This window comes from Molothrus ater, chromosome 3, assembly GCF_012460135.2.
Source record: "Molothrus ater isolate BHLD 08-10-18 breed brown headed cowbird chromosome 3, BPBGC_Mater_1.1, whole genome shotgun sequence".
Lineage (NCBI taxonomy): Eukaryota > Metazoa > Chordata > Aves > Passeriformes > Icteridae > Molothrus > Molothrus ater.
This window is the reverse complement of record NC_050480.2, coordinates 43,518,928-43,807,285: the sequence shown is the minus strand read 5'-3', so window position 1 is coordinate 43,807,285 and position 288,358 is coordinate 43,518,928. Positions and strand designations below refer to the sequence as shown.

The window sequence follows — 288,358 nt, the reverse complement described above, 5'->3', positions numbered from 1 at the left end:
TGACAGACGGATGGTAATGAATGTGTAACTGAAAACCTGGGCTTTTGCATCTGCATTATTTATTCACCTAAAGCAAGAACTGCTCTATATTTAGTGTATGATGTCAGGCGCCTTGTTTGCATCCTTAGAAATTGGCAGGGAGCCACATCTCACATGACATATGAAATCACTGATAAATGCTTCTTTTCACTGAAAGAAAAACAGCTTAATAAATGCAGCTCTTTTCTGCTTTCATCTCTTCCCTCCCCACCACGCTCCCTTCCCCTTCTGGGATTTGTCTCTCCGTGGCAGAGCTCAGCAGCATCTGTGAAGTGGAAATGAGCAGGCAGTACAGCAGATCAAAATGAGGCCGTGGGTAAGCTCGGGAAGTTGTTGCCCTCTCAAGCCCCCCTCTCCTCCCCCCTTCCAGGTCCTGGGGCTCTGCCAAAGAACTAGCCAAGCTGGGCGGAAAGGAAAGCAGGGAGAGAGGGAGAGCCTCCTCCTCCACCCAGCACAGGCTTTGTGGGGACGCTGGTATTCCTGGTATGTATTGAGTTTCAGTCGGGTTTTAGCAGGCAGGGAGCAGGGGACAGGCCTGGGTCCCACGTGCATTGGTGGGTGCACAAATGGCACTGTGACCAATAAATACCAGCAGTTATCTGCCTTGAACACGTCTTCAGTGCAAGTCTCCAGCAAAAACCTTACATTTGTGCTTTCACAGGGAAAATGCAGCCAGGGCATTTTCCTGGCATTGCTGCGAACCAAGGACTGGGAAAAAATAGCAAGTTTTATGTATAAAAATATAGATTTGAGTGCCAGAACTTCATCTACCATTACCTGGCAGGGCTCCACTGAATTTCCATGCACCGGTTCAGGCCATTTCAGGGTCTGATTCTTTATTCAAGCATGGCAGAAGTCAGGAGGGTAAAGAAGACCAGTACAGCTCCTAGCTCACAGGGTCCTGCTCATCCCAACACCTTAGGGCTAGTTTTCCTAAGCTGGCAGGTGCTATGGCTCCACAGCCTATTTTGGCTTTCCATAGTAGCAGTGATAGGACCTGTAGGGAGCTGCAAATGTAGCATCAACAGATCCCAAGGTTACAATTTGGGGCCTGAGTGGGAGGCTGCCTCAGATAAAGAGCACAGCTTGCCATGGGGCCTCAGCAGTACCAAGTCATACATGAGAAATAAATTTAAAATAGCTGGCTGACCCATAGAAACAATCAGTCTGTTTACTTCAGAAAGGATTTCTTGCAGTGAACAAAAGCAGTTAGTGTGAAGTCAAAGATCTCTCCCCAGTGTTTCCCTACCAGGCTTCAGCATCACTGCTGCTGATGCAGACCAGTGAGAAGCAGAAGAGGGAAGACAGCCTTGCTGCAGAGCTGCTGTGCTGCAGATGAATGACTTTTCCTATTAAACAAGCCCATTCAAGCTTCCGCTCCACAGCCATTTACTTGATGGGCTTGAACAATAATGAATCAGGATTAAAAAAACCTGCCCCTGAGAAATTCAGGCTGCCTCAGCAAATGGGATCAAATAAAGTTGGTAGTATCATGTGGCCTGCTAATATTCAGAAATGACATCAGTGTATCCTGAGCTTATTCAAACTAGCATTTTGCTTTGGTTTGTTGAATAGGGCGACCTAGAGGTTAAGCATCAGAGAGACATTTGAGAGGAATTTAACAGAAAGGTGGGGACAGAGCACAAAAGGAAATTCTTTCAAGAACTTTAGCATAAGATGTCCTCCATAAAGGAATATGTGAGACAAGGTTTTAGATGAGACAGTTGTCCTCCCAGGAAAAAACATCATGAAGTTGTTACACAGAAACTCATAAAAAATAAAAATAAGAAAAAAAAGAGTCAGCCAATGCCACAAGATGATATCTCAATAGTCCCAGATGTTCTGTGTTCTGGGAAAAAGGAGGGAAGATTACTCTCAGAAATTCACCCTGTGCTGGCACGATACTGAAGGAAACTTGGAGTGAGTTTGTAAAATATAGAAAGATGCTGCTCCTTGGAGTAATGTAGGCAGCATCTATAAATAGTTAGCTGTCATTTCCAAAGGCTGAATGAAGCCTGATGGTCCATACTGGGCAGGAAACAGTACAATGGCTGCCATGGGTCTGGGAATTAGTAAATGTGCATTTATTCCTGATCATGTAATGCCTTTTTTGTATGATATCAGGAGATCCCAACAGCTGTCTGCCTCCATTCCTCGCAGTAACACTGGAAAATCACCTCCTCCTTTCCCCCAGGGTCATGATCCTCTCATGTTAAAAAGCTGAGGGCTTGGGTGGTCCCTTGCTGTACCTCCAACAGCTTGCTCGGTGTCAGATACTTTGCTCCCTGTCTGGGCTTCAGGCCATAGCCATGTGGCTAGTTGAGAACAGCTGCCTATACCTGCACCAAGTCTTGCAGAATTGCCACTCACCATTAATGCTCTGGAAAGCTGCAAGGAGCTCATCTCATGATGCCTGGACAAAATTTTTTGTAGCAGTGTTATAGCTGAGAGACTGTGGGGGAAAGGTGGGGAAGGGAAGAGGAGCCCCACTGATGAGATGAAGCTGCTGAGCCTCCCAACAGGATGCTGAAGGGACATGGGCAGCTGAGGACTTGTGTCTGCTGTCACTCTGGCACTAGAAGCCATCTCCCAGGGAGTCACAGTCAGTGCAGTCCTAACTGCAGGTGAGGCAGGTGGCAAGGGAAGCCCCAGGTGAAAATGGTGAAGCAGCTTTTTTAACACATTACCCCCAAAATGCCCACTGTGATCAGACCTCGCTTCCTCTGAGTGCAGAGCGGCAAGTGTGGCTGAGACAGAGAGCTGGGGGACAGGAGCAATGGCTGTGGCATCTCCCTGCTTGTTCCTGGTCATCTTAAAAGTCACATGTGCAAGAGAAAAGACAAGAACTGCCTGGGATGCAGCAGGGATGAAGAGCTTTAACGTGCACCTGGAGGTATGGGAGGGGTCTTGGGGGGGTCTGGACCTGATCTAGTGTAGCTTGCACTGTCAAGTTTCCTACCACCGGCTGTATGCCAACATCACAGTTATGTGACATGCAGACACAGCTATCAAACACCTAAGCCAGTTTTACATCACACCTTTCATTATTTTGGTAGGTGTTTCCATAGAGGTTCTCATTTCAGTGTATTAGTCCCCTGTTTCACTGCAACTCCTGTTCTGAATGTGACTTCAGCATCATTTAGCAGCCAAGAAAATGAGGTGAGAGAAGGCTGAACTGACAGCAGGCTGGGGTAGCAGGGACACTGTCATGTGGCCCTATGCAGATGAAAGTCCACTGAGGGGGGGGAACTAAATCCAGAAAGCTGTGATTACTTTTTTCCCCTCTGGTGAAAGCTGGGAGATAACTCGCAAAGCTTTGCTCATAAGGTGACAGAGAGGTGTCCAGCGGATACAGCCTTTGTATCTTTTCAGCAGCTCCCTGGAGCATGAAACTGCTCTTTGCAGGCTGAAGCTGTCAGGAAGGGCATCTTATGCTTGCCATTTTTGATGAGAGGATTTAAGGGCCATCCAGCAGAGGACCCAACTCTAAACCCACAAGCAATCAATTTGTTTTGATGCTCTGAAATTGCTGTGCTAAACCAAGAAAGATGGATAAAACGATAGGACATGAGCAACAGAGCTGGGTGGTTAAGGCAGATATGGTGAGTCTCTCTCTGTGACATAAGCTCTCTGGTACATACCTTTCTCTTTGGCCCACAGCAGTTGCATTTCAAGGCCTGCTAATGTGGATCAGTGGTAGAGCAATTCTCTTACAGAGAGTCAAAAACACTTCTCACATATTTTCACACATTTTTTAACATAGCAATAAGCTGTGTCTTTACTTCTCAAGCAAAAGGCAAGGTGCTTTGGTTATTTATCTTCATCTAGTCTTTTGCTTCACATGAAGTTGCAAATGAGAAAAGTATCTGCATATTCTTTAAGTTCCTAAACCCAAAGCATTTAATAAGAAAAAAGCTGTTAGTGACCTGCCATTCCTTTGCATCCAGAACAATTTCCAGCTGAAACCCTGACAACAATGGAATGATTCAAAGACGTTTAATGAAGATTTTCTCAGAATATCTAGTCAGATGGATTTCACAAATGCACTCTGTTTGCCATCGGACAAATATGATATATATATTAGATTCACCTTTACCCATAAACCAATCGAATGAGGCTTCATCAAAGAAAGTATGCTTCTCATCATGCTTTTTACTGGCAATAGAGCTGTGCCCAGAAGCACTCTGCAGTAAGTCTATTTCTTGTAAATACCCACAGCCTTATTGTTCACCCTTCCTCATTCAGAACCTGGAGGGCATGTAGGAAGGGGGGCAACAGTTCCACATGCTTGTTGGTTCTGGTAGCTGGGGAGTTTTCCTTACGCTGAAGTAGGGAAGAGAAACAGCTTACTTCCCCCACATTTTTGGAGCTCAGCCTTAATTGCAAATGTGATGTCCTTCAATGTAATCAGTTATTCCCTTGTTCTGAGCTCCCCTAAGTGCCTGATTGACCTTCACTGTCCCTCCAGCTCTTTGTCCCTCCTGGCAACAGATAAGATAAAACCTGTCAATGTGTTGGAGAGCCCTAACAGATCTTTCCTATGTGCATTACGTTGTGCTTGCTCCCTGACATTGTGTTGCCCACTTGTCCAAATTTGTCTCTGGTTGATGGGAACTAGGAGAGGTTGTTTTAACAGACATGGAAGCCCCGTGACATGGGGAAAGACAGGGTCAGCTTAGGCTTACCAGTGTAAGAAATGAAGGGTGAAGGAGTCACCCTCTGCACCTTTACTGCATGTGGTGTTTCATGTCCCTTTCCCTATATCTTACCTGCTGGTGAACAGAGAAGGTGTGATAGGACCTGCCAGAATTTCCTTCCCTTTCTCCTTTGCCTTCTTCTCAGTCTCATTTCATCTGTCTTCCCTGCTCTTTCCGGCTCTTGTCCTTCTCATACCTCTTCATTAGCTCTTTCCTAATTAAGACCTTAAACCCCATCTCTTCACGCTGATCATGCCACTACTGTGATATTTACAAGTCCTTTTTTTGTCTCCTCTGCTTCCTTGTTCCTTTTATTGTCTTTATTGTCTCTCTTGAGATAGCTCTTCAGGTCAAGGACTGCCCCACAGTTCAGACCTGTGCAATGCCTTGCCAAGTGTTGCTCCAGTTCTGCTTGGCTGCAGCAGACAATGGAGACCTCACGTGCATCCCAATGCTATCAAGCTCCTGAGCTCCCCTTTGCAGACTCAAGTCTCCTACTGGCGATGGACTTTGTCACCTGGCGGGGCAGTGAAGTGAGCTGTTTGTGCCTTGTGACTGTTTGGCAGGAGCCTTTCCTTCCTGCTGCCAGATAGGAATAGGGTTAGGTGTTCATTTCCAGGATCATCTGACAGGGCACCCCTCCAGAACCCAACAATCAAACCAAATTCCAAAGAGCAGTGCAGTTGCTGAACTCCTGGAAGCAGCTGCGGGAGAACATGTGGCTTTGTCCACAAACTGGAGCGGCCTATGCAATGCAGTGAGGAAGGGGACTGACCTGATGGGGTGTGCGGAGGTGCCTGGACCCTCGCAGTCAAGGAGCCTTGCCTGAGTATTCCCTCAGCCTCCTGGGGGGAGGCAAAGAGGGGAGCAGCCAGCTGGAGGCACCTAGCAGGGTGGGCAAGGGCTGGGAGACCCTGACAGCAGTGAGGGAAGGAAGGAGAGGCTTTATGCAGCTGATTAGCTGTTCCTCTTTGCTGTTTCCCGACTCTAAAAGATCCTTAAACCTTCAAGTGGAAACAGTGATACAGGATTGGGCAGCAGCTATCTAATTTTCTCCTGGCTGTCTTGCGCACCACCCACAGCTGGTGGGGTGAGGCTTCCCTGATCCTGCAGCTGCACTGATACAAAATCTTCTGTCTTTGAGTGGGCAGACTGAGGGAGCAAGCTGCTGGCTACATCACTTCTGTCCAAGGTTTTCAGTTTGGGAAATCTGGTCACTCTGCCTGCACCTGTGGGTGAAGGAGGCCTCTTGGTCCTGTTCTGTCTGCCAAGTAACAGACTGCTCCACCAATGCTCCAGAAGCGCCCAAGACATTATGGTGACAAAGACAGGAAAGGTGCCAGCAACAAGATTGGAATAGCGCAGGATGTTTTGGGGCTGCTCAGTAGCATGGGTGAAACCATGTCTTTCCATGTGGAGGCTGAGCAGCCAGGACCACTCTGGCCATGGGACAAGGGGAAGTGTGGGGCTAGAAGATGTGTGGCAGGACCCAAGTGTCCTGGAGTTTCACCCCCTCAGCAGGCTAACCACATCCAGCTCAGCCTGACCTCTGAGTGGTGGCAGCAGCAAGCCCAGGACCCAGGACTGCAGAGCAGACAGAATAGCTGGTGGGGACATGGCTGCTTTGGTGCCCTGAGTCATCTGCTGCCCTGAGCCTCTGGCTAAGAGCCAGCCAAGCAACACCTACATCAGGCAAAAGCCTGGCCTGAGCATGACCAGCTGCTCCATCACCACCACTGTGCAGCTGGCTCCTGTGCTGGGAAGCAGGACTGTGCCATCTGTTTGGCCCAGGGGCAGCACAGGCAGCCGTGCTACTCGCTGTCACACTGCACAGCCTCTGGGAGCAGCGCTGCTGGGCTCCTGGGGACACGCGCAGTGTGGGCACCACCTTGCACAGGGGTGTAATGAATGGGGCCAACAGGAACAGCACAAGCAGTGGGCTCACAGCAGCAAGCCCAATGTATTTCCCTGGCCTGCTGGCTTTTCTCTCCTTGTATCCAGGCTTTGGAAAACACTGGGGTTCAGTCACACTGGGAGCCATGTGAGCACTGGGCTGTGGCCACCCTCCTGCTCCTGGACTGTGGCAGGCTGATACCTACTGTGACCTCCTCACCTTGTGCACTTGGCACAGCTCCTGGCATCAGATATCCCAGCTTTGCATGGTTGCAACTCCTACTGACTTGGGTCAGAGTTTACCTGGAGGGCCTAGAGCAGTGGCACTGCTTGGGGCTGTTGTGTGATGAGAGTGACTCACTGCTCCCGCTCCCTGCCTTCCCCTTCACGTACAAAACAAGCAAGGCCTGGACTTGTCCCAGTTCCCATCCCCTTATCTTGCTTTCCACACAGCTTGTGAAGCAAGCAGACCTGTGAAGGGTGGCCTTGCAAGGACATTTGCCAGGCTTCTCTTCCACTTAGTGGACACTGAAATAAAGAAAAGACCTCTTTTTCTAGTCATTTAAGCCCATTCTCCCCTGTCAGTTGCAGAGACAGCTATGGGAGAAGAAAGAATTTTCACCCATGTCTTATTTTGGGAGGGCTTGCCTGTCTCACACCTGGGTGACTCCCTGCTCTCTGTACCTCCCCTGCCCAGGGCACACAGGGCTCCAGATACCACAGTGCATCTGTCTCCCTCCTCTTAACAGCAGAATTCACTTACGATCGCTGAGATTTAGCTATTTCCCTCAGGGGTCTGTTCAGCATCAGACATGCACATGTGCAACATCCATTTAAATCCATAATAAATGTGCGCACACATTTTGTGTGGTGACTGGCCCCCTGACTCATACAAAAATGTATTTTAAATGGGCTTGGAGGATTTGGGCCGTCATTAAATTTCAAGGAACAAGGTCCACTCCTGTATTGCTGTGCACCAGGGACCAGGGGATGTACGTATCATGAAAGACCAAACTCACACCGCCCTTGCTGCATCCCCCCTTCCCAGCCACCTCCCCAGAATGAAGAAACCTGAGACTCCAGTACTTTCTTGGTGGCGTAGACTTCCTGTTGCAATCCTCCTCTCCCTCGCCAGCACAGCAAAATCTGCTTAGCCTTTACTTTCTCACACATGTTTCAGATGTGCAGGGGTGTGATTGTAAACAATGTCATCGGCCGTGCCAGAGCTGTCTGCTCCTGCCGTGCTCCCTTCCCAGCACCCCAGGGGTTCCCGTAACAGGGCGTAAAGCAAACAAAGCAAAACAGTAATCTGCTGTTCCAATGGCATTTTTTTGTTTTTAGAAAATGTTAATGATAGGTTATGTGATTACCCTAGGTTTGGCTCCACTTACTCTTTATTAAGCACATCTGGTATTTAGTAACAGTGTAAGTAGCAGGAGTTTTTCTGGCCCGCAAATGAGATTATCCAATGTTGCCATGCAGTATGGAAACTCCTCAGGGAAGCCAGTGAACTGCATGGAGATACAAGACTTTCTTTTCGGCTGGGCATGCAGCCAGAATAGCTAAAAAATGTGGATTGGCACAGAGCTCTTGCCACGCAAACACTTCTGGAAATTTCTCTGTTCAGGCCTGCCAAATCCTTCCTATGTAACATGAGTTTCTGTCTTCCTCAGCAGCCCGTCTGAAGCTTGAGCTCTCCTGTACACTTTAAAAAGGAAAAATGAAAAAAAAGCTCCAAGGCAACCTTTCAGTCCTGTTTCCAGCATGCCACTGCCAAGCTAACAATTTCACCGAATTAGGGGGAATTTCCTAAAACATTTCTTGGAGCTACATTGAGTGCAACATGTGGGAGACAACTGTGTTTCCTGGAGAAGAAAAGAGAGCTGTCTCACTCGTGGAGACTGCCTAATGTCTAGCAGGAGAAAAACAACCAGCCATGACAAGAAAATGTTTTTTAAAACTTGGCCCGAGAAGCGGGTTTTATTTATTTTGAATGCCTTTTCCAGTCTGGTCAATGTAGTGTATGAAGAGAGGGTTGGTGGAGGGAAGCTGGTGTTTTTGTTAGGGCCCAGGGCTTGGAGTCAGGAGGTCTGGGCTCTATTTCTGGCTCCGCTGTAGCCTTCCTGTGGGACTTGGGTGAAGCTCTTGGAGGTGAGTTGTTCCAGTCTCTAAGCTTCTCGATGCGTTTAATGGGGGTATTGTTTGCCGGTTTCATATGTGTTTGTGTGAATTCAGGCTCTGCGGCCAAAATTATTAATCCTCGCGTTTCTTAAGGAAAGAACTGGGAAGGATGTGAAGCAGAAAAGCAAATGTTCATTTGTTGCTTGACTGCACTTGGCTGCTGCTGTTGCAAGACACTGGCCTTTGGATCTTTAAACTTGGTTGCTTTGTGTCTAGGGATCTTTGTGGGTGTTCCTGACAAACTCCTGTCACTTTTGCCTCTCCCACCCCTAACAATGGGACACATACATTTATACTGCAACTTTGTTGACTTAGTGATGGTACCCTTGGGAAGGAGTTAGTCGGGGTAGTTTCTAGGCTTTTTCACTGTGAAGAGAGAATTTAGTGTGAAGGCTGGCCGTGAGCAGAGGGGATTCATCACAGCAACCTACAAGCACATTGTGCACTATTTCTACATGGCCAGTGACCAGCTCTAGCACCCAAGTCACTCATGGCTGTCCTTCCTGGAGATCAGCTGGCAGTGCAGCAGGGAACTACCTGGGTAAAGCTCAGAAAGGGAGTGCAAAAGTACCCTAACAGGCACTGCTGGCTGCTGCCTGGTGGCTCAGCTGTCCTCTGCAATGAACTTCTGATGCAATTTCCAGCCACAGAAAGAACATCTCATCCAAAGAGCTGACGCGACTCCAAGCTGCACACCAACATAAGTGGAAGAGGGGATCTGGCTCTGCTGCTGCATGCTTTTGGCTACAGTAACCTCCCCACTTCCAAGAGGGACAAGGGAAGGGGCAACCAGCAGCCCTTGATCCTTGCAGCACCCACAACATTCTTTGGGAAAGTGGGGAAGGATTAGTAACAATGACAAAACAGGCATAGCTATGCAAAGGACAAACAGATAAGCTTGGGATTTTCCTGTCTGCTGACCCACCCTCTGATAAGCCAAACTAATAACTCTCCATGGGTTAGCTTGTGCACAAGCAGAGCTTCTTTTCAGCCCAGTCTTGCTTCTGTAAACATCACTCCTATGGCTGTGGCTCCTGTGGCTGTAGTGACATCCATAGCTTGTCAATGACGTTTTGCCAAGTAGCTAATGGGTAAAGACACAGCAAGTTTGCAGGGCAGCGGGGTGTGAGGGAATAAGAATAACACACAGTGTAAAAAAGGGAAGGACTGCAAGAATGGGGAATAAGAATGTGTAAGATTCAAGGTGAAAGAACTTAATTTCCTCAGGGATACGAATATGAAAGAAGAGAAAACATCAGACAGAGAGAAGTGAAGTGAAGAGAAGAGCAGTGGAGACCTAAAGAGCCAGACCAAGGAAACTGAGGCTGACAATGGCCAGGAATAAATGATAACGATCAGAGAAAAAATGAGAGATGTAGGTAAAACCGTAGTGCAAAGAAAAGGCGTGACATAATGAACAAGAGAAGAAAATTGGTTTTGGAAGAGGGAATGCAAACCAAGACAGGAGAGAATTAAGTGGAGAAAACAGAAAAAGTAGAGGTGGAAGGAGGAATAATAAGACAGAGATGCAGGAAAAAGCAGGTGAAACAAAGACCCTCACACTGTTCTTAGGTTAATGAAGTTTCTTTTCACTAGTTCAGCATTGTGTTGCAATGTCCCAAGAGGCATTTTGTTTCTGTGGCTCTTTTGACCATTTATGCTAATTATTCTGAGTTCCATGACTAAGTAATTAGAAGAAAAGGAAAAAAGCCTAAAAGTCACCCGGATGTGTCATGAGGCTTTGTCTGAAGGACTGCTCCCTTCAGAGGGAATTGTTTCTAGAAAATAGCTGGGACGCTGACATCCCCACCTTACATGTGGCTGGCCTCTGTGTCGCCTGGGTAAGCTGTAGGAGCTCAAAGATTTCTGAACCCTCCCCACCCACTTTGCTGCAAATTACTCTGTTCTGCTTGGGAGGGATGATGAGGAAGGGAGGATCCTAGCAGAATCATCTTGCCAGCATGTCTCAAAGCTGGCTCTGATCCTGCAGGATTTGACCAATATTTGTTGAAAGTGGAGCAACTCAGAGTGCTGGGTGGTTGGTCCTAGTCCCCAGTCAATGGGAAGTGAGAAAAGCAGAAGCAGATTGTAGATTTCTCTTCTGATTTAATACTCCTTTTCTTTACATGCTTTGCTCACGATAACTTGGTGACTTTCATTTACTTATTGAAGAGACACATAAGTGTTTTACATTCAGAGGTACTCGACAATTCCTGCATTCACTGAGGAACCTGAAGCCTGGAAGTGAGCATCAAAGCAGAGCTTTTTCTCTGGAATTATATAATCTCTATTATGGTAATATTGTAACTAAACAACACCTTACAGTAAAGGGGCAGAACATCTTAGCTAACATAAGCAAGGCATGTAACTGCACTGTATGTCTGAAATCATAGTTTCATCTAAAAAATAAAAATCTGGCCTAAAAATCATTCTGTGCTGGACCAGGACATCATAGCCATGTGCAGCCAAGCACTGGACAAGCACAACTTCCTATGCTGGTTCAGATATGTTTGACACACTGGTAGACACTGAACTGAATCAGGTAATGTCCGTTCTCCAGTCAGCATAAAACTGGCACAAACACCACATCATGTGCTCTGACTAATTCTACAGAAACATACTGGTGTGCTTATGCCAGATACAGATCCAGTACACACAGGAGGTGCTCCTGCAGTGCCAAAAATCTCATATTAATGAAGCTGGAAGCAGAGCCATGTGCATTAGCTGCATGTTTTGAATTCTTAGGAGTGGCAGCCGTTCATGGCAGGGGGCTTTTTCAGAACAATCATAAAAGGACTTTTTTTTTTCCTGGGGTGACAAAATTGTTTCCTTTGTTTCCAATAATCTCAGCATTTGAAAATACTGAATTGGTCCTTTTGTTTGCTGTGTCCATTTATTGCAGATTGTAGTTTCAGCACAGCTCATGTTAGGATGACCAGCCCCCCCCCGCCTTCCATCACACAATTATGCCAGTCTGTTTAAAGATGCTGACCAAGCATTATATTGACTGCCTTGCCATGAAAGCAGTTTGCCATACCAGAACTGTTGCCTAAAGTCAAACATTTAAATAATTTGAGACTGAAGGAAATAATTTGGTCAATTGAAACACTCCCCTCGGTTTTTCTTGATGTACATATCCCAGCGATGTGCCAGAATGCCTCTCGGTATTTTCTTGTTAAAGTTTCATGAACAAATTGGGGAAAAGCTTAGAATAATTTCTTTACCTCTGAGGAAAATCACAGACTCTTAACATTATGCTTCACCATCCCTGCTAGAGATGATTTATTCTTGGGGCTCATAAAACATTCTCGAAAGAGTAAAATTTTTTGCCTTTGCAGCATATTGCACCAAGTGTTGGACACTTTCAAAACAATTTCCTGAGAGGATGTGAAAGGTAGATTGGGATCCAAAGGGACACATTTTTCTCCTTTCCTTTCATATTCCCAGGGCGCCTTACCACTTCTATAGGAAATGTAGTGCAGAACACTCATCTTGGTCAACTAAAAGGAACACTTTTTCTCATTTCAAAGAGGAAAGCAAGTCTGAAAAAATTGAAGCTAAACCTGGTAACTGTAATAATGCTTGGCACTTACATGCAGGTTTTCATCTTCTAGCTGCTTTACATTAAGTAATGAATCCTCAGGACTTCCCTGTGGAGTAGGTAGCTGAGTATTATTAGCCTCCTTCTGCAAATGGGAAAACTGAGGCGGAGATGTTAAGTATCTTGCCTAAAGCCAGTGAGGGATTCTGTTGTAGAGTTGGGATCAGAGGTTAGGAGTTCTTGTGCTTTCAATTCCTGTACCTATTGTGTCACTTAAGTACAGAGCCATAATTGAATATCGTAATGACCCAGGGGTGAAGCGATTCCAGTTACTCAGATCCGAGCATGGCTCCTCTGATGGTCACAGACTCAGTGGCGCGGCTGCACGCAGCCAGACAGGGCACGAGTGCCTAACGGGTAGGACAAAGAAGTGTCATTCTCTTTGGCCTCCTCAAACTTACCACTGGGCAATGTTCACCAGGCCAGGTCTCAGCTCAGCTCTTCAGCCAGCTGTGCCTTCACTTTAAGGCAGAAGGCCAAATGTTCACCTTTGATGGGTGTCTTGCCACTAAGAAATGCATCTACAAAGGCCGATGCTGCTGTTAAGACCAAGATTATTCATCTACTTTTGTGTGACACTTGTTACAACAGAACAGGCAAGTCCCTCTCTTGCTAATTCATGCTTGTGCAGGAGTGTGAGAAGAAACCCAGGCCGCTGTGCTCTGGGCTAAAGCAGAGTCTCCTCTACCTTTAGGAACAGAATTTTTGTGTTCTGCAGTCCTCACTTGCTGCCAACGTATATTGACGTGGTGCAGGATGATGCATCATACAGGGAAGCTGTGTAAAATGCATTGTTCATTCAGATATTCCTTCTGACCCTGCCATTAATATGGGATGGACACAAATCCATCCACGAACACACTGACTCCAGCCCTGCACACAGGGGTGTGTGTACTATTCCAGCTGGGAACTGGAGTCAGTTTTGCACCTGACCCTTAATTTTGGCAGGGAATCAGAGGTTTTTGGAACTTGAGACTGATCCACACCCCAAGTTTATTTTGTTTATATATCGGAAAAATGTAGAAATCCCCAGATGCTGCTGGCCTGGATAAGAATGATTCCTGCACTGAAAACACAGAACCATATTTGCTCTGCCTTTGTAAAGATGACATTTTCTTGTTCCTTTGAATTTTGTCTCATACTTTTTCCCTGAAAACCACCTAGTTTTAAATGATTGGTCACAAGAGATTATAAATATCAGCCTTGCATTGACATTGTAAAACAAAATACCAGAATGATCTTTTTGGAGCTCTCTGACTATTTCTAGGAGTACTGCAATGAAGTAGGGTGTTTAGAGTCAGAAAGATTGTGTGATAATGCCTGAGTCACATCAATTGGATTGTCAGAGACTACTGGACCCCTCCATAAGTGAGAGAGACGCTGGGAAGGCAATGAACCTTGCAGGGTACTGGTGCTAACTGATATGTATCTTGGATTTTAAAATACAATATTTCAAACTCCACCTAGACCAGACTATTAGCTTGTCTGGAGTCTTCTCGCTCGGGTTTGTGTCCTCCAGAGAGGTGAGTGCTCCACTGGAGCAGTGCTGGACTCTGAGGAGCCCTGCTGAGCTGCATGGAGATACAGAGTAGGTCCTTCATGCATGATCTGGAGATCACCTCCCATGGTCAGCATGCAGATAGTTTGCTACAGAGGAGGTTCTCCACATTGCATTTGCTGGCACTGGGATTTTTGCTAAACATCAATGTTTCCAACTGTGCAAATTATTTATAAAGCACACACAACATGTCTGTCAGAACAGAGTATGCTTTTATTATAATATAGCATGAGCATGTGGAAAAAATAATGGAGACTGTTCTTCACTCAGAACTCAAGCACAACCAACTGTATTTACATCAAAATTTTTAGAATATGTTTTTCTTAACAATTTCATTAAATATTAAGGAAATATAAACACATTTGTTTAAAAATTGTGCCAATGTCCTATAGATTGCATAGGAAGGACTTGGAGTTTCCTTTCACATTGGTATTGCATCATAATTCCATGAGGTGATCTCTGCTTTGTCTGCGAGGAGGACTGGGCTTATAGTTCCCTCCCTGTTACGTGTGTGTGTGCTGCAAAGGGAGGGCAAGTCTGGAGCACTGACATGTATAAAGTGTGTTGAAATGTATCTTTATGTGAGCTATTTTCCTCTTCCTTGCTCTTTTTTTTTTTTTTTTTTGAAAGGGAAATAAGCTTTCTCCTCCCATAATGACATGTGAGCAACCTCAGCTAAGTCCTTTGCAGGAGAACAGAGCTCTTTGGTGCTCAAACGTTTTCCCTCTTCACAAATCAGAGAGAGGGCAATATGATTATATTAATGCTCTCAACTAGTCTGTTTTATGAGGCTGTTGTAACAAGACTATCCATTTGCTTAGAGTGTATTTTGGGAACTAAAGGCAGAGGAGCCAATGTTGTGCCAGAAAGCACTGAGCAGGATGGGTGGATGGAAGAGAGCCATGGCTTCTGGTGACCAATGGTGTAGAAATGAAGGAAGAAGTTATGAAGCCAAATGCTGTCCTCTTCTTGCTTTTGTTTTGCCACACCTGCCCTGATTTTTTTTGTAATTCCTGCCTTATCCTTCTTCCCTGTTTTGCTCCTTTCTTTTTGCCTACTGGAGGGATCCAGAAAACCCTTTTGCAGACCACTACCTCCACATCACTGCCACAGTCAGCCCTTCCTGAAGCTACTGCTGCTGTGTGCAGGACTCTGCTGGTGGAGAATAAAGGGCAGAGGACAGAGGGATGGCCACAGGCAGCACTGTGCCCTGGCAGCTCCTGGCAAAAGGGAGGCAGAAATACAAGGGAATGCCTGACAGATATGCAAGGCTCAGCTGGGTGCTGGCGAGCATCTCAGGGGAGCTTTATGCCATGTGCTGCTTGAGTAGGTATGGCCTAACATGAATGGACATGGATTTCCTTCATTTTTGCTGCAGTGAAAGGAAGGGTCAGTTACTCAGTCCAGCCAACACCAGCTGCTGTAGAAAGATTGCCTTGAGTGTGGCCTGGGGAAAGATGTGATTGAGAGTATTGCCTTTTTAATCTCCATAGGCCATGTAACTGGATTTTCCCAAAATACCAGCCCAGCTCTTGGGCTGTCTGTGAACTGACCCTCTTTGGAAATCCTGAATGATGTGGTTAATATTCTTCTCACATCTGCAAGGAGTAAACCCAAGGACCAATAATATTACTGGAATATCAGCTTCTACTTTTAAGTAGCGTTTTTCCAAAGTTTCCCTTGAATATTACCTTATAAAGGGGGAATAGAAGGAAACAGTGTAAGCATGGGATAAGGCTGACATTCATCTACTTTGTTACACATGGATTTTATCTTAAAATTTTATCTGGGACAAGAACACTCTTAGATTCTTTCCCAGCTATGACACCAGTATCCTGTGAAATAAACTGACAGGGGTTTATCCCTTACAGGAAATGGTGTGCTGAAGCAGGAAGCTGCACAATCAGCTCACAGCAAACCAGTGCTCTTGAGTGGTTTAGGTGCAGTCAAGCACTGGAAAGGTTTTCCATGATAGATGGTATAGAGCCAGGACTATATTAACTGGAAATTACTCAGTATTTCAAAATACTTCTTTTATGAGGAAGCCAGATTGCTCCTCAGATAATTGCATGGTAATTCAGGATCTCTGGACTCCTTTCCTGGTCATATCTTGTCTTAAGGTGCCGGTGCTGGTGGCACTATGAAGGAATTTACACATTGACGGAAGGGCTGGTGGGTTTTGACAGCTACTGACCCACTGTGCATTCTTCACTCTGACTCAGTGCTGCCTTCCCTGCAGAGGTGTGCTGTAAAGCTACCTTAATCCCCACAGAGCCCTCTGGTACTCACGGAACTGCAATATGTTGCCATTAAAGCAGAAACATTCATTTCATTCCATGCTAGGTCTGATAACCTATTTTATTTTCTGGTCCCATTTTGCTTGTTTTCCTCTGCCAATACCTCCCTTAGTAAAGGAATTGGAAGACTCTTCTTGTACGTGATGAACAGCCAGCCCTTTCTCAATGTGTGGCCCTCGCCTGGACTTGCCATTATTTGAGGTGTAGATGGGTTTGTGTACAAGCCTGCGCACACACGTGCACGCTTGCAAAAGCACACGCTGGGTGAGCTCCAGGCTAGCCATTAAATTTCCCCTGCTATTACTCTACTGTACATATTCCTAGTAGATTAGAGCAGAATTTTTTTTGTACACTCTTCTATAAAAAGTGTGCTATATTGATTGCAGCTCAGTGAGCTTCTGTGGTTGATATCCGAGCACTAACCCAGATAGGGATTAGCATTACATCAGCCATCAGGCGAGGGAACCTGGCGAGCTGCCAGCCTGTAAAAATGGAAGACATTTGCGTCACTGTTCCCTTGGTAATGCTTCTTGGAGCCGCGTCAGCTGTCCCCCGAGGTTGTTTCCTTAATATGTCAACAGACATTCCTGAATCTTTAATGCTGAATAGCTCTTTTTCCTCTTCCAGAAACACTTAGGTGACAGTGTAGCTAGTGTCTCCTGCTGCCCTGTCTATTAAAAAATTATATACCTATGGAGATGAGGCTTAATACCTTTTGGGGGAGGGTCATAGCAGTTACAGTCAGATCTGGGTGAAGCACAAAGCCCATCTGCAGCAGGGTTGCCGTTTGGATGCACAGAGGAAGCGGCAGCCCTGTTCAAAACCACTCCTTCTCTGCCTCCGGAGCATCCCACTGGAGGGAGTGAAAGCATCTGTGTTAGATCAGTTGCTGGAATTTGCTAACATTCGGGATAAACTATCTGACCTTGCTGTAGGAATTCCAGTTCCACACAATAACTTTGGGTTAATGCCCGAAAGCTGTGGGACTGTGTGGGCAGTGACCTCCAACTTCCGGAAGACATTTGTAAGTGCCAATTTTGAGAAAAAGTCCGAGGTTTTATCCAATGACATTTTCACCTTTCTGCTTCTCCGTGCAGCCAAATGATATTTTCGTCTTGAAGAATTAAAATGCAAGTAAGATACACTGCACAAAATTTGAGCATATGCCCTTTCAGCTGAAAGTAAACATCTGCTATCAAAAAGACCTTTTGTTCTTAGGTGACAGCCCAAAGTTTGCTGTAGTAATTAATCACAGACTTGTAATTTAATAGTTCGGGAAGAGAGAGCAAAGAAGTAATTCTAAGAAATCACTTCGTGAGGAGCTTAAGTTTGGTCAAGGAGCACTACAAAGTGCTCATGATAATTTATCACTGTTGTATGCACTTCACGCAACCCACTGACCGAGCAGAAAACCACTCTGCTGGTTGAAACTCAGTTCTGCCAAGGGGACAGAGAGCAGTCTTTAGCCAGTACTGAAGGACTTCCAGATTCCTTGCTGGAGGAATTTGACCCCAGCGCTGGAATTCGTCTCCTGCGTAGCCCCCCATGGCGAGCAGTTTCCTTCCGCAGCCGTGGGCCGGCGGCGCGGGGAGGGAGGCGCTGGCGGGGGTTAGAGACAGGCAGGGCAGGAGGGGCATTCCCCAGCACCGCGGCCCGACAGCCTGTGTTAGCAGCGAGGAAGGGCCTGAGCCCTTCAGGGAGGGTTAGAGACAGGCAGGGCAGGAGGGGCATTCCCCAGCACCGCGGCCCGACAGCCTGTGTTAGCAGCGAGGAAGGGCCTGGGGCCTTCAGGGAGGGTTAGAGACAGGCAGGGCAGGAGGGGCATTCCCCAGCACCGCGGCCCGACAGCCTGTGTTAGCAGCGAGGAAGGGCCTGGGGCCTTCAGGGAGGGTTAGAGACAGGCAGGGCAGGAGGGGCATTCCCCAGCACCGCGGCCCGACAGCCTGTGTTAGCAGCGAGGAAGGGCCTGAGCCCTTCAGGGAGGGTTAGAGACAGGCAGGGCAGGAGGGGCATTCCCCAGCACCCCGGCCCGACAGCCTGTGTTAGCAGCGAGGAAGGGCCTGAGCCCTTCAGGGAGGGCGTTTGCACAGGCCCATGCACAGACACTTGTGAGGGAACTGATGCTCCCGCCTGAGCCCTGTGCTGTTTGTCCTTACACTTTGGTCTCCAATTCTCGTGGCCAGCTTTACCCTTGACAGGCAGGTGATGAGTGACTCAGTTCAGTGGGAGAACATGGAGTGCCCACTACAGCAGCATCCCTCAGGAGGAGCGGCCATGCTGTCCCAGAGTGCTGGCAGAACTGGCTTTCCCCTTAACCCCAGGACACCTGAATCCCACACAGAGATAACCAAGCTCAGCTTCTTGGTCTGCACCCCAGCTTCCCTCACAGAGCCTGGTGCTCATTGAGTTGGAGCAGATAATGATGAGTTCTACTCTTGGCCCCATGCTGCCGCTCCGCTGGGAGAGCTGGAAGAGGGAGGTAGGAAAAATGTGACTCACGAGGGTGATCCAAAACTGGGACAGGGTCATGTGCTGGAGGCAGGTGGAGAATGCTGATGTTCAAACCCGGGGGTATTTGGCTGTAGGTTACCAGCCTGGCAAGAGGCAGGAGCAAGGCCCCAGCTGAGCAGCTGGGCTTGAACACAGATGCCAGAAGCAGAACTGATCCCAGCTGTAGCTGCTTTTGCCTCTTGGCTGCTGCAGAGAGGTCTGTGTACAGGTCTGTGTACAGGTCTGTGTACAGGTCTGTGGTTGCCTTCTTCGGGGAGGTTGCCTTTGTGCTGCAGGGACAAGAGGCTGAGGTAGAAGAAGCCCGCACAGTAGGATCAGCACTGTGGGGAAGGCAAAGGACAGAGAAAAATTTCCTTCTCTGAGACAGAGCTTGTAATTCACCCCTCCAAGGATTGCCTCCTTTCCTCCATTCTCCTACTATGGACCCCAGATTTCTTACCAAGTGAGATGAGCCCCGGATCTGACTTCAAAGCCCTGACCCTTCCTACTGTCAGCCCTGTGGCTCCTCTCTGTCTATTGCTATCACATATTTCTATATATAACACAAGGCTCCTGTCTGCTGCAAAGGGTGTTTTCTGAGGTAAAGTTAAATACATAGCAAAACCTTTAGAAACAGAGCCTTGATAGCACAATTGGTCTATCCTGACTGCTTGTGTCGTTACTCAAAAAAGATTGTTGAATGAAGGTCAGCTCTTAAACAGGTTTGAATTTTTATGTTTCTGTGAATTACCTTTCCCTAGTCCCAGAAAGCTGCAAGTTAAGGTCTTTTGCACCACTGACAGCTAGCCTTTGAAAATCCCAGTGATATCTGAATCTATAAAACTTCTGTCCCTCAAGAGTACTTCTTACAGTCACCAAGTAGCTGCAGCTGAAGGTGGTGGGTGCCAGCTTGCCCTTGAGCTCTGCACTTTCTATCAGCTTTCCAATAACATTTCCTCCCTGTTTCTGGGTGCAGTTCAACACTCCCTGCCTATGCACCCCAAGAAGGCAGTGGGAGCCTTGCCATTGACCTCACTGAATGTAGAAGTACCCTCACGGCACTGATAATGATCTACAAAGCCCCAAATAAGTTCAACTTTTTATGTCCTCTTCCCATGCATGATCCAGGAGGCTTAAAAGCTTCAGAGGCTGTGCTGACCAGCTTTAATATCTGTCTGAAGAAAGTGATCCTCAGAGGCTGGCACAGATTTGACACATCATGTTCTTTTGCCTCATTTAAGCATGCCAGCTTAATAGGAGTAGTTTTGATCCATGATATTCTGAAAGAGAGCACTGAAACTTGCTGGAGGACTAGGCAGTATCTTGCCTCTGTTTGTGCTGCAGCAATACTCCATTAAATTAGCCTTGGATGCAGTCTGGCAAGCCGATGTACATCCATACCAATTTGCTAGGTTGTCTGGAGGTATTCCCCTGGGGACTGGATTCCATGGCGATTTACAGTTAATCATTGTTTCCCCATGACTTTGTGCTTTTTAAGCCAAATGCTCTGTATTCTGGGCAGGTGTCATATGGTGCAACTTCCTGCTGTGGTAAGCAGAGAAAGTCAGTGGCAGCCCGAGGAAAATACTGAGTTAGGAAAGTGTGGCTTTCTGATGGTAAATAGCGGTCCTCAGGTTGCAATCTGAAGGACATTGTTGCTTTGGCTTCATTTTTTTTCCTCTTTTATGGAAAGATAGCACCTGCAACAACTAGCATATCTAAAGACCCAGCACTGAGCCTTTTGTTTTCAGAGCAGAGTTTGAAATGAGTCACCTACAGGTGAGTCAACTCCTGAGCTGTATGGAGAGAGTGACAGATGCTATGGTAGTAGAGGAGGAGCTATGCCGGGCCCATAAAGAAAGGAATCACATGTCCTTTTGTGATGCCAGAGTATTTAGAAACTCAGCCTCGTTTTGGGATGGATACTCAGCCAAATATTCCCATTAAAAAATGGCTTGTCAGCTGACTGTGTTTGTCCACCCAAAGCAGGTGCTCTGTGTTCATCTGTTTCTCCCAACACAGGAAAGAAGCCTGGTTCAACTCAGCCAGTCAGCTCTGCTCAGAGTGCAGTGCAAGGGAAATTCCATAAATATCAGGGAGTTTGAGTTAAAACAGTGTGTACAGAGACTTACTTGAGATTCCAGATGTTTTGAATTGTCTTTATAAAAATAAAAGAATCTTTTAATACTTCATCCATGTTATAAAAATATGCTCTGTTTGTGTTTATCCAAAATTCATATTTGTCCTGGACATTTCATAGGTCTGTGCTAATGGATATCAACAGCGCTATGACTCCATACGTCAATTGCAGGAACCCAGCTTGTCCTCCCATGCCCTGACTTAGGAAATCTCTTGCTGGAGACTTGGGCCAGGACAAATGAATGTTTCCTTGCGTAGCTGCAGAATGTGGGTATAGTGAATGCTTGGGAGACCAAAGGGTAGATAGCCACGCTGAATGGAAACACTGGTTATTTCTGGCTAGTATCTGCCTCATGTGAGAAGTGTATGCTGTATTTTTGGACACCTCTGACAGCCATGAGTGCTCTTGGGGGTATGGATGTGAACAGGACAAGATTTCTGAACCTTGAGGACATCCAGATAGGATGTCTATGAACTTGTCCAGGAAACATTACTGTGGGTAGTGAGTGTCCTGTCAAGCAAGGTAATGTTTCTAACTGATTTCACTAAAAAACCACAGTATGTGCCAGGTGTCATGTTCATGAGACAAGCTGGTTCTCAATGAAATCTTCCAACCAGTTTGCTTGCCTGTTTCTTGCATTTTGTGAAAAATTCAAAAGCTAGTCATAGTTGATAATTTCTCTCTCTCTTTTTCCTATTTTTTTTTTTTTTTTTACATTTGTGATTCCTGCAGTTGCAGTTGCCAATGGAAATGGTTATGTTCCCCAGACCCCACCCTGGACTAAGTGTCTTTAATAGGATCCCATTTCCTATGCCAATAATGGTAATTCCTTCCAGGCAAGTTACTCCAATTCTACCCTTCCATTCTGAGGCTTCCTTCAATACAGTAATACATTTCCCACTTATTTCCCTTATTAATTTCTGTAGCAGGCTGATGTTCAGATCCCTGTACTGGCTCTGGATGTGTAGCAGATTTTGGAGAGGGATCTTAAGCGAACTGCTGTCTTGGTTGTAGGCTTTGGCATGGGTGAGTGATAGAGTGAGAGTAATGATTGCCTGTGTGGAGGATGTTACCCCAAGATGTGTCTCAGCAGGTGCAGGGTAAGAGTCATCTGACCAAATGTAGGTGTCTATACTCTATCTGAGTATTCATCTTGATTCCCTTTATAGTCAATAGAGAAAAATAAGCACTTCTGGAGTGTGATTCATCTTAGTCTAAAGGAGATGCATAAAGTAAATCAGATGATTCACACCCCAGACATGCCTATTTCTCTGCATTGAATATGAAAGGTGACTTGCTCAGATGTAGATAGCTAAAACAGAGTGAGACAAATCCCACTCAAAGCATCATCATTGAAATGACAGCTCAAGAAAATATGCAGAAATAATGTCCTCGCAGCTAAGCAGTGTTCAAAGAACTTCATCCACCTTCTCTCCATCTTTTCTCCACATCTGCCATTATGAGAAGTGTGTCTATCGTAAAGCATACGCCACAAGCTTTTTCATTTATTGACTTCTTCAGCAGGAGCACTGGGGCATTGTTGCAGGTCTGTAGTGTGGAGGGGAGCAGAGAAGGTCTGTGTGTCTGAACCATGCAGAAAATGTGGTGCAAATGTGGAAAGCGTGGTCTGTAGTTCAAGACTCGGTGCTGTGGGAAAGGAGCATGTTGAACCTTCATGTTGCCATGGTGCATGTCTCTTGCATCTCCCACCGTGGGCCAGGGAATACTAAACACTAGTCAGAGTGAAACAGCCTCTAATCTTTGTCTAGAAGAAGAGAAAGGTTGTAGCGTGGAAAAGGGGTTTAAATTAGCTTGCTGCTGTTGTATTTTGTAGGAGATCTTCCCCCTGAAGCCATTTTGAGCTGAACACTGTTGACTCTGTCCTCCATGCTGACTTCTGTCCATCCATCCTCAGGGAATTCTTAAGCTCTGACTGTGCTGAGTCAGTCAGTGCTTGGCTGCCCTGATACATCCTCCTGTTGACAGTGTAAGTAAGCTATTGCAGGGAGCACAACAGGAATAACAAGGCCTGGAGTCCGATTAGTGCGGATGTAGGCTTTAGAGACATAAACAGACTCCTCTTCTTGTTTTTGCCCAGTAATGTCCTATGGGTACGTGCATTTTAGAGAGTTTTCTCCAAGTGGGAATTTCCATCTGGAAGCAGCATTTTAAAGAGGGCAATCAAGCCAGGACCCTGCTGGCATTGGATGGGGAAACATGATGGCTCATCAGTTTCCTCCGTTGGATCGCTGCCACCATGGCTGCTCACCAGCCGCTGGATGGAGAGCGACATCTGCTCAAGGTGATCCCTAGGCAGGAAAGGGCATGCAGAAAACAGGCACAGCCAGACCAGATGTGCAGTGACACTGTTTGTGATAGAAGTGGGACAGCAATGTTGTAACCACATGAACTTTAAAGGGACTGTGATCTCTGTGACACAGTTGCTCCAGTTCCAAGGGCAGGGGGGTGTTTCCTGAAGCTGAGAACATCAAATAATTAAAGGAGGAAAAAAGTGGTGTGTGGAAACAAGACACTCTGAGATGGATTTTAATAAGTTTTTGTAATATTACACTTCCAAAATTGCCAGGCATCAGTGGTGGGTCCTTCATTTGCTTCCAAATATGCTGGCTGTTGGAGTGCAATGCCAGGCTCTGTGTTGGCTCAGGCTGGAAAAGATGATTTTGGAGGTCTTATACAACTTAGCTCTGCAGTGAGATGACTTAACTATCTGCAGGCCTTTGCCATTGTGTTTTGTTGTGCATTATATGAAGCCAGAGGTGTTGTGAGGGGACCTTCATAAACATCTAAAAGTGAAACATTTGCATTTCCGTGTGAGGTCTGGTGGTTAACATCTGAGGGCTGTATGCAGAGCAGCCAGGGGAGAGGTGGTGGGGCTCCAGAGTTTAACAGGGTGCCAGGGTCCAAGGCCAGCAGCCTGGTTACACAAAGGATCAGAGCAATGGCTTTTGCCTCAGCATCAGGTCCCCAAGAGGCTGAGAGCTGGAATACTGGAAAAACCGGACAGATCCCTTCTCTTTCCCAATCAATCCTCTGTGGCAATCAAAGTGAAAGAATGGCATGTGACTCTAAGCTGCTGGCCTAAGCTCCTTGACAAGTGTTCTGGGAAGGGGCTTTCAGTGGTCTTGCAGGGCCCTTACCTTTTCCCCAAAGAGCTGACAACCCTGTTGTTTCTGATGGCCAGTGGGACATGGAAGAAAGACCCAAGGTTTTGGTGCACATCTTCATCTCGTGTGTGCCAGTTGTGGTACAAGACTTCATGCTCCTCCTGTTCAAAAAGAACAATTCTTCAGGAAAACAGTCCCACAACCTTTTAGTGTTTAGATGCTGCAAATTTCCATAAAGGTTTTCTTCTGCTTCCTTCGGCAGGTTCACTTTTGATTTTTTCACCATCAGTGACATTTGCCAGCCTAGCTGAGAATAATGTCACAGTGACTTGAATTATGCATCTAGAAAAGTGCATGGGATTGGCATGATGTGGTATGAGGGAACCCTGAAAGGTTTCCATTAGGATCAGGAGGTTCCTCCTTAGACTCTCTCTCAGACCAAAATAAGAAAAAATCTCACATGCAACCCAAAGAGCAAATGAGGTTTAGAAAGTTTATTTTAATCATTGAAAAAAAATCCAAATAAGAAAAAGAACAGAAATATTATGGACTTATACAGATAAGCATATTTTAATACAGTTGTTTTGACTTTTACAAAAAGAACAAAACAAAACAAAACAAAAAAAGAAAGAGGGTAGTACAATTGAGGTAATCTGGGATGTAGATCAATGCCAAAGGATTTCAATACTTTAATCACGAGTTTTTTAACCTTTCCTTCTGTCTCCAAAGTTTTCTTGGGACTTTTTTTTTTCCACAGAAGAACCATTGTACTTCTTGCTGCATTCCCTGTGGTATGGGCAGATGGATCTGAAAGTCATCAGCGAGCAGTGAAAGTAATGCAGGTAAATGAAATTGTTCCCAAAGTCTGGGAGGAGCACATGTGGGGAAGAGTATTTCATTGCACAAATTCCACACTGCTGGAATGTGGTTTTTTCTCCCTGAAATTATCACTTCATGTGATGAAGGCTTGTGCAAATGGAGGTTGACTGTATATTTACTCAAGGTAATGAGCACAGATTACATTTTGGAACATCTTTCTAACCCTTGAGTAATGTTGACTTGTTCCCATTCCCTCCCCTTTGACTATTATCTCCTGTTTAGTATATCTTGTTTAATCTAATAGGCTAATGGGTCATCTTCTGGTGTTGCCTGACTCAGTAACGTGGATAAAAGCCTGCAGAATATGTCAATACAAGCAAGACAGAAATGAGTGGCCAACAGGATTGAACAGGATGACTGGTTACAGAGACAGTGAAGTTCATCAGATAGTGAACTGTCCAATTGCCTTCTAGCTCTCTTGTGGGGTGGTTGTTTTGGTTTTGTTTTGTTTTTTTTTTTTTAATTTGATTAATATTGATTTAATTTTGATAAATATTTAGGCTGTAGCCATAAAATCCCACAGTGTTGGTCAGCAGAGGTTTGGTTAAAACTGTTTCTGGATCAGATACATATTACTCATATGACTTTGGGAGTCATGAGAATGAGTGTTTTCAGAAGTACAGACCCATTTGGATGTGCCTTAATTTTTGACTTTTGTGCTTCAGCCTCTTGGAAGACATTTCAGAAAATTGTCCCCAAACTGGTTCCCACAGGATTCAGTCAGAGGAAGCAGTCACTTCATTCTTTGTGATTGCATTGTAACCTGGCAAAAGTAGGTCCTTAGTCTCACTGTCTTCCTGACTTCTTCACTCTGTAAAGGTATATTTGCCCCTTCTGATGGAACTCAAGAAGGTTTATTCAGTAAACCTGAGTAAATTTCAGTAAATTCAGTAAATTTATTAAGTAATACTGAGAGTATTAGGGAACTCAGACAAAAAATTAGCACTAAACTGTAAAGCATTAGCTGTCTTCACATACCACTATTTTTTCTCTCAGTGAAGAGCTTTAGAAAAGCCTCTCTGATTTTCATCTGAAATTAAAATTCCATATGCAGTATATTAAGTGGCTAATTATGTCATTCATTTTACAGCCTTCCTCTGAATGACTTGATTGAAATGAATGGATTTTAATCTTGGGGGGCGGAGGGAAGGAAGGAATAAATGCTTAGAGGTTTCTTCTGTTTCAGCACTTGCATTTTGAAACCTGAGTTAGATGTTTAAAACAAATATGAAATGTTTTTCTTGGAATTAAAAACTGGACACTTTTGCTGTTTGGTAACACCTTTTGAGACATGGTAATTGTATGTGTGATTGACAGGTAGTTTAAGAGGGCAATTCTCTGGTTCAAGGAAGCAAAGGAAAGCAGCAGAGGAAAGTGCGAAGGAAAGTGTTCTAACTTACAGTTAAAATGTGTTCAGTCATTCATTAAAGCTTATTCATAAAACTCATTATTCATTAGGGCACTTTGGGGAGTGAGGGGGGAAGCACTGAACAGCAGCAGTCATTTATTTACACTAGCAATTTCATCATGGAATTAGATCATGGGGCCAGATTCGCCTCTGCATTTCAGCAGTTCAGTTTCACTGACATAATGGAATAACTACCAATTTAGACTAATCTGTGGCAGAACAGAACCCAGCCCATACGGCTTCTTTAAGAGGATGCCTTGGGCAATTTCTTTGCTGTCTTATTGCTGTCTAGGTCTTGGGAAACTTTACGAATGGATAAAAAATTAAAGAAGTATGAGAAATGGATCTTCTCACTGAGCAATGTTCAACTGAATCATTCCATTGAGTAGGAGATGGATGTGAAAAGCATACACATTAATAATTAGTATCTGGTTTTAGAGAGTTTTTACCCCTGCTGTTCTGACAATTTTGAAACAAAGAGTTTAGACTTTCAGTCCTCACATAAAAGGTTTGGGGTGACAGCAGAGGACAGGAAGGGATAACACCAAAGCTCTTATTTTGTTAAGATGATATACAGCATATAAGATCACAGTAGTCAGAAATAGGAAAGAACCTGTAAATTACTGAACTCATGCCTTTGCAAGGAAAGATGTGTTAGGTAATGATCATTCTTCTTCATAGCAGCACTGAGTTCTTCTTCCTAACTGATTTTTAGCTGAATCTAACTGATGGAGCAGCTCATGTGAGGCTGAAGAAGTGACTTAGCACCTCTTAATTGATACACAGAACTGTCTGCAGGCTTTCTGCCTGGGGGAGAATGTCATGCTTTGGAAATTTCAGGCAGAATTTTTAAAGCTTGTTTTCATTAGCATTGCTCGTCCTGGAAATCCTACATGTTATTTTATGATTTGGGTTCTTACTGTAAAACTGAGATAAAAGATATTCTTTTCTATGTCGGTGAACAGCAGATTAGGAGACAACAGTAAAGGAAACTAACACTTTGAAGGCCTTCCTTATCTGTACCATGATGCCACAAGTATTGTATTGTAGATGGGATGGGACTGGCAAGAAGCAAAGTCATAGCACAGCTGCCCTGTGGGTCCTTGACCTCCACCATTTATGGTCCTGAGTTGAAGGACTCAGCACTGACATATGGCACCAATCACATGGAACCTGAGGAAGATACTGATCCACAGGTCCACTAAACCAGGTGGTATTATGGAGGCACAGCATGAACTTGAGCTTTTTTTGGGTCTCTTGTTTTGCTTCTTTAAAAATCTTTCTTCACTGTGACCTTGAACTCTTCTTGTTGTTCAGGGTGATGATGTAAGTCCCAAGGAAACAGCCATGTGGAAAATCTGAAGCTCGTGGTCATGGGGCCAGGTTCTCTGATGACAGAAAGTGGAGTAGTTCCCCTGGAGTCAGTGGACTTATTCTAGCTGACAATGTGACCTATTGAATTTCCAGTTCCTTTTGTAGGAACAGCTCAGTGAATGATTTGATCTGAATTTCTGGGGCAGAGCAAGCCAGGAAGATTTCAGACTTTTAATTGGCAGAATAATGTCTTTAGAAATTCAGCCTTTGTCATTTTATCTTCTGATCATCTTTCAGGCTGCACAGCCGTCTCTTGCTTTGACTCCTGTACAAAATCCACAGTCTCCATTACAGCAGTCCTTCCCTAGTTGACTACTTAAGTCTGTCCTGGCACAACAAAGGAAGACCCAGCAATTTCCTTTTGGGACAGGCTGTGTGAGCTCCAGAAGAGAAAGTAGCTCTGCTGGAAAGCAGGGGAGCTCCTTGCCATCAAAGCACTCCCAGAGCAGGAGGTAAAGGGGAGAAGAACCGTCGACCAGCACTGGCTCCCTGGCTCTCCCTCAGGTTCATATTCAGTGCCAGAGTGGACTTTGGATATTGTGGCAAAAGAGATTAGGCAGCCATGTGTCACAGACAGTTGTGAAGACTTGGAAAAAAGAGGCAAGACTACACTTCCCCAAAACTCAGAAGTACAGAGAAGACATCATGGGTTCATAGCAGGGTCTTGCCCCAAAGCTGCAGAAAATAAAAGAGGAAGTATTGGCATTAGCTCTGCTAGGCCTTTCTTAGAGTGACATGGGGTTTGTAACCCATTGCTGTGGGGCTGGGTAAACAGGAAGCCAAAAGAAGCCCATTCCTGCTCTTAGCTGTACTGGGCTATAACTCCCATGTGTTTCTGCAGTATCTGGATGCATACCAACTGCAAACTGGAAGAACTCCATGCAAAATCCTAGAAATGTCTCAGAAGCATTTCCAGTCCTCAGAAAAATGGCACATAGGGAAGGTATCTTCCCCACGGTTGTGTAATCAAGAAGCTGGAGAAACAATACATTGGTATGCAGCCAAACTGTGCAGAAAATGGCTGACTCATGCGAGTACGCAATCTTAAACCTGAAATAATTAGTGTTAGATTCATAAGTGGGAAAAAAGTGCAATGAGACTGCTGAAAGAAAAGCTGTCCTCACTGATAGTATACTATAGCAGTGTTTAAAGCTGCTGCAAAGCAGAGTGTAGGTGGGGAAGACATGGATAGTTCAGAAGGTAGAACTGAAAAGCATAAAATAATATCAAAAGCAAATGCATGAATATGAAGCAGAAGACATCAGGGAAGACCTTTAGTGCTGTGAGAAAAATGTGCACATGATAGAATGCATAGCAATGACATTAATATGGTGCAAAAGAGCAAAAACAAAACTCTGAGCTATGTGCCAAGAAAGAGCAGCAGCACTTAGTTAGAAAAATGAATGCCACAGAGACAGTGGGACATTACTAAATGTGTTAGGATGCAAGGGCTTCCTTGCAGCTATGCCAAGGAGGGAAAGGAATTGTAACCATGCAAAGCTGAATTAAAGCAATGGAATGACCCCATGCCATTAGGCAAAGTAAATTGCAGGTTGAATCAGTGATGCTGGCAACAACAAATCCTCTACTTCTGGCTGCAGACAGTAAATTGTCACCACACAGGGGCTTTAAGTTTGAAAACAAACAATTCATGCAGGCAATGGAGGCAGAACAAATTAAAAAAATAATTACATGTGCCAAGCTGGCAATATTCACTAGCATCCTTGCAATGAAGCTGTTGGGAGGCAAATCAAGAAGTGTTCGAAGGGGAGGATGTCTTCCAGGCATACAATTGCCTTCATCTATTTCTATCTTTTCAATTTGTGCCTCCAGGAATGACTACAGAATAAAAAGAAAAAATAATTGGAGCAGTAGAGGAAACGGAAAAGAAGGACATTTTTAAGTAATGTTAAGCAGCAAGTCACACAAGCAGTATGGATGCTGAGACTCCAGACAGCCTACCCCTTTCTGAAACCTGAAGCACCTTCAACAAGCAGGAAAAGGCTGTTCAACTGAATTCCTACAAATGAGGGCATATCCAGCTTGGTGAGAACAAAGACATTAATAGTACACAGGGTATTGACAAAAACTTTTGGGGAAAGAGAGAAAGAAACTACCTCTCCACATCCAGGAGAAGAGCATATGCACATGGTAGTGAGCAGTGCTGGGATCAGATGTGAAGTGGTGGAGTGTCCGTGCTGTCAGCAGGACACATCAAAAGGACCCTGAGGGATCAGTGCAATGGCTGCTGTGTTCTGGGGATGGACACGGAGATCGTGTGGCAGCAGCTGTGACACACCATGAGCCCACCTTCATCTGTCAGTTAGAGAGAGTCAGGGAACAGACCTAGAGCTGAATTAAACCATCCTGGTGTGGGGACTGTTTACAGTATCCTGTCTGACACATCTGTTGGTCTCCCAAGAGCCGGGACCAGCCTCAGCAATTCAGAGCATACTGAAGCCTCCTGCTCCCAGATGCACACACTCCCTCCAGTCTGTTGGGATTTGCAACCTATCTGACTACTTTTCTCCCACAGCTTTCACATATGTGCAAGTCATTGATACAGCTTCTGAGCAGAGATGCAATATGGACCACTGGTATCATCAGAGAATACACCAGTTACCCAGTTATCCACGTGAAAAAACAGACATCTAATTATCTCACTTTTAATAAAGAGGCACATACATAACCTATTGCTAGTGAGCAGTTCTACACCTTAGAAAGGGATATGTTCCTCTTGCTAACCTGCAGCTTAATATTGGTATCTCCAGCAGAACAGGGAGATAGCTCCAAACAGAATTTTTTTTTTCCTACAGGAAAGGTCAGAAAGCAGGGGAAATGACTACATTTTCAGGAGTACTGGATCTACTGAAATGGATGGAGGGTAATCACAATACCCAGATTGAAGGGAATGGACATTTTCTTTGGGAATTCTCCAGCTCTCCTCTGGAATTGCAGTCTGTGCAGAGGAAGCCAGAAATACTCTGTCCTGGCCAAATAAGACAGAGGCTAGCCAACATCTGGTGGTCTGTTGTGCCACGTTTAGGGCAACCAGCAATGAGAAGTGGAAGCACACTGCTCTTTCCACCATCTGTAGGAGAGCAGAGATTTGCTTCCCAGCCCCAAATGTGGCTCTTTGGGCTGCTACTCAGACATCTAGTCAACTGGGTGAGTTTAAAGCAATGAAGTACTTTAATAGGCAGAATACCCTATGCAGTGGGAACACATCTGTTTCCTTGCAATCCATCCTCAAATGGACTCCCTTCTGTTACCACCACAGCATTGCCACCAAATGGCAAAGTCAAATTAGCACTTAAAATGCCTGAAATTTTATTAATGCCAAAGAACACATAGCATTTCTGTTCTTGAATGGAGAAACAATCTCACAGAAAACCCAGCTCAATCTGCTTCCCTCGTCTGGTACCGTGAGCTGTGGCATCACTAATGTGACTAACAGCAATGGAAGCAATCATGTACAGAAAAACATGTGAAAGCCAAAGCCTCCCATGACTGATGAAATAAAGACCTCACAGAACTACCTGTAGGACAAGGTATTTTTATCAGATTATTTCTGCTGGACATAACAGTTTCTGGGATGCAGATGATTTTATTGAACACATAAGTCTTGTTTCATGTAATATAGCATTTTAAAATATGCATTTCCCTGAAATGCACAGAAGACACAGAGATAACAGTGAATTATGCACTCTGCAGACCTGACTGAGAGGGCACGGATCAAAGCAAAAGAGCAGTAACTGTGGGGACAGATGTGATACCCCAGAAATACAGTGCTGAAGAGCTCAAGCAGAATGCAGTCATCTGTGCTCACAAGTGAACAATACACCAACTCCAACATGAAGGCTGCTTCCAGGCATTTACACAAGGCAGTACAGTACCCTGGCATGAAAGAACAGCCTCTTCAGACACAGAGGAAAATAGCCTTGCTCCCAAAAGAAGTGAAGAGAAAAAAAAACAAGCAAAAACCCCCAGCCCAGTACATTAGTTATAAAATGAGACATATTAAGAATGCTCATGTAAAGGTTCTCACAGGTTATGCTGTTCATGTTTAATGCTGTGGTCTCAAATGTGACTAAAGCTGCAAAACTGAAGAGGCCATTTGGGACTTGGATATTCTGGCAGATAATGTCACCTTAGCCAGGGGTGAGTGAGAAGCACAGGAGGCACAGAGGGAGGGATAAACCTGCAGCATGGAAAGCTGAGCTGCATGTAGCAGGCAGCTGCAGTCTGGGTGGGAGGCAGAGGGGAGCAGGGAGCAGCAGAGTCCCTAGGGGAGCACAGCCCTGGGCAGTCAGGTTTCTGTGCCTGCCGCAGAGCACAGGAGAAGTGACATTTCTGCTGGCCCTGGCAGTGCACCTTACAAACACATCATTTTAGGGAGCTGTACTGAGGGCAGGAATAATCAACTGCTCTTCATTCTGAAGACCCTAAAAGACAGTGTGCCTAGGGCAACCTTTTCAAGCTTGAGCACTTGAGCACCTGGCCACCAAGTCTGCAAAAGGCATCTGAAAAAATGAGTCCACTTAGCATCACTCAGCAAGATATACATGTCCTCTCCCCTGCACCCCTCAAAACACAATAGGATGCCTACTGATCAAAAAAGGGTCTAAACAGTTTAATTTTCTACCTGCTGTAATAAAATAAGCCTGGCTCTTCAAAAAATATTTGGGGAATGTGTTTTTATGGGTCTTCTGCTAAGGCCAAGAAATGCTTGAGGTGCTTGTGGGATTTAGATGCCAAAATGATGACTAGGAAAGGTGTGTCATGCTGTTACTGATGACAGAGCTACTGCCTGTCATCCAGTGCTTCTGCACTAGCACTCCTCAGAAGGGGTTCCCTATTGCTAGCATTTCTGTCCTCACATATCTGAAGCCCATTCTAATTACTGAAAATGTCACCAAAATTGCAGTAACACTGATGGGTTTTTTTTAAATAGTGTTGATCCTTTACAGAGAAAATTCGGGGTGCCTTTGATCTGGATCATCTCTCAGGTGTTTAATGTCTATCTTGATATGACATAAGCCAGACATAGAACTTAGAGAGAGAGAGAGAATATTTAACAAATGAACCAGATAAAACAAGATGTCAGCCTCCAATTGTACATTTCTTAGGATTAGAGCAGACATTTTGCTGGATTCCAGGTCTTCACTGGCACTCATGACAGAAGGCTGCTGCAGATAGGGAGCTCTGCAGGGTCTTGTCCCTCAGAGTACAAATATGGTCTGAAAAGCATAATGTCTTTCTCTTCTTGTTGTGGCTTTGGGTAATGCAGATACGATCTTCAGCAGCACCTGAATAATAAATCAAAATGCTGACAAAATAAAAACTCCCCCCATCAAAAAAAACCCAAACAAACAAAAACAACAAACAAAACAAACAAACAAAAAAAAACCAAACCAAACCCCCCCCCCCCAAACAACCAACCAAAAATAACCACCCCAAAATAACAACAACAAAAAAAATACAATGCATTACCTCTGCAACACAAAATACAGGCAGCCAGCAGCATTTTTATTGGTTAAGTGATTTTTTACTGTCATTGATATCCATTGGCTTTAAAACAAAGCCTCAGCTCCATAGTGAAAAAGAATATGTTTGCCATGCTGGTCAAAATCACAAGATTTTTGGACCTAAAATGCATATCCAAAACAATTGTGGTCCTATTTTTGTTTTAAACACTTAGATAGCATTATGAAAAATAAATCAGTAACTTCCTTTAAGAACTAATGTCTGTAACAAGCACAATGCAAAGGGCTTTCCTTTAGCACTGTGGTCTCCTTCCACCATCTGCCGGGCCTCCTTTGCTACTGCAGTAGTTTAAAGTCAGGTTCTTTTCTAAGAACAAGATTACTTATTTTAACCTTCCCCCTATCCTTCATCTCTCATGTTTACTTTGTTACTTATGAGGCCCTGAATGAAGCAGTATTGCTAATCCTTACTGAAGTGCATCTACCAGATTTATGACCAGATGAGCTCTTTTTTTTTTAAGATAAAAGAAAGGTTTCCTCTGATTTAGTAAAGATTAAAAAAAAAAAAAAAAAAAAAAAGCCAAACCCCATTTTGGGTTAATTTTATTTCTAAAGTGAAAGAACATCTTGATGACAAAAGTAGGTTGTTTCCTGTACTGAACAGACTCTGCTTGAATTCTGTGTTACAGATCTTAACAGGATGAACAGGAATTTGGCTTGGACTTCATACCATAAGCAATGACTAACCAAGTAGCTCCTGCAACAAGTTATTTATTAACAGTGATTCACAAATTAGAATCTACACAAACGTTTCTTTTTTTAAGAGTCCAGGATGAATCTGCCTCAGTACCATTTAGGTGGAGAAAGTATTTCTGTAATATAAACTGGGTATATTTACATAGAATTATCAAGAGATGAGAAATGCAGTATTCCCCTTCCACACACAAAGTCAAACAGACACACACCTCCGTGTTATTTTTAGACTTGTTTTTCTCGGTTGCAGCACATTTTAGAATGCCTTACAGTCCAGAATATGGAACTAGCCAGCATTTCTACATTTACTGTTAAAAACAATATGCCTTTTTGGGTATGTGAGAGGATCTCATGTAAAGGATAAAGAAGGAATACACATATTGGCTAAATCTAGAACAGGTATTATGACAGTTTGTCTGAGAACTTCCTTGCAGAGCTAACCAAAAGCTGGGAGCTTGTGTGAGGAAAAACTTTGCACCATGATCCAAAAACACCATTTTTGAAAAGCACAGATGGTCAAAGATCTCTAGAATGAGCTTATAAATGTAACTCCAATATCAGCATGTAGTATAAAGCCAGTTTTCCATGAAAAAATTTACAGAACTTCCCAAGAAATGGCTTTGCTCAATATTGATATATATTGAGGCATTTCAGTGAAAACTAGAAGGGGGTCTAGGCTAAGGCCAAATGCTTCTGGAAAATGGCTTCTCTTTTTTTTTTTTTTCTGAAGGAAGCAAAGTTTTTACAAGATAGTGTTATGCCTCTGCAGTGGAAAGTTTCAGAATTATGCAACACGATTAAAAAAAAGAACTAATTAGATGCAGTGACAGGAGGCGGAGGTCGAAGAAAACATCTTAATGTTGAGATTCTTGAAGACGGAGAGTTATTTTGGATGCCTTCATATTTGGGCAGCTACTAGAGGAGAGCCACACTTTTAGAAAATGTTTCAGCTTCTGAATACTGGGTTCCACTGAAGTATTTATTTTTGCCCAAAACTTGAGAACTAGTTACTGTGGTCTTGGAATTTCGTGATTATTGTCGTACATTCTCCTGAGTGTAAAAACCTGGTAATAAATACCTCAGCAGTGTGCTTTGAGGTTGCATACATTATTGTCTATAAAATGCTTCGAATAGACTTTAATGGAAGATGTCATAAATGTGTAAAAGAGTACTATTATCATTTTTTACAAGATTGAGATTTAAGGGGTGAAGGAAAAAAAACCAGTTGTGGGAATAAGACAAGTGCTTATTTTTACTGTTCATGTATGAGCAGCAGGAAAAGAACTCAAAGTAAACCTGCAAGATCCAGGTAAATTAATTAGTTAATAATTGAAAAATATTTTAAGTAACACCCACTGTCTTTATAACGAAATTGTAAAAGTGAGATATTTCTAAAAAATTGCTGATCTGGAAGTTTTTCCTTCAATTCCAGTATCTTTAAAGTACATTACAGAAACAGAAGAGATTATAACCTTTTGGCAAACCTTTTACAGCATCAAACAAGAGCCCTCTTCTGACTTTGAAGATATCCTGCAATCAATTAGGAAGGCCCTAAATGAGGTTGGAATGAGTCAGGAGTTTTGCAGTATAACTGGCGGGCTTCCACTTAGAGAGAATCATTTGGAATATGAGAAAACAGGGAGGATTAGCCATCCCCATTAAAGACAACAGCATTAGTGCTGTTTTGAAAACACTAGAGCTTCTTCTTCCCTAATGCTTCTAAAACTGCTGTTCTCAGCTAAACTGAACTGATTTGTTCTGTGTCTTTATTTTTAGCATGGGAAACTCAAAATAAACTTGGAAGAAGTTCTTTGAAGTGAGATGCACAAGTCAAAATGTGAAAATTGCATCTTAGCACAACAGATTTGTGCTTTTTTCCTTGTGAGGTTAGTTAAGCTAGTGTAATCTAAAGTACAGGATGAAGGAGAATATTTTAAAGCTGTTTTCCCTTGCTCCCCATTGATGTGAAAGACTGTGAGAGAAGGAAGGCAGCAGTGGTGTGGGTCTTTCATAATCTGAATTCCCTCTGAGGAAATAACCTTGGTCTCAACCAGCGCCTGATGAATTCCTCCACTGATCTGAAAACCAAAGATAACTTTGTACCTAGCAGGCTATCTCTACCCTTCCAGAAGGGACAAATTAACTTTAGCTCATCTGTGAAAAGCTAATCAGCTAATCATCAGTGCTCTATTTTCTGAAGCCAAGGAGCTATGAAGCTCTTCATATTGTGCATTCTGAAAGGACACTGACATGCCAACCTTCACATTTGCAGAGAAAAATACATAGGAGTTGGAAATAAAATGAAAGCTTCCTCTCTGCCTCTGTCCTCTCTTCCTTCCTCCTTTCCTCCCTCCCTCACTGCTAAAAAACAACAATAAAAAAAGAGGTGGCATTTTGCTGTATTCCAAAGGAAATAAGTAAGAACCAGACTGGTCCTTGTGGTGTGCTTTGTTTATGTTTGGGGTTTTTTAATCCCCCTTCCTGTAGTATTATTCTCACTAATAACACCAGGACTTAAAAAAGACTAAAGGCTCCCAGGGTTGCCACTGGTAAATTTTCATGCAGAAGCTACAGCATATTTTCCCCACTGTAGTAGATCCTCTTATCTGGTTCATTATCAGCAGAATCCCCTGTACACCAAAATCCAGAGGCAGCAAAATACTCAGGCATGTGCTTACAGATAAGCTCATACTGACATGGTTTGCTAGATGAAGACCTATAGACAAAAACTGTTATGGAGAAACTGTGATACCATATGGACATTCTCTCAATTGTCACACTGCTTCCACATCTACATATGCTCTTCAGACTGAAAGCTGGAGAAGAATGTACTACATACATTTCTACAGCCCTTTTGCTTCCCTGCAAAACCAATAGTGAAATCTATTTAGCCTTTAACACCCAGCTCTGAGTCCTAGTGAAGGAGAGAGGTCAAAAATTAATGGTGCAGCTTAAGCTGAAGCCAAAATACTAAGTGTTTGTTTTTTTTAAAAAGGAAAGCAAACAAGGATAATAAGTGGGATGGCTGACTGTTATTGGGAAGCATTTTAATTTCAGTCTGTACAACAAATGCTCTTCAGCTCCATGAAGCAGATAAAAAATGTTTGCAGATTTCAGTAGTATCCTGTCAAGTAGGTTTGCAAAATAAAGACAGATGGCAAAGGATTATATTTAATTCTTTTTCCTAATTCATCTTTTCCTGACCATTCCACTGCACTCAGTCTAACTGGAGAGATTTACCAGCTTAACTTTCCCTCTGTAGCTTACAGTGACAAACCACATAGTAGATTTGTAACTTCCCATCATTAGGAATGTTTAATTGGACACTACTGCTTTTCATCAGCTGTCTTTAAATGCTGCTTCTGAACACAGGATGTTTACAGCATTACAACAGTTGAACTCTGGCTTTATTTTTAAAGTAAACATCCTAAAAAGCCCAGGAATATTGTAGTGTTTCTGGTGAATGTAGCTGTCCTGCTCAGTCAAAGAAGAATTTCACGCTGGAATCTCTTACACAGATGTGCACAATCTCACAACACAACACTAAGAGCAGTGTCCTTAAGACACCTTGCTGTTTCTTTCATGTGCTGACTTTCCCCATGCAGATAAAGCAAGGAAGCCATGTAGCATAGCCCTGATAAGGCTGGAAGCGTGCAGCCCATGATTCAGTGTGAGAGGGTCTGTGCTGCACTCCCAGCTCCTCCCTGCCTCCCTGATCCTGCTCTTTCTTCTTCTCCACTCCATTACTTAGTGCTAGTTTATAAAATTCCCACTGTTTTTTGATGTCTTGGTTTTCAAACCACTGGCTTGAGACACGCTGACCCTGAAGATCCCAGGTGCTGACAATCAATGGTAGCTCCTTATGGAGTCACTGAGGAACTGCTGGCATTCAGCACCTTCCTAAGTGTAGTTTACAGTATCTTCAGAGAAATGAGGAAGAGTGTATCCAGTATATGACTGATCTATGCTGCCCTCTCCACTCCTCCCAGCTGCTCTTTTAGATAGTCCTTTTGGTTTTCTGTGCATTTATCATTCTTCCCTTTGAGTTTCTAAATTTCTCCAGTGGAAAAAAAATCCAAGAAATGGCAGTTACTTTTCTTCCTGTACCTTTCCTTTTAGTTTCTCTCCTCTCCTTCGCTATCACTTGCTTCTTTTCACCAGAAAAAAACCTGAGAGGCACATGTCAGTGACAACAGCACCATCTTCTGTTCTGCAGAGATCATGATGGCTTCACTCTTGTGTCTGAGTGCTTCAGACGTGAGTCTGATTGAAAAATCTGGAGCTACTGCTGGACCTGAACTAACTTTTCATGAGTTTCAATGTCTGAACAGCTCTGAATGTATGTGGGGCAGTATGTGTGCATGAAAGAGAACAAAGAGTTCTCATAGCACTTCTCTCTGTGAGACACCTTTACATTTGCCTTTTACTCCTCTCCTCACAAAAGTTCATTTGCAAACATTGGGCTCCTTTTGCCTGCAGCTTGACACATTGATGGTTTCTGGGTTTGTTAATTTATTTATTTATCTCAATTAGTGTTACCCTTACTCTCTACCAATAGTACTGTACTAATTGTCACCAGGGAAAATATGCAGCACCAATAGGTGACAAGATGCACACAGAGAGGGGATCAGCTTATCAGTCCACACAGAAGGCCATGGATCACAGAAGGTCACAGAACATGTGCTGCCTCAAATTTGTGCCACTGTGACAACAAAGGGATGTTTGGGGTATAATAGAGGAAAATGAGGTGGGAGTTAGCACAAGATAAACATTAAGTCTTACTTGAAAGACTAATACATGGACAACTCAGACTGGCAGCATGGGTGGGTCAGTGTGAGTCAGTGTCTTGGTATTAGATGAGAGGATGAGGAAGGATAGACTAATGGGTCTGGAAATGGAAAGGGAAAAGAAACAGCATGTGTTTGATGTAGCACAGAAGAGGGAAGCAGCAGAGGGACATAAAGGGAGAGGTGGCAAGGTCAAAATGGCAGGTTAAGAAACAGATCTTCACAACAGCAAGATCTAATTAGGGTAAGATTGCTTTTGTTAAGCCAAGAAAGGGGATGTGAATGTGATACACCAACAGATCAGACAGTAATTTTTAAATATGTGAGTAGATAGGAATGTGCCTGTTTTGGGGAAATTCTGCATACAGACTTTGCAATATAAAGGGTTTATTCATCTTTCATAAAGCAGTTTGGGGATAGAAATGTGGAGCTAGAAACTCAACAGGTAGCTTGTGAGCAATCACAGCTGATCTACTGTAATAACAGCAGACAGGATAGTCAGGTTGGGATATATGAATCAGACTGGGATGCCGCAGAGGACAAACTCCAGGCTCACTGGATGTGGGTAGTAAGTTCAGAAATGAAAGGGAGGAGGGAGAGAAGGTGATGGCTGAAGGGACTAGCTGGAGAGAGAAGCTGAATCTCATTTTAAAGTTATGAAGATTAATATATGTTTGCACTGTGATGTGAAAGAGCTGGAAGAATCATTTGTGGGGCTGGGGAGGCAAAGGAAACAAGCATTGGAGGATGAGGAGATAACAGCACAACCACCTTGTGGAAATTGTTGTGACCAGCTTTCCTGCTGCATATCAATGATTTCCTCTTTCAGTTAGAACACTTCTGCCTCTATCTGTCTTAGCAAAAGAGTTCAAGGACTTTAGAGAAAACTGTCAAAAATTAGGCAATTTACTTATTTCCCTTTCTCACCTCCTGTAAATTTCTTTTTTCCTTTCTCCTGGCAGAGAGGGGAAGTGCTGTGTCAGCATGAGAGTCGTATAAAAGCCATGTGTGCTGCTGGTTTTCTGCACAACAGCACTGAGAAATCTAGAAGAGAACATGAATATATGTACCCATAATAACTGGTAAGGTTTATTGCATGGAGCACATCTGGGCTTTTAATGTTATTATTGTGTGGGAGAGATGTGGTGGGAAATTTTCTGCATAACTTTCAGAAATTTCCCATTTCCTTCCCCTGCATGCAGTGGAAGAGGGAAGAAAAGGCTGTGTTACGTACCTGGTCCCCTAGAGACCTTACACTGTGCAAACACACTCCCACAGACTCCTGTAAGGAAAAAAAGTCATGGTGCAGGGTGAGCTGAGCCTTCCTCCTTATGCGCTGTGCAGAATTACCTGTAAATGTGCAGGTGGTAGTATGGGACTTTCATGAGAACAAATGGATGCTGTGTGATCTAAAACCATAATTGAAACGAAACTTTTTAAAGACATAGACTTGGCCTGGGTTCTAATATTCTGTGGTGCCTCAGTACCTTAGCAGTCGCTTTATGGCAACAGCATAACACATCCTTCTAAAACTGAAAGTGGGGATTTCCAGGACCTGTAATTTTCTGTAGTTTCTACTGTGGTTTTGTCCATAATCCTTTTCTAAGGTAACCAGCCACTAGAGTGATAATCCAGAAATTTTTCCTAGTACAGAATTGCTTGTTAGTGTGATGACAGGGGAAAGCAAATACATAAGAACAAGTATACATTTGTCAAAAAGAATATGCAGGTAACTAAAGGCACTGATTTTTTAACTATGAGTCTGAGGAAAGAACCTCAGTCCTCTTGTATTGCAAAATTAGTGTAGAATTATGGGCCCTGATGAAAACCAATAAACTACTACTGTAAAGCCTTTAAATTATAAAATCAACCCAAATTTGGTCAACTTGTTATCATGTGCTGGAAACCCACACCATCAGCAAAGGTACTGTTACAAAGTTCAGATAAAAATCAACAATAATACATTTCTCATCATTGTCCTGCCTCTCATTGGCTCAGTAATAGTATTAAATGACACAGTGAGACCCTGGCTAAGGAAGCAGAGTATGAAGTAAGCTCTACATCTGGGGTTACAAGGAGCTGAGAAGCATTTTGTGGCCTATAGATAGAAGTGGCCCATGAAAGGGACATGTTCAGACTGGCCATTTATTTCAGGGCTGTCTGCAATTGTGGTGGACTGCCTTTGATGTTTCAGGCAATTCCTCAGTCTTACATTTTTAAGATAGACTCATCTGATTGAGGGAGAACACCTGGTATGACAGAAATAAGAAGCACATACAAGATGTCCTCTCAAGAAAAAAAAAATCAAGGTATTTCAGCCTTTGATCTAGGCCATATGCTGAGTTTGGAGGGCACCTGGAGAGGTCAGGGAATACAGGATACCTTATAAATAGGAGTGCAGAGTACATGATAGATGGGGAGGTGTGGGACATTCTGAGTGTAGCAAACCAAGGCTGAAAGGGCTTTGGGACCCTACAGGTGCCTGCAGCTGGCAGGGTGGGGGCCTGGGAGCAGGGCTGGCTTAGGAACAAGGCAGAAGTGGTTGGGATAAGCCTGAAAAGTGGAGAAAACAGAATAGGACATGGTCTTGGGTGATGTAGGGGTATGTGTTGGAATTGCAGAGTTGAAAAGCACAAATTTAGGGTGCTACCATCAAGGCACTTAACAACCGTGATATGAGGGTGTGAATGGTGTGGTTCTTGACACCTGAAAATTACAAAACTCTGCTGAAAATTACAAAATGCTTGCTCATTTTCTCTCTCTTAACTCCATATCCACCTTTCTGGCTTGTTTTTGTTTGTTTTGTTGTCATAATGTTCCTCTCAGAAGCTCCCTAAGCCCGATTTCCCTTTTTGTCTGATAAGAAAATCTACAGAGGGACAGTTCAAATTTAAATGTTGTTGCTTAAATTGGTGCAATAAGACTTTAGATTTGGCACCCTGCTGGGATAAAACTAAAGGCAGAGCAGAATTCAGACAATAATGAAGAAACAGCACAACACATAATATATTTGATTCTGTTTTGATTACAAGTGGTTGTGCAGACCATTAAAGAAATGGTGTGACAAAAACCTGTCTGTGAATGCAGTGACAGAAACCTGTCTTCATTTAGTTACAGATGCCAGGAAGGGAAGAGTAAACCTATTATAAGAAGGGATTCCCTGCTTAGCACTGTTTCAAGCCTGGTAAAAGGAACTCCCATAATTAATCAGACTGCATGCCATAAGTGGAAATGGAAAAATTACTAAAGAACAAATAGAAAAACAAAATATATTATGGCATGTAAGAGATTTCAACTGTAAGCATCCTGATTACTAAAGCACATTGTAACAATTCCTCCTATGAAACATGTTTCTGTGTGTGTGAAACAAAGTACCAAGTTTTACTTTACATTTGAGTAAAATGTATAATTTGAGCTGTTTTCTTGAGCTTTTACCAGATTCTGTAATTTATGTGTAACAGAACACATGGAGAGTAGTAAGGTGCATGGAAACCATTTTAGCTGGAGGGTTTAAAAGAATTAATTTCCACCTTCTTTTTCAAGAATATATTACATATATTGTCACAGTACAGGCTCAATTCTAATAAGAAAATTCAGCGACTTTGCAATCAGTAGGATCTCAAAGATTAAAAAAAATCTAAAAAAAATTGGAGAAAATGGATAGCCAGGAAAAGGAAAGACTACTCATGTGATTTGGAGAGGAGTGATTAAGTGGAACTTCACTTGGAAAACTTGCAGTAAGTATTTCTTTTTCATTAGATTCTAATCAACCACATCTTGGCCAAAGTAATGCCCACACCCATTAGAAAGCACGTTGTGCTGTACCAGGAATTTGCTATCCATTGCTTTCACAGGAACAGAAGGTTCCAGGTTTGCCTTTTCCTATGACCACATCTTCTAGGAGAGTAGTCTGCCACCACTTTTGATGTGCAGATCTCTAAGTTTATTTTTCATGGGAATTGTAATCTCCCGTGGTGAATTACACTCACTGGAAATCAGCTTCATTTTCTGAGTTAGGCTTTGGCTGCACCGGTACACTGAACTGCGCAGGAGTTGTTCTCTGGCCTCAGTGCTGCTGACTTGGGCCCTTCTGGCAAGGCAACAGCATGGAGCCAGCATCCAGGAATGCCTCTGACCTGAGGCAGATGCAAGGCACTCAGGCAAACCTCTGGTAGGCTCTGATGAGAACACTGTTCAGCAACTTCTTTTGGCATAAATGGTTAGAACAAATTTGACGGGTGGGAAAACTGGGCATTTTGTGTATTACTGCTGCCTGATGTTGTGTTGTAACGCACATGAAGAATAGAGAGTGTTTTTATGGCACACAAGGATGGAATTTCACCCTCCCAAGCGAGAGGCTCGCACCTGGGGTATCTCCCCTATGCCTCCCATGCTGGGCCAGGTTGTGCTGAGCAGCCACCAGGCTGGGAACGCTCACGGCGGCGGATTATGACCCAAAGATGTAGAATATTTGAAACGCACACACACACACAGCCAAACCAGTCAATCACACCGTGTTTTCGCCTCCCGCCGCCCCTCGTGGGCCCCGCCCGCCCCCGCCTGCGCAGCCGCCGCTCCTCCTCCGCCTCCCCCCGGCGATGGAGGTGGTGCTGGCGGACACGCTGCTGTCCCGCTGCGGGGACCGCGCCGCGCTGCTGCGGGCGCTCAGCGCGCCGCTCTCGGCCGAGCGGGCGGAGGCGCTGCGCCTGCTGCTGCAGCGCCTGGCGGCGAGCGGGCCGGCGGCGGCGGGCGAGGCGGAGGCGCTGCGGCGGGCGGCCTGGGAGGTGGCGCTGGAGCGGTGCCGGCCGCTGCTGCGGGGCGGGGAGGGCGCTGCTGCGGGGAGCGCGGAGCGGCTGCGGGCGGCGCGGGCGGCGCGGGGCGCGCTGCGGTACTGCGTGCAGCTCTGCGGGGCGCCGCTGGCGGCGCGCCTGGCCCGCGACGCGCTGGGCGAGCTGGCGGCGGGCGGCGGGGCGGCCGCGCAGGAGGCGGCGGTGGAGGCGCTGGTGGCGGCGGCGCCGCAGCTTGAGGAGCCGGAGCTGCTGTCGCGGTGCGCGGCGGCGGCGCTGGCGCTGGTGCGGGAGGAGGGCGAGGGCGAGGCGGCGGCGGCGCTGGTGGCCGGGCGGCTGCTGCCGGCGCTGGGCGCGAACGGGGCGGCGCTGCCGCGCGTCTGGGAGGGGCTCCTGGGCGAGGGCGGCGCGGCGCGGGCCGGGCGGGCTCTGCTGGCGCTGAGCGCCCTGGCGGACGCGCTGCTGCCGCGGGGCCCGGCCGCGCCGGGGCTGGACGCGCGGCTGTGCCCGCGGTTCTGGCGGCTGGTGCAGGAGGGCCTGACGGAGCGGGACGGGCTGTGCCGCAAGCGGGCCCGCTACCTGCTGAAGCGAGCGCTGGACCTGAGCGGCGGGCAGCGCGCCGAACTGCGCTGCGCCCCGGACGGCGGACACGGTACGGACCGGCGGGCGGAGGGAACGAGCAGCGCGGCCCGGCGTGCGGGGCCGCGAGAAACCCCTGTCTTTGACTTCTCTCCTTAGAACCGAGTCTGTTCTGGTGGTCTGCTGAGAAGAACGAGCAACTCCTACAGTTTTGGGAAACTTACATTTTGATAATGGAAACTTTGGAAGGAAACCAGGTAGGAGCGCTGTAAAGTCTGTTCCCGTCCTGGACAGACGTGCTGTCTCACTTTGGCATGTGTGAATGTTTGTGTAGGGCAGAGTATTTCCAGTTATGGTGATGGAGGATGTCTAAGTCAGCGTTAACTGGAATACTTTTGTTTCAACTCTTAAATACTTAAAACACAGCATGTGTCATTCATTGGGAGTAAATTCAGAGCTCTTCTCTGTCATCTGGATACATCTGGTTAATGCAGTGAGAGAAACCTGGAGTGCAGGTAATTGCAAGACTAAGGTAACCAGCCTAGTGAAAAATCTGGTGATTGCACTTAATAGCTTCTCTTTGGTAGAGGGGACTCTATATGGTGGAGTACCTTGGGTTAAAACTGTTTTGTGAGTCCAGTGTACTCGGCAGAAAGATTCCTGTTGACTTGACGCTGCCATAATTGTATAGTATTGTATAGTATTGTGATGTTAACTGTTAGTAGTGTGCCTAACTCCCTGTAGTTATTTTATGCTGTTTGGACATGATCGTCCTGTAACTGAGATACTATTAATTTAAATGTTTAAGTTTAGATGTGCTGTTAATTCTTACTAATAACCATTCTGAGGAATAGAATGGTTATTAGTAAGTATTTTTCTTAAAATATGGTATCATTGAAGTTTTTTTCACTGCTAAACTGCAACTGAGTGTTGTGTACCACAGGCTTTGCAGGTTTTTTAAAATGTACTTTTATTGTCAATTGCTATATTAATGCTATTGGTAGTAAATTCCAGTCCGAGTAACTGACAGCTCCTGGATTTGAGGTATAAACTATTTATACTTGATTTACATTTCAGATCCACGTCATAAAGCCAGTATTACCAAAACTAAACAGTTTATATGAGCTTGCCATATCAGGGGATAAAGGTAAGATGGAACTTTTTCTACTTAACCTCTTAAATATTAGTCAGTTAAGTTACACTTCTCTGCTTTCTCCTTCTGTTTCAGTAGCAGCTTTCTGTAATGTTTTGTTTCTCAAATTAGGTGTTTTCTGGGTGGCTGTTCCAGTTTTTGTGGGTTTGCTGTATACATAGGTTGTTTGGCAAACATGCATAGGCAGTGGCCACTCTGCTCTGAGAAGAAATTCTAGCATATATTTATTGCTTACTATATTGTCTTGAAATACTATTTTTCTGTCAGCAAATCCAAGTAAATGGTCATTTCCCACTGTATTTTGCTTGACTTAAGTTAATGTGAAAATAAAGCCAGAGATTTTTGGGGTTGTAGGAGACAATTCACCTGCACAACTTTGTAAAAGGGGAAAAAAAACCCAACTTAATTTGTTAGAAGTGGGGAGAGGATAAATAAAACGAGTGCTGAGGCAGTGTGTCTAGGGCATACGAGCACATGTAACTAGGTAGTGAAAGATGTTAGAGATTTGTGAAGTTGAAAGACTATTGATGTGAAACTTGTGTGAGTAAATACATTGGTATAAATGGAGTTGCAGGAAGAAGGATGTGGCACTTTTTAGTAATTTTAATTTGTAACTAATAAAGTAAAGAGTAACTTTGGAGAACTGTTAATTTTTAAATTAGATTTAGCAGGGTGTTTTTATAAAACTAATAGCTGTAGTAACCTTTTTGAAATGTGAATAGACTATAACATTGTCCAGATTGTCAGTATGTTATGTGTTAGTGTGTCACTGTCATTTCTGTGTCAGTTCTGAAGAATTTCTGTTTTGTAAACAGGTTGTTGGCTGTTTCACCCATCGTGGCATGTGTGCATTTACAGACGAATGTTTGAGAGTGAGAATAAAACACTGACAAAGGAAGGAATTCTTCATTTTCTGGAGCTTTATGAAACAAAGCATCTTCCAAATTCATTTGTTTTTTCAGAGGTAAGGGTGTTACTGTCACTTGCCACAAGAAACAGATGTTCTAATTTGTAACAGATCTTAACTGAAGCAATTAGTTGGAATTTGTCCAGTTCCAACTAATTGCTTCAGTAGTTGGAATTGGACAAATTCTGTCTCTGTAGCATAATCAGTGTATTATTGTATCCATAAAACAAAAAAACCCCACACTTTAAAATATTTTCTAAGTGGGAAGAAATATTAAAGCTTAAAGGTTTTTTTTATTACTGTCACGTGTATTGACTGTCCAGCCAGCCTACACTGTAGTAAGGCATTATCTACATTATACTATTTAAGCTTCATAGGAACATTCCTCTCAGAGGTTAACATTCCTGATTTTTACAAATTAAGTCTGCCTCTTGATAAGTAACTTGAAATAGTCAACCTTACTATGCACCCTAAGTCTTTTTAGCTGTGTTGGCTCTTTGTCGTTCTTCTGTTTCAAGTTTAAATCTATTTTCTCTGTCTGTTTCCTGATCCTCTGATTTTTTACTTGCCTGCATCTTTTGCAATACTCTGTGAAATGTATTTAGTGGAAAAATCTCTTTACTTGTTTACTGTCCTGGTCCCCCTTCTCTTTAGTTTCTTCCCCTTTTTGTTTCTACTATTTGCCACCAACAAGAGCATTCTCTAATTTCTGGCTCTGTCCTGTAAAGTCTGGTGAGATAAGTCTAGTTAGCTTCTATGTAACAGTGCCTTGAAACTGTACATTTCACCATTGTTCTTGTTTCTGTTTTCAGTTTGTTATTGGACCACTAATGGATGCCCTCTCAGAAAGTTCCCTGTACAGCAGGTAAACCACTGGTTTAATTAATCAGTTATTTATTTATTTTTTTGATTGCTGCAAATGTGTTCTAATAATACTGGCTTATGTATGTTGGTAAAATTTTAGCTAAAGCAAAACACATTAATAAAAAATGGTGCTGTTAAACTTACTGTCAGGGAGAGTTTCTCAGGAAAGATGGGTGGCTGTGAACAAATGAAGTATGGATATAGTGACAAGACTTGATTTTTTGCAATTTTCAGTGGTCCTTGGTCGAATTGATGGTCACAGTCTTGATCTGGTGGGGGAAGCCCATGAAACAGAGTTCAGTGGATTAATAGGTTCATTTTGGGGGGGATAAAACTGACTGTCACTGGTGATAGTTTGGATTAGGTGATTATGGATAAAGTGTAGTCAAAATAGGTTGTTTTATTTAAACATAGCAGGACAAATGTGAGCTCTGCAGGCTCCTGCGTCCGGTTAAGCATTTCTCTTCTCAGTCTGCAGTATCTTTCCATGGACATACATGGATGGGAATTCAGAAGGTAAAGCAAATACCAAGTGTTTCAGTATGTTAGAGCTGTGTTGAATCAATACTTCATAATCTTAGTTTCCTCTCTTAGCTCTGTATTTCTGGTGCAACAAGTTGGCATGTGTAGAGGAGGGTGCATGTTTGAGTATACCAAGAATATAAAAAGTTGCTGCAGTTAATATCAAGCTGAGGGAAAGCTGTAGAATCTCTTGACTGATGCTCATCCTTAACAGCCAGGATCCTGAGACTTCTCATGAGGCATAGGTTGTCTCTCTTGGTCTCATGGAATGTCACTGAATAACTTTTGTTTTTGTTTAGAGGCAATTCTAAACATTCAAAATCAAAGATTAAACCTGTTATGTCTAATCCTGAAGCTGTTAACATGCCAGTGGTGTAACTAATGTTTTAAAACCCAACAGGATGCCAGGTCAATCAATAGGAGCCTGTCCTCCTTTGGGAATGAGGTTACAGAAGTTTTTGGCTACTTATCTCACTCTTCTTCCAGAAGAAGAAAAAGGTACGTTTCAGATTCACCTTTATCTTTTTTAAATAAAGAAACCAAACAAAAACTATGGAGCTGCTTTTGGTATGTCATGTGAGTGTTTACTTGAGAGAAAAAATGAATAGTTGCCCTGACAGTGGAGTTTCCAGAGAAAAGATCTTCAGAGACTTTGAGATACCTTGCAGTACAAAGCTACAGAATTGTTCTAGGGGCAAAATGAAACAGATTTGCTTATTAATGGAAATATAAAAAGCCCAAACAAGCTCCTGAGATCTGAAGTGAACAGTACTTGGAGATTCTTTTTTCTTCATCTGCCAGACTTTTTTAGTCATGACTTGTGTAGTGACACATCCAAAAGGGCCAGTCCAAGGGCTGAAACAGAGTAAGGATTCTTTCATTGTGAGCTTGGGTGGAGGAAGATTTCTGAGACTGTTCCAAATTTTGATGCTAGGGTATGCTAAAATGAAGGTGACCAGAAGTTAATACCTGGTCTAATTGGGTCGAATCAGGGTAGAATCAGCTCTCTGCAGCACCCTATGTCTACAGGTATATCCTGGTATGTATTTGTTCTGCCATAGATATCCTATTTCTCTGCCCTGTCCCAAGGCATGTATTTTATCACTAAACAGGGGGCTGTGGTGAGGAATCCTGAAGTGGGTAGCCTGCCTCCACAAACTGTGGATGTGGTCGCTTGTTGAGAATTGCTCTGCTCTTTCCAGCATTCTTTAACTGGTTGAATCACTATGGACAGCCATATCACAAGCTCAATATCAACTTAAAAAAGGCATTGTTTAGTACTCAAAATAATTGAGTTAAAATTACATACTTGAACGTGGTCATTAGTGCAGATGACCAGAGTCAAAATTAGGTTTATTTCTGTTTTTCTCTGTTTGTCTGTCTCATATCACCTTACTGGCAGACTTCTTTGGAATGTGATTTTTTAAATTGAAATAAATAGGAAATTATTCTGTTGTCTTTCATCTAATTGTCAGAAATTACAATAACACTCTTCTGCTGGAGTTCATGTTATTTAAAAGCATTGGAAAGCACAAAATCACTCAGGGTTATTTTGTTTAATTTTATTTTAAGGCAGCTTCCTGTTAAAATTTATTCAGAAGATGACAAGTAGGCATTGGTGTGCTGTTCCTATTTTGTTTCTTTCTATGGCTTTGGCATCTATTCCTGCATGTAAAGTACTTGGTGCTGAAGGACTTCATGCTTTAAGGTAAAATATATACTGCATTGTGTTCTTACAGCCTTTTTCCAAAGAAATGTGCTCACAGTCTGCAGAGCCAGAATTTGATTCATGGTTGTTACTTCTGAAGGGATGGTTGTGCATGGGAATTAAAGGCTCTGTCTCTTTTATGTCTAATTTGCAGAGGAAAGCAATTCAAGAACCAGTGTATTTATATCTCTGTAGGAAGTTAAAAATAGCAGAGTTTTTGCATTTTAGATCTTCATAGTTTCTACTTTTTTAGAATAATTTTTTCCTGGTCTTCCACAATTCCTGGTTGATACATATCACACTTCACTTTTTTTCTAGTTGCATTACAGCCTGGTTTAATAGCAATTGAGGCTGTATCAGGGGACAGCCCACAATGCTGGAAACTGAATGATTTCTAAATAAAAGTCTAGTTAAAAGTTCTTGGCCTCACTATGGACCTTAATCACACTGATATTTCCTAAATGCCTGCTTTCACTTCCTAGAGCTACAAAAAATCATTTGTCATTCCAGTTTAATCAAATTGGAGCATTTAAATAAAATCTTACTGGTGGTTGAAGGAATACTGAATAGAAGCAGTTTACAAAGAAAAGAAAAATATATTAGATATACCTTTGCTGATAAAAGAGCACTGAAAGTTTCAGTTTTTTGCTTGAGTGAGATTTTGATGGGAAACATTGTAACTTGTTACAGATAGAAATGCTAATATTAAATTACCAGTCTGAACTGATGTGATCATGGGGATTGTTCCTTTAGTTTTTGTTTTGTTCTTTCTTCTCCCTCTGGTTTTTCAGGTTTGTGCTCAACCAAGTTTTATTATCAGTTTTTGAAAGTACATGTGACAGTAATGTTGGTACTGGATTGTTTGTGGTCTGATCAGGCAGTATTTGTGCCACACTTAATAGAATATGTCTGTTACATGCAATCTAATGTGTTTTAAATGGTTAATAATTAGAAAATACATGAAAATGTTTACATTTTTACGTGTGTGATTTATACAATGTGTATTTTTCCTCTTTACAGAGATGTCCTCCAGTGTACTATGATTACACATCAGATTTTATTGCGTGGAGCTGCTCAGTGCTATCTTCTTCAAACAACTATGCATTTGACAGATGTGGTCAGTTTGGGGTTTTGTGTTTTGTTTTATTTTTTGTTTTTGCTTTTTCCTTGATGTAATAGAAACACAGTGACACTTTTACAGGACCAACTGTATTCAAAAAATTGCTTAATACAGTATTCATACTGATCTTGCTGGATTTGCAATTTTTTTTAGTGACTGTCTAAATTGTACTATGTAAGTGTGGTATGCTTCTGTTACCTTTGGTTTTCCATAAGAAATATTCTTTTCCATTAGTTTTTATTAGTTGATGTTTTATTTTAGGGTTTTCATGTGGTAGTTATCATAACAGGATATTGTTCCACTATAAACTCAGGTTTTAGCAGATAGAAACTAAATAGACTTTCCTGTAGTTCCTAATAATAAAAGTATTTGTGATATCAGAATGATAAAACTACCATTACTGTCAAAATAGCAGGACTGTACTTATTCAGTGGTCAAAGTATTCATGTTTTGTTTGTTTTATAGCTGGCTTTGTAAATGAGTAGTCTTCCATGTTGTGTGTTGTGGCTATAAACCTGTCTGATTTTATCTTTAGAAATGCAGAACTAGTACTTATGAGTCACTCTTACCTACATTAATTTAAAAGGTGTCACCAGTGAATAGCACTATTCTTACAGTAATTCATTTCTTTTCAGATAGACTTTAATACTTGGGAAAATTAAGTTTTGTTCCTTGGTACTGATAAGTTGATCCCAAAGTGGCAGAAATGAGTCTGAATCATGAAAAAGAAAATGAATTTCTTTTACTGAAACTTGCCAGATAAAGGCAAACTTCTTGAGTTGTCATACAGGTATTATTTATTTATTATTTTGTTGGCAGCTATTGTATCTTGATTAATTTCTTCAGGAGAAAGTGTCCTTCTCAGAAGTTTCAAGCTTTCTTCTGTCCCTTAGACCAGAGGAGTCCTTAAGGAGAGATACCTTGTTATGGACAGAGGTGAGAACTGAAGCTGGTTTTATGTTCATCAAGCCCATCACTGGTAGAAATAATATCACTGGCAGGATAATCTCAAAGGAAAAAATGTGCATACCATGTGGAGTGAGATTATAAATTGTAAGTTTTCACAGGATATGTATTTTATGTCTTTGCGAGATGTAAAATGCTGTGAATGAAAGTTCAAAGATGAAATAATTTTTATGTAGTATATGCTAGAGCCAGCTGATCATGTAGCCATAACTTTTGGTTACTTGTACAGCCATATAATGATAAAGTGATTTTTTGCATAGTGTCTTCTTGTCATGTATGCTGTACATTTCATCTTTGGCATACAAGTTAAAAAAAAAAAGCTGGTCTCACTAGATAGCACTTGATTGGAAGGAACTCTTTTGACATAAGGGAATTTTTACCAGTGTTGCTTAATTTTAAGAGTTGGTGTTTTTCTTATATTGGTACCACTGACTTTTTGGGGGTGCTCTGAGCTACCCTCTGGAAGAACATTTTTCTGTGTGTAGTTAAAGGGGAGTAGTCTGCTAAGGCTGGAGGTTGCTTGTGCACTGAGCACCTCTTGCAGTGTGTGGGTTTGCTGATGTGAGAGTTTGTGTTTAACAGTGCTCTGGTGTGCTGCTGCTAAATCAGTGATGTCAGTGCACAGCTGCCAGACCTGCTCAAGGATAACATACTGTTCTTCATTCAGCTTTGCAGTTGGTTGCAAGTGAATGACAGGTGCTTCAGGAAGTCTGTAACCTCTGATTTTGGATGTCAGGAGACATCATCATTATGTCAGTATGTGCGCAGTCTTGTGGGAGAGTACCTTAAGACACCTGCATCTGAAAGTAAGTTAAATGGGTATTAATAAAAACCACCATTTTAAAGAGAATTTTAAAAAAATGTACAACATTCCCTTAGATTTTAGAAAAATGTCTTTTTTTTTTTTAATTGCACCTGTTAAAGTTCTACCCTACCTGTGTATTCACAATTTTTAAGTTTGAACCTTATTTTTTAATTCCATAAATAAAATTTATATTTATTTCCTTTCCTCCATAAATTAAAGTCCTGCAGTATGAATTGAACATTAAGTCTTAATGTTCAGTTTTAATGCTGCTCTGATGCTTGTCCATTAAATTTATTCTGTCACTCTTTTGATGGTGTCTGAAAATTCTGGACTGCAGGGGGCAGAGGAAAGCACAAGGGAGTGTGAACCCACACAGGTTCTGTCACCTTTCTCAGCAGAGCTTTGTAAAATGACCAGGTGTTTTTATAGCGGGAAAAGGGCCTTCCTTGTTCACTGCCACATTTTGAATTATTTACAATGCCAGCTTTGTATCTTCTTTCAGACACATTGAAAAGAATGGCAAATTGATTTTTTAAAAATACTTCAGCTTTTGTGTGGCATTCACAGTCATAGTGAATTTTACATAGTTATATATTGTCAAAAAGTCAAAAGTGAACACTTCTACATACTATACGTAGAGGAGATAAAAAAGCTAGATCAGAATTTGCTGATCATAAATAGCTTCAGAAACTTCCTGCAGACCAGGAAACTTGACTGGATTGTCTTACTGTTAGAGAAGTAGTAAGCAAATTCTCTCTGTTCATGCTTCAGGGTAAATTTGATAAAAATTTTGGCAGACCTTCTTCCTGACATGTTTGTTTAGTCCTTGACCTATATTACCTGCAATTCCATGGCAAGCATCTGGATTTCACTTGTAAAAAGTGATGTTTGTAATTCCAGTTTTATATGAAACTTAACTAATAGGAAGCTCTTTAGAGGGGAAAAAAAAAAAATGAATCATGTCCAGCTGCTTGAATTGGACCTCCCAAATGTGTTTTGTTTTCTAAATTCCCAAAGCCAGAAACATACCAGTTTAAAAAACCCCTGAAACAAACTTACATACTGCTATTTAAGAATTTTATTAGTATGATGATGAAGTTCTGTATAAAAGATCAATAAAAAGAGAAACTTAGGTTTTTTATAATTTCCTCTTTACAGAATAGTTCTGGTTCTTTATGTGGTTAGCTCTGTGGTCAAAATCACAGCTGATATTTCAGCTGAAGCGTAGTGGAATTATGTTCTTCATTAAATTAATTTGAATATGCTAATGTATTTTTTAAAGTAATGGAAAAGTCTGTTGTGAACTGCTACGTAACATATTGCCTAAAATTTATGTGAGCATAAAGACTAATAGATTTAAATTCACATCTAGATAAAAAATGCCAAAAATTAGTAGTAATACTTATGTTAGCATTGTTTTTTCTACTGTTAATTTATTAAAATAAGTTACAAACCCCGAAGTTTTAGAAGTTAATGCAAAGGTATTTTTTAGTTACTGTGGAAACCTTAAAATATCTTTAATCAGGAGAAAATTGCTTTATGCCTGACTGGTTTGAAGCTAAGCTTGTCTCAACAATGATTCTGTTGGCTGCTGATGTGGAGCAGATGAAGAATAAATGCAGGTAAGTATGAAATATCTTGTTTTACATTTCTGTCTTTTTCAATCCCCTCACTCCTGAAGGATCCACTGAAGCCTGATGAAGCTGGGAAGCTGTCCTCTTTTCTCTGTAGACTTTCCATCAGCCTGATCATTCCTTAGGCCTTGTGCAACTGTTGCTGCAGACTTACTGGGTAACATTCTAAAGATACTTAAGTGTCTTGGAAACGTGTCCTCTTTATTTCCATAAGTAACTTCAGCACTTAAGGCAGATACTCAGAAGAAGACTTTCTTTTTAATTTTTGTTTTTGTGTAGTGGAAAAAGCAACATAGAGTGGATTGAACTAGAGGCTTTCTTGAACCCTCTTCTGGATGTCTTGATGAAACTTGGCAGTAATGCTTACATATCAACACTGAAAACAGATAAAAGCCTTCAGCTTCTCTTGAAGTTATTGCAGACCCGTTGGTTAAAATGTTCCAATGCACAAGATGGTTAGTGACATCTTCAGTCTACTGTGTCTTCTGTTCATTACAGTCTTAACTGCAGCTAAGCTACTTCACTGTTTCATGGCTATAGTCTCAAACTAATACTAGCCTAGAAGTGGTAAATGCAAAACTTGGCAATCTGGCATGTCTGTTATAAAACTTGAGCTGTGGGTCCAATCTTACAGGTGTCCTAAGGACTGGGAATTGAGAATGTGGAAACCTTCTGAGAAAGTAATTGTTGTCCATTAGGATTAGATTATCAGTTAAAATTTGAAAAGTGTGACTGTATTGCAAATATTTATGGGCAAATGAGTGGATTCTATGAATCATTTAGACACTTCAGAAAAAAGTAACTACAGAATCCCAGCCTAACCTGCTCAGATGCCACAGGTTCAGCCAGAGTATTCCCTGAGTGCATAAAGTGATCCTGCTGCACATCCTATTTTCTGAGTTGACTGGTAGGCTAAGGGATACCCTTTGAAATATGAGCCTGGTGATCTGTCTGTCTGGGACTGTTGCCCCCCACAGATGGAGCACTTTAACTTGTAGATCTTTCAGGAGAGTTTGAACAAAAACTATGGAGTCCTTACTACTCCTTTTGAGAGGACTTGGTCTGTTTGTAACCAGAATACACCTGAATGTTTTTCCTGAGAGCAAATGAGAAATTGCAGTATTATTTTCATTGAATTTTGGGATGCTGAATGGGAATAGGAGGGATCTTGGTGTTTGATTTCTGCTCTTCCAGATTATTTTGGGATTTTTTTTCAGGGTGTTTATAATGTGGAATAGAAGAGTAGTTTTGGAGTGGGGAGATTCCATATCTAGGCTCTTATTTGTAACAAAAATAGTTTTAGGTTATATATCCAGGTTTCATATACATGTCTAAGTGCGGTCCCAAAATAAATGCCACCCTCATTTTAACAAGTGCTGTATGCATTCAACTCCCTCCCCCCTTAAATTTTGGCTGTTTGTGTGAAATCCTGAGCACTGATTATGCAGGCTGTTAAATTTCATGTTGGGCCATGGTCTCTCTGACTGGTGAAGTGGATCCCTTGAAATAAACTAAACTGGAAGTGTCCACTAAGCTACCACTGTGCGTTCAGCGTACAGCACAAGGATAGAACAAGCCTGAAACAGACCCCTACAAAACACATACAAGCCCATGCTAATTTTTTAGTATCAATAATAAATAAGTTCCTTGTGCCTTTTTTCTTGTGCTTGCTAATGTACCTGCAATGGATTGCTCCTGCTGTGGGAATTTTGACACCTGACATGGCATGTTGAGCTCTGCTAACAGAGTTCCCAAGGTATGGCAAGGCTGAGCCCTGCAGTGTCCCCATCCTTTTGAAGGTCCCTAGAGGTGCTCCAGTACAGCCCATTATCAGTCTTTTGAGAGGCTTTCTGAATTGCATTGTAGTTTTACGTTAAGCAATGATTGCTTTTCTTAAAATTATTTTCTACAGTGTTTATGTGCTTCTTCCTTCTGCACAGGAGAACCAAGTAATAAATATATTTTTTTTGTGCCGCTGTGAATTGACTGAGGTGTGGGGTGGGAAGATTAATGCTGTGCAATACTAAAGTTATGTTTCTGTGTTGATTAAGTGGGAGGTGAAAAGTCTTGTTTGTCAAATGCAAAACAGTAAAATGGTAGGGAGTAATAAAGGAATTTAACCTTGTAAAACAAAAATAATTACAAGTGGGAAGTGTTTTATTTAAGAATATTTTTATGACGATAGACATGCCTGAAATGCATGCTGAAATCATCAGCTTTCTTCTGCAGTTCTTGCTGTCTAAACTGTTGTTAGATTCATTATTTTAAACAGTAAGATTTGGTAATTATTATCTTCTGCTAGTGTCACAGAGCCACTGGTAAGGAATTGGGTTTTATGTCCAACATGCTTAACTGAAGATGTTGTTTTATAAGTGCAGATGATGTTTTAGTGATGTGATATTTTCATGATGAAACATGATGATAATCTGACATAATTGAGCTGTTGGTACTAAACAATTTAAGCATTAGAAATGTAGTCCAATGAGCCATTTATAGTAGGGAATGTTGAAAGTAAGTACAGTATGGATTTGGAACTTCCGGAAATACTTCCCTTTGTATTTTTGCTTTTTGAAGACCTTACACTTCATGTAGCCAACTTATTCTGAAATGGTACTTAGGGTCAGCTCCAGAAAGAAACAGCAGCTGTAGCCTCTGGGTAATTCTCCTAAACATTGAAACTAATGACTGCTATTTTTAAAACAAGGTGGCCATGCAGAGTATTTTACTCTGTTTTCATACTGACATGTTATTTCCTTGGCTTTCAGCTAGCCCTTACCCTTGAAACACAGACTGCAGTGTGTCTGTGGTTAAATATGTTTTACAAGAGTGACCTACCTCCCTTGTGTATAAACTTGTGTCATTGTTTGTGAAATGCTAAGTACATGTGGTATACTTGGTAGCCTAGCCTTTTCTTGTGGACAGTACCACATTTTGTGTCATAATTTTGTATTTTCATTTCCAATGTTAAGCCTGGAAGCTACTCAGCTAAAGTCTTGTAAGGTTACAGTATTTCCAAGGATGAATTTTTCCTAAACATCAAAAAAACCAGACCAACAACCAGCAAGCCCCCAAAACCAGTTTTCAAGTCAAAAAATATTAGGAATGGACAAGTATATTTTTCTCACATAAAGTTAATTGTTGCATATGAAAGCTTTTGGTATTTATTCAAGCCTAAGTTCAATAATAAGCTGTTTGTGCAGAGGATTAGGAGTAGAACAAAAGTGTGCATTAAAAATTGGAAAGTTGGACTGTGGTCTTCTGGTCTTGTGTGGGTTTTGGTTCACTAAAACATTGTGAATCTCAGGAAATAATATAATAATAATGTAATCTGGTTTGATTCTTTCAGCCTTATGGCTTACACTGTGAAAGAGTACGGAGGTGTTTCAAGTTGTTTTTAGCTATTTGAGTACTGTTACTGTTTAACTTTGTAACATAAGCAAATCTGCATGATAGAATAAAATTCTTAAGGGAATTGTATTTCTGTGTATATACTTTTTTTTCCCTCCACACAGATGAAGTACTGTTCTTTATCTGGAAATCTCTTGTGACACCTGTGGAGAGTATTCTTGAATTTGTTCTCCGGCGGCTTATTACCAATGAGTTAAGCACTGTGAGTAATGATTATGAGACATACTTTGGTGTGGTTTTGCTTGTTAGTTTGATTTACCAGTGTTCCTAAAGTTCATATAAAATCGTTGAACACCAAGAAAGTCAATTTGCATAGACACACTTCTGTTAACTTTTTTGAATGGACACAGTAAGAAGGAAAAAAGAAGTTTCTTTACAAGTAGTGTTTAGTGTCTGTAGTCTGCATTTCTTGTTTCTTCTTAAATCGTAAGAAATCCTGAGTAGCATGTACTGCTTAATATCTACTAGTTTAGCTGTGGATGTAAGTTGTTAGGTGTTTGGAGGCTTTTAGTACATATTACTTGACTATCTTACACTGTTTGCTCATTGCTGTGCCCGGTGTTTTCTAAGTTTCTACCCCAAAGAAACCTGAGACTTTTTAAGCAAAGCAAAAGTTAGAGTTGCATCAAGAGAATGGCATCTGAAAGTCAGTTTTAAAGATTTAGAAGTTAATAACCTCCCCCAAACAAACCCCAAAATTAAAAGTTTTTCAATTGCAATGACAGTTGTAGTTTTCCTTCTGCTGTCATTAGTAGTTTTGTCATGTAGTAGTCATGTCAGTAGTTTTCTTTCTGATTTTCAGTTTCATTTCCCCCTCTTACTGATTGGGATTGCATTTGTTTCCTCACATTTAGGTTGGTGACCTGGATCGTTGTGATCTGTACTTGGCTTTAATTCCAGAGATAATGAATTTGTGCTTGAAAGTCAACTTGAAGAAAATGTCATCTATCAAGAATTTCCTTTCATCCCTGATAAGTGCATCTATTCGTAATCTTCAGGAGAGAAATTCTGAAAAGGTAATTTAACATTATTTACAACAATAATATAAAACAAGCTAAGAAGTAGTAATTAAGACATATGCTAATAATTCTGCTAATATGCAGAATTTGGATTCTGTATTAATAATTATATAGACATACTTTAAACATAAGTTAACATATAATTGCTTATTTCTATTGTGATGTTTATAATGCATAATATTATATCTAATGTGAAGTTAAATAATAGTTTGTGTGACTATTGTGTGTATGTGCATATATATTCCTTAACACATGTCTTTATTTGGCAGTGTAATATGAATGTATAAGATTTTTAGTACTTTGTTTTTTTTATATTGAATTATTTAGAAGTCTATATAGCTAAAGTAAAATTCTTACTGTAATCATGAACTATGTACTCAAAGATTTTTTTTCCTCAAATATGAACTAATCTTACTGATCAAATAACTGTTAAATGAAAATATCTTTTGTGCTTGTTGACTTCAAACCTGGAACATACAGAGAAAAAGACACTCCAGAACGGAGCATTGCTTTGGCATTTTCATGTAGTTATGTTGATTGTCCCATTGTTCTGTGTTAGGCTACCATATCTGAAATAGATAAATTTACAGAGGGTAAAGGAACATTAATGACTTCCCTGACAAAAAGGAGATTTAAATCAAGATTTGTTGGTCAATATAAACTTTGGTCTTATTATTTGGTATTACTGTTTTGCTCAAGAACAGGTAATAACACCTTAAAAGATTGTAAGTATTTAATTAGCTAGGTTTGTGTTTTAAGGGAACAAAGAACAATACTTAATTTTATTTTTTTCCCTTCATTTATTTGAATTATATACTTTTTCCAGTAGTTTCAAAGTAAACATTTTCTGGTTCAAACTCAGTGTTCACTGGGGGCCTTTACCAACTTATTTTGAATTTAGAGGAATTATATTTTCGTTATGGTTTCTTCAGCTGCTTCAGTTTCAGAAGAAGAAAATGCTGAGTAATAACAGATGAAAAAAGTCTTTCCTGTGCTCTAGACAGCCAAAGTAACTTGGAGATATTTAAATAACATCAAAGTTTTCTTACTATACAGGCATTATATGCTTCTTGGCATTTTTTAAAATGAGACTTTTAATTTCATCCCTCTTTTGAATATATGTGTTTATCATACAAAATAGCCAGGGCATGGTTGTGATTTTTTTAGGTGCTTGGAGCAGCTAGTGTGTTGTATTCCAAATTTCAGCTGTTGTGTTGGGTTTCTGAATAACTGGACCCACATCCTTTTTTCTAATTGCTCTCCAGCAATGTGTGTGAACTGTTACCTGGCAAGAGAGGAGTGTTCCATCACAGCCACACTGCCTGCACTTCATGCCCAAGTGACTGGAATTTAGAATATTTATGCTTCTGTCAGTGCTTGTAACTTGTGAGTGTTTGTGCTGCCCCAGCCCAAGCCAGGCTGCCTTAGGCTCAGGGGAAGAAAATACAGAAGTAGAAGGATGCAGAGTTGCTGCCTTATGATGTCTGTGGTGATGCCAAGAGGAGAATCATTAGAAGTATGTTATTAGTAGGTTATTTGTATCATATGAGAAGTTGGTATGTGTTTTTTCATGTATGATTTGGTTTCTTAGGAGCTGAAGCTTAAGGAACAAATTAGAAAAGTAGCTAGCATGGCTTCACTGGCAGCTGTATGTGAGATAATGGATGGGGAGCTGCAAGTGCACCTGGAATCTCTGCCTTCTGTGGATGCTCTGAAGAAATTCATTTCCTTTTCTCAATTCAATGAAGTATTAAAGAAGCCATCTTATATTGAAGAAAAAAATAGGTATGTCTGCTAAAGTTTCAGTAATTCTCTAGAACAAACTTGATTAATGTGAAGCAGTAGTTAAGATGTTGGCTTTTCCTTTTCTTTGACAACTTCTTGCCAAGATAAAAAGGAAGAATTCTGTACACAAATTGTTCACTCAGTTGCTCTTTTGTCTTAACATCCAGGTTTTGGAACATTAAAGCAGCCATAATTGATTAGACCAAAGGTTCTTTTGTTAAGTCCTCTAGTTTTGTGAAGCCAGAGCTAGCTATGAACACTGCTTACCCTTAGGCCAGATTAAATATATGTACACTGCAGAAAGCCATGACATGTACACAAGCAGGTTTAAATGGTAATTATTTACTGTTGGGAAGGGAAACCCAGAGGAAGCCAGAGAGCCAAACCCCAAATACTTGGGTAACAAAAAACCACAGCCAGCACATAGTGATGTTTCCACTGAATACTATCACAGGGTAAGACAAGCCCATAATTGATTTTTCTCTTTAAAAACCATTTAATTTTTAGATTTTTTTTCCATGTACTTGTCCACGTGAGCTGTATAAATCTTAGCACCTTGACGTAGTGCAGTGAGTTTGTACAGTTAAGCACTTCCTGGTGGAGTAGGAATGTGCAGGATAAACTTAACACAATATTTATTTAAGAAAAGTATTTTTTTCACAGCTTATGTGAAGAAAAGACATCTCAAGGATGGGGGAAAATTGTTGCGCGCTATGTTCGCGACCAGTGGATTTGCCTCCGTTTTGTTTTAAATTCATTTGCAACTCTGGCTCAAGGGTGTGAAGAAACTTCAGTAATGTCACTGTCCATGGCTGAAAGGTCAAAAGAAATTATACAGTCTGCATTGGAAGCCCTGTCTATTCTTCCTTCAGACCAAGTTTCACCTGTGTTTGACTGCATGAAAGTCCTTGTTCCCAAGGTAAAATATTAACCTGCACAGTTTTAATAGTTTTTTGGGTGGGTTTCTTTTGTTAAATGTAACAATTTTTTATCTCCTTATTTACAGCTTCTGGACTCATCAGAGGCTCTCTGCATAGAAGCATTTGATTTGGCTTGGAAAATTATATCCTCTTTGAGCAACACACAGCTAATATTTTGGGCCAATCTAAAAGCTTTTGTTCAGTTCATCTTTGATACTGAGGTTCTAGCTGTTGCTGCAAGTGCAAAAGGTCAAGCATATACCAAAATAAAAGAGGTCAGTTTCAAGAATTCTTTTTTTTTTGAGAAGGGAACATAAATTTTGTGTGGATGTAAAAATGTACTTTATGCTTTATTTTCCCTTCAGCTATTGTTGTGAATTTTTCATTTCTGAAAAGGCCCAGGTTTGAGAGTGTTAAGATAAAAGACCTTAGAATAAGATTGAAGATAAACAAAGATATTGTTTCATCTTGTGGCACAGAAAATGAAAAGTACTGTGTCTTTGATTTTTTTTAGACTGTTCCCTATCTTCTGCATGCAGTAAAATTAGTTTTTTTCATTTATTTTGTTTTTACATAAAAATAAACTTCCTCTTCCTCTTGACTATTTTGTTTCAGATTTGACACCTGAACTGTCATAAACTATTAATATTCTGGGAAAATGATGCCTTTTTCTAATAGTTTACTCTTTATGAAAATGGTGTCTTAGATGAAAAGCTAGAACAGTTCAAAATTTTGTAGATGCTCTTGAATAAAGCATTTTTACTGCTTCTTTAAAGGTTTCTTTTCCTCTGTTAGTCCAAGTGTAGAAAACAAAAGACACACAGTCACCTTAGAGTTCAGTTTAATACCGCATGGGAGACCTGCTTCCAGAGTTAAGGAGAAAAATGCAATCTTTATTCTTCTTTTTTAAGATTTATGCAGCTGCCAGAACTCCAAGAGTTCTTGCATGTGTCATGGTGTTCTTTTTTTGATTAAGTCCAGAAAACCATTTTCAGTACTGGGGTGTTGGTTCCTATTGGCTTTATACACTGCAAAGTTGTTAGCTGTTTCTTTTTACATAATCTTTCCTGGGGATTTTTCTTTTTTTTTCCCTCTAAGTATTAATTAAATATTTGTACAGAACAGTCCACAGTGAGTGCAAGACTTTAGTAATACATTGTGAACTATCTAGCAGTGTATTTGTCTGTTAGATTTAGAACCACATGTGCTGCTTTGCTCTTGGCACAACAATCACACTGGGAGGGGTTGCACTTTTCCTTTGAAGCCACCATAAGTAGCCCTGCCCTGGTGTCACACTCATAACTGTAAGTAATAGCAAATGTCTCAAATTTATTTTCAGCCCAGACGCAGCAAAATTGCTTTTAATAAAATACAGAAATTGACACTTTCTAGGTTTTTAAAACTGCTGTGATATATCTGTATTAGCCTTCATTACCTTGAATGTAGCCCCAATTATTTTCTTTGGTTTTTTTTGAAAACTTGATTCAAATGAATGTTACAATTCCTTATTTTAAACACTTTGCATTTGCAGTCTCCCTGTGGACCCAGGCCAAAATAAGAAATGTATGTAAAGATGATAAATTATCTCTTCTGTTGTAGAAGTTGGTTGGCTTTTACTTTTCATGAATATCTGTAACAGCTAATTGTATGCTCAGTGTTGCAATAACTAATGAGCTATAGTTAGTATTTTATTTTTCTTGATCGTAAAACCTGTTTAAATTCTTACAATTACTGCCTTAACTTGGCAATTAGTATTTCAAGCATTATGTAAGGTGTGTTTTGCCAATGTTGAGAGTGTTGAGTCCGTGTGACAGCTATCCCATTGTCTGCAGTGGGACATACCATGGCAGCAGGCATCAAGGAGCTAATGAAGGTCTCCTATACTCAACAAAGGGCTTCTGGTCGAGCCACCTTCTGCCCCTTCATAAGAAAATGAAGATAAAGTTCCCAAGCAAGTGCCTACTTATGTATATTCTTATTCCAGTCCTCAACAGTCCCTGTGCCATTGACCCACTGTGCAATTGTAGCTAAAGAGAAGAAAATATGGACCTGCCTGATGTTGATTTGTCATAGAAGCACAATTTTAATTTTGTTTACCACAGTGCACTCTGTCTTTTTAGTAGTTGGAAGGGGTGGAACAAAGGGTTATTTTTCAGTCAAAAAAGGGAATATTGCTATGGTAATACTGAGAAGGGCTTCCACAGAAGGTGCCCAGAGCACTGTTGTCTTTAGATTAATTTCTTCTGCCACACTCTTCTTTTTTCTTTGTGATTATTCTTATGTTAATTATGCTAGAACTTAAATACCTTAAATTTCTTTTGTGTGTCCTGAACTTCTACTATATTAGTGAAACAGCTGAAAAAAATTTCAGGATTGAGAAACGCATAGTAAATGCTGTGCTGCTTCCTTATAGTGAAACAATAACTCAGTTTTGGAATTACTAGGAAAGTTACAATGCCTGTCTTTGCACTGGAAAATAGGTTTGAAATCTTGGTAAAAACCTTATATGCTACTAGGGGAGAGCTTTCTTTCCAGCAAGTGTTCCTCCAGACTGCATTGCAGTATTTCAGTTTTAAGTTCTTCGTGAGCTTCTTGGTGCTTTAATGCTTAACAATTCAGAACAACTTTCTCTATGAAACCAGCATTACTGACAAAGAATTTTCACATTATCAAAACTGTCATTTTGGGAAGTGCAGGGAAGCAAAGCAGCTTTGTTTATTAGGAGCTGTTACACCTTCTGAAAAACGATTTTCATGGACAACTCTAACTGATGTCTAAAAAGGAATTCTTAGAAAGCCTTACCTGTTCATTCTGTGTCTCCCCGCCCTCTCCCAGATGCTTGCAATTTCTTAGAAACAAAATTTACTTTGTATGTGAAATTTACTCTTGCACTTACCCTAAGGAAGGGAAAGAAATGTTTTGGGGCCATTTTTCTTGTTTTGTTTTGTTTTTCTTGTTTTTCTTTTTGGAGAAGCTTTAGATAGCAGTTTCAAATATCATAAATATGCCCTCCTTAAAAACAAAAAATAAATGGTACAAAGACACTTTTGCACTTTAACTTAAATATGAACTTTGACATGAATGTAATCCTTCTTAAAGAACAGAACTAGTGATATGGCAACTTATATAAGAAATTTTGCTTTATGTTTAATTATTTTTTGTAAATTGGTATAAGGATTGATTAAAACACTAGGTTTGTTCTCATGAAGTAAGCCCTGGCTCATTTGTTCCACTTACCAGGAGATTTGATTAAAGCATCTGGCATTTTATCTGTTTAAGCAAAGATCAGTTCTGGTTTATAAGTATATACTGGGCCAATTGTTGCCCATTCACCTGCTCTTATATCAGGGAATTATAAACAGATTGAAGACAGCATTTACCTGAGCAGAGATAGGATGCAAAAGACCATGAGACCTATTAAAATAATATCACTGCAATTTTATTCTAATAGATCTGGCACTTCTGAAAACTAGATTTTGAATCTTTTATTTCTTATTTTCAGATAATTTTCAAGCTCATAGATCTGTCCACTACAAAGACTGGAGTCTTCAATGTAGTCCTTAGTCATTGTTGTCAGTCTTGGATATTTCCCACTGTTGATGAGAGAAGTGCCTTGACAAATGCTTTCTTAAATGCTGGAAATTATAGTGAACTTATCACTGAGGCTTGTGTCTTTGGAACTGTATTTAGGAAAGATCAAAGGTATACAAAAACATACTTGTGATTTCTATTTTTAAATTTTGTGTGGTTTTTTTTTCTTTTCAACTTTGAGATGACTATTGAAAAACTGAAAACAGATTTTGTATGTTACTCTGCTAATTTTGTTGCTATGTCTTCTTTCATCTCTGAAGACACATTCAGGATGTGCATGCCTTCATAGAAAACCTTGGAGAAAAATGTGCAGCAAATGTTGTTACAGAAAGGTAATGCTTTTGAGGATACATCTTACAGTATTTGGTGTGAACTGCGTCTTTGTCCTGGTTGTCTTTGGCTCTGAGAGTAAAGATGCTGATTTTGAAGTCAGCTGCTTATCATACAGTCATAGGATATCATGGGTTGAAAGGACTCACAAGGAATATATTCATAACCTTTTAAAAGACTGGGAAAGGGTTGTATATCACATTATATTCATAATTCAAATACAAACTGTTTTTTATAGTTTCACTCCCATTTTTATTCAGTGGAAGAAATTCAGAGAAAAAGTTATTTCACCTTGTTTTCAGAAATGTTAGTGGTTTATAAAACCTGAACTTCTAAAAATAATCTGCTGCAAAAGTTCACTACTCTGTATTTTCTCCAAGAGCTTTTTTGGTAATCATGTATTTTCTTGTGATGCTCTGCAGCTGTCACAGCCTATAATGTCATTAATTTTACTCTTGCCATGAATTATTCTGGATGCTTGTACTTAGCTAATAGGAATTAAGTGTTGTTTGGGACTAGATATTTGACCAAACTGTAAGCATAAATTAGTTGTTAGAAGATTACAGTTTACAGGCACAAAATTTAAAAAACTTTCTGATGCAGCTTTTTCTATAGAAAAGTTTTTTAAACACCAAGATGTTACTTAAGAACTCTAGATAGACTCAGGGTCAGGGGGTCAGGTTTTGAACTCACTAATTTTTTCATCACCAGTGATGAACAGATTTTAAAATGCCAGTTCTGGGTATTTTCATGTTGTCTCGCTGTAGACAATTTGATGGCTGTATGTTCCAGATGATATTTGGTGCTTTTTTATAGTTTAGGAATTATCTTTATGTCTAAACAAGTAGAGTTTGTTTTTTATTTTTATTAATATTTTACAGTACAAATCGAGATGATCACTTTGTTCGCATTTGTGCTGTTAAATTTCTGTGCTTGTTGGATGGAACAAATATCTTGCATAAGAGGTTTATGGAAGACATTTTCATCAAACTACTTGATAAGGTAAAATTTCTCTTGGTATATAAATGCACTGTTAGTACAACTAGTAAAATGCAAAATATTTACCGTTGCCAGGATGCATTTATGGTTGTTTGTGTAGACTCTAGATTTGCCAAGTAATATGCTTTTCTTTGTTATGAGACAGAAGTTAATTCAACCAGAACAAATAAAAATTGCCTTTTGCAGTTATTTCACTTTTTTATTTTGGCTTCCTGGAACATTATCCAAATTGTAACCAGTGTTCCATTAAGAATCTTCCTTTAGGCTGCATTCTGAAGCACTGCATTTCACTTAAACTATTGCAGACTACCTCTTAAATTGAGAGAGCTACTGTCTCCATAGAATACCTTTATATATAGAAATGATGGAGAAGTTGGGGTCCAGTTTTTGTTTCTATCGTAGCTACTTATGCATTGGCAGGAGTCTGAAGTCAAAATTACTGCAGCTGCTATTAGAACATCACCCATACATTCTGGTACTGTTGAATCCTGCTTTTGCCTGAAGAACTAGGAATGTGTGGGTCCCTCATTCCTCTCAATTAAGTACTGCAGAGAAATGATTAATATTTGTGTTGTGAGATGTGTTCCTCACCAAGCGGGGAAAAGTGAGCTTTAGTAGCTATTTGTTTACTTTATTGTATAAGCTTCAGAATTTAATTCTTAATAAATTAGGTAAATATATTTTCCTAAGCTTATGTTCAGTGCTGATCCTAGCTGTGTAGTAGATGCTGCTTTCTTAGTACAGAAAAGTGTATTTACATGTATTCAAATCTAAAGGAAGAATAGGCAATAAACCTTTTAATTCTCTTTCAGGATGAGCTGGTATCTAGGTCTAGAACACGCTATTATGCAAACTCTTTGCAGCATAGAATTAAAAACCGGGTGTGGCAGACACTCCTCGTTCTTCTCCCAAAGCTTAACCAGGTATTGCTTTTTACAATTAATTTTTAAATAAATAAATACGTACCTACTTTCAAGACCTAATTTGGTGTCATGCAAGCTGCATATGTTAAATTACATCAGGGTATAAAAGGCATGTAACCTGTGGCTGATGTGGAAGTTCTGTGTTGTAGAAATTTTGTGTAGTTTAATTCTTTGTCTGAAGTCATGGATTTATCATGCATTTCTAGAGGACATTGCAAACTGATTCTTAGATTTGTGAGTTTTAGGAGGCCAGATTGTTCCTGTTAAAGCTAACTAAATGTTTGTGCTGACTATCTGATTGAAAGCTTTTCATTTAGTAAAAACGTTGCTAGTTTATGAACAGTCAAGAAATTGGCAAGTGTTACTTTCATCAAATGCTGCTTCATAAGAAAATATTTGCAAAGTATAATAAAGAAATTAGATAGTTTTAAGATGTTTTAATTTGCATCTTGAAAAATTTAGCTAATATTTTGATGAAGGTGAGAATGTTCTTTAATTTATTTTTCTTCATGGAAATAACTCTAGTAATATACTAAAGCATTGCCTGTTTTTGTTTTCTCAGAATTTTTTGAGTGGAACTCTTGACAGAGTTTTTCAGGCTGGATTCAGTAATAATCAGGCATCTGTGAAATACTTCATAGAATGGATTGTTATCTTGACTCTACATAAATATCCCCAATTCCTTGATAAATTCTGGGATTGCTTTTGCTATGTAAGTAAGACCTTTGGCATTCATTTGGAGAGTAATTTGAACAAAGAGGGTACAGTTTGCAACCTCATACCCTACTTTTTGTGTGTTCCAGTGTTCCTTTAAAAGCAGAGGGCTGCTGAGCAGTTTAGCTTGTGAGTCTGAGCAATAATCTGAGACACCTAAAATTGGCCAAAGAAAAGTCAGTTCTTCCTGTTGAGAGATTTCCTTTTATGATGTTTTATTCTGGGCAGAGTGGAGCTGGCTTAGTGAGCCAAGACTAGTCCAATATAAGAGCCATCAGGACCACGTGGACACTGTAGATCCTGGGTCTGGAGGTCTAAGTTACTTGTGGTTTCCACAGCCCACCTTTGTCTTTTTTGTCCCATATTCTTTGTCAGTGAGAACATGACTTGTATAACACATATTCAATTTACAGCTTCTAATATGGACTTCTCTCAGGGTGGAGTTCTGTAATGAGATTTTAGAACTGGAGCAGGGTTTGAGTGATGATACCCAAAAGTTGTGAAAGGGTTGACTGAGGAGAGCTGACTGTTTCAGAGTTCCTTCCAAAAGCTCAGGCTGTTGGAATTGCTGTCCTTTTAGCAGATGATAATTTGTTGGATCAAAGTGATTTCATGCTGATAATAACAAATGTACTATCACAGTGGGCCCATTCAAACCATCAGGGCAGGCAGAAAACACATAGATTTATGAGAAAGGAATACAGATTGCATTTTCAGAGGCTCTCCTGGTGTTGAGGAATACATTTAGTGCAGGTGGCTCCATGTGCAACTGCAGTGTGAGCTGCAGATTGAGCTCTGGGTAGTGGGAGCCCCAGGCAAGAGGCTGTTGGAATGGTGCTGATCTTTTGCATTCCTGGGGGAATACAGTGAACTTGGATTGAATTTTAGCTCACTTATACCACTATATACTTCATTCTGATTGATGTATTAAGAAAAAGCAAATAACGTGGTAGGAAGAATTAAATCCTAATAATATTGACCTTGTATCATCAGAAATTTGGCTGTGGAAACAAGTAGATTTTTAATAGTGTCATTATTATTGCATGTGCAGAACATGGTGTGAAAATGCATACAGTATAAAACCATTTTACATATGCATATCTCTTGTTACATTCTTTTTTATGTACTACATACTTTTACTTTAGGATGAAGAAAAGCTTAAAAAAAGCATCTGCACATTTTTATCAGTGTTGGCCCACTTTGACATCATTCTTCAAAATACCCCAGAGAAGGTACATTTCTCAAAGAATGTTCATTCTTTATTCACTTCCAGTGCTTATACAGAGTTCTGAATTGAAAATAGACTGCCAAAATGTTTAAGTATCTCTTCAATACCTACTTCCTAATAAGGTATCTTTGTTATGCAAAACACCAACTCTTCCTGTCACCTCTGTAAAATATTGGACTTTGGAAAATTAGCTAACTTGGCAGGTATTCTGGATACATAGAGCCTGATTACCTGTGAACTTTTCTAGAATAGCTACCCCAGTTTTACATAAACATGTGGATGCCCCTGGGTTTGTTGTTCTTGCTGCTCTTTTAATCAGAAGTAAGTAGAGGTTTCCTTGTAGGCAGAATAATGATTTTTAGAGCAAATGAATACCTTTTCAAAGAACAAGTGAGGCTGTAGGTTTTGTCCTGATGAGATGGAAAGAAGGAAATTAATATAATTTTAAAGCTTTGTGATTTCCAAAAGGATATCTTTTGAGGAACTTTTTCTTGGGCCACTCATAACTTCTGAACTGTACATTAAAACTTAACATGAAAGAAGCTTCTTTGTCTTTGTTTCTTTAGAAGCCAGCTTTGAAGAAAGCCCTCATAGTTGTTCTGCAGTGGTGTTTCAGCCATAATTTCAGCGTTCGACTTTATGCATTAATTGCCCTTAAAAAAATCTGGGCTATGTGCAGAATGCTGCATGTGGAAGAATTTGAAGCTCTGACACCAGTTATTGAATCTAGCCTTCAACAAGTGGAAAACATGCATGGCACAGGGTTAGTAACATTGTTTACGGCTTAACATTGTTCTTCTGAGCCATTTGCAGCAAGTTACATTTTCTAAATTGGCACTGGATAATTTTTATGGGGGTTTTTATTACTATTTAAAAAGAAGTTGGTATGGGGAGAGATGATACGGAAAAAAAGCAGCAAAGGGAAGAGTCTTGACTTAGTTGGTTTTTTTTACCAGCTAAAATCTGACACTGAACCATAGGCTAGTATCCAATTTCCATGGGATACTTCTTGCCAAACTCACTCCTTTTGATAATAGAATTTGGAGACGTGTCTTTCTTTTGGGCCTTTCTTGAAACATGAGTAAAGCTTATTTTCTGAATGCTGTAATTTTTTAAAAATGGGCCCTTACTTAATTGTTGAAGTATTTTCTTTCCTGTACAGGATACAGTAAATAAATTAGGTTCCCTTATGCCAATTTTATGATTGAATTTTTAAATTTAATTTACCTTGCTTTTTAAATGTATCTTACATTACTTTCTGCACTTGCAGGAATGCCAGAAGGAACTGGCAGCGAATCCAAGATCACTTCTTCTTTGCAACATTTCATCCAGTTGAGGATTATAGTCTAGAGGCAAGACCACACTATTTGTCTAGTTTTGCAATTGTATTTTTATCTTTTTTGGTATCTCCTAATGTGGGATGAAATTATCAACTATTATTCATTTAAACCCCCAAAAAATTACTTCACCCAGATTGTGATGGGCTTTAGACTGAGATTGCATCTTAGTTTTCCTACTTGATACTGTGTTAAAAACCCAGGTCAGTTAGGAAGAGATATGGGTGATGAATGTGCCTATCTGTGGGAATTAATCAGGTTTTATATTTGTGACTGGAAAGGTTCATTCTAGTAACTGAAGAGCATCTACTTAGTTGAGGTAGTTTATTAGGATTTTTAAGGCATCTGTTTCCAGAAGTTACTTGAGGTTACTTAGCTGGAATGTTTGATGCAAATGGGGTAGAGATACATCACTTCCAGAGCACCTTTTTCAGCCACCTTTTTTGATACAGCTCAAATAACTAACAGCTGAATAAACGTTTTCATCATTGAAAATGGAAGGAAGGCAAAAATAAGGGTGCAGATCAATAGAAGAGACAGAAGAACTAAGGTCAAAATACAGGATATTCATGGATATGAATGGGGTATATGTTTTTGCAGAAACAGTGCCATCTTTGACAGAAGAAATTTTTTCTTCTTTTAACTGTTGTTCTGTGAAATATTTTTGTGAACACAAATATCCTAAACAGTTGAAAGTAAAAGTCCTTAACAGGAGGAAAAAAAACCCAACAAAGCAAGACTAATATTGTGAAGCATTTAAATGTATTCAGGGTGCATCTTCACCTTTGTCTTGAAGGGCACATTCGGATAAACAAAATCTGGGTTTTAAATTCTTTGACTTACTCAGTCTTTCCCTTGGAATGTGTGCTTTTTCCTCCTTGATAAATCGTGGTTAGCTAGATGTATTGGTTGTGCTGAGCTGGATTTTACCATTAGATCTTAATGCTTTCAACTGTTTTTCTTTTGACATTAAATAAATTCGCATCCTTTACTAGAAAGTTCTAAGAGTGTTTGGCAACTCTTCAGTGTTACACATACAAGATTTTCTCTAGACCCTTGTGCTGAGAAGCATAGTGTTAATTCTTTGGAATTCTAGAATTTCAGTACAGTAATCAGTGCAGATCCTCAGGAAAAGTTTAGTTAGACAATAAGTCTAGATTTATGGAAGTTTTGGATAGCACTATAAGTAAGGTTATGAATATTGAGAGATATACTGGTAAGCTGTATTAAGTACCAAGAAAAAACAAGTATTGACACACAGGAGGCTAGATAGTAGACATGTTCCATTAATTATCTATTTTTGTTTGCTTTAGTGACTCCTTGCTGATAACACTGTGTTCCATTGCAGACAATATTTTACATTCTTCCCCGCCTTTCGGAACTGGCTGAGGATGAATGGATCTCCCTCTCTAGATTTGGCAGATTCACTGACATTCCTTTGCCAGCAGCGTTTCAGTGGTGCCACTCCCGAACGGAGCTTCGTGAGCTGAAACCAAGTGACTGGGCTCAGCAAGACATGGGTAACATATAGCCAATCTGTAGTAATTTAATTATTTGTATGGGGTAGCTGTGTGTACATCTGTATTCAGTCTGACCTCTGGTTTTCAGCTGAAGTAAACTTGCATCTATGTGAGCAGAACATGTCCCATAAAATAACAGTAGATCATGAATCTCGAGTATTACCATTTGGATTATCTTCTTTATTGAAGCACTAGTTTCACTCCCACTTGCATATCCATATGAACATACAGTTTATTGTTACAGGTTCACATTTGGCTGAAGCAGACAGCCAGACAGAGTGGACTGATGTTCAGAAGAAGATTATACCCTGGAAGAACAGTACTCCTAGTTTAGACTTGGAAATGGCATTTCAGGATCGTGCTGCTAAACTTGGCAAATCAAACAGCAGATTGATTGTGGTGGCTTCACTTATTGATAAACCTACCAATTTAGGAGGTAAGGTTGATTGCACATAGTCAAACTTCTATTTTAGACCTTGGAGCACACTTAGAGAATAGAAGTTAATTTCATTTTATGTTGATAATTAGAAAATTATTTAAGTACTGCTCAGAAGAATAGATCATTATCCTAAAAGAAACTGGTAGCCAAAGAAAGGGGCCTTCTACAGTTACATTTTAAGGAAAAAAAAAAAGAACTTGCACATAGCATGCATTAACTAAGTAGAATTTTGCTACTAAGTTAAGTCAGCTCTCTCCATGTTTTCTTTGTAATGTATTACTGTTTTTAAACAAACATGCTCAGTTTCTTGCTAATTCTGTATTTGCTACAGTTGAGTTTTTCAACTGTGTATGCAATTAGAAGAAATTATTTGCTTTTGCATTTTTTTCTGTAACAATTAAATCAAATCTTGTAAACGTACAAGATTCTCATGTCTGTTGGACAGCAGGGTCCCATTTCCCCATTAAGAACTGCCTTCACAATGTGTCAGCTGTGACATAATAAATCCTGCAAATACTTTATTGCCATTTGTGTTCGATGTTAGCAGTTTCAGTAACTGCAGTGAGTAATGAAAAGCCCACAGGCTATTGCTGTCTGCACTGTAATGCTGTGATGTGTCATCCTCTGTCATTTAACATGTGTGTGGATGTGTCAAACCATCCATCCTTGCTAAGGCTTGGACACTTGACTCCTTACTTTGTATAATTAGTATTGTAAAAGCATGTTGTCAAGACACAGCACTTTTCTAATTTTTATCTTTCTGCTAAATTACGAAACACTTTTTTTCCGGTAATTTATATGGAACAAGGTGTGGCTTGGAAGACCTGAAACTAATTAAAAATAGATGACTAAAGTAGCCATTTCTCATTTGCATTCTCTGTCATTTTCACTCGGTGTTCTGGCTTGGTGTTCATTTTCTACACAATAATCACTTTATTTCTTGTTTTTGTAGGTTTATGTCGTACAAGTGAAATATTTGGGGCATCTGCACTAGTTGTTGGCAGTCTTCATTATGTACAGGATAAGCAGTTTCAGCATCTGAGTGTTTCTGCAGAGCAGTGGCTCCCCCTTGTCGAGGTGAATGGAAATGTTTTAATAGCTAAAAAATGTGCTCAGAATCTTCAGTTTGTCAGATGCATAGTTCAGAGCCTTACATTTTTTATCTTGAAAAAAATATCTTTTTGTTTAATGGAAGCTCCTGCTGTTATCTCTGACACTTAATCTTGCATGTTTGGGGTCAAACTTATAAAAAAGAATTTAGAAAATATTTGCAATTTCTTATTGCTGCGGTGAACTGATTATGTGAGTTGTAATTGTTACATCTTTCTTCATTGTATTGGTGGGGGTATTTTTGCCATTAACTTTTTGTGCTACTGCTGAAGAGCTTTTAAAATGTTAAGCTATTTATATGGACAGAGTCTTTGGGGATGAAAGTCATTTATCTTAAAAAGTGTCCAAGTAAATTGTTTTTTGTTTTTTTTACAACAATTTCAGAGGTTTACAAAAGGTGATATTTATATATTTTCATATTTCTCTCTACTTTTAATGCACAGGTGAAACCATCTCAGCTTGTTGATTATTTACAGCAGAAAAAAACAGAAGGCTACACTATTATTGGTGTGGAGCAAACAGCTAAAAGTTTTGATCTTACAGAATATTGCTTCCCAGAGAAATCACTATTATTGCTGGGGTAAGAGCACACACTGTTTTGTAAACCCACCTCTTGCAGTCCATCCCTTTCTCTAGTCAGAGTTTTATCACATGAAAACCAAGTGACACCGGTGAAGGTGATTCTGGAATGGGAAATGATCATGGAAAGAGCAGTCCTTGGCTTTGTGTGCCAAAGACCACCAAGAATTGCTATCTACTGAATGACCCTTCTCATATTAAATAACCTATGCATACACTGTACCACCTTTTAATAAGGGGTGAAGGTAACAACAGCATGGGTTGTATTTTTCTGGGAGTGCTGAAGACACCATCTGTTCAGTTTAGTTGTGTGGGGCCCTGTCTGTGTGGGCTGTGGGTTGTGAGCTCAGTGAGGAGGAGGAGGCTGCGTTTGTTCTGCTGAGCTTGGTGAGGAGGGCTGGAGCAGACTGACTGTGCATGGCTGGGAGGTGATTTAAAAGGTCAGGATGAGAGGCACAAGGTGAAGTAGCAAGTTTTTGCAGTACAAGCAGAACATGGGACAACTTCAGAGAAAAGCAGTTCTCAGGTTGTATAAGCAGACAAGCCTCAGATGTGATACAAAGGCGGGGAGGCTATTCAAAAGAAATCTGCAGTAAAGCACATAGCAGTGAGAAAGCTCCTGGCATTGCAGGGCTACTGAGTGAGACCAGGAAGAAGGGCCTGGCTATCCTCTTAGGACAAAGATTTTTTTCCAACTTTTTTACATGTAGCTTGTCTTCAGAATGGAGCGCTCATAATCACTTTGTTCTATTCTAATTAAAAATAACAGTTTTAATTACCAGCAAACTTCAGTATTCTCTGGTGTGCTCAGTTTGGACATTCCTTTGTGCCAAGACTGGAATGTAAAGTGGGCAGTTGAATTTTCCTGCTGTGCCAGCAGCTTCATACTATGTTGATTTCACTAAAAAACAAAAGCAGAGAGTCTTTATGCTGGGTGCTCAGCTATTGCTTGACCAGTGAACTGAAAACTGAGTCTTCCACCAGGTTTTTTACATCAAAAGTTAAGTCAGCTCTCTCCATGTTTTCTTTGTAATGTATTACTGTTTTTAAGCAATTTCTTGTCATCAGAAGTGACAAGAAATTGTGCCTTACCCCGTAGGCAGATGTGGCATTTGTCAAGAGGTGTTTGGATGCTGTTTTGACATTTGTATTTTTTGCTTTCTGGAACACACATGCCCTCTCTCAAATACGAGTTACTGTTTCTTCTTCCCTAGAAACGAACATGAGGGAATCCCAGCCAACTTGATTCACCACCTGGATGTCTGTGTGGAAATTCCTCAGCAGGGCATTATCCGGTCCCTCAATGTCCATGTGAGCGGGGCTCTGCTGATCTGGGAGTACACAAGACAACAAGTGATCAAGCAAAAACAGCAGCAATGACTGCCCAGAGTCTGGTGCCTTACTGTACAGCTGGATGGCTTCCTACGGTGCTACCACGTGAAGTTCTGGATAGATGAGATACAAACTCAGGGTGAACGAGGATTCTTAACTTTGCATGTTCTGTTCTCTCCAGTGTTCAGAGTGACTTTTAAATGCCTTAATACTTTACCTCCTTAAATTGTTGTATTGGAAATAAATACTATTTATATTGCAAGTGGTGTGTGTGTTTTTTTCTGCTGAATGTCAGCACAGTACTGTGGACAATCTTGAATTCAGAACACAGGATTTTTACTGCAGGAACTTCAGTTGTGCTGACTGTGCTTGAAATTGAAGTTGTACCTTTAAGCGTAGTATTCAATGATTCCAGCACCTAGATATACTAGGTTATATGATTTTTGGAAGGTAACTCCACTTACATAATTACATTCAATCCTGCTCCTTGTTTAAATGCCTTCTACAGTCACAAGTATTAATCCTGCTGTAATCAGTCTGTACCTTTAAATAAAGCTGCATCACTAAGGTAAATCCAATTCTACAAAAGGCCATAATGTGAGAATTGTCATATATAATGGACATAATTCTAGTAGAGATACTGACTGAAAACCTATCACCAGTGTAAAAATTCCTATTGCTTAAAGAAAAAGAGCATCCTCTAAACAGTGAGTTACATATCATATGCACAGGATGCTTTAGGTCTTCTAATTACCATTGTTGTATAAGTTAATATCTGACTTAAACTGTATTTTAAAACACTTTGAAATACTTGGTAAATGACAAATACAAATTTTATTATACAACCCACTGTTTTTGACAAAAAAGGCAAGTTGGAATGGACTTTTTTAATTTAGGAAGAGGGTGGGTCACTTACAGAAAAACAATTTCATTTTCTCTTTAGAATATGTACATTGCAGTATTAAATAATCACTTATTCCTGTGAAACAATTTTACTAATTATACATTCAAACCCTTAAATCTGTGAACAGCCTTGCACCATATTTCTTTGACTTAAACTCATCAAAAAGCTGTCCATGACCCCTTTTCTAGCAGACATGTGAGACCTGGCAACAAGAGCAGTCTGCATTTCAGGGAGACTGCTACATTAGCAGTTCTTGCACTCAAGCAGCTTCTGTTGCTTTCTCTGGCTTCTTCCTCCTATAGTTAGTCTGACTTGATTTGAGAGCAGAGTTCCTAAGACTTTCCAGCAGCTTCTGGAGGACTATATCCTTCTGTTTCAAGCTTCTTTTTATATTTTAAAAAGTCTCTTCTTTTGTCAAAGTGTTTAACCTGTTTAAAAAGAGAAACAATGTTCATTATAAGAAAGTAGCAAGAGGAAAGGGTTTTGTGTAAGCAGTCTTTGATCACTGAACTGAATGAGGATTTTAATGCACTAGTTAGGAGTTTCTTCTGTTGAAGACTAAAGAGTGGCGTGGTTCATTTTTGGGAGTTCTTTACCATTTTGAAATCAAACTTCTGGTTTTTTAAGTTCACCACCTGTTACTTCATAAGGATCTTACATGCTTTTCTCTTTTCCCTGCTCTGAACAAAAATTATTTGTGATGCAAATGTAAGTCGAGCAGCTTTTCTATGGTATCACAGCCTGCATAACCTCTGAGTTGTGTCTAGAACCACTGATGTGCAAAGCCCTGCAGATGAGACCATCATCCCTAGAGATAACAAACACCAGAAATGCACTGTTCAAAGTGTCAGCGCAGCAGCTGTGAAGGTACTCAGGCTTTTTAGCTGCCTTCAGTCTACTACCTGCAACAGGAACTGTTCAGACCCTCAAACACCACTGGTACCAAAGGGCAGTGCCTATTAAAAACGAATTACAGCTTGAGCTCAGGAAACTAAAAAACACAACATGAATGGATTACATTGCAGGCAGATACCTTACTGTGAAATTACACTGCAGGAAAAAAAGGTATTTTTATGCACAAGGTATTAGATGCCAGTCTTAAAATGCCATGCACTGCACAGCCTGCGTGGCAGCTCCCTTCTGCACTGGCCTTTAAACAGGAATTTCTGCATACTTCTACAAGCTTTCAAATATCTTCTAAAACTTTTTTTTTTTTTTAATTAAAACAATAACCCTCTGTGTTTATCTGGAAGTTTGAGACAGTATTTTCCTTTCTCTTTGTATTATACCCTTAACACTGCTTCTCTTAGTTCCCGGACCAGTCAGCCGTCCTTTCCCGGCCAGCCAGAAGTGTGCGAACCAAGCTCCGCCTGGCAGCACGGCAAGCCCAGGCTGCCCGGGCTGGGCACTGCGGGCAGCTGGAGCTGCCATCCCCACGGAGCATCCCACTGCCCGGAGCTCACCCACTGCTGCGGGCAGCGCGACTCGAAGGCCCGGCGCAGCTTCTCGCACTTGGCGGCGTCATCCCCGTGGCTGTCCAGGCACTGCCAGAACTCGTCCCGGGCCCCCCAGCACGCCTTCCTCTCCGCCTTCGTCGGCGCCGCCATCCCTGGACACACCGAGGCCGCTGTCCGAGCGTGGCCGTGCCGCGTCTGCGGGGGAAGGCGCTGCCGCCGCCGCCGCCGCTGGGACAGCCGGGGACAGCTCCGCACAGCCTCGCACTCACCCGCCCGCCCGCCAAGGTCGCGCTCCGGAAGCGATCCCCGCCCTTTCCCCGGCGTGTCCCGCCCCGCCGCCGGTCCCGCCCCGCGGTGCCGGCACGGAACTCCCGGCCGCTGGGCTCTCCCCGGTCCCGGCCCCGCCAGGGCTGCTGTAGCCTCTCGGTCGCAGAAGATGCTCGGAGAAAATGAATCATTTGAAGAAAATAAATCATTTGATGATTAAGCAGCAGATTGTAAGACTCGGGCAAGAAGTTAATCTACCCTGGCCCAAGCTCTTCCACTAGCACTAGTGCGAATTCGAACCTCAAAGCTAAAGAAAAGCTGAGTCCTTTTGAAATGCTTTTTGGAACACCATATAGAATACAAAAGAGAATGTCCACCCACTTTAAGAAGTAACACTGGCCACCTACATGGTGGCTTTAAGCAAACAGCTCAGAGAAATTGAAAAACCACGTAGCTGGAACTCAGAGCAGAAAGTTAGATGAGCCAGTACATAACATACAGCCTAGAGATTATGTATATGTTAAGTCTCTTACAGAGAACACTCTAAAACCACAGTAAGAGGGACCGTTCCAGGTGCTTCTCACCACCTTCACGGCAATCAAGATCAAGAAGCAGAATGCCTAGATCAATCACTCTCGAGTGAAGAAAGCCCCAGAAAGTGACACCAGTAATAGTGAAAGACAAAAAGACTCTGTGAAAGCACGTCAACCTGACCTAGGAATTCTTTCTGATAAAGAAGAACTAGCGACAAATGTCGCGCAGAATTCCTAAAAATGAATATGTATGAACCTATTGCAAAATTGTAGGCATAGGTATTTGAGAGAGAGAGAAAAAAAGACCTATAGTTCCCAGAAGTACGCATGTCATTTTAAGAGAACAATTCCCACACGCGTCCAGCCCTGTAATAAACATACCGGTTTTCCAACTTTCACAAAAGTTGTAAAGTTTTGTTTATCTCCGCAAAACAGTATCAGTTGCCTGATGTGCTTTTCTGTAGTTAATTTCTTTCCGGTGTCGCCCTCTGTTGTGCAGCGCACGATAAGCAGCTGTACTTCTCTTGAGTCCCGTGCAGTGCCCTAGTGGATTGTCCGCTCAGAGAAACGAAGTGTCTCTGCTTTCCTTTTTGACGCATGAGAAAGACAGCTGGATAAAATCACGGTGTAAAATGTTTGGGGCCGGACCGGTTTCCATGTGGTATTCATGAAGCCAACTCATAGGAGTTAGAATGCAAGTTCCAGTAATGCTGAGCAATGGCAAGTGCTCTGAGCTACTTCAGGCTTTGTTAATTTAATTAATTAGGGGGAAAAAACATCTGAGAGCACTTACGGCACTGGAAATTTGCCGTGCTTTAAATAGCATGACAGTAAGGTAGTGACTGGGTGGAAGGCTGATAAAGATAGCGTATACATATAATGCATTTTTGACAGTTTTCCTTGCAGCAGGGTTCCTCCTGAGAGCTGGTCCATTGATTTCATTCAGCCTGCACAAACCACTCTAGAAAGGTTTCTTGGAATGGACTCTGTCATGGAGTCAAGCTGAAAGTGAAAGAAAAATGTACCCTAGTCATGGTGGTAAAAGAGCAAGAGAAGCCTGGGGGCAGCCAGGTGGTGAGCGAGGTGGTGAGCACTGCCATAGAGCCTCCAGAGGCACACGCTCTTTCATTATCTCATTTGGGACTCGGTGGCATTTCCTGCATGCCGAAGAATTGGCGGTCTCCTTTTATGCATCAATTCCACCTGGAAACGTGGACCAGTTTTTCAGTTTTGAAAGCTGTGGCACACGTTCCCATAGTAACATAGTGCAGTTTTGGGAAAGGTGACATTTGGGCAGCTGGGAAGAGCCTAACTCTGCCAGCTGCTGAGCCCTTGGCAGCTCCCAGAATGTCCGGCAGCTTTCCTGGGAGTTTGCTGTAGCTGATGCTCTGTCTGGTGTGTGAGGCCACCCAGCAGCCTGTTCAGGGGGTGGCTGTAGCTGTCAACCCACCTTCAGCTGGCTTTTCTCCTCAGCACCTGGTAATGATTCTGGCTGGGAGGTGGGCATCCTTTCCTGGTTCTCCTTGCAGGTGGCTCACCCATCGTGGTGCATGAAAGCTGTTGTAGGAGAGAGACAAAGATTTGCACTTCTTCAGCAGAGCCCTCTCGTAAACCAGCCAGATCTGGAGGGGATTTTGTTTGTTGAAATGCCCAAACCATTCCTTTGGAAGTGTGAAAAATGCCAATCACTTGTTTTTAAAATGTTAAAAGTTTAATAATAATAAAATGGTTATAAAAATAGCAATATAATTAGAGTAATAATAATTTGGACAATTTGGATTAGGACAATATGGGACAATAAAAACAAAGAGTTACAGATATCCGGGTACCTTTTTCTGGGGCAAAATTAGCCCCAAAAAGGACACACAGAGGATTAACCCTTAAAAACAACAGCCTGTTGTATATTCATACACTCCATACATGATGCATAAATTCCATTCAAACACAGGATTCTGTCTGGGCAGTGTCAGCTTCTTCCTCTAAATCCTGACAGTGTCTTCACTGTCAGGAAGCTGAGCAAAGCAGGGAGAATTTCTTTTCTTCTGATAAGGGAGCAATAAATTCTTTTTCTCTGAAAGATCTAGGTGTCCTGTGGCTGCTATCTCAGTTCGAGTTCTTTCTTTAAAAAAAGTATCTTACATAGCATAGTTTTTATTTTAACATTATGTCATAACCTAAAACTATATTTAACACACTACTTAAGCAAATTAATACAGCATAACTTTCTAACATAACACATATAATATTCATTTTAATATTTGTGAAAAGCCAATCATAAAATATGCATTTTTCACTGGAAGGGATGCTCTTTTGGAGTAATGTGAATGTGACTTTTGCTGTACACTGTGTGGTGTATAACACTTGTCCTTGCTCTCTGCCCTGCCTATCTGTTTAAATGTCTTCTTTTTGCTACACTATGATAGGCAAGAGACAGAAATGTAGTCATATAGTTGTTTCTAATAATAGAACAAGGAGTTTAAGGTGAGTTAAAGTTACTGCAAAAATAGAATTTCAGTTGCTTTTATGTTGCAAAGAATGTAGAAGTAAATTTGTGTTGTAGCTCACTTAGGACCCTTTTGCACTCAGGCTTTTGAGAAGCAAGGCTTTACAAGCATTAATATTGAAAAGAAAATTAATGTTAAGTCTCGAGACCGGAACATGTGATAATGGAATGTAATAATAGGAAATGCCAGTTGTGTTTTAGATTTCAAAATTTATGATGTGTGTAAAGTTGTTTAGTTACTGCATTTATGAAACAGAGGGGATAATGTGATTATATATAATTAATCACAAAGCCCAGATAGCACATCTGGGATATTTGTTATAAATAGTTTATTCTTTAATGACCTGTAACCCAAAAAGTAGTCACTGGAGACAATTGTAAATAACTCTATGTAATGGATATTAAGGAAATTTAGTGATATGGTTTTAGAAAGTGCATTAAAAAATACACCGATTCAGATAATGAAATTTTAATGGCAATATTTCCATTTGGTTAAATTGCTGTCTATAAGAGGGTGGAGGTTTTTTGTTGTTAGTTGGCCAATTCTAAGTATTTATAAGATGGGAGGAAAAATTCCAGATTTGTTAGGTGTGCTGGTTGCCACAGTTGACGCCTTTGAGTTACATTTCCATTTAGCAGTTAGTGAGATAGATGTTAAAGAAGGAGATGGCAGTTTCCCACTGAAACTCTTGCCAGCAGTGTGTTAAAGTGAATCATGTGGTGTTTATACAGTGGTTCAGCTCTCAAGCTCTTTTGTGCCTGCTCTTGCTAATTGGGATAGGGCATTATGTCTGCTTTGCCTTCCAGTTAATGCCTAACAGCTCACTCCTCACCTACAGCCTTGCTAACCCCGGATTTAATTGAAATTTGCCCAGCAGATTCTTCATTTGTAACGATAATGATTTCTCCTTTTACTTTGGAAGCAATTAGCACGTTATTGGTGTCCCCATGACCAATAATAGAAGCAATCCTTGATGTACTGTAGCTGTGTGCTTATACAAGGAGTTCAGTAAATTTGTTTTTCTTTCATTGAAATATTCTGATGTATGATCCTTATGCATGACAGATTTTCAGGGAACTGAATTTAAAAATTAATTTTTTAAGCAATATAGCCCTTTGTTTAACTATTTATTTTGCTGGAAATTATAAAGAAACCTTACCTGAGGTAGCCTGGGGCATTTTCTTCTATTATGGAATAACAAGAATTTTTTTATAAAATTAAAAAAATGAGTAGTTCAATAGATGAGATATATGGTATATATTTAGATTCTTTCCCTCCTTCCCACCTTCCTTCTTAAATGTCTATTAAGGATGTAACTCTGACTTCTTCGGCTATACAGTGTTCCTTGCTATGCTTGGTGAAAGAAAATAATTATAAAAAAGCAAAGTCATTACAATGATTAATTGTACCTGGTTTTATTATTAAAAGGAGTAAATTAAGCAAAGAAGCCTCATTAACTGCATACAGTAATCTTAGATTGGAAACATTTAAGAAGTGTATACTGTACTTTCTACAGCCTTATGCAAAGCACTTCTTTTCATTATTTCATAAAGACTTCACACTGTGTTTTACTTTTGTGATTTCTTTTTCACAATAGCATGCCTAAACTTCAGATGAGTTAGCAAAAATTTAGGTTTATGTATGAATAAAGAAGGAGGAGTGTATGAGGAGAAAGAAAACTGCAGCTTTTGTTGGGTAATCCTAGCAGATTAGTTCTCCAGATCCCTCAGAAGATGTGAATTATCACGTGGGTTTGTTTTTCTGACTGTGTGTTGGGATTCTTAACTCCATTTCTTCCGAAGACTCTCTTTTCTGGGTGTTGTGATGGGTATCCCTGCACTAGGGAGTGCCAGTGTGATGGGAACCTGGAGCATGCAGCACACTGGGGCTTGGGACACCAGGGGAGGGACACTGGGAGGGACAGAAGCAGGGACAGAGGCAGGGACACTGCCCCAGCTTTCTGTGCAGCTCTGAGTGTACCAGAGGCAGGCTGTGTGTATTCGTCAGGTAGTGCTGGAGGGGATTTGGCTGGGAAAGATGAACCATCTGTGCAGGCTGATATGGAGACAGAGGAGAAAGGACAAAATGGTTGTTCTTCACCTTCCTCAGGCCTGTGTTTGGTGATTTGAAGCCTGCTGAGCAAAGGCTTGTCTTATCTTCGTGGCCTCTCATGGACATCAGTGGATACTCTGGGGAATGTGGTCTGAAAATCAGTAGGTACCTTGAGGCGTGGTGATTATGGTGAAGAAAAAGCCAAAAAACTGCAGGTTTTGGATTCCTTTAGGGTGATGAAGTAATTTACATTATTTGTAGACACTTGTTTTTAATGCCAGAATTCAATTTTTGTTCAGTTAATAGAAAGGAAGAGAACAGAAAAAGAAGTATTTTGGGAAAAGCAGGCGCTGGTGGGAAGACTGACTAATTCTCACTCTTCAATTGGCTCCTGCTTAGCAATTCTCCAAGCCAGCCAAGGATGAGACAAGTTTGCTTTGCAGCAATGTTGATGCTCAGCTTTTTGCAAGAGAGCTAGATGGGAAACTGGAAATCTGCCTGTTCTACAAGCAGACTTCAGTTTTCAAATGTCTTTAATTTCTGTGACATGTTATGTACTAGAGAAAGGAAGTGATTCCTAGTTCTCTCTAAGACTGAAGCACATCCTAAAATTTTTTATAAAATACCCATTTGCATTCTTGCATTCAGGTATTGTATTTATTAACTCATCAGCTGCACCAATTACCTTATGTGCACTATAAACATTGTCTGCAGTGTAGGTGTACTGTACCAGATGGGATTGCTTACACGTGCACAAAGGCAGCTTCGTTCTCAAACGTGGTATTTGCTGCCAAGATCAATATCAATTTTCTTAGTAGCCAAGTTAGCAAGTGAGATGCCTTTGACCAAATCCAAAATCACACAATGAAAGAGTGATGCTTGTTGTACAAGTCAGGGAGGTATTTAAAATGTATAATTGGCCAAAAATCACCTGGAGACCATTATGCAGCTTACTCTGCCTTCTAGGCTGCAGTCATTAAAAACTTGGCAGCTTCAGAAGCCAAAGGGGCAGTGAGACCTATTGCTGGGAGACTGGAAAGCCACATTCACTGGCCCATAATATATGCTCATAGCCAGGAAAGACAAGTTCACATTTTTGAAGTATTTACAAATCCTGCTGCTTGGAACTCACAGGAATCCAGGTCTTAATTCAAGAATCTTCTAAGTGTCTGGGTCAGTTGTGGGTATGTGCAGAAGCTGCGGTTTTTGTGTAAGTATTCTGTGGAAGGTAGGCAAGAAAGCCCTCCCTTAAGGAAAGACAAAATGTTGCTGAAGTCTCAGTCTCTCAGTTATGTTGTCCTTTCATGTTAAAAAGAGTCTGAAGAATGGATGACTTTCTGCAGACTTATTTTGGCCTTTTTTTTTTTTTTTGAGATAATTTTGAGATAATTGGAAACACTACACTTAGATTTTTGAAGTGTTTTCAATGATGCTCCTTACAAAAGAAATGATGCTACTGTAGAGAAAAGGACATTTTCTTGTGGCTTAATAACTGAGTAGTGAGGCAGAAAATAGCAGGAAAAAATTGCTGTTCAAAAGGAGATTACCAAAGGAGCTGTGCTGAGGTCAGTCTTCTTGGTCACTGATTTGTCAAATGATTGGTCAAAAATCCCTTTACTGATACTACTTTTTTACTGACTCAAGAGACTAACACTGAGAGGGGATCTGTCACTGTCATGTAGCCAAACAGCAAAATAGCTCTTTGATTGCTGTTGTTCCCAATCAATGCACTGATGGCTATCTTGAGGAGTTAGGGGGACTGAATCTAGAAGAGGAGGGAAACCTGTGGATAAAGTGCTGGAAAATTCTCTTCTGAAGGGATCATCGGCTTCAGCAGTAGGATTAAAGAACTGTCTCTAGGTCATTGTAGAAAAATTGCGTATGACAGGTTCCTAAGTACATTGCTAATGTGAGCCCCATAACCTCCCTTGTTTAAGCCTTTTCCAGAATTGTAACTCTGCTTAGAAGTTCCACTCTTCACTTCTGAGAGGTTGTTTGTTTCCTAGTATATCTGTAAATACCCAGATAAATACTAATTGCCACCTTTAAAATGATCTTCTGCATATATGAAGACCCCCCAACAAAGTTTCAGGTAGAAAAGAAAAGTATAAGGTTTATTATTTTCAGAAACACTACTTTGAGCTACTGGTCCTGTCCTTAATACTTTGATTTCCCCTTAGAAGGTTTTTAGGCTACAGGTCATAAGATCTTTATGCTCTTTTTTTTCTTACTTCCTTTTTAATGTTCAGGACTTCTGCATAAAGTTCAGATATATGAAATGCCCTAGAATATGCCAGCTAAAGAAGAGAATCTGATTGCTTCTCTTTTAATAATTATAAGGTAATTAAATTCATGCATCAAAATCCATTTCTGCAGGCAGTTTCTGCAGAGGGCTTGCATGAGGACTGGACTGTGAAAGCAGCTTCTCAGCCTTGGCCTTCACCAAGAATAGCTCAGGTTTGGAGGCCTTGAAGGCTCCATCCTTTCTGCAGTACAAGCAGGGGACCTAGAGCTGAACTCGCTGTATTTATGGCATTACAGCATGTGCAGATTCCATTTCTTCAAATGTCCATTGCAATGGGCAGGTGGGCATCTGGCCCTGGAAGGAGTTTCACAAGAGGCATTTATTTCTGATTCTATCATCAGCTCTCATGTGCTTCTGCTTCACATGAGCTGCATTCTTTCTGGCTGCTTTTCTTTCCCCCTTCCTTGAAGAAATTCCCAGTCCCAGGCTGCTGCCTGAGCCCACACAGCCAAGGCAAGGTGGCTGGTGCTGTTCCTAGGGCTTCTGAAGGGCTGGAGAGTCCACATCCTTTTCAGTGAAGGGGAGGGTGTTTCCATTTGTTTCACTTGCGCCCATTTGTGAGTTTATTTGGAATATGATGCAGAGCTATGCATATCCATCTAGGCTTTCATGTTCACTTGCTGCACAGGGAAACCTTCACTTCTCTGTTTCTTTTTGGGCCTGCAGACACCGTAGCAGGCAAGTTTTTTGACCAGGAACGGTGTCAGCCTGGTCATGTTGCCCTCTCTGTAAGTTGAAGATACAGTATCTTTATTAACTCTGACCAGCTCAATATTGCACTGGTCTTGTTTTATACCGCTCTGGAGAGCTGGGGGTGAGAGATTTTTTCCTGAGCTCACAGCTCTGATGGGAAATTTGTTCCTGAGCTTACAGGAAACATCAGTTAAGCCCCAGAACTTGGTGATCTACAGGTCCTGCTAGTCTAGCCTCAGCTCCCAAAACAGCTAAGCTACATACTGGTTTCAGTGTCTTTTGTTCATCTGTTGCTTACTGTGGTTGGATCTGCCCTTCGTGGCTCTTTTCTGAAGACTACTGATATGAACACAACCATTCTAGAGAGAAGATCAGGAAAAGCTTTTTAAAATAAGCTCATCTCTGACCCATGTGCTGATAAAAGGCTCATGCAGTTGCTGTGGAGAGTTGCAATTAAAAATTATTATAAAGTTAGCAGCAGGAGACAACAGGACAAGGACAAAGGCACAGAAGGCAGGAGGGGGACTTCTGTGCCTTCTCACTGCTGTATTCTGCAGCACTGAAAGCCAGCAGCTGCAGTGAGGTCTGCTAATGCTATTTGCTTTTCTGAGATTTGTTTTCTCAAATTGCTGTTATAACAAGCCCACTGGACACTTGTTACTGGACACTTGAGCCCTAAGCTGGGGCAGGCAGTTGCCAGTCCAGGTCAGTCCTTGAACAAATGTGCACACTTGTGGCGAGCGGTGCTCTGTCAGGGCAGGAGATGCACAATGATGATGCAGGAGACCAGCTTCAGAGGCACCTGAAGAAGCCTCATGCTGGAGGGACCTGCACTTCTACCTAAGGAGGAGGTTCAAGGTGGCCAATGGTGGGCTGAAAGTGCTAATTCCAGGCTTGTGTGGCTCTGTGCTGCTGAGCAGGTACAGCCCTGCAGGGCAGTGTGGGGTCTGACTCACAGGCTGCTGCAGGGATTGCACACAGTGCTTTGGCTTCTGAGGGCAAGCAGGAGAGTCTGCCACAGCTCAGCCCTCCTCTCCAAGGCACTGAATTTGTCCTGAGCATCCTTTCACAGTCTGTGATCAGGAGCTCAATCTTGTCTTCACCTGAAGGGTTGCCCAGTTACATCTAATGCCTTTTCAGAGGGGTTTGCTCTGGCTTGTCCTTCTGGCGAAAGACAACAACTCCAGGTTTTTTCATTCCTCAGCTTCAGGCCTGCAATGCTTTGGCACTTAGAGATGTGCACACATACCATATGGACATGCTGCATTCTTGTTCTCCTAATCACATCCTGGACTTCACTGTCTGGAAGGTTTTTCTACCCAGTGGCTTACTGTCAAGTCAGGTGTTTATGCTTAGGGCAAGGTGTTGCCTGAAGAAATGTAGCTCCTTCCGTCTGGTTAGCATGGCTTGCTCAGAATTGTTTCACGTGCGGAAATCCAGTTTGCACAGTTCCCACTCAGAAGAGAGATGGTTCACGAAGTGCTGTTTGAAGTCCCAGCCCTTGCATGTGTTTAGCCTGTTCTCAGGAAGGATGAGCCAACAGAAGCAATGACTTAGTTGCATTTGGTAAATCAGAGTTTTACTAATGCTGCTCTCCATTCTGGTGCATAAATTCCCCCACAGTCCATACTGAATGCTAAAAAACCTGCTTCCCTTTTGTTTAAAAACACATATTAGTTGCAGTTTGGGCATTTGGACCCTCTTGAATACTTACAGACTGCATCAAACATACAACAAAATGAAGTGTGGAGATCACAGTAGATGCCACTTTCTGGAACTATGGAAAATGGAAGGACTGTTTATATATTCTTCTCAGGCCTTGCTCTGAGAGGAGACTTGAGGAGGATGACATCCTCAAGAATGACAAAATAATTTGTCTGAAGATGGAATAAACTTAAATCTGGGAGTTCTGAGGTCAAGTCTCTATGTGTGCCCTTCAGTGCAGTTATTTGATTTGTACCTGTGCTTCTGTTGTGTGCCTTTACCCTCCTCTTTCCAAAGAAATATAAAAATACAGGGGTGCAATCTCTGCTAGCAAGTCTTTAATGTCTGGTCATCAAGCAAAATGGTGGGTACAAGCATACAGCCTGGACTAGGGCCTGGTTATTAATGTACAAATTCATGTCCCACACGCTGCCCCAAGTACCTGTTAGCATATGGACATATGGCTGCTCACTGATGCATTCAAAGATCAATTTTTCATTTGGTCTACTTCTGCTGAATGTCTGTTTCCTGACTGATGCCTAACAGCATCCCTCTGGATGGCTTTGTCCAGGTAGTGTAGAGCAGACCTTGCTGTCTTGGGCAGACGGGCTGGCAGTGCCATGAGATGCAGCCTCGGTTGCTTTGCTGATTGTGTCTCTCCCTTTTGATCTCTTTGGCCAAATACCAGCGACAGGAGAACTGCAGTAAAGGTTTAGTCAAGAGAAGGAAAAGAATAGCATTGACTGAGGCTGAGTTTAAAATCTTTTATTATTTAGCTTTGCCAAACAGATAATGGAATCTGAAGTTGATTTGCTAAAATGTTTTGAAGTGGATGCCACCCCTGCCTGAGACAAAGAGGACCTCAGTGGCAGCAGGGACCTTAGGCTATGGCAGCAGTTCAAAAGAACACTTTTAATTTTGTATGCAACAATGTAAACTTCAAAAATAGTAAACTATAACCTTTCCCCCCCTTTTTACATAGCATGTGATCTATCACAGATAGAAATTTAATGGCGAACCAAAATCGCGTAAGTAAACATCCTGGTGCTTACAAGTTTCATAAAAAGTGTTACATTTGATGTAAATATCTTACATTTTTAACTCTTAACACTCACAATTATGGAGTAAAAGCAACTGGCGATTCACCCCCTTAGTCCATGCTCTCAGACTGTACATCAGCAACCACGCTCTTGCCAGCCCCTTGGATCATTTTCCGTCGGTTGTCCCACACGTGACCGAAATTTCCCCTTCCCCACATTGGCATTGATCAAGCGCAGCTCCGCACAGGGGTAAAACCTGTGAAGTGAGAAGAGAACCAGGTCTCCTGCGCCCGACCTTGCAGTGCCCTGGGCCCCACGCTCCCACAGGAGCCACGGCGTGCGTGGGAGGCACGTCCCGGTGGCGGTGGGAATTTGGGGTCCTTCGGGGCCACAAACCTGAGCCCTGCCTTTGCAAGTGCCTCGCAGCAGGACCTGGTTCTGCGTGGATAAAGACAAGAGTTCTGTAGAAGGCACTGGATTTCTCTTGCATGATTTTAAACGTGGACTACAGTCATTCGCAGAATAAGGAGATTTGGGCTCTAGACTGCTTTCTCTCTATGCTTTAGTGCAAGCATTTTTTGCGCTTGGATTTTCCCTGTTTGCAGCGCAACATGCGCTCATCTACATAGAGTGATTTCTAAATCTTCCTTCCGCTCTTCCCCCCCTCTTCCCATCCCCCAAAAAATTCCCTTTTTTTTGCTCCTTGAAAACTTTCAAAGTACAGCTCTGGTCAAAAATAAACATGTGATGTAGCATAGCATTTGTTTCTTTTAAATCACAGTGTGCAATGCATCATTCAGTACCTAATGTTCAAAATGTCTGCCCTGCTTTTCATGAAAGTCATTCTTTAAAATAACCTATGCAAATATATTTTGACTATATATTACATTCATTTAAAAAGAGAAGAGAGGTTCTTGGTTTGCAGTTTTTTTCAGTGTACTACTTAAGTGAAAGTTCAGATGTGAAAAAAGTACAAGCAAACTGGACATGCCAAGACTTGATGCTTTAGATGGTGATCATATCAAAACTGTACAGATATGTACACCGTGTTGGACAGGTGTGCTTCTTCCCAAGAAAAGACCTTTGCATCATCATATATAACGTTAACCACAAAGTTTTGGTAAAAAGAGCATTTAATGAGCAAAGGATGACATGGAAGGGCGAGTTCTCCGGCTTTTATTAGGCAGTCCTGAAGCAATGTCTCCATTCCCTTCGGGAATTTCTTCCTTCTTCCGGACTTTAAGACGTGTGAGGAGCTTTATTACCCAGACATCCCATTCCTCTGGCAAGAGCAGCAGGAGGAAGCCCAGGCCAATAATGATGATGGCGATGACTCGGACACTATTGAAGACAATTTCACTGGTGTAGTGATCAACAACTGTGTGGGATATTGAATGGGTGTTATTACATGGGAAAAGGCATTAGGACAGTATCCCCTTCCCTCCCCCTCACCTGCCCAGCTCTGAGGGCTGGCTGTGGTGGGAGAACATGGCCATGGAGGCAGTGATGGCAAGGGCACTCTTTCCTGCTGGTTGAGCACACAGCAGGGTACGTCCACCGATAGCACATGAACTCCTGCTGAGGTGCAGGGACACAGAGAAAAGGGCATTTCCCTTCCCTGCACAGCAGCTCCTGATTGCAAATTTTTCTTGTTACCCTGAGTGCCCTGTGAAGTAAGAGACCCTGCCCAAGCTGAGCCATCCACACACTCTGGAGGGATCACACCTTCGGGCAGCAAATCTACCGGAGCAGTGCCCAGCTCTGTGTGCACTTAGTTAGTGTGAAGCTGGGAGCTGCCACCTGCACCGTGGCACCAGCTGAGCATGCTGGGTTTTAGGAGCTGCTTTAGGTTGGGATTGTGTCTGCCATCCCCTGCTCAGCCCTCTCGGACTCTGCAGTCTCTTGGCTTTCACTAAATTTCAGAAAAACTGTCAGAAAAATGTACCAGGCCATGTCCAAAACTGAACTGTCCAGTGTTCTTGGTAAACACCCACAGTGTTATTTACCAAGGCAAGCACAGTTACTATTACTTATCTGCTCTAAAATGTAAGCAATTATATTTGTTTGAATTTAGTGTTAAGCCTGTCTTGAAGACATCATTAAGAACTGATTTCTGCTTTATCCAGGGGTTTTTATTCCAGCCCAGAGATGAATGTCTTCAAATCGACTTTGTTTTTCAGTATGCAGGCTTCTTCGGACAGTAATTTAAAAACCAATTTTAGGGATTATGAATATTCATATAATATTACATAACACAAAATTAACACATAAAGAATAAATTTTTAATCAGTGTCATCTCTGTAAGTCTTTGAGAGAAGGTGCAAAACATGTTTAATAAATCTATTTTCTTTCATCCCTGCTGTGTATTTGAAAGGCCACAGATTTAATGTATTAATTAAGATGCAAAAGACAGAAAATCTTACCTGCATTCACTGGGACACTCAGTACAATTCCAAGAGAAATCAAGGTGGGGTAGGTAATAGCAATCCCAAAATTTAGTAGAATATTGAATGCTGGTGAAGAAAAGGAAAATGCCATTTAGTACAGTGAAATTAGGCAGATGGAATGTCACTTGAAACACTTATCCTTTATTATTCTGTTGTTCAAATGAAGGGTACATCAGCTTCTGTTGTTTATCCTGAAGAGGACAAAGCTCAGTCTGCTGCATGGCCACCTGCCTGAGACATTGCTGTTTCTGGGGAGCTCTGTATCCCTCTGGAGTCCAGTGGCAGGATCAGGCTGGATTTTGGGTACAGCCTGTCTCTCAGCATCATGTGCACATCACTCTTCATACTGATCCAGTGATCCCCTTGGCCCTGCGGAAAGACTTAACACTCTTCATCTGGGAGATTTCAGCTGAACAGGAGCTTCTGTCTGGGTGCTTTTCTATAGAAAAGCTGCCTCCAGTTGCAGGTGGAAGATGCTGTAAATCTAACCCTCTTCCAGGCAGGAACTTGCTAAATATAATTTCATACAATTAAATTATACTATCATTACTACGGAATGATTATAATATCAGTCCATTGTAATACCATACACAGTTTGTGGGGTGTTTCATGACAAATTAATAATTGCTTTGGATCAAATTCACCCTTGTTTTAAGGTGATCAGCTTTAGCAGAGTCAGGAGAGCCTTGCCAATACTGAGCTTGTTGGGAGCTGGAGCTTTGACTGTCTTCCAGTAGTACCCAAGTATTGCACACACCAGGGATTGCTTGCCAAGTTCTGCACCACTTTCTTACAGACAACTTCCTCTGAGTCCACTGATAAGTAACCTGGAGGTATTTCTGGAGTTGTGATTGTTCAGGGTAAAAGGAGCTGGGACTCAAGACAGGGGTAGAGAAGCGCTATTTCAGTGGAAAATAATGTTTTAGGAGAGGGGATTCCATCATCCAGTGTAGGGACCAACTGTGGCAGTAAGTCAACACATCAATTTAACAATGGACAACATCATGTTTCTGGTAAACTTAGAAAACTTTAAGAACTTTAAAACTTAGATTGGCATCCCTCCCCTCTGGGCTCCTTTGGTGACACAGCAGTGGCAGCAGAAGAGAGGATTGCCACCTATCAAAATTTCCACCACTGTGCAACACTACATTTTCAAAAGTTTCCTCCTCTTTAGGAGTAGCAATTAGTCCAGGCAGCAGAGGCATTGGAGTCTGGCCTTGTCAGGCCTGGCCTAAGCTCCTTGCTGTGGGGATGCTGATGAGCCCCAGATAATGCCCTCCCAGCAGGACTGTTTCCATCACAGCCCAGACAAGTGTTACCTGTCTCTGTCACACAGAGTTCATGAGTAGGAGTTAGGACAAGCTTTACAGTTTAGTTCCACAGTCCCTTCTAAAGAGATCCACTGTGTTTTGGTGTGGTAATAATAGCAGAAGCAAGGTCTACCTTGGCCCTAGGAATGGGCCTTCTCAAGTTAATAATTAAGTTGAGAAGGGAAAACAGCTCCAATACAGGAGAGGCTTGCAGTTTCCACCAGTGGCCAGTTTCTGGCACCCTCCTCCACCCCCAGCAGTGTGAGAGCTCCCCCATCTACTCACTCAATAAGAGAATTGAAAATCCGCAGAGGTTCCCCCAAGGAATGATGTCAAAAGAGCTCCAGTACTCCACTTTGGTAAAATAAAGGATGACAGGAATACAGGTAACGAAGAGGACATTGAAGACAGCTAACACAGACAGGAATAAGGCAGCTTCTCCAAATTTAGCACTGCCCAAAAGAAGTTTGAATAAAACCTAAAAGAGGAAAAGACATGGGTTTAACTTTCTTGCACCAGCATCCCTGGAGGGCTGGTGTTCTGTTCTGGCACCTATGCAGTGATGCTTGCCAGACACTTGGGATGGCAGCTCGTGGAACTGTGGTGAGCAGCTTGTGTGGCCCAGCCTTCATGCTCCTGGCACCCCTGGAACACAGGCAGGAGCAGCTGCCAACTGAGCCCATGCAGAAAGGGCATTCAGCACCTTTGTCTGTGCCTGTCCTGAAAGGAAAGGTCACTAACCCTAACTTAGACCCTTCAGCCCTAGCTTAGACCCTTCACTCTTTCACCTCCAGAAAACTTGACATTAAGAAGACCATGGAGCAGGGCAGAGGGAGGAGATGAAGCAGTCCAGATGAAGAATCTCCCTGCATGAGACATCACTGGTCCAGGCCTTTGGACAAGCACAGTCCATGCTGACTGGCTGTCCTTCCACCTTCTCCTGGGAACTCATCTCCAGGAGGCAGATAGCAGAGCAGCAGCCCCACAGCCCAGAGTGCAGATGCAACTTGGGCAATGAGACTGCAGGGAGGGATTTAAAAGCTTTGGTTTGTTAGTGGGAAAAGGAAAAAAAAAAAAACCACCCAGTAGAAATGAAGCTCTGAGCAGCCCATCTGTGGCTGGGGACTGCCTGTGGACATGTCCTGTCTGGAGTCTGCACTGGTTTTCACCACAGAGCTGCAGAGATTCTCTTGGATACCATGGTTTGGGAACAGTTTTCCTCTGCTGCTGGCTGCAGACCAGGACAGCCAATGGACTGTGACTGAGTGGTTTGTGCAGCACTGGCAGTCCCCCTCACCAGTGTCAGTTCTCTCCTTTGCCTACACAGAGCAGGCAGGGCTGCAGGGCTGCCATGCTAGCAGGGCTCTGCCACTCCCCCCATCCCAACCCCATCAGCTGGGTTGCTGCTCTGCATTATGGCGCAAAATGTCCCAAAAGCCACTTACTCCTCATGTGCCACCTGAGGACAGGTGTTGTGCTGCATCCAGCAGGGCCCCCTCGACCTATCCTCCTACCCCAGATGGGCTCTGCTGCACGTGGTGAGATGTGTCTGCCTGCAGATCTGCCTGCCCCTTTGGCACACACAGCTCATGGGAACCGAGCCAGACTCTGGAAAGCAAGAGCAGGGTGGCAGCAGCATGTGCTGCACAACAAGCTGCAGAGCTTCACCTGTCCTGGCACGCAGAGCACACTGCAGAGTAACACCCTGCTGGCACTGCCACCACCACCCTCTGTGCACAGGCTCTGGTGGAGCAGCCTTGAGACTCCCATTCCCAGAAAGAGTGGCAGTGTCATGGGAAAGGGAACACACCTAGGCTCTAGCCTTTATTTCCTCCGGTCTAGTGGGCCATGTCTCTGGTCCTGCAAGGAAAGGGTCTATTAGAGTAATGAGCTGTATGAAACTTCCTGACTTTCCTAATGTAAGAGATGGTCTGATCTTAAAAATGTGAGCAAAAAGCATTGCAGCACTGTGCTGAGGGGCACAGGCAGATGCTTCTCAGTTTGGCAAGTTTCCCTGGACTGCTGGTGTTAGGGCTGCAGGGCTCTCCTGGCCAATTCCTGTTGGATGAGTGGTACAGTGCAATTCATTAGACGAAATGAAGCAGTCTACACCTCCTCCTGATCTACACATCTGAGCCAGGGTGGGCAAACCACACTTACAAATGCTTATTCCTCACTGTGGACTGTGACTCTGAGCACTATGAGCAGCACACAGGCAAGTGCCCAGAAATGTCCCAGGCTGAGTGAAATGGCTCTGCTCAGCAGAGAAGGCTGCATCTTACACATAGTGCAGCTTATCCAGCTGCTCAGGATTAGGTCTTGATTCATAGGCACGTGTTCTGCATGTTAAGGATGCAATTGCTTCCATGATAAGCAGTGCTTTAAGCCCAACACAGGCTACATATGTTACTGAAGAAGGACTGGCAAGGGGAACTAACCAAGTGACTCAAAGAAGCTAAATCTCTGCAGGGTGCTTCCAGAATGAGTGCTTGAATCCAGAATCTGTGGAAAAGCGGCTTCATTTTTTATGAAGGTGGGACGTCTGTAAATCCTCCCCCTGCTGGAGGAGCACTGGAGAAGACTATTCCAAGGAAATAGGAGTTTTTATCCTAAGAGAGAGCAGACATCAAAGCAAGGGAACACCTGAATGCAGTGCTGCAGAGCAGTGTGTTTATGGCAGAGCTCTCAAAGAAGGGCACATGGCACTGAACTGCACAGAGGTTTGCAAGTATGACAGGAACAGCCAAAGTGAGTGATGAGGGTGACAGGCATATCTCTGAGGGGAAAGAGCCAGGTGTGCTTACCTTGTAGAGAGCAGACATTGAGGCAGAGCCCACCACCAGGGCTATCCCAATGACGGAGTGGCTGTGAAACCCATCGGCATACGTCATCATAACTATCCCTGCAATAGCAAATATAGCAGCCACAATCTGGTTGGAGACAAAGAAAGAAAGCAAGAAAGTGTTACTAGACAACCCCCACGGTGGAGAAACAGGCAATGCAGACTTACATGTGAGCACAGTATTTCTGCATCATCTGCTTATGTAGAAAATAGTAGCAAGCCTGGGCCAATACCCAGGGAGAAGATGCTGCCTGGCCTCGTGGTTTCCCTGGCTGCAGGGAAGCTGCAGGCAGAGCTGCAAAGGAGAGGCTGCTCTGGGCATGTGTGACAGGCCAGACTGCAGGGCTCAGTGCCTCCAACTGAGCTGAAGTGGGGATTTAATCTCTGTCACTGAGCTTCCCCATCAGTGGGTCCCTGCAGCCTGTGCATGACAATAATACACAAGCAATAATTCCCTGCAGCTTGCAGAAAAGGCTTCGAGTCCTGTTGAAGTTTTGGAGCAAAAAGGTTATAGAAATAAACAGGGGAATAAAATTCATACAACTGCTTTCCAGTCTAGACGAGTAATTTGAGGAGTAGAAGGAGATTTTTCCAGCCAGCTATGCACACTGCAATGCCTGAGGAGTGTCTCCCAAATAGAAGGAACATTCACAAAGGCAGGGGAGGCACTGCCCCGATTTACCAGGGTGTGCCAGAAAGCCGTAAGAAAGCCCTGGCTTCTCTGGGATTGTCCTTCAGCCTCCCAGGGTGTTAATTCTGGGGTGAATAGAGCTTTCTGTATGCTCATGCTTCCTAGCTCTGCAGGGCTGTGGGGGATGCCCTGCTTACAGCACATGCCTTTTGGCTGCACACTCAAGGTGATGCCTCCAAGATGACTGAGACAGTAGTTTATTTTGATCCACAGATGGGTAAGTGCCAGTCAGCTGTCCCCTCTGGCAGGACCAGACTGGGGTTTTAAGCCCCATCCACAGGCTGCAGCTGCCTACACATCCATGAGCCTCCTCTCATCTTTCCTGCTTCCCACCAGAGATACCAGGGCTGCTGTGGAGATGCAGGGGGAATGTCTGTGTGCCAAGCTCTGCTGCTGCCTGAGCAGCAAGGTGTGGTGAGGTACCTCTTTGCCAGCTGCACGTCCCAACCCCCGCAGCACCAGCAGCCTCTTCCCTGGGCTCAGCTGGGGCTGGTGCCAGGGGACACCCATACACCAGACAATCACCCAGCAGATCCTTCCTTCACACTGACATCAACACCTTCAATTTCCCTAACAAAAATGGCCCATTTTTGCAAACAAAACCGTATCAATTTCTTCACAGGCGTTGCTGTATAATGGCAGGATGGCATAAGACAGAATACTGATTTATGGCTTGACCAGGGTGGAGCCCAGCACCAACTGCAAAAGCTGGGTATCTACACTGCAGATTTGGAGAGGTTTAGATACAGCATCTTGGCTTGCAGCCCTGTTGGCATCTGGTCTCTCCATGCACAGCTGTGGGACATCATTGCTAAAGTGAAGTTTTGTGGTGGTGTAACTGAGCCCTATGGTCCTGGACAGGCTTCTTTGTAAGGCAAAGAGAGAACCCCCCTGCATGGCTCTTCACCCGTGTGCTGTAGTTCTCTCACCACTGTGCAGGTGCTTGTCAAATAAAAATTCAGAAGCACAAGAAAAAAGGTCATTGCATGAGACTAGCATGAGGCAGGTGGAGAATAAGGAAAAAGAGATTTGCCTTTGCCCAACACATAATTAGGTGAAGGAAAGCTTTGCCGTTGCACCCTGTGGATGTGAAAAGTTTACAAGGATAAAAGTTTACAAGGATAAAAGTTTACAAGGATAAATGGAAGAAAAAAAAATCCATCAACGACTATTAGCTATAGAAACACTGCTTCCATCTCAGGAAGTCCTTGAGCCTCAAATTGTTGGAGGCTGGAAAGTCTCATGAGGAAATATCATGACAGGCTTTTCCTATTTAGACAGATTTTTCTACTACAGGTAGCTGGTGCAGGCAGGCTTCTGGGGCAGAGGCACCTTTGCTCTGACTCACTGTGGCTCTTGGGAGAGCTGCAAGGTACATGGCTCAGGCTTAGCTGAAAGATGGCAACTCTGTGCCTTCCTTCAACATCACCTGTGTTACAGATGAGTTGGCAAAGAGTGGAAGATGCAGCATTTCCTGTACCATCTGCTGCAGGTGTGGCTGTTCTCCTGTGAACTGTGTGGGGCTTGTCCACCCTTCACCAGAGGGCTGAAGAGAAGCACAACCACATTCCAGGCTGTGGCACCCAGCTGGCAGCTCCAGGTGTGTGGGTGGAGGAAGCCTGCCTCATCCCCCTAAGGCAGCTGTGAAACCTGGGGGTGCATGCATGAACTGCAGAATGAAAAGTCTCCAGCTTTGCTTTTGACATCAGGAGCTGATCAGCTTCAGAGCACCTTCCAAGAGGCTGTGTTTGAGATTTGCTAGGAGATGCATTTCCAAGTCCCACAGGCAGATGTGCCTGTCTGTGTGTTATGTACACAGGAGGCACTTGCAGGTGATGGCTCTCTTGGATCCTGAGCTGTTTTATTCACCGTAGCATGGAGGGAAACACCAAAGTGAAAATCAAAGCAAATAAATGCAGTCTGCAAACAGTTCTGCTGGGGCAGAGGTCCTTGCCTCTTCCATCAAGTGTGTCACAAGTGTCAGATGGGTCTTGGCCTCCCTTTGCAGTGTCCTGTTGACCTGCCAGCGGTGCCACAGACACCTTCTCTGAAAGCCTTTCAGCCCTTCTATCCAGCACATTGTTAGTGGTGGTGACAGGCTGCTCACACCACAGTGCCACAGATGTCTCAGCACTGCAGGGTTTGCAGAGGCAGTGCTGCAGGCACTCACAGCTTCATTATCTCTGTGTCTTTGACAGCACCCAGCCCAGCCAGTCATTCTCTGGGAACAGTGAAGGGCAAGGGGGAAAAGCTCAACTTCATTAGGGGAGATGAAGGCACTTAAAAGTACCTGAATGGCAAGGATGGGAACTTGTAATTGTTCTTACTTAAAATTCCAGCTAAATTGTGATTTATATGCTTAGAGAGCTAGTAGCAGCCCTTCTGAAGGCCGAGTAGGATAATTGTACTTGCTTTAACCCCACTGAGTGGCTGCCTTTCTCACTTTGCCTCTGTCAGTGGGCATGAACAGGGACACCCAAATGTGCAGTCAGAGCTTTGCTGTGGCATGTCCATCCTGCTGCACTGGTGTGGGGATGGAGCAGGAGTGTGGGAAGGCACTCTCCCCCTTGCAGCCTTGTCTGCCAAATACCCTCTCAAAGGGTTCTTCTAAGAGGGTCAGCAGCTCTGACTCTGACACAGTGTGGCCCCAAGGCAGCATGTGCTTTGGGGCTGGGCTGTGTGGTGGCTGCAGCCCTAGGTCACTCCCAGAGAAGCCCTAGCAGCTGTCTTTCCTGCTGGTTGCTAGTCCAGGAAGAAGGCAGTGTATTGGGGTCATCCTGAAGCTGTCCCCCAGCAGTGACACTCTTTCTGCCTGTTGCTTTTCACATGGGCTGTACAGAAAAGAGAGGAAAGAGGGAAGAAAATGATTGTCTCCAAAGACTCCATGCTATGTCCTCTGCAGACAGGAGTGCCCTGGCACTCCCACTGTGCCACACGAAGCTGGGTGGTAGAACTGCTGTGCTGCCATGTGCCCTTCCAATCTCCAAGGACAAGCACCTCCTCACTCTCCTATTGCCACAGGTCAGGATGCCACAAGTGCTTAAGAGCAAATAGCCCAGTCTGTCTGCAAACCCCTTCTCCCTGCACCCATGTCCTTCTTGGATTCAGGAGACAGCTGGGTTCCTTCTCAGGAAGTCCCCCTGCCACAATCTCACCAATGCCAGGTTCCACAGGGGGAGGCAGGGATATCACACAGCCACCACTGCTCTGGCCCCTGTTCTGCTTCTCTGCTTCAAAGTAGTGCAGATAGGAAACAAAAGACAGCTGGACATGGCCTGGACCAGCACTTGGGTCTGCTTCTCTGCTCCTTCCCCTCCTCTGCCCCTTTGAGAAGGGAGGCACACAAACAGGATTCATCCCCCAGTGCCTGTCCCCTGCCATAGCACAAGACAACCTTCCCAAGAAGCTGCTGCAAAGTTCCTGACCATCCTGGCTTTTCCATCATGGCCATAAACTCAGGAGAGCCCAAGAAGCACCTGTACTCCAGCATGTATGTGCCCATGTAGGTATCCCTGCACACACAGGTTGGCTTCTTTCCCTCCACAGCACAGCCATATCCCATGGTGGGCGGTGGCACATTCAGACTGAGGAGCAAGCTGCAGGTGCAGACTGCAGTGGTCACCCCTCCATACACCACCTCTCCTGGTGTCCCACCAGTGCTACAGCTGAGAGTGCCACAAGAGAGATGAAGACACAAAAATACCTTTTTTTTAAATTTTCATTTATCAACATGATCAGCACATCCAGCTTTGATAACAATGAGACTTCCCTAGCTCCAGGATCATTTCAGGATAGCCTTGCTTCTGCACTCAAAAATCACAGTTAATTTGTTTTTAGGGTAGGGCTACTTGGGCAGAGGGGTGGGCAGACACCAGCTGGCCACGCTGAGCTTTTGGCAGGTACATTTTGCAACCATCCCCTGAGCAGCCTCTTGGCTGCCACCACTGAAAGGCTGGCCAAGGTCTCCTGCCAAATTCTCCTGCCAGAGAGGAATACTTCCTGAAAAGTTAACTCTCAGCTATTCCATGCAACAACCTCTTCTTAGTACCACCAGCCTAGGTGGGTGAGCAGGGAGCTCCTCAAGCAGTGGGCAGGAGACAGGAATAATTACAGTTATTGCTGTTGATCTTTATTATTATTTAAGATTAATTGGTGAAGCAAGGAAAGAGGGACCCACTGGTGCCTTTTCCTTGCAGTTGCTCCTGTCCCTGGCAGGAGCTCCTTGGCCCTGGGGTGGTGGGTTACCCACCCACCCACTCTGCTGCCCAAGGACGTGAGGTGCTGAGGGCTGCTGGAATGGCAGCAGGGGCAGCAGGGATAAACCCTCTGCACATGGCGCTGCTGCTGCTGCTGCTGCTGCAGAAGCATTCGTGTGGGGTGCAGAACTAAAGGTGCAAGCAAACATTTGGGGTGCCACCAGAAGAGCAGCCTACAGCTGCTGGCCAGATGCAAGTCCCTGTGGACACCAACCTTCCAGCAGTGACACGTGCAGACATGTCTGGGCCACGGGTGGGCGAGCGCAGCCCAGCTCTCCTCTCCTGCCTGCAGCTGCTGCACCTGACACAGGAGATGCAGAAGACAACTGTCCCACCCTGCAAGCCTGCTGTCACACGTGGGAAGGTGAGGGGCCTGGTGAATTCCCAGGATGGGACCAGAAGTGTGTAGGCACGGCTTGCGAGAACGTGCAGTTAGAAACACCCAGGTCTGGTGGCACCTGGGAATAGTCACTTGGAGGGCATTGGCAAGGGCTGGCACACATGCACAGCAGCGTGGAGACAGCACATATCCTTTGTGACCCACTCTGGAGCAAGTCACCTCTTTCCTGAAGGAATGTGCCCAAAGGCATTGGGCTGGGGAAGCCAGGGGCTCCAGGAGCTCGCAGGCACCTGGGAAGGCTGCAGGGAAGGATGCAGTCCCTGCTCCACAAGGACTTCTGTCTGCATGGGTGCTGCTTGACTCAGCTGGCAGGAGGCAAGGGGTAAAGGAAAGACACAAGGGTGAGGGGGAAGAGGGGAGACAGAGATAAGGAGTCACTTACCCTCACTCCCATGAACCTGTCCCTCAGAACGATCCATGAAAGCAAGAACACAAAAGCTTTGTTGCAGCAGAACAACACGGAGACATCCGTAGTGTTTATTTTCTTTATTGCATGTAAGTAAAGGTAGTTTGTGAGTGTCCAAAGAACACCAAAGGGTGCTGCCTTGGTAAAAAACACCTTCAAAGTCAAGCCATTGTCTCCAAAAAATCGGCAGCACTCCCTAAAACAAGGAGAGAAAGGCAGTGTTATTACATAAGCCAGTCACAGTCTGCAGCAAATATATGGCTTTTTTTGCTCCTCTTCTTTTCCTTTGGGGAAAGAGAGGCACACACCTTAAAGAGGAGAAAAAAAAAAACAAGTTTCAGCTTCTGCTGCAACAGCCAGCACCTGCACAGGATACAAACAGGCAGGAGCTGCATACAAGGGAGGGGGCTGCAAAGAAAGAGCAAAGGGAGAAGTGACAACAGGAGGTGAAATCTCACTCTTCCCACCAACCCCTTCACAGTGAACATCTTGAAGCAGTGTGGGGCCATCTTCCTCCTTTCACCCCTGTGGGCACCAGGATGCTGAGGGTCCAGGGTTGGCAGCAAAGCCCCTAGCTCCCTGCTCCTGCTGAAGCCATGGGAAGCTGGTGCCCACCTGATCTGCTGTGTGGGGCTTGGAAGAAGCCTTGCAGGAGCCTGGTCTGGGGTTTTTCCACCCAAGGGGAGGGACCTGGCTCAAATCTCCAGCAGCATCAGGTCAGGAGCAGGAAGGGGTGGCAGGCAGCTGCCTGAGGACACAGTCTCAAGCTATGTCAGGGAAGGTATAGGTTGGATATTAGGAAGAAATGTTTCACCAAAGGAATAATAAAGTACTGGAATGCTCTTCCCAGGGAGATGGTAGAATCACCATCTCTGGAGGTGTTTACAAAAAGTAAACATGGCACTTGGTGCTACAGTTTAGTTGAGGTGTTAGGGCATAGGTTGGACTCAATGATCTTAGAGGTCTCTTCCATCCTCATTATTCTGTGTGATTCTGTGTGAGGTGAGAACATGGCATGGCAGCAGCTGGGGACACACTGGAGCAGCAGTGGGGAGTCAGGAGCTCATGTGTGCAGTCCAGGCTGGGGATGCTGTGAATCCCTGAGCAGGAGGCAGCCTGGGCAGCTTCAGCCCTGGCACAAAGAGCAGAAGCACCAGCAGTTTGTCTGTGTCCCAAATGTAGCAACAGGACACAGGAGGTGATGGGGTGCAGCTTGGCCCTGCTGGCAGGGCTGGAATGGGGCTGCAGAGCTGGGGGGAACCTGCCTGCAGCCTGTGCCTGCCTGGCAGCAGAGCTGCAAGCTGCCAGCTGCATGGAAATTCAGGAACACAAAGAAGGGATGAATCAGCCTGGGGGCTGGGGCTGTGGCCAGCAGCCTGCAAGATGTGTGTGGGGCAGCCAGCAGTGTCCAGGCCTGCCCTGCCATTGCTCCCTTTCAAACCTGCAACCCCCCCAGGACCCTGAAGTTCTTTATTGGGGTGTTCTGACAAAACCTGACTAGAATTAAATTTCCTGCTGACAATGATGGACAAATAGTTTTTCACTGCTGTCATGAATTTCAAGCTGTTTGTTTCCTGAGACTGGGCATATAAAGATCATTATTTGGATACTGATGAAAGCATTGTTTTGATCCACTTTCCCAGAAGACAGGGCTGTACCAGATGAATACCTAAAAAAACCCCATCCATTCTTTGAGCCTGTTCATATCTCTGCATCCACAGGTCTACATCTGCTACAGCAAGACTGCAAGGTAGAGGAAACATATTTTTTGTGTTTATTGGGTTTTGTTGCCTGCCAGTCCTTTGTATCAAATCATAGCTATGCAGAACTTGTCCATCTCTGGATGTGATGACCCTGTACTTTGGCTGCTGTACACAGACTCTTTCATTTGAGCTGCTGGTTCTGCATTGTGTCCCTCAGTGTCCCTTGTCCTCTGCAAGATTGCCTGCTGGCAGCAGCCTATTCCCTGCCAAACCTGTTAACTGCCTCTCTGAATCAGTAGAAGAGCTGCCCATCTGCACTGCAAACCACAGCCTGACTTCCCACCTGCTGGAGCTGTGCTGGCCTGTTCAGGGATGCTCATGACCCTGACAGATGCTGCCTGTGCTCAGCAGGATCCATTCTCCCCTTCCACAAACACTACACCCACTTCAGGTCTGGCCTTCAGTCCTGCACAGCACTGACTGTACCAGACACCTGCCTCAAGGGACACAGGGAGTGCAAAAGGAAGCAGAGGCACACTGAAAAAGCCAGTCCCAAACTTCATTAGAGGCTTTAACCTGCTTCCTAAGACACCATGGAGGGTTTCACTGCCAGGGTGTCATAGGCAGCCAGCCTCATGCTCTGAAAACAAAGAAACACAGGCACAGTTACAATTAAATGACATGAAGCAAAAGTAGTATGAGAGGAACAGGAAGGCTGTACTCAAATGAAAGGACAAAAATGGAATTTATGTTGGGATTCATCAAAAATGGAATTTATGTTGGGAAAAAATATTCCTCCCGCCAAAAATCTGTTCCCCACATATAGAATTGGCTATCACTATTTCCTATACAGCAGAAGCATGTGCTTTTACTGCCTTGTGGGCCTGATTCTTGTTTAGTAAATACCACTGGATTCCTATGGTATCACAGCCTGGATCCCTGAAGCATCCAGTGTAGTGTCCCAAAGGACAGCCTTGCCCTGACATGGATCATGACCCTGAGTGCAGTGCCCACTTTGGGAGTCTCTCTTTGCCCTATACAATAATAATGTACAGCTTCCTTTTAGCTGTTCTGGCTGGCTTCACCAAGTGTGAATTACTTCTCATAGGCTGGCTCCAGCTTTCAAAGGAGACCTCCCTAGGGCAGAGATTTCCTAACCCAGCACAGAGGACTCCTAGGGCTGTGGAGGGTGCTGCCAGCCATGCACCCTGTTGTTCCAAACAGGGGCACTCCAGCAGATGGGTTAGATGGCTGCCTTGGACCTGGCACCTTCAGCAAAGCATGAGGGGCATCTGGGAGAATGTGGCACATTTTGTGCACCAGAATGACTATGTGTCATGCAATAAACCTCTCACAAGTAACTGGCTCTCCGGGTTTGCCACTGCTTACTGGGAAAGCTGATTTTTCCTTGGTGCTGTAGCACAGCTTGTGAAGCCATACCAGGAAGAGTTTGATGAAGAGAGTTTTCAGTGAGTAATGGTACATAAATAGTTATGGGAAGCAAGGCAGGACTGTGGTATAACCTACACTGTAAGCTCAAAACAGTCAGGGATGACTCCAGAAAAAGCAACCTTCTGCTTAAATATTTGGACAGAACATTTGAACACAGCTGTTCCTGCTGTCCACTAATTTCTGGACCAGCACAGACACAGGCACATCCGCCGTGTTAACCCCCACACTGGGTTAAAAGAGAAATTGCCATCTTAGACTGACCAAACCTATTCCTGGTCACATCACCAGAAATCCTGCACCTGCTGCTCTCCCCTTCCTCCTCAATCCAAAGGCTGCTTTGGTACTCTCTTGATGATACACTTTTGCTTGCTGGGAACACCCTGCTTTGCCCATGGAACAGTGGGACTTTGGGCATGGACAACAGCCAGAAAGGCTACAGGGGAAAGTAGATGTAAAGCTCAGGTGTGCCCTGGCCCTGTGGATCCCCAGGTGATGCTGAGCATGGCTTCTCTTTGGCAGAGAAGCTGCCTTGCAGAGCCCCTCTGCTGAGATGGTCTCCCCTGTAATCCTCTATGTGAGGAGTAAATTCCTGCAAGTGTGGAGCTGTGTGCAGGTAAGGTGGCAGCACACAGCAGGGAGCTGTGGCATTGCAGGGTGTAATGCTGCATTTTTGAGATAAAACATCTTCCTGCATTATTTTCCTCAGTTCTGCCATCATGAGCTGGCACTCCATTGTATTCACAGCAATTGGTTTAAAATATAAATGGAAGGCATTAACAAAGGCAACAGTCTTTGTTATGGTCTGTGTTAGACTGGAATGGAATGTCAGAGGAAGGAGACTTGGAAGGGAAATGTGCTGGCTTAATTGCCACAGCAGCAATACAGAAAAGTTTGCTTCCACCTACAAGTGCCACATCCATGTTCAGACAACCTGAAGGCTGCTACAGTACTACAGGAATTGGATATTCTGGATATTGGATATTCTGTATTCAGGATACTGGAATTCTGTAGCATAAAAGATGCTATAGAAAAGCCTGAGGCACAGCAATCTTTTGTTTGTGTCTTAACTCTAAATTGTTTGCTGGTTTCTTTAGCTTTCATGTACTAGGTCTTGTTCTTCACACTCTTTTTAGTGTATATCTTCATTAACCCAGTAAATGGCAAATTAGCTCTACTCCATTAGGCAAGTCTCCAGCACAATACTTGCAGAATAACTCTGTCACTGGAATCAAGCATCCCCAGTGAAGTAAATCAGAAGTCATCAGTGCCAAAATTCTGTGCTAAGTAAGAGTTAATTATATTGAAAGTAGGTGCTGCATTCAAATAAAACTTGCAAATGAAATATGACAGTAAAGCTCCACTTTTCCCCCACTGAGTTAACAATTATATATTTAACACTATTCACCTTCCATTGCCTGTTTTGTCTTTAACCATTGCAAGGCAGTTGTGATGCTTCCCCACTTCTTGGAACCTCGTGCAAATGGATTTATAAAATCTTGCCAACACAGGAATGAATGCTTTCCCCCCTATTCTGAAAATTGAAAGTCCTACCTATGAAGAGAAAAGGTAGACAAGAACGAGAAAAAGTACTGTGTGCTGCCCCAGGCCAGGGGTTTGGTCTCTTGATACTCCCTGCAGGACAAACCTATGCCAAAAAGGGTTGTAAGACACTGAAACTGCCATTACATCTTTGGAAAATCTGCAGTAAAGTAGAAAATTTCTGGGAGTAATACACATCCTAAGGGAATACTTTGCACAAGCCAGTTACTTCTCCTTTCCAGACTGTTAACTTTTGCTAGAATTTTTTCATTGTCTCAGTGCTCATACTGGAGCCCCTTCCTCCCGGGGCTCCAAATCCAACCGGATTTGGATCTGCTGTTGCTCTTAGAGGATAATATTATTTCTTTGTAGACTGTGCTTCTTTCTTTGACCTTGCAAGGTCTGTACCTGCAAATTGAATTTGGCTAAATTGCTTCTGATTTTCAGCAGAGTGAGCATCACCTCCCTGGAGCACAGCAAAGCCACCACTGTGCCAGTGAATCCTTCTTCTTGACTAGAGATTGGCAGGCAAAACGTGTTTTGCTAATCCCTGCACCAATTAGGCCTGCATGGATAAATAATCTGCAGATGTGCAACAGTCTTATATTTCTGTTCAATGTACAAAAAAAAAAAACATGGACTAAAATGTCATGCCATGTCTTTTGGGAGGACTTGCAAGCCAGTTGTAGGAGCAAAAGAAAAGCAGACAGACAAGATGTGTTGACAGTAATAGGAGAGAAGGAAACTAGACTCAAGTTTAATTTCTCCCAGTGAAAAAACCCCACAAGGACATTTTTTGTAATTCATCCTGTTAGGATCACAGCATCTCTCATGCATTAAGCTCACAAGTGGAGGTGAATATGACTGCTGTACAGATAAAATGCAAGTTGACTCAATATATTCTTCAAGAATGCTCTCCAGGAAAGTAAAGATGTGTTTTGCAGAAAAAAGGATCATTTCTCCAGCTTTGCTTCTTTCCCCTTTGAGCCAGCACTGACCCAAAGGGTAGCCATGACAAAATAAGGTGTGCCCTGGCCCTGTGGATCCCCAGGTCACATGGGTGGATTTCAAAGCAGTGCAAGAAAAGAGTGAGCGCATGAAACCCATTTTACAGATGTGCAAGCTGGGGCACAGAGAAGCAAAGTCCCAGGGTGCTTTAAAGTGGCAGGATGAGGGCTGCCTGTTGATTGCACCTTCACACCTTCAGAGAGATGGGGATTTGCTTTTTCTGCATGTTTATTTTAGAGCCAGCTCCTGTTCCTTATCAAGACAGTCCCTGAGCGCTTTTTCCTGAGTCACCACAGGCTTACATGCCAGCAGAACAGTTGCACGGAGGCTCCTGTGGAGTGTCCCAGATCATAAATGCTGTGAATAAACCTGCTGGCCTCAGCACTTTGCAGAGAGATGCCCGGGACTCCTGCCATGGCTTTTATTGCCCCGCTGGTCTGAGGCTCCTACCACAAAACCTGGGTACCTGTGTTTTTCCTCAGGAAAACTGCCTCTAGGTGCTGGGAGGGCACAAGTTTCTGCTCAGCTTCCATGTGGCAGAGGTCTGAGAGCTGCCCTGAGTGTGCTGCTGTGCCCTGCCTGCCGTGCTGCCTGCAGTGCCCACTGAGGAATGCTGCAGCCCATGGCCAAGGACCTGTGCCTCCTCAGAGGTGTCTGTACTTAGCCAGTCTGTCTGTACTTAGCCAGTCTGTCTGTGCTGGGGCTGCACACTGAGCTAGGGCTGCAAACCCTGGCCCTTCAGCCTCCCTACACCCTTCTTAATGGGAATGGCAGCACTGCAGCCCCGGAGGTAACATCAGCCCCAGTGACAGCCTTGGTTTCTGGAGATGGATACAATGGGTGGCTTTATCTAAAATACTCGAATGGCTTTTTAATGCCCATCATCACATGCACATTTTTCTGTAAGCACATTATTAAATGCAAGAAATTACCACAGAAGTCAATCAAGCATCCAGCTGCCACTTTTAAATGTCTGTGTCTGAGACTGACTCGATTATTTGTTTCTACACTTGGTTTGGGGCTGGTGTTCTGCCTTTAAACTTTTGTCTGTTCTGGGAGTTTCCAGCTCATTTGCAGGAAATACATTCTGATAGGCAACGGAATGAGAAAATCGTCTTCTCTTAAATGAAAGAAAAAAAATAAATGAAATAAAAAATCCACAGACTGACCTTCTCTGAACCAGAGAGACAGAAGCAATTGGTTTTGCTCAGCACTGCACACGTGCCATACTAGACATTTGCACAACAAATGGTCCCAGGAAATGCTTAGCTATGGATTTACATAATAGACAGAATGGCTCCAAAAGAAGCAAATAATACAAATCTTACAAACCACCTGATTACACATTTTCAAGACAAGTCTTAGAACAGACTCAGAAACCTTAATGAGAGAGTGTTTAAACTAACATTTAAATAAAAAAGCTTTAAAAGAACAAGAACATACCACATTTCAGAAAATGCAGCAAGCATTCCCGGCAAGAAGAAGCTTTTAATGTGACAAGATTCCTTCAGCAGTCAGGCAGCTGAAATTATCATGAATTATCCAACATTTTCTGCCTTTAGACCCCAGAGGTACCCAGAGTCTGAAGTACTTTATGCTCGTCTAGACAACCAGCATTATACAAATAAAATGTAAGACTGTTGCTATGTGCAAGCTCCAAACACCCACAGACCAGGCAGGCATCACACTTGAACACAGAAATGAGCTTTTGAGTTACACTCAAAGATTGCTTTGTGAAGCACCTTTTCTTTTCTGAGCCCATGAGAAATGCAGCCCTTGACTTGTTCTGGTGAAGCACTCAGGATTGGCCTCAAATCTTTGTTAGAGGCCACCAGAGCATAGGCCAGGAGGTGCTCCCACTGCACATTCCCCTCCACAGCAGCAGGGCCTGAAGCTGAAAGGGGCAGGAGGGGAATGAAAGCCTCAAAGGTTCCTGGGGGTTACTGGCATGCCCACAGTGCAAGCAGAGGGACAGCTCCTGCTGGTGTTTGAGCCAGGGCTGGAGGCAACTGACCCATTTGCACAGTAGGCTGTGATGAAGAGTATGCTGGGACCCAGAACCATGCCCAAAAGGAGTACAGGCTGGACTGCCAGCTCCAGCAGCACCACGGACAGCCAGGCACAGGCACAGGCAGGCAGGGCAGGGTGTGAGGAGCAGTTAAAGATATGTATGGAAGCTAATGACAATCCTTAGGCAGCTACAGAGCAAGCTGAGAAAATGAGCAGCACCACATCATCAGACAGCATTTACTCAAGAGTTCAAAAAAGCCCAAGAATGAAATAGGGAATTCATAACAGGGCTCTGTAATTCCTTTAAAACAGCTTTCTTGCCCAAAGCAAATGTCACATTGATTCTTTAAATCAAATTTGTGCAGTGACTATGGCTGGCCATAAAATTTGAAGATAACCATTGATTGCTAGTTAAACTGTGCACCTCTTCATCCTCCTGGCTTCATCAAGGAGCAACAAGGACAGGGGATGCCTGGTTCAAGGAGCATGCTGGCACAGCCAGGTGTTGCAGGCACTTGCAGGTATTTTCATCCCAGGAGATTGGCTGGTGAGCAGATGTCCTTAATGCCTAAGCCCAGCAGGAATGCTCCTGCTTGTACCATGCAACTAATGACTGCTGCCATTCTCCAAACCAGGATGCTGACTGCTGGCAGCAACTTAGTGCTGATGAATTCAGACCTTCCTGAGGATCTCCCGCTGCACCAGTCACATGGAAGTGGCCTGGGGCTGCTGGGTCTCCAGAGAGACCGTTCCCCTAAAGTCTCTTGCTCCTCACTTTTATCCTCTGCAGCTGCAACTAGCAAAACCCCTGGGGCTCTGCCTGCCTGAAGAGAAGAACTCTCACCCCTGCAGGTGCAGCTTCTCCTGGACAGGGAGCATCACCGGCCTCCTCAGCATCACCACAGCTCCTCAGCATCACCCTCCTCCTGGGCCCAGCTGGGGGAGCACACCCCAGCTCTGGGGAAGGGCATCCCAGCTGTCAGATCTGCTTCAGAGTCTTTTTTTCCTTGCCCACTGCAGGTGTGTGTTGCATGAAAGAGCAGAGGCTGTGTTTTGGGTGGCTTGGAAGATGCACTGGCACCAAAGTCACAACTAAACTGTGTCCTGCATGGCCCAGTATGAATGGATTTGCTAATGTTGGCCTTTAAAAGGTTAGTTAATCAAACTGGTTTTTGGAAGGAAACCTGAACCACAAACCCACATTATTTTTAATGTAACCCAAGTGGATTAGGCAATCCCCTGCAGGTCCCAGCAGTTTGGAGAGGCACTTTATGCAATGCTTCAGTGCTTCATTTACTGAAAAGATTAAAAGCATGGAAAGCCTTCCATGGAAAGCACTTGGAAAGGGCACCATGAGGCTGAATTTGAGGTCCATAGTGATGGTTTATCACAAATTTTCAGCGAGAGCTTGGACAAGTCCCCCAGGCAGCCTGTCCCCCCTTGGCAGTGGGGTGTGAGGGTACAGGCCCGCTGTTATTTCCCAGGGCTGTGCTGAGGTAAATGCAGCCAAGCATTTGTGCTGCATTCAGCGTGTGCTGAGGGACAGCAAATACAAACTGAGGCAGAGAAAACCCAAACATTCGACTCTCAAGGCTTTGACTGCCGGAGTCAACAGCATCACTGCTCTCCATCACCATCCAAAATTTCCATTGACGTCAGTGGATGTTCTGGGTGTGAAAGGCCTGCAGACTCTGAAACTGTGCAGCAATTGCTTGTGGATATCTTAAGCATGGCCTGAGGTGATTTAAAACCAGCTTGTCCTCTTTAGCTGTGACCTGAACCACTTAGTACTTTTTGGAAGGGTCAGAATGAAACTTTTAGGAGAAACTGGCCAGCTGGCCTTCTGCAAATTAGATTTTTGTAGTGGTTGGCATAGGCAGACCAAAAAAGCATGCAAGAATAAAATGCTTTTCTAATAGTTGCTGTCTTGGCTTCTGTGCTCTGCTGATGTAGAAGTACGGTGCCAATAGAAGAGGGAGCAGTGCTGCTGTGTCTTGGGAGAAGGAACAAGACAAGAGGCAAAACAGAGAGGAGAGAAATATCTCAGTGATGAAACTGGCTGTGCAAACACCCCGAGACAGCTGTTACTGAAACACATATATATACCCTCACACACATAGGTAATTTACACCTTTATGCCTGTGGATTGTCAGAGAGACTTAGTGTGGAGATTTGACTCCAGCTGGGCAAAGCCCTGTCAGCCCTTGCTGCTGGCACTGCCAGCCTTGGGCCAAGGGCACAAACGAATCAACTTCATAGCCTAAGCAGTAATTGTTCAGCACCACGACAGGATACTCGGGAGACAGGAAGGCACATGAGTCAGGAGATACCAAAAGACTCACCATTAACTTGGCAGCTAGTCTGTGAAAAGAAAGAAAGGTTTACAAAGAAGAAAGCTGAGAGTTTGCTGACATAACAGAGAAGCTGATATGATGCACAACTTGCCCCTAGATGCATTAAGTAAACGGGACATAGAAAGGAAATAATCTTTCCTAAATACTTGTATTTGTGGTCATTTTAGAGTACCTCCTCTCAAGAACAGGTGACTCTTTTCTGTTTGAAGTTTGTTTGCCTTTTTAGTTGCACTGCTGATGTCCATTTAACACAAAACCAGAGCACTCTCTGCCCTGTACTCCCTTACTTTCTGTTCTTCAGCAGAGTCATCCCTATCTTGCCCACGGCAGCAGAGCAAGGAGGGGACCATGGAAGTGGAGTGAGGAGATTTCAAGACTCTTTGATGATATCTACCCTCATCCCAGAGCCTGATTGAACAGCACCTTTCAGAGCACAGCAATCTTTGACAAGCGGCCTCTGAAAGACTGAGCAAGTCACGTGAGGTGAACGAGTACAGCTAATGAGTTTGGAGCCAAAAGGGAGGGGTGTTAGAAAATATGATGTCCATTGCTTCTGAGATTGAGATTTTTAAGCAGCTTTACTTGTTTTGACCTTTCTCCCCACAGACTGATCCTTAAAAACATTGATGTTGCTAGTTGCATTAAATTTGTGTAAGTCCTTAGTATAAGCGGCAAAACCAGAGCAATATGTAACAGAAATTGAATGGCTTTCATCTCTGCTACTGGAACACTAAGGTCTCTCAAGTGGCATACAATAACTGAGAATGGCTTGAAATCAATTTCCTGCTGTCCAAGGGAAACATGAAATTTTCCACTCCCCGTATAAGCATTTTGTTGCTTGAAAGTAAACATGCAAATTAAAAAATACTGAAACTGACTGTGTTTTTAAAGGACCAGATAGCACAGAAATGGAGCCACAGTAGCTGAAATGACAAGAGAATGTACTCATGAAGGATTAGGCAGCAATAACTCCAGTGAAGAGCTGCAGGAAGTTGTGTGGTTTGGATTTTTGAGGGTAACATCTCCTCTACAATATTGTTCTACAAATGTTGGTTGAAAAGTTGTACATGTTTATTTTCATTCCATTGTCAGTGAAATAAAATGCCCATTCACTGAATCAGAAGCTTCTGAAGAAGGGTACAGGTTAACAAAAAAACTTAGAAAAATTCTAAAGTAAGTTTTGAAATTTTTTTATTTGAACAATTTAAGTGTAATTTGTTTTTTTTAATTCCTAATAAATATCAACTAAGTCTATAGTGGAAAATAATGGAAGTGCACAAAATCAGCAGAAAATGATAACAAAAAATAGCCCAGATTGTATTGTACTTGAAAGGTGGTTTTATTCTCATTTCTCACCTCTGCATGCTCTTGGATTTTGCCTGTCATCCATTTAGAACAAGATTTCTTTTAAAATTTCAGAATGCATCCTAGAAAGCAAAGTCTATAATGACCCTTTATATTATCCCTTAACAACTCTTCTCTGTGACTGCATAAAAGGCACTGCTGACCCAAGCTTCACAGACAAGAAGGGACTTTCTTGAAGAGAGGGAGGGCAATTTTACCCTCCATAGCCTTATAGTTATCTTCATAATAAGACCTGCAGAGGAAATATTAAAAAGAAGTAATAAACCTGATCATGCACATGCCAGTTCAGAAGCTTTGACTCCAAGGAATTTTCTCCTCCCTACTTTTCAGAGTTGTAAAGGAATCTGTAAAATTACATGCAGTATTATGAGGATCCTATATAAAAACCAAATATTCTCTAAAGGCTCTTCTCAGGACACAAGCGTACAGAGCATCAGCTTCATTTTCTTTCTAAGCATGAGAGGCAGGTCTACAGGATAAATACAAGATATGGTTGTCTTTCAATCTTCTTGCACTCTGAGGTGTTGGCATCTTCATAATTCTCTCAAGCTCTTTTTATGCTTATGGATTGATGGGCCACTCATTCTTCCATGGTTCAGAAGCTGAATCAGTTTCCTGATCCATAAATCTGTAGGCTGTGAACTTTTCTCCTTTGTACACTCCAAAGAGGTGAGCAGGGTGCTGAGTTTTGTGATAGATTCTCCCTCCAGAGAGGAAGCTGAGCTACTGCAGAACAGTTCTTTGAACATGATTTTTGCCTACTTTTGCAGCTCAGAAAATTTCCAGCTCCTTCCATCAGCTCCTTGAAACTCCCCAGACACCCCAGGTGAAAAGCCCTTGACGTTTCAGAGCTGTGGAAGTGGGTAACCCTTCCCTTTCCTGCTCTGCTCAAGCCAGCAGCCTCCAATTCCAAAGAAACTACAGCTGGTTCTCTCCTTGAGAGATGTATCATCTGCATGGGAGAAAGGGCTTCCTGTGGGAAAGCACAGGGTAGAAAAGGAATCTCCCGAGGTCTGCCATGAGCAGCCACATCCCCATCTGCATCTTCTCTGCATGTGGCCACTGACACAGGAGAGCTACAAAGCACTCCATAGACTGTGGCAGATGCAGATGTCCTCCAGCAGTGTCAGGAAGGACAAACTCCATCAGAGCCTTGCCTGATGATGCTGGTGTGAACCTGGGGTCCAGCACCAGGAGAAACAGTAAACACATGCCACAGATCCAAAGAGCTGCGACGCCCCTGTTGCGCGTATTGTCGCACCGGCTGGATCAGGACCAGTTAAAGCAGATGTCAGCTGCCATGGCTATTTAGTCTCAAGCTCACTAGAATTCCTGAGTGGTGTAGCTTTATTTAGACCTCCCTGGTTCCTACTGGAAGTGTGGTGGTACATGTGTGGGTAACCCTTGTGCCTCCACTGTTGGATATTAGAGCAGCCACCTTTGGTGCTGACTTTTCTTCTGGCTGCTGTCAATGTCCCACTCTGGACTTTACAATCAACATCCTCCTTAGACCAAAAATAGTAACATAAATACCTAATGGGGTTATTAGCCTTCAATTGCTTCATTCAGAATGGAGTAAAGCAAGGGTGATATTAATAAGAACAGAGAAGAAATATAAGAAAAGAGAGAGATCAGATAGAAGTTAATTCATTCTACAAGTAAGCAAAAGGATTATGGCACTGAGGTGATTACACTGCTTAGAGGTTCTAAGAAAATGAGATCTATTTGAAGTCCCTGAAAAAAACAGAAATGAGAACCGTGGTGGGGGATACTTAAGGTAGATTCAGATTTGCAATATTTAGAAAAAAAAGACTTGAATTTGAGATGGTGGAGTAAATGGTGCTTGTGACTAAAAATTGCTGGAAGCTAGGAAAGTCCCTCTGAATAGGATGCTAACCATTATTATTTATGTGTTTGGATGGAATACACAGCTGTTCTTCAGAGGCCATGCAGAAATTTGTTTAGAGTCTGAAGCCTTCCACAGATACAATGCTTCAGAGTGCTCATCTGTGTGTTTTAAAATGTTATATTATTTATATGAAATATTTTATATATTTAAGGTTTTCCTCTTACATGATAAGAGGTTGTGAAGCACCAAAATTCTTTGGCCAGAGTCTGGTTCCACAGAAGTAAGGAAATACAAAGCAGTTGCATCTTGTCATTGCCCTGCATGTGTGGAGGGAATGTCAGTGTGGTTTGGATAAGGCTGTTACAGCACACACTGCTCTCCTTCCTAGTGACATTTTTTATGTACTTGGGGTTTTTTTTATTTTATATTTTTTATTGCATACTAAATGGTTTCTTTTGGCTCTGCTTTGTGTGAACCTCAGTGCAAAGAGAACAGTTCTGTTTAGAGAAGCACTTTGCAAACTGCCCTGAGGAGGAGTGAGCTTGTGCCTTGCTAGCATATGATGGCTAGCACCATCCTGCTCTTGGCTGTGAACCCACAAACAAGGATTTCAACCCTGTCATTGCTGAACATACCCATCTACTTCGTGAAAGACTGAAACCCAGAAATTTGTTATTATCTTATTTGTAATGGTAATAACATAGGAATTTTTTGGCATATGATGCAGAACTCCTGAGGTAATAAACTGGAAGACCCATCTGCTGGTCCAAATGCCATACTTGTCTTTTTGGGAACAAAATTACTGAAAGACTAATACAGCATCAACTGTCCCTCCCTTCTCTGCCCAATCTGTGTCAGTGAGGCATTCACTCAGAGGTGCCTCTGAAGAGATGCACCTGGACCCCACAAGAATTACCAGCCTGTGTCAGCCAAACCCTGTCCTGGACCTGGACCCCACAAGAATTACCAGCCTGTGTAGAGCTGCTGATGGCAGAGGCACCAGGGACATGGCACACGTGGAGAAACCTGTCCCCCAGGACAAGCTGCCACTTTCTTGTCTTTCTCTTCCTGCTGTCCTGCTTAATCCACCTTGGATGCATTAGCCATGTACCTTCACTCAGCCTGTAACACAAGTGTAGCTCCCAGCAGTTCAGGAGCTAAAAATGAATTAAAGTTTCATTAGTTAAAGCAGTCTAAACCACTCAGGTGTAAGTACAAAGCCAAAGTACTTCTCTATTGCCTTTATGAGTCACTGTTGTAAGCTCCTGATTATCTGCACAGATCAGCCAGGACTTTGCCACCCTCTAGAATACACTGCATGTGCTTGGTCTGACAAATTTGGGATTTCCTGTGACAAGAAACCATCCATACTGCATGTTGTGATGGTGCAGGGCGATTGGGATGCACTAAGACTACATCTCTGGAGAGAAAACAGTATCATTACCTGTTGGGAATTAGCAGAGCAGATAGAGGAAGAATACAGATTATTCCAGGTGCAGCAGGTACACTGTCTAGCAAGAGCTCCTGGAAGATTTGCAAAGACAGCCCTTGCTTTCAAGTGGCAGAGACTGACTGATGACAGTAAACTTGAGGTGACTCAGAAACATGGTATCTGGATTTGTCACAGAAATATGACTGTGACATTTGAAAGTGTCAAATGGAAATGACAACTTTTAACATGGATTTCCCTTAATCGGAATAGATCATGCATTTCATGCTGGAAATGTTCTGGCTGTTATCTGCTTCTGTGCTATTACATTTTGATGTGCCTCTGGTAATGGCTTTAATAAAATGTCTGGAATAGAGCCTGTTAAAGAGTTTTCTTAGATTTAGATGCTCAGATACCATGGGATTAACTGTAGCACAGATGAACATCTTCACTTTATGACAGAAGATTTCTAAAATAAAACGTAAGAATATTAGGGAAGACCCTCATGTACTACAACCTGATTTAAAGTCACAAAAGTAATTTCTGTTCTTTGACTATTTATAACTAGAGGAGTAAAGCTCCTTCTAATCTACATCAGTGAAGCATGCAGCATATCCATTCTTATAGCACTCACTTTTGGCTAAAATGAAATAGCTTTGTGACACACAGCTGCAGTTTATGGCATCTTCTTGGATTTCAGAGGTAGAAGGAGAACAGGGTCTGTGATTTTCTGAGCGAGACTGGAAGGGCCTCTCTCCTGCTTGTTGGTTCTGAGAGCTGAGCTGCAGTGAGGAGAGCCAAGTATTTGCCAGATACAAAATTACCGGGCTCATTTGTCTTCTACCTTCTACTCCCGTGACATGCTTATTCCTTCCTTCATTTTAGAAAATGACCTTGTGATCCTTGCTTCCAGCATCACACTATTTCCAGAGCAGCTGCACAGAGAGCAGTGAAAAATCTGCTCCTTGCTATTAAGGGTAAAAGCACTATGAGGGAAGGAAGCACAGGGTGTCCTTGCTGCAGCAGCCAGCTCCTGCTGAAACCTTGCAGCTTGCCACCTAGGAGAGAATTGGACCTTATCTAGCCACGATTAATGCCTGCCCTGTGGCTGTGCCTGCTCTGTCTTCATTTTAATAACAATTTTTAAAGGTCTGTAATAGACTATAATTGTAAAATGGCTTTTCTGGCCCTCTCCCAGATCTGTGGCTCCAGAGGCCAACATCAGAACGTGCTACATAATTTGGATCAGATACCCTTTGGTTGCAGTTATGGTTAGTGCAATTGCAGCCATGTACACTGGATTGCCTGGGAAATGAAAACAGTTGGGTTTATAGCAGAAAGCATGAGAGGAGGAGGCACAGGGCTGTTCTGAGAGTGGTTAAAAGCAGAGGAGACAAGCACAGGCCTGTTTCAGTGTGCCTGTGAATCCTTACACATGCATAGCAGGGGGTGTTGAAAAATTTAACAGAATTACTGCTGGGGATTTATCACAGCCTACATACCCTGTAAGCACTTACCTCAGTTTAAGTTCAGACATAGATGAATTTAACCAAATAACTTGTTGGCTTTATCTGGAAAAACATGTTTACATCTTTCTAAGAGTCTAAGATTTCTTTCAACCTTTTATTTCATAAACTACTTTTGGTTAAGCTCAGCCAGGCTGAGCTCAGTGTTGCAAGCTTTCTGGGGGAGCTTTGCAGTGGGACTCTTCATTTGCCTGCTTCTCACATAGGGCTTCCTCTGTCACTGTCATTAGTAAGATCTGGACACCTTATGTCACATTCTGACATGAACTGGGGGAGATTGAGGCATTATGTTGAGAGAAAGCAGATCTCAGACAGAAGAGGAACTGGGCCTTTTGAAAATCCTGGGTTTATTTGCATCTACAAGGATGTTTGTAATTATTTCCCTTCTTGTTCACCTGCCAGGTTCTGCTACTGCATCACATGTTGTATTCCTTAGGTTCATTGTGAGGTCCATGAAGAGATGAGAAAAGCATTTCCTTCATGTCCCCATCCTTTTGTCCAGCCTTAGAGTCAAAGAATCATAGAATCACTAAGGTCAAAAAAGGCTTCTAAGATTACTAAGTCCAACCATCAATTTAGCACCATTGCCATGTTCACAAATAAGCCATGTCCTCAAGTGCCACAGCCACGTATTTTTTGAATATTTCCAGGAATGGTGACTCCACCACTTCTCTGGGCATCCTGTTCCAATGTTTGACAACCTTTTCCATGAAGAAATTTTTCCTAACAACTGATCTAAACCTCCTCTGGCACAATTTGAGGCCATTTCATTTCTTTCTGTCACTTGTTAGCTGGGAGAAGAGACTGACATCACCTCACTACAACCTTTCATGTACTCATAGAGAGTGATAACATCCCCCCCAAACCTCCTTTTCTCCAGGCTAAATGACCCCAGCTCCCTCAGCTGCTCCTTATAGGACTTGTGCTCCAGACCCTTCCCCAGCTTTGTTGCCCTTCCCTGGACATGGCCTTCCCTTGGCAGGTACTGTGGGACCAAAGGCCCTCCACAGGTTGCTGAGCAGCAGCCAAGAAGTCAGCCCTCAACAGTTCAATGAAAAATGGCAGGTTTCAGCAGGTATGTGCCTCAGCCTTGATGGCAAACTCTGTGGCACAGTGCTGTGGTTTTTTCTCTGCTGAAAAAGCACCCTACACAAGCTGGTCCAGATCAGGATTCCCTGGATGCTAATTTCATACAAATATTAAGCAATAGTGATACTCGCATGACTGTGTGAGCTAGGAAAAGCAGACATGGCCTTGGATAACGGAGATTTAATATAGCATGTCTCTAGGAGAGGAAGGGAATTAGAAGTCAATAAATAGAGAACAAAAATACATGAATGAACTGTTCAGCAACAAAAATGTGTGTGGCTTGAGTTAAGCCATAGAGCCCTGAGCCTGGGAGAAAAAGTGAGAGATCAAAGATTAAGGCTGAGTCTCCTTATTGCTCGTGGCATCTGAAGAACATGTAAGATGACGGATGCATTAATTAGCTCACTGCATCTCAGGAGCTGAAATAGTTGGTAGGTGGGCTGAGCCATAAACTAAAATAATCCAGCATGTGAGAGAGGATGAGCAGGCAGCTTCAAGATTATACAGGAGATGGAAGCAAACAATGTCAACTGTCCAAAAAGAAAACATGGAATAATATCTTCAAAATTTACATTATTTTATTGCTATGCTTGTTCAGTAAAAATATATTTAGCCTTTTCTCTTCATTATCAATAGCATATGTAACAAGGATGAATATACCAAGTTTAGGGTATGTGGTCAATGCACTTAGAAGGGAGTTTTCAATAATTGTGATTTGTGAAATAACAAGTAAACTATTATTTTAGTAACTCCCCATATCCATTTTTACTCATGTTCATTGCCAGAATCGGGTAATTGCATTTTATGTGAGGCTGATATTGAAACTTAGAACATCCCTGGAGATCTTTGACAATTGAAGTTTACATGTGTTAGGAAATGGCTTACAATCACACTTAATGTATGCATAAATCATCCTAAAAAGTACACCAACAGACACAAATTATTTGGTGTTGGTGAGATTGATCAAATTTCTCATCAAGAAAATACAAAAAGAATTTGACAAATAATCCACAGACAGCATAAATGAGCAAACTGCAAGAAATTACTTGATTACGCCACCTTCACACTGAAATCCTAGGAGGATCATACCAAATTAAAAACATCAATTCATATTCAGGTACTAATGCACTGACTTTTCCAGTGGGCTGAAGATTGTCACTACCCATAGACTTCAAAAGGAATTATGGGTGATCAATTTGGATCTTAAAATAGATGTAGGAAGGTTAAGTGCAGTGTCTCTCACACAGGGTATCAGCCATGGTGGGATTTCAAAAGAGAGTCAAAAAACTTTGCTGAAGGAGAGTTTTCTCTTTAGGAAGGTTTGTAGGCAGGTGAGTGCTGGGGGTGCCTTGTCCTCTTTCTGGGGCTTCAGCTCTGCCTGCAGGCAGGGAGGAAGGGGCTTTGGGTGCAGCACCAGGCAGTGCTTTGCAGACAGATGCTTGAAAATGAGCAGCCTTCTTCCTGCTGGGGGAAGGCAGGTGCCAGCTCCCTCAGCAAACAAACTCGGGCCTGATACTGGAGGAAAACTGTGCTTTTCTGTCCAGACCCCCAGGGCAAGATACCTGTTGCACAAGGGAATTTTTCCACCCATTCAAGAGCATGACCCCGCATTGATCCTAGAGCTAGAAAGCACAAAATCTGTGGCTTCACTTTCCTTTCACCAGTTTGCAGTTTACAGGAGAGCTCCTGATCTGCAGGATGTTCTATGAAGACTGTCAAAAGTAAACCAGCCTGTTACCTCCCTAGGAAATCCCTGTTCTTGCAGGATAAAGGGGCTCAATGTGTACCTGATATCAAACAGTGCCTAATATACACGCGTATATAACACACACATATGTACAACATCACAAAGAGACATTTCCAACAGCTTTTACTACTGGTTCACCACTCCTTCCAACTGAATCTTTACACCACAACCTTCCACCACAACCTTCAGCAAGAATGGAAAATCCAGCAGCAGAACCTCAAAAAAGCTACCCAAAATATCCTGACACCTCACTTAATCTCAGCAACGGAGTCATTCAGAGTCACAGTGCCCTGCGATATCCTTATCTGTCATTCCCTTCTCCCTCTTCCCCCAAGGTACCTAACACAAAATCTGGCTCAATTTACTGTAAATGTGCACTAGGGAATCTGCTAAATTTGGCTCTATCAATACTGCACCTACACAACTTGAATAAAGAGCTTCAGTGTTTGAACTCAGCCCTTCTCAAAACTTGATGCGCTGTGATGAAACTGAGAGAAAGGGAGGTTACTCAATAAGCTTAAGCCCTTTAGAGACAGAAAAATGTACTGAACAGTAGTTCATATTGTTACTAATTTTAGTCTGACTTTCTTTACAGATTGTTTCCCGGGAAGAGTGACAAAAGTAGCAATGTGGTTTCAGCTATCTGTTCAGAAACCTGGCAGAGGCAATGCTTGTTTTGCTACCCTAATCTCTGCTGGATCCCTAGCAGTGAGGTGCTGCTCCTCTGGCAGGCCCCTGCTACTGCAGGGAAGGGTTCTAAAGCATCTCACTATGGCTGGTGGGCAAAGCACTGTGAGATGCACAGGGCTCCAAGTAGCTGGGGACACCAGCTTGTTTATCTCCTAGGGTACCTGGCTACCTTCCCAGTCCTGGAGAGCTGGTCAGCTTTGCCATGGCCATGTGGGGGTTACCCAGGAGGTACAGCCTGCTGAAATCTCACTACAACACCAAGGATGAGCTGAAGAGCTGCACAGCTGGCTCATCACTGGGGAGGCAGGTGGATATTTTACTGAAGGGATCCCATAGCAGGAATGGCAGTTCCTGTTCAAGCAGAAAGACCAGTGGCATGCAGTGGCAGAAAGCAGGTGAACCTGGCATTCAGCTGGACACATTTTCCATCTCACTGCAAATCACCTTCTCTTGTTTGTTGTGTAGTGGTGGTCTGGAATGAACAGCTCAGGGTGAGCAGGGAGAGGCATGAGATGTGTTGTGAAGACTGTGACACAGCTATCGGGAATCACTCAGGCACACCGAGGACTACGGGCACACCAGCGTGATTTGTACCAAGTCTAATGGAAAAATCAATTAATTCATTCTTGAAGAAGAAACAAAGCTGCATTAACAAATCTTCTCTGGTCAGTGCTATTTACATCTTTAATTGCCAGAAAAGGGGAGAACATCAGAACAAAGAGGCAGCTATAAACTGAGTCCCAGTGGAGGAGGGATTGACCAGGTAAGCATGCACTTAAACCAGGACATGTCTTTCAGCTGTCTGAACATTGTTGAGCATGGAGGGACTGTGTTCAAAGGCTTGGGTAAGCTGAGTGTGTGCTAAGGAGCTTATCTGCTGGAGTAGGTTAAATCAGCCATGAGAAGCCAAATTAAGATGGCTTGCATCTCACCTGCTGCTGCCAGTGCCACTGTATCTTCAGCCTGTCTGTGCTTGTGGGGATGGATCTGCTTACACCTTACCTCTGGCAGAGAAGAGAGGCCCCTGAGGAGGAGGAAATGTCTGCTGGAAGCCACACATAGATGTTTAGGGCTGTTTGCAGGATAGGACACATGTCCTAGACTTTTTGTGCCTCTGATCCTTTGACGAGCTTTGCTCCTCAGGAAGGAGTGCCATTCAGCACCACTGAATATCAGAACTGGCACTCCTAAATTTTAGTAATTAGTCCAATTAATTATTAAAGATACAGAAAATAACACTAGCAGGGAATCACCAGGGTTTGCTGATTATTCTCTTTCCATTTGGTTCCTAAATATTGCTGGGGAGCTGGAAGACAGTTTCAGGTAACTTACACTAGTCCAGATTCTCATCTTCACCAGAGCTGTGCCAACATGAGATATTTTTGGTTTGAAAAGAGTATAAATGAACTGAGAGTTTGGCTCATGGGTGAGGATTGGATAACATGATGACAGAAGGGCTTTATAAACATTTATTATTCAAAATCTCTTCTGCAAATGTGAACACGCCTAGGCAATTATCTTGCTTTAGCCGCAGATGGGCAATTTTGATGCAATTATTATGCACCTTCAGTACTACAAAGCTTTCAGTGCCATTTCTTTTGAAAATGTCTGAATTAAAGGGAATGAAAAAACTAATGAACTATTGCATCTTTTTCCTGTCAGCTGCACAACATCTAGTAGATGGCATCAGCATGCTTCATGTGGAAGAACTGCACGGTCATGGCTGTTAGCCCAAAGGCTTGTAACAGCTGAGCTTTTTTTGAAGACAAACCCATCTGTAGCCTTTGGTAGCTGAGTTGCTTGAGGAAGGATAATTTGTTGTTGCACACTCGGATCACGACATGAGATTGATAACAAGATTTTGTCATCTCTCAGATATCCCTAATGAGATGTTTCTACATGTCCCCAAAACCTGTGGTTATTTACTGTTCTGAGCTAGAAAAAAGCTTTTTGAGACTCCAGATACCAGCAGCATAATAGTGGAAAGTGTCTGAGGCCACACTGACAAAGAGAACAGTTTGTTTTTAGCACAATTGCTATGGAGGAAACACACTTGTCTCCAGTTTCTCGAAACCACTTGTGTCTGGTTTCTTGCAGCAAACACATCCGGGAAGCCAGCTGTTTTTTGTTTTGTTTTGTTTTAATCCTTAAAACAAAGCAAAGCTCAAGAAATATAAAGCAGCAAACAAGTTAGTTTGCAACTTGCCAGCCAAAAGTAAAGTTCACAATTAACTATACATATAACTGGCAAAATTTTCAAGAGCAATTTCCTAATTATGACTCCTGTTCACCTGAAAATAAAGCCAATTCACTGCTTACTTTTGAAAAGACTGCAAGAAGATATCTTTAGCAGTTTGGCACATTTTAGTTGCACATTCATTCTTGTTGAGAAACAAATCCATTAACACATGAAATAACTCTTGGTGGTACGATTATATCTTCCCCTAGGTGGTTCTGAGTGACTTATTTGGACCTCTATAACTTGGATGGCTGATGAGCCAAACCAAGCCAAACCTGGTATATCCCATGCTAAGAGCCAGCAGCCAGCCACAGCACCCTATACATGAGCAATGCTATGAGAAGCAGACTGAAATCCCACAGGATTTATTGAGCCCTCTTAGCTCACAGAGCAGCTATAAGTACTATCACTCATGTAATCATAGAGCAGCTGTAAGTACTATCACTCATGTAAATGTTACATTTCAGCAGAGCTCATGCACTCTGCTTCCACAACACACAACATTTGGCCCACCATCTCTGATTCCCAAGCATGCACTAACCACTCTTTGAGGTTCTTGTTGCTTTTCAGACTGCTGACAGCCCGCTAGCACACTGAGAGAAACCACCTTCCTTGTTTCAATTACCCCCCTTATTCTGCTTGATGTCACTGAGCTCTTTCCTCACCTTCCTCAATCCATGGTTTAGCTGATCTTTATCATATTCCCATACAGTTATCTGTCTTGCATGATCAAGAGTACAACTCTGCTAAAAAAATACACATGGAACTTGGTAAAGCAGAAAATTATGGCAGGATCTATCTGGAACTACAGAAGAGCATGGTTTTGTAAATTCTCTGGAAAACCTGTGAAATCAATAGAGCTCTTTGTTAAATGCTGTAAGACTTTCAGATGGTTGGCCTTAATTGTTAAAAATTTCATGAGCAAGGGCAGGACTGCATACATATTAACAGAAAGCAGCTGATCATGTGTCTGTATGTCACTATATCCTCTTCTGGCACACTATTTTTAAACACTAAGTTTTCTATTTCACTTCTCCAGAATCAAAAGACACTTAAAAAAAAGTAATGTGGAGATGAATTTCAGGGTGAATTTCAGGCTGGTCAAAACCTGAGTTCCCCTCTGCAAGTTAAAATACATCTAAATAGTTATTAACTTGATATTTTTAATATTCACTCAGCCAGACACTTTCTGATAGAAATTAGGAAGAAATTAGTTACTGTGAGGGTGGTGAGGCACTAGAACAGGGTGTCCAGAGAAGCTGTGATGCCGCATCCCTGGAAGTGTTCAAGGTCAGGCTGGATGGGGATTTGAGCAATCTGGTCTAGTAGGAGGTGTCCCTGCCCATGGTGGGGGAGTTGGAACTAGATGATCTTTAAGATCTCTGCCATTCTGTGACAAAATTAGCATTCTGTTATGGGACTCAGTGGAATTCTTCTAGATAGGGTCAAGTGCTGCCTGCACCCATCACATTTAATATAGAGAACTTCATTAAAACTGAAAATGCTAGATGAAAATTTGATTATTAAAAATAAGCTAAGTTCTCATTTTAGTGGATTAATACAATTTCTTTTTAAATTTCAAGGTTAATAAAAAATAAATCAAATGCTCCTTGTTTGAATCAACATCTCTTTGCCTGAGGACAGTAAAACATTTAAGAAGCCTCTGGCAAAAAGGGGCAAGCAGAAGCAGAACAGGTACATTCACAGCAATATGTTCTGGTATGTGTAATTTTGGGATATCCTAGGGACAGCACAATAAAAGAAGCAATGAAGCACACCTAAATTTAATAACATTTATGCCTCATTCAGTGTCTACAGACCACTAACCACTGACAAAATTAAAAGGTAGATCTGATGTGGCTCTGCACTGAGCAGGTTGGCCTAGAGCTGCCTCCCCAGGTCCCCAGCAGCTGGAATTACACCATGATTCTATGACCTGATGTTCAGGGATCACAGTGAGATGGTCTAACAAGACCACCACTTGTTAGATGGAAAAAATATAATTACAGACAATGTTATAGAGCTGTGGCTTCATTTTTCTTCCAGTCACTCTTCAGAGTGACTCTACTGAAAGTAGAGGTGAGATTCCTGCTATTTTCTAGTGTCCTATTGAATAGGAGGTTTTCATATTGGAAGAATTATCTTTCTGTACATAGAGTCCTCCTCTAGCAAATGGACTTGGATTCATACCATCCAATGTGCCTCATCTTAGCAATGTACTACATGAAGGTTACTAAAACTCTGTCACTGAATGGGCACTCAGGTGCTTGAAGGGACTTGAGATCCCTGAGGCTTAACAGCTGAGGATGCTGAAAGAGATGGGGAATGCCATCCTCCACATAAGACTTCCAGAGGCCCACTCCCCCAGTGGGAATCTGAATGTTTCACTCAGGCAGTGGAAGTTTTTGAAGATATGAAGCGAACATTGCAGCAGTCTCTAACTGCTTGTGAAATGAAAAGCTTCAGTAAATGAGTAAACAGCTCCCAGCTCCAAAGAGAAGGGACACAATTTATAAATTAACAAACCAAAAGCAACCAACACTAGCTCTAGGTGAGGAAGAGCTCAGTCAGCTCATATCTCAGTCAGAGATATGAAGAACAGGGAAGAGATGAGGCTGCCACAGGAGACTTCGTGAAGGCTTGCTTAGCCAAGAGACCCAAATGATACGGCAGTGACCATGAAGCCATAAAGTAAATGAGGCTCTTTTCTTAAAACTCGCTGAGTTGTAGCCCTGACCCCAAGGACTGGCAAACAAACCAACAGGAGGGTTTTTTCCTTTTCTACAGCCAGGATGAAGAGAAGCAGTCTTCACTGTCATCAAGGCAGGTGAACAAGGTAACAAAACCATATTTTGTTTGCCTTCCCCATTTCTGAACCAGATTCTCTGGAAAAAAGTTACTATTTGGAAAGCTATTTTAGCACTGGAAAACAAAAAATGGTTGTGTATGAGTGTGTGAACACCATATATGAACCTGTCTGCCCATCAGCTCATACCTTAACATTATTTCCCTCCAAAAGCCCTTATGATGTTCACAGACAACATTGTGTAGCTGTAGGGTTTTTCAGTTTATGATGCCCTGTTCATATATCTCTGTTGCTGTCAGCCTCCACCTTTGGCTATTTGTTCTTTTTTACCATTTATAGCTTTGTCTAGCAAGAAAGGGTGGCCAGCTTCTGGAGACCTGGACTGAACAGGATCCTCAGTCAGGTACGTGTGCATTTCTCTGAGGCTGCCTTTTCATACAAACACAAACAATCCTGGGAAATCTGGACACAGTCCATAACCACTAGGCAGCTGGACAAATAGGTTTTTTCCACTTCTGTAGTACTGTCAGCCTCCAACACTTCTCACTGTACCATCCGTCTTTATTGAGAGCTGTTAATTATAGCTACAAAGTGTTGCCATGCATGCACTTTCCTTTTTTAAAGCAGCTTTAAAGGTAGATGCCTTCAAGGTATTTTGACACAGATCTGGGCTGGAAAAAATAAAAGCAGAATTCCTTATCATTCTTTCTTGGTTTTTGTAGTTATTTTTGTTGCTGCTGTAAACATTGTGGAGAATCTATCTAGGACAGTCCCTATTTAATGAGTTTGTGCACTGGGGGTCAGGATACTTGATCTGGTGACTAAGGTAAACAACATTCTGCAAAAAGGCCACCTGTGAAACCTTCTCCCATGTATGATGATTGGAAAAACAGCAAATCCACGCTCACCTCAGCTTTCTGCTCCTTCCTCTATGCAGTAAACACGGTATCACGCTCTTGTCCCAGTCCTTTTTTTTTTTGCTTTGCCAGCCATAAAATACACCTACTTTTCTGTCTGTGTGTGCAGGTCATGCCTGGAGGCAGGAAAGGGAGGAGGTGACCTGAGGTCCCTTCAGCCTGTCTTGCTTTTGTGCCAAGGTCTCAGTGAGTGCAGAGGTCAGATCATCTTGGGTGGGACCAGCAGAGGCAGATTTGCTCTTGAAGTCTCCTGAGAAAAGCCCTAGGGGTGTGGGAGCTTAGCAGCTTGCTTAACTAACCAGAGACAGTGATAATGAAATGCAGTTTAACTACTGACCAGAGAGAGCATTTGGTGCTGCAAGACACAACATTTTTTTCCAAGCAAAAGCCATTACACAAATATATTTCTTCATAGCACATGCCCTGTCTGCAGGTAACAAGAACAATTATTTCTCCTTCTAGTCCTTGCCTCAAGCACTGTTACCTCATAGGAGGCAGATAATATAATTATTTTGAAGCATCTGTTCAAGCCACAGCAGAGGAGACAAAAGTAATGGAACAACAAGACAAAATTACAGGACATTAGTTAATTCAATCATCCTTGGAATGATTTGGCAAACCAGGCTCAAGATTAAAGAATGTGGGTCTGTCCTGATCAGGCAGTAGCCAATTTTTATTCTCACTTAGCACTTCACTGAAGTCCAAAAGCCCAGAAGAAGTGATTCTGAAGAGATGAAGGCTCTTCAGATTAAGGGAAAGCTTTTCACAGGACACAAATGTTTAGCTCTTTTCAGAACATCACGGTCTGAAAAACAAATGTGAACTTCAAGTAGAATCTGTGAGGTTAAATTAGAAAAGACTGGTGTCCTAAGGAAGGAGTCATGATCATTTTCTCACAAAAGCTAAAACATGAGTTCTCAGAGACAGTGTTAGCTACCTGAATAGAAGGAATTACCAAATTAGTCAAACAGAATTTTAAAAGAAATCTCTCAAAAGGTATTTCCAGGAGGTTTAGAAAGGAAGGTAAGCATATAAATGCCACCTTATGCTCCTGGGCTCACTATGCAGGCTTACCACAGCGAAGCTACCTCCAGAGAAGATAGGATTGGGCCATTATTTTTGTGGCTTTCTGCCAGCCACTCACATCAAGAGTCTGATGCATGGTACCAAGCTCCACACCATGCATTTGAGGGAGAGAAAAACTATCACCTTCACCATGGTCCAGGAGCAGATTTTAAGCTTTTCAATGGAAGACATTGAGAGGAGCAGTATCTCAATTCTAGTTAGGTACCTAAATCTGCGATGGTGGAGGGCTCCCACTAGCTGCCAGTTTGACCACAGCCTTTTCTCTTTCTCCTCACCCTTTCCTGCTGTTTACCTTACACACCGCACATTTGTGTTTCTGCTGTAGGTTTTGCTCTCCCTCTGAGTTCTGTAGGAAAAACCAGATATTCAGCTCCAAGCTGGCAGTGCTGGAATATGCAGTGTGACACTGAGAAGCCAGCTGTGTCACATTTCCTCCCTAATCCAACCCTTGGTACTGTCTTCAGAAGACACTGATGTGAATGGGAGGCTCCTCTAGAAAAACTCTGGAGCTGTTATTTTCTCAGGAACAGGCAGCCTGTAGAGCATATTTTTGAGAGCTGGCTGAGAAAATTTTTCAGGGGGCATAGAGACCAAGAGACCATGACATTAATTTCAATCACCTAAGAACACAAGTCTGCCCAAAGAAGCAGCTGAAACCACAACTCATGCAATCACCTGGCCATGGTACAGCACAGCTGTATTATGTCAAGGCAGCAGCAAGAAGCCACCTCCAGACCCCCTGTGGGGTGACAGCACACCAATCCCACCTCCCATGGGGACACACTTTCCTCTTCAAAAGGCAAGAAAAGCAGCTTCTGTAGGTTTCATCAGGAAGTGGTAGCTACTTGACTTGAGAAACAGAAGTTAACAACAGCATCACCCTGAGCTCTGTGGCTTGGGCTTCAGCTGAGCTAAGCCCAAATGGATGCTCCACGACCAAGCTAGATGCCAGATGGACAGCAGGTTGGACACTGGACACACATCCACCAGCATCACCACTACCACAAACGCCATGCTGCTCCAGCAGAAGGCTTCACTACTACTGCTGCTTGCTCTTTGTAGAATTTGGCCTTTTCTTCAGCCAGGACCTCTGGCAGAAAAGTGCATATTCACTGGAAACAGTCTGAGAAGTGATACAGTGGTCCATCAATAACACAACACCTCCAGCACCTCTCAGATATCTGCAGGAGAGATAAAGATGACTACAAGTATCATAAACCTCTTGTACAATATCCACGTCTTCTTTTAATTAATTGTTTTGATACCAAGCACAAAGGTGACCGACGACTGTAGACATCAAGCTGAGCTCTTGCTGTAGACATCAAACTGATTTAATCTGAAGTCACTCCTAACTGGTCTCTGTCAAACTCGGGTAAGTATCAGATGCTTTATCTTTTAATTTCAATGGTTTATTTTGTTTCTTCATTGGTTTTTTATTATTATTTTTATTTTCCCCAAGAAGCTAATGTGAACTTGAAATGTGAAGTAATTTTATTTTCAGGAGCACAAAGTAAATAGGTATTATTTTAAGGATAATGTTCTGAATTAGACAAATAGCGTTTATAAACTGAAGTTTTTTGAAAGAAAACATGCTTCATTGGATGACATTTGCTAAAAACACTTGCATTTGTCATGTCTTGATGCCTCCACAGCTTATTTATGACTCTCTTAATGCTGTCTGCTCTGGTGGCGAAGCTCCCATCTAAGTAGTAATATAAATCAGCAGGATGCCAAAAGTTAACCACACTGCAACATTTTAATGTTGCTGGGTAAGAGAGACTCACGAACACAAACCACTGAAAAATCGATAGTAAAACAGCATCCAGTCATGCCAAATGGCTCTGACCTTCTTTCCCCTTTGAGCTTCCTCATGGCCAGGGGTTTGGTTAGCAGTGGGGTTCTGTGCCTGCTGCAGAAAAGGAGGGCAGTACCCATGGTGCAGAGAATTGCACTTCATATGACTCAGGATCACACTAATGGACTCAGCTCCTTGTACTGCTGGGGGTGATGGCTGGAGTCTCATCTTTTCCATCACAGCAGAAATACCTGTGAAACACACCTAGAAACTGGCCCACATTCCCTGAACCTCAAGTGAAGCTATGGCACTGAAACTTTGTGGCCCTTGCAGAACCAAATCTCAATTCTGAGCCTGTGGGCATATAGACCAAAAGTGACTTTTGTGAACTCAATATGTTGGTATATAAGAGTAAGTGAGATCTACTACGCTCGTCTTCTACCGTTGTTGCACCAGCATTTTGATTAATTTTCAAAGACACAACAATACTTCGTGTTACCTGTAACCTTTTCTGTATTTTCAAAAAAAAAAATCTTCAAATTCTGAAGGATTAGTGGCAGATAATTTGGGGGCAATATAGAGACAAAACTCTGAATCAGTGAAAAAGAACATTCTAAACCATGTTCAAATATGGTTGCAGATCAGTGCAGGGGCTGCACTGTGATGATTCTTTCATTCAGCCAACACATCAGGTGCATTCAAGGTTTCAGAAGAGTTTTAGTTCTAGCTTCTGGTGTTTTCTTTAGTCCTAAATCTTTATGAAATAAAAAATCAAGATCTAAATTATAAATAAATAAATAATCCAGTAAATCATTCTTGCAAATTCCTTTCTTTCCCTCTCAAAAAAGTCATTAGATAGGACTATACCATACAAATAAACAAGCTTTCTGAGGTATTTTTCTAAAATGTGAACAAACCCCTCTATTATTCCTCCCAGCTGGAACACAGAGGGCAAATCTTTATAAAAGGCATGTTTTCTGCCTAGAGATATACAAAGCTAAGCAATATCTTGCAAAGATTTTAATTTAATCTTTCATGTAGCCAGGGAGTTTTAAGCCCTAGCGCTTTTAATTTATGTTACGTCATAAATTAATAATGTAGATATGATGGAGGATAGCTCATCAGATTAAATGTGTCATTTTATAAAGCAGTTTGGAAGCAAGAAGTATGAAGTACTCTTAAATGATGCATTAGGTGCACAAATCATTGCATGTGTTATTTCTGGACTGGACAATGGTTGAAATGAATAATCATTTAGTTACAGTAATTTTATTTTAAGCTACTGAGCACTTGCACAAGAAGTAGGAGAGTGATGCTGGCATGCTCTTCTGTGCCCTTCCAGAGCTCTCTGTATCACTTCCATGCACGCAGTTCTGCGCCATGACGTCCTTGGTGGCAGCCATGGGAGAAGTTCTCCCTGAGCAGTCTACACCTGGGCACAACCCTGGCAGCATTTGATGGAGCTGATTAGGGAGTGTAGAGCAGTTGGAAGTGAATGCATGAGTTCTGGTGAGTGACTCTCTCCCCACAGTGTGGACACACTGATAGTCTACTTCAGCTAAAACCACAAGTTCTTATCATGCAATATGTTTCAATCATAAGTCCTTAGTACTTCACATTGTGGCTTAATACTCAAAATCTGATACAGAAACTGAATAAACCTGCTCTAACATTCAATTCTCACTACAAAATTTTGGTGGCAAATTCACTACTATTATACATGCTATAAAAAGGGAAAAAAAAATCTGGTTTTCTGTCATAAACCAGCTAAAAACTGGTTTCTGTCCATGACAGGTATGTTCTTCTTGTGAGACTACAAAACATAAAAATTCATGTATTTACAGCATAGCATACATACTGGTATAATTCAACATGAATTAAAAAACTGTAGTAAACCATATAATCTGTGCAGAAGGGACTATACATCTATTCACTGTTACTACATTTTACGATCCCCCTTTTGTGTATTTTTCCTGGTGGTTGCTGTTTCTACATGCCCTCTGACCTGTGCAGGGAGGTACCCAAAGCACACATGCTGCCTCTGGTGCCCTCAGGAAGGGGCAGTGTGAAAGCAGTGCCTGTGCCAGGGGGAGGGGAGGCTGAGCAGCCCAGTCCTGCTGAGGTGGATGGGCAGGTGTCCTGGGGGAGGTTTGCTGCCAAAAAACATTAGGCACCTGTGGATTTTAGCAGCCTGTGTAGGCAAGATCTGAGAACCCCTTCCTTTTCTACTTCACTGCTAAGGTGACTTAGATATCATATTTCCACCTTTTCCCACTATTGCCTTTTAATTTATCTTGTTCCAAATTCTTGCCAGAGAGCTCAGATAAGATGTAAAATATAGATGAAAGTAAAGGATAAAAGAAGTAGAAAGTGATTATGCCAATTTCTTTACAGTTCTAGGTCAGAATTGTCTTCTTTTAACTACCCAGAAATCTGTGAAATATCTCCCTAATGCGTCCAAACATGCCTGGACTGCAAGCTTTCCTGAGGATGGTGATGCCTCCTATGGAGCTGCAAAGTCCCTGTGCATCTCTTTATATATCTGCACACATATATAATATGGAAAAAAAGGAATAATTAGAAGGGGAGGCTGGACTGTAATGCTCGGGTTTACTGACGTACACACATGTGACACCTCAGCTGTAATGGAGCAAGCAGGTGAACAGTAAATAATTTCACAGTAACTCTTGGGGCAGCAGCACCAAAAGGCCTCAGTGGAGATAGGGGACATGCTGAGGCAGACACTGTGAACACATGGCAAGGAGGAGTCCTCCCCCCTCCCTGAAGGACTGGCTCCTCCAAAACAATAGGGAGGACAAGGAAATCAGAGGGCTGCAGTGACTTGCTCCAAACCACAGAACAAATCTGCAGCAAAGCTGTGGGAGCCACAGCTGCATCTCGAAAGGAACACATCTTCTCTGACACCCAGAAAAAGCTCTCTAATTTAACCCTGTTCAGTCTGCTTGTCAGACACACAAACACACACAGTTTATGAAGCCTGGGCAAGCCTACTGCTAATGATGTCCCCCTGCATCCTAAACAGCTGCAGGGCTGGCACCTGCTCTTCAACTCAGCCATCATTTAATTAATAAAAGACATGAAACTACCAACTGTATCAATTTACTGCAGCAATGAGTGCAGTGCTCTGGGTTTTTAACCCCAGGGATTTGGCAAACCACAACAGCTCACCCCAGAATTCAGTGGTATTTAAAACATTATCTGAGAGCAGCTGGGAAGAAAAATACTTAAAACCAATGAAATGAAAAGGTACTTGCTTTTAGGCTAGGATTTGTTGCTGGTTTTAGATTGAGCTGCAGCTTTCTGTAACCTCCATATTCCTCTTATCTCTGTATTTGCTGTGAACAAATACAACCTGAAGACTGAAGCTCAGGAAACATGACACTTAGGAAAATGCCTTTAGAACTTCTGGATCCTGCTCTAGAACCTGCAGTGAATGGTCATATCCATTATCTGCAGCCCCCACATTATTTAAAAGATGAAGACACTGTAATGATGGCTAAGCAGTAAAATATCTTAACCCTAGTAATCGGAGGTAGAGCATTTCCTGAGTAACCTGGTTTCTTAGATTTTTCTTGTAGTAAGTTTCCACCTTGCTGCTGCGCAGCTGGGAGCTGAGAAATGTGTACTTCTTACTGTTTACTTTTCTGAGCTACTTCATTAAAAGTCTATGAGCCCCACTGTGTAACAGAAGGGGAAAAGGTTGTTCACATCCTTCCACATATCAGGGAAGCTCTCTGACATGGGACATCTTGATGGCTGAGTCATCCCATCTGTCCCAGCCACCTCTCAGGCCAAAATGAGCAGAGCAGAGCAGAGCAGAGCTGAGGGAGTGCTCAGGGAGAGGCAGTCCTTCAAGCAGCCCGAGCATCCTCAGCCTCTCCTGGAGGCACTCAGGGCACTCAGGGCTCAGGCTCTGCGGGTTTGGCTCGCTATGAAGACAAGGTGTGCTGAAGACAAAGTGCTGCCTTTGGTTATGACTGCGCTTCCTCCCGGAAATAAACAGAACAGCTCAAGTTTAACTGGGATCAGAGCTTGGCCTTTGATGTCAAGGGCGTAGTGCCAGGAAAATACTGCAGGACTTTTTACTCAGCTATTCAAGGCTCTGCTCTAGTCCTCAGCTTGGAAAAGAAAAGCTTACTTAGCTTACTCAGAGACTGACACAGAAGTCAGCCATGGGGAGGGGAGAGAGATATTAAGAAAAAGAAATTATGATTGCAGAAATGTCTTGATAAGTAATTGCAGAAAATGCAGACTTTCATTACATGACTTGCATATGTTGGAAATTATATTAGGAATAATAACAGCGCCTAACACTGGACACACAATGAACTCAGACCATCCTTTAACAAACCTTGAGAGGAAAGCAAACACAAGTTTGATGTAACTGACTGATTTGAACAAAATGTCTGTGAAATGCAGAGCAGCATGCAAGAGCCACGGGATTAAAACAAAAGCTCCCATACCTGTATCTTTGCTTTGGAGACTGCTTTTCAGCTGACTTAAAAACATGTCCAAGATAATACAAAGGAAAGAATAAAAAGTTCCAGTTTGTTGCAAACCACGTTAGAGTGAAGGGTGCATCGAATTTCTTAAAGGTCAGTTTTGCTAGCTGGGTTGAGCCCGACCAAGAGGAGCAGACACCCAGGACCACGGCCACACCCCAGAAAATCTTCTTGAGTTGCGTCACGGAACATTTCCAGCAGCAGCGGCTCACCCTTCCACTGCCTTCCGCCCCAGCTTGCATCTGTGCTTCGGCTGGGGCTGGAGACTCCCGGGAGCGCTCATCCCCTGAGGAGAAGAAAACACATGCCTTACTAAGGAAATCCATCCTGCATTTTAGTTTTCAAATCTCAGGCCCCTCTGAAGCCAGGTGCAAAGGAATCCACCGGATCTTGCCACAAAATGCCCTTTGTTTTTAGATCATTGCAAAGCCTCTGGTTGAACTGAGGCATAATTAGAAGGCAAATAACAATTATCGCCTCTAGATTTAGAAGCCTTGGGTAAAATGGAAGTGAAAATTACATGTTGCTTTGATGTACATAGAAAGGCTTAACACACCACTTAAACTCGTGCTGTTAGGATGTGTAAATGAATGAAAAATGTGGTATTGAGTTTGATAAATCAGCAAAGGGAATTATAACAACACTTGAAATTGTTATTGTCTCGGAAAATGCAGAAATGGCCAGTTTATGGAATACGGTGTTTCTTAGAAGAGAAGGAGGGCAACATATTTAATCTTGAAGTTAAGCAAAATCATTGCTACATAAATAGCATGATTAATACTGAATTGGATCACCAGGCACTTCAGTGATCCCTGGAAAAACAGGTCTCCTGTGGCTGTAGCCAAATAGCAAAAACTAGATCAAACCACATGCTGTCCTGAAGTCCATCTCTGACCAGGCAAGCCTAACTTTTTTGAGTTGTGCACAAAGACTGGACTGGAGCTTTGCCCCATTATAACTAAGCCTTGAAAGCTGCTGGAAATTTTTCACCTAAAAACCTTACCCCGTCAACCCTCAAACATGAATTGTTATAGCCCTGCTATCCAACAGCTGTCAGTCGATAATGTATCCAGCTTGTGACGGAATAAGGAAGGGTTAGCTGGTTGAGTTCCAGAGAGATCAAAACATGCTGGCAGACCTCAGCAGCAGGCCATTGCCTTCAGGGCTTTCTACCTGCCTTTCTTGAATTTACCCCATTCAATATCTGCTGGAGTTGTCAGTCACCCACACACAACACTCAGCAGTGGTTTCTCTAAGAGGCTGACTGCAGTTTAGTTGATCCATTTACCTAAAGCAGGAAGTAACAGTAGTTCATATTGAAATTCTGGAATTTACAACTTCAAAACTGTCCAGAATTTACTGTGAGCATTGAAAGGTGAAAACGTAAGTAAAGCCAGGAAAATGAAAGACTGTATCATTTCCAAACATTTATAAATATTCTAGGCAGACTAAGAGAGGTCCACATTAAAAAAAATAATTAAAAATTCTTCCTTATCCTGGTGTGAATTCATATGTGGAATGGAAAATCTCTTATTTCAAGCTAACCTAAATTTGTATTTATATGACCTAATACATTATGAAAGAAAATGTTTCTTTCTATGGAAACAACTATTTAGTTATTTCCCTACAGATAAGAAATGCATGATCAGAGCTAAAAGTATCATTAGGTTGCCTGGTAAAGCTGTGTTTTATAATAAGAAGGATTGTGGCCTCTGTTTGATGGCCTGATATCTAACAAGAATGTACAGCAGCAAAGATATAAACTTCTAGGCTTTTTGTGTGGCTTCCAGAGATCTGATCTCTCCAGTTATTTCACTTTTCAATAGAAGATTGTGTGGGCAGCCTCCCACATAACAAGAAATGCACCAGCAAGCCAGTGAATTGCCCAAAGTTAATATGACCTTGTATTAAACACATAATGGAAAGGTTACAAGCCACCTGCCGAAAGTTTGAATTGAAAAACAGACTGCCTGTGAATGCTCAGCTCATTCAAAATAATTCTAAAACATTTTCTTAGTAATATATTGTTTGTAACTAATGCTTCTTGCCTCACTTGCTGCACAGACCAGTGTCAGGGTTCAGTTTATATCAAACAAGGGTACACTCATTTCTTTTAACTTCACCATGTAATGGGCATTTGCCAGCGCCCTCTTTGCTGTCCACCACACAGGTCCTAGAATGATTACCAATTTTTTCCTTTCCACTCAAGATTTTCTTCTGGGCATTGTCACTGCAACACCAAACACTTCAGACACCCTAACAAACTCCAGCATCCTTCTTCCCTTTGATCACTGGGTTTCTGCACACAGAAAAAACAAATTCAGGAAGCCAGCATGCCAAATGAGAGCTTAAGAGGAGTTTGTGCCTTTGTGTCAACTCAGCTTCACTCAGAGTTTATGTTTTTTTACAGAGAGGTAGGCAAAAATGGTCCTCCTTCTTGAGACAGCCAGTAGGGCATCTGCAATTCACATCTTTCTGCAGTTACTCCCTGGGGAAACCAGGATTTAAACCACTCCTGCTGAAGATATTTAACATTAGGGAATGTGCCTAAAGCCACTAGGATATATGAGATTTTAAGATGAGTAGGTGCTCTGAATCACAACACTGGAGCTGTGTTATTTTTTTCTAAAATCAGAATCAAACACAAGTGTCTGATGCACCAGCCACTCAACATCTGGTAACACAGTGCTGACAGACAGCCCAGTACAGACACTGGGGTGAAGATCTTTCCCCCATGAAGGGCTGAAGCCACCTGCCCAGGTCCCCACTGTGCTGTGCACGTACACAAGAGTCAGCAGTTCATCTGGACAGCTTGCAGGAATATCACTGCCTTCCACTCTGTTCCACAGCAATTGCTCCCTAAAGCTGAAGTTACTGATGTTTTCTCTGCTACACAGGCAAAATTACTTGTCCAAGTATCTTTAATTTTGTGTTAAACATACCAACAGAAACATTTGCTTTCAGCAATAGACAATACTGCATGTATAACTTCTAAAATGAACTTGTACTTGAAAGGTTAACTTTCTAGGGATGTTCATTCTTTTGATGCATTTACAGACTGGAGGTACTAACAACTTATCCCAGGCACGATGGATTTCATGATGATAGGGGTAAAAATCACTGTCTGATGATTAACAGCTACAAGATGAGATTTGTAATATCTGTCAGTATCTGTAGTATCTGTAAGTGAAACTTTATTGTCTCCTCATGATTGCTTGTGCTGCTGGAGAGTTAGATGCCAAATGGGCACAGACTTTTCCAATGGATGCACCACTGACCTGAAGGATATCTGTGACATAATCTGGCCCCCAAAACTAGATTTTCTTTGGAGAGGGTGGACCCTACAGATGATATACAATCATGTGGTCTCATCCTCTCATTTACTGTGGAGGGCTCTTGCCTGCCAGCTGGCAAACACAAAATCCAGAGCTGTAGTTTGCCTTGTCTAGTCCCTGTGTCTCTCCTGGGGACATTTTCCTCACCCAAACCACAGGAGCACAGATGGGGTGACACTAAATCCACACGTGGCTGAAAAGCTTCTCTCTCTAACACTGCACAAGAGTCAGCTGGCAGCAGAGTGCACATGAATTTAAAGATGGTAAAATGTTGTTTTAGAATCAATGAGGCAGGACATTGAAGAATTTTAGTTCTGCAGACTTTTAATGGGTTTTTTCCATTGCCTCCTGCAGCAAACTGCTCTGTATGCTACTGTATCCCCCAAAAGAACAAATTAAGATTCTGAGGTAGAGGAAAAATGCCTATCTTCCCTTCATTCATTTTGGTTTTTCATTGTCCCTCTTGCTTATGCATTTTCCTTTCTCATAAATCTCAAATGGAACCATTCCTCCTCCTCCCCTTCAGTCCAACCTCTGTCCCATGGCATTCAGAAACAAAGGAAGGAAATAATATCCAAAGCTTCTGCCAATGCCATCAACCTCAGAAAACAGATAAACAGATGTCCTTCTGTTTCTTCTATTATGGCTAAGACCCCCCTCAGGTGGCTTTGGATACCTCTAGCAAGGGCCATCTACACCCAAGCTATTTACTCCACAGACCCAGCCAAAGGCCATGAAGCAAAGGAGGCATGGAAAAGCACTGCATTTAAACCATTAAAAGTAACACCTTTAAATAGGCTGTCCAGGCCTCTTCTAAAGTCTGTACAAGAGTCTTAAGACTCCTGTGCACAGGTAGACAGCTACGGTCTTACTGTAGGACCACACTGTGCCTAAATGTGTGTATTAAAAATACAATACTGATAAAAACTAAGGGTGGCATTCATCTTCTTAGTTTGAGACATCTGCCATGCCGACCTGTGTATCTGAGACAGTGATTTACACTTTCTGCATAGTTAGTAGACAGAAAAAAGACATTTCCATAGCACGATTTATCTCCTCCTAAAGTGGATGATTAAAACGAGCCAGATGAATCACTCCCTCTGAGTGCTTATTTCTCTCCACCAGCTCCAAACAGTCTGGGGAGACAAGCTGGAAGTAGGTGTCTCTGGTGTGGGTGTCTGAAGCTGGGTGAGATGAGTCCCACCTCTCCACCACTGCTGTCAGGAACAGAGGGTAAAGCCACCACAGACAGTGCTGGTGGACTCAGAGCTGTGCAGTGCACAGGAACATACTTAGCTGTCATCAATGACCTGCTTTAGCAGCTGTCAGCTAGTCAGCAAATCAGGCAGGAAGCATTACACAAGTACTGGGTGCCCTTTCCAACCCTTCAGAGTGAGAAAGTGACCCTTACAGACTAAGGTCCTGCCTACTAGGGACCAAAACATGGACCTAATGATAATGCTCAACTCTTCCAGGTTTCCCAGGCCAGGAATGTAAAGTAAGCATATTCTTAAACAGTTCTTTAAATCAGGCTTCTGGAAAAAAGTTCTGATAAAAAAAAAACAACCCTCACAGGTCTTGCTGGCAATTATAAATGAGACATTCTGAAGGTATTTCCATTTTGCCAGCCTGTCAAATGTTTTATAACTGCTTGAGCATTGCGCAGAACAAGTTTGTAAAGCTTGCAAAAATATATGCTTATCATAAAGAGGGGAGAAGGAGCTGAGGAAGTCCTGTGAGACAGTGCCTGATCCTCAGCATGGTTAGAGCTCTAGAAATCTGTGACATGCAGAGGGATCAGGGCCAGACACTCCCAAAGCATATTCTCACAGCCTTGAATGCTGTGCAACTTCTTCACCCAGTATTTACTACATGGAGGGATCAGTGGGAGACAATTAGTGCCAACATCACAAGAGAACACACATGATGGCTCCTGATGGTGGTTTCCTGGATACCCAATATTATTTGCCTCAATAGCAGACTCACAAACTCCTCAAATTTTGTTTTTATCCCCTTCCTGTCTACCACAGTTTTTACCCTGTTCCTACCACACTAACCATGTATTATTTAGGTGTTCAAGATTTTTGAACCAAGTTGTTAAAAACCAGCTGAGGCATCATCCTGTGAAGAGAAGATGAAATACCAAATTCATTAAGTGATTTACATCTCTAATTACCACTGTAGCTGTCTAAACCTGAAATGTTGATATTCGTTCAGATCTGTTTCCCAGGCATTTTCTTCGCAGTCAGTCAGGTGAAAGAGTGAGGTCTCAGGGACTGGCAGACCACCCAGTACCTAGTGCACCTTTTCTTGTGCCATTGTCAGTGATGGCCTCTCTTTCACAGGTCATCCTGGTGTCTGGTTTTGAGAAACTGTTAATATTTTATTTCTGAAGCCAGTCATCTCCATGTATCAACCTTCCTGCACAGTTGTAATGAGGGCACGCACAGACCAACTTCTGCATCAAGGGACATTCCCTCATTTTCCAAATTAGCTCTAGCTTTGCCAAAGCTGCTTGTAGCAGCTGTAACCTCCTCACAATCCCACTAGAGCTCATCAGATGCCAAAGAATCCGTTCATGGGCATGCCAAAGGACCATGACTCCTAACACCCATGTGCCCCTCTTAAACCCAGACTCTGTCAGGATTCAAAGACACATTTGAGAGGTCCCATCTCTCATCTTAGGAGTCATCTCCAGGAAATATCTCCATTCTGTATTTGAAGTAGTCACTGGAACAAGGCTAGGGCCTCACTTTTTCTCCTCAGAGCAAATAACCTCCTGAATTTATGCTTTCCTAATAAGTAAGGATGTTTTCTATTCTGAGCCAACCAGTTTTTTGCTGCTAGCTGGGTTCCCCCAGCCCTGGAGGGCCTGTGGACACTCTGGCAGATGAATTTCCTGCTCCTAGCAGAGGGGTGGAACGCTGCTCTATTCACTGAGCTACTGAAGAGGGGCACACACTCCACCTCCAGTTTTTGAAGGAAAGGTTTCAGCCACTTACCTGCCAACTCAGCTTTGAAACAGAGTGGTAAGTGCTTAAGAGAGTGAGCAATAGTTAGGATGGACATCTTAGACAGCATAAAGGACAGCATTATGTGCTGGGCAGACTGGATGATTCATCCTGCAGCCTCACCAGTGCTCTCTGACAGTGGTCAACAGGCACATGGGTAAAGGAGAGAGAGCTCCTTCAAAACCCTTTCCAGGTTTTGAAGAGGATCCTGAAAAAAATCCTACTCCAAAGAGTCTTACATAAAATACTCTGACAGGGAAAGTGCTGGAATTGATAAAAGGCTCAGTACAGGATAGGAAACCAGTGAGGAGTATACACAGCAGTGGGGGAGACGGCCAAAACTCTGCAGAAGTTTGTGGTGGGAGCTGCACTCTTCACCACTAACCACAGCTACCTCACCACGGGAGTGAGCCAGGTGACAAAGGTGACAAAGTTTCCTAATGATGTGAAGCCAGGCAGGTCAGCAAGGGCAGTGGCCAGCTGCGGGGATGAGGGACAATGTGACTGGGTCACACATGGGCAGATGGAGAAGTGTGCTGATAAAGAGGTGCAGGTGGGAGTAAACAAACCCACATGCTGCACCTCGGTGATGGGCTCTGGTCACCAGGGATAGTGAGCCCTTCACTGGATGCTCCGTAGAAAAGGGCAACTCAGTGTTCAAGAGAAGTGAAAAAAACAAAATAACTGCCAAAAATTGCTAGCAACAAAGCAGAAAAAATGTTTTTCTACATCTGGGCAAGCTGCAGCTCTCAGCACACCCACACTGTGAGAGATGAATGGCTAGAAAATACATGTTCTTGTTCAATTCCACCAAGCTGGAGGCAGGACCCAATGCACTTTTGGTCAGGCCCATATGGCAGCTGCGTGGGAGTTTTGAGGAAGCTGCTCCTGGATTCCTACAGGAAAGCTGTGAGTCCCTGTGGGTGGCTGGTGTGTGGGACTGTAACACAGCACTAGAACGACTTTGGGTTTGCTCACAGTTCCTCAGTTTTCCAACCATGGTTGGGGCTGAAGGTCTAGAAGATCAGTACTCTGTTTTTTATTGAACACCAATTAATGCATCACAATGGAGAAATGACAAAACCCCATTAAACCTTATTAAATCAGTTTTTAAATTAGAATATTTGGTCAACAAAGCATTGCAGAAATGGATTTTCAGATGCTATTTGAGAAAAGCTTAAAGTGCTTTCTTTAAATACTTCACTCTTATAGTATGAGATAAAAATAATTTTACTTAATTTGATCATGAAATAGAATTACTAAATTTAGAATAAATTAATACAGAAAATAGTTTTAAAGTCCACAATAGAACTATTTTAAAGAACAAACCTAGGATATTAACCTATTAGGTCAGAAGGTTTGAATTTGCTTGAGGCTGCAGAATAAGGGATATAGGTATATGAAAATAGGGAAAATTGCATGAACAAAAACTCAAACCAAGAAAAAAGCATTCTGAGTTCAGACCCTCTTCTGCTACTGAAATTCTTAGTATAAATTAACTAATTATTAAAGTGTTACAATAATCTGTGCAGGCTACTCGAACTTGTCCGATCCTCTTTCTTTAATTCCAGCAAGGTAGAAAATAGGACTTTTGGTTCATTGACAACAAGCTGATTCTCATCTGTGGAAATCTGTCCCATATTACTGTTATCACCAGATCATCCATATAGCTTGATTTGTATCAAATAAGCCTAAATTTCTTGTAGCAGGTATTCTCATATCCTGAAGTATAATTCACAGATAGAGTGGGCATTATCACTGATGGTTAATATATATTAATTCCTGTTTTATCCTGTGCTAGATATTATATCTAAACCTACTAAGAGCTGGAATTAAATAATCTCCACATATTTTTGAAGACATGCCAAATTCTCCTCCCTAGCATACATATGCCCTTCTGCCTCTGTCAAATGTGCCAGCAAGGCTTTCTGCAATATATTCTAATCCTGTTAGTGATATATAAAGAGGACCAAAAAGTTATCAACTTCATACTGCAGCAATTTGGACTTTAATCCATTTAATTCATCTTCAGAGGCAACTGCCTTGAAATTTCAGTAGAAGTGCTGCATTCAAATGGGCCTGATTATGATATTCTACATTGAATTTTATGAGGTGAGGAGTTCCCCTAAATACTGTTCTTCTTATTATTAATCAGAATTCATGACCAGAATCCAGAGTGAAAATGGAAGATACTGGGTGCTTTTTACAGTAGCAGCATTGTGGGACTGGAAAGTAACCATGTGCAAGGAGTAACCCTGATTATAAGTTACGTTTTCTTGATATTATTCTGCATTCCATTCTTGAATAAAAATTGGATTGAATCTTACAGTGAGTCACCTGGCGAGGTCACTGGGAGTTTCATCACTTACTTTGAGGGGTTATGGAAGCAGAACTGCTATTAGAACAAAAATCAGATATGAGCAAAACTGTATTCTGGGCAAATTTTGATCAGTCTGTTCCAATTTCAGACTGAACAAAGGGTTGAGAGATGGTAAAAAACCAGTCTGGATTCTCTGTAGGAAGCTACTGCAATAATTATCCAGGCATTTGAGTGCTACATATCTTTCTTGAGTAATAGTTTTATCTCCAAGGGAATTCAATTACTTACATACTAATATAAAGAGCACATTTATATCAGTGCATATATACAGGAGATAAATGAATTCATGCTAACTGTGGAGGCACTGCTGACTGCACTTTATCAAAAACAAGCCAATGTTCTTTCACTCTTGAGGAGCTTTCAAAAACTCAGAGCTGCCTGGCTTTCAAGTAAGCACAGTTTTAGACAGAAGACTTTCCTGTAGCCCATTGGTTTACTCCACAGTAAATTCCAACTCCACCTGATTTCTCCCCTAGAAGCTAATGGTTTAACCTGCTACTGAACATCAAACACAATGCATTTGTTAGGTCCTAAGTTCAGATCAAGATAGTTGGAGCAGTCAGAGATAGTCTGTTCTCTGTCAACCAATAACTAGATACTAGTGGGGACTTGACATGGACTTGAGCGTGCTCATAGTGGTTGGAGTAATGCATATATATCCACAGAAGACCCCACATGATTTACTCAGATCCCCTGGAAGGAAGAAGAGATGCCTCCTCACCTCTCAGCAGCACACTTATCAAAAGCTGAGTCTCCTTTAAAAAAAGACAGGTTTGGCTAGGCCCCTGTGGGCACTGAGGTACTCAGTGTAACTCCATGCAAAAATACATTGCACGCAAAAATTCTAGTTTCTATTTTCTCTCTGATACTTGCCTCATCCTCTTTGCAGTGAGAAAGGCTTTTGCAACCCACCATTCCTCACTTGTTTCAGTCAGCTACAGAAGACAGACTTATGCCTTTTTCAGTCACAAATTAAATATTACCCTTACTGAGAGTTGTGCTAGGGAATTTGAGGTGATTGTGGAAAAGGCATTTCGAGCTCTTACCTCCTCACTTCTGTACTTTTCATGACTGAATGACAAGACTTACAGGGTTCACACTTGTTTGAGTTTGAGGAGGCTTAGGGTCAGAAGTAGTGAAACTGAACTAAATGTATACCTAATACTTCCAGAAGAGCCAACATACAACTTTTGTATAATCCAAGGGTGCTTGATCTCATGTCAAAATTCATGCCCTGAGTAGAGCTCACAAAATTCCCAGGCTGGGTACCCCTGCATTATGTCCAGATAGAGGAGATCCATTTGTTTGGAACCAGACAGCTAACAAGGGAGATCAGGTACCGATTTCTCCAATAGATGGTGGGCAACTCTGCCTAGAGGCAAGCCAGCTCTGCACTGCTGAAAACACCTTGTTTCCTGTTGCCTTTGATCTTATGCCGCAGTGGCTGTCAGCAAAGCTCAGTGAAGACTACAAAGTGAACCTACTCTTTCATTGGCCAAATTCCTGCTTCTGCAGGATGCTATCCAGGTCTGCAGTGACATCTCAGTTTGTAATTAACAAAGATTAACTAGGCTGTGGACTAAAGGTTGGCAGTGGTGCTCCAGCCAAGCGGAGAGAGCTGCTTACTACATAAGTGAATGTGCTGTACTGACTATAATGTGCTAGGAAGGCAACAACACAAATAATCCTATACATGAGCCTTGTTGCTGGGAAATTGCTGGGGAATACATGTTGAGCTAACTTAGACTTTTATGTCGAACTAGGAGTCATTTTGGAACTCTGGCTCTTACACTCAGCTACAAATCCTACTGTTTATGATTGTCAGCCATCAGGAAAGAAGGACAAAATTCCTTTTACAAGATTTATAAAATTAAAATACAGGAAACAGTGAATAACGCATTCTGGTGACTTCATATTTATTTTTTCACTGGTTCTTGTTCCAACTTCTCATGGGAGAAGCCTATAATTAAATAGGTGGATTAGTAATCTGCTTATTTTTTGAAAGCAAATGCCTAAATTGATTCAAGATGACTACAAAAGGCACCTTACTTCATTTAGGGATAAGTGGGTGAAATGTAATGGTCTGTGATCTATGGAAGGACTGAGACGATGATCCAATGGATGCTGTCATTCTTAAGTTCCATCACTGTAAGTGAAACTACAGTTTGTCCATTGTGTGTACATACTGTCTCATTTCAGCCACTAAAGTAAGGAAGCTTACATAAATCTTTAATAACTTCTCTTTCTGCTTTGTGATGCATTAAAACTCCTGCTCTGGCATTAGTTTAGTAATATCAAAATGGTCTTATTTTATTTTTGTATCATTTGAGGAGGGGACACAGTGCAGAAGTAATGAGTCGCCTCCAAACCTATAACTCATGAGTTTGCACAGGTGAGATAGTAGACAAAATACCCAGGGGGACATGATCAGCTAGAGGGACTCCCCAGTGAGTAAGCTAGCACAGCTAAGAGCAGCTCATTTTGAGGCTGCTTAAAGCCTAAGAAAGCATGGTGCCATTTGGGAAGTGAGCCAGGTGTTATGCAACAAGAAACTCCTCACGCCTTTGGAACAAGATCTTGGCTATCTGCTCAAATATGCTGTTGTACTAACTGAAAATACTGCAAGGAATACAAAAATTGAGCAAAAGCTGCCTTGGGCCAAAGCCAGAGTGTAATTACTGTCCATGTGTACTTAACACTCAGTACCCACGGAAGAAGGCACTGCTTTTCTGTCAGCTGAGTAAGTGACATTATCCTGCGGTAATGGCGTGCATGCTAGTAGGCCCAAGGGAGAAGCAGACACACAGCAAACCTAAAACTCCTATCCATGTGAATTTGTCACCATCACCTTCACCAGTTCTGGTCAGGAGAAGGAGAAAACTGCTACCATAGCTAAGGAGCAAGAACTGGGTGGGTTAAGGTGCCCTGACTGCTCACACTGAACATAAGTGAACACTTTCAAAGTTAAGTCCTCCATGCAGAAGCCAACACAAATTCCTTGCCAAGGCTGCTTCAGTGGGGAAGCACACCCAAACCCACAGCCCTGGCTGAGCCACCAAACCCATGGCCCTGGCTGAGCCACACCAGCCTCTCTTGTTCACCAGCTGCTTCTGTTTTCTAGGATGCAGGAGCACTGCATAGTCTGTCATATATGGCTTTCATGAGAAAAAGACCAATGGCCACCAAACCTTGCTTCTACAGTTGTGAAGTCCTGGGTGAGATGTTTACACAGCCTGCCTTGGTGCTCAGTCGTACAAGCATTGCCTGTCTACCAAAACCTTTGGATGCCACCAGCAGAATGCTGCTAATAGTTACACAGTATTTATTCAGAAATGTATTTATGCAGCATTTGAGCTTATTTCCCAAAAAGAAAGCTTTAGTCACTGATTTCAATAAACTAAGGCTTCTCTGTCCCCTGTTGCATCCATTCATAGCCCTCTCATGGCCACAAAGATATGTGTGGAAAGTTTGGGGGTCCATTCCTATCTGCTGCAGGTCTTTTCTTGCCTGTTCTGTCAAAAGATGTGCTGCTTGTTTTTAGGCAAGTTGCTTCATTCTGCAGTTTCTCAGCTGCTCCATCTGCAAAATGAGGATAATAAGAATCTCCTCTCTTAAAGAAGCTGACTGCTTCTCATGGAAGTTTTTGCTATGCTTGGGATCTTTGGTTTGTGCTTGCTAAAGAAGTGAAAAAGATTTATTATTAAAGCAATTATAGCGTTGATACGCTTGTGATGAATTCCCTGCAGGCATGCAAAGGTACTAAAGGCCAAATTTATTTCTCATTCATACTTATACAAGTTCCCTGCAACTCCAGCAATTCGGGCAGGGTTACTCCAGCTGAACATGTGGTTCATCTGGTTCCACGGCAACTCAGTTTGGAATATCACCAGTCACTCATTCCTGACAGAACAGTGCAGAGGAAATGTGCTACAGGGGAGGCTGCAATAGCATTTCCTTGGTACTGAAAGCCTGAGAATAAGCAGCTCCTAGTAGGGGCTAATTAAGTGGAGGATGTGTTTTCTCTGGTGTGATGATTGTTCTGCAGTTCTTTGTCAGAGCTGATGCTACCTGTCTCTGGAAGATCTTAAGATGTAGAGCAAGAATGGAGATATTTACCTTTCTGGGGAAGAGAAGTCAGTCCTCAAAGCACACTGTGCTTTCACGTACAAATAGGGTGAAACCAGTCAATTGGCTGGTCTGAGAGGAATGGCCACTGCAGTGTGGACAGAAATTGGTGAGAAAAACAACAACAGAAGGAAGAACAAGCACAAATCAGGCACCAAGCATACATTTCTCAAAATATGAAGGGTGTACAATGGTACCAGGCACAAAAAACACATGGTATGGTTACTGCCTGCCTGAGCAATGCATGTAGACACAGTCGTCTTTAAAAGTGCTGGTACAGCAGGCTCCGAGCATACTGATGATTCAATCTCCGAAATAATTCGAAATGGCAGTCACGCTTCTGAAGGCACAAAGTCCTTATCTTCCTTTTAAAGCAAAGAAGTTGCTGCACCGTCAGGAAAATACAAGGAATGCTAGAGGGCTTTACAGCAATGCGTATCAATGAAAGGCTCCACTTGGCTAACCATCTCAGAATGAAACATATTCCTAGTGGTTCTGCCAAAGATCCTTGAAATGCTTTGATGGTGGTTGATAGGGGAGAAAATAATCCTAACTGTGAAGCAGATTAAAGTTTTTGTTGTCTTGCTCTTAGCCTTTGCAATGGACTTGGACTACCAGAGGAAGGCAAATCTTTGCCAGAGGTACGGCAGCCAGGCCAAAGGAAGTCAGCAGTCGGCAGTGTGCCAGCTGTCTCACTTTATTTTTGCCAATAACTACAAATTTTTTTTATATGGCTTTAACACCAGCTGGCAAAATTAGTCAATGTTAGCCTGAAAGGAAATGCTGTCAATTGGTTTGGAAAAGGAAGCTCTCAAACAGAGCCAGTCTGTTTTGTTAAAGAGAAGGAAAGAAACTCCAGGCACCATCAAGGCAATTTAGATTTTTGCCACTGATGGTAAAGGAAAAAGGAATCTGAAGTAAAGAAGGGAAAGTCCAACTAGGTCAACAAAGTCCCTGGTGGGCAGCAATAGGGTATCTGAGAGCTGGTATGCAGAGCAGACATGGAAATGCTTGAAAGGATTCAATTTTATGGCACAGTGAAAGATTGTCTCTCTTTCTGTTTCTATATAAGGTAGGTAATAAACTGTATTTGAACTGGTAAAAGAGGAATGAGATGACCCACATTTCAAAGCTGGAACCTGGTAGGTTATTATTATTTATGATTCATTAAGCTTGTGCAGTGCACCAAAAGAAAGGGAGGCGAGCTCCTAGCCCAGAGGAGCCTCCAATGCAAACCTCGAGAGAAACACTCTACTGTGCATGGGGTCAACTCCAAGGGCTTTTTAAAATTCTGATTATAGTGTAATGAAGATCAGGCCTGCTCTTTCCATCAGAAAACTGGGATCTCTTTTCCTATCTCTGCAGTAGGTGTTTTTTATGTTATGGGAATGCAACAGCTGAATATTCTGTGAACTGAAATAAGAACCTTCAGGTACCCCTTACTTTCCACTCTTGCTGCTTTTAGTTCCTTTCCTCCTCTTGTACATTTCTGCATTTTCTCACTTTCTGCTCCACAGAGCTTTTGCTACCATTTTTTCTTTTCCTTTATTAATTTCTCAGCTTTTCAGTATTAGTTTTTTCTTTTTCATGAGCTTTCTCTGGAGTCTCACATTCACATTTTATGTCTTGCCATTCAATCATTCCCTTTTTTTAGCTTTTCTTCCTCTTTGCCTCACTCTTCTTATCCCTTTTCTGCCTCTCCTCCTTCCATTCCCCCTGGCCAACCTTCTCCTTTTACCAACACCATTTTCTCAACCAACGACATACCCCAGTGGTATCCCCCAAACCAGCAGCTTTCCCTTTGCTCTTCCTTCAGGAACAGAGCTCTGTATCCATCCTTCAGACAGGCTCCTCTCCCTGACCTGCACCCTGCCTTTGCATCACCCCTCCATCTCCAGGACAAGGCTTACAGGTCTCTACCCAAGAAAACAGCTCCTCAGCCTCAGATTTCTCCAGGGAACCCTTCTGAGCACATCAGTGTCCTTTTCAAGGCCCCCGGCCATGATCCCTGAAAGTCTTCAAAGGTCCCAGTGGCCCCTAAAGGTCTGCCAGCCCCCACTGCTCCTTGGCTCTTATATCCCTCCTGGCCATAAGACTCCAACTCCACGGCTACCACGCAGCTGGATTAGCAAACAGAGGTGAGGACAGATGGTTGGAACACGGGGCTGCGTTCCTCACATCGGGAGAACAAATCTGCCGAGCATCTTCCTTCCCTCCTGCCAAGGGTCCTCCTGCATGGCAGATACTTGCCCACGGGTTTGGGGGCTGCTCCCGCGTCCCGAGGGGAGGTCCGGAGAGATGCTCTGCCTCTGGAGTAAGGGCGAGGAAAGCCCCGGGGCTGAGCAGGGCAGTGGGCAGGGGTAAGCGCCGGCGATGCCGGGCGGCGGGGGAGCTGTGCGCCCCGTGGGTTCGCACCGCCCGCTCAGGAGTCGCGCAGTCCCCGCCGCCGGCATCGCCCCAGCCCCGCGCTCGGTCGCTCCGGAGCATCCCCGGTCGCGGTACCCGGTCTCCCCGGGATACCCTCGTCCCGCTCGCCGCGACGTCGTTTACCTTCCACTTTGGTGAGGGTGAGGACGGGGCTGTTGCAGGCGCTGAGCGGGGCCACCCTGGCCGAATGCTTCTTCATGGCGAGCCCGTCGCCGGCGGCAGCTCCCCGCCGCCCCGCGCCTACATCCTGGCGCCGCCGGAGCCCTCTTCGGCGGCGCTCCCCGCTTCGGCTCCCGGCCCGCCGCCCTCTGCCGCAGCACCGGGCGGCGGGGGCTGGGGCTCGCCCGCCCGCCCGCTGCCGCTCGGAGCTGCTGCAAACCCGACGTCACCGGCACGGCCCCCCCCGCCCGCCCCCAGGGCTCCCGGGGCCGCCCCCCGGGTCGGGGCGGGGGAGGCGCCGGACGCCGCGGCCAGAGGCGCTGCGGAGCCCCCGGACGGCGCCGGCCCCGCGGTCCGGCTCGGCGGAGGTCGCAGGGAGCCGGGACCGTAATGCGGCTGCGGACACCGCTCCCGCTCCCGCCGGTGCGCCAGGGATCCCGGAGCCAGCCGCGATCCCGGCCCCGGCCGCGGCTGCTGGCGCTGGGCTCCTGCACGGCACGGGAAGGGCTCCTGGCTCATCGCGCTCTGCCCAGCTCTCTTCGCGCTGTCTAGGGAAAAGGAGAATTTACACCCTCCCAAGCAATTCATTATTTACTCAGTATTATCCCTCCTTTGTTTTCCTTCAAGTCCAGACACTATTCTGGGTCAATTTTCATCCGTGCCTTTAGTAATTTCTGCCATCCTAGCCGCAGCCTTTCTGTTCCTGCTGTATCCTTTTGGAGGGAGACCAAAACTGGACCCAGCAGCCAAGATGAAATACTCCATGGATTTACCAATAATACTCCAACACCTGCAGTCACATACTCTACAGCTTTCTTAACATAATCCAACAACTTCATTTTGGCACAAAAAGGCACAAAACTAAGTATGTCCATACCCACACACGTTAAACAAAATGTCATATGTCACATCTGGATGCTGCTGGTATGTAGCAACATTTTATGGTGTTTTTGTTTTTTTCAGCAGTAATTTTAAGATCCCCAATCATGACATATCAACAACATGTGATTAGAGCTACCCCTCTGTCAGAGCACAAAAATCTAACTGGCATTAATTAATGAGACAATGCAAGTGGATTCAGGAGAGAAATCATAATGAATATGAAAGATGTAAAACAGATTTATATCGCTGTAAGCAGAGCACCAGAATTCACAAGATGCTGAGCACAGTGACCTTAGCACCCTTTGCTCCTTGTGATTTTTTCTGTGGATATGAAAATACTCTGCAGATTTACCAGGTTCCAAACTGAGATGCGTCAGCAGACAGGGCGCAAATACTCAACATTTCTTAAGATCTGGTCAAATTAAAATGAGTGTACTTTGCAAACAAGACTGGGCAGCCATCAATACTCCACAAACATTCCAAAGTATTCTTTAATTATATAAATAGTAGCTATTGAAAATCAGTCCTGACAGACTTTTCAGGAAACCGTGGGAAAACACCACCTTACTTCTGCTGGCTAGAATGTTCTTCATATTTAAGAGGTGAGCTTTCTCAAGGGGTCAGAGCCACACTATTAGTTTGCATAGGTCTCATCAGTTGATCTGCAGTCTGATGAGGCTCCAGGGTGTTTTGCACTTCCTATGCCTCTTCTCTGCAACCTTTGGGATGAACCTTATACAAAAATCACTAGGCTACTTTTGAAGTGATTCTTCTAGAAAAAAAAAAGCTCGTACTTACTGCTAAGACTACAAAATATCAGCTTGTCAAATGATGGTTACTGGTTTTCATGGTTATTTACAAGAATTTTTAGTAGAATTGTCTGACCAATTCAGCTTCCTGGGATGTTACAAATCATAAGCATTTGACAACCATGGGTCCATCTTGTTTCAATGCACTATTTAGTCTCAGAGTCCAATTGGTTTCTGCTTATTGAAAGAAGTTACATAAAGAGAGGCAGATTTCACCTCAGATGGTTCTGTCCATGAAATATTTTGCAATGTTGCAGTGCCTGTTATCTGAGGATTTCAAAGCACATTATAAAATATTAACTTATTTTACACTGCCTTTGGGAAGAAACTTCAGGCTCACTGGTGGTTAAAATACAGCCACATCATTTAAGAGACTCCCTTAGATTAAGGTGACAAGTAACACCAGAACCTGGAAAACTCTGTCTGGCTTCTGCTCTGAACTGGTCTTCCAGGATCATCTCAGCCTCTGCTATATATGGAGGAAAACACTAAATCAGCACTTTACATCCAAGTACCATCAGTTTTTCCCAGAAGTAAATGGCTGCCTAAGGATAATCAGACTTCTCTTCTGGTTGTACTTATAATCAATGGGATGGTTATAAGAATTAAAAGTATATTCATTAAAAAGTCTTTGTTGCTGAGCACTTATATTCTTTCCTTCTAACAGGCTTATACTGTCTTCTTTGTTAAAGGAAAGACACAGTAAGTACATTTTTTTACTTGGAGGGTGGTGCTGCTCACATAGAATGTCACAGAGTAAAAACGGGGTTTTGGATGACATGTTACTTTAACCACGTGTAATATTTCAGGGTTTGCAGAGTTGTTAACACATTTCAGGCTCCCAATGTTTTATTTAAGCCCGGAACTCCAAACGTTAAACACATGTATGGCAGCAAGCCTCTCCTGGGGCTGCCTGGCCCCTCTGCAGCTGGTGCTGAGGAGAGCTAAGATGCATCTTGTTCTCCTTCCTCCTCTGATGATGCCTTGCACAGCCACAGCACTCAAGCTTCTGCTCCTCAGTGTCCAGTTTAGTCACCCTGAGAAGGTTTCAAAGCCGTTGAGGACATTCAGTATCCAGCTAAGGCTGATTTCAACCATGGGAGAGGACATCCAACCACTTGTGGGCTCTTGGAACCCTTTTGCCCAATGTATGTGTGAAGTACAGCTGATTCACATACAGCTCTGCTCAACTCCAACCCCTGAGCATTTTAACAGTCTCTGGTTTCTCTTGCTGCCCTTACAGGCACACACACTTACACCAGAGATCCACACTAGGCCCCTGTCTTACACTGTGCATAAAAATACCAGCCACATATCACAATAAAAAAAAGGTTGAGTTTATTTAATGAAGACTAGGGTGTCTGAGGACTGTGTTCCAGGGACTCTTCTGTGAAAGCTGCATTTGGCAGCAGGCTTGTTACTTCTGTAGCTGCAGCATCCCCACCTCCCCAAGGCTTAACACATTTACTGCTGGATTACATTTAATTCATTTACCGTAAGCATCTTACAGTATAAGCAATGCAAAATTGATTCACATGAGGTAAATTTTCAAGTCAAATTTATGGCTTTTTAACCTTTAAAACACCACTCCTGTATTCAGGAGGCAAAAAACTGGTGGATGTCTGGGCTGTGGACAGCTTACAAATGTGGAGAGAAGCTCTCAAACCTTGCAAACTAGAGAAGGCAGATTTTCATTACAAATCAAGAGCAAGGATGTGAAAAAGGGAATGTCAGATTAAAAATTCAGGATAAGGCAGTCAGAATTTGCCCAGGTTGAAGAATTTGTAGACATTGTAGCTTGATGGAACTAGTTTTGTTAGAGTTGGCTACCCTTTGTCATTTTGGATTAAAAAATCATAGTAATTGGGTTGGTTTTGTACATATAAACCTTTATGCAAGTGTGCTAACACTCTGCATCACACTGCTTTTAAACCTATGGATCATAACCCCTTTCCTTAAAGATTCTTTATTTACACAGGAAGGTAGATTCAAGACAAAACTAAATTCTCAGTTATATGTGCTACAGCCTTTGATTTTTATCCTGTTAGCTAGTTTGTTTAACCAACATGAAGCACAATGCCCTGTTCCTAACAGGCACAGTTGGTATTTTCCCAGTTCAGACATTTTCATGTTTAGTGTACTCATTAATAGGACATTTATTAATTTATGTGCTTGCCTTACCACTGAGGGCAATAATTGTTGTGCTTAGCAACCTTAAAGGAAATGGAGTGTGGACTTTTACTCATGTAGCCAATTTCCTAATAGGCTCCATCTCATACCAGAATGAATTCATGTGCTAGGAGTCAAACACATGCATAATACCAACACTGGCCACAACCTTCCAGGAAAAAACTATCTTTTCCTCTAGTATATTTGAAGTAATTTGTGAATATTGTCCACAAATAATTATCAGTCTCTTTATGAGGAGCTTGTTTTACTTGACTGCTGTGTTACTTTTGCTTGGCTACAATAGCTAATAACTTTATAATCTGTTTCTCTTTCAAAGCTCCAAAACCACAGATGTCAAAAGCACATTTCCAACAAAAATATTAGCTATTTTGGAAGTAATGGTTTCTGTCCTGCAATCATTCTGAAATCTGCATTGAGATGCTCTCTCTGGTGACCATCCACCACTATTCTGTTTGCAGCCTCCTACATTCACAACCTCCACTCAGAACAAATTCACATTTTCATCAAATTTACATACAGTTTTTCTCTGCAATATTAACCTGCTGTAAAGACAATGTCTTTCCAATTTTCCCTCTTCCAAAATAGTTCAGTTACTTTTAGCATCATGCTTGAATTCACAGAACAAGGCTGTAAAAGGAAGGAGAAAGGAAGAGGAGGGATTCAAACCTCCCAGGCCAAAGGTGCTCAGTAGACTGCACCACACAGACTCTGCTGTAGAGTCACTGCTATCTATACCTGAATGCCTTCTCTTCCAATGTGATCAGGAGAGAGAGTGCTGCAGATAACAGTGACATGTGAGGTGCCCATAAGGGCTGCAGACTGTCTACATGACAATAGATATCCAACAGTTCCTAGACATAGATGCAAAGTCCTGGTGAGAATATCTTCCTCTCTTTTTTTTTAACCTTCTGTTTATAACTGCTGTAAGCATTACTGGAGGAGAAGGCACTGCTGGATTTTATTTCCAAGTCTCATAAAATATTAACTATTTCCAATATTTTATGAGAAGCTCTCCTGGTTTTGTGAATACAGATCAGCTGCATTTCAAATAAGACTAGTGAATTCTGCAAAATGTAAGAAAAAAGCTAGATTTAATCTCAGAGTTTTAACACCCTCCTGGGTTTATCTGGCCATTACTTTTCCTTGCGGATTTGTATATGGGACACTGTCTGACTACAAGACCTAAATCTCCTCAAATCACAAAAAAATACATTGTTACACCATCGACATCAACAGTGCAGCAACAATAACTTCTTAACCCCTACAGTATTACAAATAACTGAGCATCACCTCTACATTCTTCACCACCAGCCCGCTCCTGGCCAGTTGTTTTTGTAAAGCACTGGATGTGAAATGCATTTCAATGTAGTTGTGCACATTTTCTGCCCTCATAAACATTGTATAATCTGAGTTAAACCTCTACTCCTGAAACACCCCAGTTCAGGAGGACTTCTAACAAAGACACAAAGGGCACAAGACCACACTTTGAGCACTGAAGGATTAGTAGGTGAAAAAGATCTAAAGTTGGAATATATGAATACAGAATGAAAATATCTAAAACCGAAAAACACAATTAAAAAAAAAATCTGTTGTTCAAACTGTGACTCAGAAAGAAAAGAAATTCATTCAGTCTGTGAGGGGATCTTTTGTCCTCAAAAAAAAAGTTCTTTCAGAACTGTCTGAGCAAATAAGCACATGCTCCTGGCCTCAAACATCCAAAAACAGACCGCAGGAACTGAAGACAGAATCACATTTCTTTTCATCTTCTCACCTGAATATTTACAGAACTATGCACTGCCCTCCCAATTTGTATTAGGCAGGACAGGAACAAGAGATGAGATGAAAAAGGGGCATCCAAAGATCTTTCAGAAAGTAACAGTAGAGATACTTCTGAGGACACATATTCCGTATTTCAAGCCACTGGTTTTACAGACAGTGTTCTAGGATGAAAATCACAAAATCTGTCCAGATTTTGCTGCCAGCTGCTTGAACCAAAGATTAGGTAGGATTTAAGCACTCCCAGTGGCCTGTGAAATGGAGAGGGTTTCAACCTACATAAATAACTCGCCAGATATTTGCCAGGAAGAAAATTGCTGCCTATTTAAAATACAAGGATGTGTAAGAGCAAGAAGATCCAGACTGATTCCTGTGTTCCCCTTTTACCAGGAAGACTGATTTTAAACACTTTAAATAACTACATTCTTTCCTGTTCCCTGTGTATACTCTGCACTCTGTCTTTCTTCTTATTTTCTGTTGTCAGTATTTCCTTGGTTTTTTTTCCTTTGCATTGTCTTTTCTCTTTCATGTCTTTCCTTTGTCCAATTCCTCCCAGTGCCAATACTAAAGAGCTTGCAGAATGAACTGGATGCCACATCCACTTATAAAGTTACACAGACAAACAGAAAAATCCATTCAATTGTGCCTTCTTTTTTAACTGTTCATGTCCATCACAACCCTTTACAGTTAGTGCTGGGACTTTTGGAAATGTCCTAGACCTCATGATTTATGGCTTCAAAGTAAATTTGCTGTAGCTGTCCAGAAGCTCTGCACCTCTCAAGCTCTCAGACCCTTTTCTCTATGAATTAATTTCTGACTGCACAATAATGGTGCTATGTCCAGAAGAATTCAAGATGAGGATTAAAAATAATGTCCTAGGCACAACATCTCCCCAGATTTTCCAAGTTTGCCCTGCCAAGTGAGATTCAGCAGACTGGGCTTCTGGGTTAATTCTCAGGAAGCAGCAAGTCAGATCTCTGGAAGCAAACAGTTAATTTTCCTGGGAACTCTTGCTGAAATGCTTAAAGCAAGTGGCTGTGCTGATTGCCCTCAAAGAGACCAATCAGTTTGGCACAATGAGTTCCCCCTTCAAGCACAGATATTATTTAAAAGAAATTATATAGGATGAGCCTTTTGGCACCACGTGCTTTGTAATTATATCCTCCCTATCCTGCTATCCTAATCACTCCAGTCTCCCACTCTCACTGAGGCCAATTGTTTTTCTTGAGCCCACTGGCTATTTCTCTTTTTTGGGAGGAGCTTTTCCTTTTACTTCTTTCAGCTGCCATTAGGGCACATATTAACATAGTTGGGTCCCAGCTATCTTATTATGAGACAGCAATATAAGCCTGTTTTCTAGATGAGTATCTGCCTTCAGACACTGGGAAAAGGAAAAGGGAGAAAATGCTGGGGTGGAAATGCCTATTGTAAAATCTAAAAGCACACTAGTGTGTGCAGTGAGCAGTGGCAGTGCAACCCTCCCACTCCTTGTCAGGCTCTGCCATCATTGTGGCTCCAGGCCTAAGTGAAGCTGCTGCCACCAGTTACTCACAAGTACCTTGGGATAAAACTTGGCTACTTTCTCCATGTGCATTTGAGATCCTATGCTGAAAAGCCCTGAGAACATCCAAGCATTATTGTTATTCAACACTCAGAGTTTATCTAACAGGCTTAATATTTGTAATCTATTACCCTTTCTTAATGAAGAGGATGCCTTTTATTATTAGTGTAGAGGGTGAGTACATTATTACTGCTGTTTATCACTAGTGCAAGAATAATTAAAATCTTTGGGTCACATGTAAAATACGAATTTTTGAAATGACAGTGAAACAGTGCTTTGTAGACTAAGAAGTATCTCTCTTAATACTCTAGATCTTCATAAATTGATTCACAATCTTATATATCTTTACAAAGTGAATTACTTTAACCTCACAAGTGCATTGCTGAACAATGCAATGTCAGATGAATGCCTACAGCAAAGGTATAGTGACTGATATTCAAGGGCAACACCAGAGATAAAGAATAAGTCCTTTGTGCTGGTTCAAGGCCATGAGAGTTTTGATTAAAAGAGCAGGCTTAAAGGCAGGAAACTAGCTTGAGGTTGTGGCTGGAAAGTTAGGAGGGCTGCTCTGTCCCTTCAGAAAGAAGGTACTTTATATGAAGGACCATGGATATAGGCAGGAGAGTCATAACAATGCAAAACTAGAATAATCCCACAGATTTAAGTGTAGCCATATCAGATGAATGCATGGGCAGCAAAGAGTATCATCTAGCCCAAATATTTTTGATTAAATTCAATCTTTTACTTAGACTGTAACATTGTGTTAATTGAAGCCTTCAAGAGAGGGCCGAGGCTAAGGAAAACAGGAGGCTTTTTTCCAGCAGTTTACTTTGGATAAACAAGGCAGGATTGTAACATTATATTTTCTATTTGATGAATTTAATCTAAAATAAGCAAAAACTTTGCATGTTTAATTCTTCAGATAGGAAATTCAGCTTAGCTCTAAAATATTTTGTACATACTGGTCAGATATTGGAGAGAAGGTTTTACACACTGCCTTAGGTTTCAGCAGATATAGAGGAACCACAGCCTTAGGATCTGTGAAGGAGGTCAGGAAAGAAACAGGAAGAAAAGTATGGTTTCTCTTAGTCACTCTCATACTCCTCCCTATTTTCAGCTGGTACTGTACTATGGCACATAAATTTACTACACTAATTAAATACATTTACTACCTTATTTTTTCTCCACCCACCTGGGTACAATATATATGTGCTGTTTGTGGAGGTTCTGTATGCTTTTAAAGCTATGCTTTTATCCTTTGTCAGCTTGGTCCCTGCCAGCGTTTAGGAGTTTGCAATTTACATAGTGTTTCAAAAAAGCAACAGTTTCTACAACCTTCCTTGGGATGTGATTATCCATTGGTGGATCTTGTCTTTTTTTCTTCAGTAAGATATGAAAGAAGTTATAGCGGGTTCATGCTGTCTCTTTCAAGCAGAAACTGCAAAATCTTTACAGATCTTGTTAAAATAGTCGTAGCAATTTTTAAAAATGCTGGAGTAGAAACTCCAAGTTCCATGCTTGTGTGACAATGGCTGTGAGCACCAAAGATGTGTCACTCTAAGCTATAAGCCCTGACTTTCACACAATAACAGGACAACTCTCTAGAAAGCCTTCTTACTGCTTATCCTTAATCCCCCAACTTCTAGACTGGATTTGGTTAATGCTTTTGGGGAATGAATCTGGAAGATTAATTAACAGTACCAGGGATATCTGTAATAAGATTACACACACGGTTTTACGTTCCCATGACTCAGTTGATTTTCCTTTGAACTAATGGGAACTTTGTTTTTGCATTCAATGCACTCTGTGTTGGAACTGTCAATGCTGATAAAACTGTAATAATAAAACAGCTAAAAGGAAAACAGATTTAGAATGCAGACAAACAAAAAATATTCGCTTCTAGAGTAGTTGGAGGGAGGGTCATGTTAAACTAGGAATCCACAGCAAAACTAAAAGAGGGCAAAACATCAGGTAGAAAAATCCAAGATAAAGAAGGAAAGTGAGGACAGCCAGATAGGATAGGCCAAAGAAAAACATCAGAACACAAACACAAAACATAATTGGAATAAGAAATAATAAGACTGTTAGGTTAATCCAGAAAAACAGAAGGAACTGCCTAATGTGAGAAAAGTCCATGTGTGCTTTGAATAGACCAGTAGAACTCATCAGATCCTGTTCCTTTCAAGTAGAGTGAAAAATATACTACTAAAAATGCAGTTTTCTATTAAAAGAAGGCTTCTTGTCCTATAATGTGTTGTTAGGGGTTAATGTGTCCTTGAGCAAAGAGACTCCAGACTCATTCTTCAGGTGCAGTTTGATCCCTTGACTGAGGTCACCAGGACAAATCCTTTGGAGAATCCAGCTGACTTGTGTCCTTCCTGTCATGCAAAGCAGCCTTGTCAGATATTTCCACAGGAGTATCCACTGTATGGCACATAGATATGAAGTAGGAGTAATGGGGAGACAACTGCCCTCCATCAGAGGCTCCCTTGGCTGGCACCCAATGGTCTTAGCATAACCCTGGGGCAGCATCAGCTTCTGGTCACACTTAGAGTAGGATGAGGCGTGCTCTGATCTTTGCTAGGAGCTGGACAGATGCCTGCATGGTCATAGCACAAGGGACCTGAGGGCCAGAGACAGCCTATCCATCTCCCTCTCAATTGCACTGAACCTCCATCAGACAGGCTCCAGCCTCTGCACCCTTGGCAGAAACGTTCTCCTGAGATCTGGAACAAGGAAACTCCCCCTGAGTTGACTGTTAATGCTCTTCTTCCCTCTCCTACTCTCAGCAGATGAAGGTCTGGATCTCAGGTTAAATTTCCACTGAGAAGCAGCAGGAGAGCAAATTTATACCTTGCATGTTATTTCCAACAGCATCCCCCCAAGTGTATATAAAATATTACTATAATTCTGTCCTAGGGTTATGTTGGTATTAATAAACCACTTGAATTTTGCTCTAAGTAATTAAAATCACAAGTACTTTTTGTTGCAGTTACAGACAGGAGGCAAACATGGCTGGGGCTTTATTATTTAGATATGTGTAATAATTCAGGCAGCAGCATGTATTTTTTCAACTGCTTTTCTTTCACATAACAGTCTAAAGCCTACACCAACACAATACACAGTCCCTCAAAGCTTCAAAACATAAATCAAGATCCCATACCACCTGATGGAAATAAATAGCACAAAAGCCAAGCAATTTATTCCTGATTAACTAAGTACAAAACACCTTGCAAATAACTTATACTTATTTCATGTAGTAACTCACTGGAAAGAAATAACTCTTCAGTGTCAATTTACACCTGGCTTGGATATTGGCATTTCTAATGCAAAATGTAATTACAAACTGAGTACTGCTCAGTACTGAGTACTGAGATCTAAAAAAAATAAAGCTTTAGACCCAGTCCAGGCTCTCTGGCTATTTCAGACACCACTAGGAACAAGGCAGCACTTCACCAGAAATAAGCATAAGACTTGTTGTTAGCTCAGTCTTTCCCCCACTAATGGCATTTCTCTAGGACTGACCTTCTACAGCAGATTAAAATGACAACGACATAGAGAAAAGAAGAGAAAACCACTAAGCAAATGCATTATAAGAAGGAAGCAAATGCATATATATGGAAGGTTATAAGGCCTCTCAGGCCCTATTTGCTGAAGCCCTTAATCACTGTATAGGACATAACTAGTGCATTTAAAGGAACTTAGAAACCCTAATCGAAAAAGCATATGTACTCGCTTGACATAAGATTTTTATATGGGAATTGACAAGATTTTCTTGGTTTCTCTTTGCCCATCAGAAAAGCTTATCTTGTGCTCTGTTCCTGATTGTTTGGATGAACAAGAGAGATTGAAGAACTATGCCTGGAAGGCTTGTGTGAGATAGATGAAAGAGTAAAAACACAGCTTTAAATCTACAAGGAGTTAAGACCATTGCATGACTAAGCTTGAGATAACTTCTTGTCCATCAAACAGCAGAAAATACTCTTGGGCTTGTTAATCAGGATCTCAGAACAGTTTTTTAATTCTTATATTTAAGAGCTACTCTTATAATCACTGTGTAAAATAAGGTCTAGCTTTTAGGCAAATACATTTAGATGAAAACTGGCCCTTAATTTCTATGCTTCAGTCTGTTTCATACAGTAATAATAATAATAATAATAATAATAATAATAATAATAATGCTTAATCTAGGTTAATGCTACTCGAAGAGTTTTGAGCCTGCTCTTCCTCCCCTGTCAGTGTATAATGCAGACAAAGAAAAGAAAATAAGGTGTTTACATTTTAGTCAATCCATACCACCCACATCAAGCTTCACCCAATTTAACTGCCAGTTCATGCCTGACTGCAAACTGTCTAAATCCCTAAGGAGCAGGATTGGTTTAAGTCCTTTTACTTAAAGTCTTCTCTATCTTGTATATAACAATACAGCTGCTTCAACAGAGGTTATTTTTCAATGCAGCCAACACCTAGATATTGCACTCTATCTGATCATTTTAAGTACTTTAGTATTGAGCCAAACTATTTGTTTTTATCTTGCTACATCCCTACCTCCCCACTATCTTATCAAACATAACTTTGTCATATGTAATTGCTAATCCTAAACAATTCACCCTTAATGGTAGAATCATCTGTTTCTCATGTGCTGTAATCATTAAATACCACCAGAAACAGTGAAGAGCATCTTAAATTCATTGGAAAAGTCTTTTATCTCTGGTGTGGATATCCTCTTTCTTCCTAGCATTTATTTCCTGGGTCACTGCAGTGGAAAAAAAAAAAAAACCAAGCAAAAAACCCTTGTACATTTTACTTCACAGTGATTTCTATTCCTCCTACTATTAATTGGATTTTTTTTTTGGTTTGCTGATTTTTTTTTTAACAGAAAAAGTCTTTAACTGAAGAGACACCACATCCTATTGTATTACCAGTAAAATGACTACTTTTCAGCATGCAGAGATGTATAACAAGTTCAGCCAGATAGGTCTCACTTCCAGACAGCTTGTAGTTTCAAAATTGCTTTATCTGCTTCAAGGGTAGTCACTGAAACTCACTGAAAACCTTGCTATAAAAGGTAGTGTGATGTCATTATATACTGGCAACAACCAGGGCCATTATGTTCTACCTTTCATACCTCCCTTCTATTCCTTTAACCCCGTCAGCAGGAGCTTTGGGAAAGTTCTTTAATCTGCTCTATTTTTTTCTGTGTATCACTTAGAGAAATTATGTTTTCTTTTTTATTTCCAACTTGAAACAAGTACAATGTATTCTATTCGGTGTGATGAAATTGCTACCCAAAGGCACTGCCAATGATTGCCCGATCAGTGCTGAGAGTGATGGCCTTCAGGTATTCTGGTATTGTTTGGGGGGTTTTTTTGTTTATTGTTGGGTTGTTGTTTTTTTTTTTGGGGGGGGGAGTGTTCTTTGTTTTGTTTTGTTTTTCGCTTTGGTCGTGTTTGGTTGGGGTTTTTTTTTAATAGTTGCATGACTTTGAGGTGAAACGTATTGAAGAGCAAACAGAAATCATTAATGCTTCCCTTGTCACATATCTACTAACATTCTGATATCCTCCTGCCTGCTTATATGCTGCACATGAGTATTAACAAACTTCATTTTAAAAAGAGATTAATAGAAAATGATACCCATGAATGTAGCAAATGGGGGAAGGGAGCTTATTTGCAGGTTGAAGAATGCCAAATCCTCAACAATTTGCCAGTAACAGAGGAGAATATGAGCAGAATATCTGCTGCTGGAATAGGACCATCTCAAGAAGAAACAGATTATTTATAAATGTTAGTGATTACAGAAATTCCATAATTAGAATCACTGCTACTTCTGTTGCAGATAATACAGATGGATGAAAGGGAACAGAGAAGGTCCTCCAGGCTCACAGGAAATTTTTTTGCTGTTCAGCACTGAGGATGATTATGAGAATCCAAAGCCTAAGTAAGGAAGAAGCTGAATAAGAAGGAGTAGGCTAATATGTCTGGAGGAGAAAGGCAAAGCAACTGTGGATAATACATGAGAGAAAAGAGTGTGTCAGAATGGTCTAATATAAATCTCAACCAAGAGCTTATTTTAATTTGTTCTCATTTTTCTTTTCAGACCTTCCTTACTCAGTACATATTTTAATGTGAAGGAGCCTTAGGAATTTGCCATGGATCCCAATAATGACTTGAACTGAGTCTCAGATTCACAAGAACAAAGGAAAGTGAGCACAGAACAAAATAATTTCTATTATAATCATATAAAATAGCATATTGTAAGTCATACACTTTTATCTGTCACGTCAGTAACATGCCATGATTCCTGACAAAAGTCATATATATTAAGCAGGCTCTACATCTCAGCTGAAGCCAGATAAATGGCAATAGGAGGACTGCTTCCAAATATTACACCCTTTGATACATTTGCAGTTTGTCTTTTTCTGCTGTACTGCATGGTTCATGATTTCATGCTTATTATGCTTGCTGTTGACATTACCCCTCAGCACATTTAAATTTCAAGCTCCATACTACGGAAAAGTGCCCAGGCATATAATCAAAACACCAAATAATGAAGCTTCAACTTAACCAACTTGAGCAGATCTTCAGAGCTCTGTAGCTGCTTACAAAGTGATTTGCTGAGTGGCTTTAAGTAGATATTTAAAGCTAAAAATGTGCATCAGTGCTTTACTGATGCTGATTCACCTCCTTCCCTCTATGTCATATATTTAACCCTCAACACTTTCATTTGATGTTGCTGGGACTACATTGAACTCCACCCAAAAAGCCCCACCCTCTCCTGAGTCCTGCTGAACTCACAGTCTCAGTATATTTTTCACTGCAGGAGTCCTACAGGCCAGTTTTGCCCCATGTGAAAAACATTGCTCAGTTTCACAGCTGCTGCCTATCTGTTTTACTGGCTAAGTAATCCAAAACAATTCTTTTTTTCTTGTTTTATGAGAAAATTCAAACAGGAGAGGACTGAAACATGATTCCTCGACCATTTTTTTATTTTCTCTGCACTCACTTTGCTCTCTCCTATTTAACCCTTCTCTAAATGAAATAACTCTGTCTTTCTATCGTCTCTTCATTCTGGACCTTCTCTGTCATTCTGGTCTTTTCCCCTCCTCATGTTTTCTCCTATTCCTGCTGAAGCTGGTCCATGAACAGTTGGTCAAAACTGAGGACAACAGATAAATTTAATGTAATAAATAAGGAATTTATACTTATGGGGAATTATGCTACTTCAGTGTGCAACCAGAAAGACTGGAAGGGTTGTGTTTCTTTAAATTTAGTGGTCTGATTTAATGTGATTAATCCTGCCAACAACTTTGACAGAAGTCAGAGGAAGAAAAGAAGGAACTGAAAATACAAAGTCACATTTTAATGTTTTGAATGTTAAGGGAAAAAGAGAACTGGCTACATGTCTGTCTTTCCTGTAAGTGAATTCATGAGACCGAAATGCTGCACAGGTATTGCCTTCCATAACATGTAAATCATTTACCTGCATTTACCTACAGAAAGGAGGAATGTTTACATTACAGTCATTCTGTCTGGGACAGAAAGAGACTGCAATCTAATTAGCAGGAAGATATGTCTGTTGTAAAAGGTCACCTCTCCTATGAAGAGAGGCTTTGCACAGTCCAACCTAGACAGGCTTGAACAATAGTACAAGAACATTCATTATATCCATTTTAATGTCTCAAGCACATTTGCAGCCAACCCAGGCTGCAAATACAATACATTTCCTTAAGTGGATTAATAGGAAAGCAGAGGTCCTAGAATTGCTCTGACATATCATTTATACACATTGTAATCCTGACAACTCTTAAGTATTAGAGAAAATCCAAGCAGAGACTGTGCAAGGAGAGCCCACGATTTATTACACTCTACAAGGCAGCATGCTGATCTCTTGATTAGCCCTCAGCTGTAGCAGCTAAGCGATGTCTAAACTTCTTCTAAGTTTCACATATATGTATATATATATATGATTTTATCTCATCTTCCTTTTTCAACATTCTTATTTATAACTATGTTTTCATATTTATGATCAAGAATGGAGCCTATTGCTTTGCTAGACAAGACTTATTTTCATTCACTTTATGCCTGCCCATCATTTAAATCTCCTGAGACAGATAAATTACTTCTTCAGAAGCAAAAGGATGAAATGAAGCAGTGCTACAGTCAGGCTGTGGATGCCAGCAGACTAAGTCACACCTTGGACTTCCAAGCAGCAGCAGCTGAGGGAAGTGTGCATTGCTGTGGATGAAGTGCTGCATGTGGAAACCCATTTGTGACAGAGCCAGGTGCCCCCAGCCCCCCAGGCCAAGCACAAGTGTTCTGCACAGGCACAACCTCTTGCAAGGCATTTGGGGAGAGGAGATGAGAGCACCCAGACACGCAGGAGCTCTGCAACTACAAGGTCTTGCTCAGCCATCCTGGGTGAAGACCTCAAAGCTCCTGCAGCATTTGACAGTGATTTTAGGCAAAATTTGTCACAGTACTTCCCTCTCTGCTACTTCTGTGGATGTATACTCTGGTTTCTCTTCAGATCATATAAGGATAAAGATGTGTTCAAAGAGCTTTAGTAAAGCAGAAAGGCTCTGTGTTCCCTTTCAGGAGCTCAGCTTGCTATTTGTATGAGGAGATGTCCTGACTTTCCTGAGCGTATCTGTACAAGCTGACTGTGTGAACTATGTCTATTGACCCTCCAGGAGAAAGGTATCTGCAGCCTGGTCTTGAAGATAAGATCCAAATTCCACAGGAGCCAACGGAAAAGCTACTGCTGCTATCTCTGGAAAACTTACTCCTGGGCAACTCTGGTAACTCACCAAGTGCACAGTTGGCCTGTTCTGCTGAAGTCCATGGAACTGTAGAAGAAAAGAAGTCCCACAGAAGGAAGCATTCAGTGAATCACTACCTTTCCAGCAGTAAACTGGACCATTGGGGGTGCTGGAAAGTGTAGAAGGTTTTCAGTGGAGATTGAAAGAAACACAGCAAAGGATTTTCACCAGGCACACCTCATCTGTGAACGGCTATCAGACATCAGGTTTCCAGATGAAAGAACATTATGAGAAGTATAGAAAAATTGTGTAGGTATTCAGAACATCATGTTTATAACCTGTACATATGTCATCTTAAAGTGCATTGTAAAATAATCTTCATGTAGACACACTATTTATAGAAAACTCACTTGACCTAGAAGGCAAGAGAGAAAAAATCCTGAAAATTTTATATTTTATACCCACAGTACACTGTATAGTGACTTATTTTCCAATTAAGATTGTCTTATGTCAAATACTTCTCTTCAGTTTGAGCCTCCCTATAAAGGCAGCAGAAACTGCTGCTTTGCTTTTTATAAAACATCTTTTTAAAAGCACTACAATTGGACTCTAAGTCACCAAAATGATTTAGACTTTCACACAAAGAGTGATACGGCTTTTCCTCCTCACTCAGCCATTTTGGCTGGTTGTTACAATCACCTTGAGATTGTTCTGATTTGGCTTTGTTATGTGTTTTAGAGCTGACACAAGACATTCTGCTTGCAGTATTACCAGGTGTATTTGGCATTTGCTGCAGTTGTGTGTGGCTGTTGTTAGTGTGGAGCCACATAAGCAGCGACAGCGCTGTGATGGGAACAATCCCCGATGGAATGTGGGGGGAGGATGGTGCATGGAGAGAGTACTGGTAAGAGCATCATCTGTACTGCTGCACATTGTGTGTGCTCTCTTTGCATAACTCAAAGCAAACAGAAAGCTGAGAGTCTGTTAGTACAAGCAAAGGGAATATTTTAGATACATGATTTATAAATATGATACAGTCCTGGAAATGTAGTTACCACGAGTAACTAGCACAGTTATTATTTCACAAGATGCAGCGACCATTCAAACTTGAAAGAATGTGCTGATTAGGCAACACAGTGGAGAGAAAGGCCCCACTTGCTATATTAGCATCATTTTATTTCAGAGCTTGGTGCCAGATAGGAAGGTAAAAGGCTGCTTCATCACAGTCATTTGCTTATAAGCACAAAATCTACCTGATGGTGGGTGCCAAGACTGAGATGACAGAAGATGGGAATCCATCCTTAAAAGAGGAACAGGGTAGATTCAAAAAAGTAGGAGAACTCCCAAAGCAAATCAATGTGGCAAACTAAGTTGCCTGTTGTGCTAGGTAGATTTGGAGACTCACTCCATGGGCAGGAGATTGCTGCCAAAAGGACACTTGGTTACCACTGCCAACTCCACACTCAGAGCCCTGGCTGCCATGCAGATGGGTACTCTGACAGTGCAGGCTGCTGCTTTCCACTTCTCATTTTGGTTTTGTTTTACATTATTGGAGCACCACTCTTCACCAGAATAAACTTGGGGGGTTTGCATTTTAGGTTAATATTGAAAAAGATTTGAGACAACCTAATGCCCCTGGGTTTTCCTACTTCCTGGGTAGGCAAGAACCCAGACCAAAAGCAGAGTGCAGAACCCCACTGTGTCTGCAGCTTGGTATCTATGAGGAGACCCAAAAGCCCTGGAGGTTCTTATGACCAAGTGTTAGGGAGAAATCAGCCCTGATTTCTCCTCACAGTTAAAGGTATGTAAGGAATTGTTCATTTAGCACCTTGGGTGACCCTCAGGTTAACAAAAGTATGGAAAGATACATATATTCCAGAAACCTGAAAAAGGGGAGAAACTTGTAAGGCTGGAAGATAAATGAGTAATCTCTCCCTACAAGAGGAAAGAGAAGCAGAGTTTAGTTATTCTGAACTGTACAGGGTACATCAATTAGTTTGAAAGTAGGGTACGTGGCAGCAAAGTGTAGAAGCACTTCTGTTGCTGACAATATTAAAAACATCAAAAGACAAACACTGTAAATTGGGATTTGAGTTTTAGTTGTTCTGAAGAGCTGTTAGCAGTGGAAATTACCTTGCTACTGACTCCCCAGACAATATTTTCATGCAGAGAGAATGATCCAAAGGTAATTAGCATCAGTGTAAAAAGCTCCTGGGTAAAATTTGTGTCTGCACTGAAGTGAAGATGAAACGCTTTAGTTGTGGGGGGAGGATTTCATCCAATGAAAGGGTTACACCCAGTGAGGCCTTCAGACAAGAGCAACACATCTCCTTTCTGTTCCCCATGCATTCCTCCTTGTTTTCTCTCAGACATCATCAGGAGCTTTACCTGAACATCTTGTAAATAAGGACATTTCTTAGGAGTGACAGGATGTGCACACCTGCAGTATGGTTATGCTAAGTCAGTGAGAAAACAGTCTGAAATGTGCAGACTTTCCTTCCACTCCTTAAAATAAGGACTACTCATCCATCTTCGTATATTTAAAAATAAAGCATTTGTAGAAGCATGAAGTAAAATAATTTTAGTAGCCCCATTCATAAGTTTGTCAGCTTTGATAAGGTAGGAAGAATATTTAACATGAAAAAATATCTGTGTGGGATAGGAGTAAACCCCCCAAACTGCCTAATGACTAGCTAATAATATATTTTGCCTCATATCATTCAATGCCTAAGCAAGTAAGAAAGATTTCAAGAAGAAAGTGTTTCAACTGGGCTATGAAGTTTGTAGGATAAAGGCTATCAAATACCGCCCTGGGTTACATTTGTGATATTTTAAATACACTATGGTATCCTTTTCTGTCATCATTTTCTTAATCTTACATTCCCCAAAATGCATATGTTCCTAAACCAAGTTCTGTTTTTAGAAGTGAGTGCCCTTGACTCTTAATTTCTGTGGCACTTGAGAGCAACTATGTCAAACCCTCAATGTTTTCTAAGTGTCCTTCATCTTGTTCCACATCTCCAGGCCATGGTACACTGCCAAGTCTGGAATTCAAGTGCATCTCTAACTTTCCTTATCCAGTGCTACTGAGTCATAGCAAAGTGATTATTAAAATACTTATTTGTGCCCTATTATTCATCCATTTCAGGTGAAAACCACAATCTAAATTTTTATTTGTCTTAGCTCTACAGAGCTGGCACAGTTTTAAGGGCAGACATTTGAGATTGAGTCTTCTGCCTTGCACATCATCAACAAACTTTTCCAGGTAATTTCCACTTTAAAATCTTTTGTATGAATAATTGTATTACATGTAATTGTGTTAAAATCTTTCGTGCCTAAGGTCCCAAGTGACTTTATATTTCAGGAAGTAAACAATGACATGTTTTTCCTGTAAATTTACTGAGTATTCATACACTCTCCATGTGTGTTTTGAGCTGAAACCTCTGCAGACCTTGTGGGGAAGACACATGGACAGACTAATGGAAGCTGGCTCCCTTTTAGACTTTCTGTATTTTGGAGAGGAGGGGGAAGAGGACACTTCAATTGTGCAAATGAATAATTTGTCCTGACGTGCTGAAGTTCATGGATACCCTAAAACCCAGTTATGCTATGTTAAAGCTTTGCCCAGCAGTGTCAAGCCTGTTTTTATTTTAAAGTCTCCTTCAACAATTAACTTACAGCAACCTACATTTTTAAACATTGCCAACAAATCATTAGGCAGAACCTATGGAATGTTTTGTTGGACGTGCTATCTGATGTCAGCCTGCACAGGAGCTGAACCATTAAGTCTCCCTCTCATTCTGCAAGAATGATGCAAAAGATGCCTTACTACAAAGGGAAGGGGTTTCTTTTCCAGATGAAAAACCTCACACATCAGAAATGCTGCCACACATATCAGTCTTCTGCAAAAGGATCCAACTTACTGAAATGCCAGAAGTCTCCCTGTCAAAAATACAAAGCTTATTTGCCAGTGATACCCTCCTACTCTGCTGCAGCCCACAAGTTGCTTAAAATAACTAGCCAAAGGTAAGCTTCAAAGCCTTCTGCCTTGAGCTTCAGTTTCAAACAAAGCAACTGAAATTTAAACAGAGGAAGTAACTGTTGTTCTGTTCATGATTTCGCCCTTCAACCAGAAATAAATATAAATCCCCGATTCCTTAACTATTTTGTGGAACTTTGAATCAGGTGAGTGTTCATGAAAGTGCAAAGCATTGTTAAAAGTTACAACAGTGGGGTAACTTCCAGTATGAAAACACAGAATGCTTGAGGTGGCCCTGCTATCTCTGGTCACCTTGCAAGTATGAGGAAGGTGCCAAAAAATTCTCTAATGCATCTCTGTATTTTCTCTGGAATATTGTTACACAAGTACTAAACACTGGAGGCTGTAAGTCCTGAACCATCTTCTGGCATTAGCTGCTGCCTTCAGTTACAGTCAGCAGCAGGCTTTGCCTTCCAGAGAATAAGCCATGAGAGAGACAAGGAAGCATCTGCCTCACTGCCCATGACACAGAACTGTGTCACACTGGTGGATTTATGCATTACAGTTACCTATATCCTGTCTTTTGTCTGCCCTTTCTGGCCTTCATCGCTGATTTTTGACCCAGTCAACAAGTCAAGCAGGCTCCTGCTTGCCTTTTCTTGGAAAGTTTCTTTGTTCCCTGCAAATCATGGTCTGTGTTATGTGTTTGCTGGGTGACCCCTTTCTGCCTCAGCCGAATGAACAAACATGACTGCCCTTCATTCCTGTCCCGTTCTTCTACCACATTTCTCTCCTTTAATTTCACATCAATGCTTTTGCAGCTTGACCCTCTCTTCCTCCAGTCCTTCTGAGGTTTTAAAGGGCTGAGAAGCCCCATTTCCTTATACCTGAGCCATACAGAGGCACTGCTGAGTGTGCTGGGAACCACCCTGGGGTAGCAGATGTTAAAACTTAGATTATTAAATATTCTGGTCATGAAGCAGCATGAGTGAATTTGAGGAGATGAGCTTCTAGCTCTTCTGTAAGTGACTTGAGAAGGGTTAACTGCAGTTTGGGTAGGACAGACGAACATTTTCAAAGATAGAAATCCTGAAATGTCAAAGAACAGAGTTATCAAAACAGATCATTGTTAACAAATGGCTGTTTATTGCTAACACAAAGCAAGTGTACAATTTGAAGCTGGATTCCTTCTGTAAGTGTTTACTGGAGGAAGAGACAAAATTAGACATTTGTATCCTATCAGTTGTTCATAACACTCACAACTGCTTCCATATGGCCCACTACTCTACTGTTTTACTTCCAATTACTTTCAATTCCAATTGCTTTCAATATGAATTCCAACTTTAGGTCTTTTACGATGATCCACTGTACAAAACTCTCAATATTACTGTAGGTAACATCCTGTTCCCACTCTAATTGTTTAGAGGAAAATTAATTCAAAATAGTGACCTGAATAAACTTCATGCAGTTGAAGCTCTCAAAATATTCATGTCTGGATGAGATTTGCCATGTCACCGTTGATTTTTTAATCTATTGGTGACTGCATTGCTTAGTTTGGGTTTGTCACCTCAGTTTTCCTGTCTAAATTACTGCCAGTCTCTGTGCATCTTTGGAAATGAATTGGCACTTCTTTTGTGATAGGAATTAAATCAGTAATGCATAATGCAGAGTGGCAAAACCACACTGCAGAATATGACCTGATGAAAGCACCACAGAGAGGAGGAACTGAAATTACTCAGACAGTTCAGAATACTGTTTTCAAAAAATACTCACCAGAACGTTTCATCCATAGCTAGTTTCTGTTACCATGGTTTTTCTTCCTGCACATGTTCAAGTAGATAAAAAATGGGCATAAAGTGCACATGCCAGCTGAAAGTCTCATTCCCTTGTTTCTGTGCAATACAAAAATAGTATTTCTGAGAGCTAGGCTGTCTGCTGTCCTCTGCCAAACAGTGGGAGAGTCCAAGGTAGGAAAGTAACCTTTGCTGCTCTCTTTGGCATTCTGTCACTCATGCAGATATGACATTAGAAAGACACATATGCCAGCATCCATTAAGTGTCTTTACTGTAAATCACACTTTATTTCTGGGGCAGGCAATCTCGTCCCACTGGAAGCGCCATGAATGCAATAGTGTGTGATTGAAATAACATTTGCAATGCCATCTGAGAAAAGGCTTCAGCTTGGAACTTATTAACAACCTAAGGATGAAAAAAACCCACTTGAACTACAATTTGAGGGGTAGGTAAATATCTAGCAGACTTTGATGGCAAGGCAGGGGAGAGGGAGCTTATCACCATTTGGCCTTCTGTATGAGAAAGAAAGAGAACTCAAACAACACTGCCTGGCTACAATGAAATGCAAGGTAATGTAAGGAAAAGATATCCAGGGGCACAGTGTGAGTTCTCAAATCTTTCAAACACACAGACCCAGAAGTTAAAAGTCACAGCACTGCAGAGGTGGAGCCACCTCTGTGCAGGATACTGAGGGCTGGCTGGCACCTCGGAGCAAGGGCAGGCCTGGTCAGTGCCAGGGCCAGGTCAGCCATGCCAACTGGGGGAACCATGACAGGGGAGGGATGGCAGCAGTGAGTGCTTCTGCACGAGCTAAAGATGGGAGCAGGAGCCTCTGGGGATTAGGTAGGCAGGTTGTTTGCTAAAATCTGTGTCCTCAGAGCTAGCTGGAGAAAGCTGGTGAAAAGGAGCTAGTATCACACTTTTGTTTTATGCGTGGACATGTCCCCCTGTTTATTAAGCATGGGCTCTGGTATCTGAAAAATGTGGAACTTGTTCCTTCCCCTGACTTCCAAAAGGAATGCCAGGAACCAGCTGTCTCTCCTTCCCAGGCCCCAGTCAAGTGAGGAAATCTGCTACGACTCAGTACAGCCCCTGGCATCAGTGAGACCCCACCTAAACACCAGAGGCTTCACCAGAGTGATTGCACCAGTCCACACAGCCAAGCAATATCTAGTCCATAAAGGATGCAATTTTCCCAGAAAATGGCCCAGTGTGGCTGCCATGCTGGCAGGAAACACTTCTGCTGACCTACCCAATCTTGTTCTGGATTAACCTGCACAGGCAAAAAATCACTCCTGGTAAGGAGTAAATTTAGGAGGGTTGTACTCTGCTGTGCAGCCACATCAGCACACCATCTAAAGAAGGTCAAACCTTCTTTAGTAGAGGCAAAGGATGAGTTTGTCAACACTGTCACAACAAAGAATGATCAAGACCTGCTTTTAAATTCCAAGTAAAATAAGTCCATCCAGCCCACTGGTCACAGACTTGCGAACTGCCCAAGTTTTAAATCTCCTAAAACAGAGACAGTAGCAGGCATGGTTGCTGGGAGGCAGGATTTAGTCTTTGGATTATAGCAACAGCTGAGAACTCCAGCTAAGATCAGTCTGTCATGACAGTGACGTGGAGACAAATATATTGATGGCGATGTCAAGACAACCAGACAAAAGCTTTCTGAGGTGAAGTGTTCTGTGTCTCAGCACAGGTGTTTCATGCATTCATAAGCTAAATGTACTCAAAATTTGTGACTCATATAGCAATTCCAGAACTTGCTTCAGGTTCAGTAATCAGTGTTTGCAACAAGCTCGGGCATTAGGGACTCTTCTCAGCTGTTCTTTGAAAACCATGAGCACCAGTGAGAGCCAAACCCCATTACACAGCATCTGACATCAAACCTGTGTGTTTTATGCAGTTTTCTACATTATTAATTTTCTACCTGATGGCAGTACGCTCCTATTATTTTTGCCTCCCACTCGTGTTCTGTGATGAAAAGCCTGCAGTAAAAATTCAGACTAATTCCTTTTATTTTACTCTCTCCTGCTGCTGCTCTATCTGTCAGAACTGCTGTAGGAAAGAAAAACTAGCAGAACAGACTAATGAAAATATTGCTCTACCTTTTGAGATATTATTACTGACACAGTTTCACAGCTCCCTGTCTCAGACAGTAAACAGCTCTTATTTTTCACATTCCAACTATTATTTTCCCATTGTCACAGGGTAGCACAAAATCTGAACCACCCACCACCTTCTGCACAAAAGCCACCCCCCAGAGCTGCACACAGAACACTGTCATCTTCCAGTGGCTTCAGTGATCCAGCTTTTCTGACTTATTTTGTTTGATTTTTTTTGTTTGTTTTGGGTTTTTGGTTATTTGTTTGTTTTCTACATCACTATTAGTATCCAGTGCATGGCTAGAGACAAAGAAAAATATCAACTTCTACGTGCTCTGTGACTAGAAGGGAAAGATGCAGTCACCTCTGCAAATTCTCCTCCACCACCTGATGTGGAAGCACAGTGCAGAAGTGGTTGGGAATATTATCAGCCACAATATGAACAACCAAATTTGTGATCCCCTTTTTTTCCCTTGTTCAGCCACAATTATGTTACTTAGTCATATATCTTGGAACCTAGAATGTCCTTTGTAGCTAACACCTGAGATATGTTATGTTTGATTAGCAATGTTGTATGAATAGTAATGGATGGATTGCTAACAATTCAGGCAAGCACCTAAAAATGTCAACTCTTACAGCTGCAAGTGTTACTAGTAGTACTATTGAGATTTAGGGAACTATTTTGCCCTCTATTTTTTTTTTAACATATATGTATTAGTAAAATATTCCTCTAATGCCCTCTAGTGTCCACAAATCAGAGGGATTCTTGCTACTGCTTTGTCTTGGCATTCCTTTTGGCAGGGAAGTTTACAGCCTTACATGCTGCTGAAGAGCATGCAAGGAGTTCAGATTATTAAATATGAGACATGCACTACTTATTCCCATCTGTTTCACTGCATGGGGAGAACAGCCAAGTCCCACCTAAGTCCCCCCAAAGTTGACTGGGGCATGCAGGGTGACACTTAGCTCTTGGAGGAAGGACACATGTAACAATGAAATTAATCACATGTGAACTTGGAGAAGTTACTGACTCAACCTGGAAAAAACCCCAAACTTTCTCCTGCTCCTCCCCTACCATTCCCATTGCCTTGAAGGCCAAGATGCCCTCAGAAGAGAAGTGTAGTGACCACAATAGAAAGACTTTGCAATGTGTTTACCTAAGCACAGATATAATATCGGATGTGCAGGAGCCCAGAAAGGATAACCTGACTTATCCAAGGTCACAGCACATGGCCACGAATAGATCCAGACCTCCTGGCTCCCAGACCTGTGCTTAAACCACAACAGTGTGCTCCTTCCTCTCTGCAAATGTGCTGAGAAGTTGCACAGCCTGAACCTACTGGTTACATTTCTTTCTGAAGTTCCTGACAGCAATCCATAACCAGATACTTCAAACTCAGCACTACCACTGTGATCTACTGGTGGTGACACACACACTCTTTGTGTCTGATGCTGTATCAAGTCACTTTTAGACAAAAATCTGCTCCATGATTAACAGCTGGGTGCAATGTATCTGCAGAGATCTTAAAGTCTATAGAGTGAATTCCAGTGCTCTCCATGAGACTTAAAATATGTTGTTTTAGGATCATTTTAGTGCCACAAATAGTTTAGCTATTACTATTTATTGTAACTTCTGAGTTGGCAGAATCCTATTAACTTAACTAGTTTTGGTTTTAATCTTAAAAGGCAACTGCCAAAGTATCCTGATTTTTTAAATGAGATCCTCCCTTTAACCCAGTTTGCTGAAGGAACATTTCTCCCTTCCCTTACTGATTTTAAATTCACTGGAATTTTACAGACACTCAAGAACTGAGCTGCAGCAGCACTTCCTAGATGTTATGAGAAGACTATTTTGAGACTGGAAATTTATTATTTAAAATTGTTCTTGCGCCAAGTTACTTTTTCTGATTTCACAGATTTGTGTGAAAGTAATAAATCAAATACCTTTTTTCTTTTCTTCTCTTTTCTTCTCTTTTCAGTTTTTTTTTGGAGCTGGGGGAGACCACATATGACTTGGGCTCTGCTCTATGAACTACTGAAAGTGGCTTGCTGTTTAGTTAGTAATAGGAAAAGGCCAAATCCCCAGCCTACAGATGGAAGGCCAAACCAAGACATCTCTAAATTTGGCTTCCAAAGTGAAAGCGGGACAATTTTGGGGGACAATTCAACAGAAAGAAGTGACTGAATGAAATTCTGTTTTACGGTAGAAAACCTAAAAAGTACATTTTCCTTCTCAGCACATGGGTATGCCACAGGGATGCTCTGCAGCTGCAGTGAAGAAGAGATGGAAGGCTGTTGAAATTGCCACTGGTGGCAGCAGTGGGCTGAGGCATGCCACTATGTGCTCTGTGTAGAATGCAAATGCCCCTTAGGCAGAAAGCATATTTCACCCATTTTTATTAATTTCTACACCACTTGGGCTGTCATCTTTTCCTCTCACTTCTGGGGCTGTAGCCTGTGATCCCCACTCACCCACCCCTCCCTCCCCCAGAGGTGCAGGCTGCTTCCCAAGGGCAGGAGCTGCTCACAGTGCTTGCTGAACCTCTGCTCCTGCAAACCCTTCATACCCCAGACTGCTTTGTTCAGGGCACAGCATCCTTGTGGGACAAAAGTCAGCACTGTACCACATGGGACCAAGAAGGACATGCAGGAGAAAATCCCAGTATTGTTGTCTTACTTCATATTTTATCTTCCCATTGGGAAATGTAAGATCAAGTGATTGCAACCATAATGCTGATCTTCCCAAAAAAGAATTTAGGGTGCCTAAGTTCAAGGAGAAAATTACAAGGGTGAGTTTACTGAAGACGGTGTACCTTGAGGGTCACATATGAAAAGGTCAGAAGCCTGAAGGTACTGGTATGTATACATGAGGAAGTTCAGAAGCTGACAATATGCCAAATTTCCACTGAAATTAATGGAAATCAAAGAGGCTTAGGTCCCTAAAATGCCATCTGTAACAATAGGTGTCTCTCTGCAGCTTCAGGTGCTTCACTAACTTTAAATGCCAGACCAAAAATCCATCTTTCAGCTGTTACTACCACATGTAAGAGACATACAAAAGCTTTTAAAAAAATCTTACAAAAATAATTCAAAAATTACGAAGAAACACATTGTGAAATATTCCTTGACTAATTCAGGAGCCAAAGATTCTTTTATAGTTACAATAACTGAAGGGGAAGGTTTTCAAGGGTACATAAGGAATAGGCAGGTGCTTATTGAAGAATTATTAGAATTGGTTTTAAAACTATTAAAATGGGAAAGATCAACATGATTTGATTAAACACACACACTCCTCAAGCAGAAGGTACTGCCATAAGGATATTTATTCCAACAATGTTTGCCAGCAATATTATTTTTTCCAGTGTTTTGAAGACAAATAGGCCCTTCCTTCTATACACTTCATATACCCAGTGAATGTGTTCAATAATCAGCTTTATTAGACACTGGTAATAGTCTAAATATTGACTTTTGTAATCCCCTGTAACAGCTGCTGCTTTCTGCACTTGAATTGACATTTAGCTCAGAACTGAGTACACCGGTGACACCCTGTTTAGAAATTACTCGGGTTATTTAAATCCTAGAATGTGTTACAACAGATAAAAAAACTGAAATAAATGTAAAAGAGGAAACATTAAGCTTGCTGGCAATATTTAGCTATGGAAAACATCCATAATTCATAAACATCCACATAGCTTCTTTCCCAATAAACATTTTAAATCAATAGTTTTAAGCTTTATATGTATCATCTTAACTGACTATAGATCTGATGCACATTTCCATAGACCTAATATGCTTCTTGCAAAATTGTATTTTACTCATGAAAAAAGTTCCAAACACAGACATTTTAAAAGAAATATAGAATTAATGAAGTAAAAGAAATGCTGATTTCATCTTGTAAATAGATTAAAATTTGTTACTTTTACATGAAAGCAACATGAAATTGCGATATGGACAACATTCATGAGCACAGGGGGAATAGTAAAAACAACAGAAATTCTTTAGATTATTTTGATAATACTGTGGTCCATATGTCCATGCACTTTCCAGCCTCAACACTGCTGACCAGCACAGATACCTCTGCCCGTGTGGGGAAGGGGCAAGTAGGGAAAGGGATGCACTGGGCTGGGAGGGGATGTTTCTGCCCCCTCCTCTCTCAGCTGTGAGGCTTCTGGACAGACAGCAGCACATTTCTGGCCTGTATCAGCCCCTGCTGATATCTGCAACTCACTCAAATACTTTCTCCTTTCAGTCTGAAGGCATTAAGGAAGAGACAGAAGCAAGCTCCCAGTGCTGAACCAATCAACCCTTGCCCTCTCCCCAGGAAACAACCAAAGTAGTTCACAAAGCCTACAGTGACAAGCAGCCAGCTGGCCATGGCCAGGGAGGGTGTCTGTCCTTCCCACAGGGCTTTGCTGCTGTAGCACTGGTCACATCTTAGAACCTTTCATCTTCTGCTTTGCTCTGGACTTGTATATAATGACAGCCTTTTTTAGAATTGAGAACTACTCTAGCAAAATTGTATATCAAAACCTGTTCAAAGCAACAGGAACACATCAGTCAAATTCTGATCATGGCTACTCTCCTTTTATTTATTTTAAAACTCAAATTTGTTCTTTGGACTCAACCTTTTCCACTTCAGATTGAAATCAGTAATGCTAGCCCATGTCAAACTGAAACCTATTCAAAATAACTGTCTTAGGAAGCTATGTTGTCCACTCCCTTTGGAAACACAGATTTGCCTCATACCACCACAATGTGAAATTCTACTAAAATTCACCTTTTTATTTTTAAAGTTTACCTAAGTTTTTCCTTGTTACTTGTTGATGATGGCCTATCATATCTCTTATTGGAAAATATTGCAGAAAGGTTACTTTTAAATTAGAAGGTTATAACAAAACCAAGAAACTGATTGCTGACAGTGTTGCATTTGGACCATTACAAAAAAACTCCACATCTTTAAGGTGAAAGTCACATGCATAGGCATTGCTGATAAACTAGCCCATAGTTTAATTGTTATAAGTAATACTTTAAAATATATCCTTTAAAGGTACCTTTGAAGTGAGTCAAATATGTTTTCTAAGAAGACATTACCCTGGTTTATCTAGTTTCCAGCTAAAGCAAGTTTTCACAAATAACCATTTTTGAACTATGACAAAAAAGGCACAGATAAAATGCCCTTGGTAGTGTTTCTAGGTAGAATTATGAGCAGATTAAACCATACCTTCTCTTCTACACATGCCAGTTGTGAGACTGTTGCATAAGCAGATCTTTACTTGCCCATTTCATTTTTGCACCTGGTGAGAGATTACCTATTGAGTTACTAAAGCAAAATTTACCTTTTCAATTTCACCACTGAGCTGAGAGATAAATACCTACTTATATGCTTGAATTCAAGCAGACAGGTCTCTGGAGCACTTTAGAGATTTCCATTCATTTGACACGGAAGGCAGGTGCTTATTTTAGGAGGCTTTCTCCACTAGACATCTAAAATTCAGATCCAAGCTAGACAGTCAGATGCAGAGTTGCAGTATGTAGATGCAAGCTGGGTCCTACCCCATATGATTAACATTTTATGAAAGTCAGATGGCCTTAAGTGAAATGTCTCTCCCAGTGTTCTTTCTGTCTTCAAATGGCCATTAAGATTCTGAACTATTTTTAGCATTTCAATATGATTTATTAAATATTAAAAAATTAAGTAGGTAAGGAAAATTACTGTGTATTGCTGTCAACCTGATAAACAGCCTGATATGAAAAGTTTTGGAGTCTGTAACTCAGACTGTATTTGGGTCAGCACAAGACAAGTAATGAAGCAACTTCATCCTGCAACTACAGACAGTGAAAGGAGGTCAAGAAGTATGAATGCCCAAATGAATGAAGGATCATACACTCTGAAGCTCAGAGAAAGAGAATGAAACAATTCCAAACCAACAGTATTGAACTCACATTGGGAAGTAATTTAATGGTACAAATTTGGATTAAACAGTCTCATCACCCAAGACAATAACTGTAGTAAAAAAGACACTAAATTTAAGAGCAAAATCAAAATCAAAGGAAACACTTCCCTATTAATAAAGCAATATTTTTATTCTAGATAGAAGTATGTATATTCTGGAAGTACATACATTCAGTTCTATATACATCGCATAAAATGTTTTGGTTTTGTGCCAAGAAGTGATTTTATCAGATGTTCTCAGCTGACCAGCTGCCATTAGGATGGTAGCAGGTATCCAGAGTGCTGTCCAGAACCCTGCTGCATCCCAGCTAATCCTTGTTCTGCAAAGGCTCCTCACAGCACTGTTCTAGCACACCCCACAAATCACAGGAGGCTGCACTTCCCACACATTCCCATTTCTTGTAGATGTTATGCTAAACACTTGCTCTGAATTCATTCTTATGGGGTCACACAAAGAAGGTCTGTACAACTTTAGAAGAACTCCTAAATGGTAGCATTGTTATCTGTGTCTTATATTGTTAAAAAGTTCCTTAAGATTTCGAATAAAGTGAAGCAATGGAATGCTGAAATGTCTTCCAAAGCAATGGAAAGAATTATCTGAAAATCTCATTAGTAGATTAGAGTCAATCAAAGGTAAACAGTGCTTTGTGGACAGCTCTGTCAAACAAAAGCTGCTGTAATATGAATACATATGGCATGCGGTGGTGATTTTAATAATGATAAATTGTGGGGGATATAAAAATAGGACTAATCACTCCATATGAAGCATTACTGATCAGAAATTAATGTGCATTCTGGAAAATAAATTAATTCCTGCTGTCCTTTCTGAAATACATATTTATAAACTTACTAATTTTGTCAGTGACTTTTCCAAGGTACAGTATTCAAACACAAAGTATTTGCTTATTATCTCTCATAAAAACAGATGAAACATTTAAATACAGCATAAATTGTGTCACTGAAATTATCTCCTATTGTTGGTAAACTTTCAAAACTTAAACTACAAGGGAAGGGCTTTCTATAAAGCAATTAGATTTATGGAAGTAAGTAATCACAATCTGAATTTCAAAGAGTTACTCTACATTTGTATGTAATTTTATTTTTAAATCAGACATCCTGTAGTTTGAGTGAAACCCTCCACCCCAATTGTGCTTTTCAAGGACAGCCCTTGATGTGGAAGCTTCCACAGCTGCCTAACAATTCCTGCACATCTGCCAGCCCTTCACCTGCCTGGAGAGTGCAGAAAAGAGCTCAGATGTTGTTTTGTTTTTTGAGATGCTTCGGAAGCCCTCCACTCCTGTATCTCCTTTTGACTTTTTGGCTGCCAACATCACAAACTCATCACAAAGGCTGCAACAGGACATAAACCCTGCAAACACACAAACACACCCAGCTGTGGGCGGAACAGAGGAGGTGCACAAGATGCCAGCTCTCAGGGGGGAAATGTTTGGCTACTGATTTTACCTACTGAGTTTGTTTTGTGAATACATCCAGGTGGCTTGTGCCTCAGAAAACATGATCTCTGGAGAATGAGCTCCTTAAAAGTGAGAGACAACTCCACTGGAGTCAGACGTAAAAGAATAATGAGAACAGTTGGAGCTAAGACGAGCCTTCTAAAATTGATGTTATGTGGGGAAAGGACTATTACATATTTGCAAGAATCAATATTAAAAAGAAATTTAAATAGTGTAAATTAGGTGATATGGAAAGAGTAATGACCTATAAGAACAACAGCAGTAAAGCATTAAAAAGGTTAACATTTTACCTAATTAACAGAATAGCTTCTAAGGCCGACTGTGAGAGAAAAGAAAGCAAGACACTCAAAGAGAGAGTTCTAGAGCAGAGAAATTCAAATACATCTTGTAAACCTCTCTAACAGGCTTCTCAAGAGTTTCTAATTCAAATTCTTTAATCCTGCCACACCTCCTTCTCAACTCAGTACTTTGAAGATTAAAGCAAATATACTGGAACAAGTGCCAACTTGTCCTTTAAAATGATCAAGCAAAAGTAAATATTGCACACTAGCTCCTGAAGCTGTAGAGTTTTGGGCCACTCTCTAATTTTTTCTTTTCTCACTTTCCCTTGCTATTTTCCCTTCTCAGTTGCCTGCTATGGGCCAGTTTCTCAAATCAAATCTTTATCTCCATGTCAATAACAGAAAAGATACTGCTCTCTATGTACTTTGGAAAATCTGAATGGACTTACATGACAATCATGACTCTTCTTCCCTGCCAACTGAGATGGAATATTCAGATGCATGTACCTGCTCTTCTTTCATTACAATTCCATTGGGCCTAAACAGCTAGTATACAAATACATCAATCTGTGTGCTTGTGCCAGTGGGAGTGGTAGAAAAACATTTACACTTTAAATTGAAAATAAAGCAGGATGTCAATGCCTTGGGAACAAAAGAGAGTTTGATGATTACAATATAATCTTACAACACAGGCATGCTAGAATGTTCTAAGTTTGCAAAATCTAACTCCTTAATAATGAAAGATTTTGCATGTTAAACTATTACATTGGGACCACCAACATCAAGAAATCGAAAAGGTTTCTGACCGTATCCACAGAGCTTTCTTTCAACTAGAAAAAAGGATGACATTGCCACCAACAGCAAGTAGCTGTCAGACCTTTACAAAGGAACCTTTACTATAGTTATTAAACAAAAATAGATGTTTATAACAGAACTTTGCCTTGCTCTGGTTCACCCTTGCTCACATACCACACCCATTTGTGATCCTATGATAAGATGTTGCTGTTTGTAGGTTTTGCTAGATAGACAATAGATACATAGATATTTTAGCTGCCATTTTAATTATAAGGCAAGCATTTGCTCTTTGCAAACATAATGTGTTTAAAATCACGGTTTTGCTTTTGATCAGATATGAATAATGTGAGTTGCTACCAAACCTTGCTTCATAATTCTATTACCATTTCTATCCTGTGTCCTAGGTGTTCTGTGATTCTATAATATAGCTCTAAGATGCCAGCTACAGCCAACAAAGTTGGAAACATTTTGTTTAATTTTGATGCGGGTGGTATAGTTGCTGCAAATGGTATTGCCTTGGAGCTGGCCTCATTGCTTGAAACTGGTGCTGTTAAAAATACTTGTAGACTTTATTAATCTAAAACTTTCAAAGTCTCTGGCAGCAACTCACCTGAAAAAAGGGTAAGTTCAGGACCTTAGAATGATCTTCTCCTCTATCTCCTGTGTCCCAATGCATGCACATGATGCCCAGATAAGGCTGATGTCACGAAAGGTTTGGAGTGTCTAGACTCTCATCTTTGTAAATTCCTATTTGTTTTCTCTGGTTTGCAAGGGATGATAAAAGCCAATAGTGCCAGTGAAGATAATGAAAAACAGCTTCTACTACTGTGAATCAGTTTTTCAGGGTTGCAAGTTCTTCCAATGGCAAATTGCTCACAAAATGGCCCTGTATTTGCTTCCTGGAAGATTATCTCCTATGAGACTTTTATGAAACATCTTGATAGCTCCATCTCTTTTCTTACAGTAAAGTAAGATTGCAAATACCCAGAGACTTTCACTAATGAGATGTTCAATAAATGGTGGGAATACATTAACAGGCTGTGATCCTTTGTGTCATTCCAGTGAATAGAAATTCTTTCAAAAGGAAAACCAACCCATAGTATTTTCTTTACTGAGAAATACAAAGTATTAAGACCTTGTGTCTCCCATTAGAAGAGAAACAGCATCATCCTGCATCACTCACCACAGGCACAGTGCTAATGAGAAATCACAAATGCAGTGCAATTACTGAGAAACATTTGGGTTTTTTTGATTATAACTGAAATAAAATCTCTTCAGGAAATTTTGCAATAATTTAACTATTTAAAGTAGGAATCTCAGTCATTTTCATTTCAGATACCGTTTCATGGCTTTCCACTTTGAATTTAGAATATGAATGCGCCATGAGTTTAGGAAGCCTCTTTGCAAAACCTTACATATTATTACTATTTGTACAATTAAAACATTGCCATTGCTGTCAGGCAGAGGAGCTTGTAGGGAAATGGGTGTCTGTGGCTGTGTTACACATGTGAAAAACAGAAACAAGAACCCTAATGAAACTATTCAGTGTCTATGAGTGTCCCCACATGTGGGTGTGTTTGGGGGCACACTGCGCAGGAGCTTGGAGGAGTAAAGGAGAGAGGGAATATACAGTGGTATCTCTGGTTGTATCCTTATGCCTTCCAGCAGCTTGCAGCCAGAGAGCTTTGTGAAAGAGAAGCTACCTTCGTCTCTTTGCTTAGCAGTTCCTTTCCAGCTGTAAATTCATTAGGTTTCCTGTTACATATAGAATCATGGAATAGCTCAAGTTGGAAGAGACCCATAAGGATCATAGATTCCACACCCTGCTCCTTGCAGGAGTACTTAAAACTAAAAAAATATGAACAACAGCATTTTTAGATGATAGAGCTTTTCTTAAATTATGTAAGTATGTGATACAAGATAGGTATTTTGACTTCTATACTCGCTACAATAAGCACTTTCTAATGGAAATGTTTGGCGTCAACCATGACCATGTTACACTGAATGTGAACTTCTCAGTCTTCCTGAACAAAGCTTCTTATTGTTTTAAGAAATCTCTAAATTTCATAGTTCTTTTCCCTGATTTCCCTTTGGTTTGTTTTTTGGACTTTTTTTTTTTATTTTTTTCTAAGCTGCAGCACGCCCAAATGAGAAGCAAACCTTGCTCCATCCTCCTAGGATACAGAAACCTGTGGCAGAGAAGCCAAGGCAGAAATGCCTAAAAGAAAGAGAGCAGGAAACAGTCTCCTTGAAGCACAGGGATGGAACTGCTATACTTTAATTTAAATACTGATGTCAAGATCCTGAAAAGCATCACCTGCTTTACTTAAACACAGTACAGACACAAAAGTTCAGGCTTAAGGGAGGACTTGGAGGAAGTCAGCACCCTTGGGTCCAACTCCAAGGTCCTTTGGTGAGGAGCACTCCACAGTAGCTGACATTTGAGCCAGCACCTACCTCCCAGAAAGGAGCCCAGGTTCTGTATAGTGGCAGTGCAACAGGTTACAGAGGGATGTCTCACCAAGGTCATTTAGGACATCTGCAGAAGTTCCTGACTAAAAGAGAAATTTTGTCTCATCAAAAAGTGACTGGCTTATTTATTGCAACATTGAGATTTTTCTAACCTACACTTTTGTTGTCTTCTTTTGAAGCAATGTTCCATGAACAGATAACTATTATAGATCAATTGAAATTATTATTTATAGGCTAGAGTTCTACTTCTTCCAAATCAAATCCCAAACCTTACTGCTTTCAAATGTCTTTTTAATTTGCTATGAACAAAGAGGAGGAAATCTATCATTGAGGAATGAGGCTTGGGCTTACATTTGATCATTTTCCTCTAACATTGTAGACTAACACAAAGAAATCTTTATATCACTGAGCATTTCAGATAAGAGCTGACAGTATCTACTTGCGTATGTCAACAGAGGCATTGGTAGACTTTATTCTGTCTACAAAAAAAAAAAAATCAGGCTGATCCTTCTCCTTCAGATACGTAATACAAGCTTTCAAGAAGTAACTGTAAATATTTATTTTTAAAAGCCTTTGTTCCTGTGAAATGAATCCATGCCATTTACACTGCTGGTCTTTACTTGTATTTAGAAAAAGCTGAGATCCACCAAATTATCATCAACAAACTCCTCATTTTCATTACCTTTTCCTGTTACTGGTAACTAGGAACGCTCCAGGCCAGAGTGCCTCCAGCGCAATCACAGGTACAAGGCCTGGGTACCACCCTGAGTGTGAGGGATATTTGCTCCCAAGGCTCACCAGCTGTGCCCATGGAGGTGCTGTGCCTCCCCAGCACACAGTCACAGCACTGCACCTTCTGGGTGCTCACCCACTCCAAAAGGCTGACAAAATGCCAAATGCTTGGACCTCTATCCAGCTGCATTACTGAGCAGCTGTGCCCATGGTGCTCAGTGCAGCTTGGCTCATTGGCACTCATTTGTTAAACCACAATAATATGCTTCTCTTGTTGCCCATCCCCTACCACACCTGCTAGCCCAAACCAGGGAAAAATGGGAATTCAACCCTTTGCAGTGACAATTTTTTCTGTTGTTTTCCATTCTGGTACTCTCACTTTTTGAGAAGTTCTGATTGCTGATGTTTTATTTAGGATTAAAAAAAATCTGAAAATTAAGCCTACCATTACTAATTTTTGAGTTTTATTATTTAATAACCAGGTGTCTTCTTGTAGAGCAGAGGCTGCAGATTGAAATGAATACCATGTGAAATTTGTACCTGCTCTAGGTAGTATCAAAGAGTAAATATAATATCACCAAAAATGTCTTACACTGATAATTGCTGTGATTAGCATACAGAACATATTAATTTAACTGGGTGGTTACTACAACCAACAGTAAAATGAGACAGGAATTAACAGGATAAAGTGTAAATAATTGGAAGACTTCCTTAATTTGTTAGGTAAATAAGAAAAACAACTTGTGAATATGTTCTATACTCAACATGATACTGTCAGAGACACTTTCAGCTATTGATACTACAGAATCATAGAATGGTTTCAGTTAAAAGGGACCTTCAAGATTACCTAGTTATACAATCCCCCCTGCCCAGAGACAAGATTATTCATTTCACCAGGAATTTCCTAGTTAAGTTTTAATAAATACACATATCTTCACCCAGGCTTAATTTTCACATATTAAGAAATAGTAAAATGAAATTTTTTGAAAAATTGACAAACAGAAATAAAGGCTTTTATTTATTTTTAGTTCTGCTGCTAATTTTAGTTCTGCTCACATTTCAAAGCAGTTTGAAAATAAAGGCTTGCAACTATTCAGTTATGAATCACTGCCAAACCCATATCCTCCTCATAAAGTAGACCTAAGCCAAACCTTCCAGCATGTGTCACTCAGCTGACATCTGCAGGACAAATGTTTTCCTAAAACTGAGACCTGGATCATAAAACTAAAAGGAACACAGAAGGTGCTTATACACCAGTTTGGTACCACTACCACCTCCAAAAAGGTGGTAGTGGTACCAAAACTGCTGTCCCCAGACCTTGAGCTGAGCACAACGCATCCTCAGGACCAGTGTCACCTGAGAGCAAATTAACTGCTCAGAGATCCAACGTGGGCTAAACTTTACATCTCCCCAGGACCCAAGATTATTTCTTGACACAAGTCTCTCCAGTTCTTTCCAGCTATGAGACAATCTCAGAGTGCTGGTGGATTTATGGATGGAGGTGGAAAGACATGGAGACACCCAAAAGTTTTGACTTTGGGAATATCACATCTAGGAAATGGTTTTGAGTGTCTTGGAGATTGCCTGTGTGGAGGCTCTGACAGAAAATTGGTTAAGCAATGCACTAGCACTGAGCTGGGAGGTTTCAGCAGCTCCTTATATAACTTCTCTTTTTTCTCTCTTTCTAGATTATGAAGTATTGTGCAAACTAGAGATGTTTTAAAGGAAAAGCAGTGAATACCAGATGACTCCAAGCCTTCTGCATCAGTGGTCAGCCTTCAAACTTCCTTGGGGCTACCATACAGCATTTATATGCAAGCTTTTATTTGAAACTCATATAAAACTTGACAGATACAATTATCTGACATGGACTCATTGACACATGATGGAAACACAAACTAAAAGTAAGACCAAAATTTTTAGTTTAGGTTAGTAGCTGGACCCTGATCTTTCCCAGCAGTCAGCTGGAGGTGTTATTCCCTGGCAGGCACCACATGACAAGGGGTGTTGCTTTTAACCATTGTCATATCAGCATTGTGTGATACCATGGCAGGCAGTGCAGGAAGTTCTGGGGCTAAAAAACTACAGAAAAATAAAATACCTTCTAACTGTATGAAGGCAATAATTCATAGCTAAATAATCTTGTTAAAAAGGTACAGAGAAACTCACAGCTCCACACTTTAGTGCCATGGCAGTCGTGTGAAAAAATTTTGAATGTGTTTGCAGCAGTTATTGTTTTATCACATATTTTCTTCTGCTAAAGTTCCAGCCTTGGATAATGGATCACATTTTAAGGTTTTTCAATAAAAATGCTTATAGATCATGACACTGTCAAAAGAAGATCTGAACCAACCATCTAAGTACAATTTTGTGTCCTTAGAAACCAGGCTTGAAAAACACAGTGACAACATTTCTGTTTGGGACCATAAGAAGAAACAAGCATATTGTGTTTTGTGAAATAATGCCTCGGCTGTGAAGAGCAATTCACATCTTTTGAGTGTTTGGGGCTGATGATAAGATTCCAAGTTCTAATAATTGGAGAAGCATTTGTGAACACATTTAAAGAAAGTACTGGACACCTCCTCAGACCAAATGCTGTATGTGCATGGTGTATTTTATGACATCCAAGGCAAACAGTGACCACATGTTTATGTGCTTTATAAACGTTTTCATGCCTATGAAAATCAAAGAGCAATAAAAGAATGAGAAACACTTCAGAAAATCTTCTGTAAATTCAATAGAACATCTTGTTCCACTACATTTGTAACCAATGAGATGTGAAATCACCAGACCCGAGTCAGCAATAAAGTAAGTTTGACTTCAGCTTACAGATTTTTTAAGTGTCTATCACAACTTGAAGATATTGAGATAAAGAGTCCTTACGATAAACTTCTTGAGACTGGCAATAGCTAAAAGCATGGCTTTTAACTTGAAACTGATGTATATTTTAATAGATGCTAGAAATTTGATTACATACTGGATAGCCCCGTGAGGCAACATGCAAAGTAGAATGAAAGTAATGCCACTGGCCCAATGATCATACATTTTACACACAGGGCAAAGCAACCAAGAGAGGAACAGGAGATGGATGTTACAGATCAAACCCATCTCAGCAAGTCAGTAAGTTAGTCAACACCAGGGATGCTCCTCAGGCTCTCAATTTTCACATTTTTGTGAACAGGGTGGGGAAGGGTGGGAGGTTTCAGCATTTGCATTGTGTTTGTTCAGTTTTTTCAGAGCAAAAATTGCAGAGCCTGTGATCAGCTAAGCCACACTGCTGAGGTTGATTCCTATTAATTTTACAGTAAAGATGCCCTTACAAATTCCTGAAAACATAGATGTGGAAACAAGAATACTCTCTGTGGGCCTATTAAGAGCACCACAGAAAAACCCATTAACTCAGAAAATGAATTAAACATTGTAAAATTAATTCCGACAGTGCCACCTTGTGTTCAGATACATTTTCTAATCTTTTCATCCCCTCAACCATTTATTTGTGCCAATGAAGCCTTCCAGCCCTGGGAACTGATTCACCCCAAGACTATTTTAATCTCCCTGGACACTGGAGAAGCTGTTTTTCACACGTTTTATCATTAAACTCCTTCCAGAGACCTCAGTTCAAAACCCAGATTCTTCTAGAGCTGGGATATTCCTGAAGGCCCTGCAGTACCTGGCAGTTAGGGCTTTCCCTGACAAACTGGGAAACAGGAAAACTCCCTGGAGAATGAATGAAATTGCTGCATTTTGGAACTTTCAAGCAAAAGTTTTTGCAAAAAAAAAATTCAAGCAAATAGCATTAACCTGACTACAACAGGCCACAAAGATCCATATACAAGTATAGGTCCAGATTTCATCTCTCTCCACACAGAGGAGTTTTTTTTTTATTTATTTACCAGCAACTCACTTCTAACAGCAAAAAAATGGTGAAAAAACACAAGCAGCCATTCTACATGCAGTATATCACTAAAGTTGGTCACTTCTATTCTGTAAGAGAAAACTTGCAGAATTCCAGGGTAGCACAGTGAGGAAAGTGTATGTAATAATTATCAAAACCCCCTTGAAATTTCTCCCAAAACTAGTAGCTCAGGTGAAGGAATTCTGCTGAAGTTCAGCATATTATGGTCATTTCAACAACATCACAAGAAACTAGATGCTGTACTCAAACCCCCAAAGCAGCAGATTTATTTGTTTATGAATGTGTGTTTTTTACATCTAGACATGCGATTAAAGAAGATTAATGACCCCAGTTCAAGGATTTCCTGGTTATATAAGGTTTCCAGATACAGCAGAGACACCAATGGGGCATGTAAACCAGAATTTATGAACAGGAGATACATCTGCACCTACTGTGCAGATTTGAGGAATTTAGGGTGCACACAGGAGTTTAGCTGGACATGTGGCTCTGTTTCATCCCTTGTGGTGTGAATATCAAACATGCAGCACCACTTGGTGCTAGCCTAGGATCAGAAAAGCTGAACTGGTTCAGTAACCTGCACTGCTGCGCTCTTCCTACAGAGCGCTGGGAGGCAGAGCTCGCTCCTGCACAGCTTTGGGAGGATGCTCCAGAGAAGGGAGCCAGCAAGAGTAATCCCTTCCAGGGTGCTGAAGCCATGCAGTCACTGTCCTGGGGAATGAATCATGGAACATGATGCAGATGAGATTTCTAAACCTCCTATTTTACCCAACTCACAAGCACCTTCCCTGCCACTGACCTTCCGAAACAGCAAACCCTGAAACACCTCCCACAGCCTGGCAGCATCCTCTGTGACACTGCTGATCCCACCGAGGCACGCCTGTGGTTTAGTGAGAACCAGGAGGGACAGGAGAGACACCAGGAGGTTCCACGTAGCTTGAGGCAGGAGGAGCTATGGAGGGGCTATCCCAGGAGATGGCAGCACGACGCAGGATCGTGAGCAGCACCAGCACCAGACACACTTGGACTGTAACCAGGCACAGGAACAATGTTGCTGGACACTGCTAAGTGCTGAGCTGCTGCTGTGTGTCAGCACCTCTGGGCCCACACACTGTCCTCACTTCAGTGACAAGTCTGTCCAGTGCCATTTCATGCCAGCAAGATTTAAATCATTAATTCCAAGATATGAAAAGCCACTTTCAATAAAGACTGACAGAGGGCTGAGGGAGGATGGGAGCTCTAGAAATCATCTAGTTCAACCCCTGCTCAAGCAGGGTCAGCCAGAGCCAGTTTCCTAGGACCATATCCATATATCTTGAATATCTCCAGGGATGGAGGCTCCACAACCTCTCTGGGCAATTTGTGTCAGTTTTCACCATAAAGCCCCACTGTGGTTCTCTAGGACCTTTACCACCTCTGCCAGAGTGGAGGGAGCATTCCCAGACCAAGCAGCTGAGACAATACTTGACAGTCCCAGCTGCCCTCCACTCTAGAGTGCAACTTACTTTTTGAGTTTTGAGAGGACTTTAAATATTTGAAGTGTGAATGTGTGAGCCTTTCTTTCACCAAATACCATGACATTAAAGAACTGTGAGTTTCAATAAAACACAGTTCAAAAAGCAAGATGAGAAACAGAGCAGATGTAAGACAAAAGACTTTGGCATTTCAGCTAATTTGAGCCTGTGTTTTGCAGACTCCCATTGCAAATGGTAGAATTCCATTAATATGTGCTTATCTGGATTTGTTGAACTAAACATTTGTGCACAGTGACTGCGCCTTAGGCAGAGCAATCCAAAGGTTCCCAAACTCTTTGCAAGATAGCTGCCTCCTTCTCTCTCCCTAACTTCAGACTGCAGCTGCAAAATCAGCTTCATTCCTGAAGTAGGAAAAGTCTCTTGCCATATGTGTTCTCTTCACATTCCGTCATACCAAAGATCTTGCTGTCTGTCCCAAGCTTCAGGATGTTCAGACCAGGCCATGGTCAAAAGAGGGAGCACAAGTCCCTCTGATTTTATTCACAGGGCTCCATCACCAGCAAAGATGCTCAGTTTATTTACTTCTACTTTTTTTTTTTTTTAACATGGCATTTTCAGTTCTAAATAATTTATGGAAGCTGTTTGGAAATTCAGAACACTCCTCATCACAGAATGCATGAAATCTGAAGATAAATGGATGGTGATTTAAGGCCTGAAAAATAAGAGTTCAAAATCAGGCAGGATTTATGGTTACTTCAGAAATACAAAAAAAAATTCCCCGACCTGAAGTTATGACTTTCAATCCTTGATGAAAACAAATTCTGGTTCACTAGAGAATTTACATGTAAATATATGTATATACATGTATTGCATCTATAGGTATGCATGCATGCATATGTGTGTTTTACCAAATCTAAAACGAGAGTGAACATTTCTATCCCTTTACAAAGAAGGAAGGAAATCTCTCTTTAGCAGGTGGGGACAATAAAACACCAAAGACACTGCAGGGATCTTGGCCAGACTGCATCAGTGACAGGGCTGGCAGAACAAACTTGGGGCTTTAAGCTCAGGGCTGGGTGCAGACCCCTGTGCCTCAGCTGAGCATGGTCACAGTTTACAAACTGAGCCATGCTCATCATCCATTTGCTGCCTTCTGACCCCAGGCAGAGCAACTTCACAGCTGCTTGAATTTCTTTGGTCTTCTGCAATCTGGAAGGCTTGACTCCCACTCTGTTGTCATAAGCTCAAAACCACATTGTGTCAGGGACGAGAAGGCGTTCAATTGTCATGTCGGGTAAGAAAGGAGACATGCAGGGTACAGCAGAGCAAGAAGAGCATCCTATGGGAATGCTCTTGCTTGCAGTATGTGGGGGTCTGTGAGGTGTACCTTTTGAAATTGCAGATTTTTAAGACAAAAAGGAAACAACTACCCACCAGCTAGTTTACACAGGAGAGGAAAGTATCGCTGTATCTATGGGTATTGTGACACTACTAAAAAGAAGCATATGCTTTTGGCTGCAAAAAGTCCCAGTGCAGCAATAAACACAATGAAATATTTGTGCAAAGAATCATATCAGTTTCATTAAGGTCAGACTTTGATGGAAATCTATAGCATTGTCAATTCTCCCAATTTCATGAAGATTCTCAAGACACCTGCTATTCAGCATCTACCACAACTGTGGATGTGTCCCTGTGAGAAATCTGAAATACCTTTAAAAATATTCCTAGTTCTTGTTGGCTAGGGAAATATGGTCAAAAACGTGATGCACACGCACTCTGGGATTCAGTCACAAGGTGACAAAAACAAATAGGTAAGAGCAATAAAATGTTACTACATTGTTATTATTATTATTATTATTATTATTACTACTACTACTACTACTACTACTACTACTACTACTACTACTACTACTACATCGCTGCTTTTCAAACCTTCCCTTGTGGATTTATGGAAAGCTTAGTGATTAAAATACTGAACATCCCAAAACCCAGCAGATGCAGCTACTGAATTTACTAGTGCAGTATAAAGTGAAAAGAAGGCCTGGGTATACAATCACAAAAATCTGGGATTGAACCAACAAGTGACTAGAAGGGCTTCTGCCTTCCAACAGAGAGAATGAGTAAAGAAAACAAAAATTTACATGTCCTGTTTCATCGCAAATCAAAAGATGTGGGAGCTTCAAGTTCCTCAGAGAACTAGTTAGTCAGAAAATGAAATGAAACATGGACCCTCCAGGCAGTGCACAGACTCCCTCATTAGTGGCATTCCCAGCATTCAAGCTGGTAAGTTCCAAGAAATGCCAACAGCAGGATAAGAGCAAGGTTCTCACTCGGTCTCAGGCTTCTCAGCAACACTAACAAATCCCACTTCTTCTCAGTCCCCCATTAATATTTCATCTCTTAGCTCACTCGGTTGTACAGCTATGAGCTGGATGGAAAATAATAGCAAATTATGCATCACCAGGTGTGTAAGTCTTATAGTACATGCACTAGCCCCTCTTTTCACATACTTTGACTGGGAAGGTGATTATTAACAGAAACCATGCAACAATTCCATTGCAAGGATTGTTGGGGACATGGTGAGCATCTTGTCACAAAACAGCACTCAAAGCCAGGTTTTTTCAGAATGAAAGAAAGGATTTGAGCTTTGAAAGTTTTGATAATTTTGATCCTGATTTGCACAGTAACATTTGCCAGTATTCAGTGCTGCTGTCCTCAGAAGAGAGAAAAGTCTGCTTCTTCCCCAGCTGGTGCCCAGGAATAGAAACAAGAACCTGCACAGTCAGTGCCAGCTTACACATGACCCATTTGGCTGCCAGCTCTGGATATGGAGAAACATACTTGCTCCTGAGTCACACTGAGTTCTTCTCCCAGTGCTCTGGTAGGGTAAAAAAGTATAATGATTAACAAGAGTGATGTCTCATCAATTTTAAGGAGCTTCTGAAACCATAAGGATGCTATGAAGTCATCTCAAAGGGCTATATCAAACTACTTTTCCTGGGACTACTGAATCTTGTATTTATCCACCTTTCAATATTAAAGCAACAAGCTCAATACTGAGCAACAGCAATATGCTAAAAATGTATTCTTAATTCCTCTTAACCAGAGTCTTCAAGTCTCTTCTCATTGGCTTCTCCTACTTATCTCGTCCTGTCCTAGGGTGACATTTTTTCTCCCAAATTTGCCCTAAACTGGGACACCTCCTTACTGCTGCTCCTTCTCCATCCTTCCTGCCATCACCTCACACAGCTTTGCCCAAGCAGTCTGACACACTGGCCTGCAGCAGTGGCCTTCTTCCAGCCCTGGCAGCTGCCTTATTGCTTTCAAAATCCTGACAGGAAACATGAAAATAGAAGGCTTGAAAACAGAAGGAAGATTTTTCTTAACACTGCTGCTATCACCCCTCTGGGGGAGACAGCTTGAGCTCCCAACTTGTCTTTATGGTGAGAGAATTTAGTAAGTTGGTACCAGTGCTCTACATTGGTCTATGAAGCCTTCCTCTCATTAGAGCTTAAAACATTCCTCCACTGAAAGTCTTAATTATATTCATGACAGCTGCCTTCACCCCTTTATATTTCTCTGGGTATAAACTACAAGTAAATATACCTTCTAATATTTCTTCACATCATTAGAATTATAGAAAGAGGTTTCAATGCAAATGAGAACAACACTCAGGCTGCCTAAAATAAGTTATATGTGCCTTTTGGTAGTACCCAATACGCTTAGTTCCTCATTCTAATTTTTCATGCCCCTGTCACTACTCATTTTGAGAGCACTACTGTGAAATTACACAGTAAAAGGAAATCAAAGATCAAAGAGATATGAGACAAATCAGCATAGTCTTTAAAGTGTTGCAGCCCTGTACTCACTTCACGAGTCATCTGCAAGTAGACTGTGTGTGCTACTTCCCTGCAAACACTGCATGGAAAACCAAAGGAGGGACTTTGGTGAACTTAATGCTTAACTTTCATCACATATGTAAGAGACCACAAAGTCATGCACTGCTTTGCTGTGTAGGTAGCAAAGGACTAACCTGAAAGCTCTCTGTGGGTATATCTCAACAGCTTGGTGAGCACTGCTTTGAGAATGTCCATGTGGGCTGCTAACTACACAAATGGCAGGGACTTCTGCACAGATGGGTGTCTGGTGACACCAAAGACTGCTGTGTCATTAGGCTGATTATCAGATCCATTCCCTGATGGTATCACACAGGCTGAGCCTAGCACTACTGAAATTTCAGAGCTCCTGACTCTAGAGCAGGCTCATTCAGGGCAACTGTGTGTTCTTCCACATAGAACTGGATTGCCCTGTATGACTTTCCCTGTGTGCTCCAGGGTATGGAGAACACCTTCACAAACTTTTAACCATTTTCTCCCTTGCTGTATGTTATCAAGATCAAGATATATTAAAGTTGGTTTATTTGCAGATTGAATGTAGTATTCCCAAATTTACAACCAGGCCAAGTCACCTTGGTAAGCATCAAACAGCAAAACAAAAAGGGACTAAAATGAAAACCAGACTTCTAGGAAAACTCCCAGTGTCAGAGAATTCTCTGAAGGCAGCAGGGAAAGAAATTCAGAATTAGGTTATAGTTGAAAAATGGTTACTATTTAGCTGACATCAAAAGGAAGGTTTGAGAGATTTAATACAGTGTGAAAACCCCAGAGCAATGTCATTAATAGAACTGCTAAGAGAGAAAGTAATGCTTTTCACCTGCAAAACACTTGCATTTAGTAGGAAGGTCTCTACTATTAATTTGGATAGTGACAATGTTTGTCAGGAGTAATCTGGAAGTACAGAATATTCATCTCCAGATAAAAGTGCCTCCTTGTGAGAGAACATTATTTCCTTTCAGATCCAACCCATGTGTATTACCTCCTATATGTTATGGCTATGGACTTGTGCTTGAAATGTGAATGCAGGACTCCACAGTGGGCAAATACTTCATGATCTGAAGTATATACTGACCCTGCTGTGTGTCTGTAATTGAAATCTCCAGCCAGGCAGGAACAGTGGTAGCTAAACGTAATACAAAACCCACTGGCCTCAAAAAGCAGCAATTTCTAACAAATCTGAACAACTTCCTTCTCATGCAAGTGCCATTACTAAATCCATTCACTGTCAGAAAAGAACAGAAAAGTCAAAATTATCCAATACTCTTGAGTGAAAGGAAAAATATGAACAAAACATATTACTTAGCAGCTTGTGGCAATTCATGATGAGAGAAAACTTTCAGTTAACAAGTTCCCATTGGCTTGCAGATGCATGCCCATATCAAGCATTCCAGAAAAGAACATTCCTATAATCATTTTAATAAGCAATACAAAATAAGCAATTCTGTCTCACAAAACCCATACAGGAGTCATGTTAATTCCTACCTTGCATGACAGAGTTTAGTGAAGGCATACAAACTAATTCTTAATTAGTTAAACTGGGTCCTGGGCATTGCATTGGCTTTAATGGCATTTCTTATGGCATCTAAGCCTAGCAGCCTGTCTGAGAAACAGGGTAAACTAGCCTTGATGGAGCACTCTGAAAACATTGCTGTATGAGGTCTGTGAGAGCCTGCAATGAACTGCAGTGCTTATACATCATTTGGTTTAAGCCACAAAGATATAGTCTGACTCACGTATACCACGAAATCTGACGTGTGCACCAGTGTGCCAACAGCAGTTCCCTGAGACCCTGGGAAACAAATATGTCAGCTGATGACAGGGTTAAACTTACATCAGATAATCCCTCTGCTTGAAAATAAGCAGTGAAGAAAGCCCAGCTAAAAGTTGTAATTGCTGTAGCTCACTGAGTGTTCCCTTGGGCACTGTATTCTGAAGCCTGGAATAAAAGTTATCAGCACCCTGAATGGAGCTGTCAAGCCACACTTGTTAGCAAAATTGGTTGATAAGATGAAAAATCCCCTTTTACTTGCAATTGATAGAGGCAATAGCTCAGGCTTGCCAGAAGAAGCCTCTAACAATGATGACATCTGAGGCAATTTGACACCATCCAGAACTCCTTGATGGGCTTCTCTGAGTTGGGCTCTCAAGGGATCCTCTGAAATAAGCAGAGACTTGTATAAAAATCTTTCCATGGTTGCACGCTTATATAGCAGAGAACTCTGAATTTGCTCCATGCTAGGTATTCTTTAGAAATGTTAAGAAGTTGGATATGGAAGACCTTGATGGTCAACACGTTTGTCTAAAGTCACAAGTTAAAATCAGGGTTTTTTCAGTGTGTTATGGGATGATTCTTAAGAAAGTATTTGAGAGGGCCCCTAATGGCTTGTGCAAAACCAGAGACCACAGGGTATACACCACCACAAAGAGATTCTTGCCACCCAAAGCAAGGCAGCAAAGAAAATCCCTAAGTCTTTGCTCTGTTAGGAAGAAGTTTTCCTGCTGTTCTTTCTGACTAGATGGTAAAAGGTCCCAGCAGAAGCATTTTTATCCACTGAATGCATGTGAGATTTCTAAAGACAGAGAAATGTATTTTTACCTGTTCATGTTACAAAAGTAAAAGTCCATAAGAAATCACCTAAAGGAGTTTGGGAAACTTCCACTGGTTTTTCAGTAAAGCAGAGATAGGAGAAATCTTGTCTGATTTCTAAGGAGTGAAAAATATCTTCTTGATAACAGTATGTATCACCATCACAGGAGGAAGATGTCACTTGCAAAAATTTACATTTTTTCTAATGGTGTTACTGCTTTTCTTGTAGAAGCTGGCGGTTCTGCTTGTGAGCTGTCACTGTTACAGAACACAGCTCTACAGCCCTTAGTCTACAGAGAGGGCCTGAAGACCAGGAAACATTCAAACCACATGAATACTGCTCTCAGTGGAGCAATTTACAGCTTTTCTCAAAGGATGGAGACTCAAGATATTCATAAGAGAAGCCAAAGTAGCTGAAATGCTCAAGGGAAGAAGAATTGCAGGAGGTTTCACGTTAGGCATTTATTTTTTTCAAAGCTTGCTGATCCATGCATTGGACACAACCTATTTGTCTCAAGGCTGATAATGGCAACAAGGCTTATTCATACATAATCCCTCTGCAACATAAACAGAGACATTTTTTGTTAGAACTGTTTAAAGAAACACAGAAAATTGAGGAATCATACTAGGAAAGTGAATGTACCCTCTGCTCCTCACGAGAACAACCACAAATATTACTGGGAATCTCTTCTGAAGTCAGCCCAAAAAGAGTTCACAGGATCCAAAAGTTGAGCAGAATCTCCACTTGTTCAGCAAGTGGATCTGCACCTCTAGAGCATGGGAAGAAAAATGCGCTTGTCTGAACAACGTAAGCAGTGGGTGGATGGCTGGCATCTGCAGCTGACTTGGGGTAGAAATACTAAATACCAAGAAGCACATGGGATTCTGTTTCATCAATATTACTGTTCTCACCTAATACAAAACCTTATAGAGATGCCTCATTATCAAGAGAGCCATGCTATCCACATTTTGACTCTGGATATTACACTAAATACATCTGTATTTTTACTTGCATTCATTAACACTGTGGGCTTTATATTTTCACAATAGAAAGCAATGCTGAGCTAATAAATAGCTCAAATCTCCAGACAAGTGCTAAGCAAATCTCCCACAAGCCTCGGGACAAAACTGGTCAGATCTGCAGTAAGTGCTTTTGCAGAAATTCTTGGGAGAGGCATTTGCTAAACATAGCCAGTACCAGGCTTTTTTTCCTTTAAGAAAAACTGGCATCTGGAAGAGTCATATTTTAAGGAAGACAGCCTAAGGCAATTCATTTTCTTAAAAGAAGCCCAATCCAACACAAGAAGCAGCTGAGTTTCAGTGCAAAATTAGATCTCAAATGTCACAATTGAGCCCTTCAAGGCATAAGAAGTAATACATTCCAGACAGAGAAGTTCTCTGTCTAGAGAGGCCCTTCACCTCCTTGAGACCCTTGAAATCTGCTAAGCTTGAGAGATAATAAATCTTTTTAAGCCTTCTCCTCTTGGGTGAGCTTCAGCACCACAGAGTCATCAAGGAGGTTCCTAAGCCCTGCTGCAGGTTTTTCTTCACTAACTGACATAATCTGAAATGTGGTTTCTAGGAAAAAACTGTCCATGACTTCACCTTCAGAGGAGCTGTTCTGAAATCTAGCTGATAAACTTGTAGCTATTATGACCAAACTAAGACTATGAATAGAAGATACAAATTTATTTTCACAATAGACTTTTCATATCAGATTCAGCAGAGAGTTTCCTTTCTAATGATGATAAACTAATTTCCACGTTTCAGAAAGATCAACTCTTTACTTGGAGAATTTACATGAATCTGGCTATTTTCTCCACCACCAGCTCTACCTGGGAGCTGAGTGCAATTTGTGAAAAGTGCAGACAAGCAAGTAAATTCTAAGGGTAAAAAAAGTCTATTCAGTGCTCTGAAGCACTGAATGTAATTCTTAATGCATTTTGCCTTAGCAACACTTCTTGTCTCTCAGAAGCATCTCCATGTAATCTGAAAAGACAGATTCTAGCAAGTCAAACCAGCCTAATTTGATGTCTACAGCAGGATGTTTTCTCAGTGGAATCCTGCTAAAATCAAGACCATGTACAATTAGTTTCCTCTTTTCACTTTAAGTTATTTCATTAAAAAATAAACATGTATAATGCAGCCTTGAAGTTCATAACCTCCTTGAAGTTACCTGCAGCCATTTGACTCCTGCTCTGTTGTGATGTGATGGTACTTTATCAGCTTTTGTTACCCCATTGACTGCCTGAAGTCTAGCTTATGATTTAAAAATATTCTTTCTGTACTTAAAAGGTAACAAGACAACTCATATTTGGTCCACTTAGGTGCTTCTAACACATAAAATGAACAAGGAAAAATCACTCTTACTTCCCCATTAAGGCAACTTTTAGCATTTCTTCTTGAATGCTTCCTCTCCAGGCTATTCATATCCTGGTACTAAGATGTCATTCATATATCAAAAAAAAATCCTCCCCAAGGATGTGGTGAGAGGAGTCTCCATCACTGGAGGTGTTCAACATGCAATGGAACAGGGTGCTAGGTAATCCCAGATGATCTTTTGAGGTCCTTTCCAGCCTGGGCCCTTCTATGATTCTGTCTCACATACAGTGGTTTCACCAATCTGAAGTGTGTGAAATTTTTTAGCTTTAATTGACCACACTCCTTCTGTACTTTTTAGTCCCTTTTTTCTGGGAAAATTGGTACCTGTGATGGAATATGCAAAAGGTAAGTGTGCCCAAGTGCAAAAGCACACTCAGGTTCTTCAGCTAAGTATGCATGAACATCAGGATATTCATTAAATGCAAATCACATTAGTAGTATATTGCCCAATTTTACATAAAAATTTCTGACTGCTTGAGCACCCTGTGGCTCAAACAGCAAGACCAATTTTTCTGTTTCATAAGTTACTCACATTGAAAGCTCCAGATGAAGATTGATAGTTCTGCCCACTGTGTAACAATGCCATTTTTCAAAAAGGGGCCTGCAAGTGAGGCAGCCTGCTGTTTTTACTACTCCCATAGTAGACTCAAACTCTCAGAGAGCACAGGCCTTGTAAAGGACTGTGATTTACTGATTCATGGTCTTTTGAGGGCAGTGTAAGATGAGATCTGCAGAAGGAACTGGCACATGAAAAAGAGCAAAGATAAATGCAGGGAAATTTACAAAAGGACTTGACTTCAAACAGAGGTGGTGCTTTCTTTCCTTAACTGTTTTCAAATCCCAGTGGTGCCTCTGTGGCCTTAAATTTGTTTCAGCACCTTTTCAGGTGCTGAACATACAGCCAAACTTTCACAAAATGTTGAAATTATAAAATATACAGTTGAAAATATATATGGTTAGCTGAAAAATGGTTTTGGCATTATGTGACAGAAATGGTCAGGATCCTTTTATCTGGCAAACAGTTTTAGCAAGCTACATGTTTTAAAAACCCAGCAGAGCTCATATGAAACACTTTTGTGGAGGTGTCACTGACCATGTCCTAGGGTTTGTGGTCAGATCTCTATTGTCTGATCTCTTGTTGATATGCACCCTTCAATTCTGCTTTAGCCATGCAACTGCTCAAAGCCTCAAAGGGCTTTGTAATGCCAAAGAGTTTACTTCTTGCTCACACCCAGAATTTTATATATATATATGTGTGTGTGTGTTTGTGATAAAATGTATTGCAATTATGCAACATTTATCCTCATTCTTTTAGACAGTCATCTAAAACCAGTTGAAAAGAAATAAAGACATTTATCAGTCATTTGCAGACAGTTGAAAAGAAATAAATGACATATAGTTATAAAAAGAGAGAAACTCACAAATCAGGGTAATGTCAGGAAGGAAACAAGCTATCACTATGCCTTTTCTTTAAAAACCAAGCCAAACCAACCAACCACCCAAACCTAGTATTTTCAAATGTATGACTTTGGACTCTGTTCTTCAAAATTCACTCCCCACTCCTATTTCACATCTTAGATTTTAATCATTGAAGCCTGTATGAAAAATCCCATAGCTCTGTGAGTAATTACTACTTGTGCTAAATCTCTCATCAACCACTCCTTTTGTTTCCTCATGTAAGCAACAACTGCTTTCCTGTTTCTTTCCCTCCTTCTGTTCCTCCTCCTGAATGCTCTTTATCATGACAGAAAAGCTGCTTTATTTTCTTTTTAAATTACTGCTGGAATGACCCTGTAAGAAACCCTGCCTTGAAGGTTTCCTGTCAATCTATTAAGCTGTTATGCTGCTGGGGGGGGTGGAAATCAATAAAATTATGTACTGCATAGGTGAGACATCGTGAGCATGATTTGGTTGAGCAATAAGTCACAGCATGCATGACCTTTCCACCAAAATAATGTGAAATGGTAAAAACCAGTGATTTGTCAGACCCTGATTAGCAAGAAATGAATGTACAGTGTAAGGGTTAGGATTCAAGTGAGCCCTGAAAAGAAAGAAATGTCACACACATTAAGTGAATGCAGCATGACTACATTTAGAGAAGACTTTCTGGTTTTTAAAGATGTTTCTGGCTCCATCATTACTTCTGAGAGGGAGACTTTCAACATGGAAGCACCTGTACCTACATGTAGACTTGGTTAATTGTTTCTGGTTTAGTTTTCATATTTTTAAGTTCTGATTTTTGATACTTTTGTGCTTTACCACTGAAAACGGTTTATACCCATCCTGAAAACTGAATGTAACATTTATGTCATATTCTGAGCACACTTTTTGCACAGATATGTAAAGTATCTAAGGTCAAGTTTCTTTCTGTGTGCACATAGCATATAAAGATGGTAAAATCCTTTATGTTTAAGAGAGAAGGTACAACTAGAAGAATACCAGGGCAGAATCTTCCTATTCACATTGCCTATTAGACTCAAAATATGTTTCCCACCAATTCAGAGAACACAAAATGGAATTCAGACATGCAGTTGACAAAAAGGAAAGCAAGATCAGTGGTTCCCAAGTATCTCAGAGATAAAAATAATAAATATCAATAAAATATTGTTGTTGTTGTAGTTGTTGTTGTTTACATTGAAAAGCCTAAAGCAAATCCTCCCCCTTGCACAGCCTCTCTGCTAGGGAAGGAGAAAGCCAGCTGTGAACTTGTCTAACCATGCGGGCTGTCCCTGCAAGCAGCGCACATGCAGCAGCTAATGTGAATTCAGAAATACACTACAGGCATTTCCAGTCAGCCAGCTGCCTCTCACCCTGCTATGGCCCAGCTTCCACAGGGCTTTCTTTTTCACTAGGTTTGCAGCAAGTTATGGGGCCACGCATCCCACAGTGTTTTGTCCTACTGCTGGGTGCAGTACTGTGAACTGCGGACAGTGAGCCATTCTGGAGGCACTCAAAGTTCAAGCAACCAGAATCCAAAAAAGTATGTAAGGTCCAGGATTCAAGTCCAGGAAACAAAGCAACAAAGCTGTGACATAGATACATATGTTTTTTTGGTTTTTTTTTTTAACCTCTAGCTTTTCTTAAAAATTTAGCAATGAGCATGAATGATCATTGTGTGATCATTCATGTGTGATCATTTGTTGGCAGTGCCAACAAAGCCAGTAGTGCCAGGGCATGCAGACCCCACAGTGGTTGGCTAGGCTCAGTGACCTGCTGCCTCCTAACCTATGCACATATTCATGTTTCCCTGCAGGGCACACCAGGCTGAGTAACCAGCTGCGTCCTGATACACTTGCAAGCCTCCTTGTAGGGCAGATGCCCAGGCAGCACTTAGTGACACATTTACAGTGCCTACCAGAGGCAACCAATGACATTGATACTCAAAAAATCCCTGAGCCACAAACCATAGGTGCTGGGGAGAATACTCTGGGGAGCTACAGCTGCATTCCTGCCCTGTCTGTGACTCTGCCCTCAAAGCCTGCTGCTGGCACTGTTTGAGATAAGAAACCATGCTGGACAGATCTCTGGGCTGGACTGTCACAGCCATTCTTGAGTCCTAACACCCTGGTGACAGCTTGATATATTCCATGCTCACTAATCCATTGTGACAAGGACTTATTCTAACACTTCAATGCAGGCATTTTTCAAAAGGCATTTTAAGTCAGAAAAATATTCCTCTTCAACTCTGTTTGGCTTTAGCATTGCAAATTTTGGAAAAGGTAGCACACTAAAATTTCATTTCTAGCTTCAGACCATTGAACCAGTTTGATGCAGTGGATGGCCAGTTAGAAACCAAAAACAGGTAGAAAAAAGCAGAAATGGGGTTTCTGCTTTAGTCCTACTTTCCAGGTTTTTTTACTTTTCCGTTTTCTGAAAAATTTTCAGAAAGTTCCCTAGGAGTTTATAAGGCTACTGCCTAGGTAAGCTGAACCACCAAGGTGTCAGCAACATGCCATCCACAGCAGGAGAGTCAAAAAGATTAACTGAGCTCTCCCCTTCTCTGTCCCAACTTCAAAACCGCACCTGCACACATACACACAACCCCACCTCCAAGGCAAAGGGTACAGCTGAAATTTAAACAACAGCCACAGACACGTACACCATGAACACTGCAAAGACCAGATGCTCCTGTGCCACATGGCACCTAGAGAAATCATATTTATGAGCTCACAGAGATTAGATACTGCCTAAATCATCAACCTGAAAAAAAAGTATTACTTCAGTTTTTCATTCAAAAAGTACAGCACAATTTCTACTGATTTTTGTATGGCCTAGAAGTAGCCCCTCAGTACCTTTCAGGGTAGGATGTAGCCAGCTCCTCCTCAACAAAACTCTGGTTGAAAAACTACCCAAACCTGCATAGTTAAGCAACATGTACTTGTGCTATGCACTGGAAAGATATCTTCCTCTGATCCATTATTAACTGGATAAAGGTTGGGACATCCATAGGAACATGTATCTAGGTTCATCACACACTCAACTTGCTCATCCTGCAGAATGTACAACCATTATAAAATACATGAACACATTCTGGCAAGCTTTTGAAATAAAAAATGAACAAGAAGAAAAATCTTTTGGAAGAACAGGTAAAAATGTTGAAATATAGACTAGTTTTAAAGGAAAGGGGATTTTGAAATCTTACTGATATTTCTAGAAAGAAAGAGAAACACAAAAAAAACCCTCTAGCTACAATATAAGTCTAATTCCTCTGGGTAGTATCTATAGTTATACTATTTATTTTATCTTTTTCTCCCTCTTCCCCATTTATTTTGTAAAAATATACCATAAATCATAATGGAAAAGATTGAATGTGCATAGTAATCTTCTTATAAACCATATATAAAAGAAGGCATATTCTGAATAAAAGAGAAGTAAATTTTCTCCTTCATTACCTTTGATTACAAGTGACCTTCATTGTTAGTTAGAACTTGTGACATTAGCAAATTGAGAAAAACATGACAGACTGCAAAGTTGCATATCATCTACTTCTAAGATTAAAAGTATTTAGGAAATCCCTACTTGTGGGAAAATTTGTATTTTTTTGCAAAGAAATACAGCTTTTAAGCTAATATAATTTCTCCAAAGTAGAGCCAGATGAAAGTAAAATTATCAAGAGAAGTGGGGTTTTTTTACTTCTGTTTTTTTAATTTTATCTAGAACAAGCCAAATTCATAGAAGAATTTATGATGGAGTGGCTTTTGCTGGACTCTTTTTGCATAGCCATGGACAGAACCATGTTCCTTGTGATACAGAGACTGCATTCTAGGGGGAGGCAATGCCTCAGGACCAAATGGGTTCAGTGTGGGTACCCCTTGGCCCCAGGGGGTGGAAAAATATGGGGGGACAGATGTCCCAAAGTTGAGACTGTGCCTTTTTGGAGTGGGATGAAGCATCCTTAAAAGTCGACCCTAGAAGCAGCTCTGGTCCGTGTTCAGTGGTGAGAGCGCTGGACATGAAAGGAAGAGGTCACCATTGGCACAAGAAGGACTCCTTCTCCTCTTGATGGACTGAGGATTGAGTATTCTGAAGGGTGGTGCTGGACCAAGAGTCGATGATTTGTGGGATGTATTGTATTGGGAATTTGGTGGGGAGGAGGAGGAGATGTATTTGTGAAGTTTTCATTTTCCTTGTGTGTTTCTTTTTTTTTTCTTTTTTCCTTTCCCTTGTAGTTTAGTTATTTTTTTTTCTAAGTGGGAGCCTGCTTTGCTTATTCCTGGTCACATCTCACAGCAGAAACCAGGGAGAGGGTATACTCATGGGGGCACTGGCATTGTCCCAGTGTCAAACCATGACAGTTATTTTCTAAATATCAGGCAGTAGTCTAAGATAAACCAGGATCAAAAATTAACTTTCACCATTACAAAGTTGTCTTGTTAAGTAAATTGGAATAATGACATTACCCTCCAAATAAAATTACCAATCACGATATTAGCAACTATTATCAACAATTCAACAAGCCCCAGTAAAACAATTTAGTATTTTTAAGCTGCTTTTCAAATATTTTGTATTGAGGCAATGAAGTGTGTATGCAAAAAGAAAATATTTTAAGAAAAGTTTGAAAATACTGTGAAGCATTAAGCATTTTCTTATAGCTTTGAGCAGCTGAAGGTTCTGATACTACCATGTGACACAGAATAACTTTCTGATGGCCCAAGAAAAACCCAATTATCAAAATGAAGGGCATTTCCTACAAGCACTGGTGTTTTCATTTTCCAGTAAAAATTAAAAATCCAGTTACACAACTGCTTCTTCTAAGAGAGATGATTTCTTTACCCACACCTTTCCCACAGCTCGAAGTTAATAACTGCGTACATTGGTTTGGAAGCTGACAGCTTAAATTCTTATACAGCTTAAAGAAATTACTTTGCTTGATAGCAAGCCAACCCACTTGAAGGTTGTACCTCCTGGACTCACATTTCAGAACACTAATTTCACTAATAAATTCACTTTAGTGTAATCTGAAAGTGAATATGTGTTGAATAACAATATAAATCAAGAGACAGCTCTCTGCTACTTCAGTATGTTATGAAATAAGGGGTTTGGAGGCTGTTTGACACAGAAGTTAATTAAGTAGACCCTTAATTGTCACAGAAGTATTGAGGAAAAGAGTGAAGTGGGGACAGGGTCGTTATTTTTTCCACTCTGAGCTTCATTTCTGCACTATGACCTTCAGCTGTTAATGTTGTTGGGGTATCCCAGTGGAGCTCATAAGGATTCTCCTAACTTGGGAGGCACAGGTAAACCATGCATCAAGCAAGATATTAAGCAAGCTTATACATACAATCACAGATTTAAAGAATCAGTAATTCAAGTTTCAGGAGATTGGTGATAAAAGAGCCATCATGCAGAATGGGTAGAGAAGTGTTACTTCATGGTTATCACACTAACGGGTGGAATAACTTTGGCCATCTGGCTGGAAATTAAATTCTTGGACCAAATTAACTGTAGCAAGAAACTTCCCACATAATTTTTCAGGTACACAATTGATACAGGATAAATCTCATGATCCCAACCACTCCAGTAAAGATCCTCCTTTTCTATGACCTCAAAGATGAAATTTAGTCAACAATAGCTGAAGCAAACTTCTCTCGACCTCAAGAATGCACTCCTGAGTAGATTAAAGGGTGCTTAACTCTTGTGCTGAGGACACTTGGTCACTTCTCCTGCACAAAAAAAAACTACTGATTTCTTCCCAGGGTAAGAAAGGAGTGTGCAGATTTTTTTTTGTTAAAAATTTTGCTGTGAAGAGTCAGTTCACCAAGTGCTAGAGGTTTCCCCTCTCAGTGTCTTTACATCAACATTTAAAATGCCAATACAGGACAAAGATCAAAAAAAATTACTCTAATGCATTTATAATAATAGTAGGAGATAAAATAAAACTAAGAACTGGCACTTAGATTAGCAAAGAATTACAAACTTGGGCCTTCTTGCGCACTAAGAAACAGGTGAGTATTAATATTAGTGTATCCTCAGAGACACAAAGGTAGTTCACAGAGGAGGAAAGGAAATTATCTTAGACAATATCTTATACAATAGAAACATGGAGAGAAAAGAAAGATCAAGGCTTTTTTTAGACTTTTGTAATTTCCAGTCATGTTTCACTCTGATCCAAAGGGCTGAGAAAAAAAGAGAAAGGTCAATGGACTATGCTATCACTGGCAACTGGAACAGCAGCAGAAACACAAAGACACATTCCTAATCCCTAGTAAGGAAGTATGATAACTCAAGATGGATGTCACTAAGAGGTGGACTCCAGCAACTTCTAGCTTGGGGTTTGTCATGCTTTTTATCCCCATATTATTTTTAAAATTTACTAAAAATTCCAGCAATTGCATGAAGGTCAATATTGAGAGAATATACAGAGCTTACGCCAACTTTTACATACTTGTTGCAACTGCTGCAATTTGAAAGAAGATCATACTCAAGAAGAAACCCATGAGATGATTTTTGTGCTTCTCTACAGCATTGCAGGGAAAACACAGACGAAAATCCAGTGCAGAAGTTTCTCTCTGAAAATGATCTGAACAATTAGGAATTAACTATTAGGAACATGCTTAGGAATAGTCTTATAAACAGCACAGTAGGATCTTCTGAATTATACTGCCATGAGTTACTTGCTTTAAAAACGGGAATTAGCCCACTGGAGTAAAATGTACACCATGATTTAACTTCTGCGCTTAATGAGATACCCCATAATTGTGATTTATACCTCTTTGGTATAAATCATAATTATCCAGACAAGTCTAACTAAAGATATATATTTTTTATTACTATTTTTAGTTATTAAAATTCAGCTGTCTGTAGAAACAGTTTCCCATAGTAAAATGAAACTTAGAGTAATATATGATTACATAGCTTTGAGTGTAGCTAAATGATGCTATTGAATATTAAACCTCTGAATTCATAGTGGCATTCCAGATTAAGAGGATTATGCAGGCATTGTACAGTCTTGGCTGTACTTACTTACTTACTACAAAATACAAATTGATCAACAAAGTAAATTGGTCTATGTATAACATTCAGAAGCAAATTTTAGAGATTCCTGAGTTATGAACCTAAAAGCATGAAGTAAATCAGGTATCCTCTGTCTGTATAGAACAATTGTTTCAGTTTTATGGCACTGTCAAAGTGAATCATGATTCTCTGCCCTCTTTCCCTGAGCACGACTGCCCAGGGAGGTGCAAGCCAGACTGCTCTGTGGACATAAATGGAGGAAGCAACAAACCTGGGCTTAACAGGAACTCAACTGTATCAGCTGGGAAGGAGCACAGTTACTTGATATATATAAAGTTATACATGGAACAGCTTCTTACTGTTTTATTCTGAAATAATTGTGCATTTTGTGTGGAAATGACAGTAAAAAGGATTTTGTATAGAAACCAAAGCAGTTATCTCCCAGGGCCCTCACTTCTTGGGAGGGAATTTTGTGGCTGGGGTGGGCACTAGAAAGGGGTCTGTAACTGCACACAGCACAGTTCCTCGTGCCTCCTGTTTTGACTAAACCCTCCAACCAACAACAAAAAAATACTGTCCAGATGTTACTTTGCCTTTTTTTTTTTACCTTTTCTTTTTTTCTTTTTTTTTTCTTTTTTTTTTTATTTCTGCTGCCTAGGATGTGTACAACAAGCTCAGGAGGGGTAGTAATAGAGTGGTTTTGGTGGATTCCTGGTGTGCAACCACAAAATCAGTTCAGCAGAAAAAGACAAGTCAACTAGATGAGAGATGGATACCTACAAAGTTTTCTTCATGCATAATGAAAAGGCTTCACCTTATTTTTGATGCCTGGAAATTTAAATTAATGAGATGTCTGAAGTTTTTTTAGCTCCTTTATTATCGACAAGGATGAGACACAGTCTGTACCAGTAGAGTTCACATTTCATCCCTAAGAGTTGCTAAAAAATAAATCTGTGATCAAACTACAGAATACAGATTGTCCATTATCAGCTATTTGAATGATTCATGAGATACCATACGTTGGCACAAATAGTTCACTTAATCACAGCAACACGTTTGACATTGTAAAGAGGCTTTAAAATGTCTTTAACTTGCATTTCTCTGCTTTAAGAGCTGAAATAGTGTTGATAAAGTTAGGGCTTGCTTCACAAAAAGATGCTAGATAGGATGATGCTGGGCTTTCAGTGCAGAATCCAGCCCCTGTCCATAGAGAGGCAGAGGAGAAACAGAATGGGGCACAGAGGTTAGCACAGGCCCTGAAATTAGGCAGCTCAGCAACTGCAAGGGAGTAGAGGACACATCAGGAGCTGGCACTGGCTCCCTGTGGCTCCTGTTACTGCACTTAGCACTGCCAGGGTGAGATGGCTCCCCGGGACACAGCCCAGTGGAGTGCCCTGACCTTGACTTACAGACAGATCTGGAGTCGAGGTGTGGATTTGCCATTCCTACTTGTAAAAAGGTAACATCTTGTGGGAAACAGAGCTGTGTATCCTTGAAATGCAGAAGAAAGATGGCTAGAGAAGCCAGTTCACTCATGCAGGAGGACAGATACCAGGATTCCAGAGATTAATGCAATTCACTTTTTTCTTCTTCTTCCCAAACATACAAAATGTTCCAACCTACACTGGGGTGTTTAATACTAAAAAACAAGCAGTCCTGGAAGCAGAGGTGAGTAGCTTCACTTTGATGTTTAGACCTATGAAAGCAAGGAGGATGCAAGGTCACATTGATGTGCCTAGGCTACTTGGGCATAAGAGGGAAATACTGTATGGTCTCCGTTGCTTTTCATCAGGAAAGGTTAATACATGTTTTTCATCCTTTTCTTTCAAGGCAAACTTCATAACAAAAGACAACCCAGCAGTTCATCAAAGAACATTAAGGATTTGTTTGGGTTTTTTAAAGATGTTGTGCTCCAGCATACAAAAATAAAATCAGTATGGCAAATCTGAATGCAACTAATACATGAAGAGGTCTGGGAGAGTTCAAATCTTGAAAACTACTCACAGATGTGGTCAGCTACTTCACAGTAATTCACACTTGTACAGATACAGCAAAACAAAGAGTGGGAATGTGAAATAGTCTGTGCTGAAATATATTCTAAGGGGAAGAAGATTTTTATGTTCAGTTTGCCCAACTTCCAACGACACATCCAACAAAAGAGTATACTCTAGACAAAGGAATAGCAGTACTTCTTTTATGTTAATGCAGTCTTCATTTTGAAATGGCCTCAGATTGTGCTTAATAACACAATTATAGTTTCTGCTTTTTGTTTTTCAGCCACAGATAAAATTAAAATATTTATGTTCAAAATAAGGATGCTGATTATCCCTTATATTAAAAGCATTTTAAACAATACTGGTTAAAAAAAAAAAGGGCTTCAAATTACATCTATGTTTATTTTAAACCTTCATTACGCTGAGTGGAGCAACATCTTGCTGAGGAAGTCACTGAGCTGCAGATATTGGATGCAGTATTAGAAACAGGTGTCAGGATGGGCTTGTCCTGATCTTAGTCCTCCTTAGAAAACAGTTCACAGGCACTGATGAAGTGAAGGTGCTGAAGCACCTGGGCCTTTGATATGACCTCATATAGCTCTTCTTGTACTCAACGCACTTCCTCAAGGATCATTATACTCTGCATTGCATGCACATGCTTTCACTCCCTCAAATCTGGGCTAACACAGAACTACTGAACATAAAAAAAAAAAAAAAAAGAAGAGAAAGCCCAAGTCAACATTTAAAGAAGCAAGACATCAAACACATTCAGACATATCCTATACAATAAAATGAATGTTTTTATGTTTTTCCCAGAAGCTAAATTCTGAGTTACTTTGGTTTATTCCTTTATATACATTTATTATCCAGGAGCATTTACATTTATTATCTACCAGTATTTGAGAGCCAATTTCCTGATGAGATGTAGTTAATCCAGAGAGCAGCAATTATTTATTCTCAAGACATCAGTTAGGCTTTTGCCTTTGGCTAAAGATATGGAAGCTGCATCACAAAAGAAGTACAAGAGATGCAAAGTTACACAAGAAAGAGAACAAATTAATTTAAGAATATAATGTTCTAAAAAGAATGTATAGGCATTTTTTGCACTAACTTTCTCCTGTTTAATGATTGGAAATGTATTCCCAAAACTTAGTACCTTCTAAAGAGAGATGAAGGCAAAAACCCAGTCTGTTGCCAGGAAACAGAAAAATAAAATCTGAAGAAAACAGTGCTTAAATTATAGCTACAATACGTGAACTTCCATTTCTGAAAATCTTTGCAGTCATGAAACTTAAAACATATTCTCAGAGCTGTGTGGACATTGTTTGCTGCATCAGTTATTATATGGAAGGAAAGAATTACAAAATTGGTTGAAATTTTGCCTCTACTGGAAGCAAGAGAACAAATCAACGGCAAGAGAAATGTGACAGGGAGAAGAATGCCACTTGGAAGTCTCTAAGGAGTCTCTCTATTTCAAGTAGAGAGAAAAAAAGCCTGACAAAATTAACAAAAATCCCACAATGAGTTAGATAATAAAAAATACAGTCTATATTATGTAGGTGGGATACTGGTGTACTCTTCTTCTTCACTGTGAAATCCTAAGACCCTAAGCAAATGAATTCCAAGAACAGGGAAGTAATTCCTTACCAGGAAACCCCTATTTTATGTGTGTCCTGTTCTTACCTTGTTCTCAAAATATCTGATAATAACCACTCCAAGAAATAACACGTTAGAATTAGATTGACCTATGGTCTTACAGTGAGTCAGAAAAAAGTTGACAGGTTTGCACAACCTACAATATCTCTCTCCCTCTGTATTGCTACAGCAATACAACTTTAGAGTTACGGCAAACAGACCAACAGATGAACAAAGATTGCAAAGATTGCCAAAGCATTCAAAGACATCAGTTTAAAAAAAAAAAAAAAAAAAAAAGAAAGGAGAAGGAGAAATAAAGCACTCAAAGGACACCATATAAACAAGATTATTTAAAAAAGGTTAAGGAGAATTGAAAATCTTGGATAGACAGGTACATGAGAAATACTCTGGGGAAGACAGATCCCTACTGAAAAATAGTTTGTTCTTAATACATTTATCATTTGTCTATGTTCACATATATGATATATCTATCACTGTCAGGTCTTGAAAGAAACTCATTTAGTAAGACTTATCCAGAAATGGAACAAATATAAACAGTATTATGCAAAAAGACTGAAGTAATCCATAATTCTATGTTCGAAATCTTCAGTTATTCAAACAAATAGTATTTTTCATTCTGGCACCTTAAGATTTTAGCAAAATTTTAAAATTAATTAGCATACAAAAATGATGCTTACATAGCTCCTCTGTATGAGAACATGTGGATAAAGAGAGATAGTAAACCTGTCCTAGTGGTGCTTACCACTGGAGTGCCCATCAAATGAAGAGTCATAAACCAACCTGATGTCTGCCAATGACAGCTGACTGAACTATAATGCTTAAAATCACTGATCTAATCATGAATAAACTTTGATGTGTCTCCTTTCCCTGTGAACTTCCCCAATATCTGTAATTCAGCCCTTAATCTGCAAGTGCCCCATCTTTGGGCTAACAATTCACAAAGCTTCTTCATTACTGGTGCTAAGTCAAACACTTACTTGGAAGATCCTCTTCCTGCTGTTTCCTCACAGATTTCAAACTATCATCCAAAACTGAAGCATGGCTAGATTAATGCATGACTTGCCTACAAATAACTTTTCCCATCTACTTCTCTCTTAATTTCCAATTAATTCCTCCACTGATTCTACAGCTTCCACTGAACTGAACGCTTTCAGTTTTCTTAATCTCAAAGCTCTCTAGAAATTATACCTAAATGGTCAGGGTGGGAGCTGCATTTCCAATATATTTTCTGGGCCCAGCTCCTGCCCTGCTTTTACAGTGTCTTACAGACACTGGTGGTGTCACAGAGACTGAGAGGAAGAGGAGACAACATGGGGGTAGAAACCAGAATATTTTCTTCCGTAAATTGGAGGAATTTTTTTTCATTCTCAGCTTCACTGCTATCCAACTAGAATTACAGTAATCAAGACCCCTTTACTGCATTTTCACCTCAACAGTTTTCCTGTTGTACTGCTATGCATCTATCTAGTTCTTATCCTCTCACTTCCCTTTAGTGTTCATTTCCAACCAAAAATTTCCATTCATACATACTTTCACCTATTGAAACCCTCTCCCTGCTTATGCTTTCACTCAATTCTTTTTACCATCCCACAAGTTCATCCTGTAACAAGCACAGCCAACATATATGGAAATCCACTGTGTACACTTTTCAGAAATTTGACAGTAAGGTAGTCCAGTGGACTGGTTTGAAAGAGGAGAAGATGGGAAGATTTGGAAATAATATACCCAAGGCAGAAAGTATTTCAAATAAGGGTAAACTTATGTCAAAAGGTGTCTTTAGGCCTCTTTCTTTTAAGCTTCTCTTCTTTTTTTTCCCCAGAGTCAGTTTAGAAAAACAGGATTCTTTCAGCTATTTGCAATATTTCAAAATCCTAAGCATTTGCTGCCGTATTATTCCTCCCTTAATTGATATTTTGTCTCTTCAGACTTTCTAGCAGAGGTCATAATGATATCCACTATTTAAATGGTCTTCCTTATACACTACAATTGCTGGAAAAATCAAGTTATAAATGCAAGTCAGAGGCAAATGGACCACACAAAGATAGGACAAAAATTTGGGATTTTGTTTGCTTGTTTTGTGTGGGTTTTGTTTATGTTTGGGGTTTTGCTTGTTGTGTGGAGGGATTTTGTTAGTTTGTTTCTTTATCAAGTTGTGCTTCCAAATTAGGGATGGTAATTTGAGAAAAACATTGATAAACAAAACATGGCTTTCTCAGGTTGCAAGTCAAGAGACCTACATCACTGAAGCCAACCAGGATTAAATGGGAATTTCTTAATTTATTTACGATCTTCAAAAAAATACACTCTCTGAAGGAAACAAAATCTTAATTTCTTCCTACCTACATCCAAGTAGTCAGAATAAAATGGGTTCTTTGCAAGCATCTCTAATGGCATTTAAAGGTGACAGTCTTGTCAGTCACATTCCTGTATAGGTTGCTATTAAAATCTTTTTATGAAAATCATTTAGCAATAATGTTTAAGGTAATTTTTAAAAGTGAAAGGTGACAAGCTGCATTCTGTACAGATGCAATGGAGGCTACCTGGCTTGCTAATGCAAAACAATTTCCAGCTGCTAGCATCCAAAACTCAACCTGGAACAAAGGAATTGTGTCTCTCATTTCACTTGGTATACTTAGTGCCCTAGTTTCTGAACTCCTGTGGTAAAAGTGAAGTCTCCAGTTCTCCTCTCAAAGTCTGTTTCCAGCCCCCTGATTACATGCATGGCGTGGTTTGCTCTGAGCCACGTGCAGATGCAGAGTGCGAGAACAGGAGTTCCAAAGTTCGCACACGACCTCCTCGAGTCCTAGCTCAGACAGACCTGCTTTTGCAGTCCTGAAGTGAAGACAGTGGTGGCGGGGAGCATCCCATGTGTCTGTCTCCCTTCCAAGGTTCTGCTGGCAAAGCCTGAGCCACAGTGACATAGTACAATGTCCTTGTCATTACCTCATGCAGTTTAAAGGTGCTTGTGATCCATCAACTGAAGTTCTGTGTGAGGTTTTACAGAAGAGGAAAAGGAAAGATATTGATGACAGCAACAGGGGGAAGGATGCATACCTGCTCTATTGTGAATACACTCTGCAAGGCAAGTAGGAGCAAGAAAAATTAAGAACATGCTTTAACTTCTAAAATAAACACCCATGGCTGTACCAATCTGAGCCACATAGTCATTTTTCAATGTAGGTAGGACTACACTGAAAGTCTTGAGATTTTCCAAGCATGAATGTGGCAGCAATTCAAGTTCCTGAGCTGAAAAAACCACAGAGACCTTTAAGAAGCTGAAAGAAAATTATCTGAGGAACAACTGCAAAGTATAAACACATGGATTTCCAGGCTTTACTCTGTCCTTAGCTAGCTAAAAATGTGATGAACACCAAGGGCCAAATAGTAGTTCCGCTCAAGTCAGTTGGATTTTCGCCATTGACTGTAATTGAGTTGTATTTGCCCCTGAAGTCAGAATTTATCATCATCTTCACAGGAAGAAGGCTGTCATACTTGGCTGATGTTTACACTAAATGGAAGTTTCACTGGAGGTTGAGATGAGATGCACAATATAAGTCTGCTACTCTTTAAAATATTTTGTTGGAGAATCTTGTAAGTAGGGATGTTTATGAACACTAGTACAAGAGAAGAGTCAGACCCAGTGTGGGTGGGGTGCTGCATAAACAGAGGTTTCATACTGGAGCCATTACCCCCAGCTTCTTCACAACACTGTCTGGAATGGGGAAACAGTGGATCTAAAGTCTGGTTTTTGTTCTTGGAGCTTTCCAGATGATGGCTGCAAACACAGCATAAACATATTGCAGTTTATATTGCTTTTGCAACACATGCAGTGGTTTAGGGAATGCTAATATGAGAGCCCCAGACTCTCTCCAGTTGTGATTTATTCCAGACTGAATCCCAGGCAAGGAAAACTGAGATAATCTGGAGCATAAACTCTGCTATTTACCAGTGTGTCTGTACTCATGTTATCATTCACACGCATTTAAGAAAACATGGTGGTAATAATTTCCTCATAAAACATCAAAATACCTGTAATCTAGAAAAATATTCATAATACTTTTCTTGTCTTAAGAGGCCATAAAAGCTTCAGGCATGTTCTGACTAATGCAACATATTCACAGATGTGCCCATGAGTAAACACCTTAATCTCGTCTGATAAATTACAGCTTCTACCTCATTCATCTTTGAACTCCTCATTGTATTACCCCGCATTTTTCAAAGAGGATTTTGTTTTTTTCACTCCTATCCATTTCTCTCTCCTCATAATAATTCATAACCCTACATCATCTATAAGTTCACAGACACAGTACTCACCCTCCTCTTATTCAGCAAGAAAATAAAGTTTTACCTCTTTAAAAAGCCTTCGATTTCTGTATTATCTTTGTTTGAAATTTCTTCTGTGACAAGAAAACCTAAGAAATTTGTCTGCAAAGTGAAATTAATAAGTTGCAAGAGAGGGATATGTTTTTCAGAGGTTTTTTTGTTCTCCTTTCTACCCATATATACACATGAAAAAGTAATTATTCAGCATGAGAAAAGAAGTTCATAGATTCTCTTCTTTAAATACAAAACCACACCATTGTGTATTCAGTTACTTCTTTAGTGACAATCTCAAACTTCAGAAATGTAAAATTGTTCCAAGTATTACTCAACTATTACACTTATAGAACAATTCCTACTTTGACAACCATAAGGCAGGAAGAAGCCTCAGTTTAAAAAATCTTCTGAGGAACTGCACCTTCAAGTTTGAGTTTATGACGGTTCACATATATTGCTTGACTTCTACACAATACATTCCTTTTCCTAACAGGGTCACATGGAGTATCAGAAGGATTTTTGAATTCCAGCTGGTCTTAAACGAACAAGTTGCACTTAAAATCATCTCTAGCCACAAAATCACTCCCTACAACTTGTATAAAACCTACTTAGACTTAGAAAACCCCTAGCTTGACTTTGGAAAAGACAACAAAGCGACATGGAAAGTTCTAAAATTGCCTGCCAAAGGGGAAGTAAAAATCTGAATTATCAACATTTGGTTCACATGCAAAGTAACAGTATTACTATGAACACATTAGGCTGAAGATTAATTGTAAGTCTGAAAACTGGCTCTACACACAAAGATACATAAATAAGAAAGCATGTTCTTATGTCTATTTGTAAAAAAATCATGTAATTGTGGATAAAAATAATAAAACTATGCAGCAGTCAGTACAGAGATGTAAGCAATCTTCAAGCAGCGCCACATAAGAGAAACTCCATTTTGTTACAGTGACCCTGCAGCAACAGCTCTATCAGTACCAGATAACCACAGAGGAATATAAAGCAGAAGGGATAAGGAGGCTGCTGGAAGTCTGCTGCAGTGTCAGCTCCTCCCAGAGCTCACAGCTGTAGCGGCACCTTGGGATAGAGATACAAATTTATATCCATTCCTGTATAAATGCCATGAGTCACCTTCTTCTGAAAGCAGGCCTGCAGGCCCCACAGAGCTGCTCAGCTTTCCATCCTGCAGGTGGCCAAGTGGGTGGTGAGAAAGTCAGGCACCTCTTCAGTAGGTACAATGACACTGTTAAACCTCCTTCCTGGAGCATTTGCAATGGTGGCTGCAGTTTATTCCTGTCCTGGAGCAACAGGCAGAGGTTAACAAAGGGCTCTGTGGTGAGTGCTAGCAGAGCTCTGCTCCAAGTCTCTCCTAGTTTAGCTGATTGTTCTCCTCCTGGCAAGTCTAACAGGGTTCACTCCCATTTCCTTTGAGAATGGTTATAGACCAAACCTTCTATATAGCTGGGTGGAGCATGGGCATTCCCAGCAACCCTTGAATCTCTCACTTGGCTGAGTGATGTGTCTTCTGACACGCTACACTCTGTGTCCAGAATAACAACGCAGTTTTGTCCCTCCTTTGTGGTATGGTTTAGTGTCAGAACCCAGGAAATTCGTCTGGCTGCTCTGGAGGGCTCGGGACCCTGTCAGGGGGCTTGGAGACCCTGGCACAGAGCCCAAGACCCCTGTGCCTTTGATTTAGCCCTTGGAAAAAACAATTACCAACCTTTATATGAAGGATTACAAGCCACGAAAGTTTAAGTAGAAGGATAGTGAATTTATCACGGGGTGAAAAAGTAGATTTTGGGGATTTGAGAATGCGGGTTCAGGGGGCAAGATGGAGGAATCTGGGCATGTCCAGCCTTTCTCCTTCTTCTTCTTCTTCTTGGCCCTAATCTTCTGCTGTGATGTTGGCATTTTTCGATGGGTTTAGAGTAGAAGCTCACTGTCTAACATAGGTTATAGGTATTGGAAAGTGATTGTAAACATTGTACACATAGTTTTTAGTATAAAGACATAACACCGCCCCAGGGGGCGGCCAGAGTGCCTCTGACTGTCTTGCTGAGCGGACCTCAGCAGGCCAGGAGAAAGAATTTTATAGATAAGATACAATAAACAACCTTGAGACCGAGAAATGAAGAGCTCTGACTCCTTCTTCAAGCGCCGGGCTGGGAAAAGAGACTTTTTAACATTTCTCAGGGTCACTCTGACCAGCTAGAGACCCCAGGAGTTTAAGGGAGATGTAGCTAACAAGTTTTTAGCAACTGCAGAACCTAAAACATGAGCAGCATCCTTTTCAATTATTTTTGAGGGTCAATACAGGATCAAAAGTTTTTTTATGGCCAGTGGTGAGTAAAAGCACATGGAGAAGATTGACCTAACCAGCTACTGACTGGCCACAGAGGCTGCAGTGGCCTGGATTCAGAAACTCTGATGGCTCCACCTACACAAACTGGGTCACATTCAGGTTCTACAGCAACATAAATTCTAGCATTTGCAAATTACTCCACTTTTCTGTCTTTGTAATTTTATTTAAAATGAGAATTTCTCTAGATTTTGCTACTTCTAAAGTGAAACCAAGGAGAAAAAAATAATCTCACAACATCCTACTGAAACTTCACTCACACCAAGTGAAATATTTCCAGGTGCACTATCTTTCTGTTACTTGAACTAGGGGAATAATCGACACCAGATGTGGTTAGCATAGTCTAATAAGCATGAAACACAGATTTTCATAGTTGTTTGTTAACTTTAAGGAATACTGAGATTCAGGAATCCTGGACCAAATTTTCAGCTCTAAAAGGGAGAATATTTTAGCAGAACCAGACTTTTCTGCTGGGTTGTTTGTTTTGTTTTTTCCTCAAGAAGAGCCTTGATGTCTGACCTTCCATAGTCTAGGCCATTCATAACTGTCTCTAGATACCAGACTCATTCTTGGCTGTGCTATCTCAGTCACAGTTCTGTTAAATCATTTTCTGAATCCTAGTCTTTCCTTTTCCTTCTAAAAGCAATAACTGAAATAATTAGAAAGTAAGCTTGTAAGTCTATCTCCCACCAAAGTCAATAGAACTAGTATGAATCAAGGGATTTTTTTTAATGGATTACTTAAAAGTTAAATTCAGCTGGCAAATAGAAACAAAAATTTAAAAGTACATCCAATTTTAAACATTTAGCTCCTGAGAATAGTCAAGTATTTTAGTAATAAAAAGATATAAGTGAATGGCAGAATCAGATAAAATGGAATAAGACAGTACTGAGATAATAATTCTGGCGTTATCATCTGAGGTTTTGTAATGATAAGAAAAGGTATTAGGAGCAAATGGAAAGCATTTCAGAAAAACTTTCCCCAACTCCTGTAGATCAATGCCAGTTTCAACACAGAGTCTGTATTACTGATCCATCCTAACAAATCCAGCAGGAGATCAATTTGACCCAGATACATATAAACCTGTATTTGTCAGAATCCCCATGAACTGTTGTCCCTGTGTTGTTCCAGCTGCATAACTAAGAATATTCAGAATTCAAATATTAGAAAAATTTAGTGTATCATAGATACAGTGCAAGGTTCCTGAGACACTTTCTTTTCCAATAGACTTGGTTACTAAATGCTACTATTTGCCACATACTGTTACTGCTATTAATATTAAACATGCTTCTGCTGTGCATAAAGAGGAATAAAACTGGATTACTCATTATGGCTACTTGGTCACATGCAGGTATTTTTGTATTTCTCCATTATCTACCCCACCTTGGCTTTTCCTTTCAAACGAGTATGGTCAATTCAGATTAAAAACACTAACAATTTAAGATGACAGAGCTCACTCTAGATAAAAGAATTACCTATTGCAAGCTGTTGCTAATTTTCTGCTTTGGCATATGTTCTGCAAGCTTTTATAGAGGCTTTAAGCTTAAATCTCTTCTATAAGCTCTGTAAAGCTTTAATTGGCTTTTTGACCATAAAATCCGCACCATTTCTTTTTCTCCTTGCTTGCTGGATTTGGTGGCTTTTAAGCTTAATTCAAGCTACATTCTGCATTTTGCATGACTGCTGCTTTTATACACAGATTAGTCCAAAGTTATCTTCATATGCAAATATATAAACCAGTACTGCTTCTGTGTGTCATCCAAAGAATTGCTAAAACTTCCTTGTATTAGGTCTTGCAAGGTGGCTACCTCTGCAAAGCCCAATTCCCTCTGGACAAATGGCCATTGTTCAGTATTTCCTGCAGCAAAGGTCAGGTCTGCAGGAACCATCAAGCCACACTGGCTGCAGACAAACTGGATGTCAATCCCACTCGATTCAGCTTGCCAATGGCACAGCCTGCCCAATTTTGTTGAATCAAATTGCTTTAAGACACTGGGACTGTGTGCATTCCCCACTGCCAGACAACTCCAATATTACTGCCATTGTTAATACTAAATCTGAAAGCAAAGGCACAGCAAGAGGGAGGTAACCAGAATAAGTATCTACAGGATGCTAGAAAAATGTTTTCACTTCATCCCACAGTCCCTCCTGGTGGATCATCTCCTGGAAGAGGCCCTTCAAACTTTTGGCAGAAACACAGTAAGCATGACACCTCGTCTCACACCACAGAAGGACATTTCACACAGATCCTGGGGCTCTTGGACCTGAGGTGCCCAGCTCCACTGCTTTGCTCAGCCTTCCTTTTCCTCACACACGCACAAACCCCCTCTGGCCTGTCTGGCAGCGGCAGGTCCTGGGCAACATCTGGTCTCTGACAGGTAATAGATTACTCTGGCCTGTGTCCCCTGCTTGCTTCCAGAGCCAAGGCAAAGGAGCTGTGCTGGGATATGCTGCAGCTTCTGCATGTGCAGATCTGCTTGTTCACCTTGAATCTCCCATGAGCTCTATGGCAATGTTATTAAAATTACCAGGGAAACTGCTCTGATTGAAAATTAGCAGCAGCACCCCGAGTATGTCTGCACTCGTGTGGATGTGAACAGATTATTTCTGCTGCTGAAACATTTCCACTGTTAGGAAAAGCACAATTAATTACATCTGCTGTTCGACATACAAGGTCATTTATTAAACCCACCTATGAATAATCTCATTTACCAACACCAGTTTTGCTTATCCCTGAATCACCTTCCTGTGAGCAGATGCCAGGCACTTTATAAAACAGTTTTTGAGCCTACAGACTCAAGTCTAGAGGGAAAATCCTGCTGACCAGTCATAAGAGAGAAAATGCTACAGCTGCTGAGCAGCATGTCCTTAAAATATTTGCTGTTCTTGATGCTGAAGGACAATGGGGTCTCAGAGAGGTCTCAGACTTCAAATCAAATCTGCAGCACATGGGTACTGTTTTTGCAGTGCAGTTTAAGAAAATCAAAGGAGCTGGAAATGCTGCATCACACAGCAACAGAACAGTAAAACAAAGATAGGAAAGAATACAGCAACAAGGAATGGGTGGATGAAGAAAAAGATGCCCTGGAGGTAGCTGAGCAGCAAAGAAAACAAAAGAGAGGAGAGAAATGGCTGAAAAAAACCCAAAAGAGCAATGATTGCACCTGCCTTTTGAAATGACTTTGGTTTTAAAAAATAATTTATCAATTTTTTTTTCATAGTCTTAAATTATATGAACAATTGTACTGCTCCAATTCTAGATAAACTTCTACAATAAAGGAAATTGAAAAGGCTCCTCCAGTTGAAATAAAGGAAAATGAAAATGGCTTTCCAATTTACAATAAAACCCCCAATCTCTGTGGGCAAAACACACACTGCACATTGTTAGTCCTAAAATCTTTCAAAAAATGTTTTTGTACTTGAAATTAAGCATGTGTATAATTACTGCAGAATCAGGAGCTAAGCTTTTTATTTTTTAATTTCACAAGATTTAGTTCCATCACAACAAAAAAGTACAGCCTTAAGAAAGGAGAGTAATTTTGATTTTTAGATTTTCAGCACAGTTATGGTGAACTTCTGAAATACAGACAGATTTAAGAACCTTTGAGTGACTTCTGAATTCATGCTCAAACACATCGAGGAAAATTTCCAAAAGCATTTAAGTGACACAGAAGCACAAGTGACATGGAAGCACAAGCCCCAGAACCGTCACCCAGACATGCAGAAGTGCAGGACACTACATAGCAATAGTGGTTAAAAATATCACCCACAACATTTACTTCCCAGCTTTGCCTATAATGTGCACTGGTACTTGTGAAGCCCTGGAACTGCATTTTGTGGCTGAGACAAGCATTTAAAACCTAACTTTAGTAAGAAAAAATATTCTGACAATCTGAAACTTTAGAAAAACCTATACAATCTGAGGCTTTCACAATTAGAAAAGTTAATTTATAGACATTACACATTTCAGTTTACAAAATACAGAAAATAATGAATCTGCAAGATTCTCATTTTTTAATCACAGTTTTATCCAGACTGCAAAAGTGTGTGGAAGGAATTCACTGGGAAAATACAAAGGCCAGTTATGAAGCACAGACTTATGGAAATTACTGTTTTGTGGGGCCAGGGATGAGTACCCATTTGAGAAGATGGTTGTTAAGCACCAGCCAGAATATGAGGTAAATTACACTGCCCTGTATAGTTCTTCTTACCAGCAGAACTCTCACAAAGGAAAAAAAAAAAAACCAATGGTATGATTTTTGTCTTACTCTGCCACAAAGAAAAGTAAAACCGATCTTAATATATTTTCAAAAGGGAAGAAGGAGTGGTTGATGGTAGCATCAAATAGCAACTGCACCTAAGCTTTTCTCCACATACTACAGAACTACAGCAAAATGTATTTTCAATATTGAATTTTCCTACATTAAGAAACTATAATTTCCATTTTCTTTGTGAGAGAATAATTTCATGAATTTCCATTATTTTTTCACCGTCTCATCACTCAGATTCCTCCTTGGGATTAAATCCAAAGCAGAGGAATCTGGCATTACTCCTGTGAATCACTGGGCATCTGCTAAAGTTCACTCTCAATCCAGCCCTATGCATTGCCATAATTTCCCTATGTGATTATGTACTTTTCTTTCCCGATTCACTTGGCATCTAATACATGATTTGCTACACTAGGGAAAGCAGAAACAGCTGCCCAAACACCCCCTGAGTTTGTGCTGTCTCGCCAACCCCTTGATGGGAAGGCTGGACGCTGTTCAACAAGCATAACTGCAAGGTCCTGAGTGCTGGTGGGAAAATCCAGTAGTGCTATCTATTATGGAATAAGCAGTATTTCTGTAGAAATGCAGGCTGCTGTGGATCATCAGTTGAACAGAAGTTACTGAGGCCACACTGCTGTCTGGGATGCCTGAAGAGGAGAAGCCTGGACACTCACTGGTATGATGCACTCTAAGTGATTTCCCTTATGGTGAGGCTATGGCCAGGAGAGTGCCCCAGGCACAGGGAGAGACCCCCCCTGCAGCCTCCTCCCGCACCTGGACCTCCACACGAGGTGTGAGCTAAGCACAGCAACCAGCAGGCACGTCACTGCTGCTTGAAGTGCCACATGGGCATGCAGTTCTGCAGCCTGAGCAGCACCTGGGAAAGGAGCTCCAAACACTGAGCACAGGTAAGGCCACAGCTGGAGGAGCTGCCAGCCACAATGCAGGCACCTGGACACAATCAGACCATCAGAAGTCAGGCAACAATGACCTACAAACAGAAGTCAAAGGCATGCAAAATACACAGAGGAGACAAGGATATTAACACCCTAACAAAACATGAAAAGGTGCTGTAAGGGGGAAGGGAATAATGGTCTGCAATCCATGGAGGGAAGAATAAAAGGTGAGCTTCAGTCACAGTCAGATGAATCCAGGTTTGATGTTTGTGATGAACTATTCATCACCCTGACAGGTGTCTAATGACACAACAGCAAGCACAGGCATAGCTGAGTTAATGTTTACAGGCATTGACTCAAAGTCCAATTAAGTTCCTACAGAGGTGACTCCCCTTTGCACACTTTCCTTAGCAAGGCTGGCTACACAACCAACAATTTGTGCAAGTGCTTCCACAGCTGATTGATCTTCTAGCTAATGACCTTCTGTGAAGGTCAAGAGGTCTAGAAGGAGGTGGAGGTGTTCATCTGAGCAGAAACCTACATTAGTAGGAGGTGGCCTTCCATTTCAGACTACTGCCAGTGACAAGGAAGTGTCAGTGCTCCCCATCACTACTGAAGAAAAGTGTTCTCTGTTTGCTTTTTCTTCCCTGGTTGCTCAGCAACCACAGAATCTTTTACATCTGTAAATGCTGCAAATATCTTATTTTGAGTCATTTTAATATTCAGCCTGGTGAAGAGCTGATTCATCGTCACTTTTCTTCAGATGGCTATAATTAAGCTTTGAACTGTAGTGTATGTCTCTGGAGTTGGTAGTAAGGTTGAAATTACAGTAGATGAAACAACAGTAGGAAAAAACCCACATGTTGGGCATCATTTGAAAGGGAACTGACATGCTGTTCATTCTTCATCCTCATATGGATCAAGCCTGTATCACAATGGCACTTCCCAGAATGGGAATTCTTGGATAAATACATAGAATTCTTCTGCATGCTTAAGTTATTCTCTTTCTATTGGGAAAACGTGTACAAGAGATTAATAAACATAAAGGGTATCTTACTGATGTAACAGTTATTATTAAAATTATTGGCACTGTAGGGCATGCATAATTTCCATCATGTTTAGTATCTCCCAGCCTCTCTTGAAAAAAACAGACAAGCCCAATTAATAACCATGTGGATGGATACTTCTACCACTACATGGCCTCCATTATCAGTTGCAGTGTTACACACTATCAATAATCTCACCAAAAATACAGTAAATGATCCAGATCCTCCACAACCTGTCAAAGTACTAACAGAAGTTTTGTGGCAATCTGGCTGTGGGAGTGCATGAGGTCACTATTTCCAGCTCTTTTTCCCACTGTGCTGCCTGCCCTACCTGCTACACAGCAGCAGAAGAGAATTGGCACCTATGGCACACTGGCTTCCATGCAAAGCTTTGGTTTTAAGTATCTGAGCTGAAACAGCTGAAAGCTGAGGTGCCACTGGGTTTGAGCAAAGAAGGTGCACTGCAAATGGGACTGTGCTGAGGGGCTTTCATACTAGCAACTCCTGCCAAGTCTGCCACAGGGTACGAGGCTATGGGTGACAGCACCTAAATCTTGTGCACATAATATGCCTCTCACAGCTGCTCAGCAATGTTACAACTTCACTGGTTTGAAGAAGTGAGTGGAAGGTAAGGAAGTACAGGTTTTGTTGCTTCCCTCAGGGCTACTGTGGACTTAGCTAATCAAATTGTGTTTATTTTTTTGAATAAAAAAATAAACATTATTTCTGCACATTCATAGTTGGTGTTGGCTGCTCTGAAATCAGGAGAATTCTACCACTGACACTTATGGGAACAAAAGTAGATCAAAGTTAGAAACTGTAAGAACCATCATCTTCCCTGTTAAGTTTTTCAAGATGATGGAGGACACAAAAGCTTCTGGACATTTTCCCTGCCATGTTGTGTAGTATATGACAGGTTTTCTTCCTACAAGCCCACTGTAGTGCGCAATAAGTCATATTCAGACAATCCACAAAAGATAATGACAAAGCAAATGTTTCAAAAACATCTCATACAGGGAATAAGAGAAAAAAAAGGATGTGACCTCATTGACCTACATGAAACATAGTACACCAAAACCTTACCAAAAGGAAGATAGGTTGACCTTAAGAGAAACAGAAACAAATGGAGTAAGATTCAAGCAAAATATTTCTTAAAATTATTTCAAATAATTTTAAAAGTAAAAAATCTAATTGAATAGCAAGATAAAAAATAGGCATATGAAATGACTGCATGAAAAAGTGAGTTCTATGTGATCTCATTTGATTGACCTTAGAATTCTCCACTATTGTATTTCATTCTAATTATAATCATGCACAACAGATTCTCTTTTAAAGCAAAGCTGACATTTTAAAACATAACTAAAAGTTCAGCTTTGATATTACATTAGAAACTACACGCATTGATAAGAAATATGTTTTAGCTAAAAACTAAGCATTTTATTTTAAAAATTCTTCTTAATAAAGGAGTAAGTCTGCTAGACACAGAGACTACCTCAGAAAAACCCCTCATGAATGTTTTTGACTATGTCCTTAATTTTTCTAAGCAATGATTTCTGATGCAACTCACAAGATTAGAGATTATGACATCTTTGACAGAATACTTGAATATCTTAAGAGTAACTGGACTCCCTGGTCCAGTTAAAAAACAGCAATATTATTCTATTAGGAAGTGAGCTAAAGTGATTGGGAGTCTCTGCAGTGTTGCAGTGGAAATAATATCTCGTGTCAACCTCAGGACAAAGAGATATGCCATTAATCATGATTATCGGTAAAAATTCATTATTAATTAACCTAAATTACCTGGAAAACAAAGTAAGCTTAGCTATTTGTAGCAAGTGTGTAGGGAGACTCACTCATTTTTTGAGTTGCTCAGGCTTTCAATGTCCTTGATCCATTTGCTTTGTCTCAGCCCATAACACCTGGATATAAATCTCTTCCAGCTTCTACTCCTTACAGCGCCTTTTAATAACTTAAAAGATCCTGCAAAAAGGTACAACTTATTTATGTGCCTGCAAACAGAGCAGGACCTATTATTCAAACACGCCATTGGTAGTACCCATGAACTCCTTAAGGTAGTTTCCTACCCAATGAAGGTTCAGTAGATGCATTACAACTAATGTGGTGACTGCTAACAAACCAAAGATGTACAATTCCAGTAGGACCTCCTCAAGCAATTTCTTCCAGAAGGTTTGATGCTTCACAGCCAGAAAAGCACTTCAAATCCACTCCTGAGTGTGTTTGTCTCAGGCAATACTTATTCCAATAATCTATGTAGAAAACAACAGAATCATTGTCCATTTACTAATTTCAGAGACGCGAATGCTAAATTCAGCATGTCTTGTGTTTCTGTCCCTTTTATTTCTTAAGCAAGCTAAATATTGTATTAATTTCTACAATTCTTCTCTTAAAACATGGCCCCCTCCAGCCATCTAATACAAAATACATTATTTCTTTTGGGTTCACTCAAGTTTGACAATGTACCAAGGAGGTGGAGCTCAGAACCAAACTAAGTATATATGCAGTTCAATTCCCTCATTGCTTCAATTGCCTTTTTGCCAGGATGGGATGATGATGCATGAAAAGCCACACTTTTCCTCCATATATACCCCATCATAAATTCATGTCTGTGGTATTTTTCCATCTGTCAGACAGCCCTCAGTACTGCTGCGTTTCAGGCATTTTCTCTTTCTAACAAATATTTACGTTGAATTTTATTTTTTAAACTGCACAAAGAAGAAGTCTCACAAGTGTGGATGTGACTTAGCAATTTTTAAAATACAGCTTTTGCACCTGTCCATATTTTTAAAATGTTTTGGTATTTTTACATTACTTACTGTTTCTACCAATATTCTGTAGATTTAGTGTTAAAAGTGTAGCTGCATTAGTAGTATATTACTTCCTCCAATAATTCTTCTCCCCATTTAAGCAGAGATTCTGAGGTAATTTTCAGATTAATTAAAAGATACCATTCATTTTTAAGACAGAATTTCCTATCTTTTAGTAACATGTCAACCAGAGAACAACTAACACTTTTGCTCTTTCAAAACATGGCTGTTACAGCATGAATTGTATTTTGTTAGCTAATTAGAATATCATCTTCACAGGTTCCAATGACTGTAATAAGATTAAAAAGGAATAATGATAAAAAACACAAAAAACCAACAAAATGCTGAATAAACAAAAAACCGTAAAAAATCCAGCAAAACCCAATTTGTCAATAATGTAACCTGGCTGTGCCACAGAACTATATCCTCCACATTTCCTTGGCCTATTCATATTAAAAGCACGTTAAGTTATGAAAAAATAAACAATTCCTTTACACTATTTGAAGCAGATGATTTAATCAGTTCTAAAACTTAATTACAGAAGTTCTACACAATAGTTTGCGTGGGCATCTGATAAATATTCAATTAAGCAATGTTATTAAAACCTGAAATCAGGGGAAAGCACAGCAGTACCCGCACTGCTATGCAGCAAATGTCATTTAGAATCCAGCACTTGACATGCTGGTCAGACTCTCTGGTTGCATTAACAGCAGAGATGTACTGTGACTACAGGTTACAACACTCCCAAGCCAGATGCAGGTTCTGAAGGAAAGACAAGCAAGAAGACTGCAAAAGAAGAGTGGACATAATGCATAAGATCCACTAGATCAAGAGCAGTAATTTAGGCACATACCTAACAGCTTCCACAAGAAAATTGCTTTATGCATATAACGTTGGCTGCGGAATAAAACCCCCCCCAAAAACAACAACGGCAACACAACTATCTAGTAAGTTTTAAGCATTAAAGGAAAAACATAAGGAAGAACTAACTGAGGTTATTCTAAGAGAAAAGTAAGAAAAAGCAATAGATAGGAACTTCTAGGTAAAAGTCTAAATGAAAGTCTATTTTTGTTTCAGTGATTAAAAGGTCACCTAAAAATTCTGTCAGAATTAGAGATGATTATGTCTTCCCCTGTTAATTAAAAAGAGACCTTGTATCCTAGGTCTAATGAAAATGAAATTACAGATACTTTACGTAAGATGGAAACATGCAGAGGCAGTCAAAGACGAGGTGCTAGGAAAAATACCAAATATATCAACAGAGCAGAAATATTAAAAAAGAAAAAAAGAAAAAAACTACTTCAGATAAGCCTACTTACAGTTAATTTATCATAGCAAGCAAGGCAACAAACAACAAATAATTTAATGAGAAACTCTAGAAGTTAACTAGATACAACTGTTCTGTGACATTTTTTCTTTTCCAATAAATACAATAATGTAATAATTTATACCTAAGCAGTAGAGAAAAACTGAAGACAAGCCTCACGGTTAAATATACTTAAGCAATCACCAGAAATATTGATAACTTCATCCAAACTGAAACATTCCTTTCAACAGAATCCAAACTTGTCTAACTGTCCACAAAGCATTGCAGTGATGTGTCCAAATAAGGGCAATCTCTGAGTTTGCTGCTTTAGCCAACTAAGAAAATTAGTAGGGTCTCAAAATTCCAGGCAAAGCCAGAATGAAATAAGGTATTTGACCTGAAAAACAGCATTGAATTCTATCCACACTTACCTACAGAACTACTCTTACCAAAGGAACGAAAAAAAATAAAACATTACCAATAAAAAAGAAATCACCTGCACAAGTTGGAATGAAAGGAAAACATTTTCAGATAATGACAAGAACGTAAAAAGATGACTAACATGGCAAAAAGCAAACAAATAAAAAAAAAAAACTGGTATCTTTTTTTCTCTCTGTACAAAGAATGAAGGATGCTTAGAAGGAAGTGTTAAATAAAAGATATGAAGATTGCTCCTCCTCATGTTAAGTAACTGTAGATTCCTCAGGTTTTGATGGATAACTGAAAAATAATGAACATGTGGAATCATGACAGAATAAAGCACAGTGTCTTCTGACTTGGGGTGTTCTCAGTAAAGAGAAAGGATGCCAAGTCAGGTTATTTTAAATTCTTTATTTATTTCTCATTTCTGCTTAAACTTGTTTAATCTGAACTCATGAGAATGGATGGAATAAGCTCACACTGTGAAAAAATTCTTGTAGTACTTCAGAAGATTCTCAGCTGGTGAAGGATCTAGTGAACAAGCCTTATAAGAAGAGGATGAGGGAACTGGGATTCTTTAGACTGAAGAAAAGGAGGGTCCAGAGGAATCTAGAGAGCTAGTATATCCTCTAAAAATAAAAAATACCAACAAAATCAAAATCACGTACTGCATCCTCATTCACAGAGCAGAAAAGAAGCTTCTTATTGTAATATGTACTTCAGCTTCCAAGCTTACTCATTTGATTTATTCGATCAAAAGAAAATTGTTTCCACTCCTCCAGAATAGATTACAAATACCAAAAGTGGGCTCAGCCATTCAAAAAATGTAGTCCTGGTTAAATAATCAGGGAGGGACTGCTACCTCTTTCACTTTTGACATTTCTTAACACCTTAGCAGCAAACAAAGCTGTTACACCAATCACTTTTAGACACTGATTTCAAGTTATCTGAATAGATTATAATGTATTTACTTAGGCATAAGGTCCCGTAAATTTTTAAAATTAGGTTTTACTTATGACACTTTTTTGTAGCCCTTTAAATAATGTTATATATTTATTTATCTATATAGAATAAAGAAAATATACTGCAGTTTACCATGTCCATCACTAACAAATCTAAGAGTGAAACAAAAGCCCACTCTGCCGGAGTTGAGGAATGGTTTGATTTCGTTTAAGAATGTGAGGCAATTTAGTAAACTTTCAAAGGCACAAGTGAGATGCTTAATACACAGCCTCAAAAAAAAAAAATAGGAAATGCTAGCCTTCTAATCAAACAAGTCTGCTCACTTTGTCCAGATCACTGGACTCTCCTACCCTCTGTTGTTACATCAAAATACTTCTCAATTGAAACATAATTTCATCACTTTATAAACAGCTTCACCAAACATATCCCTCCCCAAAAAAAGACCACCATGAAGTGAAAAATATCTTTTGCAACTGTATCACAGAGAGGATAATTAAGCCTGGCAGAACAAGGGAGAACACTTTCCTTGCGGATGCCATCACATTGCAGAAGCATCAACATCAAAACCAGCAATTTTCTCAGAGGTTCATTCCTGGTGCAGTGCATAAAATAATTTTATGCTCCTTTTCCTGTGCAATGCATAAAAAGAATTAAATATTGGGGAAAACCATCCAGGAGGGAGCTATCAGCCACAGTAACCAGAGAGGGAAGAGGGCATCACTCATGCTCTTCACTTCCCTCATTGGGTTGTCACTGTTTCCTTCACATAACTGTTGACAGGTCAACTCACCAGGTGTTGAGAAAAGTCCCTGCCAAGAATAGTGCTGAATGTCATTCTGTTCCTCCTGAAGCTACATGCAGAGATGACTTCAGTTTGCTTATAACAAAATAAGACTATTGTCTATCCCATCTCTAGTCACTTCCTATCTCAGCCTGTTCTCCACAAGGCTTGATTTATGTTCCTGCACTTCACACTTCCACCCTGGGAAAGAACATAACTTGTCAAATACTTCTTGGTAATTAACATGATGTAATCTTTCTGAATGCATTAGTCACCTTGGAATTGGTGAAAAAGACATTTTTTTAAAATCTGTAAAAGATTCAAATTGTGGAGCAGCACGCATCCAAAAGATTGAGGCTGCCCTCAGTCTGAGGTCACTCACCTCCCAGAGTGATTATTACAGTCACCTAAGAAGACATGTAAAGGTCCAAAACTATCCTGCAGGACACATGTGAAAAGAGAATAGTATTCCTCTTCGAGTCATTTTCTAACAAACTTCTACAGCAAATCCAAACACCCCATCTCATATTTATAGATGTTATAAACAGGAAAGTTCTCTCAATTACCTTTTTCTATTAAAGAAAAGAAAAACATTTATGCAACTGATACAGATGTCTTTTTTCCAGCAAAACCTGGAGAACCCAAATGCTTTGTCTGACTCCATGAGCTAGTTCCCATTGAATAATAAACCACACACAATCCCTCCTTCCCAGCCGTGTCACAACATACGCCATTTGACACGCTTGCAGGGCTGCAGCCTCCCCATGTCAGACAAGAAACTCACCAAACCTTGGCAGTATAATCAGTGGGCATAACTTACAAATATTTATATTATGGTAACATTCAGAATCCAGCTAAACTGGGACCATCAGTATCAGTAACAGAATTATTATATAGAGCACTTTCCTCCCAGTACTACAGAATAAACAGGATCAAATGAGAGTATAAAACAGGACAAACAAAACTGGTCTTGGGAGGAAACGCAGTGGAAAAAATCACAAAATACACCTCATGCCTGGACAAGCTGGAGCAATATTCAAAAGTAATACCTGTTACCAGGTTACAGGTCTTTTTGGATACCATGTGGCAGAAACTTTCAAAAGATAGTTCCAGAATGTGAAAAAACCTAGCATGAGAGACAGGGTTTATGTATAACATGCTAAATACATTGGAAAACATAACAGTAACAGAAAATTTGAACTCCATTAAAGAACAAGGCAAATTTTCACAAGAGTGATATTGTGAACCAAGTAAGTGAATTTTTACTTACACTTTACATTTAAAGATCTTTTGCATTTTTCAGCAGTTTAAGTATGTGATCAGCTTGCTTTTTACTTAACAGGGATGAATGCCCCTGTAATTGAACTGTACTTACACTTCTGTAAATGCCTCCTGGTTTCAGAAAAAAATACACATAGTTTAATTTGAGAAACAGACAAAGAAGAAAATAAGTCTATCTTCTGATGATACTTTTGAAAATTAAAATTTACTTTTTTCATCTTCCTCTTCTTTACTAAAACTGTATGGAATGTCTAGACATCAGTGCAGCTACTTTTTATACTTTTAAGACACAGAAATATTTTAGGTTATACTCCTTTATCTGGTTCACCTGCTTGTGTTCCCATTTCAGACAAGTTTGTTTCCTAAGACACATGGCATAAGGGGGAATGACATAATGTTCTGATATTTTTTCACTGTTACTTTGGTAGCTAGGCTTTTTATACTGCTTAGCAAAGCATGATTTCATGATCAGCTTGCTGTTATCTTTCAATCCTGTTCCACCTTGTCAGGTATTTGAGAATTATGCAGTAAATCAGTGACAATCAAATCAATAAATCCACCACTATTTACATGGCCAAAGATAATTATTCCATACCATTTATCATAACTAGCACAATATATCCTATTTTGCAGTTTAAATATACATAGGGAAGCTGTTAAATTATTTTAAGATGCTATCTGAACCTGTAAGATACCACCTGCCAAAACATTCAAAACCTGAATTTAAATATGTGAACTCCTATTTTTACCAGCTAACTGAAAGGGAGCAGGGAAGAAAAACCAAAAAAATCCCCAACAAAACCACACCAAACAAACTAACAGCAACTTTCTGGACAGGTTCTCTCATAATACCTTCTCAGGCTTGCTTTCTCTTGAGCCTAACCTTGCTTCCTCTTGAAAGCTAAATAACAATTACATGGAACTTAGAGCAACCATGGCAATTCCAGTATTTCTATCCTCAAGTAACAGGAGTTATTGGAAGGAAGTGTTAAAAGAGCTAATGGGCTAGATCTAGGTGTTAGAAAGTCTAAATTAAAAGGACTGTACCAGCCCCAAATAAACACATCTGATTTGGGGCTTGGCAATGTAATTGTGGTGTCTTCTGGTTACACTACCCTGTCTGTGGATCCTAAACCTTACTGAATAAGAAGCCACTAAAAAAATTCAAACTTTCTCACTATAACTGTATTGTCGTATTATTTCAAATTATACTTTTATCCATCACCTGCTCAACATTATGTATCATGGACAACACAGAAACTTCCAGTATTCTGAAATAAATTTTCAATGCTCATTCCAATTTCTAAGTAAAAAAAAAAAATTCAAACATGTAATTCTGCCTCTGAATTCCACTGAGCACCCAAAACAAGGATCTTAGTACACTGTGGGTACTCACAGACTTAGAACAGCTTAGTCATAGGAAAATGGCACAAATTTATTTCCTAATGTCTTTCCTCTGTTTTTCCTTAAAGAGGTTTGATTGTTTCTCCTGGCCAGGAAAAAAGCATAGTACATACAGTTTTTTCCAAACTCCCTTACTAACTTTTCCATTTCTCCATGAACACCACTCAAGGAGTGCTCTATGCAGCTTGAAATAACTGGTTGTCAAACTACAATATTCATTGCTGCAACAGTAGAAAAGGCTAAATTAGGACTTTTGCAAAATGCCTTAGATGAACAAATCCATAGCTGGGATAGAGACAATAAATTCAGTGCAAAACTAATGGGCTTTATCCAAGTGAACAAATTAAACTGTTAGAAACAGAGGGGGAAAATTAATTGCAAGAACAATCAGTCAACATAAAGAAACCATCCAAACATGTCAGTGGGGATCACTACATGATGTTCTCTTGTGGCACTTGTTCTGATAAAACTTAGCTGTTTCTAAGTTCAGGGACACATTTCACCAAGGTAACACTACCCAACGGCACTGGCTGCTAACACTGCACATACATGCATTTGGTTTGCATGTGTGAAAATCATATTAATATTTAAATCAATGGCAAGCACAGAGCACTGTAACATCAGGATTAAAATCTTCATTTGGATGTCTGGAATACTGCATATGGACAGACTCAGCCACCAAGCAAAGGAGGGAGAGAGAACTGTGGATTCCAGTGTTACTTTGCCAAAACCAATTTATCTGGGGAGGAAGGGTACCTTTCTCAGACAACTTCCCAGTACAAACCACTTCTAGAGCACAGACCACTTCAATATGTTACTCCATTCCCTGCATCCCTGTTATCCTGGACTGATACAAGTCTAAACAATGTCTGTAGAAAATAACAGGCAGACCCTGCTGCTTGTTCTGAGATCACCCAATTGTACCTCATTGCCCCCAAAATCTACGTTCCATGGAAGATGTCTCTCTTCTCTGTCCCTTATCAGGAACAGTTGAGTTTGCTGGCTAGCAAATTTCTAAGTCACGAAAGAATACTAGGTGAGAAAAAGCATAACCAAGATCTGGCCACTATTTCTGTTTATTATGGATGCTTAGGATCTAGTACAGAGAGAAGGAAATGTTTAAACTGAAGGAATCTTCTTAACATTCTCTTTAAGTATTTATCCAGCTATATGCAAAGGTAATTTTGGACTGATACTAGACTGTGTGGGTTTTTTCATTTGGTTATTTCAGATAAAGTTGCTCTTTTCTTTTGGCCTAAATACAAAATAAAAGACTACAATTGCAAAAGAGCCCTGCTAGTACTCACCTTTTAAGAAAACTTGTTCAGAGTGCAATCAGTTCATGTGTTAATGTTCGAGCTCATTAGGCATTTAAATAAGAGTATAACAAATTTATGAAGATACCAGAAACCTTGACACTTCTGAGATTTTCAACAGAAGAGAAGCCTAGTTTTCTTCCCAGTTCTAGCTCTTCAGACCTGTTTGAAACTTTCATGACCTCTCCTATGCCTTTGCTATTCTTCAACATTTTTTCTTATCCTATTTACTTCCTTACAAGTTTTCATAGAGCTCACATAAGATGCAAATTTGGCTGCCCACAACCCAATGTTCCATATGGCATCTCACCCACATACTTTTACACTTCCATAAAAATCTCTTCCACTTTGTGTTTTATTTTGCTTTTAATCTTTTACTTAGTGAATTGATTCAGTGTTTTCCTCAGATTTCCATATTTTATCCCTGTTGCTCTGTTACTGCCAAAATCATTTTTGTTAACTGCCATATATATGAATATGGATAGTCCAGCACATCATGACTATCAAAACCAGAACTCAGGTGAGTTATGTGACATTTGCTGAACTGACATTTCTCATTTTGCCTGCAGGAGCTATGAGGGAAGGTCAGACAGTTTGTCCAGCTCTTCAGAAAACACTGGTTTAAAGGAGGCAGAGAGCTTCAATACAATTTACTAACATTTCATTCTTAGAGATGACTGGCTACACACAAACAGATTGGGAAATATATTCCTCTGCAGGACAGATACTACTTTGCATTCATAATATTTGTACTGGTTCCCAGGAGTTGTACAGATCCTATCACAAAGCAACTTGAAACACCATGTCTATTTAGAAACCTAAGTTCACTCATTTTAATGTTAAAATTAACTGGTATAACTCATTATTTACCAGCCTCCCCCTTTGTCATTTTTCCCCAACTGCTTTGAGAGTTGCCTTTCTAGCACTGGACACCTTCTCTCTTTGGGTTTCCCACAGAAAATTCAGAACATTTTAGCAGGGTTTTTTTTTTTGCACATCAGTGTCTAGAATGTTGTTAGGGTTTCTGAATTTCCTTTTCTTTTAGGTCTGGTGTTTATCTATAAATGACCAGTACTCCAGCTGGAAGTGCAGCTGGCTGTTAGAAAATGAAGGAGATCTCACCATGACAGATAAGAAACCTAAACAGGAGAGGGGAAAAAATCATCAGTAGTTGAGAGGAAAGACAATTAAAGTGGTAAATGGGGTAAAGAGTGCAGAAAGGAAGAAGCTGAGGTCTCTGAGTAAGAGAGTGACCTGGCTGGAGAACTGAAAGCAACAGTATGGCTTCTCACATGCCATCTCCCAGCAGGTGAGAGTAATTTCTCTTCCTCTCCCCACACTCTCTTTGTTCAAATTGCAGCTAATCACTTGCAAATGAAGTGTGGCTACTTAAAGATGGCTGTCCCTTAAGTGATGTTTATATGGAACAAGAAGAGTTGTGCTCTACATAAGAGACTATAAATCTTGTACAGTCTACAAGTCTATAAGACTTGTGTGTAACAAAATCTCTTTCCAAAAACCTGACCCAAGTTAAATGTGAACACATAGGAAAACCCCAAACAAACAAAAAAGCTCAAAAGAAAACAAATAAAAAAAAGCAGCCAAACAAACAGTACAAAAACACCAGAAAGAGGTAGCTACAGTTTCTTCTCACAGGCTGCATTTGGGATCCAAGGCATTTGAACTGTAGTTTCATTTCAGAGAGAAATCTGAAAATTGAATGTTGTTTTCCCCAAACCCTACAACTGATAATTGCCTTTACTTGTCTTTTCCAAGCTTATTTTAAGCTGTATTCTACAAGCTTGCACTGCTTAATTAGTTCTTTATTTCATTAAAGTCAACAGAGAACCAATTTAAATAAAATGAATGATGTATTTGGTTTGAAGAGGATTTTATGCTTCTGGAAATGGTGCTTCTTGCAAACAAGGTATCAAAGACCAAGTTCTCAACATGTTGCAACAATGCCTAATTACTCACTCAGATTTATTACCTGAAGAAATAAATTTTTCTGAAATAAGTCAAACAACCATCAGAACACTAATTTATACAGGTTTTAATTTGCATTAAATAACCACAAAGATACCCCATCACAAGGATTTTTCCATACAGACAGACCTTTGTGTCAAGCTAAATTGCTCAGTACATGCCAATTACTTGGATTATATTACATTCTGAAAAAATGACAAGGTCAGACTGTTGAAAAAAATTAAAGCATAGATCAGTGTCTACATTGAAAAGGAAAAAATTACTAAGAGAACTCAAATATTTTGACAGTGCATGGAATTATTTATGTTTGCACCAAAAAAAAAATTTTGTCTATTCACACACAAATTGACTTAGAATTTATATATGAGAGCAAAGATGGAATCTTCTAGATAGCTATATTTGGCATAGACAAATAAAAATTATATTTTATGATGTGAAGAATATTAAATTAGTATTTTTAAAACAATTTTACATTCACTGTTGGCTAAAACCAACTGCCTAGGGCAATATAAATAATTAACATTCTCAAAGCTAATATATACAAACAAATAATTTTAGCCACACAGCTTCTGCACAGTTTAAGTTACTCATATGTAATTTTGCAGGCTTGAAACTTAAGTATCAAATAGTTGCAGTGGCATTTCCTCAAAACTCAGTAACTCCAATGAAATACAGCTTCCTCATTATTTCACTGAATAAAACCACTAAACACCTATTTTCCAATTGCAAAGCAGATGCATGATTCTGTAATTACACCCATGGGTGTTTTCAGCTATTATTTTGGTTACTGGATAAGGCCCTTAATATTTTAATGGTGTAACATTAGCATTAAAAATTATGAGAGATGAAGAGTATGAAAAAATTGAACAAATTCAGCTGGACAGGACCTACCATGATCATCTCATCCAACTGCCAGCTTCAGGGCTGACCAAAAGTTGATGCATATTATTACTGGCTTTGTCCAAATGCTTCTTCAACACTGACATGCCTGAAATTTTACCATATAATAACTACTTTAATGTTTAAATTTCATTCATTAGTTAGTTCCAAAAGCTTATAAATGCAAAATTATTTGAGCTATATTATTTGTATTATGTAATGGTTGAGAATTGCTCTAATTTTAACACCAAAAAAAAATCTAATGAAATCATCTTTATGAGATGACAATAATTCAGCCTATTGGGAAATAAATCAACAGTAACAAAATACTCAAGAAAGATCAGACTTGCAAGGTTGGTTATTGAAATATGTGAGTGAAATTCATCAGCTTCAACACTGAGCTGAGATTTATATAACCACTTACCTTTTAGTAAAATCAGCTGCCGTTACACAAAGCAGATTACAGCGCAACCATTTTAACCTTGAACTGAGAGCTATACATCTCCAGTAGAAGAAGCCTTTTTGCAAGGTGCTGATTCTGTTGTACTGCCCAATCATTCTACAATGCAAGTAATTTAGCTAGAGCAGTTAATATCCAAGGTATTTTATGCCTCTTGATCTCTTATTTCTCTGGTACAATTCCTACAAATGGGCACACAACTTTGCATAGGTTCTACAAACCTCCCTCCAAAAAAGTGTTTCAAGATCCTAATTACCTCAACATTTGAGATTGTTTTACCTCTTCCTGCTTTGAACTGCTTCAGAGAGAAAGGCAGTTTGTTTGACTTATTCCCACCTAGCATAAATAAGAAGGATCATTTTGTTATAGATAATTGGAGGATCAAAAATAACAACTGTCTAATTGCCTTCGGCATGGGAAAAAAGTGAAGGAAACAAAAATTCACTAGACATTCACTAGGGGAATGCTCTTGGTGGAAGGGAATTTTGTATATGTGTTTACATCAATAGACAGCTGCAACACAAATGCTCTCAGCTGGAAGATGGGACCAGATCCAGTCACTCTGCACCTCCATTTGAAAAGTGCAGAACAAATTCTAATAGCAGAGAAAACTCTAGCCTTGTGATATAGCAGATTTTATTTGTAAAAATACTTTGGTGAGCATGCTCTGGGACTCTCTGGATGTTTAAGAGTATCCAAGCTTGCCAAACTGCACAGTTTTCATTAACCTAGTATAGGGTCAGACAAGAACCCTCAATTCCCTTCAGGACTGCAGTATTCCTTTGTGCCATTAGTTACTGGTGTCAGGCAAAATTCCTCTTGGCTTCTATCAGTTTTACCAACGTGAAGATGGAACAATTCTAGCCTTTGAAAATAAAGAGATAAGAGGTTAATGCACTAACTCAAACAGCTTCATTAGATAAATTTTAAACTTTACTAGGGAGTTTCTCCAAGCCACATGCTGCCCATCACATGTATGGCTCTGTGGTGGGATAATTTAACAAAAACAGCAACAAAACCAAAAACCAAAGATGGATGTACAACATTCTGCTATATCTAGCATTTCAGATTTCTCCAAGAACACTCTAATTTCATCCCAACACACACTGTCCTTTGTTTACATTTGCAAAGAGTTCTGGGTGTATATGTTCTTATTCCTTACCTGACTGAGCCAAGGCTGTCAAAAACTAACTGGCTTCCAAACTGCTGCTTATACAAATGATGAACTACAATGCCTTTCTTTTACTGTTTTAAAAGGCTTCTGCCTCAGACTCATTCAGTGACACCCACTCTAGTACAGGCAGATTGTTTGTCTACATCTGAAGTGGAAAGACATGAACTATGTTTTATTATTTAGTAAAAATGTAAGTTTGAGCTTAGGGCAATACAAAATTTTCTACTGGTAACAGACTTGTTTGAGGACTTTTTTCCTATACTGCTGCTTCTATAGCATACCCTGTTAGAAGCCTCAATCCTTTACTCCTAACCTAAAGCTGTAAACAATTGTATATGTATTCATTTTCCTTTCAGCACCTGGGCTCTGGTAGTCAGTTTTCTAGGCAATAGGAAGAAAGAGTAGCCTCTTCTTAATTCCTGTAGATGTTTTCTACTTATGTTGGGACAAGCTATTAAGTACTAACTAAACACCAAGTTTAAAGAAATTTAAAATTGCACATCTATTAAAAGAAATAATTATTCTATAATTTAAATTGAGCTCCTCAGTAGTGCTCAGGAACATATAATAAAGACCATGTATGGGTAGGTGTAATTGGATGCAGTTGCCTTAGGAACAAATGTTCAGCACACAGAGCAGGAAGCCCTGCTTAAAAGGCAAACTCAAAGACTTAAGCCTGGTAGCTGAAACCTGGCTCGACTGAAGTTACTGAGAAAAGTACCATGTCTGGTACTTTTGGTACTTGGCTGGAGTCAGGGATTCATCCCAAAAGCTTTTTTAATTCTCTCATAATTATCAGTGCAGAACTAAACAATACATTAAAATGTGCTGTACTGGAGATGCATTTACCTGTTTCCCTTGTTCAGCAAGCTTATCATGAAGCAAAAACTACCTAGAGAGTCATAGTTTAGGCTTATACTCTTAAGATTCTAGTTTCAATACCGTTTCCAGTGTATTTTCATTATATAGACATGAGATATTGTGCCTTTAGAGAAATGTTATTGTAGGATCCAAAAGAATTTGACATGCAGAGATAAAACACTGCCTGGTATACGAGTATCATTTTAAAGCAATATTAATCACAAAGATTCCTATAAAGATGCTATGCAAAAATCTTTTCATTTTGTAGAAATAAATACAGAATGCCTAATAATGTTTGCCAGAAAGATTTCCAGTGAGATGCAGTTTTTACTATGCACATAGCAGCCACAGAAGGCACAAAGTATTGCTCCCGGTACAAGGTGTGTTTCTTGTCCGTGCATTTCTCTACAAAGAAATTACTCATCTGTGCTTCTATGACTTACTCTCATTTCTGTTTCCATTTGGAGAATTATAAGACACAAAACCACTTCTCACCCTGGGTGAAGTCAGAACACATATACAGCCCTCTACCTCTTGAAATCACTATTTGCAAAAGACAAGGAATTTCCTACAGATATTAAACTACACATTACTAAGCTGTAAAGTTTGAAAGCAAGTTGTAATTGAAACAAGAAAATCAAATACAGAAGTTGTTTATTAAATAAGTTGCTTATCAAATAACACTTCCCAAAGACTGTAAAGTAATTTTATGAACAGAACCAGAGATCCAATTCCATGCTGCACCCTCCAAGAGGATATTCCTAAGTCTTACAAGCCAACAACCACAGGAAGGCAGTCATTTAAGGTGTTTTTTTGCTTTCTTCATATATTCTCTCAAGATAACCTGGCAAACTGGAAAAACCAGGCAGGAGCCATGTATCCTCCTGAAATCCCTGAAGCCATGCACACAGTACTCTATTCCTTCATGTTAACCTAGTTTTCATTCCAACTCATGTAATTTCCCAGAGTGATAAAGAGGACTTTACTTCCCATATATTGGAAGAAAGTTCACAAGTTCACGTGGCTGTATGTAGGAGTCTCACATTATAACTACAATAATAACTGAATGTGGGCTTATGCTCATTTCCAAGTCAGGACCTATCTGTCATTCTCATGTCTATCGAAAAAACTTAAATAATATTTGAACTCCTGAATGCACCAGAATTTACCTTGTCTGGGCATAATCTCTGGCTTGCATGAAACCCAAGCTTCCAAATTCAGGCCCATGGAATACACTTGCAACGTATGTAAGAAATAGCTGAAATATAAATCCTGAAAAACAGAGGCCTCTAGTCACCACATATGATGTAGAAGTGTCAGGAAGCCAAATCTGTGGAAAAAAATAGCCTTTTCTGCTCTTTTCTCACTAGTCTTGCTCAACTTGAAAGTAATCAAATCTCCTGATTTAATTAAAGACATTTTCCATGCCTGCACTGACTTAAGGGGTGTGTTTCTTGACTGCCTTTTTCTACATTATTTTGTAATTTCTTCTCTTTAACTAGCCTCTGGTAATCAAGCCTAAACACATTTCTTTTCATTATAAATGTCTTTTTTCTGAAGCGAAGAAAGACCCACAACTGAGAAGTTACCAGGCCAGTAGAACACTAAATGCTATGCAGCAAAAAATTATTTCAGCAGAAATACAAGGAAGAATGGTTTCTGTCAGTAATTTCTGTTCCATGGAAAGTGCTAACCAAACCCATAAGCAGTAGCTAGCATCTAAGCTTAAAAAGTAAACATGATTACCATCTTCGCTTGTTCAAATAAATGGCTGCATGTTAATGAAATCAGTCTTAAAGTTTCCAAAAACCATTGCATAAAGTGAGCAGGAGAGACAACATAATCATAAAGCCATGAAGTTCTGTTTCCTGTTTCATATTGCAAACACTGCACATTTGATATTAATCCTGGCACTGCATATTTCAACTAGGGCAAAATTTTGCAAGCAGAAAATCTCTAGTGAACACCCAAGGAACCAGACTGTCTGGAAAGCAGCTACTGTTTGAAAATGGAAAGACAACTCCAGGCTTTCAGGACAGGACCATGAATACACCATCAGCATCCTCACACAAGTTCATCAATTCTGAAGGAGCAGGTCCTTGCTTCGCTTCCCACCTGAGCACAAACCTGTGCTCTGTTCACACAACTGCTCAGATCTGGCAAAGCCAAAGCAAGATGTCCTGGAGAAGGCAGAGCCCCCAGGCTGCCACAGGGCTACAAACAGCACAACAGTGAGCTTAAGGGTGGAATGACTTGGCCTGCTCAACTTGGGAGAGTGGACAAGCAGTTCCATTTCCACGCTACTTTTTACCTTAGCTGGTGTGAAGAGATAGCGAGGAAAAGCACCAAATTTGTGGGATTTCTGATGTAAGAGTCAAGGAAAAAAACCCAAACCTTTGGGTTGTCACTATTGGATCAGCTTTGGCACAATATTTATATTGCAATGGGATCAATAGGACTCTGCACCAGCGTTCAGAAATGAAAATCTGGTTGTTTCCTTTAGACGTATGAGGCATAAATAATTTTCACAATTTATCTGACAGAGGCCAGTTACAGCAAAGCAAAAAGAAACTTTAATTGCAAGATTAAGACCTTATAATTTCCAGTTACATTCCCTTTTCCTGGAGAGGCTCAAATATTCAAATTTCCCTGCCTCAGATGATTGGTTTGCTGAGTTAACAGAGCCTATCAGCTGTGTGATGTCACTGTTGTTTTCCTAAATGTGATGCTACGTAAATTCCAACACTGCTGGAAGAGCTTTTCTCAGAAAAACAACCCAACTCCTATATTGGCCAGATAAACTCAGGGAAACAAAATGATAGGAAACATTTGGTAAAAAAATTAACCTTATTAGATCCTCAAGTTCCAGAGAAAAATAGAAGCGTCTGAAACCATTCAGATGCAGTTTTTTATAAGGGAAGATGACTGGAGAACAAGCTTCTCACATTCTGAAGAAAATGAAATCTAGGATATCTCTGCTGCATCCCTTCTGTCTAAGGACTACTTCAAGTAGTGGTTCATAAAGAAAATATTTCTCTGTGGTCTTCCACACAATCACAGCATCTTTTTTCTTCCAAGGATACACTGAGGGATGAAAGAATACGTGCCTAGTGAAGAGAAGCAGCGAATCATAAATACTCAGGGAAGTGGTTTCTACAATAAGATGTACCACATGAAGGCAAATTATTGCCTAGGTAGGAACCATGATCTGCAGATAAATTTCTATGAACATAAGTGCTCATTTTATCTCTGTTCTCAGAGTAGTCATCATTCACAAGCAACAGTGGAAAGTCTATGGCTTCAGCTTCCAAAACCGCAAGAGGGACAGAACTACACCTTTGTCTTCCAAAGGATGGTGCCTGCCAAAGGGCCAAAGTGACTTTTATATAACTTTTCTGTCGAATCGTAGAACAATGCGAGTTGGAAAGGACCTTAAGGATCACCTGATTCAACTATACCTCATTGCCATCTCTCTCTTTCTCTTGAGGCTTATTTTATCTCAAGTAAATGGCAGAAATTATCACCAATTTACACAGAGAATATGAAACACAAATACCTCATTATACAGAAGAGAGATTATGGCACAAAACCTCACCTTGAAGAAAGCCCTGACATGAGCTAGAATCTAGTAAAATTAGCTATTAAGCTAATGAGCATTGCTGGTCGTTGTCCTTTTGTGGCTTTCTGTTTCAGTAATACTCCAGTAACACAACAGTATCTGATATCACAGTAGGATATCAACAACACAGGCTTTGTAGTCTCATTTCAATACTATTAACTTGTGCAATTAATTGTCTCTATTAAAAAATAATTATTTAAAGTTGCAAAGGTCCATCACACAGTGCACTCCAGAACTATTACAGAAATTTACCCAGAGGAAGGGTCTGCAATAAAAATAGTTCCAAAAATAAGTATTCATTCATAATTCTTGATAGTTTCCAAATTAGTTTTTCAAAATTAACTTGCTCCCTCATTATTCCATATCAATTCAGAGTAGTATGTATTTTTAGCAACAATCTGTTATTATTGATTAGTGAATATGTTCACATTTTTATTAAAAAAATAAAAGAAATAAATGCAGTTTTCCAGTGGAAGGATTCTCAAATGCCAGGTAACACTCTTCAAAACTGTTAACACTGGGCCCTGACATTGCAAAGATGTACAGCTAGGTTTTCTTGGTGGAGACTTCAGTGGTGTTTTCTAACACAGCAGCATTCAATGATAACATTCATTAAGGGTTTAAAATGAATGCTGGAAATCAACAGATTCTTAATTGCTGTCCCATGAACTGTTTTGCATAAACGGCTGAAGATGACATGTAATTAAAGCTGCACTGAAAAAAGCTGAAAGCAATAAATTAATTTGTTTAAACAGCAAACAAACAAACAAAAAGAAGATGGCCCATTCTGCAGGCGGTAATTTTTTAGTTTTTTCACTATGAAAATGAGATACAAAACGCAAAATGTTTACTTATCTGCCTAGTTAAAAGTGGTGGCTACTTAACACTACACAATTAAAACTGTTAAGTAAACAAGTAACTAAATATTCTCTAAACATTTATCATTTACTAAATATTTATTAAACAATCAAAAATGTTTAGCAAACCAGTTTAAATGAGAATTTGTTTGGCTTGCCAGCAAGAAATTTAAGACTTAAAGTCTGTGATTAATTAAGCTCTATATTGTAACAGGAACCAGTTTTCTATTAAGTACTAGCCAAAAAAGTTTTACCAATTTGCAAAAGCCTAAGAACCCCCATGTTTCTTCTCTATTGGAATTGTCCTGAAAAAGAAGATTCTGAAAGGCTTTTTTAAAAAACATTCACCTGATATCTTTGCAGCTGCTCAGTATTCAGCACCTGTACTGCTCTGGCCTGCCTCAGGTGGCCAGACTGTGCTCATTCTCAGTTGCAAGACCACCCAGAGAGCTAAAACCCAGGAGACCCAGTAGGTTCTCTTTCAAAAGAGAAACAGATCCTGTAGTATTTGGGATACAAACAGACATGTGATTAGGTTTTAAAGAGACTATTTCTGGGGACAGCTCTTCTCAGTCACAGTGACTACTACATAATGAGGGAATTGCCTAAGCAGATTTTGTGTGTGCTGTCATGTGGACACAAGTCAGAAATATCCCTGGTTCATGTATCACCAGGCAGGTTTAGCTTGCAGCAGAGAACTGCAACTGACATTAGAAACAACAATGCTACAGTGCCTTTAAATCTGCAATGCAATTCAGCACCATTGCTTTCTTTCACCTGTAGGTGCTCCCATGTTTTCTTTGGTTTTCTTGGTAACAAAAAAAATTACTGATGTTAGTACTGACAATGAAGAGTTGAAGAGCATTGATTAAAAAGTAAATCAGGCCTCAGACACCACAAGCCTATATTAAATATATATATATATAAAGCACATATTTTATTCATCTTCTAATCTTCAGTGCTGACCTACAGACTGGGTGCTGTAGAAGGGCTGTTGACCTATAGATTGAACCTGGGAAGACAAACTTGGATAGCTGCAACAAGCAAGAGGTTACCAGCACCTAGAGGTTACTCCATGTTTTCACCTGAGAAGGAAGATTCTCTCATAATCATTTGACCTCAGAAACAGCAACATGAATGATACCACCAAGTCTTAAACTTATTACATTCAGTATTTATGCATTGGAAAGCAAGCAAGCAGTTTAAATTAATTGCTTACAGTTGGCCTGAAAATAGTTTTTCCCCAGAGAAAATTATAATCTTCATCTTATGTCTTTGAACTTCTGGAGTATATCACCTCAAAAAGTAAGTTAAATTCTCCCTCAGATGCAAACACATGAAAATGGTATTTGCACAAATTCCTCTTGATTCATATCCTCACTGGATTTGCTTCTAGCAACTGTGAAATTTCAGCATTCAATGGAGCATGAAAAGAAAATCACAAGGAGGAACACTGGGGATCAGTTGGAAACACTGGTCTTTAGCTGTGTAACTAATACTCTAATATTTACAAGTGCTCATACATTTAATTAGCTAAAACCAACACCAAACTCTTACCTTGAAAGGCTGTCAAAATCTGTAACTGGGAACAGTCTGCCCAGAGGAGTTAGGAGTACCCCATCTCTGGAAGTATTCAAGGCAAACCTGGATTAGGATTTGAGCCAGCTGGTCCAGTGAATGTGTCCATGGCAGGGGTGGTTGAAACCAGATGACTTTTAAGGTCCCTTCTTACCCAAATCATTCTATGGTATAATTCTGTGGTTGACATACTCAGAAAATTATGCTTTCTGAGCAATCTTCAGGCTATTCAGCCAATGTGTTCTAGTATGTTACTGATTGGTGACAGCACTTAAATTCCACATTCAGGTCAAGACCTAATGTGCTACACACTGGATGAGTACTATATTGAAATTTTGTGCATTAAAATTATATGGTTTATTTTGTTGCTGCTGAAATAACTATGACTAAACATGAAAAAATATGAAAATTAATATTTAAAGTAGCAGGGAGAAGCAAAGCCAGAGAACTTCATTTAGGTGACACAATCTTTCCCTTTCACCTGAATATCATCTCTCTTACAAGTTATCACTGGGACAACCTGGAATTAGCCACAAGGTGGAAGTCTCAGAGAAATGTACTTTCACAAGCAGTAATCCACAGACAGTGGTCAATTCCTAAAAAACAGAACTAAGAGGAGTTAAAACTACATACCATTCTCTTCTTTCTGCAGGTATGGAAACGTCTGTAAGCACACAAAAAATTTACGTGAATAAATGAGGAAGGCCAAGGCCCATACAATCCTGATTTGTCCATAATAAGTCTGTATTTATGAACACATAATAAGGATACATGAAAGTCCCTGCTTTAAAAGCAAGACCCTAATCTTAAAGAAGGAGTGGAAGCAGGTGATCTGTAGGAAGAAGATTGCAAAATAGGGATAGCTGGCTCAAGCCCACGTGAATGTATTTAAAATACTAATCACATAATGACACACTGTGATATTGAATCACCAGAAAATAGACCTAGTTAGAGAAAAATGAATGTTTGGCAAAGGTGATAGTTGTGAACATTTCCTGTGGAAACGAGCACCCTGCCAATTGCTACAATCATTAAAATAGATGAGTCTTCCATACTGACCAGAAGGGCAGTCCAAGAGTTTTGTGACACCTGTATTTCTCAAGTACAGAAAAGCTCCTAGGGAACTATCAAAAAATATTTAGAAAACTAAATCCAACTGACAATGCTGTGAAATGGAAACTTAAAATATGGCTGTTCACCTCCAAACTTGCCTCTGCTCTTCAACTGAAGTCCCAGGCTTCCAGAGGCAGCAATCATGAGAATTCACATAACCTTCATGGAAGAGAACAGCAGTGCCAATACAGCTCTAACAACAGCTTCATCTCCCTACAACAAGAAGACTGTCAGTGGATCTGCAAATCTCATGGCATTGTTTTGGGGGCTTTTTATTAAAGCCTTTGATCCCTATGTTCTAACTAAAAGAAAAAAAATGAAAGTCAACTTACCTCTTACTGATAATAAGAATTTCACAAATATTGAGCTCTGTTACATCTGTAGCTGCATAAGGGTATGATTCTGCAATCTGACTGCATCTTATCTGTTTCTTCCCCTCTGCCTTTTTATTTGAAATATCAAATCACATTCTGCAAAATATTCCCCACGGGACACATATGAATATTTGATTTAGACTGGAGAGCAGTTAACCACATAATTAGTTACCCTGGAAATCAAAGAATTCAGAAAAATAAGAACTACCAGATCAGACCAGATTAGAACACTCCTCTTTCTGAAGGCTGGCAGATGCTATGGAGGGAAGCACAAGAAACCCTCAAGAGAAGTCTCCTCACAGCCTAAGGAGGGGCTAATTCAAATTCTGGATAATGAAGTTTAATGTTATCTCCAGCATTTCCCATTTTATCACAATTCTAGATCCTGTCACTGCTATTATAATTACTCAAAATCTTCGTCTCAAGAATAAATTACATTTTTTCTTCAATATTATTTCTTTTTCTATCAGTCTTTAATTGATGGCTTTTCAGCTTCTTTTCCTGTCTACCTTTTTTCTCTTATGACCAAAGTAAGAAGAAAACCTCTCTACCTGCCTAAGCAACATGTGCCAGTACTTTCCAACACTTTTAGTTAAACCTCTTTAAGGTAAACAGCAAAAACTCTTGAGGCTCTTTACAGATTGCCTGTACTTTTTCTCCTTGCTCATCTCAGAGCCTCCAGTAATATTTTTTTGAGAGCAGATAACCATAATTACCCTAAATTTGCTGAAGGCATCCTAACACACAGGAACTACATTAAATTATTCCAGCTCCGAAAATCTGGTTTGCAAGTGCAGTCCAACAGCAGAGGTCTTCCCTGAGCTGTGTACGGTCCCAAAATTACCAGCCAATGTAATGTGCTAGTTGGCAGGTAATTGTAGCATTTTTAGGAAATGTGAGGCTTCTGTTTGTGATAACTGAATGACATTTATTGACATTTCAGAGAGTCACCTGGCTGGGACAGGTCTCCCTAGGGTAATGTTACAAGTCCTTTCTCATTGTGTCCAATCCAGTTTGTGCCTTACGCACATTTTCACTTCTTCCTCCTCTGTTTTCAATGAATTTATAAGAATATTAAATACTGGAGTTGCTACATAACCTTGAGGCATCCCGGTATGTTTCAAATTGTTCTCCAAGCAAGTTTTGCGGTCATGGTAACACTACCTCAGTTTATCAGTGGTAGTTTCCCTAATGGAGTTTTGCTAAAACAAAAACAATGAAATAAGCAAAAGCTTTCTGAATCTCTCAAACAATTTTACACATCCATCCATACAGCTACATATATATAAACGGTCTAAATGAAGCACAAAAGGAATGCACTGCAGTGCAAAAGAGGTAGATCTGACCCTATAGGCAATTTAGTTACAATAAAAAGAATGTCACCAAGAGAGATAGACTAAATAAATCTAGATCATACCATAATATGGACTTATTTTCTGCAAAGCAGGTCCATTATTAATGCACTCCATAATTATAATCACAGTGCATTCAATTGTCAACAAGGATGCAAAATAAGATGACAAAAATCCAGGTTGCAATTTAAGCTTAACGAAAATAATTTGTTCGCAGTACTTCAGCCAAATAAATTTTCTAACTGCAAAGTCTCAAGGAAAGTCCATATCCCAAAACTAGACATCAGTCCAACTTGAAGGAATATTCAAAGATATTTCAAAGCAGCTGTGACAAAGTTGTCTTCTCACTTTAGATGACATACCCTATTCAGTCAGCTATTCAGCTGATGCAGATCAACATGGCTCTCCTTAAACCATGCTGTAGAGATGTCTTTCCTTCTATGTGTCCTTCTACGTTCCTAGTAACTCAGATTTTAAATTGGCAACACATTCACATAACCTATTATTTTTAGACACACATTTATGAAACTCAGACACTTAGTATATTTATTGCCCATCATTATAACTCAAGTATGTAATTTTGTTATTCAGATCGAATTAGGAGAGAAAATGTAACTAGAATAGTAGGCTTAGGCTTGCTATTAACTTTTTCAGACAGAGTTATAAATTTCAACAAATAGGTTATAATTGAGGAGCCAGCATGACCTTTATTATTTCAGAAGGTTCAGCCATAGCAGCTCAGTGTGACTTCAGCTAGACTATTAGTCACTCTGTCAGATAGAACCATTAACATCCAACTCAGTCTGGCATCCACATATGATGTGATCCTTAAAACTGGCCTGAATAAGCTTTACTCTCAAGAACAGCCCCAATCCAGGCACTGGAATTGCTCTTATAGAAACACCACATTCCTAGTGAGTAAAGTAGCAAATATCTGATATTTCTGTCATAATTGCAATCAAAGAAAAAATAAAAAAAGGGTCTCACAGAAGAGTATTAGAATATTTATTAGTAAAGTCCTATTTTCAGGCAACCAGGACCAGCTCTCCCTCAAAGAAAAACTGAACTTGTACTGTATGCCATACATTCTTGTATCATTCTATTCCATTATTAAGCACACTGCCAAACAGATAATCTAGTAGTAAATATTTCAGAACATTTGCACTTAATATGTAAGGAAGTACAATATGAAAACAACCACTTTATCAGAGCCAGTGTTTCCAGCAAAGCAATGATTTCTGTTGCAGAAGAATCCTTTTATCAACAAAAACCCCTGTGACATTTCAAACGACCTTAAGATAACCAAAATAATGTTATGACTTCAATTAATTGGTAAACTATTCTGTAAATTTTTAATGCATACAACTGACATAAACATGATGAAAGATGGACAAAAAAATACTCAAAAAGTACTAGTTGATATATTACAACGACTCGAGGTAATGCTTCCTTTGTAAATCATGTATGTGACAGAATACAGCTACACCTCTCTTCATATCGTTATCATTTGAAGTTTCTTTCTCAAGTGTATGCATACGGAAGAAACAGCTCCACTCGACATAGGAAAAGACAGATCATTCAGCTCAAGTGCTGTGAAAATTTGACAGAAATTTTCTCCTAAAACAACAGAAACACACACTGATAACGCGCTACATGTGGAAATGGTATGTGCATGAGCGTGCAGGGGCTTTTACACAGCTGTCAACCCACGGTAATCACCGTCGCTAAGTGTGCCTGCAACGTGAAGACAAATATTTGACCTATTTTCTTAGCAGAATTCATCATTCTTAGCACCACGCTCTCGTGAACCAGCCACCGCCAAAGGACTAAGGCAACACGGGCATAGAATTCTTCGCCGAGAGTGAGAGCGCTTCCTTCCACGGAGCGAGGTTTGTTCCAGCGCTAAAGCGCTCGGCCCCTCGAACCCCCATCCCTCTGCCGGTTTCAGGCTGCGCCCGCTCTCCCTGGTCCTGGCAAACCCCCCGCGCCCGTCCGTGCCGGGGACTCACGTTTGTAGCTGGCTGCCCAGGGCTGGTAGCCGTAGTAGCCGGTGATGCGGAGGATGCGCTCCTCGATGGAGGTGAGCCCCACGGACGCGCTGGTGAGGTCTTCCACAGAGCGGGACCACTTCAAGTCCTCTTTAATGGCCTCGTCCACCACCAGGTACTTGAGCTGCCGCAGCTGCGGGCTGATGTCGGACAGCCGCCGGGGGCTGACATCGGGGGAGCGCCGCATGCCGCTGCGGGTCGGGAGAGGGGCGTCAGCCCGGGGCCGCGCCGCCAGCGCCGCCGCCCTCGGGCGAAGTTGGCGGCGTGCGGCGGGACCCCCGCCGGCAGGGGAGCCAGCCCGGGCCCGCGGCACCCACAACTTTCCTCGCCGCCCTCCACCGGAGCGACCCCCGGGAGCGGGCGGCGCCGCCGGCCAGGCTGAGGTAAGGTGAGGTGAGGCGTGCGGTGTCCCCGTCCCCCCGGCCCGCCCGCCCGGCCCCGCGGGTACTCACAGCGTGGCGGCTTTGCCCCGCGCGGAGCCGTTGGGGAACTCCCGGATCCCCATGGGGAGCAGCAGCGATGGCTGGGGGGCGCCCAGGCTTCCCGGCGGGGCGAGCCGGCGGCTCTCACCGGCCGGGTAACAGGCGGAAAGGAAGGAAAGGAGCGAGCGGGGGAAGGCGGCGCCCCCGTGGCAGAGGGTCCCCGGGCTGGCGCTGGCCCCGGCGGGAGAGGCAGGCAGGGAGAGAGGCGGGCAGCGATGGAGGGACGGAGACGGGCGGGCCAGCGCTGCCGCCTGCAAGCCGCTGCCGCCTGCGGAGCGCCGAGCGCCGGCGGCGGGGGCCGGGCAGGGCAGGGCGCGCTCCGCGCCCCCCACCCCGCGCGCTCCCGCCGGCCGCCGGCAGGGGGAGCCCCCGGGCCCGCCGCCGCCGCCACTAGCGGCCCTCGGGCGGGGCGGGGCGGGGCGGCCTCGCCCTCCCGGGGCCGCCTGACAGCCCTGGGCGGCTTCGCCCCCCTAGGTGTGCCCGCCTGGGTGAGCAGCCAAGCCTTTCCCACCTCTGTTCGGTGGCAACAAGCTCGGAACGGAGCGGGGGGCCCGGACAGCCCGGGCAGGGCCGGCTCTGAAGTGACCGAGGGGCCCCACGTGGCTACCCCCGTAAGGCCGCCGAACCAGCTCCGGAGTCACGCAGCCTTCTACCAACTCACCTTTACTTTTATTATTTTTTTAAATACACCTCCAAGTTTAAGTGGCAAACATGCAGTTAAGCTTAAATGAACATGTGAGCATAGATGTTACCTTATACAAAGAATTAATTCCCAGACAAATAAGATTAAAATCTGATAATAGATTCTTGGGCAAAACTTGGTCACCTAGAAGTATAGACAGTTGAAGCCAAAGAGTGTTTTGTATAGATGTATCCATATATATTTGGAAGCGGGTAAAAATCAAGTCCAAGGAGAAAAGGTTGTTACCTTTCACCACTTCACTAGCTCAGTTTACTTGGAACATTAACCACCAAGATATCAAATGTGGATGTGAGCTGGATCAGTGAAATGCAACCTTTCACTGTCACTGAAGGGAGCATTACAGCATCACTGCACCATTGTCAGAAAGGGAAAGTATAAAAAATAGCCAGCAAATGAAAATCAAACTAATTATCATCCTAAATGCACATGTATTGAATAAAGCACTAACTTTATTTTATTTCCTCTACAACCCTTATTTTGAGCCTGTGAAGGAGGAAAATGTTTGCTGTTGAGGAAGCTGGTTCCAAAATCCACTACAGATGAACAGCAGTGGTCCAACAGTGCAAACAGAGGGTAATTGTGCATGTGCTTGATGCTGCCTGCCAGTAATGACAGAAACTCTTGCAGGGTGCACAAATCAATGCAGAAGGATGATTTTGGTTAAGATGAGGGGATAAAAACACCATGCTCACTAATTCTAAGGATACTGATCACTGTCATGATTTAAGTCTCTTTAGGGCATTTAGGGCAGGAATGGTGATGAAAGGCACGAATAGGATTAATCATTTCAGTCAGGCCTCCCAAGGCCATCACTGGACCATCATCACTCGGTATGCACGGTCCATGCGCTCTCTGGCTCTATGTGGTGGACAAGGATAGGATTTATTCTGAGAATTTCCCATAATACTGCATGTATCTAGTGTAAAATTCCTCTATGATTATACGCCCAGAAATAAAACAAGTCTCAGAGCCAGCAAAGGCTCCAATACCGAAGGAAGCCAAACATTGTTGACCAGCCAATAGTGACTGACACCTGCTGAGCACTCACCCTGCCTCTTGGCATAGGCTGCTGCAAACTAGCACAGGCTGCTTCAGCCCTGCTAGAAATTGTGCCTTCATCACTGATGTGTTTAGCTGCTCATCTTCTATAGCACCAGAGAGTAGTTGTGGAAGTCAGAGACCCTATTACACACATATCCACTTTGATATGCCAGAACCATCTTGTTCTTCTATCCAGTAAAATTTTTTCAGCTGTTTTATTCCTCTCCAGCTGCTGTCATTCCAGGGTGCAAATGAAATGACGGATGGGTTTCTTCTCACACACACAAGTGACTTTGAACAGCTTGGGTGGCAGCACTGACAAACTTGAAGTGAGCATGCCTCTTGCAAGAGAGGAAAAAAATGCATGGGAGTGAACATCTTAAAGTTCACTAAAACATTTAATAAAGATGACATTTCAAAATTTTATAAGCTGCAACAGCAACGTCTACCAACAGCTACCTCTTAGGATCTTACCAAACCTTGCTGTAAGGGATGTTTCTTTTTTAAAAATAGCAGCTGCTGGAGACATGCAAGTAAAAATTCTTATGTATATTATTTTAATTATGTTCAAGCATTGTAGCTAAAACTATGGCTATATGGCATTGGACAATAAAGCATAAAGTATTGGATTCCAGATGACTTGGAATTTGTAGATTTATGGAGCTGTTTTAAGATTTTTAATAAAAGGAGAAGAAAATCTTGTGGTATTCTAGCAATTCCACAAAGTGTAAGGAAAAAAATTAGCTAAGCAGAATATACCTACTCTAGGAATAGTGGGCAAAATGGTATGCAGCACCAAGCTGGAGCCACTAAGAACAGCTTTCTGAACCTCCTACTGGTGAGAGTTTATTACTTTAGTAAAACACCTGCAATCATTCAAACACAGAAGGGTTAGGAAACTGTATTTTTCTAAAAGGAAGAATGCTATAGCAAGGAAACAATATCTAATTATTCTAGAGTGTGGTGCCTTATCCTGTCCCCTTATCCTGTCCTGTTAGATACTCCTTTTTATGTTTTTCCAGACAGCATGAAATTATATGCTTGACTGATATTCAGCTCTTAAAAGGCACAGCCATTAAGATATATTAGCATTGTTGTCTACAGTGTGATGCCATATCAAAGGAAAATATAACTTAAACTGTATTTATTTTCACCTCTCACCAACACTAGCTTGCCAGAAGATTCTCTGGGATGGAAGTTTACATTTATCAAAATACTACTCTTTTCATGAGAAAGGTAAGTGCATTTTTTATTTCTCCCAACCCCCACCCCAAGATAAGAATTTTACATTTAAAAGATTCTCTGACATACTAGACTAAGATAGCAACAATATTTCATCAGGCAACAAACCAATCACTACTGTATAAACACCAGCCAGCAGGAAGTTGATGTGGTCCTTCTTTCCCAGTTCATAAAAGTCAGCCTTAGAACCTGAGTCTTTAGAAGACAAATTAGCTCCCTTCTTAAGCAAGGAAAGACTTAATTGCCCTTCTCACCAATTATTCTGCATTTGATGCATAGTCCTGCTTCTTAGTATTTTTATATTTAGTACTGAAGGTATAAGCCCAAGCTATTAATAACTTGTTCCTGTCCAGGGTATTTGGGTGTTGGACAGAAATACAATATATGTGATAAAAGTCCTATATAATATATGGAAATGCTGTATGGCAAAGCTATTCATTTTCTCCAGCTGGGGTCAAATTTGACATCCACATGAATATAATGCTGCTGCATAACCCAAATGACTCCAGCTCTATCCATGGGACTAATTGTAGCATGTTCAGATTGAACAGGAATGCAACTTTGAGCATAATGCTTTTCACATACAAAATATTTTGAATCAGCAACAACAAAAAAAAAAGCAGAAACTGTCTAGTCCATCCTAGTTATTTGCTTACATTCATGTTTTTAAAATACTTAATACCATCTTGAAGTGGTTGAAATAAACCCAGAGAACCAAGAAAAACTGATACAGCAGTCAGAGAATGGCCAAATGAAGACTGAAGGAGAAGCAAAAGTCAGCCTGACCACCTCCAACAGAATCACCCTTGCTCTCTCAAGCAGAGAAACCAACACTGTGCTTGAGAGAGCAGTCAGATGAATTTAAGACAAGTGAGAGCAAATTTTTCACATGAGCTCTCACATTGCTCTGATCCCCATGCAATGCATGGCAAAACCAAATAAGCATCAGAATTTTTGTCATGACACCTTGCTGGAAGCAACTGGAAAGCTCTGGAAATGACAATCTAGCTGCCTATTATAGTTAGGAAGGGCCATACACAGTTAGTGTCCCAGTTCCTGGGAAGTACGCTGCTTTATAGAAAGCTGATTTTAATCTGCTACTTTGAAGTGGTTGAATATAAACTGTTCACTTTCTTTCTTTGACAGACACAGTGGAAAATAGAAGTTCTTTATATTTGGGATGGAAAATAGACCTATTTTTTGTTTTGATATCCATTGTTAGATGAGAAGTGCATAAAAAAATTAGGACAACTCATCATGTCTTAGTGGCGTACGAGCCCTGCCAGTGCCTCTCTTCCAAGTTCCAATCAAAAACTGAACTGAAAAGAGAGAAAAATAGTAACATTTCCTTCCTCCAGCAAGAGCCCCAAAAGGAGGTGTTAATGAGAGAATGCAGAACAGACTTCTTCAATATCCCGTATCTTGAGAAATGCCAGAAGCGTGAAGCTCAAAGTCCATTGGTATACTATGTAGCCTTGATATCCCTTCACGTTCTACCATTTCACATTATTTGTTTGTGCTAGAAATAGCAGGCTACAAAACCCAGGTTAAGGAAAGGCTGGATACTGGTACTGCAAGTTTTCTGTATTTAGCTGTGCATGACTCCTAGTTCTCCCTTGTCCCACAGGTTTGCTGAAAGGTGAGCCAAACAACCAGGGAATGAGGGGGAAAGATATAGGAAAGAGAATTAAGGACTCCAGAAAGAACATGAAAGAAAACTTTTATTGGATTTGTGCTCAGGGAAGGAAGTTGCTTTAGCAAACTAGAGTACAATATTCATGTTATGTTTAAAGTTGCTTATCTGGAAGTTGTGCTAGCCCCAAGAAAAACCTAATAATTCTCACCCTTCAGATAAACTTATGGGCTGTTTTCTAGTTTTGAAGGTGTTTTTAAAGTTGGATTTTTTTAATGCAAAAAAATGTGCCACTAGCCTTGGACTGCACAGATTTCTCAGCAGGAGAGATTTCTGAAGGGAAAGAAAGACTTGGAAACTGATTTGACAGGCAATTTTTACTGTATAAAATTAATGGTAGCTGTTTGAAGCTGCACATGTGTCTGAAACATTAAAAAACCCACAGCTAAATTTTTGATCTGGAAGCATAGAAGATCAAAAAAGCATTACGCTTTTGCCAAATGGTTCCAAAGTGTGGGGCAAAGCTGCTTACTTCTATGTATGCATTTTAAGTCCTATTTGTAAGTTAACCATACTTATTTTTCCAGACTTGGAATTAATTTTGGAAGCTACTGTAACTATTCTGTTGCACCAACTCAGACCTCACTTCTCCCCTCAATATACAAAAAAGTGTCCTTTCTTCACCTTTTGTCTCCTACAATGGATAGATTTCATCCTGTCATGAATAAAGACTGTATCTCACTACACTTTTCCCCGTATGTTCTTTGAAATCAAAAGACTTCATTAGGAAAAGTAAATCTCTTAAGAGTATAAGTTTTTAGTGAGAGCAACAGTAAGAACCAGGGGCAGAGTTTGCTATGCAGGTCGTTCCTGCAGGTTCCTACACCCCTATACAGTGCATACCCACAGAGGCAGACATTAGCACTGCTGTGAGCCTCAAGGCTGCACTGCTTCTTAGTGGAAAATGATATAGCATTAAAAATGAGTTCTTTCATCTTGTATTTCCTTAGTAGATTCTTTTATTGTGGTGATAAATTTGGAACAATGAGATTATTTGATTAAACTTTCTCAGTCACTGCTGAATGGACTACCCTGCTTGTAGAATTAATAAAAAGGCCAAGACACCTCATTAACATGCTTGGTATTGAGCTGGATTGGCAGCAGCACAGCTTAATCCTGCCAAAGGCCATTTGCTGAAGAAAGTCAAAAAGCTTTTAAATCATATTCTTAAAGGTTGAGTCAGGAGAAGATGACCTTGCAAAAGCTGTAGTCCTAACTGTGCAGACTTCCCTTCTGCCCATTCATGCTAGAGCTGCTTACTGCACAGAACAATATGTTAAATAGTATGCTTTCTCCATATGCAATTCAATGCATCAGACTTTATTTTGCTGTGCACACTGATTGGAAAACTAGATACAAAAGCTTAGTTTTAAAAAAGCCACATATGCCAATGTCCTCTAGCAGGGTGTTTGTGTTTTAGCTGTTCTTTTTCTCTTTTTTGGTAGCTGGAAGTATGCTAGCATCACTTGATGGTCTAAAGGTACATTTTAATTTACAAGAATTGATACAGATGTACCACACCACTGTAACTATTGCCTCACAATCTGTATAAGCAAATAGAGCTCAGAAAGACATGGACAAAGGGGATGAAAAGCATGGGTACATAATCATGCCTATCAAAACATCACAAAGATCAAGATTACTGACATCATTGTTGTTTAAAATCATTCATCTGTGGCACAATAACTATAGAAAGATTTATTGTCAAGTAGATTGCATTATAATCCTAATACACAACAGCCTATAAAACAGATCTCAACTTTCTGTTTTGGAAACAGTGTTTAGATTATTTACTTAAATATGAAAAGTGAATGTCCCAGGTAGTTAAAACATTCTTTATATTTGCTCACCTAGGTGGAAATAGTTTTTTTCTATATAGACACAAGCAACTGCATTTCTCAACACTAGCACACTAGTTCCAAGACATTAAAATTTACGGCAAAGTTATTCTCTAACCTTAATTAACCTAATTCATACCAGTGAAACTTCAAACTTAGTAGAGTTGCTTCCAATGTCTAGTCTTTGAACAGGCAGGTAGTCTCTCATTGTGAAGGGTGACGTGATTTTTGTGATCAATCACTTTAATGTATTTTCAAAAGAAATGTGACCACAAGAAAATTTTATTGCAAATATCTTAACTTCTATTTTTGCTTAAGCTAAACACATAACAGTGTCTTAAAAGTTCATAGAACCTTGTGTTCCTCCCTCAGTAATGTTTCTTCTAAAGTGCATTTTTATATTCCTTTTTCTAGGCTACCTTTATTGGTTTTGAGCTAAAGGTTTTCCTTGTATAAAGGTTTTCCTTTTCTGGCCCTTGCAAAAGTCCTGTTAAAGTAAAAATGGGGAATGTGAGAAAATTAAAAGAAAAATTGAACCCTATTAACAACATGATAAATATGAGGAAGGCAAACTAACACCATACATGTAGGTAAGGAAGAGATCACATTATGCTTACATATCTTCGTTAGAAAAGGGACACTGCCCTTATCTGTTTTGCAATACAAATATTGTCCTTGAAAGAGTAATCCAAAGACAAAAATCACAATTCCTAAGACAGAGAACTCCATAGACTTCAGGAAATGACAGTGCTGTGTGAAACAGAGGATCTGTAAGAATGTATCTCCCCCACAGACTTCTTCAGGTCACTTTGAGGTTTTTTTTTTAATTGAGTATTTGTCTTTAGAAATAAGTAAAAATGTTAGCCTTGAATTTAGAATCTGTAATAAATAGAGAAAACAAGGATATTGCAAACCTCCCTAACTGGATTTTTTATTGCCTGTCAGAAATAAAAATTTTAGTCATATCAAATAGCTAAAAAGAGAAATAAATAGAATAAATAATTTTTCTTTTATTGTTCTCCTGCAGTTGAGATTTCACACATTAAAAAGTTGAAACCCAGCAACTTTATATGCTTTACAGTGCAATGAAGATGTAATTTGCACCTTCTGTATCTCACATGGGATTTTACTATTGCCTTGGATGCACTTTCATAAACATTAAAAAAGAAATAAAGTAGCCCAAATAAAACACAACCACTGTTACTTCCTGAACACTGAACTACAGATAGTGTTTTGCAATCCTTCAGTACTGATACACATTTGTGACAAGGGTTTAAACCCTCATCTACTACTAAAATTATTGTCTTGTAACCTCAAATGTATTTCTCTACTAAACCAAAACAAATTCTCATCACAACATATTTTAGCCTGGCTTTTGACATCTTTTAGGGAGAAAATTTTTATTTATTCCTTTTGTTGTCATAAATAAAAGAGCCCTTTTTTGTGGCTTCTCCTCCCACCTGCTGAATTGTGAGTTACTATGATACCATTCAAGACAAAAGCCCACCCACACAATGCAGTTACAAAGGTGGCCGTTCTATGCCTCTAATTCACTTAGGCTGCATTAGTCCATAAAAAACAACCTGGTCCTTGCAAAGCCAAGTCATGCTCCCTTCCCTCCCTCCTCCAGTAGTTGTGGATGCTCTTTGCTCAACCTGGTGTGATATTCTTCAATATCATACACAAACAGAGATACTGCAGTATACAGAAGCCATTTTTAAAGCCTAATTTTAACAGCCAAATTTTACAAAAACTCAGCAGTAATGTGCAGCTCTGCTCATGACTTTGAAGAGATATACAACACACATGCGCTTTAGCAACAGCGGTTTTCCATCCCAAAACAATAAAGCGCTTTGCTTAAGCGTGTTTGCTGCAGCCTCCATGAGCATTACAGAAGTAGCAGGACACACACGTCAGAGCATGGATTCAGTCTTGTCCATCTCCTCAGCAGAGACATCAATCTCCATTGCTCACTGGCAGCAGCTATTTCATGTGCCAGGCAAAAATCACACCAGTAAAAACACAGACTCAATATTAGATTTTGAGGGAAGTGTTGCTGCTGCTGCTGCTATTATACCATTTAATGTTTTGTATTGCATTAGTCAATAGCTACCTCTTTGTTTGCAGCCTCCTTGTTTTTTCCATTTTATTACATTTTAGTTGTCAAACAAGATTGAAAGGAAATAAATCCTGGGGCTTGTGTAATGACTTGTTTTCCCATTTCTGAATGCCCATTCTCTGGTGAAGTATGAAGGTTTTTTTCACCCCCCTCCAGAGTTATCATTTTATCTGATGAAATATAATTATTCTTGATTCTCATGCTTTACTCATGAATACTCATCAGCTCTCTGGCCTATGAGCCAGCTCAGAGCTGCAGAGTGTTATCTGTGTCATACCTTTCAGAAATGCAGTTTGTAGCACTAACTTTCAGAAAGGTTCTTTGGTCACATTTTGTAAAGATAAAAATGAAGCAAAAAAGAGATTTCCATGCAGCCTGCCATGCAGAGGGGTGTTAGGAGGAGCACTGCTTGCCTGCTTCCATGGTTCCAATTTCACCACATGGAATCATAGAATAAATGGAGTTGGAAGGGACCCACAAGGATCATCAAAGTCTCACTCCTGGCCCTACACAGCACCATCCTCAGGAATCACACCATTTGCCTGAGAGTGTTGTCCCAATGCTTCTTGAACTCAGGCAGGCACATGAGTGGGGCAGTCACCAAAATGAGAAAACAGAAACAGCCAAATCACAAGGGAAGAGCAAACAGCACCAAGAAAAAAAAAACAGAATCTCTTCCCACTACTCAGAAGCAGAAAAAGGAAATTTTGGGATGAAAAAATTGTGAACATCCTTGAGAACTCATTAAGATGGAATCTAAATAGCTGAGCATCATACAAGAGGGCCCATAGTTGTCCACCAGTGATAACAATTATCAGCATGCCATTTTCTTCTGAAGTTCAGAATACCTTTTCTTACCTTGCTCTAGAATAGGCAGGAAGGCTGTGGAGCCCCTGCTTATCACCTGAGGTCCATCTTACTGCAGGAGTTTGCACCTTTTGCTGTCTGTGTTGTGGTATTTCTTGACACAGACCAACAAGACAAGCAAATATATAGTGGGAAGGTCAGGGAGAGACAAACTAATCTGATATACAAAAAGTTCCTGGGATATAAAGGAGGTTAGTAAGACCTCTCATATGGCTGTGGCTGAGGATAAAAAGGTAACCATTATGCTGTTCACTGATCAATTATATTTTTTACTTGAGTTTAAAAACTTTTTAAAACCCACACTTCATTTCTATACTTTTCCTGAGCACCTGTTGATTTTATTTGGTTTTAAGTTACGTACTTACATGGATTCAATTGCCAGTGTTAAGCAAAAGGCTTAACAAAGAGCTGAGGGGATGATAGGAAAATATCCCCTGAGAACTGTGCAAATCTGTAATATGAAACTGCCCACATATGTGCCAGCATATACATGTTTTTATCCTCTGTTAGTGCCTTCCCAATAAAGTCTGCACACACACACACACACACACACACACACACACACACACACACACACACACACACTTAGCTCCAGACCACGGCATTGACCAGCTCATTCTCCAAGCTGCTGTACCAGTTGTGGGCCCCACTGGATGCAGCTCACATGGGGCATTTTTGCCATCTTCTGCAGGAGCATGGTCAGGCCCTAAATGAACAAAGGATCTAGCTGTAGAGGTGTACCAAGAGATTTATCTACCCTCCCTTCCTCTACCTGGGATCCAACTCAAGCATAAATTTTTTAATAGAAGAGCAGTTTTGTAGTCGCTGGCCTCTTTGATCATTGAGGCTTTAAAAAAACAACCCATTGGTTCTGTTCCTTTTGAAGTTGTACACAGCAGGATCATTAGCAGTAGAGAAGCAGACAGATGCAGCGCTCAGCGTTAGGTTCCCACAGTCACCATAACAACATTAAGTAGGGATGCTAAGCTGTACCATCACTTAAAATGAGACTGACAAGTGCTGCAGAGTGGTGGGCAGGTGACACAGCCTTTGTTTGGAGGCTGTTCTCTGCAGCAGTGAGCCAGGATCATGGAAAAGGACCAAACAAGAAGTGAGGGCACTCTGTGCGTGACAGAACAACTGGACACTTTCAGCTCTGCTTGTCTCCTGGGAAGAGATGAAGTTTTGCAGGCTTTGGTAATTAATTGTGCAGCTTCTAGTTCTGGCTAGTCTGCATCTTCTGCTCTAATTGTCAAGCTAGAAAAGCTTCTGTAAATGATTGTCTTCTTTCCTCTCTTCCCTCTGCCACCCCAACTCTATGGACCATGATTAGATGCAACTGTAATGAGCTTGGTTCAAAATTTGAGAGTCATTTATGCATAAGCATAAGTACTTAAGTTAGATCTTCCTTTTCTAAACATACTATTGGTGGAAAGTGGTGGTTGAGGAGTCATATAAGAAAAGTTTTCTATTTCTCCTAGATGTTTAAACTGTGTTTAATAATTTCTAGGCAATTATAAACATTATCAAGATGAATTAATAGTCTCAGCTTATCTGCAACAAGATAACAACTTGTGGCACTCAAAGTCATAAATCCTTTCCAGTGACAGCTCCATGACTGTGATGTGCAATAATCCTTCATATTGATTGCTTGGTTCTAGACTGTCAGGCAATACAAATGGGTAATCAAGGACCTGGTTAAAACTGAAAAACAATTTTTAGCAATATTTATTTCAAGTTGAACTGAAGTATTCTTAAATTTCTATCCCACTTGGAGATAAAGAGATCCCTGAGGTGCAACACTGGATCGTTCATGGCAGAAGGTGGTGGAATTGACCTCAACCTGCTTGTCACCAGTTCTTCTACAGCAGTGTCTAGCCAAGAATCACTTTTATCAAAATAGCATTTTCAGCGCTGTAGGTAGCTTCAACTTTCTTTTCAATTATGACAGTAGAGCTTAAGACAGAAATTTAGTTAGTATCACCAAAACCTTATGGTTGAGATGGAAATGAAAACCCAGTTCCTAGTTCTGACATCTAACCCACAACACCCAGTAAATGATAATGAAGCTTCAAGCACACACTTTTTACAGGAGCTGACAGAAACCCAGTAATACACTTCACTATAGAGTCACCTGGCATGACTTTTCCCAACGGAAAAAACCCACCCAAAAATCCATAAGTAACAGTCAAGTCAGGTGAGCTCACCTTGGAGATAAGAATAGTTTGACATTCAAACAAGAGCACAAGAGTTTGCTGTCAGGAAGAATGGGGTGGGGGAAAATAGACAAGAACCTTATTTTAGGTATAGTATCGACAAATTTATGGTGAGTTTCTGTAAAGCATTATTTGTGGTGACAACAGGCACAAGTACCATAAGGGAATTCCCAGTGGAATGAGTTTTGGTGCTACATAGCATCAAGACACAAGGCTGTCTCAGTAGACATAAGTGAAAAATGGCATTTTTTATGAGTTTGGAGAGGTTAATTTCAGAGAAGCCTACAGCCTCCAAGTGGTGCAAAAGCAAGACTTCAAATGGGTGAATTCAGTGCAAAGCTCCATGCAGAAGGTTCTGCTGCTACCAAATTTTGCCACGCTCTATTACTTCTAGTCCATGCAATGTAATGTATTAATTTGTTTAAGATGTGATAATATTAGCTTAATAAAACATATCTACAAGGTTCAGCGTTAGAATGAAAATCAACAAGACCACACTAACACAAAGTTATTCCACCAGGTGCACGCTTGTTAGAATAACAGTAGCTTTGTTTTCCATTGTTCATGCATTTGTAGTTTTCCACTGCCTTGAAGATTACAATGTGTATTGATTTTCTCATGTCTACACATACAAAACTACAATATAGCTCTGCCGTGGAAAAGCCCTGCATACTAACAACCTAGCTGATGTGTCAAGGGAGCTGCTTGTGGGCACTGATCTCTATACTTCAAGCTAAAAGAAACTGAGCCCTCTTTTTAGAGTAAATTAGAAACATGACAGAGTCTATGAAGATACAGATCAAATAACTCCAACAATTCTAAAAGCCAGCATTCCATGCTTATGCCAAAGCAAACTCTGAGCTTACAAATTGAGCAATTTTTACCTCTAGTACTATGAAAACTTGCAGGAATCAAAGAGCAAGAACTTTGGAGCAGAACCAAAAACCAGTGTACTTGTGCATCTCAGTACCCAACATTTTATCTGAGTAATCTCCTGAAACAGCCAATGCTTTGGCCCAGTGGCTTACAAAGTGCAGTAGCATAAGCACTGCTGCCCCTAAATAGGACAGCTGTTTGTAACTTTAATCACATGGACATCATCTGCTTTCATTGGAGCTTTTTTAAAATAACATTCTACCACACATTTTGGAAATATTTGATAGAAAATAATAGTGCTTGCTGGCCTTTGATTTGGTGAACATGAAAGTTGAATGCAGTGCATATTGATTATTAATTGCAGAGTTCATTATAGGCTGCAATATCTTAGAGCAAAACAGTTCAAAGAGGACAGGCAAAGGTAAATTCTAAACAGAAAACTAAAAAACCAAACCAAAAATTATGGATTAAAAAAAGCTCTAAGAAAGGAAGACAAATATTGCGGAAGATGAATTAAATCCTAGGATTCCCAGGCTAGCTGGACTGTCACATGTCTTTTTCCATGCTGATGGTGGTGTTCATCTAGTACCTCCAGCACTGCTAGACAGAAGGCCACCAGAGCTTTTTAACTGACATGATGGTGTAAAAAATTAGATTGGCTTCTTGAGCTCTTGAGCACTTGTGGAAGCACTGAAGTTTTATGTTAACACTCCACACTAGGAACAACAAAAACACCATAAAACAGCAGAATACCTCATGCCTTCATTCTGACATGAAGACAATGCTTTTAAAACATGAATGAATGTGCCTTTCATCAACACTTCACATTTATTTATTATCTCAGTCACTTATATCCAGCCACTTTTCTGATGACCCTCTCTGCAGCTTTTACCAGGACTCTTTCAACATTTTTCTCTTAACAAGAACAGGACACAGGTGCGTGTCCACCTGTCCTGTTTCCTGAAGAAATCCTAGTGAAATAATTTATATGTGATTAGCCTAATCACTAATGAGACAGTGTAGAACTTCAGGATTATGTGTTCTCCTCCTTTCACTTCTCTCCCTTAATGTCTCACTGACCCCGCCTGAATAAAAAACCTAATAATGACCTCTTGATTGAATGAGCTTTGGTCTTCCTAAATATCTGAGACATGGCTATAGCACTGACCTGGCGAAAAAAGTGAAATTGAACATCCTCTAGCACTCATTTGATGTGGAAATAAGTCTTCAACTTGCACTGGTTTTATACTGGCATCATCTCCATCCTGACATTTTTAAGTCAGTGGCCAGATTTGTATTTTCTAGAGGGACTAAAGTCTGCTGGCAAAATTCTTAAAATGTTACTATTGGCCTTGTTTAGAAGACAAGTATTTCTTCTGGATTCCAAGGAGGTTCTGAGTCATACAGCTGAGATTTCTGACCAAAGGAATACTCACCAGCTTAATAATGGCAGCTTCTAGAATACTTCAGTGTCTCTTTTTTGTGCATATTCAAGACTTTAATCATGATCTTTATCCATCACAGAAATTCAATAAGAGCTTCAGAACTGACCCTTGGTCAGATTATAGAGCTAAAGTCAAAGTCAGAGATAATCTATTTTCTATGGCCAGTGAAGATGCACCAGTTTCCCTTGAGGATTGCTATGGGCAGACATATGAAAACACTGTCATGTTAACACCTCTGGGATAACATAATTAGTTAAAAAGGGGAAAGTTGCTGTGCAGGAGCAATTACAGCTGGAGAGACCAATGAGAATATGTGGGAGTAACAGCCCTGCAGACACCAAGGTCAGAGAAGGAAGGGGAGGAGGTGCTTCTCATTGAGCAGGTTTGTTGGCAGTCCCCAGGAGGGACTCATGCTGGAGAAGTGTGTAAAAAGATGCAGCCCATTGGAAAGACTCCCACTAAAGAAATTCACAGAGAACTTTCCTCCATGGGAGGGAACCCATGCTGGATCAGGAGGAGAGTGTGAGGACTCCTTCCCCTGAGGAAAGTGCAGCAGAGAAAACATGATGAAGTCTTCCACAGCCCCCATTCCCTGTCCCTTGGTGCTGCTCATGAGGAAGGAGGTAGAGAAAATTAGATAAAAAATAAGCCCGGGAAGAAGGGAGGGGTGAGGGGAAGGTGTCTTAAGATTGAAGGTTTTTTTCTCAGGATCCTACTCTGATGTGGGCTGTAGTAAATGAAAACTGATTTCCCCAAATCAAGTCTACTTTGCCTCTTGCAGTAATTGTTGAGTGATTCCTCCCTGTCCTGATTGCAACCCAGGAGCCTTTCGTTATGCTTCTTCTCCCCCTTCCCAGCTGTGAGGGGAGTGACAGCAGCTGTGGTGGTGGGCACCCGGTGTCCTGCCAGTACCAACCCACCACATTTCTCTACTTAGCTATCAACACAAAAGAATTTTGTTACTGAAAACTATTGAGCTACTTGAATTTTAAGAACTGTTTTGCTTGCTAGAATGTCAAGGCTGACACTGACACATGCATACTCTTCATTTACAGGGAGAAAATGCATTTGAACAGAAGGGAAAGCAGATCAGACTTTGCAATACTTTCCAAAATACCATCCATTTGCCTCGACTAGATAAGCTTTTATCAAGATCTTATAAAAAAAATTTAACAGCATTTTTCTCCTCTTGCCTGCTTTGATCAGTTGTGAGGAAATTAAAAAGGCTGTCACTATTCGGCCTTAGCACCAGAATCCTATTGAGATGAATGTTGCAATTAACACCTCTGAAAACATTTGCTTGACCATTCAAGCAGTCCAGAACATCATCTTTCTCTATGTAAACTTTTTTCAGTTGGCATTTAGTAATATCAGTAAATGTCAGAGATATTAAGTAGAAAAATTGTTCTAATTTTCAAAACTCAACCTGTAGAGAATTCTTTTTCCTAACAGGACCACATAACTTTTCACTGCCCTGGCCTGAATTGGAAATTTAAATATCATTAATCTGCAGGTAGAAAGATTGCATCCAGGTTTTGATTTTTAAAGCATATTAGCCTAACAAATTAACAGTGTCCTGTTCTGAGCTCCTCTGTTCAGGAAGGACATTGATGTGCTGGAGTGTGTCCAGAGAAGGGCAATGGAGCTTGTAAAGGGTCTGGAGCATAACTCCTGTGAGGAGCAGCTGAGGGAGAGATGTTTAGCCTGGAGAAAAGGAGCTCAGGGGCACAACTTCTTGAAAGAAGGTTTTACCCAGGTGGGGGCTGCTCTCCCAGGCAACCAGTGATAGGATGAGAGGACTTAGTCTTAAGTTGTGCTAGGGGAGGTTTAGGTTGGACATGAAAAAAAAAAATTCCTCACAGAAAGGGTAATTAAATATTGGAATGGGGCTGCCCAGGGCAGTGGTGGAGCCAGCATCCCTGCAGGTGTTTAATGAAAGCCTGGACGTGATAGAGCCATGGTCTAGTTTGCAAGTGGTGTTTGGTCATAGGTTGGACTCAATGATCTCAGAGGTCTTTTCCCACCTCATTGGGTTTTTTTTTATTAGAAAACCCCAAACCAACAAACCTTTGTTTTGTCTTAACAGCTCAATTGTTATTTTTAATCAAAGAGCCCTTTTAGAGTACAGTAGAATCAAACTCTATTCTAGTATTAAAGTGTTTATCTACTCTTCATATGAAATAGGAGATCTAAAAATCTGGAGAAGAATTTGGGCAGGTGCTGTGGTTATGCAAATATTAATAGTTGAGTTTGTTTAGGTCTTTAGTTTTTGGAAAAGTTTGATCATTTAGAACATGGGGTGTTCACCCAAATCTTTTAGAAATTACGTATTTGTAGATATCTAATACACCTTTTCCCAAGACAGGATATTCAGAAAGCATAAAGTCAGCAGCTCCTTTTTGTGTGTACCTCTACTACTGCCTATTTAGGACTACCTTAGAAGATGAGCTATTGTATTCAGCAGTAGTCTGAATACAATAGTTTCAGGAGGCAGGTAGGGAAGGCATGTAGGGAAGAGCTCAGTACTTCATCATCGTGTTTTTAATGCTATCTGAAGTCCCAAGCTGATTGAGGGTGTCACCACCCCCTGTAAGCATTCTCAGTGCCAGACACCATTACTGTGATGTGAAGTCAGGCATCTTTTCTGAGATCATTGAGAAGATAATTCAGCTCCAACTCATTCAACAGGATTCAGAGGGTTTTCAGGATAATTTCTTATAGATTATCTGTCTTTAGGAGCAAGAAAAAAAAGAACTATTAAATCAATATCAAGGAGATGGGAAATTTCACTTCCTGCTTTTCTTGAAGCATGGGAAGAGAGGGCAATCTGAAAAACCAGTGTGCACAGCAAAATACATGAAGATGTTTATAGAGGTTCCCTTTACTGAGCTTTAATTATGGTTTTCATAGCTCCACAAGACCAATATCTTAATTTTGCAGTTCCATCAGATCAGCATTAACTATTGCAGAGATCTTGTTGACTTTATACTTCAGTCTGTAAGATGCAGCAATAATATTTATTTTCCAACCAAACTGAAGATCAAACCCAGCTTACCCAAACAGACACTTTGAAACAGAGTGAGGACGGGTTTAAATGGGTCCTTCAAAAGTGATAATAGAAACCTGCTGAGCACATAGATCACATGCCAAAGCAGGCATTAATGCCAGCTTTATGTTAGTCCTCCCTTTCACTCTGGATAGGAGTAAAAACTCAATTGCCTGATGGTGTTAGTGAGATATACATCATTTCCTCAGTCCCATTTTTCCTCCATGAATATCAATCCTCTCAAGCAAAGAGGAAACAAAGACATTAGAGTAAGCAAGAGACCTGTACTCTACTCTCCTATGCAATACAGTGTGAAACACCTGGGAAGTTTGTCTTTACTAACACAGATTATGCAATATCTATTTTCCCCACACTAAAAATCTATACTTCAATGTTCAGTATTCTGTATTACAAAGATACATATCCTACTTCTTGTTAACACAATGAATATTTGTATTCCACTAGCAACTTGTGATAGGTCCTATGATCATGAAGAGAAAAAACAGGTAGAGTATTTGTATTTCTTGTTAAGATTGTTAAAAAATTGTTATAACATATTCCTCCAATTAAGTCAAGTAAACCATAACACAGCAGCATACCATAACAGCAGCCTAACACAGAATGTACCTACTAGAGATCATTGATTCAAAAGCTTTTCTAACACAGTTAATGCATTATGTATGCAATAAGTGGCTTCCCCTTCCAGCTTAATCAAGATTAACTGCTTAGATCACAAATACTCTCTATTTTCACAGTACTGAAAAACAGTTATACAAGTACAAAGAAATTTCATATAAGAACTATGTAATTGAAAGTAGGAATCAGCATTGATCTACATTATGTTTAAGTTCTGCAGTTCTGTACGAAAGTCAATTAATATTCAGTGATCACATAAAACATCATCTGTAGAGATGGAAGTGTGCCTGAAGTGCATCAGCTTCTGAGGGGGGAGGTCACTAGAAGTACTTTAAGGAGAGCTACTTTAAAATGAAGATCTGAGTGTTGCTGATTTCCTAGCAATTAACAAGTGTTTCTCTTCTTTCCTTGAGAAATCCCAGTCCTAGATTCATTATCCCTATTTCTCAGCACATACCTACCTGATCTTTGGCATAAAATGCCCAGCCATTGCCCAGAAGCAAGTTTTTCAAGGAATAGCTCCTCTGGCAGCTCAGCCTGTCCTTCAGCAGCCCTTTTCAGGCTGAAGCTCCAGCCTGTCTCAACTCTTACCAGCAAAGACCTTATTCCATTTGTTTCCTTCTGTCTTCCAGTCTCTGCAGTTAGATGATCACAAAAGTAACCACAGATTACTTCAGCTGAAGCAGAATTCCTAATGAGAGTATTCAGACACAGCTCTTCCTATTTTGAGGGTCATACTCTTCAGTAGTAAGCATTCATACAGATGCAGTAGGTCCACACTGTATTTGTGGAAACATAGAGCTAATTGTAATTATTTAATTTCAAGTTTACTTCAGAAAGTATCACTGTTATGAAGAGCTCATTATACTGTGTGTGCAATACTTATTCAATATGTTTTTTCCAAAATAAGAATGAATCCCTTACTCAGAAAGTATCAATTTGGTTTTCTTGTAGCCTTTCTGTCAAATATTTTATACAAAGCATTATATGAACTGGCATTATCATGTCATCTTGGTATCAGTACTGTATTTTGTAAATCATATTTTCACAATTAAGCAGCATCAGAGGTTCAACATGTTCATCCTCTGTGACTTAAATGTGAAGTCTTGTTCTGTGTGGGACAGGGAGGGTTGTGGAGCTTGTCCTTTTCCCTCAAACAAATATATCTTATGGCACGATTGAACCTTAGAACAGAGCATATTCCAAAACCAGTTTTAATTGTTCTGTGTTGAGGTGTGCTTCATTGTCATTAAAATATGTGTTAAATTCTAAAAGACCTTACGTTTGAGTGAGGGAGCTGAGGAACTGTGGGGCATTGCCCTGTTGCACACCAGCACTGGAGCAAGATACCCCTGCATGCTTTGGGCAATGTCTCACTTCTCAAGTATCTAAATTACCAGTTTTGCAATGGATTCTCACCAGGAATCTCTTTTGAGCTACATGGAAGGGAGAATGGATCAAGCTCATGTCTGCTAACAGTAGACCAAGAAATAGAAAGAACTAGATTCCAGTTTCACTGCTCTGATGTTATGTTGTCATATAATTACAGAGCTTCATTTCCTGCCTATAAATGGAAAAGCTCATTGCTCATTTTTGTGAGCATAATCACATACCCGTGTAATTCAATCCTCACTGTATTTTATACTCTGCATTTACAAAGTTGCATTAGAAAAAAACTTGATGGTTGTTAGCTGTTAACACATTTAGGGAATTAAATCAAGCTTAAAACCAATGCTGAAATATTTGACACAAACATCAAAGGCAAATCATAATACAAATATCTACTATGTACCCTATTTTGCAGCTCCTTATTGCCTCTTTGGGTAGGAGAGGGAGCATGTTCCAATTTACCTATACTAACAACAGCTTCTAACTGAGTTGTGCACCCGATAAATAATATTTTGCATGCACCTCATTAAATGTGTGGCAGGTGGAGCGGGTGGCTGGGGAGGCAGAAAAAAAACCCTTTCTACATGGTGTCACTTGGGTGTAGTTCCAAGGATGGCTTTGTCTTCATTTTGCCCAGAAGAGCAGACACTGACCAATGTATTCTGTGCACCCAAACCTTCATCTGCAGGCATTCTGGGTCTATGGACTGTGCAACATAAGGCCAAGAAAGACTAGCCACCTCTAGACTAATTTCAAAAGACAAATGTGCTGCCTGTGGTCTGTCAGGCTGCTAAAAAAATAAATTAGCAAAACAATTTAACAGAAGCAAAACATATACTCAGGCAAGAATATTTATTCCTTGATGCCCAAATATCTGAAGTTGCCTCCCTCAAACCTTGTGAGACCAATACTTTTATTCACACTATTTCAAAATCCCACTTCATTGCTTCCTGCTGTGCAATGGAGGGGTAACTACTACGAGAGGGGCCTGACCTGCTGTCTTATACAGTCCAGTCAGGTAAAATTTAGTTCTTCCCTTTCCTGTTCCCTCACAGTTTTTTCCTTGTTTCCTTGTGTGAATTTATAGGTGTGTTCTTCAGTAGCAAACACATCTCCTTTTTATTTCTGCTATGAATGACATAAAATGATAAGTCCAAACAAACTTAGCATGAGCGGTTGGCAGTCTTAAAGCAAGCCTATGGGAACATAGTTTGCATAAATCTATTCACACAATGCCCATAAAATATTGGGTGGAAAGTGTAGGAAAGTAAGAAAGATATCAGTTAGCTTAATACAATTTTCTTCTTTGTCATAAAAATCAATTTTGTCTTTTTTCCTAGATCTGTGCCATTATTTGTAACGTGGACCATTTTAGAGCTTTATGAAGGACAAAACAAAAAAGCAAACCCTAATGCTTTATGTAGTATAAGCTCTGTGTGATGAGTTTAGATCTCAAGGATCCATGCAAACACTTTCTACAAATTTCACAGCATAACACTTCCAGAAGAACAATTGTCTTTCTGACAAAACACAGTCTCCCTGGTGAAAGCAAGATTGCACTTAATGGTATTTTAAAAAAACCTAAACCTCATTATTGAAAAAAAAATCTATTAAACAAGTAATGTAATATTTATTTAAAAGACAGCTTGAGAAATTGTTTATTCTGATTATTTTAAAATTTGCTGCTTTCAAGTTGTGATTCCAATTATTGTAGGAACTTTGCAATAATAAGATTGTGTAGGAAACAGGGATTCATAATGAAGTATTAGTTTCAACTGACAATTGCTGTGAGTCATTTCTTTTCCCATCCAACCTTCCACCAGTGTGTTCCTGATTTCCAAAACCCCAAGAAGCAAAGTTTATATTGTACATTACATACAGACAAAACAGGGAAAGTCAGTCACAGTCCCCCACACGCTGAACCACAAAGTGCCAACTACCAAGTTTTGGGAGGAGAGGAAGCAGGGAGCTGTTCTGGGCTACTAGACCAAACCAGAGGAAGAGATTGCATGCAGGGGCAGGCTGAAGGACCCACACCAGTAATTGTTCATTCCATGCTCACCAGTTGTCAGCAGCCGGCAGCTCCCTGAAGCACAATTGTGCCAATTACACCACTTCTGAAGAGGGACTTTGAGCTGACATCTCCCAGCTGAGGTCACACTACACCTCCTCCGATAGCCTTCACCTGCTGGGCTACCCAGCGCAAGCATCTCCCTCTTCCCACAGCCACCTGCAGAAGCCCCAGGTAAGGGCTTTTGAGGGCTCCCTCTGACCCACGGTGCCTGGGGCACAGACACCTACCCCACCTAGCCCCAAATAAGAGACCACAAATTAGCACCATTGATACTACAGCAATAGTGGAGGGAAATTCATACCAGCAGATGGACTCTGGACCTCATTTTTGTTGGTACAAGGGACATGGGGAGTTTTGTTTAAAATAAGATCCCTCACCCTTCCCATGTGATCCTGCAAAGGGTTCTCTTATTCATTTCCTACATGTAGATCTCTCATAAACCTTTCTCATTTTTCACCCTTTCCAGGACTGTCTTGAGGAGCTTCCTTCTAGAGTAATCCTGCCTAATAGGCAATTTGGGCAAGAGGAAGAAGCAGGCTTCTTTTAACTCTTTCCAGGCTGCTGGAAAGAACAGTGGAAAGATATGGGTGCTTGTACCTCCACGTGGGTTATGAGGTGTTAAAGTAATTGTATTGGAAAGTGGGAGGATCTGATGTCCAGGGGTAAAGGTACAGAAGCCAGGGGAACCCTTTGTGGGCTGGTGAGGCTGATATTGCAGTAGAGCATTGTCCTTACCTACTCCATTTTTTTAAGGCTGTTACAAAATCAAATGAGTGCAAAGAATTGTTGTGAAGTGATTAAAGGGCTGAAGCAAATTCCTCACAGGGAAAGATTTTAAAATGTAGTTCATTTATTTTTTCAACAGTGAGCCTAAGAGTATTGCCTATAGTACACAGCTGTCTGCATAGAAAAAGGAAACAAACCCCTGTAGTAATTATCTATGTAATCCAAAACTATAAAAAATTTCAAATGAGAAAGCCCATGTTTTAACTTTGCATGCAATTTAACTTTCAGGAAACCCCCCATGGAGCAAATGAATGTATTCCTCTTTTTGTTTTTTATCTTCATTTTTTTCAGAGGTTATAATTTGGTATTACTTTTTTTTCTTCATAATTTAAAAACCATTATACCTCTGTGTCATCAATAAAAATTGTTATCCAGATTAGAATATATATTTATTTAACCCAGAAAAAATGAGGCAAGTATGTGAGTCTGGTTGCTTGACTATTAATTATGACTTTGGCAGAAACCCAACTTTCAGTATCTTTTTTTGGAAGGATCATAAGTTTCTAAAGGTATTTTAGGACTGAGAGGCAGGGGAGGGCTAGAAATAAACTCCTCAGAGGAAATAGAGGCAAAGTCATGTACTTTCTGGTTTGGATATTAATCAATTTATGGGAGATTCCTAGAGAGTCTGATATAAAAGTTAATGGGTTTTCTCCGTAGCAGATCTCCTTAGAAAGTTTCCTGAATATCCACAGGGAACTTAAATCATCCTTCCAATTGCATTTTAAATTGATGTTCTTGAACTATCTCAGTAGAGAACATATTCTGTATTAACTTCTGTAGTTGTGACAATAGTTTTTCAAGCAATCTTCTGCTTTAATCTTTATTAAACCCTGTAAAGAGCCTTCCAAGGAAGTTTAACTGTGGTTGAAATTGTGTTAGCTTTTGAATAATTTTACATAATTTTACCTTCTTCATGATGTGTGGAGAGGAGCCAGCAGCTCAGCTTGCTTCCCTCTGGAGCATTGTGCTGCCCTTGGTGGTACAGGTGACACTGGGGTGGAGATGTGCCTTGGCTGAGCAGGTCCAAGGGGAACCCTGGCCTGTCACAGACATATTTTATGAAAAATCCTTTTGGTAGGATTTTTCTCCTGAGAAGCTGAGGCCTCAGAAACAAAATGTAAACAATAATTATCTGCTGCTGTGGAATGCAACAGATGTCCAGGGATGCATCTGAATTGGTCTCATGTGGTTGTTTTTAATTGATGGCCAATCACAGTCCAGCTGTCTTGGACTCTCTGGTCAGTCACAAGATTTTATTATCATTCCATTCCTTTCTATTCCTTGCTAGCCTTCTGATGAACTCCTTTTTTCTATTCCTTTAGTATAGTTTTAATATATAATTTTCTTTTAATATAATATATAATAAAATAACAAATCAGCCTTCTGAAACATGGACTCAAGATTCTCATCTCTTCCCTCATTCTGGGACCCCTGTGAGCACCATCACATTTGGTGAGCCCTGAATGTTACCACACTGGCTTCCTGCACCGCCAGGCTGGGGACATGCTGGATGGAGCGCAGTGCACACCTCTTCCACTGCACTGCTGCTGTGTGCCTGTCTTTGGAATGAAGTCATGAGTGTATGGATGTGGCCTGGCTACTTCTGGGAGAGCCCTGGGTCAGAAATGGCTACTGCAAGTGCCCTCTCCTTTCTTACTTAGCCTGAAGGATCTGTACATGAAGGTCCTTCCCTACCTTCCTGTGAGATTTTCTGTGGTACTTTGCAGAGAGCATGAGAAACTTAATGGAAAGTTCAACTAGCAAGTTTTTGGGTGTCTTAGCTTCTCCCTGACTTCTAAATCCAACAATCTGTGGATGTTGTGGCCAGAGAGCATGACTGTCATCTCAGCAAGACAGCTTTTGCTCCCAGCAAGGAATGCCATGGGTACCAACTCCATCGATGTTCATGTTGGCATGGTGTGCTTCTGGGAACTGCCATAGAGAGACAGAAGTAAAACCACTGGAAGTCTCCATGCCACCCCAGGCGCGTCCTGCCTTTCTGTGTTCTGTTTGGCCAACAACCTGGCTCATAACCTGTTGTTTTGGAACTAAATCACTGAACTGGTAGCTAAGGGAAATAACAGCCCAGCTCTGGCTCCTGGGGGCTGTTTGCCTGCATAGAGGGTGGCCTTCAATGGCTCTTGAGAAAATTACAACAGGGAAGGTGGAAGCATATGTGCAATGTTATTAAAACCTAAAAGAGAACAGTGGTGGTATTCCAGAGAAAACATCCATACTCTCTGAAGCCTGGGATTTTGTTACATCTTTATGTTCCTATATTAGATAAAACTTTAGTAATAATGTTGTCCATTCGCTTCAAAAATTCATGCTGCAGTACTTGTCCCAGTGGCTTCCTGCAGCAGCGCAACCCACCAGCTAATGAAAGTCTGCTTAAAGAAACATCAAATTCTAAAAAAACATTTTTGGAATGAGGATGCCAGAAGGCAGAGACATGACCACACTGCAGGTTCACAAGGGCTACAGGATGACACTTTTGGTCTTGAAGCTATAACTACACAACTGTAGGTGTCTTTTAGCAGGGGATGACTGAGACAGTTTTGGCGTCGGGTTCTGTAACACACAACCGAGTGGCTGAAGGAAAAGACCCCTCAGTGCCAGCTCTGAACAAAAACTTGCATCTTGCTCAGTCTGTTTTTACTGAACAGGGCAGGAAATGCTTTTACCTCTGTGCTTCTCTGCCCTGTGGTTACCATCGTCCCCATCAACCAAGCTGTGACAGGAGAGTAAAATTGATTAATGAAGCAAATTCTCCCTTCTTACCTCATAGTGAAGTTCTGGATGTAGGCATGTTTCTATAGTAACAATAATGTCCTCAGAAGAATTTGTTGGTTTATGTCCTGGTAATAATTCTTTGGAGCCTTACAGTGTTTGGAATTTAAAGCATCTTCTCCACAGAAAGCAGATTGTTTCTTCACTTATAAAGAACAACCAAAATTAAAGAACACACTGACTGACATTTAATATTACTAAAATAGGATATTTTTACAATTTTATAATGCAAACAAACACCCCAAACCAGCCCTTCCCCACCCCAAAATAACTAAGCATGGGAGGAATATCTGTGAAATATGCTGAAAAGGATGAATGAAGTGGTCTTTTCATTTTGTAGAGCAGGGCAACGTCTCATGACGAGAAAGAAGGTAAAGGTGTTTTTTTCTAAAACACAATCCTTTCAGTTCAAAATTAAACCATCCTATACACTCCAGAATACCATGCAGTATCTTTTCATAAGGATGCAGGTTTTGAGACACACTTGTCTTTTTTGCAGGTGTCTTTGTACAAACACTTCGGAACATGTATTTTTATGACAATGTGATAGAAAAACTGTTTGAATTTCCAGAAACACTTGGACTTTGTTTTGTATTTGCCTGACAACAGAAAAATGACACAATGCAATTCCTTCATGCTGGCTCTTTGCAAGGGGTCCTCTAGACTTTCAGAAGGATCAGTGTGTTTCAGTATCTCTTTGCATTGTGCTGAAATTAGCTTGTTGAGAACAGAGTCTTTAATTCTTCCCATTATTTTTTTCTAAATATGAGCTCCATGCTTTTTCTCCACGTCTAAAGAGATCTTTAGGGCAGAATCCAACTGGACCGTCTTATTTTCAGGTGACTTTATAGGTCAGGTTAATTACCCAGAATATAGGAGTTTGATTTATGTGACACTCTGTGTCCTTGCAGAGCATGTCCTGGTACACTCCTGGGGTTCTGTAGACTGTCCCTTCCATTCTAAAAGGTGTTGGAGACTACTATTCTGGCCTTTATTTGTTTATTTTAAAAACTGTCCCAAATCTGGACATGGTCCTGGGCAACCTGCTCTAGCGAAAGCCTTGTTGAGCTGGAGGTTCAACTAGACTAGATAATCCCCAGAGGTGCCTTCCTGTCACCATTGAACCAGAAATGACACAAATTCACTCAAAGGATGGTTTGCAGGAGAAGGAGATTTTAATACGAACATCCTCTCTTTTATAGACAGATTCGATACATTCTACTTGACTGGCTGATTAACAAAAACATCGTTCTCACAAACAGTCCTTGAGAAAAACAGAAAAACAGAATAGGAAAACACCACCTGCAGGTTGTTTATACTAACAAGTTATCATAATTTCTCTACAACTCCCTAAAAAGTCTCACAAGTTTCACTGTGAGAAAACAAAGCCCATTTTCTTGCTCTCTGACCAGGCTGTTTCATCCACGCTTTCCAACCTCAACCATCCTGTGACTGGAGGGGGTTATGTTTTGCCTTGCCTGTAACTTTCTGCAGAAGTATTCCCATGCATCTCAAAGCTGTAAGACCAGGCCAAGGGCTCTTTTTAGACATGCTCATTTTATGCAGTGCTGGCCACAGGGACAGAAGCTTGTCAGAGAGTGGGAGGCAAGGAGAGACACACAGAGATATTACACAGGATGTGCAGAAGTCACTAGGGAAAACACAACGCTCCTCATTACCTGGGAAGAGGTAACAAACACCCAGCAGGCTGCAAAGTGAGCAGCAGAGCTCTGGCAGATGTGCTCTATGCTGCTGTGGGACCTCATGGCTGCACTCCAGTGGCCCCAGGGCTGTTGTGCCTCTTTCTGCTCCAACAGGGATCTGGAACAGAGAGAGCAAAAGCGGATGTGGCTTATCAGGAGGGTTTAGGAGATCTGTCAATAGGATACAGAATCCTCTGATATCCCATCTCCTCCTCAAACACTGATAAGCTTCTGTTAGGCTCAAGTTTTCAGTATCCATAGTTGTTGGTTGACTTATCTGAACAGATACACGCATAGATAAACTTACAGATTTTTACCAACTTGAAAAACGTTGCATAAAACCTGTGAATAAGCATTAGTAATGGAATATTAACTTTTTTACTATTGCTAATCACTTGTTTTAAACTTATAATCCTTGAACACAGAGAGAACCTGAACTGTGGCAAAGAAGCAGTTACAAGTACAATGTACTCCATGATTTTTTGTGGTTTGTATTCTGTAAATACTTTCACTTGTGCTCTGACAGTACTATTAATCTGGGCAAGCAAAACGTGTCATAATCAGTGTTTAGAGACTAGTAAACTGGGAAGCAAAACAAAAAAAGTAGTTCTATTCATGGGAGGAACACCTGTGGATATGACAGATGTCTATGTCATGGCTCCTACACGTGGAGCCAAATAGCTCTGCAGAGAGAGGTGATTTTGCTGCCTTAAAGTATTGGGAATAACTTTAAGATAATTTGTAACTATTTGTCCTTGCTTTAGGTATTTTTCTCCTCAGAGTTTTCAAGATAATGCTCAGAAACTGACAATCACATTTACATCACCTCACAGAAACTATAATTTCTGTCATGATTTTGCTTATTACTTCCAAATATGCCAGATCCCCCGCATGCTACTTGTTTCTAAGCTGGCAATGTGCAAGGTTTTAGTCTATTCCAATGCACCTTTTTGGTATTTGAATCCAGGTACATAACAACATAAAACCCCATGAAAACTGAAAACAGTGGAAAACTGGTATGAAGACTGAAGCCTACAGTGTCCTTTTGTTTTTTCACACAGTTTGCTATGTCCTAAGACTTTAGATTTTCCAGCTTCAACATCTTTTGTGTTGGACTCCATAAATTAAGCTAAAGAATTATATTTTCTCAGAATTTTTTAAACTGGAATACATGTGAAAATTTTTCATCTCCTAAAAAAAAACAGCACTGCAGAAGGTGTGTATGTTTTCTGTATATAAGAAACAGCACTATACTTATAATTCACTTACAATAATAAAATGGATGGATAGGTTCTCAATGACCATTCATAATATGATGTTCACACTGATATGCATAGTAATCCTGGGAAATAGACAGAGATAAGATTTATTTCTGAGAAAATAGCTTATTTTCATTTGATGACTCTTACTTGCTCATACTAGGATTCATGAAAATGTTTTTCAATATACATGATCTCTATCTTACCTGTCAAGTTCTCCTTACTGCCTGAAATAAAACCAGTGCACTCCTAGTGGTTGGACTGTGGTTAGGTCTGCAAACCAAGACAAATCCTAATAATACCTGTTAAAATGTCTCTCCACATTTCTGTGGGATGAATCAGAATTGATGGGCGCAGTAAGCATCTTTTTATGCAGTGTTCCCCCTTCTGCCTAGACTGAATCCTGGTTACTTTTTTCAGGAGAGTCCTGCTTTTCAGCACTTCTCTTCTACAGGTCCATTTGCAACTTCATGAAAGGGTTTTTTTCCTCAAGGCTATCCCAGTTGAGTGTTGGGTCATGCAAATTCCTTGGAAGGGTATCCCAGCTTCTCTCTTAATAGTGAACATGCCAGTCCACTTTCCCCTAAAATTTGTTGGGATATAGCTTTGAGTCTAACTGAATACTCATCAGCCTCTGAGGGATCATTAAGCTAAATATTCTATTATTCTGTCTAATATTCTGACTATTATAAGGTATTAGAAAGCAAAACACTGTGATTTTTAAGCCATGAAAGAAACCAGTTCCAAAGTATATAACCAGCTCATAGGTTTTGAACTGCAAACATCCCATGCAAAAGAAAGGACTATGCTGCCTTTCTGTCAGTGGTGTCATTTTAATACAACTCTTCCTTGTCACAAGATCTTTCATGAAAACAGCCCTTTACTCAAATAGCATTATCTGAGGGAGGATGAAGTTAAAGAGCTGTGATGGAGTGAAGTAAAGAATTTAAAAACTTGTATTATCAAAAGGAGTCTTGTGTGACTCATTCAGTTATTTCATACCAGTATAAGCCCATATTTTCACCATGTTTTCATTGATTTTCATCATATAAAAATAATGCTTAATTTTGAGTTTAATGTGTTCTGTATAAAGTCAAAAAGATATTTAAAAGTATAATGGTAATCATCTGCCTATAGCACAGAATATGATACCTGGATGAATTTTATTGCCTTTCTTCATGGTACTCTGGAGCAGGAATTGGAGACACTGCAGTCTTCCAAGCAAGAAATGGAATAGATGGAGCAGATGACTGGTTTATCTTCGACAGTGAGGTTTTACTTTTTGATTAAGCACAATTTAATTAACTTTTGGGTTACTTGTGTAGCAGTGGCTGTTCAGTATGGTGAGGGGAGATGTTGCACTTAAGATTATTATACACCAGAGTACAATAGGGGGTTGGAAAGAAAAGTGTTTGGAAATCAAGAAGGGAGAGAGCTATTATTCCTCTTGCAGCTTTACCATGCCGTGCTTACTGCACACTCTCTTGTGGGTGCTTATAGGCTGTGCTCTGCACAGGACCTTCCTCCTTCAGATCATGGGATGAACCTGCTTGCAGAGTGAGCCAAGGCTGTGCAAGTTGCTAAACCAACTCCTGTGCCTGTTGTAGGAACTGGAAAGTACTCAACAGATGAGTCAGAAAGGATGAGCTCATGGCTCAAGCAGATTAATGCTGCAGAGGATACAGTTTTCCTGTCACTGCCTCAGTCTCAGATGACTGTCAAATGCTGCAAGTCACCTACTGTAATGCACTAATAAGCTGCATTTGATGAGATCCAGGGTTGGATTTGTCCAAGCAGTGGGTGTTTGCACACACAGCAATGACTGCTCTCAAAAACCCAGGCTAGTCCTTGTGACCCAGCTGCTCCTTCCCACTGGAACAGTGGACAGCAGGTAACAGTGAGCACAGGTCCTCTGTATTCAGGATTGCCCTCCCACATGGTTCATCTGGCTAATACTGTGAACATGAAAAACTTAATGGTTTAGAGCTCTCTAATGCCACAGAAATATGAATTTCCACTTTGGAGGCACTGGTGTGTGCAGTATGGAGGAGCTGCAAGAGTTGCTAACCATTTTGCTTTGCCCCAAAACACTCCAAACTCTAATCTAGCCTGGAACCAGCAGTAGAATGGAAACCACCCTGAAGATGATTTTGCAGCATCAGTAGCCTCTGTGCTGCTAAAAAGAAATGCATTCAGACAGTATTACTTTTGCAAACCAAACACCATCATATAGGAAGCCTGGACACTGTGACAGACCATGAAATTGCAATATTGTGTTGTCTATGGATGCCTTAACATAGCCTTCATTTAAATGGGACTTTGGCTGGAAATAGAAAGACTGTACAACAACAAATTGCATACAGATTTTGCAGGCTAGAAGATCTTTAGTGCTCACCTGGCAAACTCATGTCAGATAAGAACTTTTATTCCATGATCCCCTGATCCACACAAAGCTCCGTGCCAATCTCCACTGCCTTCAGTAGGTAAGGAATGTTTGTATAAACTGTAAGTCAAACTGGCATCTGGGTAAAAATAAACTGCATTTGAAGCTTTTTGGCCAGCTTTAACCTGAATACCAAAGAAAGATTATGCCTCTATTTCTAGTACAGCTCTCTCCTAAGTCTTTTTGAGACTGCACATTCTCCAGCTCTCCTGAATGCAATCCTTCACATTTCCAAGACCAACAGGCCTTTTAAGACAATGGGAGGCAATGATCTTATTTTAAAGACAAGTAAAGAGAGGAAGATATGAAAGCTATCTAAAAACCTGGTTAAGCAAATGGAGTCTACAATTCCTTACTTATCTCTTTGGACCTAAGTATCTAATGTGAGCATTCTCATTCTGCTTTAATTCAGAAAACAATGTTCATTTAAACAAAAAAAAACCCCAAAACTGTAAACACAAAAATATTGAGTCCAATATTATGATACTGACTACATTACTTTTGTAATAATCACAATAGATTTATGGAACATTTTTGTCCTCTGTTTCAAATCACTCAACAGTTTCAGGCAAGACTCACTTAATTAGTTTTCTGCTGATGAAACTAAGTTAACTGTCCAAAGTCTATGCTGCTGAAGAATGCTCTAGCAAAGGGACAGAGCTCTAAAACCCACACACATTGCAGTCTACCACTTGTGAAATGATTATCAGTAATATTCATTGATGGGAAGAGCAGAAATCTGAGATACAGCATTGGTTTCACTTCAGTCTGTTCATAAAAGCTAGGAATTATGTTACAATTTTAAAGTAAGTTTTAAATTCAAACACTGTAATTCAATAAACACTTTAAAAATATTGTTTCTCCTATAGCTACATGATTCTTGAAGAATATTTTATGTATAATATTAACAGAAATCTTTACAGACTTTGGCTAACTGTCAATATTTTTTTGTTTTGGAAGGTGCAATTCACCAGACAAACAGTTCCTTTGTGTTGCTAACAATTAGTGCTCCTGGTAATTAATGTATTATATAAGTTGTGGTTGTTTTTTTGTTTTTTATTTCAAGTCCATGCAGTACCTTGGTTGTCCATTCACTGTATGTTTGATAACCTTAAGAGAAAAGATCTGCAGAACAACCAAAGTTCTCACTGCAGCAATAGTTTTACATCTCTGAGTGTCCAGGTATCATCAGCCTCTCTGGATTACCCCACATTTCTGGAGGGTGACCTCCCATGTTACCTACATTGCAAGGTAACATTATAATGTTTGGGCCCTACTGCAGCAAATTTATGCACAAGAGTCGACACCGCAACTCTAATTATCACTAAAGGAGAGAGAATTTTCCAGATGCATCCATTCCATTACAAGCACACCCGGGATTTGATTGTACCAAACACAGAATGCCCATAGCCAACAGTTTGTAGCAGTTTAGGGCTAGCAATAGGATCACAGTCACTGCAAAGAGAGTATTCACATGGATGGCTACTGCCACAAAGCCATGGCAAGCTCTGAAAGGAGTGTGAGAAAAGCTATGTTGACTTATGTGGAGGTGCTGGCCAAAAGAAAAACCCAGAACACCCCAGAAAACATACAACCAGCAAGAAGGCAACAAGCAACATAACACTGCACATTTGCACTGTGAAATATCACTGCAACTCACTGGAGTAGAGATGCTAGCCATACCAGCCAGAGCACTCACTGCATTTTCAGCTCAGGCAACAACTGCAGCATAACATTCACCAGAGAAACCCTAGGCCTGAGGCAAAGCTAAAGCACTGAGGAGTCATTTGTCACGCACTGATAGGGAAGCTAGGCTTGCCAGGATGTTTTGGTCAAGCCTGTGCTGAGTAGTAAGGCCAGTAAGTAGTAAGGCCCTTTTTAATTGCTCCCTCACCCCCAGTTCAGGGTCCTGAAGCACAAGATAACAAAATAAGAAGATTTCACAGGGCTTCCAGGCAGGCAGACCTCACTCTGCTTGTTAGGTTCTCTGCAAGACATCACACAGTTATGTTGAACTGGTTTCTGTTGGCTTTAGCTCTTCTGAAAAACTCTTCAAGATTGTTCAAGACTCAAGATTCAGGTGGGCTTAGATTAATACATTTTGCTCTCTCACAGGTGTATGTAGCTGCTGATGCTAGAGGCAAGAGTAGGACAAAGGAGGCTGAAGATCTGAAATACAGCAGGCAATGACTGCCTCTGGTGGAGATTATAGCCAATTTGTGCAGAAACACTCTATCTGAACAGTATTTATTTGTGCACTGTGGGTGTTAATACAACTCAGAGCCATCTTAACAAGCTGCATGAAAGTCTCTGCAGAGACTCTTAGGAAGCATCTCATTCTCTCAAAGCAATTCCCATTAGTTTCCAGAGGTGATCCAAAGTGGTATCATGGGAGGTCATAAGCCCATTAAAATTTGGAAATGGTAACTGTAGCTTCCCATTGGTGAAACACTTTTACAGAGATGCCCAGCAAATTTAGACAAAAATCAGTGTATTCAAGCCTGATCAGAGATCACAGTGAGAATAGTCACCATTTTAAAATCAATTGCAGCTTTCATGAGTTAGGTGCAATTTTCAGAGCAATCATGTCAATTCTGCAGATAATCGTTCTGCAAGATTCGAATATAAATTGTATGATATCAAAGAAAGAGAAAAAGCCAATTCCTTTTGAGTTCACATGATTGCAAGTGAAAGGCAGCAAGAAACATCAGGGAGTCACTTTTAACAGAAGTACAGATAGCAGGTGTTTAATTAGCCTCAAATCGTATGTATCTGACTGAAAATGTGTCATGCATAGGTAGCACTTCTACAGAAGACTAGGCTGATAATATGTACTTTCAGAAAATATGTGGAGAAATCATCCTGGCCGCAAATAATCACAAACTGACTGCTGCAAACCTGCATAGAGGATGACTTTGGGCATAAAACATCTTAAAGTACACATTCAGTGAGGCTGTAGTTTGTATATGATAGGAAAAAATCTTTCTGCCAGACCTTGCCCATGTGCAATTTACATTTGATGAAAACAACCTACAGTATGTTTTTGAGTTGCTTGGATTTATTTCCCATCCATCTGACTAAGATGAAGACATGTCATGTTTCAGATCTTTACTAGTACATTTGGGGAACAATTTTGTAGAGCTATATTAACAGCTACAGGTTTTAAAGCTGCTTGACTTCTGGTGCCAAGAAGAGAGAAAAGACAGTGATGGGTTGATCATGAGAAAGATGCTGGTGCCAGGGAGAGTTAAATGTACATAAGTAATCCCATTTCCATACAAATGAGACACCAATTAGGGAACACACATTTCTTCTTTATCCAGTTGTTACAGAATCTACTAGCATAGATGGAATCTACTAGCATCTAGGGACTTCTCCTCAGCCACCAGCCTGCAGGAGAATAAATAAACCCAGATTTTCATCTGTATGTTGTTTGTTTGAGTACACAGCTCCAAAAGAGACTGTAAACAAGAGCTCTTTATGACCCAAACAGATTTCTGAACATGCTACTTGATGAAGCTCACAAATGTTCTTGTGCCTTTCTATACTAAGATTTCTCCTGGCCTCCAGTGCTTCCCACGAATCCCTGAAATGCAGGTTTTGGAAGTATAGGGAAACACCTCAGCCAGAAGAATGACAGCTTAGCTTAGTCCAGAAATTACCCTGATTTATGGTTGAACAAGAGCAAGAATTAAAGGACTGTCTTTGGAGACTCTGCTTTAAGCTGGAGAGATAAATGATTTTTATACTTGGATGCTCCTGTTTACATTACACCTGGTGTCATTAGTTTAACAACTTAATATTTCTTTGAACAATCATGAGATAAGAAGAGAATTTCAGAATTGCTTCACATCTATATTAGTAGATTACAGGCTAAGTTGCACAAGTTCTCTGACTTCCACTTTGTAAGGAAATAGAGATGTGATAGTTTATCAGTAAACCACCAAAGATTTCTCTTTTTTTTGAGTGAGCTTTTCTCCCTAAGTATTCAAATCCCTTTCTTTTTCACATACCTGTGGACCATGATCAAGTTACCTCTTAACCTTCAACTGCAATAAGTAAATAGATTAAATTTTATATCTTTTTCCCACCATTTAATTTTTTTCTTGAACTATTTTGTGCAAAGCATAGTACAAAAGAGGATTAGCTCTAGAGCAGGTTGTTTTATTATACCAATGGTGGTATTATTATATACAGAAAGAGCATGTCCTTTCTGCTCATGTGATATTTCTCTGCTTATAGATCCTTTGGTCCAGGACCAGGTGGTTTCCTTACTGTCACAAACAGGTATTTGAAGAGTGCTATAATGCACATCAGAGCAGAGTACTGTGTTATTCCTCTTCCCTCAGGAGAAAAAATAGAAATTCATTAATGAATCAGATTTCTCTCTTTGTCTTTAATATTCATTGATCATGGACTGTTGTTCTCGTTTTTTAAAAATTAAATATTATTTACAGAATATGAAACAGGTCCATAACTGTAACAGCCAGTTTAGTATCTTGACTAAATACTCTGTTCATACTTCTATTATGCAAATGTCTTTAGATTCTAAATAAGTAAAGTGTACTAAAAATAGAAAGTAAAAAATAACAATGACATATATATTTATACATATATGTAATATATGTGTGTTAATAGGGATATCAATATGTTAAATAAGTATTTGTAGGCATAACCATTCTAAAACACAATATTTAAATATCAAAGGAATTATTTTAAAAATACTTATGAATACGGGGGGTTTTGTGACATAATCCCCCCCCACTCAGTTTCCTGTAGCACATTTGCCTTTTGAGTGTTACCCCTGTGCTCTTCTTATTCTTTTCCAAAATCACATTCTCCTCCTCCATGAAACCATAGTGTGATCATGCTTTGCTCGTAGGCACCTGTAGAAATTAATTTTTAAAGCAGAAACATGTTTTTAGAGATAATTCTGCCTAGCAGACACAGAATAATCCTGAGCCAGTGGCAACACCTTGTTTGGAAAAGTAATATTTAGAGATTTGACAGGAGTTTTGCCGTAGGCAGGAACAGCCCTATGGTATGTGACCTGAAATTCCCTGTGACAATGCAGATCCTTTCTGTACACAAAGGAGCTGCTTATCTCCATCCTTCCCTTGATTTGGGCAGGATTGCAGACACCCTGCAGGAAGTCCCATCACTGAACCAGGCACACACCATCCTCCCCCTTCTGTTTGTCAGTAATTACAGCAGATAACATCACACCTGTGCAAAGTGCTGATCTGGTCTGCCTTTCACCAGCTGGTGGCTCAGTCAAGGCCCACCTTTTTCCTTTTAATTTCAAGAGTGTCAATTAAAGAAAAAAAAAAAAAAGAAATCCCAACACATGAAGAGATCCAGATTTATGGCAAACTAAAAATGATATCCCAGCGTGTTATGACTTTTTTTAAAAATATCAGTGGAAAGGGGGTTTGTGAAAGAGTTTCCACATATTACATAGATCAAATTGTCAAAGTTTTTTATTCCAAATCTTCATTAGACACAAAACAGATAATTTAGACTTCTGAAAAACCACAAGTGGTCTGCAGCTTCTGAACCCAAGGCTGCTTTCTCACTTGAGGCACTTGAAAATATCTTTTTGTGATATGTAGACATAAAAAAAAATGAAATTTGCAATGGAAAGTGCAATCCCAGAAGGTCTACTCCTCAAGAGCTAATGGGATTTATAAATCCTATTTTCACATGCCACTTTTATACACCATAAACACATAAGCCCAGTTTCTGACTATTTATTTCCAGACTTTTACATCAGCTGCATGCTTTGATCTCCTTTTTTTCCCCAGTAGAACTTCTTCATGATTATTAGGTAGATGCAAATCATCTATGAATATTAAGTAACACAGAAAACAAGTAGAGATAATATATGACTTCCACTGATCTCCAGGTTGCTTCCATATCCCATAGACTTTGAGCCATGCTCTTCTGGAAACAGAAACTTAAGGTGGCTGCTCAGTCTGCCTGTGAGAAACAGGTGTGGGAACTGGGGCTTGTGTCTGAGCCTGAGAAGAAGAGTGTCTTAGCTGCTATTAAAGGATGGAAACACCTGCTGGCAGGTCAAACAGAATGCAAAAATCCATGCTAAGATTGAAGAAGAGCACTGAGGTACATGACCCAAGCATTGGAGGGACAGAGGGCTTCTGAAAGTGAAACCAGGATAGTGCTGCCTTGAGCAGTCAATGAGCAGTCCAGCAACATTTTGACAAGAATCATCCTTCCAATATTCAAACTAAAAGGTAACTTATGTGTCTGGTGAAGGTCAATAGGATAAAAGAACCTGAAAACTTCAGCCTATCAATTACTTGAAGATAAAAACCCATTTATATAAGAAAATGTGTACAACACTTGGGCTAAGTGAAGGTGAATGCACACCTTCCCTCCAAAGTGATGAGGACAGCACAACTATTTTTTTCATAAGTAAGTAAAACCATCTACCTGGAAAGCAAGTTGTGGCATCATTTATGCTCAACTAATTGAGAGAAGTCAGGGTGTGAAGGCCCTGGTCCCAGACTGGTACTGAGGACCTGCTGGAGGATGAAAGCACTCAGGTAAGATGCAGAACCAAACCTCTATCCTCTGCAGGTGTCACCTTTTGAGGACAAGGGCAGGGAACAGCAAAGTGTTGAAAGAGATCAGGTAAGACTTGGGTAATACCTGCTAACACTGGTGCAATGGAAAGGTGGCAGAAGACATGAGACTGGTGACAACACCCTCCCTCACAAGTGTGGCCATGCTCAGTTAATGTCCTTCCTTGGTCTTACTGCAAAAAGAAGGAAAAAGAAGTATTTTTATCCAGAGAAGAGGCACTCATACTATTTTTTTTAGTCAGGTGGGCCAGGAATGAAGCTGGCCACTTCTATTTGATACCTCACATAGCTCTTCCAGTGTTCAAAGATGCCTCAGGAGAACTTCA

At 41.0% G+C, this 288,358-nt stretch overlaps 3 protein-coding genes across 4 annotated transcripts; 1 reads left to right on the top strand and 2 right to left on the bottom strand.

The window, feature by feature from the left end:
- The first annotated feature begins 43,306 nt into the window (after positions 1 to 43,306).
- Positions 43,307 to 75,249, top strand: TARBP1 (TAR (HIV-1) RNA binding protein 1). Its single transcript, XM_036380010.2, has 30 exons — positions 43,307 to 44,147; positions 44,234 to 44,331; positions 45,152 to 45,221; positions 46,043 to 46,191; positions 46,947 to 46,999; positions 47,921 to 48,018; positions 49,093 to 49,228; positions 50,249 to 50,345; positions 51,195 to 51,284; positions 51,982 to 52,120; positions 53,645 to 53,741; positions 54,033 to 54,208; positions 57,266 to 57,363; positions 58,016 to 58,177; positions 59,772 to 59,965; positions 60,629 to 60,884; positions 60,972 to 61,160; positions 64,388 to 64,587; positions 64,737 to 64,808; positions 65,688 to 65,808; positions 66,618 to 66,728; positions 67,291 to 67,440; positions 68,588 to 68,674; positions 69,237 to 69,433; positions 69,941 to 70,022; positions 71,356 to 71,527; positions 71,772 to 71,963; positions 72,919 to 73,043; positions 73,520 to 73,656; positions 74,870 to 75,249. The coding sequence occupies exons 1-30, from the start codon at positions 43,307 to 43,309 to the stop codon at positions 75,033 to 75,035; spliced, it is 4,755 nt and encodes a 1,584-aa protein (XP_036235903.2). The 3' UTR covers positions 75,036 to 75,249.
- A 553-nt stretch (positions 75,250 to 75,802) lies between these two features.
- LOC118684836 (cytochrome c oxidase assembly factor 6 homolog) lies at positions 75,803 to 77,610 on the bottom strand. Its single transcript, XM_036380011.1, has 2 exons — positions 77,355 to 77,610; positions 75,803 to 76,319 (listed from the first exon to the last, which is right to left on the bottom strand). The coding sequence occupies exons 1-2, from the start codon at positions 77,496 to 77,498 to the stop codon at positions 76,224 to 76,226; spliced, it is 240 nt and encodes a 79-aa protein (XP_036235904.1). The 5' UTR covers positions 77,499 to 77,610; the 3' UTR covers positions 75,803 to 76,223.
- A 10,546-nt stretch (positions 77,611 to 88,156) lies between these two features.
- On the bottom strand, positions 88,157 to 251,487 carry SLC35F3 (solute carrier family 35 member F3). Of its 2 annotated transcripts, XM_036380249.2 has the most exons (8): positions 251,229 to 251,487; positions 250,738 to 250,967; positions 133,887 to 134,211; positions 100,775 to 100,994; positions 95,008 to 95,133; positions 92,489 to 92,681; positions 90,870 to 90,959; positions 88,157 to 89,824 (listed from the first exon to the last, which is right to left on the bottom strand). In XM_036380249.2, exons 1-8 carry the CDS (start codon positions 251,279 to 251,281, stop codon positions 89,580 to 89,582), a joined length of 1,482 nt encoding a protein of 493 aa, XP_036236142.1. In that variant the 5' UTR covers positions 251,282 to 251,487; the 3' UTR covers positions 88,157 to 89,579. The 2 variants fall into 2 exon arrangements, with proteins under 2 accessions (XP_036236142.1, XP_036236143.1); XM_036380250.2 differs by lacking the exons at positions 250,738 to 250,967; positions 251,229 to 251,487 and adding an exon at positions 149,327 to 149,533.
- Between the last annotated feature and the right edge of the window lie 36,871 nt (positions 251,488 to 288,358).

Excerpts from the sequence above, each read along its gene's own strand:
- TARBP1 (XM_036380010.2), top strand. The coding sequence starts at position 43,307 with ATGGAGGTGGTGCTGGCGGACACGCTGCTGTCCCGCTGCGGGGACCGC. Across the intron at positions 44,332-45,151 it reads AAACTTTGGAAGGAAACCAG|ATCCACGTCATAAAGCCAGT; the intron begins GTAGGAGCGCTG and ends TTTACATTTCAG. Across the intron at positions 71,528-71,771 it reads CTGGGCTCAGCAAGACATGG|GTTCACATTTGGCTGAAGCA; the intron begins GTAACATATAGC and ends TTATTGTTACAG.
- LOC118684836 (XM_036380011.1), bottom strand. The coding sequence starts at position 77,498 with ATGGCGGCGCCGACGAAGGCGGAGAGGAAGGCGTGCTGGGGGGCCCGG. Across the intron at positions 76,320-77,354 it reads CGCGCTGCCCGCAGCAGTGG|GTTAAACACTTTGACAAAAG; the intron begins GTGAGCTCCGGG and ends CTTTTTAAACAG.
- SLC35F3 (XM_036380249.2), bottom strand. The coding sequence starts at position 251,281 with ATGGGGATCCGGGAGTTCCCCAACGGCTCCGCGCGGGGCAAAGCCGCC. Across the intron at positions 100,995-133,886 it reads TCTCCAAAGCAAAGATACAG|GGAGTGCTGCCGATTTTTTG; the intron begins GTATGGGAGCTT and ends TCCTTGTTTTAG. Across the intron at positions 95,134-100,774 it reads ACAGGTTCATGGGAGTGAGG|ATTGTGGCTGCTATATTTGC; the intron begins GTAAGTGACTCC and ends GTCTCCAACCAG.